Source organism: Hyla sarda, chromosome 5 (genome assembly GCF_029499605.1).
Source record: "Hyla sarda isolate aHylSar1 chromosome 5, aHylSar1.hap1, whole genome shotgun sequence".
NCBI lineage: Eukaryota > Metazoa > Chordata > Amphibia > Anura > Hylidae > Hyla > Hyla sarda.
Genome location: NC_079193.1, coordinates 104,973,226 through 105,261,583, shown reverse-complemented (window position 1 = coordinate 105,261,583; position 288,358 = coordinate 104,973,226). Strand labels below are relative to the sequence as shown.

The 288,358-nt window shown below is 42.3% G+C and overlaps 6 protein-coding genes and 2 long non-coding RNA genes across 17 annotated transcripts; 3 read left to right on the top strand and 5 right to left on the bottom strand.

Moving 5' to 3' along the window:
* Window positions 1-15,490: 15,490 nt before the first annotated feature.
* AZI2 (5-azacytidine induced 2) lies at window positions 15,491-71,456 on the top strand. 5 transcript variants are annotated; one of them, XM_056520072.1, is made up of 9 exons: window positions 15,493-15,901; window positions 33,654-33,874; window positions 38,042-38,152; window positions 38,302-38,401; window positions 42,611-42,753; window positions 46,370-46,402; window positions 50,634-50,692; window positions 61,754-61,878; window positions 70,223-71,454. In XM_056520072.1, exons 2-9 carry the CDS (start codon window positions 33,659-33,661, stop codon window positions 70,615-70,617), a joined length of 1,182 nt encoding a protein of 393 aa, XP_056376047.1. In that variant the 5' UTR covers window positions 15,493-15,901; window positions 33,654-33,658; the 3' UTR covers window positions 70,618-71,454. The 5 variants fall into 5 exon arrangements, with proteins under 5 accessions (XP_056376049.1, XP_056376047.1, XP_056376048.1 ...); XM_056520074.1 differs by lacking the exon at window positions 38,042-38,152 and having other exon boundaries at window positions 15,491-15,901; window positions 70,223-71,456; XM_056520073.1 differs by lacking the exon at window positions 46,370-46,402 and having other exon boundaries at window positions 15,496-15,901; window positions 70,223-71,453.
* A 66,097-nt stretch (window positions 71,457-137,553) lies between these two features.
* CMC1 (C-X9-C motif containing 1) lies at window positions 137,554-216,110 on the bottom strand. Of its 2 annotated transcripts, none has more exons than XM_056520071.1 (4): window positions 215,974-216,110; window positions 179,674-179,763; window positions 140,401-140,491; window positions 137,554-137,918 (listed from the first exon to the last, which is right to left on the bottom strand). In XM_056520071.1, exons 1-4 carry the CDS (start codon window positions 215,990-215,992, stop codon window positions 137,798-137,800), a joined length of 321 nt encoding a protein of 106 aa, XP_056376046.1. In that variant the 5' UTR covers window positions 215,993-216,110; the 3' UTR covers window positions 137,554-137,797. The 2 variants fall into 2 exon arrangements, with proteins under 2 accessions (XP_056376046.1, XP_056376045.1); XM_056520070.1 differs by having other exon boundaries at window positions 179,674-179,766; window positions 215,974-216,104.
* A 29,254-nt stretch (window positions 216,111-245,364) lies between these two features.
* LOC130273372 (uncharacterized) lies at window positions 245,365-248,245 on the bottom strand. Its single transcript, XM_056520068.1, has 2 exons — window positions 247,375-248,245; window positions 245,365-247,259 (listed from the first exon to the last, which is right to left on the bottom strand). The coding sequence occupies exon 2, from the start codon at window positions 247,207-247,209 to the stop codon at window positions 245,731-245,733; it is 1,479 nt and encodes a 492-aa protein (XP_056376043.1). The 5' UTR covers window positions 247,210-247,259; window positions 247,375-248,245; the 3' UTR covers window positions 245,365-245,730.
* Window positions 248,246-250,996: 2,751 nt separating this feature from the next.
* Window positions 250,997-253,877, bottom strand: LOC130273371 (uncharacterized). Its single transcript, XM_056520067.1, has 2 exons — window positions 253,007-253,877; window positions 250,997-252,891 (listed from the first exon to the last, which is right to left on the bottom strand). Exon 2 carries the CDS (start codon window positions 252,839-252,841, stop codon window positions 251,363-251,365), a length of 1,479 nt encoding a protein of 492 aa, XP_056376042.1. The 5' UTR covers window positions 252,842-252,891; window positions 253,007-253,877; the 3' UTR covers window positions 250,997-251,362.
* Window positions 253,878-258,057: 4,180 nt separating this feature from the next.
* On the top strand, window positions 258,058-263,621 carry LOC130273369 (uncharacterized). Of its 2 annotated transcripts, none has more exons than XM_056520062.1 (2): window positions 258,058-258,928; window positions 259,044-263,621. In XM_056520062.1, the coding sequence occupies exon 2, from the start codon at window positions 260,791-260,793 to the stop codon at window positions 262,861-262,863; it is 2,073 nt and encodes a 690-aa protein (XP_056376037.1). In that variant the 5' UTR covers window positions 258,058-258,928; window positions 259,044-260,790; the 3' UTR covers window positions 262,864-263,621. The 2 variants fall into 2 exon arrangements, with proteins under 2 accessions (XP_056376037.1, XP_056376039.1); XM_056520064.1 differs by having other exon boundaries at window positions 259,044-260,794.
* LOC130273373 (uncharacterized) lies at window positions 260,783-263,907 on the bottom strand. Of its 2 annotated transcripts, XR_008843972.1 has the most exons (4): window positions 263,811-263,907; window positions 262,400-262,495; window positions 261,242-261,336; window positions 260,787-260,911 (listed from the first exon to the last, which is right to left on the bottom strand). It is a non-coding gene; the product is annotated as an uncharacterized LOC130273373 (long non-coding RNA). The 2 variants fall into 2 exon arrangements; XR_008843971.1 differs by lacking the exon at window positions 261,242-261,336 and having other exon boundaries at window positions 260,783-260,911.
* LOC130273370 (uncharacterized) lies at window positions 263,690-269,253 on the top strand. Of its 2 annotated transcripts, none has more exons than XM_056520065.1 (2): window positions 263,690-264,560; window positions 264,676-269,253. In XM_056520065.1, the coding sequence occupies exon 2, from the start codon at window positions 266,423-266,425 to the stop codon at window positions 268,493-268,495; it is 2,073 nt and encodes a 690-aa protein (XP_056376040.1). In that variant the 5' UTR covers window positions 263,690-264,560; window positions 264,676-266,422; the 3' UTR covers window positions 268,496-269,253. The 2 variants fall into 2 exon arrangements, with proteins under 2 accessions (XP_056376040.1, XP_056376041.1); XM_056520066.1 differs by having other exon boundaries at window positions 264,676-266,426.
* Window positions 266,415-270,196, bottom strand: LOC130273374 (uncharacterized). 2 transcript variants are annotated; one of them, XR_008843974.1, is made up of 4 exons: window positions 269,443-270,196; window positions 268,032-268,127; window positions 266,874-266,968; window positions 266,419-266,543 (listed from the first exon to the last, which is right to left on the bottom strand). It is a non-coding gene; the product is annotated as an uncharacterized LOC130273374 (long non-coding RNA). The 2 variants fall into 2 exon arrangements; XR_008843973.1 differs by lacking the exon at window positions 266,874-266,968 and having other exon boundaries at window positions 266,415-266,543.
* Between the last annotated feature and the right edge of the window lie 18,162 nt (window positions 270,197-288,358).

Sequence of the window (288,358 nt, the reverse complement as noted above, 5' to 3'; positions counted from 1 at the left end):
GCAGTTGAATTTATGTGATAGAATTCTGTTTTGTACTTTGTTTCATTGATGGGCAGTGACTGGCCCGCTTTTAGCCTTGATGACACAAGTTTTACTCAATTACTTGCTTAATAGTATAAAACCAAGTACTTTACGTTCAAAACATGCTCTGGTCCTTAAAGGGTTACTCCGGTGAAAACCTTTTTTCTTTTAAATCAACTGGTGTCAGAAAGTTAAACATATTTGTAAATTAGAGACAATAGCAAGATAGAAAGTTGAGGCACTGCACTATGGGCGTTATGCTGTCAAGATAATTAACACAGTGTATAGGTGTAGTTCACACCATACGGCAAGACTCAATAGTATCTTCCGAAGTATTGCTGTATCTGAGGGTGCTGACTTATAAGTGTCCAAGTGGTATAGATAATATTAAAAATGAAGAAGTCAGAAATAAAGTCGCACTCACCCAAGTCTTCAGCAACGTAGAAGTCTTTATTGCATATATTCGGAGCTGAACAATCAAAAGTCCATGGCGGGGAACGAGAGTCAGCCGACTCTCCTGACGCGGGACACACCTGTGGGAGCGACTAGTTTCACGTCACGTGGGACGCTTCTTCCAGCTCAGGTACGTCCCTCACAGGTAATGACCCTCTTTTTATCCTAACAGGTGTGGGTAGCCATGGAGACTAAAAGCAAACAGTGCTAGAATACCATCACCGTTAAAACCAAAGGATATAACAAAAAGGGAGGGATTAAAACCAATGAGATAAGATGTGACATTACAAAAATGCAGAAAAATCGTTACGTTCATTAAAACCCATATTGCCGGTGGCGTTCAGTCTAACTATCCAGAGGGCTTCTCTGCGTAATAGGTAGCTGTCTTTATTTTCACCGGGCGGGAGGCTAGTAACCCTTTCTAATCCGGCAAACTTTAAACCCTCAGATCTATTTCCGTGGCATTCGGCCATATGGGAAAGTAGTCGGGGGACCCCTTTGCCGCTTCTAAGGGAATACCAGTGTTTCCTAATACGGTACATAGTTTGCGTTTAGTTTTGCCCATGTAGAAAAATCCACATGGGCAAATAATACAGTAAACTATGTGGGTAGATTGGCAAGTAATGAACTCATTAACAAAAACATTATTTCCTCCAATAATAAAATTACGTTTAGCAAGATTATAATGGCAAAATCTGCAATTGCGGCAGGGAAAATTACCTTTCGGTTCTGTTTTGTTAATCCAATTTTTGTTAATAGCCTTTTTCTTTTGATTCTTTTTAATAAAATCACCTATGGTAGTAGATCTCCTGAATGTTATAATTGGTCTTTCTTTTCCTTTTGGACCTAATTCATTATCTTGCGAAAAGAAAAAACTGTTGTCTATTATACTTTTCTTTATGATATTATTAATGGGCGAGTTTGCAAATGAAAACACTATTTTATTGTCGTTGCTATTAGCAATAGTGCTGACCTCTCTTTTAGTTCTGGGAGCAAGTAAATCTCTACGTGTTTTCAGTTCTGCTCTAGCTAGCGCTTTATCTAAGATTGCTTGGGGGTAGCCTCTACATTTAAGTCTATCAAATAGTTCTACTGTTTGCTCTTTGTATTTATTACAATCACTATTAATTCTCTTTAGGCGTAATAGCTGGCTGTATGGAATATTATTTTTAATATGGACCGGATGGGAACTATTGTAATGAAGAATGGAATTTTTTGCAATAGGTTTTCTATAGCCGGTGGTGATGAGGGAGTTGTTCTCTATGGATAATTTTACATCGAGAAATTCCAATTTTTCTCCCGCAAAGGTACTGGGAAATAGCATATTGACAGTGTTCTGTCTGTTAAGATACTCTATGAAGGAAGAAAAATTGGTTTCTGTCCCCTCCCAAACTATGAGAACGTCATCTACATAACGCAAAAATAATTTTACATTGTGAATAAATGGGTTAGTGGAAGAAAAAATCAAACTTTGTTCCATAACTGCCAAAAAAACATTTGCGTAGGAACATGATACAGGAGAGCCCATGGCCGTGCCATGGGCCTGCCTGTACCATTTTTCCTCGCATATAAAGGTACTGTTTTGGAGAACAAAAAGAAGGGCTTCACAAAAAAACGTAATAAAAGCTTTGGATTTGCCTGCACTGGACAGTAAGATACGCATAGCCTGTATACCCGCACCGTGAGGGATTATTTGCCCATGTGGATTTTTCTACGTGGGCAAAACTAAACGCAAACTATGTACCCGTATTAGGGAACACTGGTATTCCCTTAGAAGTGGCAAAGGGGTCCCCCAACTACTGTCACATAAGGCCGAATGCCATGGAAATAGATCTGAGGGTTTAAAGTTTGCCGGATTAGAAAGGGTTACTAGCCTCCCGCCCGGTGAAAATAAAGACAGCTACCTATTACGCAGAGAAGCCCTCTGGATAGTTAGACTGAACGCCACCGGCAATATGGGTTTTAATGAACGTAACGATTTTTCTGCATTTTTGTAATGTCACATCTTATCTCATTGGTCTTAACCCCTTAACGACGCAGGACGTATATTTACGTCCTGCGCCGGCTCCCGCGATATGAAGCGGGGTCGCGCTGCGACCCAGCATCACATCGCGTCGGTCCCCGCACTCATCAACGGCCGGGACCCGTGGCTAATACCACACATCGCCAATCGCGGCAATGTGCGGTATTAACCCTTTAGAAGTGGCGGTCAAAGCTGACCGCCGCTTCTAAAGCGAAAGTGAAAGTATCCCGGCTAGTCAGTCGGGCTGTTCGGGACCGCCGCGGTGTCCCCAACAGCTTACAGGACATCGGGAGGGCCCTTACCTGCCTCCTCGGTGTCCGATCGACGAATGACTGCTCCATGCCTGAGATCCAGGCAGGAGCAGTCAAGCGCTGATAACACTGATCACAGGAGTGTTAATACACGCCAGTGATCAGCATAGGAGATCAGTGTGTGCAGTGTTATAGGTCCCTATGGGACCTATAACACTGCAAAAAAAAAGTTTAAAAAAAGTGTTCATAAAGGTCATTTAACCCCTTCCCTAATAAGAGTTTGAATCACCCCCCTTTTCCCATAAAAAAAAATAAAACAGTGTTAATAAAAAAAATAAACATATGTGGTATCGCCACGTGTCCGAAATATAAAAATATATCATTAATTAAACCGCACGGTCAATGGTGTACGTGCAAAAAAATTCCAAAGTCCAAAAAAGCGTATTTTGGTCACTTTTTATACCATTAAAAAATTTATAAAAAGTGATCAAAAAGTCTGATCAAAACAAAAATCATAACGTTAAAAACTTCAGATCACGGTGCAAAAAATGAGCCCTCATACCACCCTGTATGTGGAAAAATAAAAAAGTTATAGGGGTCAGAAGATGACATTTTTAAACGTATAAATTTTCCTGAATGTAGTTATGATTTTTTCCAGAAGTACTACAAAATCAAACCTATATAAGTAGGGTATCATTTTAACCGTATCGACCTACAGAATAATGATAAGGTGTAATTTTTACCGAAATATGCACTGCGTAGAAAAGGAAGCCCCCAAAATTTACAAAATGGCGTTTTTTCTTCGATTTTGTCGCACAATGATTTTTTTTCCGTTTCGCTGTGAATTTTGGGGTAAAATGACTAATGTCACTGCAAAGTAGAATTGGTGACGCAAAAATTAAGCCATAATATGGATTTTTAGGTGGAAAATTGAGAGGGTTATGATTTTTAAAAGTTGAGGAAAAAACGAAAGAGCAAAAACGGAAAAACCCTGAGTCCTTAAGGGGTTAATCCCTCCCTTTTTGTTATATCCTTTGGTTTTAACTTTGATGGTATTCTAGCACTGTTTGTTTTTAGTCTACATGGCTACCCACACCTGTTAGGATAAAAAGAGGGTCATTACCTGTGAGGGACGTACCTGAGCCGGAAGAAGCGTCCCACGTGACGTGAAACTAGTCGCTCCCACAGGTGTGTCCCGCGTCAGGAGAGTCGGCTGACTCTCGTTCCCCGCCATGGACTTTTGATTGTTCAGCTCCGAATATATGCAATAAAGACTTCTACGTTGCTGAAGACTTGGGTGAGTGCGACTTTATTTCTGACTTCTTCATTTTTAATATTATCTATACCACTTGGACACTTATAAGTCAGCACCCTCAGATACAGCAATACTTCGGAAGATACTATTGAGTCTTGCCGTATGGTGTGAACTACACCTATACACTGTGTTAATTATCTGACAGCATAACGCCCATAGTGCAGTGCCTCGACTTTCTATCTTGCTATTGTCTCTAATTTACAAATATGTTTAACTTTCTGACACCAGTTGATTTAAAAGAAAAAAGGTTTTCACCGGAGTAACCCTTTAAGGACCAGAGCATGTTTTGAACGTAAAGTACTTGGTTTTATACTATTAAGCAAGTAATTGAGTAAAACTTGTGTCATCAAGGCTAAAAGCGGGCCAGTCACTGCCCATCAATGAAACAAAGTACAAAACAGAATTCTATCACATAAATTCAACTGCATTAGTAACAGAAAGATCACTGTGTTAGATTGAAAAACCTTGAGAGAGCAGAGGACAATTCTGTCATTTACAGTATAATAGAAAGCTACATGAATAATTTAGCAGCGGAAAATTCAGAGGCTGATACAGAAAACAACGTAATGACTCCAGCAACATTTCAGATGTTTCACTCACAGCCTTGAGTGGCATATTTTATCTACAATTTCAGAAACCATTACTTCATTTGTTACTGGCAGATTTGACCTCATGGGTAACTTGTATGGCAATGTGATTTCCTTCTGAAATCACTTTGGAAAACCTTATAATTTTAAGTCAAGTGATCTGCTATATGTAACCATTAATATATATTTTCTATGCAATTAATTCAGAAAGACTTCAGACCTTTGCCCTATTTACATTTTGTAATGTTGCAGCCTTTTGGTAAAATAAAAACATATATATATTTTCACCATCAGCCTGCACTCAATATTCTATAATAAGAATGTAATAAAACGGAATGTTACAATTTTTAGAAAATTTATTAAAAAGAAAAAAGGAAAATGCATGCTATGAAGTATGAAATTAGAGGGGTTATCCAGAATTAGAAAAACAGAGCTGATTTCTTCAAGAAGACAGCACCACACCTGTCCTCAGGATGTGTGTGGTATTGCACTTCAGTTAAAATGTAAGTTAATGGAGCCAAGTTGTAATACCACACAAACTAAGAACAGGTGTGGTGCTGTTTTTGAAGAAATTAGCATTTTTCTATTCCTGGATATCCCCTTTAATCCCTGGGGGCCTGACATTTCTCTTGATCATTCTCCTGTAGTAACTTCAGTTGATTGGACATAATTTGGAAAGGCACAGCCCTGTCTATATAGGGTCTCACAGCTGACAATACATATTACAGTAAAAATCTAATCATGAATTATGAGTCATGAGTAAAGTCTGTAGAGCTCAGAAACAGGATTAAGTGGAGGAATAGATCTGGAGAAGGGCACAAAAATATTCTGCTGCACTGAAAGTTCCTAAGAGCATAGTGACCTCCATAATTCTTAAATGGAAGAAGTTGGGAATAACCAGTTTTAAAGATTCTGTGTGCAGATGGGAGAAACTTTAACCCATTAAGGACCACAGGTTTTTTCATGTTTGCACTTTTGTATTTTCCACCTCACCTTCTTAAAATCAGAATGCTTTCAATTTTGTGGTCCCGAACAGCCCACTGAGCTAGCCGGAATGTGTTTTCTCCCATTTTAGACTCTGCGATCAACTTTGATTGCGGCATCTAAAGGGTAAATACTGGACATCAGCCCAATCGGCAATGTCTGGTTTTAGCTGCGGTTCTTTATTGCTGACAGCAACCGGGACCCAACAGGTATGAAGGGTACTAAGCTCCTGAGCCCTCTTCACTTAACGGGAGCGGGCAATAGACGTAAATATACGTCCATTGTCCTTAAGGGGTTAAGCAGGTAACAACCACTGCAGCACTACCAATCTGAGATTTATGGTTGAATTGACATTGTGTTTTCTATCCCCTCCTTTTTTAGTTGTTTTCACTTGGTCTGCACTCTGCCCCATCCCCTCAGCCCAACCCTATATAAAGTAGCAGGTAGCTACACAGGGCCCTTTCATTTCTGGCAGCCTCCCAGTCTGACTGGGAGCACATGGTAAGGGAGCTTTTACACCTTGTTCACACTGGTGTGGTGCTGTGCTGCATCCATTGATGCCATGGCACTGTGTCTGTGGGGAGGTGCATCCCAGGGACTGGTTTGAGTGGCATTGGGGCCGCTCTGCCAGTGGGCCATTCCCCCTTTGAGCATTGGTGTTGTGGCGGTGGTGGTCGCCGCCCAGTGCTATGCCATTTTATGCTAGAGACGTTAGGGACCGACCGTTAATAGGTGGCCTCGACATGGCGTGTGGGCTTGTACCTTTTGATCCAAATGTAAACTAACAACCTGTTATTTTTTGAGAAGCGAGTAGATCAAAGTACAAATTGTGGATGTGCGACCATTTCTGTTTTCTCTACTTGAATTCACATTGTGTTTTCTATCCCCTCCTTTTTTAGTTGTTTTCACTTGGTCTGCACTCTGCCTCATCCCCTCAGCCCAACCCTATATAAAGTAGCAGGTAGCTACACATGGTCCTTTCATTTCTGGAAGCCACCCAGTCTCACTGGGAGCACTTGATAAGTGAGCTTTTACACCTTGTTCACACTGGTGTGGGACTGTGCGGCGTCCATTGCTGCCGTGGCACCGTTTCTGTGGGGAGGTGCAGCCCAGGGACTGGTTTGAGTGACATTGGTGCCACTCTGACAGTGGGTTGCTCCTCCTGTGGGCACTGGTGCTGCGGCTGTGGTGGTCGCCGCCCAGTGCTATGCCATTTTATGCTAGGGACGTTAGGGACCCATCATAAATAGGTGGCCTTGACCTGTTAGTTTTTTAATTCATGCTGAGAAGCAAGTAGATTAAAATACAGATTGTGGATGTGCGACCATGTCTGTTTTCTCTACTTGAATTCACAAGATGTATGTATGTGGTATGCACTTATGAGGGGAGGACAATGAGCTCCACTACGCTTAAAACAGTATTTGTCTACAACAGCAGGGTGTAGTTTTGCCTGGCCTTTCACAGTATCTAGGCCCTTAACCCCTTAAGGACTTAGCCCATTTTGGCCTTAAAGGGGTACTCTGCACCTAGATATCTTATCCCCTATCCAATAGGGGATAAGATGTCTGATCACGGGGTTCTCGCCGCTGGGGACCCCCGGGGATCTCGGCTGCGGCACCCTGCTGTCATTACTGCACCGAGAAAACTCGCTTTGTGCATAATGACGGGCGATACAGGGGCTGGAGTATTGTGACATCAAGGCTCCGCTCCTCGTGATGTCATGGCCTGCCCCCTTAATGTTAGTCTATGGGAGGAGGCGGACTGTGATGTAACAAGGGGCGGAGCCATTTGGTCACGATGCTCCAGCCCCTGTATTGCCCGTCATTACGCACAGAACGAGTTTGCTTTGTGCAGTAATGACAGCGGGGTGCCGCAGCCAAGATCCCGGGGGTCCCCAGCGGCGGGACCCCCATGATCAGACATCTTATTTCCTATACATTGGATAGGTGATAAGATGTCTAGGGGCAGGGTACCCCTTTAAGGACTTTTATTTTTATGTTTTCTTTTTTTCCTCCTTTATATTTTCATCCATAGAGTATGAGGGCTAGTTTTTTTTGCATAACTAGTTGTTCTTTGTAATTACATCACTCTTTTCACCATAAAACGTATGGTGCAAGAAAAAAAAATATTTGTGTGGTGGAAATTTTATAGAAAACCACAATTTACAAAATTTAGAAAGGTTTAGTTTTCCCACTGTCCAATTTACGGTAAAAATGACATGTTTTCTTCATTCTGTGGGTCAGTTTGATTAAAATGATAACCATGATTACATACTTTTCTATTATTCTACCGCTTTTAAAAAATCGCAAACTTTTTAACCAAATTAGTACGTTTAAAATCCCTCTATTTTGCTGACCATTTTTACATATAAACAGCGGTATGAGGGCTCATTTTTTGCACTGTGATCTAAACTTTTTATTAATACCACATTTGCATATTTAAAACTTTCAATACATTTTTTATAAATTTTTTTTGTAAAATGTTACAAAAAAGCAGAAACTTTTTACTTTTTTTTTTTACGTTCACGCCTTTCACCATACAGGATCATTAACATTATATTTTAATAGTTTGGATATTTACGCATGCGGCAATACCAAATATGTTTATTTATTTCTATATTTTTTGTACACTTTTTCGGGGTTAAAATGTGAAAAAGGGACAATTTACATTTTCATTGGTAGAAAAGAATTTTTCTAATTTTTTTTACTTTTTTTAAAACTTTTTTTTAACTTTTATTTGTAGACTTTAATAGTCCCCATAGGGGACTATCTATAGCAATCACTTGATTGCTAATACTGTTCAGTGCTATGCATAGGGCATAGCACTGATTAGTGTTGTTGACGATCTTCTGCTCTGATCTGTTCAATCTCAGACCAAAGCAGAAGACCCTTGGAGATGGCTGGAGGCAAGTGAGGGGACCTCCTGCCGCAATGCTGGATGATTGGATTCCCACAGCAGCCATGCGGATGATCAGATCATCCATATTAGTGACCGCACTGCTGCAGATGCAGTGATCTGTATTTATCACGGCATCTGAGGGGTTAATGGCACATATCAGCGCTATTGCTGATGTGCGCCATTACCGGCGGGTCCCTGGTCTGATGCTCCAGGTTATGTACAGGACGTAAATATATGTCCTGGTGCGTTAAGTACAACCGCACCAGGACGTACATTTACGTCCTGCCTCATTAAGGGGTTAAGACTTTAACAGGAACAAAATAGTACAACACTTAGATGAACGTATATAGTATGCAATTATGTGGGGAGGACAATGTGCTACACTACGCTTAAAACAGTATTTGTCTACAACACCAGCAGGGGTGTACTTTTGCCTGGCCTTTCACAGTATCTAGGCCCTTAAGACTTTAACCTCTTAAGGACCCAGGACGTATGGGTACGTCCTGGGTCCCGGTCCTGCGATATAACGCGGGGTCACACGGTGACCCCGCATCATATCGCGGCGGGCTCGGCGTCATAGTGAAGTCGGGACCCGCTGCTAATAGTGTGCGGCACTGATCGCGGTGCCCCGCGCTATTAACCCTTTAGCCACGCACTCAAAGCTGAGCCGCGCGGCTAAAAACTAAAGTAGAAGTGCCTGGCTAGCTCAGGGAGCTGTTCGGGATCGCCGCTGTATAATCACGGCATCCCGAACAGCTGTAGCACAGGAGGAGGTCTTCATACCTTCTCCTGCGCTGTCCAATCGCCGAATGAATGCTTCAAGCCTGAGATCCAGGCTTGAGCATTCAATCGCCGAAAACACTGATTGATCCATTCCTATGAAGATGCATCAATCAGTGTAAAAGATCAGTTAATTCCAAGAATAAAAAAAACAGTGTACATAAAAATAAACATATGTGGTATCACCACATGCAGAAATGTCCAAATTATAAAAATGTACCACTTTTTAAACCGCACATTCAATGGCGTACGCGCAAAAAATTCCAAAGTCCAAAATAGCGCATTTTTGATCAAAAATGTGCATAAAGTGAATAAAAAGTGATCAAAAAGTCTGATCAGAACAAATATGGTACCACTAAAAACTTCAGATCACGGCGCAAAAAATGAGCCCTCAAAGCGCCCTAAACACAGAAAAATAAAAAAGTTATAGGGATCAGAAGATGACCATTTTAAATATATATCAAACCTATACAAGTAGGGTATCATTTTAACCATATGGACCTACAGAATAAAGATAAGGTGTCAGTTTTGCCGAAAAATTTACTGCATAAAAACAGAAGCCCCCAAAACTTACAAAATAGTGTTTTTTCATCAATTTTGTCGTACATTGATTTTCTTTCCCGTTTCACCGTAGATTTTTGGGTAAAATGACTAATGTCATTACAAAGTAGAATTCGTGACGCAAAAAATAAGACATCATATAGAATTTTAGGTGAAAATTTTAAAAAGTTATAATTTTTAAAGTTAAGGAGGAAAAATTGAAAATGAAAAAACGGAAAAAGCCCGGGTCCTTAAGGGGTTAACAGGAACAAAATAGTACACCACTGAGATGTACGTATATGGTATGCACTTATGAGGGGAGGACAATGCGTTCCACTACGCTTAAAACTTTATTTGAGTACAACACCAGCAGTACACATCAGTGATGCAGCACTCAGTCGCTGTGTACTACACTCAAAATGTCTCAATCACACTCTCTTCCCTACAGTACTTCTAGGTTGGATTTGGGCTTGAGGTGAATCACTGCTGTAAAAAAGCTTTTCTGTGGAACACACTGCTCTCTGTCCCTCTCTGCAATAGAACGCTGATGTGACTGGGAGGTGAATCGCTGCTGTAAAAATGCTTTTCTGTGCAACACACACTGATCTCAGTCCCTCTCTTTCTGCAATAGAACGCTGATGTGACTGGGAGGTGAATCGCGGCTGTAAAAATGCTTATCTGTGCAACACACAGCGCTGTCTGTCCCTCTCTCTTTCGATTTCGATGGCTGCCGATTATATAGGGCTGTGATATCACAGGGGTGGCTGGCTTCTGATATCCTTAATGGTCACCATAACAGAAATCTATTGGACATTTTCATTGTTCTGCTTCTATGAAAAAGCAAAAGAAATGCTTATATAAATGAGAGCAAGTCATAAATACAGTGGGGGGGGGGGGACGGGGGGACACGTATTTGATCCCTTCTGATTTTGCAGGTTTTCCTACTTACAAAGCATGTAGAGGTCTATAATTTTTATCATACCCATAGCTACTGAAGAAAAGGCCCGCGGCCTGGAAACGCGTCTAGCCTAATATCTGCACCATATCCATAAGTGTATATCACTTCCAACAGACTGTATCTGCTATATTCTATTTGCAACAGCTGGATGCCCGCGATTCCAGGACCACTGCTGCATGCGCGCTGTTAGCGCCTCATTCACACGTGCAACCTGCACCACCTGTTCCCTGCATCTACTCACAGCCCCGGTTGGCAAAGTCACTCCTGGACATCATCCTTCCCAAGGCCGGACGTCTCCCGTGCCAGCCCAGGACACTCGGAGCCCCAGGAGACTCAGCCAGCATATCACTCAGGTGGGTACCGATATCATAAAGTGCCGGACGCAGCCATGCCAGCCCGGACCTGAGGTTTCAGAAGGAGGGTGAGTGGTGCTGTGCACCGAGACCTTACACTTTCACCGCTGACAGTGTTTGCTACATTGTCTCCAGTATTAACTAAGTTACAACAAAGATATAACTTTGACAGGACATGAATTAGAAGCACACAACCGCTATTTATTACTGAACATTTGTCTATGAACTCTCTGATATAATTAGAGATTTGCTACTGTAGCCACTGTCGCTACATTTGCTGCTATACTCTGGATATACCTGAACTAATTGAGACTTTTTATTCTGGACATACTTTGTGGATTTTCTGTTGAATTATTCCTATGAACTATATGGACTGAGAACGATCTTTTTTGATATATGCAGCAGATACTGACTAATTTTTTGGTACTATTTATCCATCATATTTATTTCATTTTTATTGTGTTATTTATTCATTTATTTTACTTATTTTAATTGCCTAATATATACCATTCACCTTTAGCAAGGTGATTGGCTATATATACCTATTTTTACATAATAAAGACCATCTATTGGATCCTATCTTCACTAGTCTTTCCTTTTCATCCTCCCCTGTGCTTTTGAGGACTGATTTACATAAATATTCTATATTTATAAATTCTATATATTACATTAGGCCTTTTGGGTGAAGGCAACACCTTTAACCTCAAGCACATTATTCCTTTTATCCTAAGTGAGCTACACATATTTAACATTTTCTTTTTATCATAGGTTCTCTTCAACTGTGAGAGACGGAATCTAAAACAGAAATCCAGAAAATCACATTGTATGATTAACATTTTTTTTTGCAATTTTATTGCATGACATAAGTATTTGATACATAAGAGAAGCATAATTTAACCCCTTAAGGACCAGGCCAATTTTCACTGTAGGACCAGAGCGTTTTTTGCACATCTGACCACTTTCATTTTAAGCATTAATAACTCTGGGATGCTTTTACCTTTCATTCTGATTCCGAGAATGTTTTTTCGTGACATATTCTACTTTATGTTAGTAGTAAAATTGTGTTGATACTTGCATCATTTCTTGGTGAAAAATTCCAAAAGTTGATGAAAAAATAGAAAATTTAGCATTTTTCTAACTTTGAAGCTCTCTGCTTGTAAGGAAAATAAACATTCCAAATAAATGATATATTTTGAGTCACAAATACAATATGTCTACTTTCAACTTTAACGAAAATTTGTCAAACACTTGTGGGGTGTTAGGGCTCACTATACCCCTTGTTACGTTCCGTGAGGGATGTCGTTTTCAAAATGGGGTCACATATGGGTATTTATTTTTTTACGTTTATGTCAGAACCGCTGTAAAATCAACCACCCCTGTGCAAATCACCAATTTAGGCCTCAAATGTACATAGTGCGCTCTCACTCCTGAGCCTTGTTGTGCGCCCGCAGAGCATTTTACACCCACATATAGGAGAAATTGCGTTACAAATTTTGGGGGCCTTTATTTTTTCTTTTTCCCTCTTGTGAAAATAAAAAGTATGGGGCAACACCAGCATGTTAATGTAAATTTTTAATTTTTTTACACTAACAGGCTGGTGTAGACCCCAACTTTTCCTTTTCATAAGGGGTAAAAGGAGAAAAAGACCCCCAAAATTTGTAGTGCAATTTCTCTCGAATACGGAAATACCCCATATGTGGCCCTAAACTGTTTCCTTGAAATACGACAGGGCTCCGAAGTGAGAGAGCGCCATGCACATTTGAGGACTAAATTAGGGATTTCATTGGGGTGGACATAGGGGTATTCTACGCCAGTGATTCCCAAACAGGGTGCCTCCAGATGTTGCTAAACTCCCAGCATGCCTGCACAGTCAGTGGCTGTCCGGAAATGCTCGGAGTTGTTGTTTTGCAACAGCTGGAGGCTCCGTTTTGGAAAGACTGCCGTACAATATGTTTTTTATTTTTATTGGGGGGACAGTGTAAGGGGGTGTATATGTAGTGTTTTACTCTTTATCATGTGTTAGTGTAGTGTAGTGTTTTTAGGGTACGTTTTAGGGTAGTGTTTTTGCCGTTTCAAGCAGGAAACTTACTGTAAACCTGCACGTGTGCATGTACCCTGTACATTCACATTGGGGGGGTTGGGGGAACCGCCAGCTGTTTGACAGATTGTGCATGCTGGGAGTTGTACTTTTGCAACAGCTGGAGGCACACTGGTTGGAAAACCTTCAGTTAGGTTCTGTTACCTAACTCAGTATTTCCCAACCAGTGGGCCTCCAGCTGTTGCAAAACTACAACTCCCAGCATGTACTGATCGCTGACGGGCATGCTGGGAGATGCAACAGCTGGAGGTACGCAACTACAACTCCCAGCATGCCGAGACTGCACAGTGATCTCCAAACTGTGGCTCTCCAGATGTTGCAAAACTACAAATCCCAGCATGCCCACACAGCAAACAGCTGTCTGGGCATGCTGGGAGTTTTAGTTTTGCAACATCTGGAGGGCGACAGTTTAGAGATCACTGTACAGTAGCCTCAGACTGTAGCCCTCCAGATGTTGCTAGGCAATTCACCGGCTTCCGTAGGATCCAGGGAGCCAGCCGCATGACATCGCCACCCGCCGATCACCGTCGCCAATCGCAGCCCACTGCCGCCAGATGGGTAAGTGGATCTTTGACACCGGTCCTCTGTCGGTTTCCCTGTTCTGCCCCGCCTATTGTGGGTGGGCAGAACGAGTAAAGCGAAAGTTAGGATGGGTGGCACCCCTGCCACCTCACTCCTATCCCTTCAGGGGGATCGTGGGTGTCTTGGACAACCCAGATCCCCCTTATTTTCCAGGTCACCGGGACACCATAGACCCGTATGCTACAACTTCCAGCACGCCCTCAGTTTTAACTCCTTCAGGACGAAGGGCGTACCTGTACACACACCGGGTCGATCCTGGCTGCTAACGATAGCAGGGACCCTGGGCTAATAGCGTGCGGCACCGATCGTTGTGCCGGGGGCTATTAACCCTAAAAATGAAAGTAAACTCTTCTCGGCAGCTCAGTCGGGCTGACAGAGACATCGCGATAAAATTGCAATGTCCCGATCAGCTACGACGCGAGTGGAGGCCCCCTTACCTTGCCCCGTCGCGTCTGATCGGCGTTTAATTGCTCCAAGCCTGAGCTACAGGCTTGAGCAATCGAGCCCCTTTCTAGCTAATCCATGCAAAGCTATGGCTTTGCAGGGATCAGGGTGAAAGATCAGTGTGTGCAGTGTTATAGGCCCCTATGGGAGCTATAACACTGCAAAACAAAGTGAAAAGAAAAAGTTAACAAAGGTCTTTTAACCCCTTCCCTAATAAAAGTTAGAATCACCCTTCTTTTCCCATAAAAAAAAAACTGTGTAAATAAAAATAAACATGTGGTATCGCCGCATGCGGAAATGTCCGAACTATAAAAATATATCATTAATTAAACCGCACGGTTAATAGCGTACATATGGCGCAAAAAATATTCCAAATTCCAAAATAGCGTATTTTTGGTCACTTTTTATATCATGAAAAAAGTTATAAAAAGCAATCAAAAAGTCCGATCAATACAATAATGGTACTGATAAAAACTTCAGAACACGGCGCAAAAAATGAGTCCACATACCGGCCCGTACGCGGAAAAATAAAAAAGTTATAGGGGTTAGAAGACGATAAATTTTTACGTATAAATTTTCCTGCATGTAGTTATGATTTTTTTTTCCAGAAGTACGACAATATCCAACCTATATACGTAGGATATCATTTTAACCGTATGGACCTACAGAATAAAGATAAGATGTAATTTTTACCGAAAAATGCACTGCGTAGAAACGGAAGCCCCAAAAGTTACAAAATGACATTTTTTCTTCAATTTTGTCGCACAATGAATTTTTTTTTGTTTCGCCGTGGATTTTTGGGTGAAATGGCTAATGTCACTGCAAAGTACAATTGGTGACGCAAAAAATAAGCCATCATATGGAATTTTATGTTCAAAATTTAAAGCGTTATGATTTTTAGAAGGTGATGAGGAAAAAATTAAAATTAAAAAACGGAAAAACCCTGCGTCCTTAAGGGGTTAATAAATGTTAACAAGCAAATAAAAAACTACAAATAAAAAGTTACAAAAAAAAAACAAAAAAAACTATAAACAACTACATAGATGAACATATTTTGTATTGCTGTGTGGCCCCGTCCTGAAATAAAGCATTCTACGGACAACAGGCATGTGACAGCCTCAGTTGTGAGTTCAGATCATCACACAATCACGTTGCAGAATAACAACCAATAAGAGCGCTTCTGAGCAGCTGACCGCACTGGGAGCGAGGCTTGGAGCGCAGCGTGTCAGTGACAGTACACAACCGGTCTCCCCAAAGAGGCGCTGACTGCAGTCTTCTGAGCTGTGCCACCCGAAGCCGCCATGGCTGTGCCCATCCTCCTCGCCTGGCGGCCAGTGCAGCACACGTGTTCTCCGGTGTCTGTTTGTACCCGGAATACCTCTGGGCAGTTCTGCAGCTGCTTGAAACAAAACCAAAAGTAACCATTTGTGTCCGGAAGAGCCGCAGATCCGCCCTCCAGTCCACCGAGGCCACAGAAGAGTGCAGTGCGGGACACCCACTAACCGGGCGGACTACCGAGCCTTCTACTACTACCGGAGGAGTCCCGGGGGTGGTGCACAAGAGCCGGAGGAACTTCTGTGTCTGTGACCGCCCTGACCGCGCTGCTCCCGGGAGGTGAGAGACCGCACTATGTGGACTAAGGAAGTGCCGGATACTGTGCCGCTCCATGATGGGAGCCGTGTTATCTCCAACTGCAGGGGGCCTTCATATAGTGCTGGAGTAATACTGACACCTACTGCTGACATACTTCATATAGTGCTGGAGTAATACTGACACATACTGCTGACATACTTCATATAATGCTGGAGTAATCCTGACACATACTGCTGACATACTTCTTATAGTGCTAGAATAATACTGACACATACTGCTGACATACTTCATATAGTGCTGGAGTAATACTGACCCATACTGCTGACATACTTCATATAGTGCTGGAGTAATACTGACACATACTGCTGACATAATTCATATAGTGCTGCAATAATACTGACACATACTGCTGACATACTTCATATAATGCTGGAGTAATCCTGACACATACTGCTGACATACTTCTTATAGTGCTAGAATAATGCTGACACATACTGCTGACATAATTCATATAGTGCTGGAATAATACTGACACATACTGCTGACATACTTCATATAGTGCTGGAGTAATACTGACACATACTGCTGACATACTTCATATAGTGCTGGAGTAATACTGACACATACTGCTGACATAATTCATATAGTGCTGGAGTAATACTGACACATACTGCTGACATACTTCATATAGTGCTAGAATAATACTGACACATACTACTGATATACTTCATATAGTGCTGGAATAATACTGACACATACTGCTGACATACTTCATATAATGCTGGAGTAATACTGACACATACTGCTGACATACTTCATATAATGCTGGAGTAATCCTGACACATACTGCTGACATACTTCTTATAGTGCTAGAATAATGCTGACACATACTGCTGACATAATTCATATAGTGCTGGAATAATACTGACACATAATGCTGACATACTTCATATAGTGCTGGAGTAATACTGACACATACTGCTGACATACTTCATATAATGCTGGAGTAATACTGACACATACTGCTGACATAATTCATATAGTGCTGCAATAATACTGACACATACTGCTGACATACTTCATATAGTGCTAGAATAATACTGACGCATACTGCTGACATACTTCATATAGTGCTGGAGTAATACTGACACATACTGCTGACATACCTCATATAGTGCTGGAGTAATACTGACACATACTGCTGACATACCTCATATAGTGCTGGAGTAATACTGACACATACTGCTGACATACTTCATATAGTGCTGGAATAATACTGACACATACTGCTGACATACTTCATATAGTTCTGGAATAATGATACATACTGCTGACATACTTCATATAGTGCTGGAATAATACTGACACATACTGCTGACATACTTCATATAGTGCTGGAATAATACTGACACATACTGCTGACATACTTCATATAGTGCTAGAATAATACTGACACATACTGCTGACATACTTCATATAGTGCTGGAGTAATACTGACACATACTGCTGACATACCTCATATAGTGCTGGAGTAATACTGACACATACTGCTGACATAATTCATATAGTGCTGGAATAATACTGACACATACTGCTGACATAATTCATATACTGCTGGAATAATACTGACACATACTGCTGACATACTTCATATAGTGCTGGAATAATACTGACACATACTGCTGACATACTTCATATAGTGCTGGAATAATACTGACACATACTGCTGACATACTTCATATAGTGCTGCAATAATACTGACACATACTGCTGACATACTTCATATAGTGCTGCAATAATCCTGACACATAATGCTGACATACTTCATATAGTGCTGCAATAATCCTGACACATAATGCTGACATACTTCATATAGTGCTAGAATAATACTGACACATAATGCTGACATACTTCATATAGTGCTGGAATAATACTGACACATAATGCTGACATACTTCATATAGTGCTGGAGTAATACTGACACATAATGCTGACATACTTCATATAGTGCTACAATAATACTGACACATACTGCTGACATACTTCATATAGTGCTGGAATAATACTGACACATACTGCTGACATACCTCATAGTGCTGCAATAATCTTGACACATAATGCTGACATACTTCATATAGTGCTGGAGTAATACTGACACATAATGCTGACATACTTCATATAGTGCTGGAGTAATACTGACACATAATGCTGACATACTTCATATAGTGCTGTAATAATACTGACACATACTGCTGATATGTCATATAGTGCTGGAATAATACTGACACATACTGCTGACATACTTCATATAGTGCTGGAATAATACTGACACATAATGCTGACATACTTCATATAGTGCTGTAGTAATACTAACACATACTGCTGACATACTTCATATAGTGCTAGAATAATACTGACACATAATGCTGACATACTTCATATAGTGCTGGAATAATACTGACACATAATGCTGACATACTTCATATAGTGCTGGAGTAATACTGACACATAATGCTGACATACTTCATATAGTGCTGGAATAATACTGACACATACTGCTCATATGTCATATAGTGCTGGAATAATACTGACACATACTGCTGACATACTTCATATAGTGCTGGAATAATACTGACACATACTACTGCAATACTTCATATAGTGCTGGAATAATACTGACACATACTGCTGATATGTCATATAGTGCTGGAATAATACTGACACATACTGCTGATATGTCATATAGTGCTGGAATAATACTGACACATACTGCTGATATGTCATATAGTGCTGGAATAATACTGACACATACTGCTGATATGTCATATAGTGCTGGAATAATACTGACACATACTGCTGACATACTTCATATAGTGCTGGAATAATACTGACACATACTACTGCAATACTTCATATAGTGCTGGAATAATACTGACACATACTGCTGATATGTCATATAGTGCTGGAATAATACTGACATATACTGCTGATATGTCATATATAGAGATGAGCTAACTTACCGTAAATTCGATTTGTCACGAACTTCTCGGCTCGGCAGTTGATGACTTATCCTGCTTAAATGAGTTCAGCTTTCAGGTGCTCCGGTGGGCTGGAAAAGGTGGATACAGTCCTAGGAAAGAGTCTCCTAGGACTGTATCCACCTTTTCCAGCCCACGGGAGCACCTGAAAGCTGAACTAATTTATGCAGGATAAGTCATCAACTGCCGAGCCGAGAAATTCGTGACAAATCAAATTTACTGTAAGTTCGCTCATCTCTAGTTGAGATAACGTGTTGTTTTGATACTTTAGGTTGTCCTGATTACAGCAATACCAAATTTGTATAGTTTCCCTCATGTTTTACTAATTATAAAATTCGAAAAAGTCAGATTTTTTTTTTTTTAATTGCCATTTCTTGACCCATGTAGGTTGTTTTTTTTTTTTCATACCAGGCTGTATGAGGGCTAATTTTTTTTGCATCATAATGTTTTTTGTATGGGTACCATTTTGGTATTCATCTGACTTTTTAATCACTTTTTTTTTTTTTTTTTCCTGGGATATTACAACAATTGTAATTTTGTGGTTTGGTGTGTTTTTTTTTTTTTTTCACATAATTTACTGTATACCGGGATACATAATGTTATATTTTAATAGTTTGTACAATTACACACGCAGCGATACTAAATATATTTATTTTTCTTATGTTTACATGTTTTTATATAGGAAAAGGGGGTGATTTGAACTTTTAACGTGGAAGGGGTTAATGTGTGTCTTTGAAACTTTTTATTTTTTATTTTTTTGACACTTTATTAGACTCATTAGATTCCTCATACAGATCAATGACAGAGCCACGGACACCAGGGAAGCAGAGGTAAGCCCTTCGGCTACCTCTATAGTGGATCGCCACACACACACACACACACACAATCATGCTGCAGGGGGCGATCTAGCCCACCAGGGATCATTCACATGTCCCTTTAGTCAGCTTTGACAGCGGCGATCTAAAGGGTTAATAGCGAGCTGCGGTGATAGCCACATGCCGCTCAGGTCCGGCCCTGCTTGCCCGAAGCATGGCTAAGGGGCGGAAAAATTCACCTACCCGGAACTGCATGTCCTGGGCGTCGGGCGATAGGAATTCCACATCCCTGTACTGTATGCGCACACACACAATATACATCCTGTACTGTAATTCAGGGTGGACTTCTGAATGGTTTTAGGTAGGTAGAAAACCGCATACGGGAAAAGATGAGCTGACCGGCTCACTCCAGTCGGCTCATTGAAATGAGTTGCATACAGGACCCCTCCCCCCTGCTTTCTGTATGCGCTCCCGTATGGGGAAAAACGTGATGTGAACCCAGCCTTTAACCCCTTAAGGACTGAGGGGTTTTCGGTTTTTGCACTTTCGTTTTTTCCTCCGCACCTTTCAAAAATCATAACCCTTTCAATTTTGCACCTAAAAATCCATATGATTGCTTATTTTTTGCGCCACCAATTCTACTTTGCAGTGACATTAGTCATTTTACCCAAAAATCTACGGCGAAACGGAAAATAAAATCATTGTGGGACGAAATTGAAGAAAAAACGCCATTTTGTAACTCTTGGGGGGCCTCCGTTTCTACGCAGTACATTTTTCAGTAAAAATGACACCTTATCATTATTCTGTAGGTCCATACGATTAAAATGATACCCTACTTACATCCGTTTGATTTTGTTGTACTTCTGGAAAAAATCAGAACTACATGCACGGAAATTTATACGTTTAAAATTGTCATCTTCTGACCCCTATAACTTTTTTATTTTTCTGCGTATGGGTCGGTATGAAGGGTGATCTCATTTTTTTAGCGGTGTCATTTTTGTATTGATAGGACTTATTGATCGCTTTTTATTCATTTTTTTCATGATATAAAAAGCAACCAAAAATACGTTATTTTGGACTTTGGAATTTTTTTGTACGTACGCCATTGATCGTGCGGTTTAATTAATGATATATTTTTATAGTTCGAACATTTACGCACACGGAGATACCACATATGTTTTTATTTTTATTTACACAGTTTTTTTTTTTTATGGGAAAAGGGGGGTGATTTGATTAATTGATTTTTATTTTTTTTTGTCACTTTTTTTTTTTTGCAGTGCTATAGCTCCCATAGGGGGCTATAACACTGCACACACCGATCTCCCATGCTGATCCCTGCAGAGCCATAGCTCTGCACAGATCAGCGAGATAGGTGCTCGATTGCTCAAGCCTGTAGTTCAGGCTTGGAGCAATCAAACCCCGATCGGACGCCGCGGACACAGGTAAGGAGACCTCCGCCTGCGTCCCAGCTGATCGGAACATCGCAATTTTATTGAAAAGGAACATCGATGTCCCGATCAGCCCGACTGAGCTGCTGCAACGATCTCTGCCGCACGCTGTTAGCCCAGGGTCCCAGCTATGATTAGCAGCCGGGACCGACCTGGTGTGATGCGGGGTCACGGCGTGACCCAATTTTTAACACCGGGCGCGGGCTTAGGACGTACAGGTACGTCCTAAGTCCTTAAGGGGTTAAGGGGTATTCCAGGATTTTTTTTTTATTTGACTATGCTACAGGGGCAGTAAAGTTAGTGTAGTTCATAATATTGTGTCTGTAACTTTGTGCGACTGTTTTCTCACAATTCTTATGTAATTTTCACCCCAATATTTATACAAAATGACTGTCTCAGATTTTTCCCAGGCTGCAATGTGGCCAAGACCTGACTCACTAGTCAGCTGATGACAGGGAGCCTGTCGGCTTCAATGGGTGGAGGGATCAATCTGCAACCAATGCAAAAGCTATAGGCACCCTGATTGAAAACCACAGGTCTTTTGAATGGATGCAGCTCATTTATGTTTCAATGGGTGTGGTGGCTGATGTGTGGGAGGGAGGAAAATGTAATTGTGGGATTTGTAGTCAAAAAAAAAAAACTGAAACAGGAAATACCAGTTCACAAAAAGCTAGCCACAGTGTTATGGTAATCTCACAACATAGCCATTTAGCCCCAAGACAAGCGCAGATCCTTCCTAAGCATGTCCATTATAGTCTGTCAGGTAAGTACTAAAATCACATTATGGTGGATAACCCCTTTAATGCCTGGCATCATCTGTTATCTAGTTTAGCCAGTGATTGGCTTAGGGATCTCCTGCCGATCAACAGTTCCAGAAAGTGATGACAACTACTGTATGACAGCTAGTGTCACTGCATGCCACCCAGGGGGAGAGATGACAGCAACAGGCAGTGAACTTTCTTCCTGATTCCACTTGAAGCATTCCTCTTCGATTTACAGTAACACAAGACCAGGAAGTAAACCTTTTAACTTAAACTTTTATCTTTCGTATTCTTACTGTTTCACTTGCTGTATTTTCTATAGCAGTCAAGTGAACAGCCCCAGCCTTAGGATACATTTACATGTTGATAAACCTGCTGCCATTCTCACTACCATTCACTTCAGTAGGCCCATCTGCTATTTGCAAATCTGCCCCCATCACAGGTTAATCCGTCTGTTAATCCTTTGTTGGGGTTCTCCTAGGCAAGTTGATATAGATAGATAGATAGATAGATAGAGATATATATATATATATATATATATATATATATATAATATATAATTTTTTTTTTTCCTGTTTTATGATTTGGTTGTTGAAACAAATTTTTTTTTTACATTTTTTTTTTTAATTTTTTTTTTTTTCTCCTCACTATCTTCCCAGGCATACAGTAGCCCACTTATTCCAAGTAATAGATAATTTCCGCTATAGTCCTTGTAGGTAGGCCCCCTTTTAGATAGTTGCCCCCTTTAAATAGTAGGTAGACCCCTAGCAGAGGTCTAAAAAGCCTTAAATCCTTTTTTTTTTATGTTACTTTTTATAACTTTGTTTATGTCCAAAATGTGACCAGTGCAGACTACAAGATTACTTTAGAGCAGTGGGCTTCAACCTGCGGACCTCCAGATGTTTCAAAACTACAACTCCCAGCATGCTGGGTGTTGTAGTTTTGCAACATCTGGAGGTCCACAGGTTGAAGACAACTGCTCTAGAGGATATTTCTATAAAAGGCCATGTTTCTGACTATGTAATTCCCACAGCTTTCTGAATGAATAAATATATATAGCTTGGAGTAGCCATATTAGTCCAGTAATGCAGATGCAAAAACATAGAATGTTGCAGAATAGAGATGAGCGAACTTACAGTAAATTAGATTCGTCACAAACTTCTCAGCTCAGCAGTTGATTACTTATCCAAATGAGTTCAGCCTCCCACGTGCTCCGGTGGGCTGGAAAAGGTGGATACAGTCCTAGGAAAGAGTCTCTACTAGGACTGTATCCACCTTTTCCAGCCCACCGGAGCACCTGAAAGCTGAACTAATTTATGCAGGATAAGTCATCAACTGCCGAGAAGTTCGTGACGAATCGTATTTACTGTAAGTTCGCTCATCTCTATTGCAGAATCTTGTAATTTTTAAATTTTTTTTATTTTTTTTTATTGGATTTGTTTTACATAGTTACATAGTTAGTACGGTCGAAAAAAGACATATGTCCATCAAGTTCAACCAGGGAAATAAGGGGTAGGGGTGTGGCGCGATATTGGGGAAGGGATGAGATTTTATATTTCTTCATAAGCATTAATCTTATTTTGTTCCAGGAATGTATCTAATCCTGTTTTAAAGCTGTTAATTGTTCCTGCTGTGACCAGTTCCTGAGGTAGACCGTTCCATAAATTCACAGTCCTCACGGTAAAGAAGGCGTGTCGCCCCTTGAGACTAAACTTTTTCTTCTCCAGACGGAGGGAGTGCCCCCTCGTCCTTTGGGGGGGTTTAACCTGGAACAGTTTTTCTCCATATTTTTTGTATGGGCCATTAATATACTTATATACGTTTATCATATCCCCCTTAAACGTCTCTTCTCAAGACTAAACAATTGTAACTCCTTTAATCGCTCCTCATAGCTAAGATGTTTCATGCCCCATATTAGTTTAGTCGCGCGTCTCTGCACCCTTTCCAACTCCGCAGTGTCCCTTTTATGGACAGGTGACCAAAACTGAACAGCATATTCCAGGTGAGGCCGTACCAATGCTTTATAAAGGGGGAGTATTATGTCCCTGTCCCTTGAGTCCATGCCTCTTTTGATACATGACAATATCCTGCCGGCTTTGGAAGCAGCAGCCTGACATTGCATGCTATTCTGTAGTCTGTGATCTACAAGTACACCCAGATCCTTCTCTACCAGTGACTCTGCCAGTTTAATCCCCCCCTAAGACATACGATGCATGCAGGTTATTAGTACCCAGATGCATAACTTTACATTTATCCACATTGAACCTCATTTGCCAAGTGGATGCCCAGACACTTAGTCTATCCAAGTCATCTTGTAACTTATGCACATCCTCTATAGACTGTACCGTGCTACAAAGTTTGGTGTCATCTGCAAAGATAGAAACAGAGCTGTTAATACCATCCTCTATATCATTGATAAATAAATTAAACAGCGGTCCCAGTACTGAACCTTGGGGTACACCACTAATAACCGGGGACCAATCAGAGTACGAATCATTGACCACCGCTCTCTGGGTACGATCCATGAGCCAGTGTTCAATCCAGTTACAAACTAAAATTTCCAAACCCAAAGACCTTAACTTACCTGTCAGACGTCTATGAGGGACAGTATCAAACGCTTTAGCAAAATCCAGAAACACTATATCCACAGCCATTTCTCTGTCAAGGCTTCTACTCACCTCTTCATAAAAGCAAATTAGATTGGTTTGACAACTTCTATCCTTAGTAAACCCATGCTGGCTATCACTTATAATACTATTATCCCCTATGTATTCCTGTATGTAATCCCTTATAAGTCCTTCAAACAATTTACCCACAATGCACGTTAAACTTACCGGTCTATAGTTTCCTGGGGAAGACCTAGAGCCCTTCTTGAAGATTGGCACCACATTCGCCTTGCGCCAGTCCCTTGGCACAATACCAGACACCAGAGAATCTCTAAATATCATGAACAGGGGTACAGATATTAATGAACTTACCTCTCTAAGAACTCTTGGGTGTAGTCCATCCGTTCCTGGGGATTTGCTTACATTTATATCACTTAACTTACCTTGTACCATCTCTACATTAAGCCAGTTCAGTACATTACATGATGTGTTACCAGCACTGACCTGGCCAATGTCAGCTCCTTCTTCCATAGTGTATACAGAACTAAAGAACCCATTCAGTAGCTCCGCCTTCTCTTGATCGCCTGTGACAACCTCCCCATTATCATTATTAAGGGGTCCTACATGCTCTGTCCTTGGTTTTTTTGCATTTATATATCTAAAAAAATATTTAGGATTAGTTTTGCTTTCTTTGGCCACCTGTCTCTCATTTTGAATTTTTGCTGTTTTTATTACATTTTTACAGACTTTATTAAGCTCCTTGTACTGTTTAAATGTTATAGCTGACCCATCAGATTTGTATTTTTTGAAGGCTATTTTTTTGTTGTTTATTGCTCTTTTAACATCATGTGTCAGCCATGTAGGATTTAGTTTTAATCGTTTATATTTGTTCCCCTTTGGTATATATTTAGCTGTATAGTTATTTAGAGTTGATTTAAAGATGTCCCATTTACCTTCTGTATCACTATTTGACAACACCTCCCCCCCAGTCTATGTCCTGTAGTGCAGCCCTCAGCCCAGGGAAATTTGCCTTTTTAAAGTTATATGTTTTTGCCTTCCCCGCCTGTCTTTGTTTTCTACATTTTAAGTCAAAAGTAACTATATTGTGGTCGCTATTACCAAGGTTTTCCCGCACAGTTACATTACCAACCAGCTCTGCGTTGTTGGAAATGATCAGATCCAACAAGGCATCACTTCTTGTTGGGTCCTCCACAAACTGGCCCATAAAATTATCCTGCAATAAATTTAGGAATTGTCGCCCCTTTGTAGTTTTAGCCAACCCCGGACCCCAATCTATATCTGGATAGTTAAAATCTCCCATTATTACCACTGTACCTGCCCGGGCGGCCCTCTCTATTTGTTTTTGAAGCCGAACTTCTACCTCTTCAGTGATATTAGGGGGTCTGTAGATTACACCAAATACTATTTTTTCAGTATTTCCCTCCTTTTGTAATTCTACCCACAATGATTCCACATCCTCAGAATCATCACATACTATGGCATCGTTCACACTGACTTTCATACCACTTCTTACATACAGACAGACTCCACCACCTTTTCTGTTCATTCTATCCTTGCGAAACAATGTAAACCCCTGCAGATTGACAGCCCAGTCATGCGAGGAGTCCAGCCATGTCTCAGTGACCCCAACTATATCAATATGTTCCTCCAGTATCAAGGCCTCAAGCTCCCCCATTTTATTTGCTAGGCTTCTGGCATTTGTGAACATACACTTTACATTTCCATCCTTTATGTTATTGGGGTTAATGGGATTCAAGGGTGTAAGTTTTATTTTCCTATGAAGCCTAATCCTATTAACTATTCTAACCCCTCCCTCCGCTCCACCCCCAGGTACATTTATAATTCCCACCTCTCTATCTACACTATCTTCCCCCTCTTTGCTGTAGGTTCCCTCCCCCCAAGTCCCTAGTTTAAACACTCCTCCACCCTTCTAGCCATCTTCTCCCCAAGCAAAGCTGCACCCTCCCCATTGAGGTGCAGCCCGTCCCTACGGTAGAGCCGGTAACCGACAGCGAAGTCAGCCCAGTTCTCCATGAACCCAAACCCTTCCTTCCTACACCAGCTTCTGAGCCACTTGTTTACCTCCCTGATCTCCCGCTGCCTCTCTGGTGCGGCTCGTGGTACTGGTAGTATTTCAGTAGTGTTTTGTAGAGATAAGCTTTCAGGAGTTCACTTTATCAATCAAAAGCTTGTCTTTACATAATTATGTTAGTTTAATATAAAAGATATTACAAGATTCTGCAACATTTTATGATTTTGCGCATATATATTTTTTATTTATTTTTTTACCCTTAGGGTAGGGTCACACGTTGCCGTATTTTGCTGCATATTTTCTACAGCTGATTTTGCTACCTATTGACTTCAGTGGGTAGGAAAATACGCAGCAAAATACAATATTCCCATCTCCAAGATCCTATTGTAAGTTGTAGGGCATGTCAAGATACACACTTTTGGAAACAACTGCCATCTTTTCAAGATCTGACTTCTCCACTCTCCCTCATGTTGACAGCTCATTTCTTTAGTTACCATCCACCACTCTGTCGAGCAGTGGGCGGGCTACTGACATCACTCCCTCACTCACATAACTGGATTTCTGGAGAATGCTTCACCTAGAACGGGTCTAGCAAAACAAGGAGGTGATAGCGGCTCAGCACGGCAAGTAGATGAAAACCCCCTGTAAGCAATTTACTGCTCTGTGAAAGGCTAGCTCATGAATAACTGGATCTACCAGATTACCATTTTTTTTTTCTTGTAGAGTAAAAATGAAGTAGTTGGCTCACCGTAGCCATTTGTTCAAGTATCTGGGCATTTCCTTGTAGCGCAAACACCAAATGTAGCATTTCTCCCTGTATGTGTAGAGAGAGGCGTCACTCAAGGTCAGTGGGATGGAAAGCAACCCTGTAACGATTTAGCTGGGTCCTGGCGCAAGCATTTCAGAGTAAATTCTATTGTTCCACAATCCTACACTTGTGCCTGTTTCATGCTGCCCGCGGTATGGGTAGCATGAAACAGGTGACCAGTTTCTTTTAAGTAGCTGCCAGGAGAAGTTTCCTGAGTTTAGAGTGTAACTTGTCTGTTCCTGTGGTGGTTCAATATCGATCAATATACAAGCCTCCTGAAAATGTCAGGGAAATTATAACTCATCTAATTTAATGTAGTGTCCCCATAAATAACTGACATCTGTACTTGAAAAGTGGTGTCCATTTAACCTCTATGAAAGTCCTGAAGCTTACTGTCAGTAAAGTGGTAAGTTGACTGAAAACAATAATCAATAAAGTCGTTAATAAGTAATAATGAAAATAATCAGTGCAAACCCTAGGAGCAGGTCACAGTTACTAGAGGCTCACAGCATGCTGGAAGCAGGCAGCAAACCCTAGAGGCCTCCAGCTCACAAAGTGCAGATTTCTTGGCTCTTTTCAGCCAATCAGAGTTGCTGCTCAGAAGTTAACTGTGTGATGTCATTATGTGACTGCACGCCACCAGAACTGCGTTTATTTTGTTTTTCTTTTGGCTATATCACATCCCAGAAAAAAAAATGGAATCAAAAGCAATCAAAAAGTCAGATCTATGCCAAATTAGTACAGACAAACTGTCACAAATGTATTTATTTTCTTAAAATAATCAGCTGGCTTATTGATTATTATATTTGTCCATTGCAGCCTTGATAAACTGTGTATGTTGGTGTGTATGCCACTGGCTCTTGCTGGGTTCTTATTTGAAACAGCATTATTAAATGATGGGCTGATACAAGCAGAGTGCATCATTGAAGGGGTTCTCCACCATAAGGTGATTTTAGTACATACCTGGCAGACAGTAATGGACATGCTTAGGAAGGATCTTCGCTTGTCTTGGAGCTAAATAGCTATGTTGTGAGATTACCATAATGCTGAGGTTATCTTTTTGTGAACTGGCTATTTCCTGTTGAAATTTCCTTCTACTGCAAATCCCATGGTTCCTTGTTTGTATTTTTCAGTTCACTTTCCTCCCTTCACACATCAGCCACCCCGCCCATTTAAATCGAATGCAGCTCATTTGTGTTTCAAAGACAAGTGTTTTCTAACCAGGGTGCCTACAGCTGTTGCAAAAATTCTATTAGTTGCATAATAATCTCTCTCCCACCCAGTGATCACTCCACCCATTGAAGGAAACAGACTCCCTGACTTCACCTGACATATAATTTAATGTCTCAGCTGCATTGCAACCTGGAAAAACCTGAGACAACAGTAGTTTTGTATGATGTTAAAAATAAATATTGGGGCGAAAATTACAGAAGAATTGCGAAACCACCGTCACACACAGGTACAGACACTATATTATGAACTACACTAACTTTACAGCCTCTGTAGCATAGTCAAATAAAAACACATAATGGAATACCCCTTTAACTACTTCTTCGGCACATGGAGCAGGCCTTAAATGAGTTTGACTGCTTCTAAAACTTAGGTAAGCATATGACCTTTGGGACCTTTACTCCCGAGACCTGCCGCAATTACTAGTAACAGCCAGGGGAAGTTCATAGTAGCTCCCGTCTGTCACTCAAATCCGACCTTTTCTTTGCAGTCTATGGAGGAAAGAAGGTGGTATTTGCACTTTACCAGAGGTAGAACTCGCAATCACAGCAGATCTCAGGGCAACATGTCAAATGTTGTTCTAAATGACAGTGACACTTTTAACCCCTTAAGGACATAGGGCGTATTCATACGCCCCCGTTTCCAAGTCCTTAAGGACCGAGGGTGTATGGATACGCCCTGAGCATTTCCGGCCCCCGCCGCTAGCCGGAGGGGAGCCGGAGCCGGATGCCTGCTGAAATCGTTCAGCAGGCATCCCGGCATATCGCCCAGGGGGGTCATTTTGTCCCCCCATGTCGGCGATTGCCGCAGATCGCTGGACAATTCAGTCCAGCGATCTGCGGCGGATTCCGGGTCAATCGGGTCTCCAGTCAGAGACGGCCCCGAACAGCCAGAGCCAGCAGGGGTGAGGTGGCACTGGTGCCACCTCACGATCGCCCTGATTCGTCGGCTGGATTCCCGGCCGACTAATCAGGGCGCCTGCTGCGGGTGTCACTCCCGCAACCCGCTCCGCCCCTCTTCCGGAGGACGTGAGCGGGTGCGGGAAGACGACCCCCGGTGCTGGGGACCCCGATCCCCGGCGTCCCTGTTGCGATCGGGGCCCCAGGAGCGACGGTGGCGGCGAGGGACTGACCTGTGCGGCGGCATCGTGGAGCAGCAGCAGGAGGTGAGTGACAGCCTCCTGCTGTTGCTTAGCAACAGCTCCCAGCATGCAAAAAGGGCATGCTGGGAGCTGTAGTTATGCAACAGCAGGAGGCAGACCACCACAACTCCCAGCATGCCCTTATGGGCATGCTGGGACTTGTAGTTTTGCAACAGCTGGAGGCACATTCTTTCTATGGAAAAGTGTACCTTCAGCTGTTGTATAACTACAACTCCCAGCTTGCACAATCAGCTAAAGTGCATGCTGGGAGTTGTAGTGGTGCATCTGGTGGTTGCATAACTACAACTCCCAGCATGCCCGTTGGCTGTCGGTGACTGCTGAGAGTTGTAGTTTTGCAACAGCTGAAGGCACACTGAGTTAAGTAGCAAACCAGTGTGTCTCCAGCTGTTGCATAACTACAATCCCCAGCATCCCCAGCCAATGTAGTATGCCTCCGGCTGTTGCATAACTACAAGACCCAGCATGCCCTTCCGCTGTCTGTACATGCTGGGGGTTGTAGCTTTTGCAACAGCTGAAGGCACACTGGTTGCAAAACACTGAGTTTGTTACCAAACTCGGTGTTTCACAACCTGTGTGTCTCCAGCTGTTGCAAAACTACAACTCCCAGCATGCACTGATAGACCGTACATGCTGGGAATTGTAGTTTTGCAACAGCTGGAGGTATTTCCCCTCCCCCCCCCCCCCCCATGTGAACGTACAGGGTACACTCACATGGGCGGAGGATTACAGTAAGTATCCGGCTGCAAGTTTGAGTTGCGGCAAATTTTCTGCCGCTGCTCAAACTGCCAGCGAGAAACTTCTGTGAACCCCCCGCCCGTGCGACTGTACCCTAAAAACACTACACTACACTAACACAAAATAAAATAAAAAGTAAAAAACACTACATATACACATACCCCTACACAGCCCCCCTCCCCAATAAAAATGAAAAACGTCTGGTACGCCACTGTTTCCAAAACGGAGCCTCCAGCGGTTGCAAAACTACAACTCCCAGCATCCACTGATAGACCGTACATGCTGGGAGTTGTAGTTTTGCAACAGCTGGATGTTTCCCCCCCCCAATGTGAACGTACGGGTACACTCACATGGGCGGAGGATTACAGTAAGTATCCGGCTGCAAGTTTGAGCTGCGGCAAATTTTCTGCTGCAGCTCAAGCTGCCAGCGAGAAACTACTGTGAACCCCCGCCCGTGCGACTGTACCCTAAAAACACTACACTAACACAAAATAAAAAGTGAAAAACACTACATATACACATCCCCCTACACATCCCCCCCTCCCTAATAAAAATTAAAAACGTCTGGTACGCCACGGTTTCCAAAACGGAGCCTCCAGCTGTTGCAAAACAACTACTCCCAGTATTGCCAGATAGCCACTGACTGTCTAGGCATGCTGGGAGTTTTACAACAGCTGGAGGCACCCTGTTTGGGAAACACTGGCGTAGAATACCCCTATGTCCACCCCTATGCAAGTCCCTAATTTAGGCCTCAAATGCACATGGTGGTCTCACTTTGGAGCCCTGTCATATTTCAAGGCAACAGTTTAGGGTCACATATGGGGTATCGCCGTACTCGGGAGAAATTGGGCTTCAAATTTTGGGGGTGATTTTCTGCTATAACCCTTTTTAAAAATGTAAAATTTTTGGGAAAACAAGCATTTTAGGTAAAAAAAAAAATTTTTTTTTTACATATACAAAAGTCATGAAACACCTGTGGGGTATAAAGGTTCATTTAACCCCTTGTTACGTTCCCCGAGGGGTCTAGTTTCCAAAATGGTATGCCATGTGTTTTTTTTTTTTTTTTTGCTGTCCTGGCACCATAGGGGCTTCCGAAATGCGGCATGCCCCCAGAGCTAAATTTGCTTTCAAAAAGCCAAATGTGACTACTTCTCTTCTGAGACCTGTAGTGCGCCAGCAGAGCACTTTTCACCCCCATATGGGGTGTTTTCTGAATCGGGAGAAATTGGGCTTCAAATTTTGAGGGGTGTCTTCTGCTATTACCCTTTTTAAAAATGTAAAAATTTTGGGAAACCAAGCATTTTAGGTAAAAAAAAAAATTATTTTTTTTACATATGCAAAAGTCGTGAAACACCTGTAGGGTATTAAGGTTCACTTTACCCCTTGTTACGTTCCCTGAGGGGTCTAGTTTCAAAAATGGTATGCCATGTTTTTTTTTTTTTTTTTTGCTGTCCTGGCACCATAAGGGCTTCCTAAAGGTGACATGCCCCCCAAAAACCATTTGTCGCTCCTTCCCTTCTGAGCCCTCTACTGCGCCCACTGAACAATTAACATAGACATATAAGGTATGTGCTTACTCGAGAGAAATTGGGTTTCAAATATAAGTAAAAATTTTCTCCTTTTTACCCCTTGCAAAAATTCAAAAATTGGGTCTACAAGAACATGCGAGTGTAAAAAATGAAGATTTTGAATTTTCTCCTTCACTTTGCTGCTATTCCTGTGAAACACCTAAAGGGTTAATACACTTACTGAATATCATTTTGAATACTTTGGGGGGTGTAGTTTTTATAATGGGGTCTTTTATGGGGTATTTCTAATATGAAGACCCTTCAAATCCACTTCAAACCTGAACTGGTCCATGAAAAATAGCGAGTTTGAAAATTTTGTGAAAAATTGTAAAATTGCTGCTGAACTTTGAAGCCCTCTGGTGTCTTCCAAAAGTAAAAACTCATACATTTTATGATGCAAACATAAAGTAGACATATTGTATATGTGAACCCCAAAAAAATTATTTTGAATATCCATTTTCCTTACAAGCAGAGAGCTTCAAAGTTAGAAAAATGCAAAATTTTCATTTTTTTTCATCAAATTTGGGGATTTTTCACCAAGAAAGGATGCAAGATACCACAAAATTTTACCACTAAGTTAAAGTAGAATATGTCACGAAAAAATAATCTCGGAATCAGAATAACTAAAAGCATTCCAGAGTTATTAATGTTTAAAGTGACAGTGGTCAGAATTGCAAAAAATGCTCTGGTCCTTAAGGTGAAAAAGGGCTCGGTCCTTAAGGGGTTAATGTCTCAACACTTAATTATTATTAAATACTAGCTGAGTACCCAGCGTTGCCCGTTTTTTCCTTCCCAATCCTTGTTTGGGAGGAAAATAAACAAAGGATGAAGCTTTTGACTTCATATCCTGACCCGTATTATTGAAATATCTCCAGCCATACGGAAGTTATGTGGGAACATACATTTCCCATTGATTTGCATGGGACTTTAAACAAAAACCCTGACCTTCACAAATGGGGGTAGTTAAGGGTTAAATTAACTATTCTATATTTTAAGTGGACATATAAGTAACATGTGACCAAGTATTATCGAAATATCTCAAACCTTTATATTTCCCATTGACTTGTATGGGACTTTAAACATAAACCCCGCCCCTGGCAAATGGGGGTGAGTAAGGGTTAAATCACCTATCCTATGTTTGTTGTTGACATATAAGTAACGTGTGCAAAGTTTCATGTTAATATCTTTAGCCGTTTGGACGTGATGCTGGAACATACATACACACACACACACACACACACACGTCGAGTTTTAGATAGATAAAAATATCTAAATTATACAAATATAACTACATTTATTATGTTTTCCAATGATTTGCCCTGAAGAGTACTGCATTTTGTTAAGGAGGCTTCAGTAATGGTTTATATATCATCACAGTTCTTTTTCAATAGTCTACGCCCCTATAATACCCTGTAGTATCCTGCTGGCCTTAGCTGCGGATTTACAGTTTGCAGTGCCTTTGAAGTTTTGTAAGCAACGTTGAACTGTGCGTCTTCATTTCCAATTTTAAACTCAACCTTTTTGTCTTTTTTTTTTATTTTTTCCCCAGCCATCATGGATTCCTTCATAGATGATGATATTTGTATCCTGACACGTGAGAAAGACAGTACAAAAAGAGAACGAGCTGCCCCCATGTCCATCTCTGGGGATTCATCAGTGGCCTCACACTTTGCCCTTGTCACAGCATACGAAGACATCAAGAAGCGCCTCAAGGACACTGAACGGGAAAATTACTCTCTAAAGAAAAGATTAAGACAAATGGAGGATAAGGTATGCCTTTTATTCCCAATGACTCTGTTGTAAGAGTCGTGTGTAATGGGTATTTTACATTTAGCATTTGGGATGCTTTCACATCACCCTATCTGGGAGTTTCAATTTTTATGGAAAAAAACTGTACAAGATCCCATTTTTCTGAACTTTCCTTTATTGAGATCTATCCCATGCACAAAGTATAAATGTATACTGCCACATAAATGTAGCCTGCAATAGGATGGCTCACTTTTGCCCTAAGCCTGGGTTCACACAGTGTTATAAAAAAAAAAAAAAAACGTTCTGATGTATACGGTGGCGCACTGCAGCAGGTGTATTTGCTATAATGGCTTGAACGTTATCAGCTGGTGAATATGTTTGGGCAACTTACCGCTTCCATGTGTTATTTTGCTGGATTCAATAGCATATTCTACTGCACTACTGAGAACAGCAAAATGAATGTGTAGAAGTGGCTCGAACATGGTTTAATAGCTGACTTATTTTAAAGAGTACCTGTCATCAACAAAAACTTTTAATATGTTGTTCATAATCATTAATGACCTATTGTAATATATCTTCATTAAAAAATATTAATATTTATATCAGTTTTTTTTTCATTTTATACTTTTGGCCACTAGGGGTCTCTCTTCTATGCCTGGTCTGCAGGCAGCTTCCTATGCTTTTCATAGTAAGTGTACAGCTTTTTGGACTAATGCTGAAAGGGCACTGGTCCTTCCACAGGAAGTTCAGTACTCTCTGCTCAGGACTCGCTCCCAGCCTGGAGCAGCACTGTGAGCTACAAGCCTGCACATGCCTCTCATATAACAGAGGCCAGTCACCTCTCCCTCCCCCCTGCTCTGTGTTCTCCCTGCCCCTCACCACACATTATCTTATACATTGTATTATCCCACTGCACTCCCTGCTCTGTGCCCCCCCCCCCACCCCCCCCCCCCCCCCCCCACCCCCCGACATTCATCTTAATTACTATCTCTGTATTGGCTCGCACCGCCCCTGGTTCTCAGCATTGACTTTTTAGGAGAGAGAGGGAGAGGGAGGGAGAGGGAGGGAGAGGGAGGGAGAGGGAGGGAGAGGGAGGGAGGGAGAGGGAGGGAGAGGGAGGGAGAGAGAGGGAGAGAGAGGGAGAGAGAGGGAGAGAGAGAGAGAGAGAGAGAGACATCCCCCCCCTGTACTTAGTCTGTATGCACACTTCCCAACCAGGGTGCCTCCAGGTGTTGCAAAACTCCAACTCTCAGCATGCCCGGACAGCTGTTGGCTGTCTGGGCATGCTGGGAGTTGTAGTTTTGCAACAGCTGGAGGTACCCTGGTTGGGAAACACTGCTGCAGAGGGAGAGCAGTATACAGGAAGACTGGCAGAAGCAGAGTCACGGCCAGGCTTCATGTGACATCATGCCTGCCGGGACCTGTCTCCTTCCACCCCTCAGAAAGACAGTGCTCCTGAGCTAATGAAGAGGGATTAAAAAAAATAAAAAAATAAAAAAAAAGGTATTTCCACAGCATTTTAAACCTCAATAAACACAGGGATAGGCATAGTTAGAGTAAGGGACAGATGGGGAGGGGGATCAGGGAAAGTTTAGTTGCTGACAGGTACTCTTTAACTCTCAAAATGAATGGACCTGCTGCTGTGCACCATATTGGGCTAAGAGGCTGCAAAAAGTGTTTATCTCCTTACAGGCTTTCATTAAAATCAGTAGATGCCACACAATGCTCAGTTTACCACTTGCAGGCAGGTAACATAACAAGAAAAAAAAAAATATATATATATATATATATATATATATAGTCCAACCAGTGATGGCGTAGCACTCCAAAGTTAAAAAAAAAACGTGAATTTATTCACCACATGTTACAAACAGCAACGTTTCAGCTCAACACTAGAGCCTTTTTCAAGCATAGTGACCATTATCAAATGGAGGGATTATATACCCTATCACACAATACATCCAATAAAATCAATTAATACCAATAAAAGTGCAATATGATCAAAAAAATTAAGTGCAAAACATAGTGCAAATCGACATACATGATTAAGAGTACTTAGAAGTACATATAGTGTCAAGTGTTAAATAATAACTGAATATTAAAAACAAGGCTCATACTACATAATTGAGTCTGCAAAATCATTAATATCACATGTACCTTATTAAAATATGCCATGTGTCTCAAAGGAACACTTACCAGCTCCGTTACTGTCATGGCGCCGCCGGCTTGTAGTAATTCCCCGTGCGCATGCGCCAGACATTCCGTTCACGTGACACAGCCACGTAAACGTCAAGTCACATGACTCGTCTACTAGGAAACAACTGACGCATACTAACTGTCAGTGTTTACCTAGATTGTATGAAGGAGACTGATATGTCAGGTAACTGGCTATGTAGGCAACCTCAGACCCCATTACGCCGGGAGAGGCAGCATAGGTATTGTAATTCAATCAAAATATATTCCATATAAATGACTAATAGCTATCTACTGCTAGCAATCACCAACATGGCAACGATTTAAATCCAATATATTATATAGTATATATTAAATGTGCAAATTTAATAATATAATCCTTATATCTAAAAATATATATTTTATATTATCACCACACTATGTAGCATCTGATGGTACTGTCATCTGCCCCTGTGTGCAATATACAAATAATAAATAAAAAATACAAAGAAAAAACTTTTTAAAAAATAAAATAAAAAATAAAATTGAATTACAAACTAAATTATATAATCAAATAGGAATCTAGCCAATATCAAGGCACTGGTCGGTCCATGTGTCTAAACCTCCCTGGTTTGTAGGACAGTGTTTGTATCATTCCAATAGTGACACCCACTACCATCACTGGTAGAATCCCACCTGTGATGTCCCAAGGGACACCCCAGCAGGATACTAACCATCTACAGTTTTTTTTTTTTTTATATTTTGAAAGTTTTTTCTTTGTATTTTTTATTTATTATTTCTATATTGCACATGGGGCGGATGACTGTACCATCAGATGCTACATAGTGTGGTGATAATATAAAATATATATATTTTTAGATATAAGGGTTATATTATTAAATTTGCACATTTCATATATACTTTATATTTGATTTAAATCCTTGCCTTGTTGGTGATTGCTAGCAGTAGATAGCTATTAGTCATTTATATGGAATATATTTTGATTGAATTACAATACCTATGCTGCCTCTCGCGGCGTAATGGCGTGACAAATGGCATATTTTAATAAGGTACATGTGATAATAATGATTTTGCAGACTCTATGTATGAGTATCTTATTTCAAGCCTTGTTTTTAATATTCTGTAATTATTTAATACTTGACACAATATGTACTTATAAGTACTCTTAATCATGTATGTCGATTTGCACTGTTTTGCACTTTATTTTTTGGATCATATTGCACTTTTATTGGTATTGATCGATTTTTTTATTGGATGTATTGTGTGATAGGGTATATAATCCCTCCATTTGATAATTGTCACTATGCTTGAAAAAGGCTCTAGTGTTGAGCTGAAACGTTGCTGTTTTGTAACATGAGGGGAATAAATTCACGTTTTTTTCAACTTTGGAGTGCTGCGCCATCACTGGTTGGACTATCTAAACGGGTCAAGATCAGACCCAGTACTCTGGGCACCCACATGCTTTGTTTGGTGGTGCTGCAACTATTTTGATTTATGGTGTGTGCACATCATGTGAAATAACTAATGTATTTGCAAGAAGAAAAGTTAACAAAGTAAAATTATTTGAAATGCACAGTTGTAGGTTATGATGTGGATTCGTTGTATCTATACATTTACTGTGGATTTCGACTTCCCTGTTGAATTTTATTAATCTGCAATTAAAGGGGTTATGCGGTAGTGGGGTATTTTCTGTTTTTAATATGCCTGTTCTGTCAGATATATAAAAAAAAAAAAAAAAAAAAAAAACAAGTTTCACGCTCCCTTGGTGCCTCTGGTATAGCTGCTTCAATACCTGGTGTGTGTCTGTTTCTGGTGCCATGTATCGATCCATCACAATGCAGCTCAGCAAGTCGCTGGCCACAGTGGTGTCCCGTCTCGACCAGTGAATGTGACGAATCCACTTGGCTGCTACTGTTTTTGTGACCATACCCAAAATCTCTAATGCATTCCATAGACTGTTTGTTTTTTATTTTTGTCCATATGTAAATGTTTTAGCTTTGTGGAGAATCAAGCATGGTGGAAAGTGAGAAAGTGAACAAAGCATTCGGTGCATTCCGGGAGATTTCTATAGAGCGAGACAATCTAATAAAGAAGCTGAGTGCAGTGGTAAGTGTCTACTGAATTGTGATGTTAGCCTCACCCTATGTTACTGTATGTTCACCTTACTGCTGGAAATGAGCAGAGAATTGTTCAAGCTGTTATGTCATGTGAAATGTGTACACAGATTGGTCTAATTGACTATTTAATTTATGTAGGAGAAGGAGAAAATCGAATTCACAAGAAACCTCAATGAGCAGTTGCAGTCAAAAGAGGTAGAGCTGCTGCAAATGAAATCTGAACTGGAGACCCATCAGGGTAAGCTGCATTATACTGCCATGTGGTGCACAACCACTTACAGCATGCACACGGCATCTAGACATGTTTTCACACAAAGACTCACTTTTCAGCATGAAACATTTATAAAGTATAAGGCTTGGTTCACACAGTATTTTTTTGTCTGCATTTGGCCCTCCTTTTGGAGCTCATTTTGGTTAATATTTTTAGCCAAAACCAGAAGTGGAACACGACACACAAAAAAGTAGCAAATCTTTCAATTTATAATTTTTTTCTGTGTTTTTGACCATCTACTAGTTTTACCTAAACGTTACTGACTGAAATGAGGACCAAATACTGCCCAAAATACTATCTATGTACCCAGGCTTAAAGGGGTACTCTGGCGCTTAGACATCATATCCCCTATTCAAAGGATAGGGGATAAGATGCCTGATCGCGGGGGTGCCGCCATTGGGGACCCCCGTGATCATGCACGCAGCACCCCGTTAAAATCAGTCCCCGGAGCGTGTTCGCTCCGGGTCTGATTACTGTCTATCACGGGCCTGGAGCATTGTGACGTCACGGCTCCACCCCCGTGTGATGTCACTCTCTGCCCCCTCAATGCAAGCCTATGGGAGGGGGCGTGGCAGCTGTCACGCCCCCTCCCATAGGCTTGCATTGAGGGGTGGGGCGTGACGTCACATGGGGGCAGAGCGGTGACGTCACGGTCTCACGTCACCGTGGTCGGGAGCCGAAGCCTTCAGCATTTCGGAAGCCGAGCGTTTCCTACAGCCGAGATCCCGGGGGTCCCCAGCGGCGGAGACCCCCGCGATCTGACATCTTATCCCCTATTCCCGATTCATCTTATCCCCTATTCGCCGATTCTCTAATGAAGGTCGTTTTGACCAAAACATTATGCATTTTGATTTAAAGTTTTGCAAATTAAGAATTGCATATAAACACCTATTTGAGTGCCCAGTGTTATTCATCTTTGAAGGAGTGGTCTATGGGAGCACTTGGGTACTCCCATAGACCAGTGTTTCCCAACCAGGGAGCCTCCATCTGTTGCAAAACTATAACTCCCAGCCTGCCCTGACAGCCTTTGGCTGTCCGGGCAGGCTGGGAGTTGTAGTTTTGCAACAGCTGGAGGCACCCTAATTTGGAAACACTGCCATAGACAGTGCATGAAGACCTTAACGTGTAGTCTACTGCTCCGTACAGCTCAGATAGCTAGGTTCCCATTCTGGAGTCGTGTCCCATCGCTCGAACATCTTCCCTAACCCTATCCACCCCACCACCAATGATCTGATGCTTATCCAATATCCTGTATTTTGTGGGGGGGAATTAATTTTGGCTGGATAACCCCTTTAATGATTAACCCTCTTGTCAATCCTGAACTACCAAAGTTAGTGGCATTTACTCCTCCACTTCCTTACATCACCATTAGAGATGAGTGAACTTACAGTAAATTTGATTCGTCACGAACTTCTCGGCTCGGCGGTCGCTGACATTTCCTGCATAAATTAGTTCAGCTTTCAGGTGCTCCGGTGGGCTGGAATAGGTGGATACAGTCCTAGGAAAGACTCTCCTAGGACTGTATCCACCTTTTCCAGCCCACCGGAGCACCTGAAAGCTGAACAAATTTATGCAGGAAGGAAAAGTCAGCGATCGCCGAGCCGAGAAGTTCGTGACGAATCGAATTTACTGTAAGTTCGCTCATCTCTAATTACCATGGATATTTTCATTTTTTGTGAGTTTTTTTTGTCTAGGCCACTCAGGGACATTCGAAAAAAATGTCCTTAAGCCGCTTCTGTGTTGTCTTGGGTGAGTGTTTAGAGTCATTGGGGGAGATTTATCCAAATTTGTCCAGAAGAAAAGTTTTGAGTTGCCCATAGCAACCAATCAGATCTTTTTTTTTTTTTTTTTTTTTTTTTAAAGGCCTTTAACATATAAAAGAAGCAATCTGATTGGTTGCTATGGGCAAGTCAGCAACTTTCTGAGGTCCAGAGTACTATAGATCAAGTTTTCACTAAGAATATGTCTGCTGTACTCTGCTTCATTCAGCTTTCCCTTAAAGCATTACTGTTGTTAGAAACAGCTTTTTATTAATTTAATACTTCAATACCAAGCATTTTCCTAATATAAATCATAAAAGAATTTGATTGCTAAAGAAGTGAAAAAATTGTTTTAAAAGAGGGGAAAAAAAATGCCACTAGGTGTCTGTCACTTTAATTTAGCAAATGCACCCTGGTATCCAAGTCCATTTGGTTCTAGTAACAAGAAATGTTGACCTTTTGGGAGGAGGAGGGGTGTGGTTATCTCCCTGCTGCATTTCCATGCACACTGATAAGCAATGTGAGGTGCTAAATTATTATTTATATGCAAAATTATTTATTTGATCATATTATGAACTTATTTCATGTGTAGTTCCAAATGGCTGCTTTAGGATGCATTCACAATGAGTAATTCAAGAGGAATTTACTCGAGTAATTCCTCTTGAATTCTCCACTTAGAAATAATGAACAACTGTTTTGCCATTGACTTCAGTGTATTTTACTCTGCACTGTTCACACTGCGTAAATTCCGCACGCTAGAACAGAAGTCCATTGAAGTCAATGGTAAAAAAATTTCCGCGTGAAAAAAATAAATAAAAAGGGAAATTCCAATTCGTGGTTGTAGTCCAGAAAATAATAATAATAATTTCCTCCTATATTCCGCGTTAATTTAGCACAGAAAAAATGTAATTTTTGCAGCTGAATTTTTATGCCAGGATTCATCTCCAATTACTCTTACATTATACACCCTTAGGGTTATTAAGAAGCATTCACTTTGTGCACAGAGCTTTGCAAATGAAGAAAAAACTGTATTTTTGGGTATAAAATAGTGAGTGAGCAGAGTAATACATAGATCAGAAGGTATTTTACATATAAATACCATGCATATTATTATGCACACAGGACTTGGAGTACATTACTGCACTGACTTGAGCATTTTTTTTTTGTTACTCAGTCATACCAGGCAGTCAGCTGGGGAGTGACGTGCACAGCCGCATGTTTCTCCTAGCTATATTTAGAGACCTGTGGGTATCTCAGCACTGACTAATCAAAACTTTTGATGCGTGTGATATGTCAAAAGTTTTATTTCGTTTTTTTTTCAAATGGAAGTGACACTTTAAACCAAGACAGGCCTTTAATTCATTGCCAGTGCCATTAATTTACGATTCTGTTCCTGTTCTGTGTACTGCCTCAAGACACTTGCTACTTGTGTTGCTTGCCATGTCTGATCCTGTCTTGTGGCCAGTGCTTCATCCGGCTGCAAATCAGTAGATTAATTGAGAAAACCAGGTTACAGTCTCAAGTATGATAAAGTCCTTACCACCTTCCAGAGATTAAAGTGAGAATACATTAGACATAAGATCCATCCACAGTCACAAGTTGTTTAACTATTTAACAAGTAGGGATAGGGATTGCAGCAGGTCCCATCATTTAAACCTACTTCCTTTTTTTTTTTTTTTTTTTTTTTTTTATTTTTTTTTTAAAGATACATTTCACTATTTCTTGATGTGTAAATCCCTACCGTTACTGTCATATCTTTATAGACGCCAGTGAGAACTAAGCCATAGCTTTTATTCAGGCTTTAACTATTCAATGTGCTCACAGAACTCTATGTAATGGGTTCAAACCATTGCAGTATTACAATTCCTAATTGTGTCTTGGGGGAAATGGTTGTATTAAAAGGGGAGGGGGGTATGTCTGTGGGATTCTGACTGCTGGGACCCACAGTGATCTCGTACAGGGGTCTTAAAGCTCCTGTTAAAATTGTGTGACATGCGCACCACCTTTCCTTTTATTGTGCCTTTATAGGCAATAAGTAGAGTGCCAGTGCACTCATGTGATACCCACTACATTCTGACAGGAGCTACGGAGCCCCTGCTTTCATACTCGTCCCCATTTTGTAGATGGCAGATAAGTGTTAAAAGGTGTTCTCCAAAAATAAATAAACAAATAAGTAAAATCCTAGAGTGTAGCAGCCATGTTGCTTTAGATCAGAAGCAAAGGTAAATCTGCTTAGTGTTTCGGCTGTTCTCTGTACCACCTTGAGAGTGCTTGTATAGTCTGAGATCGTGATGTTATAACAGAAGAGCACAGTTATTTCTAGTGCAGTAATTTTCTAATAGAAGACATTATAGATCTTGTCACTATTCAGAAGATTGGCTCCTTCTGGATGGGTTAACATTTTTCTTTTTTGCAGTGATGAAAAGCTTAAGCAAAAGTATTACCGACTGGGAAATTGAAAAGCTAAACAGTGAGCTGAAAATCCGGTCAGTGGAGCAAGAACTGAAATTGCTTCAGGAAGAATGCGGACGTCTCCGAGCGGAACTTGAAAGGACAAAGGTAATTGTCCATATTGAGAAAAGAGCAGTAAACGCCTGATGTATTTAAAGACTGAAGTGTTCATTGCTCCAGGTATATTGCCTTTTATAGAGGGATCAATTGACAAGTTGTAAGAATTAGTCTGGGTAAGTCTTGCAGGATTGTACTCTGGATTGGATTGAGGTTTGATTAAAGACAAGAAATTGGGTCATATTTTTTCATAACTATTTGTAATGGCGTCTTTCATTTTACCATAAAATGTACGGTGCAACCCAAAAATATTATTTGCAGGCGGAAATTTAGAAGAAAACTTCAATTTTGCCACTTTAGGGGGCTTAGGTTTTTATGCAGTTCACTTTATGGTAAAAATGATACTATATCTATATTCTGTAGGTCAATGCAATTAAAATAATACCCAATTTATATTGTTTTCCTATTATTGTGATATTCAAAAAAAAGACAACTCTTTTTAACAAATTGTTTTGCATAAAAGTGTCATTTTCTGACCCCCCCATAACATTTTTATTTTTACAGTATACAGGGATGTATGAGGGCTAAATTTTTGGGCCGTGATCCGTAGTTTTGTATTGGTATCATTTTTTGTTTTGATGGGACTTTTTGATTTGCTTTTTATAAATGTTTTTTTGTTCTAATATATGATGTGATTAACCCCTCTGGGACCAAGGACAGTGGGGTGGTCCCGATGGCTATCAACAGCCGGGATCCTGGTCTAATACCGGACATCACCAATTGCAGTGATGTCCGGCATTAATCCCTTAGATGCCGCGATCAAAGTTGATTGTGGCGTCTAAAAATGAAAAAATTTATCCCAGCAGCTCAGCAGAGCTGATCGGGACCACTGCAGTGAAACGGTGGTGTCCCAATCAGCTTAAAGGATTGCTGTTGGGATATGCTATGGCATAGCATTGAACAGTTTTATGCAATCAGTAGATTGCATGTAATAGTCCACTACAGGGACTATAGAATAGTGAAAAAAAGTTAAGTTAATAAATGTGAATTAACCCCTTCCCTAATAAAAGTTTGAATCCCCCCCCCCCTTTTCCCATAAAAAAATATGTAAACAAAATAAACAAAAACGTGGTACCGCCGTGTGCGTAAATGTCCAAAGTATAAAAATATAATGTTAATTAAACCACACAGTCAATGGCGTACATGCCAAAATTGCGTATTTTTATTCAATTTGTATACCCCCAAAAAATTTATAAAAATCAATCAAAAAGTCCCATCAAAACAAAAATGGTATCGATAAAAACTATAGTTATAGGGGTCAGAAGATGACAATTTTAAACATACTAATGTTGGTGCATGTAGTTATAATAAATAACCTATATAAATTAGGTATCCTTTTGACCGTATGGACCTACCAAAATAAAGATAATGTCATTTTTACCGAAAAACGCACTGCGTAGAATCGGAAGCCCCCAAAATCCTGAATTTTGCCCCACAAATATATATATTTTTTTCTGGTTTTACAGTAGATTTTGTGGTAAAATGATTTATGGAATTTACAAATTAAAATTGTTGGCACAAAAAAAACAAGCCGCATATTGATCCTTGGGTGGAAAATTTAAAGTGCTATGATTTTAAGAAGGTGAAGAGGAAAAAACTAGCCAAAGTGCCAAAATGAGAAAACCTGTGGTCCTGAAGGGGTTAAAAAAATCAGGATTTTTGGTGTTTACTTCTTTTTTACGTTAATGCTGTATACCGTGCAGGATCATAAATGGTTTTTATATATTACTAGTTTGGACATTTAGGCATGTGGCGATACTATATAAAAAAATATTTTATTTTTTCTGTAAAATGGGAAAATAAGGGGGATTTGGTTTTTATTAGCAGAGGGGGTTTTATATACCGTATTTATCGGCGTATAACACGCACTTTTTAGGCTAACATTTTTAGTCTAAAGTCTTTGTGCGTGTTATACGCCGATACACCCCCAGGAAAGGCAGGGGGAGAGAGGCCGTCGCTGCCCGCTTCTCTCCCCCTGCCTTTCCTGGGGTCTAGAGCCTTGCTGCCGGCCCTTCTCTCCCCCTGGCTATCGGCGCCGCTGCCCGTTCTGTCCCCCTGACTATCGGTGCCGGCGCCCCATTGCTATGCACGGCGCGGCGCACTGACGTCATGCGCCGTGCAGCGCATAGCAACGACGCAGGGGATGCAGGCCGGAGGCGCAGCAGCACGGACCCGACCCCGGCAACAGGTAATTATGCCACCGGGGATGGGGGGGGAGGCAACGGGGCAGCGGCACCGATAGTCAGGGGGACAGAACGGGCAGCGGCGCCGATAGCCAGGGGAGAGAAGGGCCGGCAGCAGGGCTCTAGACCCCAGGAAAGGCAGGGGGAGAGAAGCGGGCAGCGACGGCCTCTCTCCCCCTGTCTTTCCTGGGGGTGTATCGGGGTATACACGCGCACACACGCACCCTCATTTTACCATGGATATTTGGGTAAAAAACTTTTTTTTACCCAAATATCCTTGGTAAAATGAGGGTGAGTGTTATAGGCCGGTGCGTGGTATACCCCGATAAATACGGTAATTTAAGAAAAACTTTTTTATTTTTTTTAAATCTACACTTTTTAAGTCCCAGAAGGGGACTTTTATATGCAATCAGTAGATTGCATTTACTGTATAATGCTATGCCTATGGCATAGCATTAAACCGTAAGATTGGTGCTCCACTGATATAGCCTGGCTAAGCCAAGCTGCATCATTGAATTAACGATTAGGAGGCAGGTAAGGGGACCCTCCTCCGCTATTTTGTCTCATGGAACCCCCGCAATCACGTTCTGGGTACTGTAAGCTCCACTGAGCTGCTGGCATCTTCCACTTTCACTTTAGATGCTGGCATTGATCATGCCGTCTAAAGGGTTAAATGTGGGATCGCCGCTTCCCGGGTCTAGTGGCATATTTTATGTTTTGCCGTGGAATGTGTTACATGACTCAACGCTTTCCAGTGCTTGACTAAGACAGCTCCATTGGCTGACACGCGTACACCCGCCCCCTACCATTGGTCGGGGGGGTGCACGTGTCACGTGACCACAAATATGTGGTCTCAAACACTGTTCACTTCAGTGTTAGTTCGGCTAGGTGTCATTAGCTGAGCGGCTAGCATCTCGTCCAGATCCCCCCGTGGGCGCACAGGCTCCATACCGGGGAATCAATTACATTGCAGCCTCAGTTCTTTGGCTATCTCAGTAGAAGACGACATCTTGCTGTGGTAGCCGAACTCGCACACTGAAGGGAACGGTGTTTGAGACAGCGTATTTGTGTTCACGTGACACACGCAGACCCCAATTGTAGGGTGGGGTGTGCGTGCGTCAGCCAATGGAGCTGTCTTAGTCATGTTACACATTCCACAGCAAAACAAAAAAAATATGGCACTACACCAGCATAATGAGTGAGTATGAGGCTACTGATAGTAGCAGACACTCACTACACTGAAGCGAGTGCAGCTACTGCGCTCACTTCAAAGCCACTTAAGGATTCAGGGGGTACAGGTAGGCCCTTGGTCCTTAAGTACCAGGACGCAAGGGCGTACCTGTATGTCCTTTGTCCTTTTTAACAGGTTAAAGGGTTTATTGTTAAATAACGCCTTCCTCATAGGTTTTTTCTTTTTCCCACAGAAGCTCCAATTCTTTAAACATGACATTTTGGAGGTACTATTCTGGCTGCAGCTACCAATTACTGGAAAACAGTATTTTTATTTTTTTTATTGAATTGCATTTAGAAATGTTATAAGATAAGCAGACAGAATTGTACCAGAATGTTGTGTACACGTTTACCTAAAACTTTGGAAAGAGGGAGAAGCTGAACACTATGATCTATATAGGTTTATATGATTTTAAGCAGGATTTCTGAGAAGTCACAGTAAGTCCAGGTTCACACTGAGAATCTCTGGCCGGAGATTCAGAATCTCGCCAGCGCTGACATTGCTGTCCCGATAGAGTCTGTGGTGCGGATTTGGCCAGAACATTGAGCAGGTTCAGTGTTTTTATAATTTTTTTTATCAGAATTTTCTAACGAAATATCCGCCCAGAAAATTCTGCAGTGTGAATTGGTTAACCAAAAAAAAAAAAAAAAAAAAACACAGGCATTCAAGCAGCGTAATTTCTGACCAAAATTCAGAAGCGAAATTCCGTAGTGTGAACCCGGGCTGATTATCTGCCTACATAGGATGATTGACAGCCTTCTGAACACACACACACTCTCTAATACAGGGACAATGGCCAGCCTGTGTGGTGAAATAGCCAGGACACTCACTGTCTCTCCTAGTCCTGTCAGGATTTAGGGCCATATTAGACAGGGTGTTCATCATCTGAATAGGATGCTATTGTCCTGTGTAAAGGGATAAGGGTTAGCTATTCAGTTAGCTCTAACTTTCTGACAAATCATCTGCCACACATCTCCTTATGTAGTTACAGCTGACTGCAGGGCAGTGCTGAGCGCCAATCAGAGATTAGTGACCGGTTCAGGACGTCTATTAGGTCCCTTTCTCTGCTGTTTACTAAGGAATCCTGTTCCATGTCGCAATCTATATCATAGACCTCAGCTTGTCTTCTCTTGGCTATTTGTCAGGGCAGCATAAATCGCCTGACCAGTCAGTACACATAAAGGGGGGGAATTTATCAAAAACTGTGCAGAGAGAGTGGTGCAGTTGCCCATGGCAACCAATCAGATTGCATCTTTCATTTTTAGAGACATGTGAAAAATAAAAGCAATCTGGTTGCCATGGGCAACTGCGACACTTTTCCTCTACACAGGTTTTGATAAATATCCCCCAAAATCTTTATGCCCGAACTCAAGTTGTGACAAAAAATGTAGGAAAAACACCTTCTCAGTCTGTTAACTACTGGTGTAGTTGAGCGCTGCCTCTTGCTTACGGTTCAATGTTCAGGAAACGCCCGCTTGTGGGATTCATCATGAATTCCGTTGATGACAACTTTTGCTGTTCTACACAATATGAGTCACTCATCTAGAATATTTACACATTATTCTTTTAATTTGCCATCTCGTATTCTAATGTGGTTTTACACATGGCAAGAAGCAGAAGTGCAGCATATTTTGTAGGCTGAATGGTGAACTCTATAGCAAAGTTGTTCTACTAGGATACTTTTACATGGGTGCGGGTTGTGAAGCAGTTTGTTATGAAATTGGAGTCTGTTAGGTTAAAGTGTCACTCCAACTTCTCTCTCTACAGTTTGATGTGGAGAGGGGCGCAGGGTGGTCGGGTTCCTGAGGCAATTGTACAATGACCCAACAAGTGCCCTTAACTGGGCGTCTTACAGTAGCCTCAGCAACCCAGCTTCCAAACTCTGGAGTGACACTTTCAAAAAGTCTCTGAAAATTGAAAACAACTGTCTAATTCAGTGGTCTTCAACCTGCGGACCTCCAGATGTTTTAAAACTACAACTCCCAGCATGCCCGGACAGCCGATGGCTGTCCGGGCATGCTGGGAGTTGTAGTTTTGCATCATCTGGAGGTCCGCAGGTTGAAGACCGCTGGTCTAATTGGTTGCCATGGGCTACTGCTCCACTCTGTCTCTACACAGGTTAAATCCACAGTATCTGCAGCATCACGTATGCTATGGATATGTGAAAGCTTTCTTATTCCCATCACTGGTTCTGTGATACACTGCACAAATACTGTGCAGAAAATCATGTGAAGGTCCAATAACCTTATTGCTATGCTATGTAGAAGTCACTCATAAATGCTGTAATCTACAATGCCCACTAGATGGCAGCAAATTCATTCATAAAGAACATGCTGGAAGATACATTATATGTACTACACTTTTATATAAATCTTGTACATATGAGGAAGTAAAGTAGTCTTGTAGCTGGTTGTATAGTTAAAGGGGTATTCCAGGCAAAAAAAATTTTTATATATATCAACTGGCTCCAGAAAGTTAAACAGATTTGCAAATTACTTCTATTAAAAAAGCTTAATCCTTTCAATACTTATGAGCTTCTGAAGTTAAGGTTGTTCTTTTCTGTCTAAATCCTCTCTGATGACACGTGTCTCGGGAAACTCCCAGTTTAGAAGAGGTTTGCTATGGGGATTTGCTTCTAAACTAGGCATTTCCCGAGACAGGTGTTATCAGAGAGGACTTAGACAGAAAGACAGAAAAGAACAACCTTAACTTCAAAAGCTCATAAGTACTGAAATGATTAAGATTTTTTAATAGAAGTAATTTACAAATCTGTTTAACTTTCTGGAGCCAGTTGATATAAAAAAAAGTTTTTTCCTGGAATACCTCTTTAACTATGAAGGAGGCCCTGCTGCAATGTGAATTTAAGTAGGGACTGAAAGCCTCCAAGTAGAGGAATATGCACAGGATTTGCTGTGGGAAACACTATATTGTATAGTTATTATACATGCCCGTTTGTAAATTGCAAAGGGAGGCATGACGTCACACGCCGCCGGCCCTGTGGTCGTCGGTAATTGGACCCGGAGCGAACACGCTCCAGGGACTGATTACAAATGGGGTGACGCGTGCAAGATCCCGGGGGTCCCCAGCGGCGGGACTCCCGCGATCAGGCTTCTTATCCCCTATCCTTCGGATAGGGGATAAGATGTCTAAGCACCGGAGAACCCCTTTAACACATCCTTAGATACGTAAGATACACTCCTAGGGGTAGATTCATCAAAAGCTGTGTAAAGGAAACGTTAACCAGTTGCCCATAGCAGCCAATCAGATTGTCTCTATCGTTTTGAAAAGGGCCTGTGATAGATGAAAGAGGCAATCTGGTTGCTATGGGCAACTGGTTAACTCTTCCTCTATGCAGGTCTTGATGAATCTCCCCCTTTATTCCTACAGACTATGTTCAGGCTGCACCATAGTAAGAATAATATTTCTTTTCTCTATTTTGTGGAACTCTTCTTTGGGTAACCCCAGTGTGAGAACCGGGGGTGGTGTGAATGAATCATCGAGAAGAAACTTGTTGGGCTTTTTTTGGTTTTTAAGTATATGGTTCACTATCAGTAGATCAGGTACTAAGTAATTTTTTTTTTTTTTTTTTTGCGCCTCACTTCAGAGATGTAAAGATATCACACTTACACACTAAACACATTGATCTGTTATATGTATGGATACATAAGGAAGATATGCATTGTGTTTTCTTTTTTTAAAGTACCCCAGGGTTTACTCACATTTTTCTATGCCCAGGATACCTCTTTTGAGAATACCTTTCAGTAGGTTTATAGGGTATAAGGTAAGGTCATGGCTGTATAGATCTTCTGATCCTGAATCCATTTATACCTCACATTTTTAACCCCTACAGTGCAGAGATAGTTTAAAAATATGTAAATCAACTCCTCTACCCCCTGATTGACAGCCTGTGAGCTGTACTGTAATCCCGCCTCTCCCTTGTAATGTAGCAGCTGAGTGGGCTCCAAAGCCTAATTTGCATATTTATTTTTTTTCACTGTATCTGTGCTGTAGGGATTAATTATCTAATGAGAGCTATGTACAGGTTCAGGGTCAAAAGCCCTATACAGCCAGGCACTTATTTTATACCCTAAAACTTGCTGATAGATCCGTGTTAAGTTATTTCAGACAGGAAATATTTTCTTCTCCACTGCTCAGATACTTGTTTGTACAGTTTGCAAAAAAATTTTTTTCACGTTAATTTTTTCTTAAGATATTTATTTTTATTCCTTTTGTTCAAAATAAGTTACATATAAACAATTTCAAAAATACATAAACAATTCATACATCTACATTTTGTTTAAAATACATTACATTACTATCTCCCTTACCACCCCACCCTCCACTCGAGTGTTTTTCTAAATTATGGTTACCTTGAAACCCTGAATGCAGTATACCCACCCCCCTGTTTTTTTTTTCTCACGTTTTATAATGTATTATTTTCTATTTTTACATTCCAGAATGCTACTGCTGATAAAAGTTTATGTCAAGAAAATTATCAAGACGATGTTGGTGACAGGTAACTTTTTTATTTTTATTTATTTTTTAACTTAAATAAAATGTGAGTGTCTTTGTTGCTGTGTATGGCTAGATATAAAAAGGAAAAGCATTGATAAATCAGTTTCTTGACTTTCAAACACAGTTATCAGAATTTGCAGTCTTTAAATAAGTTTAGCAAATTAGTAATTATAAGTCTTTGGGGTGCACTTGCCTCATGAATCCTACAAACTTGCAACTCAAAGTCTACTGTATGTTTAGCCATTATTGTGCAAATGGCACTTTTTTTTTGGCCCCCTTTCACCCCCTTTTCCTATATAAAAACATGTAAACATAATAAACATATTTACTATCGCTGCGTGCGTAATTGTACGAACTATTAAAATATAACATTATGTATCCCATACGGTAAATGAAGTAATTGTAAAAAAAAAAAATGCCAAACCACAGAATTGCTATTTTTATAATATCCCAGAAAAAAAAAGTTAAAAGGTGACTAAAAAGTCAGATCAATACCAAAATGGTACCCATACAAAAAACAGATTTTGGCGCAAAAAATTTGCCCTCATACAGCCTGGTATACAAAAAAAAACAAGCTACAGGGGTCAAAAAATGGCAATTAAAAAAGATTTGAAAAAGTTCAGAATTTTTTTCAAATGAGTAAAACATGAGGGAAACTACTGTATACAGATCTGGTATTGCTGTAATCAGGCGACCTAAAGTATAAAAACATGTTAGCTCAACCACAAGGTTAATGGCGTAGAAAAGAAAACAACCAAATTTGCTAAATTATCTTTTACTATTTCAATTACACTTCATCGATTTATATATAGATAGATAAATATATATATATATTTTTTTTGGTTCGGAGAATGTTATTGAAAAATTAAAAGGTATCATTATAGTAGGTAGTTATGGCTATTATAGGGCGGGGAGGTAAAAGCGAATATTGGCTCGGACAAGTGGATTGTTGTGAGGGACAAGTAGATTTTGCTACGTTTTAGTCCTGGGGACAAGTAGTTTTTTTTTTTAATTAAATTTCCACACCCCTGACACTTCTTTTCAACTCTGTCATCCAGTATGGGTCTCCATAAGATGTAAACGACTCTCTGGAAGCCCCAGCAACATAAATGTCTAATTATAGCAGGGTAGGTATCATATTTGGACACTTACACCACTAGAGCTCCCTGTGCCAGGGAGAGAGATTCCTGGGTCCGAGAACAGACTAGAGAGTTGTTAACATAAATGTTGTGTGTAAGGGTATGGCTCAAAGGTGCTGGAGAAATGCTCAGTCTGGGACAAATGTTCCCTTCCTGCATTTGTTCCCACCACAATGACAGTACTCCCTCCCTTGCGCTGTCCTCATAGTGATTAAATGATTGGACTCCTAACCTTCATCTACTCTATCCTTTCACCAGTGCAGCCCAGAGAAGGACCCTGGCTTTCTCCTGTGCTGCAGCCCCTGATTTACTTAACATATGTATGATTGACACGTTTGCATGTGAAGGGCTACAGCTAGGGTCCTTGGCCATGTGAAGGGCTACAGCTAGGGTCCTTGGCCATGTGAAGGGCAACAGCTATGGACCTTGGCCTTGTGACAGGCTACTGGTAGGGTCCTTGGCCATGTGAAGGGCTAAAGCTAGGGTCCTTGGCCTTTAATACAGTGTCTCACTCTATGGCAGGTGATTACCGCTTGCACTTTATTCCTCTTTTATATGCAAGGAGCAAATATCCATAAATCAATCTCAGCTTTTTCTTGCTCCTCCCCTCTGATTTTGGTGCAGTCAAGAGGGTTGCTAAGAACCATACACAGCTCAACATACAGGTGGTTTGCTTACACTGAGTGGTTAGTGGTTTATCAGAGCTAGTACCTAACTGTATATACCGCACGAACAGAATGGGGGAGATTTATCAAAACCTGTCCAGAGAAAAAGTTGCTCATAGCAACCAATCAGATCGGTTCTTTAATTTCTCAGAGGCCTTTTCTAAAATGAAAGAAGCGATCTGATTGGTTGCTATGGGCAACTGGGCAACTTTTCCTATGAAAAGGTTTTGATAAATCTCCCCCCATGCCCTCTTCTTTCCATTGTATGACTTTCCAAGGTTCCTCCATGGTGACTACAGATAATTGGCTGGCTGTCTACCCCAATGTCCATGTAAAGCCAGTTTTACAGTGGGAGTCAATGGGTGATATAGCTTTTTCAGGCATATTTGATTAACTGAGGCCATTAAGGTGATGTAAACAACCCTTATAAAGACCATATGCTATGATACTTTGTTAAAGTGAAGATGGTCCCCCCCCCCCCCCTTTTTAATCAGTTTGGGAACCATTTAGATACATCTGCTTGGATTCACTCTGATCAGTAATATGTGGCCTTTGTAGAGAGAGGCTGGATGTGGAGATTTAGTCAAACTTTTGGTTTAGGATTAATTGCAAACTGAGGGGCAAAGCTTTATTATTACTACCATATACAGTATTTTACATTTCATCACATTGTTTGGTACCGGCTAAGGCCACAAGGTTTAAATAAAAATTTTACATCCTCTAAAAAGAGCCCTTGGTGTTTTGGTGACAATACAGAAGGGATCATTTTGCTTCTATTTTCCTCTTGTACATGCTACAATTGTGGTAACCTTATAATCGGGCTTGAATCATCAAGAAGTTTCATTTCATCTTTTGTGGTTATTTTGCACAAATTTACAGTATATGTGCTGAGAACTGTGTGAAGGTGTCAAAACACAGCCTGTCATGGTTGGCATCTATATTTAGTTCATAGTTACAATAGAAAATGTCACTAAACAATTATTAGATTTGTGCCATTTTGCTCTATATTAAACCTATGTTATACCAGTTACCTGTGATGTCCAGATAAAATTCTGATTCCTACAATATCCACATGTAACCTATACATGGATTATATGATCTCCTCATCAACCGGTTCATTTCTGTATATGTAGCCTACACGTGTAGACACATCTGACAAGTCTCTCATTCCCTTAGTGTGTATTCTAGACGTATAAGACAACATCTTTTGTTACTTTTTATTTCAAAATTGTATACTTCAAAATTCTATTCTGAGAAAGCTGAGATGCCGGACACGAGTGTTAACTTTCATAATTATTCCGGAATTTTATATACCAGATGTCTTGAAGTCCTCGTCATGCCATGCGCTAAATGATTTTTCTTGCCTGCACGTAACTGTGTGGTTGCTATAACTTTTTGGTCTCCAGATTTTTACAGGTTTACGGTTTTTACAGTTTGTATAGATTTGCTTTACCGGTTAAAACGAATACTTAAAGGGGTACTCTGGTGGAAAACTTTTTTTTTTTTTTTTTTTTTTTTTTTTAAATCAACTGGTTAGAGATGAGCGAAGTTACAGTGATTTGATTCGTCACAAACTTCTCGGCTCGGCAGTTGCTGACTTTAGCCTGCATAAATTAGTTCAGCTTTCAGGTGCTCCGGTGGGCTGGAGACTCTCTCCTAGGACTGTATCCACCTTTTCCAGCCCACCGGAGCCCCTGAAAACTGAACTAATTTATGCAGGCTAAAGTCAGCAACTGCCGAGCGGAGAAGTTTGTGACGAATCGAATTACTGTAACTTTGCTTATCTCTACAACTGGTGCCAGAAAGTTAAGCCCTTAAGGACCAGGGTTTTTTCCGTTTTTGCACTTTCATTTTTTCATCTTTCCCTTAAAAAAAAAAAAATCATAATTCTTTCAATTTTGCACGTAAAAATCCATATCATGGCTTATTGTTTGCGGCACCAATTCTACTTTTTAATGACATCAGTCATTGTACCCAAAAATCTACGACGAAATGGACCCAAAAAATCATTGTGCGACAAAATTGAAGAAAAAATGCAATTTTGTAATTTTGGGGGCTTCCGTTTCTATGCAGTACATTTTTCGGTAAAAATTACAACTTCTCTTTATTCTGTAGGTCCATACAATTAAAATGATACCCTACTTATATAAGTTTGATTTTGTCGTACTTCTGGAAAAAATCAGAACTACATGCATGAAAATTTATACATTTAAAATTGTCATCTTTTGACCCCTATAACTTTTTTTATTTTTCCGTTTTTTACCGATACCATTTTTGTATTGATCGGACTTTTTGGTCGCTTTTTATTCCTTTTTTCATGATATAAAAAGTGACCAAAAATACACTACTTTGGACTTTGGAATTTTTTTTGCACATACGCCATTGACCGTGCGGCTTAATTCATGATATATTTTTATAATTCGGACATTTCCACATGCGGCGATACCACATATGCTTATTTTTATTTACACAGTTTTTTGGGGTTTTTTTAATGGGAAAAGGGGGGTGATTCAAACTTATTAGGGAAGGGGGTTAAATGAGCTTAACTTTTTTTTTTTTCACTTTTTTTTTTTTCACTTTTTTTTTTTTTGCAATGCTATAACACTGCACACACTGATCTTCTTTTACAGTGATCAAGGGTTTCTCGTAGAAAACCATTGATCAATGATTCTGACGCTTCATGCCTGGATCTCAGGCACTGAGCAGTCATTCGGCAATCGGACACCAGGAGGCAGGTAAGGGGACCCTTCTGCTGTTCGGGATGCCGCAATTTCACCACGGCAATCCCGAACAGCCCGCTGAGCTAGCCGGGGGTAGTTTAGTTTCACTTTAGACACGGCGATCAACTTTGAATGCCACATCTAAAGGTTTAATAGCACGCGGCACCGTGATCAGTGCCGTGCGCTATTAGCCACAGGTGCCGGCCATTGTTATGACGTGGGGCCACGCCGTTGCCCCACGTTATAGAACGGTAGCGGACTCAGGGCATACAGGTACGCCCTTGGTCCTTAAGGGGTTAAACAGATTTGTAAATCCGGCTGACTGGTCACAGCCATATCGTGCTTCCGCACTTTGTCAGACCAGAATTGACAAAGTGCGGAAGCACGATACGGCTGTGACCAGTCAGCCGGATTCACCGGCGTTCCTGTCTCCCTGCACCCGTATGTTTTAACTGCACGTCTAAGAAATAAAGAAGTTGTTGCTAGCTGTTTGTGGTGAGTGCCGCTCATTTTCTATGCCCTCTCACGTTTGATGTATGACTCTGTCCCGGCCGAGCACCCCACCAGCAGCGACATACATGCACACCTGTTTTACCAAGAGCGATCACTAGGCTGCACGGCTGGCAGTGCCGAACGCTGTTTCTTACTGCAAGCAGATTTGTAAATTACTTCTATTAAAAATCTTAATCCTTCCAGTACTTATTAGCTGCTGAATACTATAGAGGAAATTATTTTCTTTTTGGACCACAGTGCTCTCTGCTGACATCTCTGTCCATTTTAGGAACTGTCCAGAGCAGCATGTGTTTGCTATGGGGATTCCCTCCTACTCTGGACAGTTCTTTAAATGGACAGAGATGTCAGCAGAGAGCTCTGTGTTCCAAAAAGAAAATTAAATTTCCTCTGTAGTATTCAGCAGTTAATAAGTACTGGAAGGATTAAGGTTTTTTTATTTTTTTTATTTTTTTTTTAATAGAAGTCATTTACAAATCTGTTTAACTTTCTGGCACCAGTTGATTTAAAAAAAAAAATTAAAAAAAAATTTCCACTGGAGTACCCCTTTAACTCTAAAAGTGATCTACTGTGTATAAAGATGGCTTCAGATATGACTGTATTATCTTAGTTTGGTATAAGGAACATAAGGACAAAACTGATACAATATAATACTAAGTGGAGAGAGCAGTGCCTGACTTTCTTCTTTGAATCCCTTTCTCATGTAATAGCCCCAATGTTTTCCTCATTATAAATACGTACATAATGTAAACATAATGTTAATATCAATCTCTGATCATACATTCCTTTGAACTCCTTAACATTTTCATAATAGGAATGAAAGATCCTGGTACTCATTTTGTGAATAATCACAAGTGTATTTTTTTTAAATTACTTTAATTACCGTATTTTTCGCCCTATAGGACGCACCAGCATATAAGACGCACCCAATTTTAAAGGTGCAAAATCTAGAAAAAAAAAGATTCTGAACCAACCAGTGGTCTTCAACCTGCAGACCTCCAGATGTTGCAATACTATAACTCCCAGTATGCCCGGACAGCCGTTGGCTTTCCGGGCATGTTGGGAGTTGTAGTTTTGCAACATCTGGAGGTCCGCAGGTTGAAAACCACTGGTACAGGAGGTAATACTCGCGTGTCCCCGCTGCTCCGGACCCGTCTCCGCTCGTCACCGCTGCCCTGGATGTCGCTCCATCGCTGTCGCTGCGTCCCCGTCGTGTCCCCAACGCTCCGGACGTCTTCTTCCCCAGGATCCACGGTCTCCGTCGCCGTTATCACGTCGCTACGCACGCCGCTCCTATTGGATGACAGGACGGCGTGCGCGACGACATGATGACGAAGGAGAGCGCCGGCCATGCAGGTGATCCCGGCACGGAGAAGACACCGAGGAGGCAGGTAAGGTCCCTCCCGGTGTCCTGTAAGCTGTTCGGGACGCCGTGATTTCATCGCGGCGGTCCCGAACAGCCCGACTGAGCAGCCGGGTTAGTGTCACCTTCGCTTGAGACGCGGCGGTCAGCTTTGATCGCTGCATCTGAAGGGTTAATACAGGGCATCACCGCGATAGGTTATGTCCTGTATTAGCCGCGGGTCCCGGCCGTTGATTGCCGCAGGGACCGCCGCGATAGGTGTGTGTATTCGCCGTATAAGACGCACCAACTTTTCCCCCCCCCCAGTTTTGGGGAAGAAAAAGTGCGTCTTATACGGCGAAAAATACGGTACTTAGCTATTTTTAAATTCCCATTTAATCTTTTGTGGGGTAAATAGTTTACATTAATAAATGTTTACACAAATGTTTATACAAATGCTCAATTAAAGAAGCCTAAAAGTAATTTAGTTGATCTCTCGAGTGGCAGGTTTGAATGTGGCTTAGCTGCAATACCAGGCGTCCGCAGATAGAATAGAAATGTCTATTCTTTTGCGGAGCCCGCAAGGAAATTGATTGCGGTCTATGAGACTGCACATTTCCGAGAGGGCAAATGTGTGAAATGTCAGGGCATGCTGGGAGTTGTAGTTTTGCAACAGCTGGAGACATGCTGTTTGGAAAAACTGTGGTACAGGTTTACACTTAAGATGTCTCCCCGCGCATTTAAGGGCTTATTGTATATGCCAGTGGTCTTCAACCTGCGGACCTCCAGATGTTGCAAAACTACAACTCCCAGCATACCTGGACAGCCGTTGGCTGTCCGGGCATGCTGGGAGTTGTAGTTTTGCAACATCTGGAGGTCCGCAGGTTGAAGACCACTTGTATATGCACTGTGCTAACAGTAATGCACGTATGGGTCTCTGCCACAAGGGGGAGAACAAGAGCTGAGCAAGGGTATTGTCTCACTAACCAGCTGTAGTGTTTGTTCCATTTCTTCAAAGATTCTAAATAAATTGATGCAAAGCACTAAAAATAAATTAGAATAAATGTACTGTGCTGCAGATTGTGCAGTTTTACTTGCCTTACAGAAACATCTGCTTGCCTCCTAAAACCCCAGAGTGTTCGGCACCTAGGTGTAAACCACTTAATTAACAACTCCAGGTCTAAGAAAGCTGGAAATGTTTTTCCATGTCTGTGTTCATATTCCCGTTTACTGATTTGCTCAAGTATGTCCCTTCTTTGGGTTAAAATTTTACATTTTATTCCCTCTTTATGTTCCTTCTTAATGTTAAAGAAGTCATATGGTTTTGTTTTAAGCATAGTAATCAGTTCTGCCTGGTACCGTGTTTATTTCAATGTCTGAAATCTGACCTGTTTCTCATCATGGATGAGGAATTTAATTGCAGTGACTTGGAATACCTTGTAAATTACAAAAAAAATAGCTAAGTTTTCACCTGCAATGGCTACAGGGTTAACTGCGAGGTATTTTGTTCCTTTTCTACAGAAATTTGATGTTTAGCACTGCTGTATTTCACTCTTAAACTGAAGGCGTGCTGATGTCTTTAATGTTTACAGGGATTGCTTGGCATATATATTTTTTTATTTGTTAGAGCCAGATACTGTTTTTTTTTTTTTTTTTTTTTCCAATCTGTTTCTATTTTCCGATTGTAGGGTTTTTACAATTTTTTATTTTTATTTTTTTTTGTACACTATTATGGAGGCTGCCACCTTGCCTGAACGATTTTTAACAGTATTTTAGAGAGCTGCTTTACCACAAGCCCCATGGACATATTGACAATAATAGACTGGAGCTGTCCCATTCACATGTGAAATTTTACTGGGCATACTTTGCGACCTTTGGGAAAGGTCACTCCACAGGGAGGGAGAGGCTGAGCTGTTAGCTTCTATTGTCTCCTCTGTCTACTGGTATCACCTTTCTCTGTAATTCTGTACAGATCCCTTTCCAGCACCCTCCTCATCGCTGACACAACAGGAAGCCTTGGCTTAGTTTTAAGCTTAGTAGTGTAAGTGAAAATTGCAAGATTTCAGGATTATTCTATAAAGTAAATTGGGAAATTGGAAAAATAACACCAAACATTCTGTAAGAAATAGGTTATTTTTCTGGCGACACAATCCATGTAACTTGTTTTAAAATGTATCTTTTTAAAGGAACCACCTGCTCTTTATACTAGGGTTTTGATCATTGTGGCCCTTTAGCTCTTATGAAACCAGAGCTGTTGGGAGTAGCAGTTTTACAGCAGCTGGAGGCCTCAGGTTTGCACACCTCTGGTTTGTAAAAGTAACCAGTTTAGTCAATCATGAATATATAGTAATACATTCTCTGTAGGGTTCAGTCATTGGAGCAGATATCCCGGACTATGGCTGTCACACTTTCTTGTATATGCTTTCCTGGCTGGTGGATATTCTCCTTTAAATAAAACAGCACCTGTATCCACAGTAATACAATTGTTTTACAGTCTTTTCACATATACAGTGACCCCTCGACCTACGATGGCCCCAACATACGATAATTTCAACATGCGATGGCCTCTCAGGCTTCAACATACGATGCTTTTTTATGTCGGGGCTATCACATAAACCACTATCCGGCAGCGCTGACTGCTTCAGCTGCCGCCGGATAGCAGTTTACGGTGCCCCGTGAGCTCCGGTGATGGTCACTCACCTGTCCTCGGGGCTCCGGCGTGTCCTCTTTGGGATCCTCTGCATCGTCGGCGCTCTCCATCGACGTCATCACGTCGCTGCGCACGCCTTCCCGTCATCCAATAGGAGCGGCGTGCGTAGCATCGTGATGGCGGCGACGGAGAGCGCGGTTGCCGGGGAAGCAGAGGCCTTGCCGGAGCGTCGGGGACACCTCGGGGACGCGGCGACAGCGATGGATGGCTGTCCGGGCTTGCTGGGTGTTGTAGTTTTGCAACATCTGGAGGTCCGCAGGTTGTAGACTACTGTCCTATACTTTTACATTGCACGGATCCATCAACATACAATGGTTTCAACAAACGATGATCCATTTGCAACGGATTACCATCGTAAGTTGAGGGACCACTGTACTTTATTTGGCCCTGATATATTCCATCACAAGCCACATGGACTATGGAAATATCCCAGTGAGAAGGTGCTGCTCTTGTGGCTGTGAAAGTTGTTTGATGCAGGGGTGACGAACACTGTCCAGGAGCTTTGAATCACAGCTTAAAGTAGGCAGCCACTTTATTAGGAAAACCTCATAAGGGTTGTATGAGGCACATACAACTATAGCAGTCTTTATAGCAGTTCTGCAGTTGAAGATCCCTTATTGACCATTTAACAAACTAAGACTTATTTTCACACCGCAGTATATTAGTCAGTATTTAGTATCATTATTTGTAAGCCAAAACTAGGAGTAGACCGGAAATACAAAAAAAAATCTATTCCACTGCTTGGCTTCCAAGTCTTGGCTAACAAATAGCGAACCAAAATACATAATATACTGCCAGAGTTTACAGTGACTAGGTACCAGATAGTAGTGCCTCTAGTTATTTACTGCTGACACCTACAGTTTTGTGTTGTTTTCTATAGATACCTTAGAAGCCGGTTTGATTGAATTAGTTATTTTGGTTACTATGTAGGATGCAATAAAATAGCAGTAGACAGAAGGCGCATCCTCCTTCTAGGGTACGTTGACACATACATACATATTGAGCTGCGGATTTTCGGCAGCAGATTTTAATGCTACCCATTGACTGTGGTAATTCTGCAGTGGATTATGTATGAGTGAATATTTCCTCAAAGGAGTTATCCAGCTTTTAGAAAAATAGAACTATATATTTTTTTCCAAAAACTGTTTGTGTGTGGTATTGCAGCCTTGTTCCTTTTTGAAGTGATCGGAGCCAAGTTGTAATACAACACACAACCTGAGGACAGGCGTGGTGCTATTTTTAAAAGAAATGTTTTCCTATTCCTGGATAACCGCTTTTAATAATCCATTTGGGTCATTTTTCTATAATTGTTCGGTTTTCAAATTTTTTTATTTTTCCTGCTATTTTACATCCTATAGACAAGCATATAGAATATCAGTAAAGCACTATATTTCCAGCATCCTATGTGCCACAGACCCAAAATCCAATCCAAAGGTAAAGCGGGACATTGCAAACAGAAATGCCCTGTTTTTAGTGCACTTTATTTTTTTACTTTAACATTTTTAAAAATGTCAAAAAAAATGCGGTGTGTGAATTCACCCATAAAGGTTACCTGACAAATAAACTAGAAAATAGTATATCCATACCATTTCCTAGTCGAAACCAAAACCTTTCCAATTCTTGTGTTGAGTGAACCATGTTATATAGTCATAAAGTATTCTGATGTGTGTATAATTAGGAAATATGGGATATATACTATTTTTAGAATAGCACACTTACTAATATCTGAAATCTTTTACTTCGGCACTCATAATGTTATGTTTAGCACTCACCTCTGTGTGATCTCAATGATCTCTCTACAAAAGACTATTGTTTTCTATGTATTTTTAGTAATTAGAAGTAATGCTCATTGTCACTATATGCTGTGATCTATAATATATGAAGTAGCAGAAACAGTTGTCCCCAGGCAGGTGAAGTGGAAGATGAGAGATGCTACTGGGCAGCAAATGAAACCTTTCTATTTTCTGTTCTACCAGCGAGAGCAGCATGCGGCAGGCGTACTGGGAGCTGAAGAAGGAAATGTCTAATTTACATCTAGTGACTGAGGTACAAGCCGAGGTGCTAAGAAAGCTGAAAGGAACAGTGGCTGCGACCAAGAAAGGCAAGTCACATTACTTGCTGTAATAGGACTCCTCCATACCCCCTATCCCTGCAATGCCATTTAAAGAGCAACTGGCTATCATATCTCATCAGAATCTCGCTGTTTGGGGCTGTCGCGTCTGTGTATTAGAGCTGCAGCCTACCCGATTTTCTGGTTTAGCTTCTGTCTCATGCTGCATACTGGTCAACTTCACACATAAAGGTGTTGCTGATGTGTTTTTCTGCTGTGCTGTATTTTGTTCCCCCTTGTGGCTTTTTTTTTTCTCAGCCAGTCTAAGTGTACAGGCAGAGGTGTTAACAGTTTATTTGTATTTGACCTTTTACCGTATCTGCCGTGCATAAAAACAATGCAAATACTTATCATCCAAGTTTCTTTATTGTCAACTGTCTAGGCAGGAAAAATATACAGGTAGATAAGCATCTATGTTAAAGTAGTTTACCTTTATTCTATATTTCATTTTTAGCTTATGTTTCAGCATCCTGCTTTATTTACCAGTGTTGTGAACTTTCAGATAAACTAGAGCTCCTGTATGAGGAGTGCTCCATCTGCTGAGGATTTGGGGGGTGATTTTTTTTTTTTTTTTACCTAGGTCTGACCCAAATGGGCAATCTATGGTATGGACACTGTGCATACCTCTATGCATACATCGATCTGTGACATAAACTTGTGGTAATTCGTGCAAATTCTTGCAGTGTGACCTAGAAAACCATTCATTCCCAGTGGGTACTGCAAAAATAGTTTGGCACAATGTGCTCTTTTAAATAATTTAATGTAAAAAAAAAATATATAAATGTATTTTAAAAAGTGATATATGGTCAACCAATAAAGAGAACACTCCTACAGCAAATCAACTTTATTTTTAAGAGAATATGGAAAATTGGAATTGTGCTGCTGAATGTACTTTCCACAACAACATACATTTTTTATTTATCTATTTATTTATTAACTGTTTTGGAAAATATATGTAAAATCATTTAAACATAGAACAAAACACATGCAAATGTTAATCACAAAAAGAAACAAATCAAAGAACATGATCACATTTTGGTCCCTGGAGGTCATGTGAGTGGATCCGTTAGTATGGCTTATTCTCATAGTCATTAGAGTACATAAGTATTCTGCTAATAAACCAGGAAGGAATATGACATGCATAACTTGCTAATTTAACAGTGCAAGCATACCGTATCTAGAAGTCAAATAAACAAGGAATATGAGGGATTGTATGATCTAAATTATTTCAATCTATAAGGCTATGTTCAAGTTATAACCCAGGTCTTCTACTTAACTTTAACATATTGGGCTGCTTTCACACTATGAGCATTCATCTGTGTAAAAACGGACGTTTAATAACGGATGAAATAAAGAGTGCTAACGGCTGAATAAATATTCATCCGTTAAGACCCGTTATCCCTCATGTATGGCCAGACACCTCTGCCCATAGACTCCCACAGCCGGGACTACTACTGCTCCCATCATGGAACAGACTTGTTTCCATGATGGGAGTAGAAATTCCCTGGCTGCAGGAGTCTGTAGACAGCTGGGGAGGCTACATTAGTGCTTGTACTACTACCCCCATCATGGAACAGACTCTGTTCCATGATGGAGGTTGTAGTACAGGGGCTGAGGGATTGATCGCACCGGGTTTCACTTCTGAGACCCGATGCGATCAAAAGTTATTAAGCAGGGGAGCGGGCGGCAAGCTACGCAACCCTTCGATGTATAATGTGTTTTAACTCTCATTTTTGAATCCCCCACGGTGAGCTCTGAATGGCCGGTACTGAGGAGCCAATCAGGGCTCTCAGCGAGAGATTGAAAAATGAACTTTGGGATTAGCAGGGGCCATATCTATATTAAAAGCATTTTGGGGAGGGGGGTGGGGAAGATATATAGCGCTGCAGAGGGGGCAGATATATAGCCTATATATCTAGCCCCCCAGCAGCGCATTAGATAGGTCTCCCGCCTGCGCATGAAATATATACCCCCTGCCGGTGCATTAAATATATAATATACCCCACAGCCCATGTGTATGCTTCTATATACCTATGCAACGCTATATGTGAAAAGCACTCTAGCAGCAGCATCGGCCGCTGATCGGGCCGCTGCCTAGCATTAACCCTGTAGACACCACAAAGTTAATCACGGTGTCTAAAATACTGTTTAGCAATGCCAGTTAGCTCAGTGGAGCTGATCTGGACATTTGCGGCAACAACGCAGGTCTCGATCAGCTGAAGGGGTGGTGGGAGGGCCCATACCTGCCTCCCTACCGTCTGATCGGTCTTCTGCTGCTCCCAGCCAGCCATGCAGGCTGGTGCAGCAGAGCACCAATAACACTGATCAATTCTATGCTATGACATAGCATTGAACAGTGTATGCAATCTTTAGATGGCATGGTATAGCTCCGTATGGGTTTTAAAAACAAAAAGAAAAGGGAAAAAAAAGTGTGATTTTAATAAGTGAATTAACCCATTAATAAAAGTGTGAATCATCACCCCCCCCCCCTTTTTCCATTTTTTAAATAATAAAAAAAGAAACATAATTATGTGGTATCGCTGCATGCGTAAATGTCCAAATTATTAAAATATAAGATTCGTTTAAACTGCACAGTCGATGGCGTACACGTAAAGAAAAAAAAAAAAAAACACCAAACTGCATTTTTGGTCACTTCATATACCATAAAAAAAGCTAATAAAAAGTGATCAAAAAGTCCAAACAAAATAAAATCTGTACCGATAAAACTGCAGATCACGACGCAAAAAATTAGCCCTCATATAGCCCCCAAGCGGAAAAATAGGAGTTATAGGGGTCAGAAGATGACAATTTTAACTATACTAATTTTGGTGCATGTAGATATATATACATATATATATATATATATATATATATATATATATATATATATATATATATATATATATATATATATATATATTTTTTTTTTATGTAGTAAAATAAAACACTTACATAAATTGGGTATCCTTGTAACTGTATGGACCTACAGAATAAGGATAAGGTGTAATTTTTACCGAAAATTGCACGATGTAGAAACGGAAGCCCCCAAAATGAACAAAATGGCGCTTTTTTTTTTTTTTTTTTTTTTTAATTTCACCCCACAAATATTTTTTGGTTTTGCTGTAGAATTTATTAAATGATGTCATTACAAAGTACAATTGGTGATGCAAAAAAAAAAAGCCCTCATATCGGTCTGTAGGTGCAAATTTTAAAGAGTTATTATTTTTAGAAGGGGAGGAGGGAAAAAACGAAAGTGCAAAAATGAAAAATGGCCTGGTCCTTAAGGTTAAAATGGGCTTCACCCCTTAAGGACCCGGAGTTTTTCCGTTTTTTCTCTTTTGTTTTTTCCTCCTTACCTTAAAAAAATCACAAATCTTTCAATTTTGCACCTAAAATACCATATGATGGCTTATTTTTTGTGCCACCAATTCTACTTTGTAATGACATCAGTCATTTTACCCCAAAATCTACGGCGGAAAAAAAATCATTGTGCGACAAAATTGAAGAAAAAACGCCATTTTGTTACTTTTGGGGGCTTCAGTTTCTACACAGTACATTTTTTTTCGGTAAAAATGACACCTTATCTTTATTCTGTTGGTCCATACAATTAAAATGATACCCTACTTATGTAGGCTTGATTTTGTTGTACTTCCGAAAAAAATCATAACTACATGCAGAAAAATGTATACGTTTAAAATTATCCTCTTTTGACCCCTGTAATTTTTATTTTCCTTGTTTGGGGCAGTATGAGGGCTCATTTTTTGCACCGTGATCTGAAGTTTTTAGCTGTACCGTTTTTGTATTGATCTGGCTTATTGATAATTTTTTCATGATATAAAAAGTGACCAAAAATACGCTATTTTGGACTTGGGAATTTTTTTGCGCATACGACATTGACCTTGCGGTTTAATTAATGGTATATTTTTATAATTCAGACCTTTACGCATGTGGCAATACCACATATGTTTGTGTTTATTTACAGAATTTTTTTTTTTTTTTTTTAATGGGAAAAGGGGGGTGATTCAAACTTTTATTAGGGAAGTGAATGATCTTCACTTTATTTTTTTATTTTTTTTGCAGTGTTATAGCTCCCATAGGGGGCTATAACACTGTACACACTGATCTTTTACATTGATCAATGGTTTCTCATAGGAAACCATTGATCAGTGATTCTGCCGTTTGACTGCTCATGCCTGGATCTCAGGCACTGAGCAGACATTCGGCGATCAGACAACAGGAGGCAAGATAAGGGAGCCTCCTGCTGTTCGGGATGACGCGATTTCGCTGCAGCGATCCCAAACAGCCCCCTGAGCTAACCGGCAACGTTTTTCTTTCACTTTAGATGCAGCGTTCAACTTTGAACGCCGCGTCTAAAGGGTTAATAGTGCACGGCACCGCCGTGTTAGAGGACCCGTGGCCCCACGTTATAGAACTGGAGCAGACTCATGACGTACCGGTATGTCATGGGTCCTTAACAGGTTAAAGTAGATGTCCGGTGCAGACTTTTCCTATTCCATCCTGCCCGGGCTGCAAAAAAAAGAGAAAACAAACTTTCACTTACCTTCCTACGTTCCCCTGGAGCTCCGCAACAGCTGATCGGTCGGCTGGGCTGTCTACTTCCCTTAGCCCGATACGTCACACGGCGCTTCAGCCTATCACCGGCCGAGCCGAGCTGCGGCCGGTGATGGGCTGAAGCGCCGTGTGACTTACCGGGCTAAGGGAAGTAGGTAGTAGACAGCCCGGCCTACCGATCAGCTGTTGTGGAGCTCCGAAGGAACGTAGCAAGGTAAGTGAAAGTTTTTCTCTTTGTTTGCAGCCCGGGCAGGATGGAATAGGAAAGGGCCGCTCCAGACATCTCCTTTAAGGGGTTAAGCGGTGATTTGGTTGTTGTGGGAAAATCACTCTATTTTTTGTTCTCTCACACAGTTTGATAGATCTGGGACTATATGATTTTCATGCAATAAGCATATAATATTAGCCTGTCGGTAATAACTTTCACAGTTTAGGTGCCGGATAAGTCATGAGCATATTTATAAGACATATCAACTAAAAAGATGCAGCCTATGGGCGACAAATTCTTTATGGCATCCGTCTTCCATAGTCTATAATGGTGTCCGTATGAATTGTATGTCCTGAAAAGATATGATCCCATATTCGTCTGTTGGTGACAGATGCAGATATTCAGCATCCATCACAGCCTTAATATATACATAAAAAGCTTTTCCCAGCATGTACATTATTAAATGGATATATTATAATATTATAATTTTATTTTATTTTTATTTTTTATTTTTTTATTTTTTTTACATTTAAGGGAACACTTAAACAACACAATGTAACTCCAAGTCAATCACACTTCTGTGAATTCACACTGTCCACTCAGGAAGCAACACTGATTGACAATCAATTTCACATGCTGTTTTGGAAATTATAAACAATTAAAAATACACCCTCAATAAAAGAGTTGCTCTGCAGGTGGTGACCACAGACCACTTCTCAGTTCCTATGCTTCCTGGCTGATGTTTTGGTCACTTTTGAATGCTGGCAGTGCTTTCACTCTGATGGTAGCATGAGACTGAGTCTACAACCCGCAAAAGTGGCTCAGGTAGTGCAGCACATCCAGGATGGCGCATCAATGTGAGCTGTGACAAGAAGGCTTGCTGTGTCTGTCAGTGTCCAGAGCATGGAGGCGCTACCAGGAGACAGGCTAGTACATCAGGAGACGTGGAGGAGGCTGTAGGAGGGCAACAACCCAGCAGCAGGAGCACTGCCAGAGCCCTGCAAAATTACCTCCTGCAGGCCACAAATGTGCATGTGTCCACTCAAACAGTCAGAAACAGACTCCATGAGGGTGGCATGAGGGCCCGACGTCCACAGGTGGGGGTTGTGCTTACCGCCCAACACCATGCAGAAAGTTTGGCATTTGCCAGAGAACACAAAAATTTGCAAACTCGCCACTGGCGCCCTGTGTTCTTCACAGATGAAAGCAGGTTCACCCTGAGCACATGTGAAAGATGTGACATAGTCTGGAGACGTTGCGGAGAGCGTTCTGCTGCCTGCAACATCCTCCAGCATGACCGGTTTGGTGGTGGGTCAGTAATGGTGTGGGGTGGCATTTCTTTGGGGGCCGCACAGCCCTCCATGTGCTTGCCAGAGGTACCCTGACTGCTATTAGGTACCGAGATGAGATCCTCAGACCCCTTGTGTGACCATATTCTGGTGCAGTTGGCCCTGGGTTCCTCCTAATGCAAGACAATGCTAGACCTCATGTGTCTGGAGTGTGTCAGCAGTTTCTGCAAGTGGAAGGATTTGATACTATGGACTTACCCACCTGTTCCCCAGACCTTAATCCGATTGAGCACATCTGGGACATAATGTCTCGCTCCATCCACCAATGCCACGTTGCACCACAAACTGTCCAGGAGTTGGCGGATGCTTTAGTCTAGGTCTGGGAGGACATCCCTCAGGAGACCATCCGCCACCTCATCGGGAGCATGCCCAGGCATTTTAGGGAGGTCATACTGGCTTGTGGAGGCCACACACACACACACACACACACACCACTGAACCTCATTTTGACTTGTTTTAAAGGGGTACTCCGGTGAAATTTTTTTTTTTTTTTTAAATCAACTGGAGCCAGAAAGTTTAAGATTTTTTAATAGAAGTAATTTACAAATCTGTTTATCCTTCCTGTACTTATTAGCTGCTGAATACTACAGCGGCAATTCTCTTCTTTTTGAAACACAGAACTGTCTGCTGACATCACGAGCACAGTGCTCTCTACTGACATCTCTGTCCATTTTATGAACTGTTCAGAACAGCATATGTTTGCTGTGGGGATTTCCTTTTACCCTGGACAGTTCCTAAAAATGGACAGAGATGTCAGCAGAGAGCACTGTACTCATTATGTCAGCAGACAGCTCTGTGTTTCAAACGGAAAAGAATTTCCACTGTAGTATTCAGCAGCTAATAAGTACAGGAAGGATTAAGATTTTTTAATAGAAGTAATTTACAAATCTGTTTAACTTTCTGGCACCAGTTTTTCACCGGAGTACCTCTTTGAGGACATTACCTCATAGTTGGATCAGCCTGTAGTGTGGTTTTCCACATTGATTTTGAGTGAGACTCCATATCCAGACCTCCATGGGTTGTTAAATTTGATTTCCATTGATAATTTTTGCGTTTGTTTTGTTGTCAGAACTAGAGATGAGCAAAGATGCAGTGATTCGATTCGTCACGAACTTCTCAGCTCTGCAGTTGCTGACTTTAGCCTGCATAAATTAGTTCAGCTTTCAGGTGCTTCGGTGGGCTGGAAAAGGTGGATACAGTCCTAGGAGAGAGTCACCAGCCCGCCGGAGCACCTGAAAGCTGAGTTAATTTATGCAGGATAAAGTCAGCAACTGCTGAGCCGAGAAGTTCGTGACGAATCGCATCACTGTAACTTTGCTCATCTCTAGTCAGCACATTCAACTATGTAAAGACTAAAGTATTTCATACGGTTAGTTTATTCATTCAGATCTAGGATGTGTTATCTTAGTGTTCCCTTTATTTTTTTGAGCAGTGTGTGTGTGTGTGTGTGTGTGTGTGTGTGTGTGTGTGTGTGTATGTATGTATATATATAATATATAATTTTATTCTACTTATTACTATTATTGTATTTATTTATTTTTAATCTGCGAGAAAATAAATTCTAATCTCCCGTAATACTGTGCAACTGTGGAGGGAACATATAGGCCCTCATTTACTTAGAAAATCGGGTTGTAAGTCCATCTTGCTTTCTTACCCGACTGCTTTTTTTCCCCTGGTATTTATTATTATGTTGCATCCTGTTTGTCGCACGTGGGTTTTGTTGGTTTTGGTTTCCAACTCCTCTGAGTTGTCGGGGAAAAATCCACAACAATTCAACAAATTCGGGTTGGAAACATTTATAAATACATAGGAAAGCTCAGAAATGTCGGGTTACGCCCCTTTTTCGGGTTTGGGAGAATCCACATCGGGTCCGTTGGGAATAAATGTTGCATCGTGTCGCAGACTGACTGTGTCGCCAAAAAACCCAGACAAAACAAGTCGGGTTTAGAATAGTAATTGAGGGCCATAGTGTCCCACAGTGTCTGTTGCTTGTTGCAGTTGGGAGCATGAGACCTGCAACTCTCTTCACATATTAGGTTCCATCCAGGCGGTTCTGTTACATTTGATTGCAGAAATAATGCAGTGTTTTCACTTCTGTCAAAAGGATTCGACCTCTATGGACCCCAGTATAAGTCACTAAGATCTGTCTGCCATGGCGTAGTGAAAGGCTCACTTTCTTCTTTTCTCTCTCATGTCCATTTTGCAGCTTCTAGAGGCCCAGTCCAGTGTGAAGAGGACCTGGAGAGGACCCTCAGTAATATTCGGATAACAGCTGGTGGAGTCACGTACCAAAAGGCTGTTTCACCTAAAGAACAGAAGCTTAACGGTGGTGCCTCTGCCCCACAACCACACAGCAGCACACTTAATACATTGTCTGTGAAGCCAGAGGGTGCGCAATGGACAGTCGAGAGGCCAATTCCAGTTGGTGGCATAGACTGTGAGGAGACTGACTCATACCAAAAGTCATATTCAGAAGAAAATTCTTGGGTAATACCAAGCCCCCCAAAGCCCAGTGAAACACTATTCTGGGAAACAAAGAATAACTCGGCATCAAGCAACCCGGGCCAGTATTATTCTCCAAATTATAACTTTGATAGCTAAGACAATGGTCCTATCATACTAATTTATGATCCACTGCACCTCTGAAGTCTTTCTTGTATATCTACGTAATTTATGCAATTTGTGGACTCAGCCAGTTTTATTGAGCTGTCTGTATGGATATGTACATGGATTATATGTGCACCTTATGATTTTAGATTAAGCAAATCCTGACATATTAGGACTTCATCAGTATCAAAAAAAACATGGAAGTGTGACATACAATTGAATTATATTGTACATGCCAGGAATATAATGAAGAATGTGTCTATTTTTTTATATAAGTATAGTATTGAAGAGTGATAACGGAATAGCTTGTCAGTATGTTGGATTAAAAATATTTCTTTATATATCAGGGGTGTGGAAATTTATTTAAAAAATACTTGTCCGCGGGACTAAAACGGAGCAAAATCTACTTGTCCCTCACGACGATCCACTTGTCCCAGCCAATTTTTGCTTTTACTCTCTCTCGTTTTTCCTCCTCGCCCTATAAGAGCCATGAATAACTACTATAATGATACCTTTTAATTTTTCCATAACATATGCTCCGAAACAGAAAAAAATATTGGAAGTGAAATTGAAATAGTAAAAGATAATTTAGTAAATGTAGTGGTTTTCTTTTCTACGCCATTTACCTTGTGGTTGACCTAACATGTTGTTTTGATACTTTAGGCCGACCTGATTACAGCACTATGAGACTTGTATAGTTTCTGCCATGTTTCCCCCCCCCACATACAAGGCTGTATGAGGGCTAATTTATTTATTTATTTATTTTTTGTATCTGTACCATTTTGGTATTGATCTGACTTTTTAGAGTCTATTCACACGTACAGTATTCTGCGCAGATTTGATGTGCAGGATTTTCTGCTGCAGATTTCAATGTAAACTGACTTGAAATCCTGCACATCAAATCTGCGCAGAATACTGTTTTTATAAATTTTTATTTTTTACACGCTTTTAGTCCCTTAGGGGACTTTTAGGAGGAATCGTTAGATTCCTCATACAGATCAATAGAGTTTTATTGAACTCCATTGACCTGTGTGCTCTTCAATCCATTGATAGAGCCTAGTCCAGCCAGGCTCTATCAATGACAGAGCAACGGACACCAGGGAACAGAGGTGTAAGCCCACCGGCTACCTCTGTAGTGGATTGCCCCAACCCCATCCCCCCCCCCCCACCCCCACACACGCGATTGCGCTGCAGGGGGTCCCGCTCCATATACTCCTCTAAGCTCCGTGCTTGTCAGGGGCTTTCAGTTCCGGCCCTACTTGCCCAAAGCAGGGCTAAGGGCCTGAAAAATTCACCTGCCGGGCACCCGAAACTGCATGTCCCGGGCGTTGGGCAATAGGAATTCCACATCCCTGTATATGATGAAGTTGTAAGTTATAAAATAGTTCTTTTTTTTTCTATTAAATGTCACCTATTTGTTCAGGTAGCTGACATATGGGGAGATTGTGAAGCTGTATACAACCATTACACTGTAAGTACCAGTACACTTCTTTACTTGTTCCTGTCTATACCATCCTAGTCACTGTGAACTGAATACGCTATGAAGGCTCTGCAGGCTCAAGTAAAATAAATATTTTTGACTGATTTATTTTTGTTGAATGCTTCAACAAAAATATTTTTGCCACATGTAATCAGAAGGAATTTAATTCATTTATAGATTATTTTGGTATTTGTTCATGCATTTTAACCAGGAAAATGTTTTATTTTTTTGTTAGTAGCAATATAATGAAAAAAAAATACAGTCGGCCTGATCTACTAGGAGTGGAGTGTTCTGTGTGGTCCCCCCCCCCCAAAAAAAAAAACTGGTATTTTTCTATGTATTTACTAATTTTTCCTTACATTTTGCATTTATTTCTCTGAGCTGTTGGGTTTCCTACAGCTCCATTCCACCACATTTTATGTGGGAACACTAGTAAACATGTTGTAATTTTTCGAAACTGTCACGGACAATGCCCCCTTTTCCCGGTGGCCATGTCCCTTTTTCAGAAAAAAATTTGGAAGGTTCTGAGAAGCTTCGGGGGGTTTTCTGGTGCAGACGGATTCAAAATGTGCTGCATGCAGCGTTCCTGTTTGAAACACAATAGTAAATGACGGCCAGAAAATGTCACATCTGTTAATGATGTCTCCTATCACTGTTCTTAGTTGTGACAGGTCTATGATGGTTGATTAGATTTATTGCACATCAGTTATATCTCCAGATGAGTTGAATAATAATTGTTATATTCCATTGTTGATGTGTGTTTTGAAGGTTGGAAGGTTTAACTGTAGGTTCTCCTTTAAAAACTGGATTTTAATAAACACATCCTAAAGTGCTCTTATTTGTAAGGACCATTCATTAGGCTTTCTGGTTAGTTCACTCTTTTGTCTAATGGTCACAGCTGAAATGGAAATTCTCTCTGTAGCCTCGGTCAAAAACAGCAGTCTTGTAGGGCAGTCTGTCATCCCATATAACATTAGTCTGGTTGTGTAATCGGGATCTCCTCCAACCGCATACAATACTAATAGTGGCGAAAAGTTCAGCATACCTAAATTTCTTAAAGCAGAAATATGAAAGTGGATCTGTCAGCTCTATGTCATGTTAAGGGCTACATAGCTACAGTGAGGTAAAAAGGGATTTAGTCGGCCACTAATTGTGCAAGTTCTCCAACTTAAAAAGAGGAGGCCTGTAATTTTATTCATAGGTATACCTCAACTATGAGAGACATAATGAGAAAAAAAAATCCATAAAATCATTGTCTGATTTTTAAAGAATTTATTTGCATATTATAGTGGCAAAATAAGTATTTGGTCACCTACAAACAAGCAAGATTTCCGGCTCTCGCAGACCTGTAACTTCTTCTTTAAGAGTCTCCTCTGTCCTCCACTTGTTACCTGTATTAATGGCACCTGTTTGAACTTATCAGTATAAAAGCTCAAAACCTGTCCACAACCTCAAACAGTCACACTCCAAACTCCACTATGGCCAAGACCAAAGAGCTGTCGAAGGACACCAGAAACAAAATTGTAGACCTGCACCAGGGTCGGAAGACTGAATTTGCAACAGGCAAGCAACTTGGTATGAAGACATAAAAGACCACTGATAATCTTCCTCGATCTGCGGCTCCATGCAAGACCTCACCCCATGGAGTCAAAATGATCACTAGAACGGTGATCAAAAATCCCAGAACCAAACGGGGGACCTAATGAATGACCTGCAGAGAGCTGGGACCAAAAGAACAAGGGCTACCACCAGTAACAAGGGCTACCATCCAAAGAACACCTTACCTACTGTGAAGCATGGGGGTGGAAACATCATGCTTTGGGGCTGTTTTTGAGAGGACAACTGATCTGTGTAAAGGAAAGAATGAATGGGGCCATGTATCGTGATATTTTGAGTGAAAACCAGCTTTCATCAGCAAGGGCATTGAAGATGAAATGTGGCTGGGTCTCTTAGCATGACAATGATGCCAAACACACCACCCGGGCAATGAAGGAGTTGCTTCAAAAGAAGCCTTTCAAGGTCCTGGAGTGGCCTAGCAAATCTCCAGATCTCAACCCCATAGAAAACCTTTTGGAGGGAGTTGAAAGTCCGTGTTGCCCAGGGACAGCCTCAAAACATTGCTGCTCTAGAGGAGATCTGCATGGAGGAATGGGCCAAAATACCAGCAACAGTGTGTGAAAACCTTGTGAAGACTTAAAGAAAATGTTTGACCTCTGTCATTGCCAACAAAGGGTTTGTAACAAAGTATTGAGATGAACTTTTGTTATTAACCAAATACTTATTTTCCACCATAATTTGCAAATAAATTCTAAAAAATCAGACAGACAATGTGATTTTATGGATTTTTTTTTCTCATTATGTCTCTCATAGTTGAGGTATACTGATGATAAAAATTACAGGCCTCTCATCTTTTTATGTGGGAGAACTTGCACAATTGATGGCTGACTAAATACTTTTTTGCCCCACTGTAATTGGGAGATAAAACAAGTTATACCTGTCTCTTAGTCTATGGCTGTTTGCAAAGTTATAAAATCATGTTTTTCTTCTAAGCTCACTGTGTCATAGAGGCCATGCTATGCATGATTGATGTACAGGGTTTGGCTTTAAGCATTATACATTAACCCCTTTAGGACGTGCCCTAAATGTACGGCACTCCAGCAAGTAACTTTGCGCAGCCGCGGACCCGCCAGTACTGATGGACATCAGCGATGGTGCTGATGACTGCTATGAACCCCTCAGGTGCCGTCATCAATACAGTTATTTATTTACAATTGATCACTAAGTGATCACTGAAACCCTAATTTTACCACCCACTAATGAACTGAAAATTAAAACGTAACTTTTACTTTTAATTCTTGCCAAAAAAAGATGATTAGAATTAAATGGACACCTCTCCAGTCAGTATTGATCTTATGTAATGCACGTCACTACATGCTTATTTTTACTTTCCTTACTGTGGCTGCAGTCCACAACAATATACTGGAGTGTCCACTAAATTAAAACCTGACGCACATCCCCCCCCCCCCCAGAAGTTTCACCACAAGCTGTGGCTTTATCAAGGATTAAAGGGTTAATGGCGATGCCATTGACCCTTTAGTCCTTGATAAAGCCACAGCTTGTGGGGAAACGTTGGGGGTGGGGGGGGGGTGATGTGTGTCAGGTCTTGATTTAGTGGACACTCCAGTATATTGGTGCAAAAAAAAAGTATCATGGTGCAAAAAATGAGCCCCCACTCATCCCTGTATACGGAAAAACGAAATTTTAAATGTACTGATTTTGTGAAAAAAAAAGATGCTTTTTAAAAAGCAGTACAATAATAGAAGTGTAATCATGGGTATCATTTTAAATGTATTGACACACAAAATAAAGAAAACATGTCATTTTTACCTTTTAAGTGTACAGCGTGAAAATGAACCCCCCAAATTTGAAAAAACGCAAAAATAAAATTGGCTGTCTTTAATCCCTTAACGACGCAGGACGTAAATGTACGTCCTGGTGAGCTGGTACGTAACTCACCAGGACGTACATATACGTCCTATACATAACCGCGAGCATCAGAGCGGTGCTCGGGTCATGCGCGGCAGGTCCCGGCTGCTGATAGCAGCCAGGGACCCGCCGGTAATGGCAGACATCCGCCATAAATCCCTCAGATGCCGTGATAAATACAAATCACTGTATCTACAGCGCTGCGGTCACTAAAATGGATGGTCTGATCGCCCGCAGCGCTGCCACGGTGATCCGATCATCCAGAACGGCAGACGGATGGTCCCCTCACCTGCCTCTGCTGCCTTCCACGGGTGTTCTGCTCTGGTCTGAGATCGAGCAGACCAGAGCAGAAGATCACCGATAATACTGATCAGTGCTATGTCCCATGCATAGCACCGAACAGTATTAGAAATCGAATGATTGCTACAAATAGTCCCCTAGGGGAACTATTAAAGTGTAAAAATAAAAGTTAAAAAAAATTGTGAAAAACCCCTTCCCTAATAATAAAAACGTAAATTGTCCCATTTTCCCTATTTCGCCCCCCAAAAGTGTAAAATAAATAAATAAATAAAATAAAAATTGAATATACATATTTGGTATCGCCGCGTGCGTAAATATCCAAACTATTAAAATATTATCTGAACTATTAAAATGATACCGTACGGTGAACAGTGGTAACGTTAAAAAAAATAAAAAAAATGCCAAAATTGCTGCTTTTTTATAACCTTTTATTCCCCCAAAAATTTATAAAAAATTTATTAAAAGTTTTATATAAGCAAATATGGTATCAATAAAAAGTACAGATCATGGCGCAAAAAATGAGTCCTCATTCCGCTGCTTATACGAAAAAATGAAAAAGTTATAGGTCTTCAAAATAGGGGGATTTTAAACGTACTAATTTGGTTAAAAAAATGTAATTTGTTTTTTTTAAGCGCAACAATAATGGAAAAATATGTTATCATGGGTATCATTTTAATAGTACTGACCCAAAGAATAAAGAACACATGTCATTTTTACCGTAAATTGTGCGGCATGAAAACAAAACCTTATTAGGTTAGTATTTTTTTGGTTGCGCCATACATTTTATGGTAAAGTGAGTGATGGCATTACAACGGACAACTGGTCACGCAAAAAACTAGCCCTCATTCGTCTGTGGATGAAAATATGAAATAGTTATGATATTTTGAAGGCGAGGAAAAAACGAAAACGTAAAAATAAGGGTTTAAAGGTGTGCTCCACTGGAAAACTTTTTTTTTTTTTTAAATGAACTGGTTCCAGAAAGTTAAACAGATTTAAAAATCTTAGCCCTTCCAGCACTAATCAGCTGCTGTATACTGCAGAGGAAGTTCTTTTCACTTTGAATTTCCTTTCTGTCAGACCATAGTGCTCTCTGCTGACACCTCTGTCCATTTTAGGAACTGTCCAGAATAGGAGGAAATCACCCATAGCAAACCTATCTGAGCTTGCTTTGATTTGTGTGGAGATTTTTCTCTATATGTAAATTAGGTTTTGAAAACACCTTACACTTTTATTGGATGGAAAATTATCACAAATTTGTAATGCAGAATCCATTCAGCAAAACAAAAGCAAATCTACTTTGTGTGGACCCAGTTTTTTTTAAGGAAGTCTGTCAGTAGTTTTGACTACTTTGCTGCCATCCCAAGTGTCTCTTGGCTGTTGACTGACTGATGTGTCCTGGGATCTCTGAAGTAAACACCCCTCCCTCCCAAACTGTTGCTCCTTTTAGCAGGTTTGAGGAGTTAAAACTGCTGACAGATGCCTTTGTAGGCTGGGTTCACACATAGTATTTTGGTCAGTATTTTGAAGCAAAGCCATCAATGGGTCCAAAAACTCATGAAAAGCTGCAAATCTTGACTAGAGTTGGGTTATCTGCTGCAGGAATTCCATTGTGTGTTATGCCAAAATTCACTTGTATGTGTCCGCAGAGGGGGGTAATAAAGGGGGGATGATTTGGCACAGGAATAAAGTGACACGGGGGGGGGGGTGGGGGGTGGGATGATGTGGCTGGCGGACGTACAGAAGCAGGAGACCACTGTTTAAACATTGGTTTTCTGCTTCTGTATTAGGGCTTCTGCAGGAGAGTGCAGCAGGGGTCTGGGCACCTTACTGGGGTATTGGCTGTACCCCCTGACGGCAGCCCTATGTACAAGGTAGGTCCAGCACATAAGCCTGGCTGTCCCCTAATGGGAGTGTTTTGTCCTTTGTTGGGAGTGTTTTGTCCCCTGTTGTTCCCTTTCGGGTGTGTCCGCATCTGCTATTGGGAATGTCTATTTGGAGGGTGCAAATACATTGTCTTATGGGACTCTGCCGGGAATTAAAAACTGTCCTCTATTGGGAGGTGTCCGCTAAGGGAGATTTCACTGTATAGAGAATATCCCTCCCCTGCCTAGAGAATTTCGTTATACAAACTGTAATATAGATACCTATACAGTACATATATATTAGGTATTTACCTCATCCTAGCCAGTGAATATTCAACCAGACTGCCTCATACATAATTATGCAAGTGAACTGTATGCACTTTATCAGCTGTATATGCCCCAGTCTACATGGCGGTATATTCGTTGTGTGTGAGGTGAACTGAGCATGCCTGACTAGACTCAGAAACTGCCTACAGGATGTATTCCATCGGAACAAGCATTAAACAAGAGCATCCAGCTTATAGTTGTAGGGCTGTCTTTCAAAAACAATTGATTCCTGAGAATTTACAAATATATGTTTTATTACACATAATGTATCAGTTTAGACCTATTTATCTTTGTGGTGAAACCCCTTTTAGGGTAGGGTCACGTGCCGTATTTTGCTGCTGCGTATTTTCCTCCCCATTAAAGACGCAGCCCTTTTTCACCTTAAAGGAGTAGTCCAGTGGTGACTCAGTGGTGAACAACTTATCCCCTATCTTAAGGATAGGGGATAAGTTGCAGATCGCGGAGGGTCCGACCGCTGGGGCCCCCTGCGATCTCCTGTACGGGGCCCTGACAGCCCGCGGGAAGGGGGCGTGTCAACCTCCGCACGAAGTGGCGGCCGACACGCCACCTCAATACAACTCTATGGCAGAGCCGGAGCGCTGCCTTCGGCAATCTCCGGCTCTGCCATAGAGATGTATTGAGGGGGCGTGTCGGCCGCCGCTTCGTGCTGGGGTCGACACCCGCTATCTGGGCCGAGAGCCGGGGCCCTGTACAGAGAGATCGCAGGGGGCCCCAGCAGTGGGACCCCCACGATCTCAAACTTATCCCCTATCCTTAGGATAGGGGATACGTTTTTCACCACTGGACTACCCCTTTAAGGACTGAGCCCTTTTTCGCAATTATGACCACCATCGCTTTACGAATTAATAACTCAAACGCTTTTACCAAATATTCTGATTCTGAAATAGTTTTTTCGTGACATATTCTACTTTTATTTTGGTGGTAAATTTTCGGCGTTACTTGCATCCTTTTTTGGTGAAAAATCCCCAAATTTCATGAAAATGGAAAATGGATATTCACAATAAATTTTATTTTTTATTCACAAATGATATATGTCCACTTTATGTTGGCATCATAAAATGGACATATTTTTGCTTTTTGAAAAAATTAGAGGGCTTCAAAGTAGAGCAGCAATTTTCAAAAATTTCATGAAAATTGCAAAATCTGAAGGGACACATGTTACAGAACTATGACTCTCAGCATGCCTGGGCAGTCTAGGCATGCTGAGAGTTGTAGTTTGGCAACATCTGGAGGGCTACCGTTTGGGCACCACTGTAACAGTGGTCTCCAAACTGTGACCCTCCAGATGTTGCAAAACTACAACTCCCAGCATGCCCAGACAGCCTTTGGCTGTCTGGACATGCTGGGAGTTGCAGTTTGGCCTTCCTAGTGGTTGCCACAGTAAATATCACTTTACTTTTACTTTCACTTTCATTCCCCCACCGTAGTTTCCCTACCTGAGCCAGGATCCAGCAGTCTCCAGTGACAATCGGGGGTCCCCAGGCATCTTCTCCTCCAGGTACTGGCCTCCATCTTCTCCTCACGTTCCCCTCGACATCCAGGGGTGGGCAGAACGGGGGGTTGCCATGGCAACCCACTGTCCTGCCCTGCCATTGGTCAGAATCCGTTCATATCAATAGCAGGGGATAGGAGGAGATCGCAGCCCTGCGACCTCACTCCTATTCCTCAGGATGATCAGGGCTGTCACTGACAGCTCCGATCATCCCTATTTTCCGGGTGATCGGGTCACCAGAGACCCGATCAGCCCGGAATAGCAAAAGATCGCATGTCTGAATTGACATGCAATTTTCTGCGATCGCCGACATGGGGGGGTCTCAGGGCCCCCTTCGGCGATGTGCCGGAATGCCTGCTGAATGATTTCAGCAGGCATCCCGGTCCCCAACCGGCTAGCGGCGGGGACCGGAATTTCCACGGGTGTTTGCATACGCCCCACTACCTTAAAGACTCTGGATGCAGGGCGTATGCATATGCCCGGCGTCCTTAAAAGGTTAAAGTCAATGAGTAGCAAAATTAGCTGCGTATGTTGCTACCCATTGACTTCAATGGGTAGGAAAATGTGCATCAGCACGATGACCCTAAGGGTACTTTCAAACGAGCGGATCCACCGCTGAAGGACTGCTACATGGTGCCTTTAGATGTGCCTGCTCGGACTGGCAATACACCACTACAAGCAGACACACTGAAGCGATGTGCGAATTGCTGTGCATGCACGGTGTACTCACTAACATCACGGCCGCTCCCCCTGCTCCATGAGAGAGGCGGACAGCTGCCGTGATGTGAGTATACTGCGCATGCGCGCTGTGATTCGCACATCGCAGTGTGTCTGCTCGTGACGCCGTATTGCCATTCTGAGCAGGCACAACTAAAGGCACCATGTAGCGGTTCTTCAGCGGCGGATCCACTCGTCTGAACGCACTTGTAGGGTGTATTTACTCTTACTGTATCCTGCGCTTAGTTGATGTGCAGGATTTGAAGCTTCAGATTTCAATATGTACTACAAACTGAACACAGCTTCAAATCTTGTACGTGAAATATGCGGAGTATAGATACTGTACGTGTGAATACACCCGTAAAGTTGCTTTTTGTCAGTTCCATGTGCCTGCAATAAATGTTTACAGCTCAGCTTTCATATCTTCATGAACTCTGGTAAAATAAAAGATAAGCTGTGATTGGCTGCTATGGGAAAACCAGACATTTCCTGTCCTTAGACAGATTGGTAAACCTGGACCAATGATTGATTTATGTATGTATGTATGTATGTATGTATGTATGTATTTATTTACAAATCTGAAGCAGATCAGTGACTATTTTATCAGCAGGGTATATCCATCCTTTTACACACACACACTCTCCTAAAACAGATTCTATATGGTTAAAATAAAAGCTTATTTTAGTTTTTTTCAATGAAGAAAACATGTTTTTATAACACAAGTGCTTTTTTGGTTTATTTTTTTTCTGGAAAATGGATTGTGGTTGTATTACTTTCAATATGTATCTTTTGTGTGCATCAAGCAAGAAATTACAGTGGGAAGATTGAAATGTGACAGCAAGAGAGTCCTACGGAGCATGCTGTGATTTGTTTCTCTTTCGGATTTGCACAGAATCTGGCAGAAAAGACCCCAGTATGAGACTGTATGAGTAGAAAGCATGTGCACCTCTCTGGAAGCCCTGTTACCACTCCCTAAAACCAGTACTACATTACGGAAGTGGCAGCAAATCCTAAGGGTCATTAAAGGGCTATTCTTATGTTAGCAAGTTATCCCCTATCCTGTGATAGTTTGGAAAATTAGTATTTCTTACATTTTTAAATGATCTGTTTGTAACAAACATAGCTATACCACACATTAGTTAACATTTCCTATTACTCATTTTATGTTGACACCAAGTTTTTGTTATTTTTTTATTGAATGATTCACATATGCAATATGTCTACTTTATGTTTGCATCATAAAGTTGACATGTTTTTACTTTTGGAAGACATCAGAGGGCTTCAAAGTTCAGCAGAAATTTTCCAATTTCTCACAAAATTTCATTTTTAAATGATCTGTTTGTAACAAACATAGCTATACCACACATTAGTTAACATTTCCTATTACTCATTTTATGTTGACACCAAGTTTTTGTTATTTTTTTATTGAATGATTCACATATGCAATATGTCTACTTTATGTTTGCATCATAAAGTTGACATGTTTTTACTTTTGGAAGACATCAGAGGGCTTCAAAGTTCAGCAGAAATTTTCCAATTTCTCACAAAATTTTCAAAATCAGAATTTTTCAGGGACCAGTTCAGTTTTGTTGTGGTTTTGAAGGGCTTTCATATTAGAAATACCCCACAAATGACCTCATTATAAAAACTGAACCCATCAAAGTATTCTAAATGACATTCAGAAAGTCTGTTAACCCTTTAGGTGTTTCACAGGAATAGCAGCAACAAGAAGGAGAAAATTCAAAATCTTCATTTTTAACACTCGCATGTTGATGTAGACCCATTTTTTTTTTTTTTTTAACAAAGGGTAAAAAGGAGAAAAAGCCTCCAAAATTTGTAACCCAATTTCTCTTGAGTAAGGAAATATCTCATATGTGGATGTAACGTGCTCTGTGGGTGCACTAGAGGGGAAGGAGCGACAATGGGATTTTGGAGAGCGAATTTTGCTGAAATTGTTTTTGGGGGGCATGTCTCATTTAGGAAGCAACTTTTGTGCCAGAACAGCAAAAAATAAAAAAATAAAAAACACATGGCACACTATTCGGGAAACTACACCCCTCAAGGAATGTAACTAGGGGTACAGTGAGCATTAACACCACACAGGTGTTTGAGGACTTTTCGGCAAAGTTGGATGTGTAAATGAAATAGGGAAGAGGTAATAGTAGAAAATGCCCCCCAAAATGTGTAACCCCATTTGTGGACGTAAAGTGCTCTGTGAGCGCACTACAATGCTCAGAAGAGAAGGAGCACCATTGAGCTTTTTGAAAGCAAATTTTGCTAAAATGGTTTTTGGGGGACATGTTGCATTTAGGAAGCCCCTATGATGCCAGAACAGCAAAAAAAACAAAAACATATGACACACTATTTTGGAAACTGCACCCCTCATGGCACGTAACAAGGGGTACAGTGAGCCTTTACTCCCCACAGCTGTTTGAAAAATTTGACGTAACATCAGCATTTTTGTGAATAAAATCCAATTTTTCATTCTCAAGTCCAAATTTGGCAGAAATGTTTCATTTTCCAGAGGGGTAATAGGAGAAAAAAACTCCCAAAATGTGTAAACCCATCTCTTCTGAGTATGGAAATACCCCATATGTGGATGTAAAGCGCTCTGCGGGCAAACTACAATGCTCAGAAGAGAAGGAGTGTCACTGAGCCTTTGGAGAGAGAATTTGGTTGGTATAGAAGTCGGGGGCCATGTGCATTTACAAAGCCCCCGTGGTGCAAGAACAGTGGACCCCTCTCCACATGTGACCCCATTTTTGGAAACTACACCCCTCACAGAATTTAATAAAGGGTGCAGTGAGCATTTACACCCCACTGGTGTTTGATAGATCTTTGGAACAGTGGGCTGTGCAAATGAAAATTTCAATTTTCCATTTTCACAGACCACTGTTCCAAAAATCTGTCAGACATCTGTGGGGCGTAAATGCTCTCTACACCCCTTGTTATATTCCGTGAGGGTGTAGTCTCCAAAATGGGGTGTCATGTGGGGGGCTCCAATGTTCTGGCACCATAGGGGTTTTGCAAACACATATGGCTTTCAATTTCAGACACATTCTCTCTCCAAAAGCCCAATGGCGCTCCTTCTCTTCTGAGCCCTGTAGTTCACCTGCAGAGCACTTTACATCCACATATGGGGTATGTTCTTACTTTCTTACGTATGTTTTCCCATGTGAAAATGAAAAATGTAGGGTAACACCAGCATTTTCACATCCAACTTTAACGAAAATTTGTCAAACACCTGTGGGGTGTTAAGGCTCACTATACCCCTTGTTATGTTCCGTGAGGGGTGTAGTTTCCAAAATGGAGTCACATCTGGGTATTTATTGTTTTGCGTTTATGTCAGAACCGCTGTAAAATCAGCCACCCCTTTGCAAATCACCAATTTAGGCCTCAAATGTACATGGTGCGCTCTCACTCCTGAGCCATGTGGTGCATCCACATGTGGGGTATTTCCGTACTCAGGAGAAATTGCTTTACAAATTTTGGAGGTCTTAATTTTCCTTTTACCGCTTGTGAAAATTAGCAGTTTGGGGCAACACCAGAATGTTAGTGTAAAAAATAAAAACAATTTATACTAACATGCTGGTGTAGACCCCAACTTTACCTTTTCATAAGGGGTAAAAGGAGAAAAAGCCCCCAAAATTTGTAATGTAATTTCTCCCGAATACCCCATATGTGGCACTAAACTGTTGCCATGAAATACGACAGGGCTCCGAAGTGAGAGAGCGCCATGCGCATTTGAGGCCTAAATTGGGGATTTGCATCCATCACCAAAATACCCTGCGGCAGTGTTTCCCAAACAGGGAGTCTCCAGCTGTTGCAAAACTCCCAGCATGCATTGACAGTCAGTGGCTGTCCAGCAACACTGGGAGTTGTTGTTTTTGTGTGTATATGTAGCGTTTTACTTTTTAATTTGTGTAGGTTTAGTGTAGTGTAGTATAGTGTTTTTAGGGTACATTCACACGGGCGGGAGTTCAGTGAGTTTCTCGCTGGGAGTTTGAGCTGTGGCAGAAAATTTGCCACATCTCAAACTTGCAGCAGAAAACTTACTGTGAACCCCCGCCTGTGTGAATGTACCCATCAGCAAACCTTCAGCTGCTGCAAAACTACAACTCCCAGCATGCCCTGACAGACCATACATGCTGGGAGTTGTAGTTATGCAACAGCTGGAGGCACACTGGTTGCTAAACACAGAGTTTGTTACTTAAATCAGTGTTTCGCAACCAGTGTGCCTTCAGCTGTTGCAAAACTACAACTCTCAGCATGCATTGATAGCCGAAGGGCTACAACTCTCAGCATGCACTTCAGCTGTCCGTGCATGCTGGGAGTTGTAGTTATACAACAGCTGGAGACACACTTTTTCATAGAGGGGCCCAACCGGTATTGTGATATGGGAAAAATTCATATCGTACAGGGAAAAAAAAAATCGGTATTCAGTATGAACCGGTATACCGCCCAGCACTAGCTTGGTCCTTAAGGTTAAACATTTTAAAAGAGAATATTACAGGATTTTTTTTCCCCCTTCAGCCTCTGAGTTTATGTTGCCAAGGTATAGTACTGTGTAATATTCTTCTTTTACCTGTGCACGTCACTTTGTCCTGTTTTCATGCATGAGACCTCCACCTGGAAGTGCTATAGTGCAAGTCTCTGCTTGTAAGGAAAATAGACATTCCAAATAAATTATATTTTGATTCACAAATACAATGTCTACTTTATGTTTGCATCACAAAATTTACATGTTTTTACTTTTGGAAGACATCAGAGGGCTTCAAAGTTCAGCAGCAAATTTCCAATTTTTCACAATTTTCTAAATCGGAATTTTTCATCGACCAGTTCAGGTTTGAAGTGGATTTGAGAGGTCTTTATATTAGAAATACCCCACAAATTACCCCATTATATAAACTACACCCCTTAAAGTGTTCAAAATGACTTTCAGTAAGTGTGTTAACCTATTAGGTGTTTCACAGGAATAGCAGCAAAATGAAGGAGAAGATTCAAAAACTTTATTTTTACACTTGCAAGTTCTTGTAGACCCAGTTTTTGAATTTTTACAAGGGGTAAAAGGAGAAAAATCCCCTCAAAATGTGTAACCCAATTTCTCTCGAGTAAGGAAATACCTCATATGTGTATGTCAAGTGTTCGGCGGGCGCAGTAGAGGGCTCAGAAGGGAAGGAGCGACAATGGGATTTTGGAGAGTGTTTTCCTGAAGAGGTTTTTGGGGGGCATGTCACATTTAGGAAGCCCCTATATGGTGCCAGAACAGCAGAAAAGCCCCACATGGCATGCCATTTTGGGAACTACACCCCTCAAGGCACATAACAAGGGGTCCAGTGAGCCTTAACACCCCGCAGGTGTTTGACGACTTTCCGTTAAAGTCTGATGTGTAAATGAAAAAAATTTTTTCACTAAAGCGCAGTCTTTTCCCCAAATTTACCATTTTTATAAAGGGTAATTGGAGAAAATGCCCCCCCCCCCCCAATATTTGTAACCCCCATCTCTTCTGAGTATGGAAATACCCCATGTTAGGATGTAAAATGCTGTGTGGGCGAAATACAATGATCAGAAGAGGAGGAGTCACATTTGGCTGAAATGGTTTTTGCGGGGCATGTCGCATTTAGGAAGCCCCTATGGTGCCAGAACAGCAAAAAAAACTTGGCATACTATTTTGGAAATTATGCCCCTCAAGGAACGTAACAAGGGGTACAGTAAACCTTAACACCTCACAGGTATTTCACGACTTTTTGTTAAAGTTGGATGTGTAAAAGAAAAAAAAATTTTTTCACTAAAATGCTGTTTCTTCCCCAAACTTAACATTTTTTTACAGGGGGTAATAAGGGAAAATCACCCCCAAAATTTGTAACCCCATTTCCTCTGAGTATGAAAATTTCCCATGTGTGGACGTCAAGTGCTCTGCTGGAGCACTACAATGATCAGAAGAGGAGGAGCGCCATTGAGCTTATGGGAGAGAGAATGTTTGGAATGGAAGTCGGGGCCATGTGTGTTTACAAAGCCCCCTGTGGTGCCAGAACAGTGGACCCCCCCCCCCCCTCACACACACACACACACACGTGACCCCATTTTGGAAACTAGATCCCTCACATTTAAATTTGATAAGGGTGCAGTGAGCATTTACACCCCACTGCCGTTTGACAGATGTTTGGAACAGTGGGCTGAGCAAATGAAAAATTTCATTTTTCATTTTCACGGACCACTGTTCCAAAAATCTGTCAGACACCTGTGAAGCGTAAATGCTCACTGCACCCCTTATTACATTACGTGAGGGGTGTAGTTTCCAAAATGGGGTCACATGTAGGTCCACTGTTCTGGCACCACGGGGGGCTTTGTAAACACACATGGCCTTCAATTCCGAACAAATTTTCTCTTCAAAAGCCCAATGGCGCTCCTCCTTTTCTGAGCATTGTAGTTCGCCAGCAGAATACTTTACATCCACATATGGGGTATGTTCTTACTCAGAAGAAATGGTGTTACAAATTTTGGGGGGCTTTTTTCCTATTTTCCCTTGTTAAAATGAAAAATTTAGCATAACACCAGCATTTTAGTGAAAAAAAAATTTTTTTTCTTCCTTTTCCCATCTAATTTTAACACCACCTGTGGGGTGTTAAGGCTCACTATACCCCTTGTTACATTCCATTAAAGGTGTAGTTTCCAAAATGGGGTCACATGTGGGTATTAATTTTTTTGTGTTTATGTCAGAAAATGTAAAATCAGCCACCCCTGTGCAAACCACCAATTTAGGCCTCAAATGTACATAGTGCGCTCTCACTCCTGAGCCTTGTTGTGCGCCCGCAGCGCATTTTACGCCCATATATGGGGTATTTCTGAAATCAGAAGAAATTGCTTTACAAATTTTGGGGATCGTTTTTTCCTTTTACCTCCTGTGAAAATAAAAAGTATGGGGAAACGCCAGCATGTTAGTGTAAAACTTTTAATTTTTTTACACTAACAGGCTGGTGTAGACCCCAACTTTTCCTTTTCATAAGGGGTAAAAGGAGAAAAAGCCCCCCAAAATTTGTAGTGTAATTTCTCCCGAGTACGGAGATACCTCATATGTGTCCCTAAACTGTTTCCTTGAAATACGACAGGGCTCTGAAGTGAGAGAGCGCCATGCGCATTTGAGGACTGAATTAGGGATTGCATACGGGTGGACATAGGGGTATTCTACGCCAGTGATTCCCAACCAGGGTGCCTCCAGCTGTTGCTAAACTCCCAGCATTCCTGGACAGTCAGTGGCTGTCCAGAAATCCTGGGAGTTGTTGTTTTGCAACAGCTGGAGGCTCCGTGTTGGAAACACTGCCGTACAATACGTTTTTCATTTTTATTGGGGGGGGGGGCAGTGTAAGGGGGTGTATATGTTGTGTTTTACCCTTTATTATGTGTTAGTGTAGCGTAATACATTCGCACTGGCGGAGGTTTACAGCGAGTTTCCTGCTGGGAGTTTGCGCTGCTGCGAAAAATTTGCTGATGCTCATACTTCAAGCAGGAGACTCACTGTAAACCTGCCCGTGTGAATGTACCCTGTACATTCACATGGGAGGGCAAACCTCCAGCTGTTTCAAAACTACAACACCCAGCATGTACTGACAGACCGTGCATGCTGGGAGTTGTACCGTCGCCCGCAGCCTCCGGATGGGTAAGCGGATCTTCTGCCGCCGTCTATTGTGGGTGGGCAGAACGGGGAAACCGAAAGTTAAACCCCCGCCCCCCCGATCTGCTATTGGTCGTCGCTTCTGGCGACCAATATCAGGGATAGGAGGGGTGGCACCCCTGCCATCTCACTCCTATCCCTTCAGGGGGATCGTGGGTGTCTTTGACAACCGCCGTCCCCCTTATATTCCGGGTCACCATACACCCGTATGCTCTGGAATCAGCTGATGACCCCCCAAGGCATTTTCGCGGGGTGCCTGCTGATCGATATTACCAAAATTCCCACGGGAGTATAGGTACGCCCTTAGTCCTTAAGTACCAGGGCGCAAAGGCATACCTGTACGCACTTGGTCCTTAAGTGGTTAAAGGGGTACTCCAGAATAAAACTTTTTTTTTAAAATCAACTGGTGCCAGAAAGTTAAACAGATTTGTAAATTCCTTCTATTAAAAATTCTTAATCCTTCTAGTACATATTAGCAGCTGTATACTACAGAGGAAATTCTTTTCTTTTGGGATTTCTTTTCTGTCACGACCACAGTGCTCTCTGTTGACACCTCTGTCCATTTTAGGAACTGTCCAGAGCAGCCTATGTTTGCTATGGGGATTTTCTCCTGCTCTGGACAGTTCCTGACATGGACATAGGTGTCATAAGAGAGCACTGTGGTCGTGACAGAAAAGAAATCGAAAAATAAAATAATTTCCTCTAATTTGCCGCTAATAAGTACTGGAAGGATTAAGATTTTTTAATAGAAGTAATTTGCAAATCTGTTCAACTTTCTGGCATCAGTGGATTTAAAAAAAAAAAAAAAAGTTTTCCACCGGAGTAACCCTTTAAAGTGTTGTGTACACTATACGTCCTTATCACCAAAGTAAAGATACACCATACAGACCCCTTAAGGGTCTGTGAAGTCGTCTGTATGGTGTATCTTTACTTTAGCTACTTATTCTTTAGGGGTCTCGCATGTATATTGCCTTGTGTTACTTTTTTTCACTGTCCTCGGATTTACATTTTGGGTCAGTGTATATATTTTCTTGTCCCTATGCTAGTACGTTCACTATACTTGCCACCTCATATCTTTCACTTTCCTTATTGTATACCTTTTTCAGCCACAATTCATTATTATGTATTTTATAACATGTCCTTGCTTTTAATATTTTCAATAAACAGATATTTTAATGATTAACTTTGGTGTAATAGTTTCGGATCTATACTTCCAGATGAAATGCAAGATGAAATGGGTAAAATGGAGCAGTCTTGGAGTTCTTTGCATTACATATTAGTTAAATATGCAGAGTGATTGCATGGAGTGGGAAGAGTCTGTAAGGTGAAGCCTTAGCCAATAGCTATACAGTTCTAAGTGATAACTGTAGCAACACCATTTTACTAAACAAGATGTTCTTGCAATTTAACTTTAATGTGGTTATCAGTTAAAGGGGTACTCCGCTGCTCAGCATTTGGAACATTGAGGGAGCGGGGTGTGACGTTATGAGTGGGCGGGGCTATGACATCACAAGCTCCCGGCATCGGCTCCAGCGTTTGGAACAGTTTGTTCCAAATGCTGAGCAGCGGAGTCCACCTTTAAATACAAGGGGAATCATGGTCAGGAATATATAAAGGGAAAAATAAATGCAATAGGCATAAAGTACAATAAACTAACAGCAAACTTCAGAATATTTCCAATTATTGAAAACAAAATCTATCTTCTATACAGTGTTTGTTTTTTATTTTATAGAACTGCTAAGTGAATTGTTATCTTTAGTCTGTAGTCATATGAAAATACCAATGTTTCCTTTAATGTAAGTGAATGATATTCGGATTGTTCTCCTGATATCTTGTAGCTTTCCATTATCTTGCTCACATCTACTCTGTAAATAATGGGCATGGTATCAGATGCTGAAACTTATTCTGACCAGTGAACACTACAGACTCGAGGGATTGCAATCTCCTGCAAAGTAATAGAACACAACTCAATATGCATAAAACAAATCCTACTAGCTCGGCTTTAGCTGATAGAATCAACTACCTGTGTAATAACAAAGCAGAGGAAACTATTTCTCTTGTGACTGAAGCTTTCTCCCGCCATAGCTAATTTAGCTTATTCTACACATCCTGGTAATTAGTCCGTTGGCCATGATGTTCAAAAGTAATGAGAAAAAAAAAAGATTATTATTATGATTCCTGCATTGTTGTGTGTTGTATTTATTCATGTAGAAAGATGGCTGCTCTAGGCTTTTGATTGCTTAATATGACTGTACAGTCATTCAGTTAATACATATCATTCATTGATTGATTGTAATTACGAATAATGTTACAACCATTTTATAAGACACTTTTTATAAGGATGTTAAAGGGGTACTCCGGCCCTAAGACATCTTATCCCCTATCTAAAGGATAGGGGATTAGATGCCTAATCGCGGGGGTCCCGCTGCTGGGGACCCCCGCAAGCTTTCATGCAGCACCCCGCTATCATCAGACTCCAGAGCGAACATCGCTCCAGGTCTGAAGAATCACGATCACTAGGCCGGAGTATTGTGACATCACGGCTCCGCCCCCCCGTGTGACATCATGCACAGTCCCCTCAATGCAAGCCTATGGGAGGGGGCATGACAGCTGTTATGCCCCGTCCCATAGGATTACATTGAGGGGGCGGAGCGTGATGTCACGATACTCCGGCCCCTTGATCGTGATTCATCAGACCCGGAGCGATGGTAATAGCGGAGTGCTGCGTGAAAGGCTGCGGGGGGGGGTCCCCAGCGGCAGGACCCCCGCGATCAGGCTTCTTATCCCCTATCCTTTGGATAGGGGATAACATGTCTTAGGGCCAGAGTACCCCTTTAACCCCTTCATGACTAGCGTTTTCAGCCTCAGGGTATGTTCACACTGCGTAATTCCGTGGAATGTGCAGCGAAAATTAACACTTGCGCAGAAGTTTTTGAGCACTGGATAGCCGTCAAAAGTGACAGAGCAGTGCCGAAGTATTTTGGCAGCGGCCGCCAGATGGAATATCCACTCGCGGAATTCTGCGAGCAGAGATCCCGTTGGCATTACCTAGTGTGAACATACCCTTACTCATTTCAGATTTTTAACATTTTGCAATCAAAGTATTAAAGTATGAAAACATACCCTGCACTGTCTTTATCCATGTGAAGCTATTTACCACAGATGTTCCACCATTAGTAATTGGTGCGTATAGAGGGGCGCTCCAGAGATAAAACATTTTTTTTTAAATCAACTGGTGCCAGAAAGTAAAACAGATTTGTAATTTAAAAATAGTGATGAGACGAGAAAGGAGAGGGCACACAAAAGACAACTTCACCTTAATTATGGAGCAGCTGGGTATCGGCAACCTAACTAGTCGTCTCCTGCGGGGTGCACATACAAAGATTGAAGTATCAAGTATAGTCACAAAAAAAAAAGGCACGTATGTGCACTCTCCGTTCAACGGCGACAGTTTGGTGTAGAAGTCCGGTGTACGGGGAGCTGGATCACAGCATCAGTGCAGGTGTAGTGGCACTCAGAGGCTATGTCGGCAGTTTCAAACGTGAATGTGTGCTTCTTCTGGCGCATTCATGTGTGAAACTGCTGGCGTGGCCTCTGAGTGCCACTACACTGGCGCTGATGCTGTGATCCAGCTCCCCGTACACCGGACTTCTACACCGAACTGTCTCCGTTGAGCGGTGAGTGCACGTACGTGTCTTTTTTTGTGACTAGATTTGTAATTTACTTTCATTTGAGAATCTTAAGCCTTTTTATTACTTAGCTACTGTGTGCTCCAGAGGAAGTTGTGTAGTTCTTTCCAGTATGATCACAGTGCTCTCTGACACCTCAGTCTGTGTCAGGAACTGCCTGGAGCAGGATATGTTTGGGGAGCACTGTGGTCAGACTGGAAAGAACTACACGAGTTCCTCTGGGTCATACAGCAGCTGATAAGTAGAGGAAGGTTTAAGATTTTTAAATAAAAGTAATTTACAAATCTGTATAATTTTATGGTACAAATTGACTTGCAAATATTTTTTTTCCCTCTGGAGTATCCTTTTAAGTTTTAGTGTCAGGCTAATGTGGACCTAGATTGTCAATTAGGCCCCATTCACACAGAAGACTTTTTTTTATTAGCAGAATCCAGCAGGAAAATAAGCAGGAGCATCCTTCTATTGGTTTCAATGGTATTCTGCTATACCATGCACAGAAAATTCTGCAGCTGAAATTCAAATTCTGGACTCCACTTAAAGACTGTTTATTCTTTTAGCAGAAACAGCTCATACATTGCCTTCTATGGAGGAAGTGCATGTTCGATTAAGTTGACACCTGTGTGAATATACCCTTAGAGAGTCACCACTCAGCTCTTAATAGGGAAAGAGCTCAGGTGTATGCCCTATTGAGTTAAAGGGGTACTCCCGTGGAAAACCTTTTTTTATTTTTATTTTTTTAATCAACTCTTTAGTATACAGCCCCTAAAAAGTACTGGAAGGATTACATTTTAATTAATAGAAGTGATTTACAAATCTGTTTAACTTTCTGGCACCAGTTGATTTAAAAAAAAAAAAAAATAGTTTTCCACGGGAGTACCCCTTCAAGGGGTATGGGCCTACTTGTTGATAACAAAGTGGTGGTCTGCTTTAGCATATTAGATGCTGAAACTAATGGCTAATTAACAAGGGCCTAAAAAAAAGTCCCCTAAGACTCCACATGTTGATGATGACTGGGAGTTACTCCTGGCATCCACACCCATCAGCTGTATGAAGGGGCTATTGCACTGTGAGAGCACTGCAGCCTTTTTAATGTTTTCAGTTGTTTTAGGCTGGAATGTACTTGCAAACCTCCTATTAATCATAGAGACATTTGTCTAATTTACTATTGCAAACCTAACCTATTTTGTTAGGTTGTTTGCCAGAAAACCTAAAAAAGGGGCCTTTGTGGAAATGGGGCATGGCCACAGAAAAAGGTGGCGTGTAACCAACATTTTTTTTTGAAGAATTCTAATATATTTACTAAGGTTTCCACAGAAAATGTGGTGGGTTTGAAGCTCTGGAAAACCCGACAGCTCAGAGCAGTTGTAAAAAAAGCAAAATGTAGGGAATCATTAGTAAATGCTGTGGAAAAATACCGGTCGGGAAACAAAACCCTCATGGTAAACTACACTCAACTCTTGCAGCATTTTCCTGTTAACTTGCAGTGTACAATAAAATACCATTATACTCAACTCATAGCTTCCTTGGAAATGCATCCCTGGTCTCCTGCTGGTGTCTATCAATCTGTCCTTCTGCAATAATGTGCCATGTAAACATGTTTAAGGAAGCACTGCCATGGAAGCACCTGGGTATTGGTAAGGTGAGCATGGTGATTTTAATAGCAGGTCAGCTATTTTTCACAGGGGAATCCACACAATAGACCTGCTTTTGTTAGGTTGTTTTCCAAAATGTGCCAGAATTTGTGGTGCTATGTGCGAAAATAAGCCTACAAACGAGACAAATCCGGAAAAGGAGTATGACCGGTCAGAAAGGGGCGTTTTCTCACAACCTGACCTATTTACAATTGAAGTCACAAAATCCTGTAAATAAATGGCTGAAAATTCCCACCAAGAAAAAGATGATCAGAATTTTCCCACCCTGTGCATAATGGTATTATGCAAGTCTAAAACAGCATTCCACACTAATTAAAACCCAACATCAGGCCCAGAACCATGCAGATTTAGCATACCAGAATTGCTGCAAACGTTTTTAACAGTAAATATGGTATGTGTGAACATACCTTAACATAACATTTAAAGGTAAAGTAGCCAAAGGTAAAGTATACCTGTTTAATGCAGAACGTTTCTTGCTGTCTCAAACATTTGTAAGTGCAAAGGCTTAGTGGTCGCAGGCTAAGACTGTGCTCTCCTCAGATCCTGCGCCCAGATTCAGATTCTGAGCCCAGCCAGTGCTATACACTTTACAAAAAAAAAAGGAACATGGTCATTATAACAATTGGTACAATTGGCCCTGCAAAAAACTAAAAGTGATAGTTGTCTGTACATGAAAAAATAAGTTATTGCTCCTATCCATAGTTATGTCCAAATCCCGTTCCCGTCAGGAGTAGTGATGTCGAGAACATAAAATTTTCGGTCCGCAAAAGTTGGCGAACCGCCATTGACTTCAATGGGAAGGCGGATTTTAAAACCCACAGGGACTCTTTCTGGCCACAATAGTGATTTAAAAGTTGTTTCAAGGGGACTAATACCTGGACTGTGGCGTGCCGGAGGGGGATCCATGGCAAAACTGCCATGGAAAATTACATAGTTAATGCAGAGTCTGGTTTTAATCCATAAAGGGCATAAATCGCCTATTATTCCTAAATGGTTTGGAATAACGTGCTTTAGCCCCCTTTAGGCATCACATAGTTAGATTCCCCCCTTTAGACAGCACATAGATTCCCCCATATTAGGCAGCACATAGTTAGAGCCTCCCATTAGCCAGCACATAGTTAGATCCCCCCTTTAGGCATCACATAGATTCCCCCATGTTAGGCAGCACATAGTTAGAGCTCCCCTTTAGGCAGCACATAAGATTCCCCCATATTAGGCAGCACATAGTTGGATTTGAACACAAGGCCCCAGCGCTGCAAGGCAGCAGTGCTAATCTTTGAGCCACCACACTACCCTTAGCATACATCTAATATCCACGGTTGCAAAAATGGACAGAGATGTCAGCAGAGAGTACCTGAAAAATTAGGCATGTACACATGCCTGAAAAATTTGGTATTGTTGCAGCCGCTTCTGTAGCAGCGGCCATAAAAATTGCAGCACCATAACAATTGCAGCAGCAGAGGCCAGAAAAATTAGGCATGTACACATGGATGAAAAATTAGGTATTGTCGCAGCCGCATCTGTAGCAGCAGCCAGAAAAATTGCAGCACCAGAAAAAGTGCAGTAGCAGAGGCCAGAAAACTAAGGCATGTACACCTGGCTGGAAAATTTGGTATTGTCGCAGCTTTAGCAGCGGCCATACAAATTGCAGCACCATAACAAGTGCAGCAGCAGAGGCCAGAAAAATTAGGCATGTACACATGGATGAAAAATTGGGTATTGTCGTAGCAGCAGCCAGAAAAATTGCAGCACCATAACAAGTGCAGCAGCAAAGGCCTGAAAAATTACGCATGTACACCTGGCAGGAAAATTTGGTATTGTTGCAGCTGTAGCAGCGGCCATAAAAATTGCAGCACCATAACAAGTGCAGCAGCAGAGGCCAGAAAAATTAGGCATGTACACATGGATGAAAAATTGGGTATTGTCGCAGCCGCAGCTGTAGCAGCGGCCATAAAAGGTGCAGCAGCAGAGGCCAGACAAATTAGGCATGTACACCTGGCTGGAAAATTTGGTATTGTCGCAGCCGCTGCTGTAGCAGCGGCCTGAAAAATTTCTGTTTGTTTTGCCAGGCAGAAAGTGCCCTAAAACACTGCGGCATGAACCCTAGTTGGTGGCGGATAAGTCACGCAAGTCATCCGGCATTCAGAGTTCAAATACAGCAGCGTGTGGACCATTTTTAGGCCAAAGCAGGTCATCTGATCAGGCCTTGTTCAGTCAAATGTATCGCCCAGTGTCAGTCCCTTTGGGATCCATCCCTCATTCATCTTAAGAAAGGTGAGGTAATCCAGACTTTTTTGACCAAGGCGACTCCTCTTCTCAGTGACAATACCTCCTGCTGCACTGAAGGTCTTTTCTGACAGGACACTTGAAGCGGGACAGGCCAGAAGTTCGAGCGCAAATTGGGATAGCTCAGGCCACAGGTCAAGCCGGCACACCCAGTAGTCAAGGGGTTGATCACTCCTCAGAGTGTCGATATCTGCGGTTAAGGCCAGGTATTCTGCTACCTGTCGGTCAAGTCGTTCTCTGATGGTGGACCCCGAAGGGCTGTGGCGATGCGTAGGACTTAAAAAGCTCTGCATGTCCTCCATCAACAGCATGTCTGTACAGCTTCCTGTCCTTGCCGGCGTGTTCGTGGGAGGAGGAGGAGGATTACTTGCACCTCTTCCCCTGTTAGATCCCTGTTGTGCTGTGACATGACCCTTATACGCTGTGTACAGCATACTTCTTAATTTATTTTGGACCTGCTGAATCCTTTCCGCCTTGCTGTAATGCGGTAACATGTCAGGCAATTTATGTTTATACCGGGGGTCTAGTAGCGTGGACACCCAGTACAGGTCGTTCTCCTTCATCCTTTTTATACGAGGGTCCTTCAACAGGCATGACAGCATGAAAGACCCCATTTTAACAAGGACGGATGCCGAACTACTCATGTCCCGTTCCTCGTCCTCAGTGATGTCAGGGAAGGTATAGTCTTCTTCCCCCCAGCCAGGTACAACATCACGGGAACCAGATAGGTGACAAGGAGCACCCTGAGATGCCTGCTGTGGTTGGTCTTCCTCCTCCTCCTCAAAGCCACATTCCTCCTCTGACTCCTCTTCTTCACAATCCTCTTCCAGCGTTGCCGCAGGTCCAGCAAGCGATGCTGATAAGGCTGTTTCTGGTGGTGATGGTGTCCACAACTCTTCCTCTTCACGCTCATCTACTGCCTAATCCAGCACTCTTCGCAGGGCATGCTCCAGGAAGAAAACAAACGGTATGATGTCGCTGATGGTGCCTTCGGTGCGACTGACCAGGTTTGTCACCTCCTCAAAAGAACGCATGAGCCTACAGGTATTGCGCATGAGCCTCCAGTAACGTGGCAAAAAAATTCCCAGCACCGCAGATGATGTCCTAGCACCCGGTCATACAAATATTCGTTGACGGCTTTTTCTTGTTTGAGCAGGCGGTCGAACATTAGGAGTGTTGAATTCCAACGTGTCGGGTTGTCGCAAATCAAGCGTCTCACTGGCATGTTGTTTCGCCGCTGGATATCTGACAAGTGCGCCATGGCCGTGTAGGAACGCCTGAAATGGCCACACACCTTCCTGGACTGCTTCAGGACATCCTGTAAGCCTGGGTACTTGAGCACAAAGCGTTGTACAATCAGATTACACACATGTGCCATGCAAGGCTCGTGTCAACTTGCCCAACCTCAATGCCGCCAACAAATTTGTTCCGTTGTCACAAACCACCTTGCCATTCTCCAGTTGGTGCGGAGTCAGCCACTGGTCCACCTGTGCGTTCAGGGCCGACAGGAGCGCTGGTGCGGTGTGACTCTCCGCTTTGAGGCAAGTCAACCCCAAGATGGCGTGACACTGCCGTATCCAGGATGTGGAATAGCACCTGGGGAGCTGGGGGGGGGGGGGTGCCGGTTATGTGGAGCAAGACGCAGCAGTGGAAGAGCACTCGGCCTAGGATGATATGGAAGAGGATGGAGTAGGAGGAGTAGAAGAGGTGGCAGCAGGCCTGCCTGCCTGCAAGTCATGGCGGTGTCACCAATTCCTCTGCAGAGCCACGCATTCCATGCTTGGCAGCCATCACCAGGTTTACTCAATGAGAAGTGTAGGTGATATACCTGCCCTGACCATGCTTTGCAGACCAGGTATCAGTGGTCAGATGGACCCTTGCCCCTACACTGTGTGCCAGACATGCCACAATTTCCTTTTGCACAATGGAGTAAAGGTTGGGGATTGCCTTTGTGCAAAAAAAATTCGTCCGGGTACCTTCCACTGCGGTGTCCCAATGGCTACAAATTTTTTAAAGGCCTCAGACTCCTCCAGCTTGTATGGTAAAAGCTGGCGGGCTAGCAGTTCCGACAAGCCAGCTGTCAGACACCGGGCTAGGGGGTGACTTTGAGACATTGTTTTCTTGCGCTCAAACATCTCCTTGACAGACACCTGACTGTGGGCAGATGAGCAGGAACTGCTCAAGACGAGAGACGGAGAGGCGGATGGTTGAGAGGGGGCAAGGAGGGCAGCAGTGGTTGACCTGGCTGAAGATGCTGGACCAGGAGGAGGATGGCGGCTTTGACTTTGTGTGCTGCTTGTACTGACTTGTTGATCCCATAGGCGTTTGTGATGTGACATCATGTGCCTTCGCAAAGCAGTTGTGCCTAGGTGGGTGTTGGACTTCCCACGACTCAGTTTCTTCTGGCACAGGTTGCAAATGGCCTCGCTGTTGTCAGAGGCAGACACACACAAAAAATGCCACACTGCTGAGCTCTGCGATGACGGCATTCTGGTGGTGGCAACAGCATGCGTTGATTGGCGTCCCGTCTGGCTGACCCTGAGTGCCGATGCATGCTGTCTGACTGTGCCACTAGCTCCTTGCGACGACCTCCCCCTGCTTCCAACTCGTCTCCTCCTCCTCACTGTCTCCCCATCTGAACTTTCCCCCTCTTCTTCTCTTCTAGCGGGCACTCACGTGGCATCCACGGACACATCGTCATCATCAACACCTTCACCGCTATCTGACACCTCAAGAAAGGAAGCAGCAGCGGGTACAACATCATTATCACACCGTACGTCCATGTGTGTAATGCTGCCTGACTGAGACATATCCCTGTTAACTACATCCTCTGGCAATAATGGTTGTGTATCAGTCATGTCTTCAAACTGATGTGTAACTAACTCCTCTGACGGATCAAGTAAAGCTGCTGTGGTGCTAGCGTTGGTGGTGGCGGCAGGCGGGCAAGTGGTAGCATGAGAGTTGCCCGAAGCTAAGCTAGAGGAGGAGAAGGACGGTGAGTCAAGGTTCCGAGCGGAAGCTTTGGTAGCAGATTGGGTGTCTTGTGATAGCCAGTCAACTAAGTCCTCAGAACTTTGGGGGTTAAGGGTACGTGGCCTCTGAACACTGGCCATTCTAGGGCCAAAGGGAATCCCAGCACCACAACGGCCCCTGCTGGGTGGCCTTCCTCTGCCTGTCATTTTTTTGGTTAAATTTACACAAGTGTCACACCTAATGTGATTTGCACTAGGGTGACACAATTTGCCCTGCAGGCAAGAAAAATGGCAACTGTGACGTGAACTAACAGTGACGGCTGATTTTATTTAACAGCCGAAAGAGGTATTCTTGTTTAATTTGCGTAACTCTCACACCTAATGTGATTTGCACTAGGGTGACACAGTTTGCCCTGCAGGCAGGAAAAATGGCAACTGTGACGTGAACTAACAGTGACGGCTGATTTTATTTAACAGCGAAAAAAGGTTTGTTTTTTTTAATTTGCGCAACAGTCACACCTAATGTGATTTGCACTAGTGTGACAATGAGCAAAAAAACTTGCCAGCGGAGTTCCCCTTTTATGCAGTGGTCCCCAACCAGGGTGCCTCCAGCTGTTGCAAAACACACGGACTGATACATTTCAGCCCTTTGAATACTGTAGTAGCTAGTTGCTTTAAAGAAAAAAAGCTTGCCAGCGGAGTTCCCCTTTTAAGCAGTGGTCCCCAACCAGGGTACCTACAGCTGTTGCAAGACTAACGGACTGATATCTTTCAGCCCTTTTAATACTGTAGTAGATAGTTGCTTGAAGGAACTTAAGTTTGATTCTGGAGTACCCCTTTTAACCAGCGGTTCCCTCCCAACCAGGACTGTTATCTTTCAAAAAAGGCCTTTTTTGGGTGCTGTCCTTAAAGGAGTAGTCCGGCGCACACTTTTTTCATTTTATCCCGTCCGGGCTGCAAAATAAAAGAAAACACACTTTCTCTTACCTGCCAACGAGCCCCCGGAGCTCCGGTACAGGTGTTCAGTCCCTGGGCTGTATTCTTCTTACTTCCTGTTAGCCCGGCACGTCACACGGAGCTTCAGCCTATCACCGGCCGCAGCAATGTCCCGCCTCGGCTGGTGATAGGCTGAAGCTCCGTTTGATGTGCCGGGCTAACAGGAAGTAAGAAGAATACAGCCTGGGGACCGAATACCTGTACCGGAGCTCCAGGGGGCTCGCTGGCAGGTAAGAGAAAGTGTGTTTTCTTTTATTTTGCAGCCCGGGCGGGATAAAATGAAAAAAGTGCGCACCGGACTACTCCTTTAAAGCAGATGTTACACTAGTGCTTTAGGAGTAAATTGGACCCTGAATACACCACCTAGCAGCAACCTAGCTATCGCTTTCCCTATAAAGCAGGAGAAGCTTCTCTAACCCTCCACTTCCTAAGCCTGCAGCATGCTGAATGAGGCTAAAATGGCGTCCGTGCAAGAGGTAGGAGGGTCTGGAAGGGAGGGACTGATGCTGATTGGCTGTAATGTGTCTGTTGACTCTGACTCACAGGGTCAAAGTTTACTGCAATGTTAAAATATAGGGGGTAGATCGAACTTCACATATGTTCGCCCGGCGATAAGAACGCGTACATGCGAAATTTGCCGGGAACTGTTCGCCGGTGAACAATTCGCGACATCTCTAGTCAGGAGCTGAGTGCACTTTATACCCAGTGGGTCCAGTTGCTATCAGTAGCCAGGATCTGCAGCTAATGCTGGACATCGCTGATCTGGCTGATGTTCGGTATTAACCCTTTAGATGCTGCAATCAAAGTTGGCTCCTCGCCATCTGGTCGGTGCCTCAATGCTCCAATCAGCCATGGCAGGCTGGAGCAGTCAAGCATCGATAACACTGATCAATGCTATGCTATGGCATAGCATTGTTTAGTGTATGCAATCTAAGGATTACATGAAAAAATTGTGTAAAATAGTTATTAAAAAAAATAGTTAATAAATGTGATGTAACCCCTTCCCTAAAAAAGTGTAATTTACCCCCCTTTTCCCATAAAAAAATATGTAAACAAAAATAAACATAAACATATGTTGTATCTCTGAGTGCTTAAATGTCCTAACTATAAAAATTCTAACGTTGGTCCAGAATTGGGTATTTTTGGTCACTTTGTATTCATTATTTTTTTTTATAAAAAGCGATCAAATAGTCTCATCAAAACAAAAATGGCACCGATAAAACTACAGATCACGGCGCAAAAAGTGAACCCTCACACATCCCCGTATACGGAAAAATAAAAAATGTATAAAGTTCGGAAGAGGACATTTTTAAACATGCAAATTTTCGTACAAAAGTTATAATTTTTTAAAAGACAAAATCAAACCTATATAAGTTGGGTATAATTTTAATTGTATGGACCTACAGAATAAAGATAAAAGTGCACTGCGTAGAATCAGGTTTTTTTTATTTTTATTTTGCCCCACAAAGATTTTTTATTTTTTTTGTTTCGCCGTAGATTTTGTGGTAAAATGATTGATGTGATTACAAAGTACAATTGGTGGTGCAAAAAACAAGCTCTCATATGGGTCTGTAGGTGGAAAATTGAAAGCGTTCAGATTCTTAGAAGGTGAGGAGGAAAAAACACAAAGAACGATGGTCGGGACCCACACCCTCCAGCGTTTCCGGAGCAGACATCTTATTCCCTATCCTTTGGATAGGGGATAAGATGTCTAGGGGTGGGGTACCCCTTTAAGGACCAGACCAATTTTATTTTTACATTTTCGTTTTTTCGTCCTCGTCTTCTAAAAATCATAACTCTTTTATATTTCCATCCACAGACCCATATGAGGGCTTGTTTTTTGCGTCACCAATTGTACTTTGTAATAACATAACTTATTTTACCATAACATGTATGGCGCAACCAAACAAATATTATTTGTTTGGGAAAATTTAAAAGAAAACCGCAATTTAGCACTTTTTTGGAAGGTTGTGTTTTCACGCTGTACACTTTCCGGTAAAAATGACATGTTTTCATTATTCTGTGGGTCAATACGATTAAAATGATACCCATGTTCTCTGCTTTTCTATAATTGTACCCCTTAAAAAAAAATCTCAAACCATTTGAACAAAAATAGTATGTTTGAAATTGACCTATTTTGACCACCTATAAACTTTCTCATTTTTCCGTATATGGGGCGGTATGAGGGCTAATTTTTTTGCGCCATGATCTGTAGTTTTTATCAGTGCCACTTTTGCTAAGGTTTTACTTTTCATACATTTTTTATAAAATATTTTTGGGAATAAAATGTGACTAAAAAGCAGCAATTTTGGATTTAAATTTTTTTAACGTTTGCGCCATTCACCGTACAGGATCATTAACAATATATTTTAATATTTCATTTTTTTTAATGCTTTTTTGGGGATAAAATGGGAAAAACTGACATTTCACTTTTTAATTGGGGGAGGTGATTTTTCACATGTTATTACTTTTGTATTTTACATTTTTTTTACTTTTATTTTTACACTTTAATAGTCCCCATAGGGGACTATTTATATAAATAAGTTGATTGCTAATATTTTTCAGTGATATGCATAGGACATAGCACTGACCAGTATTATCGGTGATCTTCTGCTCTGGTCTGCTCGATCGCAGACCAGAGCAGAAGACCCCGGGAGACAGCTGGAGCCAGGTGAGGGGACCTCCGGCTGCCATGCTGGATGACCAGATGCCCGTGGCAGCGCTGCGAGCGATCCGATCATCCATTCAAAGTACCGCACTACCGCAGGCGCCTTGATCTGTATTAATCACGCCATCTGATGGGTTCATGGCGGACATCCGCGTGATTGCGGATGTCTGCCATTACCGGCGGGTCCTTGGCTGCTGATAGCAGCCGGGACCTGCCGCGCATGTCGCGAGCACCGGCACCATGACATACATTACGTCCATTGTTGTTAAGGGCTTAAAGAGGTACTCCAAAGAACTAAACCCATAGCCCATCTTTTCCCTCTCATCAACAATATTTAATTGTCTGACTATCATTCATTAGCTATATGGAGCAGTTTCCACTCTTCGGTTGTCACTTATATGCATGAAGTGAGGGCATGACATCATGCAGACATCCACTGTGTCTCTGTCCAAAACCCTCTCTGAAAGCAGCCCCCACCCTCCTGAGAGATGCATGACATGTGGTTTCTGCTCTGCACTGATGGGTCATGCTCTCTTTACTGCAAATAACTTGACTGAGGTGTGTGCAGCCTCAACCAAACAGACACTGAATCTCTCTCTGCTGCTAAGAGCAGAAGGGTGAGGGGCTGGCAAAACAGAGCTGCAATAATTGCTGGAAGATGTAGGCAAGGGGAAGGAAGGATGGCAAAGAATATCAAGCAGCCAGAGAAGACAACAGGGGGCACAGGAGCTATGCATATCAGGCAGGATGGTTTACAGGGATCATATCCAGAATTTATCCAGAATCATATTACAGCCATAACAATAAACTGTTTGGTGAATTTGGAGCAAAGAACACTTCATTATTCTGTATAAATTTACCCTAAAAGACGACTACTGACAGATAACCAGTAGTTAAAAGAGTCGTCCAATTCCTCAGAATCGGCCATCAATATTTTACTAGTGGGGTGCTGACACCTGTTCTGCACAGCCGCCGAAGTCTGATCTATGCTGTCAATTGGGATGGAGGGAGTTGGCTCCATTCACGGCATAATGGTTGTGCCTGGTCACTACAGTGTATCTCCTGTTGCAGGGCTCTTAACTCTGGCCATTAGAAGGCATATCTAATAAGGCATTATCAAAACAGGTATGTAACATCATTCATAAGGTTAAAAAAAACAAATGTTCAGCAAGTTTAACCTATAGCTCTACTGTAAACCTATAGAACCCCTTCCCTTGCATAGGCTACAACACAGAAAATATGGATAAGTAATCTGTTTTTCGAGAACCCATGACAGCACCCCTGGAGAGGACCTCTTACCGTGGGACAGGAACCCTGGATTTAAATTTGGACCTCCTTCCTCTCCACCCTCAGTTCAATTATAAAGTACTCCTAAGGAGCAAGAGGTAGAACAACATGCACAGAGAAAATATAATATGCACCAAAAAAATAAAAAGTGAGGGATATACGAGGGGTGCTGTGATGGGTTCTCGGAAAAAAGATTACCAGTAAGTAATGCATTTTCACCCTATCACCCATGACAGCACCCCTGGAGACTACAATAGAAAGAACTAGGGGGGACAGCAGCCTGAAGAACCTTGCGACCAAAACGTAGACTGGGAATTGGTTCCAGGTGCAACCTATAATGCTTCAAGTAAGGTAATGCACATAGGGAAGAAAAATCCGGGCTGGGATTATGTATTAAATGGGAGCACACTTGGGACGACTGACATGGAAAAGGACTTAGGAGTCTTAGTTAACAGTAAATTTAGCTGTAGTGACCAGTGTCGGGCAGCTGCTGCCAAAGCTAATAAAATCATGGGGTGAATCAATAGGGGCATCGATGCCCACGACAAGGAAATAATTCTACCGCTGTACAAATCACTAGTCAGACCACACATAGAATACTGTGTACAGTACTGGCTACCAGTTTACAAGAAAGATATAGTGAAGCTGGAGAGGGTTCAAAGACGGGCAACCAGAGTAATACGGGGAATGGGAGGACTACACTACCTAGAAAGATTATCAGAATTAGGGTTATTTAGTTTGGAAAAAAGAAGGCTTAGGGGAGACCTAATAACTATGTATAAATATATCAGAGGACAGTACAGAGATCTCTCCCATGATCTATTTATACCCAGGACTGTATCAATAACAAGGGGGCATCCTCAGTGGCGTTGCGACACGAGTGCGGGGGGTGCGTCCCGCACCGGGTGACACCAACCTAATGGGGTGACACCAAGACGCTCCGCAGCACCCACCCACACTCCCCAGCTACACTGACACTCCCCATCTGTGCCCGACCGGCCTCCCGTCTGTCTGCACCCAGCCCCCCCCCCAGGCCTTCATCTGTGCTGTGTGTGCGGAGCGCCTGTCCGTCAGCCCCCCCCCCCCCCGGCCTTCACCTGCACTGTGCGTCCATCCGTCATCACCCCCCCCCCTCGCCTTCACCAGCACTGTGCTCGGCCTTCGCTCCCACGTCTGCGCAGGCGGACGTCAGGGCGCCCGGTGAGAAGGATCGCTGCGCTGGATGGGTGAGTGTGTGTGTCTGTCTCTATCTCTGTCTGTGTGACTCTGTGTGTGTGTTTGTGTGACTCTGTGTGTGTGTATGTGACTGTGTGACTCTGTGTGTGTGTTTGTGTGACTCTCTGTGTGTGTGTATGACTGTGTGACTCTGTGTGTGTGTGTGTTTGTTCGACTGTGTGTGTTTGTGTGACTGTGTGTGTGTGACTGTGTGTGTGTGAGACTGTGTGACTCTGTGTGTGTGTCTGTCTGTGAGTGTGTGTCTCTCTGACTGTGTGTGTTTGTCTCTCTGTGTTGTATGTGTTTTGTGTGTGTGTGTGTGGGGGGGGGGGGGGGTTTGAACCAGCGATCTAATGTGGGGAGACTTTGACCCATTGTGGGGAACTTGCAAGGGAACCTGCAGCCTAATGTGGGGAAACTACTACCAAATGTGCGGAGTCTATGCTACCTAATGTGGGGAAACTGCTACCTAATGTGGGGAATCTGTGCTACCAAATGTGGACAGTCTATGCTACCTTATGTGGGGAATCTGTGCTACCGAATGTGGGGAATCTATGCTACCTAATGTGGGGAAACTGCTACCTAATATGGGGAATCTGTGCTACCTAATGTGGGGAATCTGTGCTACCTAATGTGGGGAAATTGCTACCTAATGTGGGGTAACTGGTACCTACCTAATGTTGGGTAACTGGTACCTACCTAATGTGGGGGAACTGGTACCAAATGTGGGGAATCTATGCTGCCAAATGTGGGGAAAAGATGCTACCTAATGTGGTGAAACTGCTACCTACCTAATGTGGGGGAACTGCTGCCTACCTAATGTGGGGAAACTGCTGCCTACCTAATGCTCCCCCCTGGCAGTAGCACCCTCATCATCCACCAGCAACCCCCCCCCCCCCCCCAAGCACAGCAGTAGCACCTCCATCAGCAGATCCTGATGGTGGATGATGGCGGTGCTCCTGCCAGGAGGATGATCCTGCCGATGGATGATGGGGGTGATACTGCTAGGGGGGATGGCCAGTAGCACCCTCATCATCCTCCAGCAACACCCCCCCTGTAGTAGCACCCCCATCATCCACTAGAAACACCACCAATACCCCCCTGCCGTGGTAATAGCATCAGCTAACGGATGTTGAGGGGTGTTACTGCGGTTGTGGTATTATATTCAGAGGGTGCACTGTATGGCAACGTTATATTCAGAGGGCGCAGTTTGTGGTAGTATTATTAGAGATGAGCGAACTTACAGTAAATTCAATTCGTCACGAACTTCTCGGCTTGGCAGTTGATGACTTATCCTGCGTAAATTAGTTCAGCCTTCAGGTGCTCCGGAAAAGGTGGATACATTCCTAGGAAAGAGTCTCCAGCCCACCGGAACACCTGAAAGCTGAACTAATTTATGCAGCAAAAGTCATCAACTGCCGAACCGAGAAGTTCGTGACAAATCAAATTTACTGTAAGTTCGCTCATCTCTAAGTATTATATTCAGAGGGCGCAGTGGGTGGTAGTATTATATTCAGGGGTACAGTATGTGGCATATTTATATTCAGGGGTACAGTATGTGGCAGATTTATATTCAAAGGGTACAGTATGTGTTGGTATTATATTCAGAATGTACAGTGTGTTGTAGTATTATATTCAGTGGGTACGGTGTATGGAAGGTTTATAATCAAAGAGTATAGTGTATAGTAGTATTATATTTAGAGGATACAGTGTCTGGCAGGTTTATAATAATACTTGTTTTCATATAGAGGATGAGAATGCGCTGACATAGTGAGGAGACGTCTGGGCGTCACATTCTGCATAGAGAAGTTTTAGCTGAAATAAGTCCTGGCGGTATGTACCATCTGAATTAGATAAGGGAAGACTATAGAGAAGACATCATCTGTAGTCACTGATATCATTGTACATTCTCCTCTCTATGTCCTATCAGAGCTGTAGTCACTTGTCAGTTCTACAGTTAGGTCAGGGAAACTACAACTCCCAGCATAACCTTACCACTGCTTAAAGGGGTACTCTACTGGAAAACATTTTTTTAATCAACTGGTGCTACAAAGTTAAACAGATTTGTAAATTACTTCTATTTAAAAATCTTAATCCTTCCAGTACTTATTAGCTGCTGTATAAGCGATTCACAGGAAGTTCTTTTCTTTTTTAATTTCTTTTCTGTCTGACCACAGTGCTCTGTGCTGACACCTCTGTCCATGTCAAGAACTGTCCATAGTAGGAGCAAATCCCCATTGCAAACCTATCCTGCTCTGGACAGTCCCTGACATGGACAGAGGTGTCAGCAAATAGCACTGTGGTCAGACTGGAAAGAACTACACAACTTCCTGTGGAGCATATAGCAGCTGATAAGTTCTGTAAGGATTAAGATTTTGAATAGAAGTAATTAAAAAATCTGTTTAACTTTCTGGCACCAGTTGATAAAAAAAGTAAATGTTTTCCAGTGGAGTACACCTTTAAGTAATTCTGGGAGCTGTATATTTAAATGGTGAAAACTTCTTTAACACTTTCATATTCTGGGGCAACTGGTAGATCTGATTATTATACTGGAATTTCTCACAATGCGCTACAACAGTGGTGTCTGTCACAACAGGCTAAAAACTTACTGGGGGGAGGTGGTAGGTATGGGGGTGACACCATTTTCTACCGCACCAGGTGACACCAACCCTAGCAACGCCACTGGGCATCCTCTACGTCTAGAGGAAAGAAGGTTTCTACACCAGCACAGACGGGGGTTCTTTACTGTAAGAGTAGTTAGACTATGGAATTCTCTCCCGGAGTAGGTGGTCATGGTGAACTCTGTAATAGAATTCAAAAGGGGTCTGGATGCATTTTTGGAGAGTAATAACATTACTGGTTATGTACACTAGATTTATAGGGACAGAAGGTTGATGAAGGGATTTATTCTGACTGCCATATTTGGAGTAGGGAAGGAATTTTTACCTCTAGTATGAGGGTTTTTTGCCTTCCTCTGGATTAACTCAACTCAATAGGGACTTATTAGGGTTATAGGTTGAACTTAATGGACTCTGGTCTTTTTTCAACCTTATGAACTATGTTACTATGTAAGAAGGTATGGCTAGATGACCAGGTGGCTTCCCTGCAAATTTGGTCTATGAATGCATCAGCTTTTTCCGCTCAAGATGTTGCAACTGCCCTTGTAGAGTGAGCTTTAAAGAAAAGGGGGAAACTGATTTTTTGCCTCATAGGCCATGTTAATGGCAAGCTTAATCCATCTACTAAGGGTACGTTCACACGAGCGGATTTACAGCGTATTGTACGCTGCGGATCCGCTGGTGAAGGCCTGCTCTATGCTGTCTTTACATGAGCCTGCTCGTAGCGGCTATACGCCACAAGGAGCAAACACACTGCAGCGATGTTCACGGCGTATTGCCGCTACGAGCAGGCATATGTAAAGACAGCATAGAGCGGGTCTTCACCAACGGATCCGCAGCAAAATACGCTGTGAAAATCTGCTCGTGTGAACGTACCCTAATGGTGGATCTAGAGGCAGCTTTACCCCTATTAGGCCCGGAAAACTGTAAAAGAAGGTTTTCAGATGTAAAAACTCTTAGTAGAATCAATATAAGGGATTAAACATCGCCTTACATCTAGATTGTGGAAAAGTTTTTCTCTATCATTAGAAGGGTTGTCACAGAAGGAAGGGAGAATAATGTCTTGATTTTGGTGAAAAAAAGACACCACCTTAGGCTAGAAATGCGGCAAAGTTCTCATTATTACCATGTCATCAAGAATTTTGGTATAAGGAGAAAAGGATGAAAGGGCATTGTCACGATTTGGCTCGCAGGTAGTGGATCCTCTGTGTCAGCGAGGGATTGGCGTGGACCGTGCTGGTGGACCGGTTCTAAGAGGCTACTGGTGTTCACCAGAGCCCGCCGCAAAGCGGGATGGTCTTGCTGCGGCAGTAGCAACCAGATCGTATCCACTAGCAACGGCTCAACCTCGCTGACTGCTGAGAAGGCGTGGGACAGAAGGACTAGGCAGAGGCAAGGTCAGACGTAGCAGAAGGTCGGGGCAGGCGGCAAGGTTCGTAGTCAAGATGGATAGCAGAAGTTAAGGTAACACAGGCTTTGGACACACTAATCGCTTTCACTGGCACAAGGCAACAAGATCCGGCAAGGGAGTGCAGGGGCAGTGAGCAGATATAGTCTGGGAGCAGGTGGGAGCCAATTAAGCTAATTGGGCCAGGCACCAATCATTGGTGTACTGGCCCTTTAAGTCTCAGAGAGCTGGCGCGTGCGCGCCCTAGAGAGCGGAGCCGCACGCGCCAGCACATGACAGCAGGGGACCGGGACGGGTAAGTGACCTGGGATGCGATTCGCGAGCGGGCGCGTCCCGCTGTGCGAATCGCATCCCCAACGGCCATGACAGTGCAGCGCTCCCGGTCAGCGGGACTGACCGGGGCGCTGCGGGGAGAGAGACGCCGTGAGCGCTCCGGGGAGGAGCGGGGACCCGGAGCGCTAGGCGTAACAGGCATGTAATTCCCCCACCTTTCTCGCTGTGGTGATGGCCAAGAGAAAAGCTAGTTTGATTGTTAATTTAATAGAGACAGACTCTAGGGTCTCAAATGGAGAGGTCATGAGGGCATCTAGTTGCAAGTAAGGTACTAATTACCCCCATCAGTGAAGCCTCTCCTCTTAAGGATTATCCTTTCAGCATTCAGGCAATGAGATGCAGATGAGGGGATGCAGGATGCAGAACTGGGCCCTGTGAGAGGAGATCATCCCTGTCTGGAAGAATCCACGGTCGACATACCGACAGAGTCCTTAGAAGGGTAAACCAGGGTCTCCTGGGCCAGAAGGGAGCAATGAGCAAGACTTGAGCAATGAGCAAGACTTGAGCATGATCCTGTTGAATCTTTCTTAGGACTGCTGGGATTAGGCGGAAGGGGGGGGGGGGGGTGGACGAAGTGTACCCTCTCCATGACAGAGAAAGCGTCCACTGCAGATGGATGATCCAGAGGATTTAGGGAATAGAACCTGGGAAGCTTTTTGTTTAGTTTTGAAGCAAACAGAACAAGAAGACTCCAAATTTGCGAATTATCATATTGAAGACTTCCTGATTCAGCGACCACTCTGACTGCCTCAAAATCTGCTATGGTATTCTCCTTGCCCTTCAAGTGTACTGCCCGTATAGATGACACACTGGTCTCTACCCAGAGAAAGATCTGAGATGTCAGGTCCATGAGTTTTTTGGATCTTGTCCCTCCTTGCTTGTTGAGGTATGTTACTGTAGTTGTGTTGTCAGTGTAGATTAACACATCCTTCTCCATCACTTGATGAGACATGCAAAGAAGTGCGTGATAGACTACTGAGAGCTCTTTGTAATTTGAGGAGGAAGGAACCAGATGTAAATCCCATTCCTCCCTGAAGAAGAGTGTGATTCACATGTGCTCCCCAGCCCCATGGACTGGCATCTGTTTTAATTCTCACCACCGAGGTGGGTAACCAGGGAAATCTTTTGGAGAGATTTTGTGGAATCAGCAACCACCTGAGGGAGAGTCTTGCTTTGGAAGACAGGAAGAACCTTAGATTCAAGGAAGATTTTTCCCCATTCCATTTGGAGAGGATGTCTAACTGAAGTGCCCTTGACTTGAACTGGGCCCACCTTACTGCTGGAATTGCTAAACCCAGGATCAACATGGCTTCTCTGAAGGAAGGGGTGTGGGATAGAAATACATTTAGTACCTTCTTTTGAAGCAATAGTTGTTTGGCTGTAGGTAGGGTTGATTGCCGATTGCTTCAGCGAATCAGTCATCACTCCAGTAGGGAGGTACCTTTCCGGGGGAATTGCATTTAACTCCAAAAGGAGTCCCGAAGAGATGGTTTTTAGAACCCATGGGCTTGAGGAAATAGACCCCCAAGCTTCCACGAATGTGGACAGACGTCCCCCTACTGGAGAGAGCATGTAATTGTTGGGAATCCTTGGGATGGGAGTCTCTATTGGGATTAAACAGGAATCCTTTACCTCTCCCTGACACTCAGAATTTTTATTTTGGCTCCCCTGAAAGGGACACCTGCCCCTGCCCCTACCCTTAAAGGATGATTCAGGCTGTTTAGGGGGAACAGGAAACCCTTTCTTTTTATCGGAGGCCTTAAGGAGGGTATCGTCTAAAGGAGGCCCAAAGAGTAGGTCGCAAGAACAAGGAATGGCACAGAGTTTTGATTTGGTTGTGACATCCCCCTTCCAAGACCTAAGCCAAATGTCTCTCCTAGCTGAGTTTGACAGCGCTGCAGACCTAGCAGAGGATATAAAAAGATCCACGGTGGAATCTGCTAAGAAGTCAGCGGCTTTGGAAACTACAGGAAAATATGGGATTTAAGTTGAGCTAGCCAAACTCTCAGGAACCCAGCCACATACACTGAGGCTACTGAAGACCTAAAGGAACCTGCTACGACTTCCCAGTTTTTTTTAAAATTAAATAGCTCCGCCTTTCTATCCATGGGGTCGGAGAGAGAACCCAGAGAACTTCAAAAGGTAGAGCGATTTTTTTTTTTTTTTTAGAAATCTTCACCACAGGCGCATCAATAAGTGTGCACTATCCCAATTTTTTTAGACTTCTTCCTCAAAAGGGTACTTTCTTTTTAAGTGTTTAGTTAGGTAGGAATTCTTGTCTGGCTGGCTCCATTCTTTATCAATAAGTACTTTAACCTTATTATGGAGACTGAAAGTGAGTCTGTCTTTAGGACCTAGACCCTCATAGAGCGCATCCTCTGCTGACAACGGCTCTTTGCTTTCCGCTAAATTCATGGTAATACGGATGGCCTTTATAAGTTGCTCCGTATCCTCATGGGTAATCCAAGATACAGTACACGAATCCTCTACATCTTCGTCAGAAGATAAGACCTCACCCTCTTCTCCTATACTAGACTCAGGCGGAGGGGATTGGGATAATAAGGCAGCAAGAGTGGCCAAATCTTTGCCTTTTCTAAGACTTGGTCCTGTAGAGAATTTTTAAGTTCATCTTTGATCATTTTCTTGATAGTTAGTGCTAAGGAGGGGGATTCCTGGGCAACTAGAGCATCCACACAAGATGGACAGATGGCTCTTTTATATGTGGATTCTAGCGGACTTCTAAATTGCGCACATTCTAGATTATGAGTTTTAGATGTAGCTTTCCTAGGAGCCTCAGCTGAGCTTTTATCTGCCTACAACAAAGCACATGATAACCCCCATTAGACCATAGAAAAAAGAAACATGGAAAGGTCGCACCCAAGGAAGCTGTAGTTTCGGGCTGGAGATCTTGGATTTAGTGTGTCCACCTTTTTTCCCAGTTTCAGGCATGCTGGAGAAGGTCTTCGGTTGAAGAGGAAAACTGGAATTCAGGCACCAACTTCAGGATGAATCCACTGCAGTGTAGAACTGCACTGTTGCAGGAGCCGGCTACTGCGGTCAGCGGAATCTCCGGACGCAGGGAGAAATGACAGATGCCCGGCTCTGGATCCCGCGTCTCATTTAAAATGTTTGCGCGCCTACAGCAAGTCCCCCGAAAGTGACGCGTCTCCCAGGGTCTGCTGGGCCGGACGTCATCACTGGGCGCCGCACGCCTAGTCACATGCGCACGCACACACGGGGAACGCACAGAGACGGGAGAGATGGCGACCCGACCCACACTCTCCTCAGCGCTCCCCGAGGAGAGAACACAGCAGACATGCCAGCGGCAACAGAGGAAAGTCATGCTGGCTGGGTAACTCCTCACAACCATTGGCAAAGGGGGCCGCGCAGCTCAGGAACAGGAAAGAGGTCAGTGAAATATTCCCAGGCCTCCTATCCGTAGGACAGGAAATCTGAACTGAGGGTGGAGAGGAAGGAGGCAGGGCCGGACTGGCCTACCGGGAAAATTCCCGGAAGGCCGCTGCCCTGTGGGCCGGCAGTGGCTGAAGCGCAGGCTGCCCGAGTCGTGACAAGTCACTGTGTCAGTCTGTCAGCAGTGTCTGGACCTGTGTGCACCACAGCTGCAGCATCACACACAGATCTGAGGCTCCTGACAGGCTGACACAGTGAGCGGAGGTCTGGGGGGTACAAAGTCTGTAAGGGAAGCTGTACAGACAGGACACTCACCTCTTCTCTCTGCCTTCTCACTGCTCCTGGACCCTCCTCCTGCCGGCACAGTGACTGCAGCTGCTCGGGGGAAGATCTACTATACTGGGTGAGAGGAAAAGGGAACCTAATGTTATCACAATGTAAGGGAAAGGGTGGGAGTCCTGTTATGTGGTGTGTGTGTGGGGGTCTGGTAAGGGGGAGACCTGTTATGGGGGGGCCTGCAGAGGGGGACCTGTGATGTGTGTGTGTGTAGGGGGGGGCTGCAGAGGGGGACCTGTGATGTGTGTGTGTGGGGGGGGGGGCTGCAGAGGGGAACCTGGGATGTTGGGGGGGCTGCAAAGGGGGGACCTGTGATGCGGGGGGCTGGAAGCACAGAAAAAGCCTCCAAACAGGATTGAATATAAAAGTTATAACTCTTAATTGGTATAAAGATAACCTATAGATATGGAATCATACAAAAAGAGTCAATAATAAAAATCCAGAATACTGGGGTGAAAGTCCTGATCACATAATGGGCTGTATGTCTGTTTAAAATGTTATGCTACAAGAGGTCTGGTGTGGAGCTGGGGTGAGTCCTGCTAACTGAATGTGTCTGTTGCAATATCCCTCTTCTAAGGGGTTTCTTTATGATTGCAATCATGCGCTTTATTCTTTTCTTTGCCTCAGCCCTTATATGCTAAGTTTTGGGAGCTGTTTTGACCCTTGAAAGTATATTTCTGCACTGTGGCACTTTATATCTTACTTCTTACTACTCTTCATCACAGTTTTATTTGTATACATACATGTCTGTGATCTATTCTGGTGGCATAGCATTTTAAACAGACATACCGTATATACCCGAGTATAAGCAGAGTTTTTCAGCACGATTTTTCGTGCTGAAAACACCCCCCCTCGGCTTATACTCGAATGAACTCTCCGCCCTCAGTGGTCTTCAACCTGTGGACCTCTAGATGTTTCAAAACTACAACTCCCAGCATGCCCGGACAGTCATTGGCTGTCCGGGCATGCTGGGAGTTGTAGTTTTGAAACATCTGGAGGTCTGCAGGTTGAAGACCACTGCGGCCTTCGTCATCATCCAGACCCCCCACCCCCTTTAGTTTTGTACTCACCTCCCCTCGGCGGGAAGGAAGGGTGAACTGGTCAGGGCCATCTGTGCTGGTGGGGAGGGATAGTCGTTCCGGGCTGTCCATTTTCACCGGGGGGGGGGCTCTTCTCCGCGCTTTGGCCCCGGAGTAGTGACGTTGCCTTGACGACGACGCACAGGGACGTTCATGCGCAACGCCCCTGTGCGTCGTCATCAAGGCAACGTCACTACTCCGGGGCCGAGGCCAAAGCGCGGAGAAGAGGCCCCAGAATAGCTCACCCTTCCTTCCCGCCGTGGAGAGGCGAGTACAAAACTAAAGGATGTGGAGGGTCTGGATGATGACAAAGGCCACAGTGATCTTCAATCTGTGGACCTCCAGATGTTTCAAAACTACAACTCCCAGCCATGCTGGGAGTTGTAGTTTTGAAACATCTGGAGGTCCGCAGGTTGAAGACCACTGTAATTGACAGGCGGTGATGATGACGGGGAGGATGTGGGATGATGACAGATGGTGATGATGAAGGGGGGGGTGTGGGATGATAACAGGGGGATGATGACGGGGGGGGATTATGACAGAGTAATGATGAAGGGGTGGGATGATGACAGGCGGTGATGATGAAGGGGGGATGATGAAGGGGGGATGATGACAGGGTAATGATGAAGGGGATGGTGACGGAGTGATGATGACGGGGTGAAAATGACAGGGTGATGATGATGAGGGTGTTAATGACGGGGGTCTGGATGATGACATGGGGGGATGATGTATTTCCCACCCTAGGCTTATAGTCGAGTCAATAACTTTTCCTGTTTTTTTGGGGTGAAATTAGGGGCCTCGGCTTATACTCGAGTATATATGGTACAGCCCATTATGTAATCAGGACTTTCACCCTAGTACCCTGGATTTTTATTAATTACTAGCTGAGTACCCGGCGTTGCCCTGTTTTTCCTTCCAAATCCTTTTTGTGGAGGAAAATAAACAAAGGAGGAAGCTTTTGACTTGATATGCAGTCCTCATATATTGTTGTCATATCCCGACCTCCTATCCTGACCTGTCCCGACCTCCTATCCCGTCCTCCTATCCCGACCTCCTTTCCCGTCCTCATATCTCGACCTCCTATCCTGACCTCCTATCCAGACCTCCTATCCGGTCCTCATATCCTGTCCTCCTATCCCGACCTCCTATCCCATCCTCCAATCTCGAGCTCCTATCCCGGCCTCCAATCTCGAGCTCCTATCCTTACCTCCTATCCCGACCTCCTTTCCCGACCTCCTATCCCGACCTCCTATCCCGTCCTCATATCTCGACCTCCTATCCCGACCTCCTTTCCCGACCTCCAATCTCGAGCTCCTATCCCGACCTCCTTTCCCGTCCTCCTATCCCGACCTCCTATCCCGACCTCCTATCCCGTCCTCATATCTCGACCTCCTATCCCGTCCTCATATCTCGACCTCCTATCCCGACCTCCTTTCCCGTTCTCCAATCTCGAGCTCCTATCCCGACCTCCTATCTCGAGCTCCTATCCCGACCTCCTTTCCAATCCTCATATCTCGACCTCCTATCCCGACCTCCTTTCCCGTCCTCATATCTGGAACTCCTATCCAGACCTCCTATCCCGTCCTCCCATCCCGACCTCCTTTCCCATCCTCATATCTCGAGCTCCTATCCCGACCTCCTATCCCTTCCTCCAATCTCGAGCTCCTATCCCGACCTCCTATCTCGACTTCCTATCCCGTCCTCCAATCTCGAGCTCCTATCCCGACCTCCTATCCCGTCCTCCTTTCCCGTCCTCATATCTCGACCTCTTATCCTGACCACCTATCCCGACCTCCATTCCCGACCTCCTATCCCAACCTCCCATCCCGACTCGTAATATGTGTACCAGCTATTGAAATATCTCCAGCCGTACAGAAGTTATGTGGGAACATACATTTCCCATTGATTTGCATGGGACTTTAAACAAAAACCCTGACCCTCACAAATGGGGGTAGTTAAGGGTTAAATGAACTATCCTATATTTTAAGTGGACATATAAGTAACATGTGACCAAGCATTATCGAAATATCTCCAGCCGTTGGGAAGTTATGCAGAAACATATATTTCCCATTGACTTGCATGGGACTTTAAACATAAGCCCCGCCCCTGGCAAATGGGGGAGAGTAAGGGTTAAATTACCTATCCTATGTTTGTTGTTGATATATAAGTAACATGTGTGCCAAGTTTCATGTTAATATCTTTAGCCATTTGAAAGTTTTTGTGGAACATACATACATACATACATACATACACACACACACACGTTGAGTTTTATATAAATAGATTGTCTCTTTTTTTGTGTGATTCCATATATGTATTTCTATATGTTATCTGTATACCAATAAAGAATTATTACTTTTCTATTCAACCCTGTTTGGAGGCTTTTTCTGTGCTTTTTGCACAAATTGTAGGTGTTGTGTCTATAGCTCTACTGTGTTGATCCAGAGGAAGGCAAAAAAAACTGTTGTGTGAAAAAAATCCTTCCAAACTCCAAGCACTCAGAATTAATCCCTGAATCAAGCTTCTGCCCCTATAAATCTAGTATTTATAACCTGTAATGTTATATTAAAAAATGCATCCAGACATAGTGCGGCAAAAAAGTATTTAGTCAGCCACCAATTGTGCAAGTTCTCCCACTTAAAAAGATGAGAGGCATTTTCACCATAGGTATACCTCAACTATGAGAGACCTAATGAGAAAAAAAAAATCCAGAAAATCAGTGTCTGATTTTTAAAGAATTTATTTGCAAATTATGGTGGAAAATAAGTATATATGGTCACCTACAAACAAGCAAGATTTTCAGGCTCTCACCGATCTGTAACTTCTTCTTTAAGAGTCTCCTCTGTCCTCCACTCGTTACCTGTATTAACCCCTTCCCGCTATTGGACGTATGCATACGTCCAGGCGAATTACACGTTCGCGCAAATGGACGTATGCATACGTCCAAGCGATCTCCTGCTCTGCCGCGGGCAGCGCAGGAGATCGCGGGTGGGACTCAGCTGTCAATCACAGCCGGAGTCCCACCGCAGCTGCCGGGGCCGCCATCGCGCCGGTCCCGGCAGCATTAACCCCATAGATGCCGTGATCAGTCTGATCACGGCATCTATGGTGTTTGCAGGGGGAGCGCTCTCCCCCTGCCCATCAACGGCGGCTCCGCGATAAAATAAGGGGGATCGGGGGTGTCCAAGACACCCTCGACCCCCCTTGAAGAGATAGGAGTGAGGTGGCAGGGTTGCCACCCCTCCTATCCCTGCTATTGATCGGCGGAGCGGCTGACCAATAGCAGACTGGGGACGGGGGGGTTAAAGTTCGGTTCCCCGCGCTATGCCCGCCCATCGGTGTCCGGGCACAGCGGGGGGAACCGTGTAGTAGCGGCAGAGGCGGTCACTTACCCGGCAGCGGAGCTCCAGATGACGGCGGCGGCGGCTTTGATCATCTCGGCGGTGGAGGTAAGTATGACGCCGCGTGTCCAGGAGTCTGTTGCCTAGCAACATCTGCAGGGCGACAGTTTAGAGAGTGGTCTCTAAACTGTCGCCCTCCAGATGTTGCAAAACTACAACTCCCAGCATGCCTTGACAGCTGTTTGCTGTGTTGGCATGCTGGGAGTTGTAGTTTTGCAAGATTTAGAGGGGTTCAGGCTAGAGATCACTGACAGTGGTCTCTAAACTGTAGCCCTCCAGATATTACAAAACTACAACTCCCAGCATGCTCAGACAGCAGTTTGCTGTCTTAGCATGCTGAGATTTGTAGTTTTGCAACATCTGGAGGGCCACAGTTTAGATACCACTGTCAGTGATCTCCAGCCTGAACCCCTCTAAATCTTGCAAAACTACAACTCCCAGCATTCAGGAACAGCAAATGGCTGTCTCGGCATGCTGGGAGTTGTACTTGCGTGCCTCCAGCTGTTGCATAACTACATCTCCCAGCATTCCCTTTGGCAATCAGTACATGCTGAGAGTTGTAGTTCTGTAACAGCTGGAGGCACACTGGTTGGGAAATACCGAGTTAGGTAATAGGTTCTATTACCTAACTCAGTATTTTCCAACCAGTGTGCCTCCAGCTGTTGCAAAACTACAACTCCCAGCATGCACGTTCTGTCAGTGCATGCTGGGAGTTGTAGTTTTGCCCCCCCCCCCCTCCCATGTGAATGTACAGGTTACATTCACACTGGCGGCGGATTACAGTGAATTCCCTGCTTCAGGTTTGAGCTGCAGCAGCCGCAGCTCAAACTCCTAGCGGGAGACTCAGTGTACTCTGCCGTCAGTGTGAATGTAACCTAAAAACACTACACTACACTACATATACACACGTACACTGCCCCCCCCCCCCCCCACCACCCCTTCCCTCCCAATAAAAATGAAAAACGTATCCTACAGCAGTGTTTCCAAAACGGAGCCTCCAGCTGTTGCAAAACAAAAACTCCCAGCTTTTCCGGACAGCCATTGACTGTTCAAGCATGCTGGGAGTTTAGCAACAGCTGGAGGCACCCTGTTTGAGAATCACTGGTGTAAAATACCCCTATGTCCACCCCTATGCAAATCCCTAATTTAGGCCTCAAATGCGCATGGCGCTCTCACTTTGGAGCCCTGTCGTATTTCAAGGCAACAGTTTAGGGTCACATATGGGGTATCGCCATACTCGGGAGAAATTGCCTAACAAATTTTGGGGGGCTTTTTCTCCTTTTACCCCTTATGAAAAGGTAAAGTTGGGGTCTACACCAGCATGTTAGTGTAAAAAAAAAACATTTTTGTACACTAACATACTGGTGTTGCCCCATACTTTAAAATTTCACAAGCGGTAAAAGAAAAAAAGCCTCCAAAATTTGTAACGCAATTTCTCCTGAGGACGGAGATACCCCATATGTGGGCGCAAAGTGTTCTGGGGACGCACAACAAGGCTCAGAAGGGAGAGTGCACCATGTAAATTTGAGGTCTAAATTGGTGATTTGCACAGGGGTGGCTGATTTTACAGCGGTTCTGACATAAGTGCAAAACAATAAATACCCACATGTGACCCCATTTTGGAAACTACACCCCTCACGGAATGTAACAAGGGGTACAGTGAGCATTTACGCCCCACAGGTGTCTGACAGATCTTTGAAACAGGGGTCTGTGAAAATGAAAAATAAAATTTTTAATTTGCACAGCCCACTGTTCCAAAGATCCGTCAAATGCCAGTGGGGTGTAAATTCTCCCTGCACCCCTTATTACCTTCCGTGAGGGGTGTAGTTTTAAAAATGGGGTCACATGTGGGGGGTCCACTGTTCTGGCACCACGGGGGGCTTTGGAAATGCACATGGCCAAATTCTCTCTCCAAAAGCTAATTGATGCTCCTTCTCTTCTGAGCATTGTAGTTCGCCCCCAGTGCACTTCACGTCCACTTATTGGGTATTTCCATACTCAGAAGAGATGGGGTTACAAATTTTGGGGGGTATTTTCTGCTATTATCCCTTGTAAAAATGTAAAATTTTGGGGAAAACAAGCATTTTAGTGTAAAAAAAATTTTTTTTTTTTTACATATGCAAAAGTCGTGAAACACCTGTGGGGTATTAAGGTTCACTTTACCCCTTGTTACGTTCCCCGAGGGGTCTAGTTTCCAAAATGGTATGCCATGTGTTTTTTTTTTTGCTGTCCTGGCACCATAGGGGCTTCCTAAATGCGACATGCCCCCCGAGCAAAATTTGCTCTCAAAAAGCCAAATATGACTCCTTCTGTTCTGAGCATTGTAGTTCGCCCGTAATGCACTTCAGGTCAACTTATGGGGTACCTCCATACTCAGAAGAGATGGGGTTACAAATTTTGGGGGGTATTTTCTGCTATTAACCCTTGCAAAAATGTGAAATTTGGGGGGAAACACACATTTTAGTGAAAAATTATTTTTTTTTTTTTACATATGCAAAAGTCATGAAACACCTGTGGGGTATTAAGGCTCACTTAATTCCTTTTTACGTTCCTCAAGGGGTCTAGTTTCCAAAATGGTATGCCATGTTTTTTTTTATTTGCTGTTTTGGCACCATAGGGGCTTCCTAAATGCAACATGCCCCCAAAAAACCATTTCAGAAAAACGTACTCTCCAAAATCCCCTTGTCGCTCCTTCGCTTCTGAGCCCTCTACTGTGCCCGCCGAACAATTTACATAGACATATGAGGTATGTGCTTACTCGAGAGAAATTGGGCTACAAATTCAAGTATAAATTTTATCCTTTTAACCCTTGTAAAAATTCAAAAATTGGGTCTACAAGAACATGCAAGTGTAAAAAATGAAGATTTTGAATTTTCTCACTTTGCTGCTTTTCCTGTGAAACACCTAAAGGGTTAAAACACTTACTGAATGTCATTTTGAATACTTTGGGGGGTGCAGTTTTTGTAATGGGGTCATTTATGGGGTATTTCTAATATGAAGACCCTTCAAATCCACTTCAAACCTGAACTGGTCCATGAAAAATAGCGAGTTTGAAAATTTTGTGAAAAATTGTAAAATTGCTGCTGAACTTTGAAGCCCTCTGGTGTCTTCCAAAAGTAAACACTTGTCAATTTTATGATGAAAATATAAAGTAGACATATTGTATATGTGAATCCCAAAAAAATAATATTTGGAATATCCATTTTCCTTACAAACAGAGAGCTTCAAAGTTAGAAAAATGCAAAATTTTTAATTTTTTCATCAAATTTTGGGATTTTTCACCAAGAAAGGATGCAAGTTACCACAAAAATTTACCACTATGTTAAAGTAGAATATGTCACGAAAAAACAATCTCGGAATCAGATTGATAAGTAAAAGCATTCCAGAGTTATTAATGTTTAAAGTGACAGTGGTCAGATGTGCAAAAAAGGGCTGCGTCCTAGAGGTGAAAATGGGCTGTGTCCTTAAGGGGTTAATGGCACCTGTCCACAATCTCAAACAGTCACACTCCAAACTCCAATATGTCCAAGACCAAAGAGCTGTCGAAGGACACCAGAAACAAAATTGTTGACCTGCACCAGGCTGGGAAGACTGAATCTGCAATAGGCAAGCAGCTTGGTGTGAAGAAATCAACTGTGGGGGCAATTATTAGAAAATAGAAGACATACAAGACCACTGATAATCTCCCTCGATCTGGGGCTCCATGCAAGATCTCATCCAGTGGTGTCAAAATGATCACAAGAACAGTGAACCAAAATCCCAGAACCACACGGGGGGACCAAGTGAATGACCTGCAGAGAGCTGGGACCAAAATCACAAAGGCTACCATCAGTAACACACTACGTCGCCAGGGACTCAAATCATGCAATGCCAGACATGTCCCCCTGCTTAAGCCAGTACATGTCCGACCCCGTCTGAAGTTTGCCAGAGAGCATTTGGATGATCAAGAAGAGTATTAAGAGAATGTCATAAGGTCAGATGAAACCAAAGTAGAATTTTTTGGTAAAAATTCAACTCGTCGTGTTTGGAGGAGAAACAATGCTGAGTTGCATCCAAAGAACACCATACCTACTGTGAAGCATGGGGGTGGAAAAATCATGCTTTGGGGTTGTTTCTCTGCTAAGGGACCAGGATGACTGATCTGGGTAAAGGAAAGAATGAATGGGGGCCATGTATTGTGAGATATTGAGTGAATACCTCCTTCCATCAGCAAGGGCATTGAAGATGAAACGTGGCTGGGTCTTTCAGCATGACAATCATTCCAAACATACTGCCTGGGCAACGAAGGAGTGGCTTCAAAGAAGCATTTCAAAAGGTCCTGGAGTGGCCTAGCCAATCTCCAGATCTCAACCCCATAGAAAACCTTTGGAGGGAGTTGAAAGTCCATGTTGCCCAACGACAGCCCCAAAGCATCACTGCTCTACAGGAGCCATCTGCATGGAGGAATGGGCCAAAATACCGGCAACAGTGTGTGAAAACCTTGTGAAGACATCTGCCACGATTTGCCTCTTGAGAACGCCGTTGTAACGGTGAAACATGTAGAGGCTGGCAATTCAGTGAGTTATTTTAACCCCTCAAGAACTCATGACGTTCTCATACATCTTCATTTCAAAGTCCTTAAGGACTCATGACGTATGAGAATGTCATGAGCTTTCCCGGCCCCCTGCAGCCAGCTGGAGCGGAGCCGGTGCCCGATGCCTGCTGATATCGATCAGCAGGCATCGCGGCATATCGTCCAGTGGGGTCATGATGACCCCCCCATGTCGGCGATGGCCGCAGATCGCTGTACAATTCAGCCCAGCGATCTGCGGCGCATTCCGGGTCAATCGGGTCTCCAGTGACCCGGAATTACTGGCTGGCTACTTAACTCAGTGTTTCACAACCGGTGTGCCTTCAGCTGTTGCAAAACTACAACTCTCAGCAGTCACGGACAGCCAACGGGCATGCTGGGAGTTGTAGTTTTGCAACCAGAGATGGCCCCGAACAGCCATAGCCAGCAGGGGTGAGGTGGCACTGGTGCCACCTCACGATCGCCCTGATTCGTCGTTCGGTTTACCGGCCGACCAATCAGGGCACCTGCTGCGGGTGTCACTCATGCAACCCGCTCCGCCCCTCTTCCGGAGGACCTGAGCAGGAAGTTGACCCCGGCAGCTGGGGACCCCGATCCCCTGCGTCAATGTTGGGATCGGGGCCCCAGGAGCTGCGGCGGCGAAGAGGGACTGACCTGTGTGCCGGCAGCAGTTGGAGGTGAGTGACAGCCTCCTGCTGTTGCTTAGCAACAGCTCCCAGCATGCAAAATGGGCATGCTGGGAGCTGTAGTTATGCAACAGCAGGAGGCAGACCACCACAACTCCCAGCAAATTTTCTGCCGCAGCTCAAACTGCCAGCGAGAAACTGCTGTGAACCCCCGCCCGTGTCACTGTACCCTAAAAACACTACACTACACTAACACACAATAAAATAAAAAGTAAAAAACACTACATATACACATACCCCTACACAACCCCCCTACCCTCCCCAATAAAAATGAAAAACGTCTGGTACGCCACTGTTTCCAAAACGGAGCCTCCCGCTGTTGCAAAACAACTACTCCCAGTATTACCAGACAGCCACTGACTGTCCAAGCATGCTGGGAGTTTTACAACAGCTGGAGGCACCCTGTTTGGGAATCACTGGCGTAGAATACCCCAATGTCCACCCCTATGCAAGTCCCTAATTTAGGCCTCAAATGCGCATGGCACTCTCACTTTGGAGCCAAGCATTTTTTTTTTTACATATGCAAAAGTCGTGAAACACCTGTGGGGTATTAAGGTTCACATTACCCCTTGTTACGTTCCCCGAGGGGTCTAGTTTTCAAAATGGTATGCCATGTGTTTTTTTTTTTGCTGTTCTGGCACCATAGGGGCTTCCTAAATGCGGCATGCCCCCAGAGCAAAATTTGCTTCCAAAACACCAAATGTGACTCCTTCTCTTCTGAGACCTGTAGTGCGCCAGCAGAGCACTTTTCACCCCCATATGGGGTGTTTTCTGAATCAGGAGAAATTGGGCTTCAAATGTTGGGGGGGGGGGTATTTTCTGCTATTACCCTTTTTAAAAATGTAAAATTTTTGGGAAAACAAGCATTTTGGGAATTTTTTTACATTTTTTTTAACATATGCAAAAGTCGTGAAACACCTGTGGGGTATTAAGGTTCACTTTACCCCTTGTTACGTTCCCCAAGGGGTCTAGTTTCCAAAACAGTATGCCATGTGTTTTTTTTTGCTGTTCTGGCACCATAGGGGCTTCCTAAATGCGGCATGCCCCCAGAGCAAAGTTTGCTTTCAAAAAGCCAAATGTGACTCCTCCTCTTTTGAGACCGGTAGTGGGCCAGCAGAGCACTTTTCACCCCCATATGGGGTGTTTTCTGAATTGGGAGAAATTGGGCTTCAAATTTTGGGAGTTATTTTCTGCTATTACCCTTTTTAAAAATGTTACATTTTTGGGAAACCAAGCATTTTAGGTACATTTCTTTATTTTTTTTTACATATGCAAAAGTCGTGAATCACCTGTGGGGTATTAAGGTTCACATTACCCCTTGTTACGTTCCCCGAGGTGTCTAGTTTCCAAAATGGTATGCCATGTGTTTTTTTTTTTTTGCTGTTCTGGCCCCATAGGGGCTTCCTAAAAGGTGACATGCCCCCCAAAAACCATTTGTCGCTCCTTCCCTTCTGAGCCCTCTACTGCGCCCGCCGAACAATTAACATAGACATATGAGGTATGTCCTTACTCGAAAGAAATTAGGCTACAAATACAAGTAAAAATTTTCTCCTTTTAACCCCTTGCAAAAATTCTAAAATTGGGTCTACAAGAAGATGAGAGTGTAAAAAATGAAGATATTGAATTTTCTCCTTCACTTTGCTGCTATTCCTGTGAAACACCTAAAGGGTTAAAACACTTACTGAATGTCATGTTGAATACTTTGGGGGGTGCAGTTTTTATAATGGGGTAATTTGTGGGGTATTTCTAATATGAAGACCCTTCAAATCCACTACAAAACTGAACTGGTCCCTGAAAAATAGGGAGTTTGAAAATTTTGTGAAAAATTTGAAAATTGCTGCTGAACTTTGAAGACCTCTGGTGTCTTCCGAAAGTAAAAAATCATACATTTTATGATGCAAACATAAAGTAGACATATTGTATATGTGAACCCCCAAAAAATGTATTTTGAATATCCATTTTACTTACAAGCAGAGAGCTTCAAAGTTAGAAAAATGCTAATTTTTCATTTTTTTCATCAAATTTGGGGATTTTTCACCAAGAAAGGATGCAATTTCCCACTAAAATTTACCACTATGTTAAAGTAGAATATGTCCCGAAAAAACAACCTCGGAATCAGAATGATAAGTAAAAGCATTCCAGAGTTATTAATGTTTAAAGTGACAGTGGTCAGAATTGCAAAAAACGGCCGAGTCCTTAAAGAGTACCTGTCATCATCTAAACTTTCCCTGATCCCCCTTCCCATCTGTCCCCTTCTCTAACTATGCCTATCCCTGTGTTTATTGAGGTTTAAAATGCTGTGGAAATACCTTTTTTTTATCCCTCTTCATTAGCTCAGGAACACTGTCTTTCTGAGGGGTGGAAGGAGGCGGGTCCTGGCAGGCATGATGTCACATGAAGCTTGGCTGGGACTCTGCTTCTGCCAGTCTTCCTTTATGCTGCTCTCCCTCTGCAGCAGTGTTTCCCAACCAGGGCACCTCCAGCTGTTGCAAAACTACAACTCCCAGCATGCCCAGACAGCCAACAGCTGTCCAGACATGCTGGAAGTTGTAGTTTTGCAACAGCTGGAGGCACCCTGGTTGGGAAACACTGCTCTGCAGTGTGCATACAGACTAAGTACAGGGTAGGGACAGCAGCCTGTCTCTCTCTCTCCTGTGTCTCTCTGCACTAAAAAGTCAATGCTGAGAACCAGGGGCAGTGGGAGCAATTACAGAGGCAGTGATTAAGATGAATGTCAGGTGGGGGGGGGGGGGAGCAGGGAGTAGGGAGTGCAGTGAGACCAGAGCCCTTCAGCATTAGTCCTAAAAGCTGTACACTTACTATGAAAAGCATAGGATGCTGCTTGCAGACCAGGCATAGAAGAGTGACCCCTAGTGGCCAAAAGTATAGAAATGAAAAAACTGGTATAAATATTAATATTTTTTAATGAAGATATATTACAATATCTCGTCATTAATGATTATGAACAACATATTAAAAGTTTTTGTTGATGACAGGTGCTCTTTAAGGTGATATACTACCTATCTGGTATCAATTTTAAGATTTCTGGGTTCACATTATATTGTTTTATGAGAGCACTCATTAAAAGTTATATTTTAGGGGTATTCAAATAGGGGTGTTTTACCCCGGGCTACGGCCCTGGGGTTTGGTGAATATATAATTTAGAAGGCCCCTTATGCCCTTTGGGTTGAATTATTATATAACCTTGTGAAGACTTACAGAAAACGCTTGAACTCTGTCATTGCCAACAAAGGGGTATATAACAAAGTATTGAGATGAAGTTTTGTTATTGACCAAATACTTATTTTCCACCATAATTTGAAAATAAATTCTTTAAAAATCAGACATATGTGATTTTATGGATTTTTTTTCTCATTATGTCTCTCATAGTTGAGGTATACCCATGATGAAAATACAGGCCTCTCATCTTTTTATGTGGGAGAACTTGCACAATTGGTGGCTGACATGCAAGAGACAACCAAATAACTATATTGAGGGCAGTCCAGAGATCTCTCACATGAGGGAGGGAGCTCACTCTGTTCTCCATCAGGACCACACGTCCAGGTGGTAGCCAGGGCTATCAGAGACCTCCGAACGGCCCCTTTCACACTACAGTTATGTTCCTGCATTCTGACATCCGTTATTCAGCAATAACAAGTCATGAAAAAAATAACTGAATACAACAGATGATAACTGATGACCAATTTTAACTGACATTCTGTCAAAATAAAGGATGTGCCATCCGTTTTCACCCATTATAGTACGTTATTTTATGTCCGTTATTTTATTTCCATGGGACTTCCTGGTTGTAATGCTGTGCTGAGCATGCTCATTACAAAAAATGGATGATAAAAAAACCTGAAAATAACGGATAATAACGGATGTTTTCTGTGAACATAAACATGTGGGTATGTGGAAATACGCATCCCTTAGATCTATTGTTGCCATCCAGGCATTCTGAGGTATTAGGGGGGACAGCTGTTTTGAGTGTTTCCATCCTGAAGCGTTTGTAAGTTATATAACGGTTCAGATGTTTTAGATTTATTATTGTTCTGAAAGAACCAGTTTGGGTACAAGAAAAAGGCGTGAATAGTGGCCCTGTTCTTATTTCTCCCGAGGGACAGGAATGATTGCTCCCAGAGCTAGCAAATCCTGAAATCCTGAAGGGCCATTTGTTTAGACAATTGGAACTGAGATTTGTTGTGTGAAAGATTTGAGGTGGAGGAGAGACGAACTCTATCTTGAACCCGTTCTAGATGGAATTTAGAATGAACTGGTTTGTTGTTATATTGGCGTAGGCAGAGCAGCTGCCACAGATGCCTGGACCTGTTGATTAATCATGGATCTTAATTCGGCCATAAAGGACAGTGTCTCCTGCTGAACAATCCTGGCTGTGCAAGAATTACATAAAGATTTCAGGTGCCCTTCATTTAATTTCTCAAAGCATATAGCACATTTCTTAGGCTTGGCCTTGGAATGTTTTTTAGGGGTCTCCTTGTGGGAACACCCATGAATAGGGGAGAAAGAAAAAAACACAAGATCAAGTAAATGAAACCCCAAGGGGCCAGATACTCACACAAGGGCCCCAAGGGCCCAGCTCCACAGAATCAGAGCGGATTGAAGAAGCAGCCTCCATTCTGACAATACACAGGATAAGGTGGAGCTCTTACCTTTAAATAGCCCAGCTGTTTGAATTTGGTGCCTTTCCAGCGGCGTCCGGGTGCAGCGCCGCCCAGCAATGATTTTCAAAATCCCCGCCGCATGAGAAGGCGGAACTTCCGGTCCCCGGCAATCCCAGCATCCTGCACTCAACGTGACGTCACACGCAAGTGCCGGAACCCAGAAAGGACCAGGGGGGACACGCGCGTGCGCTCGAGGTTCTGCATGCAACTCTCCCTGCCGCATAAACTCACTGAGTGCCGTGGTGGGGAATCATAGGGACCGGGAGGCCTGCTACAGAAAGCGCACGACCCGGAGCGGCGTTTGAGAGGGGGAAATCCAGGGGAAACAGACCTCCACCGCCTGGCTTGGTCCGCACCGATCTTGACACCAGGACCAGGAGGTAAAACCTCAATGCTTCCCAAATGAACAGGAAACACTGAGGGGGTTGTCTGGGGAAGGGCCTTTTACCTCTTTATGCTTCCTGTAGACTATAATGGGATTTTTTAACAGCCGTTTAACGGACGATTTTCATGGTTTTAATAATGGAACATATAACGGATGTTTAAAAACAGATGAATGTATAGTGGGAAAGGGGCCTAATGACGGAGGTTTTTACAGGATGATACCTGTAGTGTGAAAGGGGCCTAACAATGTATTATAAGTATCAATATAGCCCACCCAGGCCATATTCAGTGCAATAGATCCATCATTAATAGTTTTTACCTCCCTTTAAACCTTTACTGTGGTGTCCTTTTTACCATATGTCAGCAGTGGTTTCGGTGCAGTGTTCTAGTGTTCCCATGTTTTGTGATTCCTCCTTATAATCATGTTTTTATCATTTGCCATTTAATAAAGATCATTATGATTCACTTATTAAGGACTCCATTTTCAATTTTTTGTTTTTTTCAGGCAATATATAACTAGAGTTGAGCGAATTTACAGTAGATTGGCTTGCAGTGAACAGCTCGGCTGTTGATTACTTCAGTCTGCATAAATTAGTTCAGCTTTTCAAGAGCTCCAGTTGCCTGGAAAAGGTGGATACAGTACTAGGAGACCTAAGACTGTCATCCCGGACTTTTCCAGGCAACCAGAGCCCTTGGAAAGCTGAACTAATTTATGCAGACTAAAGTAATCAAGGGCCGAACCACGAGGTTCGCTATGAGCCAATTTACTGTAAGTTCGCTCAACTCTATATATAACCTTTAAATTAATGGCATATAAAAAAAAAAGATTAACCCCTTCATGACCCAGCCCATTTTCACCTTCATGACCTGGGCATTTTTTGAAAATCTGACCACTGTCACTTTAAACATTAATAACTCTGGAATGCTTTTACTTATCATTCCGATTCCGAGATTGTTTTTTCGTGACATATTCTACTTTATGTTATTGGTAAAATTTCACTGATATTTGTATCCTTTCTTGGTAAAAAATCTAAAAATGTCATGAAAATTTAGAAAATTTAGCATTTTTCTAACTTTGAAAGTCTCTGCTTGAAAGGAAAATGGATATTCCAAATAAATTACATATTGATTCACATATACAATATGTCTACTTTGTGTTTGCATAAAAAAATTGACATGTTTTTACTTTTGGAGGGCACCAGAGGGCTTCAAAGTTCCGCAGCAATTTTCAAATTTTTCTCAAGATTTTCAAAATCTTAATTTTTCAGGGCCCAGTTCAGGTTGGAAGTGGATTTTAAGGGTCTTCATATTAGAAATACCCCATAAATGACCCCATTATAAAAACTGCACCTCCAAAGTATTCAAAATGACATTCAGTAAGTGTTTTAACCCTTTAGGTGTTTCACAGGAATAGCAGCAAAGTGAAGGAGAAAATTCTAAATCTTCATTTTTTACACTCGCATTTTCTTGTAGACCCAATTTTTGAATTTTTACAAGGGGTAAAAGGAGAGAAATCACCCTAAAATTTGTAACCCAATTTCTCTCGAGTAAGGAAATACCTCATATGTGTATGTAAAGTGTTCGGCGGGCGCAGTAGAGGGCTCAGAAGGGAAGGAGCGACAATGGGATTTTGGAGAGTGAGTTTTTCTGAAAGGGTTTTTGGGGGGCATGTCCCATTTAGGAAGCCCCTATGGTGCCAGAACAGTGGACCCCCCCACATGTGACCCCATTTTGGAAACTATACCCCTCATGGAATTTAATAAGGGGTGCAGTGAGCATTTACACCCCACTGGCGTTTGACAGATATTTGAAACAGTGGACTGCAAATCAAAAATTTTATTTTTCATTTTCACAGACCACTGTTCCAAAAATCTGTCATACACCAGTGGGGTGTAAATGCTCACTGCACCCCTTATTACATTCCATGAGGGGTGTAGTTTCCAAAATGGGGTCACATATGGATATTTATTGTTTTGCGTTTGTCAGAACTGCTGTAACAATCAGCCACCCCTGTGCAAATCGCCTCAAATGTACATGGTGCACTCTCCTTTCTGGGCCTTGTTGTGCGCCCCCAGAGCACTTTGTGCCCACATATGGGGTATCTCCGTACTCAGGAGAAATTGCGTTACAAATTTAGAGGGTCTTTTTTCCCTTTTACCTCTTGTGAAAATGAAAAGTATAGGGCAACACAAGCATGTCAGTGTAAAAAATTTATTTTTTTACACTAACATGCTGGTGTAGACCCCAACTTCACCTTTTCATAAGGGGTTAAAGAAGAAAAAGCCCCCCAAAATTTGTAAGGCAATTTCTCCCGAGTACGGCGATACCCCATATGTGTCCCAAAACTGTTGCCCTGAAATACGACAGGGCTCCAAAGTGAGAGCGCCATGCGCATTTGAGGCCTGAATTAGGGATTTGCATAGGGGTGGACATAGGGGTATTCTATGCCAATGATTCCCAAACAGGGTGCCTCCAGCTGTTGCAAAACTCCCAGCATGCCTGGACAGTCAATGGCTGTCCGGCAATACTGGGAGTTATTATTTTGCAACAGCTGGAGGCTCCGTTTTGGAAACAGTAGCGTACCAGACGTTTTTCATTTTTTTGGGGGGAGGGGGGCTGTGTAGGGGTATGTGTATATGTAGTGTTTTTTACTTTTTATTTTAGGTTAGTGTTAGTGTAGTGTTTTTAGGGTACAGTCACATGGGCAGAGGTTCACAGCAAGTTTGCCGCTGAAAGTTTGAACTGCAGCGCAAAATTTGCGCCATCTCAAACTTGCAGCACTCACTGTAAACCTCCGCCCATGTGAGTGTACCCTGTACATTCACATTGGGGGGAGGGGGCAAACATCCAGCTGTTGCAAACTCCGAGCATGCCCTTTGGCTTTCCGTGCATGCTGGGAGTTGTAGTTTTGCAACAGCTGGAGGAACACTGGTTTGGAAACACTAAGTTAAGTAATAAACTTTCAAGTGTTTTGCAACCAAACTTAGTGTTTCCAAACCAGTGTGCCTCCAGCTGTTGCAAAACTACAACTCCCAGCATGCATGGTCTGTCAGTGCATGCTGGGAGTTATAGTTTTGCAACAATTGCAACAGCTGGAGGCACTGAGGTAGGAAACGGACAATGTTTCCCAACTAGTGTGCCTCCAGTTGTTGCAAAACTACAACTCCCAGCATGCCCAGACTGCCCAGGCATGCTGGAAGTTGTAGTTCGGCAATATCTGAAGGATCAGATGTTGCCGAACTACAACTTCCAGCATGCTTGGGCAGTCTGGGCATGCTGGGAGTTGTAGTTTTGCAACATCTGGAGGTCCACAGTTTGGAGACCACTGTATAATGGTCTCCAATCTGTGCTCTTCCAGATGTTAGAGAACTACAACTCCCAGCATGCCTGGACAGACTGAGCATGCTGAGATTTGTAGTTTTGCAACATCTGGAAGAGCACAGATTGGAGACCATTATACAGTGGTCTCCATACTGTGGGCCTCCAGATGTTGCAAAACTACAACTCCCAGCATGCCCAGAAAGCCAAAGGCTGTCTGGGCATGCTGGGAGTTGCAGTTTTGAAACCCCCAGAGGCAGCAGTGAGATCGCTTTACGGCGATCTCACTGCTGCCAATGAAGATGCCGCACTGCTGCCGCAAACTCACCTCCGGGACGCAGCGCCGCCGGGACCGCATGGAGGACGCCGGGACCGCCGGGACACCGCTCGGACGGGTAAGTGACACCGGGGGACGGGTCAGGGACACTTAGCAGAGCGGTGTGTGTCCCGATCCCCATGATCGGAACTCACACACCGCGCTGCTAAGTATTTTCATAGCTGCTATCAGCTAGTCAGATTTGACCAGCTGATAGCAGCGATCGCTGGGGGGGTGGGGGATGAAACCCCCCGTGGTCGCATGGTAAGATGGCTGGCTATCAGTGATAGCCACCATCTTTCCGGGCGCTGCGGGATGCCGCGAGTAGCGGCAGTAATGTTCATGACGTACCTGTATGTCATGGGTCGGGAACACCTTGCCACCCATGACGTACAGGTATGTCATAGGTCGGGAAGGGGTTAATGGCATATTGTAAAAAAATTAATTAAATAAAAGGGGAAAATAAACTTGCTAAAACTAAAATAAAAAGTGATCAAAATTCCACATCTACCCAAAAATAGTAACACTAAAAACGTCAACTCATCCCTGAAAAGATTTGTACCGAACCACAGAATAAAGATAACATGTCATTAATACTACATAGAGAATGATAGTAAAAAAAAACTAACTAATAAACAATGGCAGAAATGAAATAAAAAACAATGGCAGAAATGAAATAAAATTGATCGGAGTGTCACATGTACCCCAAAATGCTACCAATGAAAACATCAATATGTCTTGCAAAAATATTGTGTGTCCCCAAGGCCTCTACATCTTGATAATGTCAATATAAAATATCCCAAATAAAAGAAAGACCCAAAATACACTAAGAGCTCAGTCATGCCTGAGTCATGTAGAGCTCTAGGGCCACATAAGATGACACTGTTCCTCAAAAGGTAAATTAAGTCTTCCCTCAACTCTCAAACCATAAAGCTCAGGGCAGCCTTTATATTGCTGTATGTCCACAGTGCTGCAGTGTGGTCTTCCCCTTCTTTTAGCTTCTTAGAAGAAGCAACAGTAGCAGTTCACCGATTGTTGTAACCCTTTCCTTGCTGTGATCCTTATTGTTTTGTTAGTTTTTGCTCACATTCCCTCCTTCCACATTCCATCAAGTACTGTACTGTGCAAATAATCATACCAGCACAGTTTAATTTCTCCAATACTACTATATCATGGTATAGCAGAGAGGAGTATATGCTGTGATTGGACAGAGAAGCAAGCAAAAATAAGTCAATGTATGTGTATTATTGGTTAACACATCAGCTTTGGTTCCGCCCCCTGAAATGTAAAGAATAAGAAATAGCTTTTCATCATTTAGGGGGCTTTCATGGACTTAACAACACCAGTGAGAGCACTAAAATTAGCATGTCGCCACTCTAAAGGGTTACTCTAACAATACCATGCAGATATATAAAAATATATTCAACCACCACGTACACTTTAATTTCTGCTGAACTGCATAGAGATCCTCTGGTCCTACTATATTTTTGCCTCCTATGTTATACAAACAGCTATGAGTGCCATATTATGGCCCTGTACAATTGAAGGTGTATTATCCTTCCTGTAGCATGTCATAATGATTCTTGATTAGCTTGTGGTCTGATAACTTTTGCATAAAAATTCTGCGCTATTTAGAGATAACTTTAAGATTTAATATTGAGTTTTAGAAATATATGCAAACATACATAACAGGGTTTGTACATTAGAATAGCCACATGATTTGCAGCATACACAACACTTGAAATCCAAAATTAAAAAATAGAGCCCCCATAAACAACAATACAATCTACACAATACAACCTAATTATCCTCAAGCTCAAGGGACCCACCCATCCTAGGAAAATAACTAGTATAAAATAAAGAAAAACTGCAGAGAAAGAGAAATACAATTTTTTTTTTTTTTTTTTTTAAATACCTCCTTTTTTCTAATTTATCGCAAACCACTGACAATGCCCGCAACAAAAGCTGAAGAAACTCACAAGATTCAGCAACGGAAGCTAGCTGCTCTGTGAAATAGCAAATGCTTTAGATCGGCCATGTGCTTCAGCTATCCACTCCTCCGCTTTTATATTAGACTGAAGTTCCTCCTATCACTCCAAAAGAGAGGCAAGTGACATGGATCTCTAATTTCAAGGATTCACCATTGTTGCAGGGGCCAAATTATTTCTTCACACTCCCCCCCCCCCCCCCCCTGCTTGCTAGCAATAAGCCAGGGAGAAGTGATAGTAAAGCAGACTGCGGTGTGTTGTCAAACTTGTTTCCCAGGCACGGCTCAAAAGATCCAAAATACTTCATCACAAAAAGCCTGTACCTTTAGGCAGCCCCACCAGACATGGATTGTTGTACCCTCCTCTGCCCCATACCTCCTACACCTGTCTGTCTCCGGGTACATCCTATAAGCCACTGGAAGCCGATTTTACAATTTTTCTTCCTGCTGCTAGAATAAGTTGACATACCATTGCAGAATAAGTCTCTTATGTACTTCCTCCTTTCTAAGCATAACCCCCCCAATTCTCTTTCCCATGCATCAGAAAAAGGTGCTCTGCCTGGATTACCAAGTAATAGGATCAGAGGGTATATCTTTAACTGTACTCCTGGACCTGCCTCCTTAGCCAAAAACATTATCAAAGGCTGTCAAGAGTTTGGCTTCAAAAGGCCCCAGCAGAAGGGAATTTACAAAGGATTTAAATTGGCCGTACTCTAATCATGATAGCTTTGAGTTTGGAAAGGCCTCTGTGTCCACTTGTCAATGGACAGTAACTGCCCATTAACAAACAAATCTTACACGTGGAACTTATATTGTCCATCCCAATCCAAAACCTTCTGAACTGTGAATCCCAGTGGAAAATCGGTGTTTCCTTGCCTCAAAGGAATTTATCTTTAGTAATCCATTAATTCGAGACTAGTACGGCACATTTAGCCAGAAAAGGGCAGCTCAATTCTGGTCTCTGTCCTCCCTCATCAACCATGGCCAAGTAAATGGGTGATAATAAAGCTTGCCACCCACCTTTTGTTCAAGCAATGTTATAGACATAAGTATTGCTGCTTTGTGGTATACCTGGATATTTGGCAAACCCACTTTGGCCTGGAGTTTTAGTTTAGTCAGAATATGTCTTTTTATTCTAGATTTGCCACTGTTGTAACACCTTAAAATATGTCCCAGTAATACAAGCAGGTCTGTCTGCAAGACAAACAATAGCCATCTTAAGAATGTCCATCTGTCCAAACCAGGACAAATATTTATGTTGATATGACTAAATGTCTACATGTAGCCTTTTCTGTAGAGCAAGGTTGTTCAAGAGAAACAGTAGCTCAAGTTGGGAGGTAATCTGGGAATAAGTAGGAACAGAGGAACGAGAAGTTATTTTTCAACCCCTCCAATAGCAGTGTAATATTGAGGCTCCTGTTTTCCTAAGATTAGCTTTAACCTCTTAAGGACGCAGGGCGTATGGATACGCCCTGCATTTCGAGTCCTTAAGGACGCAGGGCGTATCCATACGCCCGTGGGAATTCCGGTCCCCACCGCTAGCCGGTTGGGGACCGGAGCCGGATGCCTGCTGAAATCATTCAGCAGGCACCCTGGCACATGGCCCAGGGGGGTCCTGAGACCCCCCCATGTTGGCGATCGGAGAAAATCGCATGTCAATTCAGACATGCGATTTCCTCCAATTCCGGGCTGATCGGGTCTCTGGTGACCCGATCACCCGGAAAATAGGGCTGATCGGAGTTGTCAGCAACAACCCCGATCAGCCTAAAGGATTGGAGTGAGATCGCAAAGCTGCGATCTACTCCTATCCCCTGCCATTACTCAGAACGGAGTTCTGACCAATGGCAGCGCAGGACAGGGGGTTGGCCATGGCAACCCCCCGTTCTGCCCGCCCCTGGATGTCGAGGGGCTCTGGGAAGAAGATGGAGGCCGTACCTGAAGGAGAAGATGCCTGGAGCCTGCAGGATCCTGATCAGGTAGGGAATCGACAGGGGGGGGGGGGGGTAAAAGTGAAAGTAAATCGATCTTTACTGTGGCAACCACTAGGGGGGCCAAACTGCAACTCCCAGCATGCCTAGAGAGCCAAAGGCTGTCTGGGCATGCTGGGAGTTGTAGTTTTGCAACATCTGGAGGGTCACAGTTTGGAGACCACTGTTACAGTGGTGCCCAAACAGTAGCCCTCCAGATGTTGCTAAACTACAACTCTCAGCATGCCTCGACTGCCCAGGCATGCTGGGAGTTGTAGTTCTGTAACATCTGTCCCTTCAGATTTAGCAATTTTCATGACATTTTTGAAAATTGCTGCTCTACTTTGAAGCCCTCTAATTTTTTCAAAAAGCAAAAGTATGTCCATTTTATGATGCCAACATAAAGTGGACATATTGTGTTTGTGAAGAAAAATAAAATTTATTTGGAATATCCATTTTCCTTACAATTAGAGAGCTTCAAAGTTAGAAAAATGCTAAATTTTCATGAAATTTGGGGATTTTTCACCAAAAAAGGATGCAAGTAACACCGAAAATTTACCACCAAAATAAAGTAGAATATGTCACGAAAAAACAATCTCAGAATCAGATTATTCGGTAAAAGCGTTTTCACGTTATTAATTTGTAAAGTGACGGTGGTCAGAATTGCGAAAAAGGGCTCAGTCCTTAAGGTGAAAAAGGGCTGCGTCCTTAAGGGGTTAAAATTGCTCAGGTGCCCCAAGCTCCTCTAGAATCAATGGAAGGAATCAACAAAATATAAAGCAAATTTGCGCACACCCTTAACCTTTTAAGGACTCAGCCCATTATAGCTTTGAGGATGCAGCTAATATTCATTTTTGAATTTTCATTTTTCCTCCTCTCTCAAGAGGCATAAATCTGCTGTTGTTTTTCCAACTACAGACCCATATGAGGGCATTTTCTTTGCATGACCAATTGTACTTTGTAATGACACCTTTTATTTTACCATAAAATGTACAGTGAACAAAAAAAAATAAATAAATAAAAAAAAAATAAATGTAGTTGCTCGAAATTGATAAGAAAACTGCAATTTTGCAACATTTGGAGGGTTTGGTTTGCACTTTATGGTAAAAATGACCAGTTCTCTTTATTCTGTAGGTTAATTTATATGGTTTTTCTATTATTGTACCATTTTAAAAAAGTAGTATTTTTTGTAACAAAATTGGTATGCATAAAATTGTCCTTTTCTGACATCTAAAACTTTTTTTTTAATTTTTGGCTGTGTGAGGGCTCATTTTTTGCGCTGTGATCTGTAGATTTTATCTGTGCCATTTTGTTTTGATGGGACTTTTTGATCACTTTTTAGTACATTTTCTTATACATTATTTAATTAATTTTTGGTGCTTGGTATTATGTTGCAGTGTTACACTGTTTGCCGTGCGGGATCATAAACACCATATTTTAATAGTTTGGACAATTATGCACGCAGCGATGCCAAATATTTTATTTTTTCTCTATTACTTTTGTAAAATGAGAAAATCATTAGATTACATTCACTGTATAATGCTATGCCAATGGCATAGCATTACAAAGCAAGATAGGTAATCCACTGATATAGCCATTTATGCCCTGGTGTGTTAAATACCGGTCGTCAAGGGGTGTAAATGTACACCCTGCATCCTTAACAGTTTAATAATGGAGTTATTACGCAAATGCTCCAATGTAGGAATATGCAATAGCGGAGACATGGAACAGCCCTGCTTGGTGCCATTTCTGACATGAAAGGCCTCCGACAGGATTCAATTCACTCTAACCTGGGCAGAGGGAAATTAATATAATGCCAAAACCCAGCTAACAAATGAAGACCCAAGTTACACAAAAACCTTTATTGAATTTCCATGAGATTACAACTTAAAGGGGTTCTCCCCTGGAAAACATTTTTTTTGTTTTATTTTTTATTTTAAATCAACTGGTGCCAGAAAGTTAAACCGATTTGTAAATGATTTCTATTTAAAATTTTTAATCCTTCCAGTACTTATCAGCTGCTATATGTGCCGCAGGAAGTTCTTTTCTTTTAGAATTTCCTTTCTGTCTGACCACAGTGCTCTCTGCTGACACCTCTGTCCATTTTAATAACTGTCCAGAGTAGGAGCAAATCCCCATAGAAAACCTATCCTGCTCCGGACAGTTCCTAAAATGGACAGAGGTGTCAGCAGAGAGCACTGTGGTCCGACAGAAAGGAAGCTCAAAAAGAAAAGAACTTCCTGTGGCGCATATAGCAGCTGATAAGTAATGGAAGGATTAAGATTTTTAAATAGAAGTATTTTACAAATCTGTTTAACTTTCTGGCACCAGTTGATTTCCCCAAAAAAAAAAAAAATTCCAGGGGAGTACCCCTTTAATGTTATGTGTACTTTATAAGCTTTATGATGGGCATGAACTTAAACATCATGTCATATTCCAGATATGAACATATTACACAATGTAAAAGAAAACAACAATATCAAGAAATTAGAAAATACATCAAAATAAATCTTTTGATTAATAATTTATAACAAAATATTTCAATGTTTCTCATCACTACATGCTGGTCGGTAGTTTCTGCTGTCTCTTTTTGGCAGGAATACCTGTTCTTCTAAATTCTTCACGTTCTTTTAAATATTCTTGCTTACATTCTTCATAGAAGGTCGGGTCTTGATAGCTTAAATTAAAATTAGAAAAGGTCATGAGTTTTGGGAAATATAACAAACAGTGTAATGAAGCAATAAACCATCAGTAGTTGTGTTACTACCATAAAAACATAGAGACATTTGGGGAGGTCTAGGTGGTGATAAGACCACTTATTGCTAGAAGAGCAGGAAGAAGTGACCGACAAGTGTTTTTTCTCCATTTCTCTACTCGGAGAGCGGGGTTCTGTAGATTTTCTATAGGATCGGTCTCCTGCAATGGGGAAAAATAACTTGGCCAAGCTCATCTTTATGCTTGTTCTAGCAATCATTGTGGGACTTAAAGGGGTACTCCACTGGAAAAAAATTTTTTTATCAACTGGTGCCAGAAAGTTAAACAGATTTGTAAATTACTTCGATTTAAAAATCTTAATCCTTCCTGTACTTATCAGCTGCTGTATACTGCAGAGGAAGATATTTTCTTTTTGAATTTCTTTTTTGTCTGACTACAGTGCTCTCTGTTGATACCTCTGTCCATTTTAGGAGCTGTCCATAGTAGGAGAAAATCCCCATAGCAAATCTATCCTGCTCTGGACAGTTCCTAAAATGGACAGAGGTGTCAGCAGAGAGCACTGTGGTTAGACAGAAAGGAAATTGAAAAAGAAAAGAACTTCCTTTGGAGTATATAGCAGCTGATAAATACTGGAAGGATTACTATTTTTAAATAGAAGTAAATTACAAATGTTTTTAACTTTCTGGCACCAGTTGATTTAAAATAAAAATAAAAATACATGTTTTCCAGGGGAGTACCCCTTTAACATCAAGACCACCACTGATCAAGACTTTTGTCATGACAGGGAAACCTTAAAAAGTAAAATATAAGTAAAAGTTCACTTTCATGGTATATAAGAAAAAAAAAAAAAAATTATTGTGCATATGTGGCCACATCTCTGACTCTAAATTAGTTGGATTCCAGAAGCATTGAACAAACCTGGGTGTCTGTGCCAATGTATGGATATTGGCCCTGGTTAAAAGCGATTTTAAACCCTTAAGGACGCAGCCCATTTGGCCCTTAACGACTCAGACAATTTTATTTTTACGTTTTCGTTTTTTTCCTCCTTGCCTTTTAAAAATCATAACTCTTATATTTTCATCCACAGACTAGTATGAGGGCTTGTTTTTTGCACGACCAGTTGTCCATTGTAATGCAATCATTCACTTTACCATAAAATGTATGGCGCAACCAAAAAAAAAATGTGGTGAAATTAAAAAGAAAACCGCAATTTTGCTAATTTTGGAAGGTTTTGTTTTCACGCCGTACAATTTACGGTAAGAATGAAGTGTTCTTTATTCATTGGGTAAATACGATTAAAATGATACCCATGATAATATACTTTTCTATTACTGTTGTGCTTAAAAAAAATTGCAAACTTTTTAACCAAATTAGTACGTTTAAAATCCTCCTATTTTGAAGACCTATACACTTTTTTCATTTTGCTGTAAAAGCAGCGGTTTGAGGGCTAATTTTTTGCGCCGTGATCTGTACTTTTTATTGATACAATATTTGCTTATATAAAACTTTTAATCCATTTTTAATAAAATGTTATAAAAAAGCAGCTATTTTGGACTTTTTTTTTTTACATTCACGCAGTTCACCGTACGGTATCATTAACATTTTACTTTAATAGTTCAGATATTTACGCACGCGGCGATACCAAATATGTATATAAAATATTTTTTTTAACACTTTTTGGGGGGAAAATAGGACAATTTACGTTTTTAATGGGGGAGGGGGTTTTCTCACATTTTTTTAACTTAATTTTTTTACTTTTAGTCTTACACTTTAATAGTCCCCATAGGGAACTATTTATAGCAATCATTCGACTGCTAATGCTGTTCAGTGCTATGTATAGGACACAGCACTGATCAGCATTATTGGTCATCTTCTGCTCTGGTCTGCGGGAAGGCAGATCAGAGCAGAAGACGCCGGGAAGGCAGCGGAGGCAGGTGAGGGGACCTCCGGCTGCCGTGCTGGATGATCGGATCGTCGCGGCAGCGCTGCCGGCGATCTGAGCATCCATTTTCGTGGCCACGATGCTACAGATGCTGTGATCTGTATTGATCACAGCATCTGAGGGATTAATGGTGGACATCCGCGGGATCGCGGATGTCCGCCATTACGGGCGGGTTCCTGGCTGCGATCAGCAGCCGGGACCTGCCGCGCATGATCCGGGCATCGCTCCGATGCTCGCGGTTATGTATTGGACATAAATGTACGTCCTGGTGCGTTAAGTACCAGCTCACCAGGACGTACATTTACATCCTGCGTCCTTAAGGGGCTAAGGCAACAATCAATTGGAACCCCCTTAGTTACTACTGTGGACTGTGAATGGCTAATAGGGTCATTCTAGTAATTTCCTGTGTGTCAATAAGAGATCAGCATGGCAGCAGCGGTGGGGGAAATCACCAAGGTGAGTAATGGTGTTTTGTTTTTGTTTTTTTAATAATGCCACTTACTGTTTTGTGAGGCATTCTTTCAGTGCTGCATTTTCATCCCTGCACTTCACCACCATAAGAAATCCATTCTCTTGACAGCATTTTGTGAAAGCTGAAAGAATAACATTCAGAGGTTAAATTGCTATTCTTATAAATTATACTTCTATAAACCACATTTTGTGGGTGATAAGGGAACGTTTTTCCTAAACACACAGTTCAAATAAAGTAACAGAGAAGACTAGTCAGCCAACGTCCATATAAAAAAAAAGCTTGTACAATGTTTCATTCTCAATTATCACAAATTATACTACGTTCATATCAAAATTCTAAGCTACAGTCATATAATAGTTAAAATCTTTGTGATTTCCCAATTTGTAAAAAATAAAATAAAATAATTACTTGGGATCTTTACACAAACTGTCAATGAATAAAAATAAGAATCTCACATTGCCAATCCTACCTTTACATAAGACCTCTACAGTCACGGCGGTAATATTTTACTGAGTAAATCCCATTCTGTGTTCACAATTTATACATCACTACAACGTATATCCACAAGATGTAAGAAACAAGTATAAAATGTAATTAAATGGAAAGACCAATACATTCTGCATGATGGCACAGGCTGAATTTATAGCTTCTGAAATTGGTTTACACATGACTAGGGCTTCTAATACAATGTTATAGCTTTGTGATCAACAAATTAATCCTTGTTGTAAGCATTTTCTCACTCACTGACCAAATCTGATCCTCAAGTCTCGCTATGGCTGGCCTGCAGCCACACTCTGTTTGTAAGGTCTTTGTCGCTTATTTAGCACAAGGATTTAATTAGAATCCTTCCTTTCATATCTTATAACACATAACACTGCTTTTATTTGTTTCGATTGATAGCGCTTTCTTATTCTTGTCTGTTATAATGGAAGAAATAGGTGGGATGAGGCCATGTTTTATGTGTCTACACAGAGCCAGATAAGCGGGTGAGAAAATATGTATTTAAGTGCTCTGACTGTAAATGCAATATCCTGTTTGCATACAGTAAAATGGTCATGTATGATTAAGATTTCAGTTTAATGCTTACTGTATACATTAGTTTTTCAGCGACATAGAAGCAGCAGGTATATCCCTGTATAATTGGCATTTTCACCTTAAGAACCAGAGCATTTTTTTGCACATCTGACCACTGTCACTTAAAGCATTAATAACTCTGGGATGTTTTTACTTATGAATTTGACTCAAAGATATTTTTTCCGTGACATTCTACTTTAACATAGTGGAAAATTTTTGTCGATACTTGCATCATTTCTTGGTGAAAAATGTGCATTTTTCTAACTTTGAACCTCTCTCCTTGTAAGGAAAATAGAAATTCCAAATACATTTTATATTGATTCACATATACAATATGTCTACTATATGTTTGCATCATAAAGTTGACATATTTTTACTTTTGGAAGACATCAGAGGGCTTCAAAGTTCAGCAGAAATTTTCAAATTTTGAAGTGGATTTGAAGGGTATTCATATTAGAAATACGCCATAAATTATGCCATTATAGAACCTGCACCCCTCAAAGTATTCAAAATGACATTCAGAAAGTTTGTTAACCCTTTAGGTGTTCCACAGGAATAGCAGTAAAGCGAAGGAGAAAATTCTAAATCTTCATTTTTTACACTCGCATGTTCTTGTAGACCCAGTTTTTGAATTTTTACAAGGGTTAAAAACACCATTTCTCTCAAGTAAGGAAATACCTCATATGTGTATGTAAAGTGTTCAGCGGGTGCAGTAGAGGGCTCAGAAAGGAAGAAGCGACAATGGGATTTTGGAGATTGAATTTTGCTGAAATGTTTTTTGGGGGGCATGTCGCATTTAGGAAGCCCCGATGGTGCCATAACAGAAAAAATAAATAAATAAATAAAACCACATGGCATACTATTCTGACATAAACGCAAAAAAATAAATACCCACGTGTGATTCCATTTTGGAAACTACACCCCTCAAGGCACGTAACAAGGGGTCCAGTGAGCCTTAACACCCCACAGGTTTTTTGTTAAAAGTCGGATGTGTAAATTAAAATTATAATTTTTTTTTCACTAAAGTGCAGTTTTTCCCCAAATTTACCTTTTTACAAAGGGTAATGGGAGGAAATGCCCCCCAAAATTTGTAACCCCATTCCTTCTGAGTATGTAAATACCCCATATGTGGATGTAAAGTGCTCTGCGGGCAAACTACAATGCTCAGAAGAGGAGGAGTGCCATTGAGCTTTTGGAGAGAGAATTTGTTTGGAATGGAAGTCAGGGGCCATGTTCCTTTACAAAGCCCCCCGTGGTGCCAGAACAGTGGACCCTCCCCCACATGTGACCTCATTTTTGGAAACTACACCCCTCACAGAATTTAATAAGGGGTGTAGTGAGCATTTACACTCCACTGGCATTTGACATCTTTGGAACAGTGGGCTGTGCAAATGAAAGATTACATTTTTCATTTTCACGGACCACTGTTCTAAAAATCTGTCAGACACCTGTGGGGCGTAAATGTTCACTGTACTTACTCCTTATTACATTATGTGAGGGGTGTAGTTTCCAAAATGGGGTCACATGTAGGGGGGTCCATTGTTCTGGCACTATGGGGTCTTTGTAAACACACATGCCCTTCAATTCCGGACACATTTTCGCTCCTTCTCTTCTGAGCATTGTAGTGTGCTTTACATCCATGTTTTTACTCAGGAAAAAAAGCCCCCAAAATTTGTAACCCCATTTCTTCTATTTTCCCTAGTGAAAATGAAAAATTTTGGGTAACCCCAGCATTTTAGTGAAAATTTTTTTTTCATATTCCCATCCAACTTTAACGAAAATTTGTCAAACACCTGTTACCCCTTGTTACATTCCGTGAGGGGTTTAGTTTCCAAAATAGTCACACGTGATTACCGTATTTATCGGCGTATAACACGCACTTTTTTAGGCTAAAATTTTTAGCCTAAAGTCTATCTGCGTGTTATACGCCGATAAGCCGCTGCATTTATGATTTAAATTATGATTTAAAGCGGGCGCCATTGCCGGCGCCGATAGCCAGGGGGAGAGAAGGGCCAGCGGCACCCATTGCCGACGCCGCTGCCCCGTTGCCTCCCCCCATCCCCGGTTGCATAATTACCTGTTGCCGGGGTCGGGTCCGCGCTGCCTCAGGCCTCCAGTGTGCGTCCCCTGCGTCGTTGCTATGCGCTGCGCGGTGCAAAGACGTCACTCGTCATTGCGCCGCGCCGTGCAGTGCATAGCAACGACGCATGGGACGCACACCGGAGGCCTGAAGCAGCGCAGACCCAACCCCGGCAACAGGTAATTATGCAACCGGGGATGGGGGGAGGCAGGGGTGCCGCTGCCCCTTCTCTCCCCCTGCCTGTCGGCGCCGCTGCCCCGATAGTCAGGGGGAGAGAACGGGCAGCGGTGCCGATAGCCAGCGGGAGAGAAGCGGCGGCAGCAGGGCTCTAGACCCCAGGAAAGGCAGGAGCAGAGAAGCGGGCAGCGACGGCCTCTCTCCCGCTGCCTTTCCTGGGGGTGTATCGGGGTATGCGCATGCACACACACGCACCCTCATTTTACCATGGATATTTGGGTAAAAAACTTTTTTTACCCAAATATCCTTGGTAAAATGAGGGTGCGTGTTATAGGCCGGTGCGTGGTATACCCCGATAAATACGGTATTTATTTTTTTGCGTTTGTCAGAACCACCCCAGTGCAAATCACCAATTTAGGCCTCAAATGTACATAGTGCGCTCTCACTCCTGAGCCCTGTTGTGCGCCCGCAGAGCACATAACATCTAAATATGGGGTGTTTCCGTACTCAAGAGACATTGCTTCCCCCCCCCCCTTTACCTCTTCTGGAAACAAAAAGTATGGGGCAACACCAGAATCTTAGCGTAAAAATCCCCTTTTCATAAGAGGTAAAAGAAAACGCCCTCCCAAAATTTGTAGTGCAATTGTTCCCAAGTATGGAAATACCCCATATGTGGCCCTTAACTGTTTCCTTGAAATACGACAGGGCTCATAAGTGTGAGCACCATTCGCATTTGAGGACTAAATTAGGGATTGCATTCGGGTGGACATAGGGGTATTCTACGCCAGTGATTCCCAAACAGGGTGCCTCTACCTGTTAAATTCCCAGCATGCCTGAACAGTCAGTGGCTGTCCGGAAATGCTGGTAGTTGCTGTTTTGCAATAGCTGGAGGCTCCATTTTGGAAACACTGCCGTACGATACGTTTTTCTATTTTAATTGGGGGGGGGGGGACAGTGTAAGGGGGTGTATATGCAGTGTTTTCCTCTTTATTTTGTGTTAGTGTAGTGCAGTGTTTTTAGGGTACATTCACACAGGCGGGGGTTTACGGTGAGTTTCCCGCTAGAAGTGTGCTGCAGCAGAAAATTTGCCGCAGCTCAAACTTGAAGCAGGAAACTCACTGTAAACACACATGTTCTGTTACCTAACTCAGTATTTTCCAACCAGTGTGCCTCCAGCTGTTGCAAAACTACAACTCCCAGCATGTACTGATCACAGAAGGGCATGCTGGGAGATGTAGTTATGTAACAGCTGGAGGTACGCAACTACAACTCCCAGCATGCGAGACAGCAGTATGCTGTTCATGCATGCTGGGAGTTGTAGTTTTGCAAGATCTGAAGGGCCACAGTTTAGAGACCACCGAACAGTGATCTCCAAACTGTGGCCCTCCAGATGTTGCAAAACTACAAATCCCAGCATGCCCAGACAGCAAACTACTGTGTGGGCATGCTGGGAGTTGTAGTTTTGCAAGATCTAGAGGGCCAAAGTTTAGAGACCACTGCACAGTGATCTCCAAACTGTAGCCCTCCAGCTGTTGCAAGACTGCAAAACCCTGCATGCCCAAACAGGAAACAACTGTCTGGACATGCTGGGAGTTGTAATTTTGCAACATCTGAAGGGCTACAGTTTAGAAACCACTGTATAGCGGTCTCAAAACTGTAGCCCTCCAGATGTTGCTAGGTAACAACTCACTGGCTTCCGTAGGATCGCCGCACCAGGGAGCAGCATCGCCGTCCTCTGCCACCTGCCGCCAGTAAGGGACCTCCGGTGTTGGTCACATCACGGTTCCCCTTCTCTGCACGGACTGCAATGGGTGGGCAGAGCGGGGGACCCGGACTTTAACCCCCCCGCCTCCGATCTGCCATTTGTCAGTCGCTTCTGATTGACCAATAGCAGGGATAGGAGGGGGTGGCAACCTTGCCACCTCACTTCTATCTCTTCAGGGGGATCGGGGGTGTCTTGGACAACCCAATCACCATTATTTTCCGGGTCACCGGAGACCCGTATAACCCGGAATCACCACAGATCGCCGACATGGGGGGCGGGGTTCTCAGGATGTTTGCACAGATTGCCTGCTGAATGATTTCAGCAGACATCCTGGTCCGGTCCCTGCCCGGTGAGAGGCAGGGACCGGAATTCCCATGGGCATACAAGTACAACCATGGTCCTTAAAGGGGTAATCCGGTGAAAACCTTTTTTCTTTTAAATCAACTGGTGGCAGAAAGTTAAACATGTTTGTAAATTACTTCTATTAAAAATGTTTAATCCTTCCTGTACTTATTAGCTGCTGAATACTACAGAGGAAATTCTTTTCTTTTTGGAATGCTCTCATATGACATCATGAGCGCAGTTCTCTCTGGTGATGTTACTATAATAATAATAATGCTTTATTTATTGTTGTCCTTAGTGGGATTTGAACCCAAGTCCCCAGCACTGCAAGGCAGCAGTGCTAACCACTGAGCCACCATGCTGCCCTTAGCATACATCTGCTATGCATGGTTGCTAAAATGGACAGAGATGTCAGCAGAGAGCACTGTGGTCATGATGTCATCAGTGTTCCAAAAAGAAAGGAATTTCCTCTGTAGCATTCAGCAGCTAATAAGTACTGGAAGGATTAAGATTTTTTAATAGAAGTAATTTACAAATATGTTTAACTTTCTGCCACCAGTTGATTTAAAAGAAAAAAGGTTTTCACCGGAGTACCCCTTTAAGTACCAGGGAGCCAGGGCATACCTGTATGCCCCTGGTCCCTATGTGGTTAAGGATTAGGGATGTTTTTCCCTTCTTGCTCATATCTGTGGCTACACCTTGACCGGCAGTTTTCTCTTCCGCATCTAGTGACTATTTAGTGGTCACTTGAGTGTTACAAAAAGGAGAACAATGAAGTGCTCTAATGATTACTAAATGGTCGCTAGAGGAGGAATTCCAGGCCAGGCCACAGACAGGAGCAGGTGTGTGGCCTGATGCAAATTACAAAAAATTGGAAATTGCTAAATTAAAATTTGGTAAAAATTCAGAACAAATATAATTAATCCTGCCATAGAAAACTATCAAAATACTGACCTACCTAAAATAACTTATATATATATATACACACACACACACACACCGGTATATGAAAATGTTACCTATGCAAGAACATTTTTTCATTGTATCTGCTTGGTATCTTATTTTAATAATATCACATCTCTATATTGGTATTTAAGGAATATATATATATATATATATATATATATATTATATTATAAAATATATATACATATATACACACATATATATATATATATATATATATATATATATATATATATAACGGGTCTATAATGAGCTTCCTGGGGTCTTTAAGCCAGGAAATCTATCTCCTTTACCTGTGTCAACTCACAGGTTTATTTCTTTAATGTGACAATATAAATGGGAATTCAGCTCTTTCAGAATTCTATCCATACACATATAACACTAGCATTTCAAGGATTTACACTGCTTACTATTTTTTACACATTAGCGTTCTCTAGCTGGAATCTGCTAAGATGATATAAAGCAGGGCACAAATTTTAAATGTTATAAAGCCAGAGAGAGAAGATACATGCTTTAGAATAAACATTTTATTTATATATATATATATATATATATATATATATATCCAAAGAATAAGTTGGCCAGCACTAATAATTCCACACTATTGTAAAAACCTGGCTTGCAGGTGCAGGCTGCTGGGCTAAATATACAGCAACAGGAGAAAACAGCAGCACACTGCTAGCACAAATATATAGATGAAACATGAGTATATAGATAAAACATGAGTATATAGATAGAACATGAAAAGCTATACAGCTGTAAAGCAATAAATGAAGATATGAAACTATGAAATTATGAGGTACTTCGCTTGCAAATTTGGCGCCAAATAGAGTGGACCGTCCCACCACGGTAAGGTGACCTCATTCTGGGACGGACCCTACACTATTCTTTGGTTGTATTACACATACGGGGGAGTGGCTACCTCCATGTTGGCTCCTGCACCCCACCCACCTCTATTAGGTGTATATAAGGTGCCTTGGATGTTTCAGACCTTGCATGCCTGCTGTACTGTTTCACACAGAGGCATATTCACAGTGTAGGGTCCGTCCACACTATTTGGCGCCAAATTTGCAAGCTAAGTACCTCATAATTTCATAGTTTCATATCTTAATTTATTGTGTTACAGCTGTATAGCTTTTCATGTTCTATCTATATACTCATGTTTTATCTATATACTCATGTTTCATCTGTATCTTTGTGCTAGCAGTGTGCTGCTGCATTCTCCTGTTACTGTATATATATTAATAATGCTTTACATATGATGATTTTAAATATTTTTTTTTGTTATTAAATCTATAAAAAGGTTTAAATAATTCTAAAATAAAAGCATCCCGATAAAAAAAACTATTAACTACGTATTTAAAAAAGCTAAAGTAGCTTCAACCTCGTAGTCAGCAAGGGTGCAATAATTCAAGGGAAGAGCATGCACACATTCTCTGCCGTAGGCTAGTGTAGGTATGATGTGAGGTCCCCACTGAAAAATGACTGCTGAGTTGCTTTCAGTGAAAGAAATAATTTCTCTTGACGCTTTTGAAGGCTGCTTTTATTTAGCAAAAGCCATCGGGAGGTCCCTCTCACTTGTTAAGTCACCAGTCTTGTTTGGTTAAAAGGTGTGATATCCCAGGAAGAGACCCCAAGTTACAGCAGCAAGCACGCTCTGCAATGGTGATGAAAAAACCCTGCTTGGAACACAGACAGAATCATTGCAAGGTGATAAAATAACCCCTTCAAGCTATAGCCTACATTCAGATCCAGAGAAAGAATTCTGCCGATATCAAGGCCCTAACAGCGTTCATTTATCAGTATGCTGCATCTGAATTCTCTGCAATGTATTTAACAGACAATTTGGATTATTTTCCTTCTAAATACATATGAACTGTGAAGTTATTTAAGGCATTTGCTAAACATGCACAGGCATAACTAAAGGGGGTGCGATTGCACTTGAGCCCAGGAGCCTAAGAGGCCCAATAGATCATTCTTTCTTATATGAGGGGACCAGTACTAAAAATGTGGGTGCATCGTCACAGATTTTTCGTTGGGGTTCTGCATTTGCGAGTTATAGATATATGACCACGACATGCATAACTACATTAACCCTTACAAGACCTATAGACTTTTAAAGTCACAACTAATTTTTCCTTCATCGAGCCATATGAGGACTTGTATGGTATGATCACTAAAATATATGACAAAACCTAAAAAAAAATATAATAATAAATAAATAAATTGTACAGGTAAAATCATTTTTTTTTAAGGAGGGGGGGTGTTTGTTTGTACTCTATGCACTTTATGGTAAAACTGACATGTTCAGCTGTACATAAGCAATCTATATTTTTCCTTATATGCAATTTCATTTTCATTTTTGGGTCCCACCATGTGGCCATACAACCAAATATTGCCTAAGCGGTGGTTTTACCAAACACAGGACGGGCAGCTCAATAAAATATGGGGTGCATTTCCTCCATTTCAGATGCAATGTACACAAATTATGTCCCACAAATGATGCATGTGTGGAAAAAAAGCTAATTTAAAATTTTTCTACTGTCTTTGTAACAATTCCAGCCACACAGAAAGGACTCCCTTTTGGTCTAGATCAGGGGTCTCAAACTCAGATTATCTGGGGGCCACTGGAGCTAGAGGCTGGGCCGCATGTGCCCTTCACATATAATGCCCCCATCATGTACCCCTCATATATAATGCCCCCATCATGCGCACCTCACATATAATGCCCCCATGATGCCCCCAGATAGATATGACCCCCATCAGGTTGGGCTCCCAAGTAGGTACACAGGCCCCCATATAGATGTGACCTCTAACTGTTAGGGCTCCCCAGTAGGTACACAGGCCCCAGATAGATATGATCCCCATCACTGATGGGGGTAATATCTATCTAGGGGCCTGTCTACCTACTGGGGAGCCCTACCTGATGATCAGGCAGGGGTTCCCAGAAGGTGTACAGGCACCCACATAGATATTACCCCCAGCAGGTAGAGCCCCTATTTAAACAATTATGCCCCCTAAGAAGATAGCTTAGCCCCCGTTGATAAGGTCCTCCCTTATTAGGCAAGTTAAGTTCCACAGCTACAGTACTTACATCTCCCTGCTGCAGCCTAAAATGAGCCTTCTTTGCAGGGATGCGTGCGTTAGGTGACATCATCACATGCGCCACACAGGACATCAGCATCCCGGCATCCTGCGCTGTGGATGCAATGATGTCACCAATCATGCGCATCCCTCCAGGAAGGCTTGTTATAGGCTGCAGCAGGGAGATATTGGTACAGTAGCAGTGTGTGCTGACGTGTGTAAAGCCTTCCGGCATTTAGCGCTGCTTGCCCAAAGCAGGGCTAAATGCCTGAAGAAATCACCTGCCCGGCGCCCGGGCTGCAAAATTTTGTTCCACGGGCAGCAAACAGCCCGCGGGCAGGGAGTTTGAGACTCCTGGTCTAGATGAATACTTTAGGAGGTGTAGTTTCCAAAATGGGGTCACTTGTGGGGGTTCTGCAAGGTTCTGGTAGCTAAAACCCTTTGCATGCATGAAGTGCGGCCTAAAATCCATTTGGCCTAAAATGATGCCCTGAAAGCCAAATGGCGCTCCTCTCTTTCTGGGTCCTACCATGTGGCAAAGGAACCAAAAATGGCCTAAGCGGGGGTATTTCCAAACATTGGGCAAGCAGCTCAATAAAATATAGGGTGCATTTCTTTCAATATCAGAAGTGATGTACAAAAAATATGTCCCACAAATTATGCATTTGTGGACAAAGAAAAAGGTCGAAATTAGTTTTAACACCGACTTTGCAATAATTTCTGCCAAAAATCTATGGTGTTAAAATACTCACTGCACCCCTAGTAAATACCTTGAGGGGTCTAGTTTTTAAAATGGGGTAATTTGTGGGGGGGGGGGGGGGTCCTATTTTCAAATTTCCAGATTTTTAAAATGTCAAGTAAAATTGTTAGGCTTCTAATTGGCATAGCACTGATCAGTATTATTGGCGTTATGCTCTGGTTTGCTGGAAGGCAGATCAGTGCAGAAGATGACAGGAAGGTGGCAGAGGCAGGTGAGGGGACCTCTGTCCACTGCCGTGCCGCGGGCAATCAGATCAGCCAAAACTGTAGCCGCACTCCCGCAGATGCTGTGATCTGTATTGATCAAGGCATCTGAGGGGTTAATGGTGGACATTCGCGCAATCGCAGATGTCAGCCATTACTGGCTGTTCCCTGGCTGCTATAAGCAGCCGGGACCTGCTGTGCATGACCCGAGCATCGCTCAGATGCTCACGGTCATGTATAGGATTGTAAATGTACGTCCGGGTGCGTGAAGTAGCTCCACACCAGGGCGTACATTTCAGTCCGTGGTCATCAAGGGGCTAAAATGTTAATATAAAAAAAAAAAGTTTCATAAAACTATTTGCTAAGTATAAATATATGCAACCTATTAGTGTTAATATAGCAAAAAATCTTTTATTTATTTTTTATTTCAGGATTTTTCTACATTGTAAAGGCGGATAAAATAAATTTGATTAATGGTTTAAAAACGTGTATTAAAGTACCCTAAAAGATAAACAAAACCAAGTTTATTTATTTATAAAACTGACATGTTTGATTTGTATATACTCTACCTCTACTGTATCCTGAATAAAATATTTTGAACCGTATTTATAAAACTGACAAATAGGTAGCGATGAGCTGTGATATCAGAAAAATTAAATGGGCGCTGTCATTTTTATATGTTGTTACTGATGAAAATTAAAGACCTTTTGTAATATGGTTGTATAAAATTGTTTGAATATTTAATAAAGAAAATGGCTCCTATAAATCCCACCACTAGGGATCCCCATACTTACTGGGACACTAACCAGTTCTGCAGAAGCACGAGCTTATCTATGAGTAATGTACAAGAGATGACTCATGGACAAGGATGCATGAGCAGACACACCAATCACCTCCCACCACCACAAGGGAGGGACCCGAGAGGATTTCTAACCCTGTGAGCTAAGAAAGAGAGGTATTTTTATATTAATTATAGGCAATACAGGCATAAAAATTTTTTTTTAGTGGGATCTGACAGGTACACATCAAATCAGTCCTCATCATATGTCTGTTTGGCCATATGGACATTATAGAGGGAGCTACACACCTAAAGGGAACCAATCAGAAGATTTACCATAAATAACATGTGGATATGGTAAAATCTTCATTCTAACCATCCCCGGGGGACGCTTCTGCCTGAAAGGATGGTAAGGATATGAGGTTAAAAAATGTCCTCCACTGGCCCCGTAAGTAGTCCCCTGGGCGAGGAGCTATACTTCCCTAGTCCAAGTCTTCTCAGCTGTAATTGACAACCCCCATCACCGCTCTGCACCCTAAGCAGACGGGCAGTGCATCACGCTGAGGAAGTGTGATTACAGCTGAGATCACCAGGACTAGGTAAGTATAGCTCCCTGCTCAAGTCACTACTTATGGGGCCAATGGGGGAGACTTTTAAATCTTATATCCTCACCATCCTGTGGGCAGAAATGCCTCCCGGGGATGGTGAGGATGAAGATTTTACCATTTTTTGCCAAGCTTTTTATATGGTGAAATATTATGACTGGTTCCCTTTTACGGACTCCTCTTCACAAGCCAGAATAGAGAGCTAACCCACAAAAATGCCCCACATTCTGGAAGAATTGAGGACCTATGTATTTATAAAGGAAAGCAAGCATCTAAAACTGACTGCAGCTGTCAAAAACAGCATCACCAGCACTGGATTCATTGCTCCTTGCATCAGCCCATCCAACTGTATCCACTTAGCAGTCACATCATATTACTAACAACTGGAAAGACCGTCCCGTTGCCTGTTGTGCATACATACGCTGATGTGACTGTTGTACAGTGTCAATATTAACCCCTTAATGACAATTAACATAAATGTACGTCATGGTGCCGTGGTACTTAACACACCATGATGTACATTTACGCTCTGCCATGACCTCGAGCACTGGTCCGGTTGTGCGCGGCAGGTCCCGGCTGCTATCAGATTAGATAGCAAAATAAATGCAGTGGGGGTGTTTTTCAGTGGTTTGGACAGGGAGACTGGTCAGCATTGACAGAAAGATGAATGGAGCAAAAATACAGATATATTGTAAATGAAAACATGATCTATAGTGCTCTGGGCCAAAGGTTCACCTTCCAATAATGACCCCAAGCACACAGTCGAGCCTTCACTTGAACCCATTTGAATATATCTGAAAATTCCACTGACACTCGGCTGACTAGAGATGGTAATTGCTACAAACGGTAAAAATATTTATGTCTATGCAAAATTCTATTTTCACTTTTTCAGATTGGGTATTGAGAGCAGATTGATGGGGGGAAAAAAACTAAAATTTTGATGATTTAAGCACAAGGCCACCACATTACAAAATGTGAAAAAAGTGGAAAGGTCTAAAGACTTTACAAATGCACTGTATTCAATGGGGCCCTCACTTGTTAAAACATAACTACAGACACCAGCATAACTTTGCCCTGGCTGCAGCTTAAAAATCTTTACAATTTTTCTACTTAGTAGCTGGCCCTACTGAGGTGTCATCTCACCATCTATATTATCACAACACTTAAGATATTGTGATCACACTCTTCAAATAAATGAAAGTGTTTGCCATGAATACAGAGGGCTACTTTTATTTATTTATTTTCTGTATGCTCAACACCTTGCAGTGATATGATTTGCAGGCGTTAAAACAAAGAGCAGCCGAGGTGGAGGACTGTGCTAAGCACATTGCTTCAGTAGAAATGGATACATTGTCACTACAAACTGCTTACAGGGTACAGCGTGTTAAAGACAATCTCTTTTTTTTTGAACAAGTAAAATATCTTTTATAGAAAGGACTGATACAGTGTGAATAATACAGTGTAATATAGGAAATAAAGCAGTATTTGATGCACAACATTTTGTAATAAAAAGATACTAAAGGAGACAAATGTTGTTATCAATCGCCACTTTTCACACACATTCCTATACCATGTACAGTGCTTTGAGAGAAATCATTGTCAAACTTTTTTTTTTTTTATATCAACTGGTACCAGAAAGTTAAACAGATTTGTAAATGACTTCTATTAAAAACATCTTAATCCTTCCAGTACTTATCAGCTGCTGTGAAACTCATTATCTCCAATTATTGTCTCCTATAAAAACTAAAATGTTTTATTTTTGAAACCTACACGATCGCCATTTACACTATCAGAGACCCTTTTTAAGACTGCCACCATTATAAATTCTAGTTGGTCAGACCAACAGCTCACATTTAGAACAGACTGAATGATAGACCAAAAAGTAATTCCTTGGAATGCTCCACTGGGATCAATGATCACCCCCTCGACAAAACACATCTATGCCAAGCACAGGAATACTTTATCATATTTAGTTCTGGTTGTATTTATGGGTTGCCATTAAAACTGTTCCTTTTACACAGTGGTTTCAAACTACTGTATACAGATGCTTTGAGTCCCATCGTGACTTTAGGTAACTGTATCTGACTGACTAAGAGTGGGTTCACACTACAATGTGAAGATAGAGCCACCAGAGTGAAAACCAGAGTGAAAAAAATGGAGCAAGCTCTTTTAGACAATTCTGACAGGTTTAATCCCAGTAACACGGAGAGATCCCTCAGACGACACTTTTCTACATGTGCCCCGCTGTGTGCGAGATTTGTAAAGAAGGCAAAAAAGCTATTTTATGATACAGCTAGCATGTCTTTAATTCAGTGCCAGATCAAGGTTGATTAGTTTGTTATATGACCGCCTACAATGTGAAAGTGCTCAGAGAATCTTTAGCGGGTGCATGTAATGAGCCAGGAAGTTGAGAAGATGAGCATGAGAAGAAGATTGTTTTGTATTGTTCACCGCTGGGTGCATAAGCTGCTTGGTATTGTCGGTACACCAGCCTGGCCTAGATTGAACATGGTTCAGTAAACATCACTGAATATCTAAAACCTCTGACTCAATTAATTCTCACCTGATTAGGATGAGGCTGATATTCAAAGTAAATCATCTCTCCAGTCATGTAGAAATCAATATTTCTGATTTTACTTTTAAATCACTCTTATAAATAATAAAGTATCCGCCACTGCCTCTTCCGTTCGATACAGAGTTCCCCAGTTTTTACATTCTACTGTGCACGACTGATTAAAAGAATTATTCTAATTTGGGCAAAAGCATATAGAAGAATGAGATTAAATTAAATAGTGGTGGATGAAACAAAGTAATTAAATTCACACAAACGGCGGAAGCACGTTGTATTTTGTTTAACGCTTCCCCTGCCAAAGAGGGAAGAAACGCAACAACATTAGCATTTCCACACTTTACTAAACTTACAATATAGAATGGTTTCATGCCAAACTTCTGACTATTCTATTTATCCACACTCTCCTTTAAACCCCTACTACTTTATAAATGGCTCCTGTACAAATAGGCATAGCAAAATTAAAAAGGTTATCCAGGAAAAAACTTTATTTTTTATTTATATATATATATATATATATATATATATATATATATATATATCTCAACTGGCTCCAGAAAGTTAAACACATTTGTAAATTACTTCTATTAAAAAATATTAATCCTTTCAGTACTTATGAGCTTCTGAAGTTAAGGTTGTTCTTTTTCTGTCTAAGTGCTCTCTGATGACACCGGTCTCGGGAAACGCCCGGTTTAGAAGCAAATCCCCATAGTAAACCTCTTCTAAACTGGGCGGTTCCCAAGACAGGTGTCATCAGAGAGCACTTAGACTGAAAATAACAACCTTAACTTCAGAAGCTCATAAGTACTGAAAGGATTAAGATTTTTTAATAGAAGTAATTTACAAATGTGTGACATTCTGGAGCCAGTTGATAAATAAATAAAAAGTTTTTTCCTGGATAACCCCTTTAACTGGTAAAAAGATGACACTGGCTTTTCATCCCTTATGAAAGTAAATATTCAACAAGCTATGCAATTTTCATCTAGAATATTAAATATTTTAATTTTGAAGCAATTTCTTCCAATTGAATAGCCCTGTTTCTTTGAGTTGTCATGGAGCACAAGATTGTTTAAGCATATGTGCCACATTTATAAAGAATCTAGCAGTCATTTCTGGCATATCCTCCCAATGGTTGACAACATTTTGTGTTCAAAAGGGAAATCTGTAACAGAGCAGATTCATAACACCAGTGCTAACAAAGCTTAAACTATGAGATGTCTCTTTACTAGGTTCTTCTACATTACAAGTGTCTATTTTAATCTACTGGCTAATAAAGAAGTTGTCACTAAAAGCATAAAGCCTTTAATCCTTCCTGTATTCCCTACAACTAAAGGCCAAATTACAAGTGGTACTTTTGGAATCTTTACGAAACTCTGCCTTACAATCCTCGTTGCAGATTTATAAACTACTCTCCATTATTGGAGGCACGGGGCACTGTTATTTTAAGCACTACTGTTTTGGTATAGTCAATGTAATACTTATTTCATAGTAAGCCTGTCTTTCCAAGTCTGTTTGTGGACAAGAAAGTTGCAGCCCATTCTCCTTTTTCTTAGCACTTCCAGCACATTTTTTTGGCCAAGCAGAAAACCCCATACAATGTGAGCCCTGTGGGAGATTATCCAATGAAGTGTGCTACTTGTGAAAGGCAAGCCTACCTATGAATGGCGTGTGAAAAACCACGCTGGTGAAAAGATTTACTGAATGACGCCTACTGAAAAAAAAATAGAAATTAACTTAGGCGAGTATCCATGTGATAGTCCAAACAGCAATCAACGTGACTTGTTGGCTTAAAGAACAAGACCGTACAGTAAAGAAATAAAATGTAAGAGACCAAATTAAATTATCGACTTTTTAGCTAAAAAATGCTATGAAACATTAAAAATCAAGTACTAACCTCGTCTTTGTTTTCATGCTTAGTAAATAAAAATTAGCAAATTATGGCAAAATTGAAAGCATCGCACATATTACAAATAACAAAATGTACATGAATTTAGAATGCAATGTACTATTTCCTACCATCACTTTAAGCAGTAATCATGCTTGGAAAAAAGAAAAACCTGTCAGCTTGCTGAAATTGATATTCATTAGGGCACTTTTACCTGAATAGGGAACATTTGGGCTTTCTGGTCTTTATGATAGCCCCAGCTGGTTATGGTAGAAGGTTAAGGCTTTACCACATTCTGTTCAATTCTGGATCCTAATTAGTCCAACGAATCTAAAGCTGTGAGCACCAAGTGTCCATGCTCAAAAGAAACTCATTAATGCTAGCAAATTAGATCAACTCCAAAGATCCAACAGCCAAACTCTTAGTTAAACGCTCCTTGTTAATAGGAAGTGTAGCTGTCAATAACTGCTGTTGGTGGCTTTAATGAGGCCCGTTTCTTTCATTGAAAGTGATTTCATGTCTCTTTGTCCTTGTAAAAGCTGCTCCTTCCCCTCAAAAAAAAAAAACAACAAAAAAAAAACCTGTACATAGTAATGGTGGTGCTAGCTCTCACTTAATTCTTCTGATAAGCTGGGTTGAGATGACATTGAAAATGGAATAAAAAAAAGTTCACTCCCAAATTATATTTTACATGCTGTTCTGAAAGCACTGGATTGAACCTGCCTACTCCCTGCAGATACATATGCACATCTAAAAAAGGCCTTTGTTTTCTTTGTATTGCTCATTGTATATAATAATCTGACAATCCAAATGAAGGAAAAAAAAAATATGTGAGAATATTTCTGAAATGTAAGCACAGATACATTTTATATAAAGACGTATAGCTGTACGAAGGGGATTATTTACTCACAGATATCGGGTTACATTAAAGCAGGATAATAAAGTATTTTTAAGCAATTCTATATGCAAAAATCTTAAGTTGCTCTATCGTTTTGCATAATATTTCTCCTTGTACACAGAGGGTGATATTTTTCAAAACATGTGCAGAGGAAAAGTTGACCAGTTTTCCATAGTAACCAGATAGCTTTTTTTTTTTTTCTTCAAGACCTTTTTTTTTTTTTTTTTTTTTTTTTATAAAAGAAGCAATCTGATTGGTTGCTATGGGCAAATGGTCAACTTTTCCTTTGCACAGGTTTTGGTAAATCTCTCCCAAATTGACTTAACCCCTTAACGACGCAGGACGTATATTTACGTCCTGCGCCGGCTCCCGCGATATAAAGCAGGATCGCGGCGACGGTCCCGGCACTCATCAACAGCTGGGACCCACGGCTAATACCACACATCGCTGATCGCGGCGATGTGCAGTATTAACCCTTTAGAAGCGGCGGTCAAAGCTGAACGCCGCTTCTAAAGTGAAAGTGACCCGGCTGCTCAGTCGGGCTGTTCGGGACCGCCGCGGTGAAATCGCGGCGTCCCGAACAGCTTACAGGACACCGGGAGGGCCATTACCTGCCTCCTCGATGTCCGATCGACGAATGACCGTGCCCGAGATCCAGACAGGAGCAGTCAAGCGCCGATAACACTTATCACAGGCGTGTTAATAAACGCCAGTGATCTGTGCAAGAGATCAGTGTGTGCAGTGTTATATGGGACCTATAACACTGCAAAAAAAAAGTGTTAATAAAGGTCATTTAACCCCTTCCCTTATAAAAGTTTGAATCACCCCCCTTTTCCCATAAAAAAAATAAAACAGTGTAAAAAAATAAATAAAAATAAACATATGTGGTATCGCCGCGTGCGTAAATGTCTGAACTATAAAAATATATCATTCATTAAACCGCACGGTCAATGGCGTACGCGCAAAAAAATTCCAAAGTCAAAAAAAGCTTCTTTTTGGTTACTTTTTATACCATTAAAAAATGAATAAAAAGTGATCAAAAAGTCCGATCAAAACAAAAATCATATCGATAAAAACTCATGGCTCAAAAAATGAGTCCTCATACCGCCCTGTACGTGGAAAAATAAAAAAGTTATAGGGGTCAGAAGATGACATTTTTAAACGTATAAATTTTCCTGCATGTAGTTATGATTTTTTCCAGAAGTACGACAAAATCAAACCTATATAAGTAGGGTATTATTTTAACCATATGGACCTACAGAATAAGGATAAGGTGTAATTTTTACCAAAATATGCACAGTGTAGAAACGGAAGCCCCAAAAAGTTACAAAATTGTGTTTTTTCTTCAATTTTGTCGCACAATGATTTTTTTTCCGTTTCGCCGTGAATTTTGGGGTAAAATGACTAATGTCACTGCAAATTAGAATTGGTGCCGCAAAAAATAAGCCATAATATGGATTTTTAGGTGGAAAATTGAAAGGGTTATGATTTTTAAAAGGTAAGGAGGAAAAAACGAAAGTGCAAAAACGGAAAAACCCTGAGTCCTTAAGGGGTTAAAGACATTTAACCCAGGATGATGATGGTGATGATGCCATTGCATATGGCAAATAAACATTCCAAGGAGTTCCTTCCTGATTACTGATCAGTGTAAAAGTGCCACAGATCAGTCAACAACCGCAAAAGACACATATCTGATTTTATCATTTGTGCAGGCCTAAAAATAATTGTTAGTTGACATAACATCACCTTTGTGTAAAACAGAGGATGTACTTTTGACAGTAATGAAAGTGAAGGTTGCAGAAATGATCGAGCAGTCGCAAGAAGGTTGAGCTTGAGTAAAAGACTCCACTACATCGACACTTGTTTTGGGCACAAATCAGGCTATCCAAAATGGCTGTCAAATTTAGCAAGTGTGTAGCTATAATTCAGTTGCAATTCGGTCCACAAAGGCCTCATCCAGTATAACACATAGTTCAATCTGTTTCATAATAACAGCTGTACAGGTAAGCGATATATAGCTATCTGGGGAATTATGAGAAGATAAGAAGGGTAAGAGTGTCAAAGTTTTCCTATGTGAAATGTTGTTTTAAGTACCATATTTATCTGCATATAGCATATATTTTTTAAGCTAAAGCTTTAAGCCAAAAGTCTATCTGTTACCGTAGAAGCCGCTGCGGTTCAATGATTTAAAGCGGCTGCTTTAAATCATGTAACTGCAGCGGCTTCTGCAGGGCCAGAGTCCCACCAACGCCCGCTTCCCATGTCTCTCCCCATCCCCGGCTTTCATATTTACCTGTCTGCGCAGGGACATAAGAACTAGGTGGCGGGACTCTGGCCCGGCAGAAGCCGCTGCAGTTGCAAGATTTAAATCGTCCGCTTTAAATCATTGAATCGCACGGGCTTCTGTGGGGCCAGAAAGATTTATCTGGGTATACACCCACCCTCATTTTTCCAAAGATATTTGGGTAAAAAAAACTTTTTTACCCAAATTATCTTGGAAAAATTAGGGTGCGCGTTATAGGCTGGTGCGTGTTATAGCCCGATAAATACTGTACATAAAGGGGGTGTCTCACAAAGTTATATAGGTCTAAATTGATGCATTATGTGAAATAAAATATTTTGAAATGCATTTCTGTGTACCGATTACTGTTTATGAGACTTCCTAAACCCCATGTGCCTGTTTTGCGTTGCTAAAGTTGTTTTCCTTGTCTCACTTTTTCCTAGTGATTGGTGGGGGTTTCAGCAGCCAGGCCCCCCACCGATCACAAATATTGACGTGTCTCCCAGAAAGTCAGAAGTTGAACGTTTAGGTACACATTAAGTGTTTAGCTAGTGTTTTATAGCCTGGAAAAGCATGTAGAAGCATGCTTTAGTCCCCAGTTTGATGTCAGATATGACAAAATGCAGATAACAGGCTTTATATAGAAGCAAAAAACGGGAGGTTGACTATATAGCAGCAGTACCACCCCAACATAGAGTGGTAGGGGTTGCCGGCCGCATAGAGGTAGACCTCCTCCCAGTGTGACATAAAAAGATTTGCAAGGGATGGGAAAAATTTTGCCCCATGGGACAACAAAGTAGTTGCAGAAAAAAAATTGTGAGTCAAAACAAAAAACAAGACTTGAAGAATGTAATGCTGGAGAGTGGATGAACAATTACTATATTTTGACATGTGATATTGTACGGCTTCTAATGCTTTTTGGTGTGGTATGCAAGTAGATAAAGCTGTCACATCACATGACGTCCATGTATAATTATTCTCCGACGATATAGATTTAGTTGCTTCAAGAAGTGTTTTAGTGTCCTTGATGTATCCTAGGGTGCGCGTGACAAGAGGTTGTAAAAGATTATCTGGTCAGGACCGTATTTTTGAGTGGTGAATCGATTACAGCAACAATAGGACGGAGAGGTGGTGGAAACTGTTTATGAATTTTTGGGAAACCGTGAAATATGGGGCACTTCGGAAATTGAGGTGTTAAATATTAAAGGAGTACTCCGGTGCACACTTTTTTCATGTTATCCCATCCGGGCTGCAAAATAAAACACACTTTATCTTACCTGCCAACGAGCCCCCGGAGCTCCGGTACAGGTGTTCGGTCCCAGGGCTGTATTCTTCTTACTTCCGGTTAGCCCGACACGTCACACGGAGTTTCAGCCTATCACTGGCCGAGGCGGGACATCGCTGCGGCCAGTGATAAGCTGAAGCTCCGTTTACGTGCCGGGCTAACAGGAAGTAAGAAGAATACAGCCTGGGGACCGAACACCTGTACCGGAGCTCCGGGGGCTCGTTGGCAGGTAAGATAAAGTGTGTTTTCTTTTATTTTGCAGCCCGGACGGGATAACATGAAAAAAGTGTGCACCGGAGTACTCCTATAATATTGTTTTTGGTTGATAACTCCTAAATATACTCCTTCCAGTAGTTGTTTCAGTTTTTCAGTGATTTGTTTAATTGGATTGGAGGTATTTTGTATGTAGTTGTATCTTGGAGTTGATCCAGAATTAATTTTTCATTCAATTTTTTGTCCAGTATAACCATGGCTCCTCTCTTATCTGCTTGACGTATTTCAATATTACTGTTACTAGATATTTCATGTAGAGCTTGTCTTTGTGCTCAATTAAGATTGTATTTCAGGGGGTATTTGAGAATTCATCAGATTTTTCAGGTCTTTCTCGACTCTCAATTGAAAAATATCCATTGCACCACATCTGGAGTTTATTGGATAAAATGATGGATTAGGTGTAGGAAAATTGTCTATTACATGATTCCATTCTGTTAATGTATCTTGAGCTGGGAAATCATTTTGCAAATCAATGAGGTTTAATAGGTGTACTGTGATCTTGAAAAGAAGCATGTAAATGTAAAATATTCTGAGCTATGCGGTTAAGATAAGGTAGCTCTGCTTGTGACATGGTGGTAGGAGATATGGTTAATGGAGTGTCCACAGAGACTTTTTTTTGTTTTTGTTTGATAACCCCTTACGGACTCAGCCCATTTGGGCCTTACGTTTTTGTTTTTTCCTCCTCGCCTTCAAAAAATCATAACTCTTTTATAGTTTCATCCACAGAATAGTATGGGGGCTTGTTTTTTGTGCGACCAGTTGTCCGTTGTAATGCCATCACTCACTTTACCATAAAATGTATAGCGCAACCAAAAAAATACTATTTGTGTGGGGAAATTAAAAAGAAAACCGCAATTTTGCAAATGTTGGAAGGTTTCGTTTGCACACCGTACAATTTACGGTAAAAATGACATGTGTTCTTTATTCTTTTGGGTCAATATGATTAAAATGATACCCATGATAATATACTTTTCTATTACTGTTGCACTTAAAAAAAAAAAATATCGCAAACTGTTTAACCAAATTAGTATGTTTAAAATCCCCCTATTTTGAAGACCTATAACGTTTTCATTTTTCCAAATAAGCGGCGGTATGAGGGCTCATTTTTTGCGCTGTGATCTGTACTTTTTATTGATATCATATTTGCTTATATAAAACTGAATACTTTTTTAATTAATTTTTTTGGAATAAAATGTTATAAAAAAGCAGTTATTTTGAACTATTTTTTTTACGTTCACGCTGTTCACCGTACGGTATCATTAACATTTTATTTTAATAGTTGGGATATTTACGCACGCGGCGATACCAAATATGTATATATAAAAAAATATATATATATATAGATATTCCCAAATGGCGGAGGACAGCACAACCACTGTAAGTCTCAAAATAGTAATCCGGGTGCAATAGGAAGAAAACGTGGTCCCAGTCGCAGACCACATCCATAAATTCCAGCAATAAATCCAACAGCACTCATGGGTTCAAGTGAAAAAACACAACGGTGTTTATTTAAACCATGTTCAGATGCAACGTTTCAGTGATATCTACCACCTTTTTCAAGCAAAAAGGTGGTGGATATCACTGAAACGTTGCATCTGAACATGGTTTAAATAAACACTGTTGTGTTTTTTCACGTGAACCCGTGAGTGCTGTTGGATTTATTGCTGGAATATATAGATAGATAGATATTTTTTTACACTTTTTGGGGGTGAAATAGGGAAAATGGGACAATTTACGTTTTTATTGGGGGGGGTTTCACATTTTTTACTTTTATTTTTACACTTTAATAGGCCCCATAGGGGACTATTTATAGCAATCATTCGATTGCTAATACTGTTCAGTGCTATGCATAGGACATAGCACAGATCAGCATTATCGGTCATCTATTGCTCTCGTGTGCTCGATCGCAGACCAGAGCAGAAGACCCCGGGAGATGGCCGGAGCAAGGTGAGGGGACCTCCGGCCACCATGCTGGATGATCGGATCGCCACGGCAGCGCTGTGGGCGATCCAATCATCCATTTAAAGTACTGCGATGCTGCAGATGCCGTGATCTGTATTGATCACGGCATCTGAGTGGTTAATGGCGGACATCTGCGCGGATGTCCACCATTACGGGCGGGTCCCTGGCTGCTATCATCTAAGCGATGCTTGCGGTTATACATAGGACGTAAAATGTACGTCCTTGTGCGTTAAGTATCAGCTCACTAGGACGTACAATTACGTCCTGCTTCGTTAAGGGGTTAATTGTTCTAGCTTTCACAAACTTGTTCACATCTTTGATGGTTTGATAAAGATCAGGTTTTTGCGTCAGAACAAAGCCAAGACCCTTAGCTAGGACCTCAATCTGTTCAATAGTTAGGACAGAAGCTGACAGATTAAGCACTGATAGTTGTTCTTGTTCACATGTGTTTATGTGCATTTGGTGCGATATCTGGTGTAGTTTGTTTTTGTGTTTTCGGCCTGCTCTTCTACGATGGGACCTCCTCCTGTTTTTTGTGTTACATCTTTGTTCTTGGTTTTCTTTTTGCGGATGTCTCCATCTGAACAATCCTGATTGGTTTGAGTTTTGTGTTGTGAGTGTCTAGTATGGTAGTGAGCTGGAGTTGCTGCATTTGAATGCGATTGTTCGTCCACATCTGATGTTTCGGTGCCGTAATCGGTGGATTCATTCTCAGAAGACGTGGTGTGTAAATTGTTTGATCTATTTTTGTACCAGGTGTATACCTCATTATTTGAGTAATCTCTTACATCTAGCAAACATTAAATATAGGAGAGGCTCCTATCTGCTAGTAACCTATGATCCGAGCAACTCAAATGCCACCTATATCCACGGTGTCAAAAAGTTAAAGTGGTAATAAAGAAAATTGAGGCTCAGGATCTTGAATACTGGATAAATATTAATTAATTCATTAATTTGTTTAAAATATGTAATGTGCTCCGTGACGCACAGGGCCCTTGTGGGTCAGCGGGGACACAAAATACAATAGATTGCAAATAAAAATCTTAACATTGAAAATAATATGAACAATAGAACTGCAGGACCATGGATTTATCCAAATCGCGTAAATTGCGCAGAGATTAAGGTCAGAATCCCGGTCCTATTGCATGTGGCATATGCTGTTAGAGACTCGGCCGTCTCAGGAGTTACAGCAGTGATGAATGATGCAGTCTTAAAAGGCTGTAAAAGGTGTTCCCCTATGCGGTCAGAGGGTATGTGGCGTCCTTGTGGCCTTGGCAATGCGCATAAGCTACTGGGGCTTAGCGGATGCCGTGTAGACATAATGGATATAATCCTCTATAAAGGCTGGATATTGTGGCATTAGTAGTGGAGCTGGACGCGTTTCAAGTCTTCCATAGGACTTTTCATCAGCAGCTTTAAGATATGTTCCAAGGTATGTTCTGTGGGATATTTATATGTATAGCTCCTCCCTTTATGGGAGGGTTTGACATCCAGTTAGGTAACAGAAAAAAATGGAATTGCATGGATAAAGTGTCACTGTTATTTAAATCTACTTTTGGGTAGCTATATAGTCTGCTTATGTTGTAAATATACAATATAAATATATACAATTTGTGCTGATTTGTTGGAACAAAGATATTAATGCATCATGATAAAAATAGTGAAATAGCGTTAGTGGTATAGGAAACGATAGATACTTTTGGCATTCAAAAAATAGGAAAATGCGAATATATATAAGGTGCTGTGGTTTAAATAATTTGCTGATGAGTCATGCGGATATGTAGTGTAGTGACATGTGTGTGTAAACAATAGGAGTTGGATACTGGAATGTGTATGTGAAGTCACGTGAAATAGTGGTGATATGTGGTTGGAATACATATTTGGATATATTAAAACAAGCTAGGATTGCTAGGAAATAACTATATAATGTAAGAGGAAAGATATGCATGAGGAAAATTGTGCATATATAGTTGGGGGCTGACTATATTAATAGTATGAATATTGATATTAAGAGGGAATAGTTATACAGTGGAATAATATTTGGATGAATGTAAACTAAAAATGGGCTGATATATATATATATACATACACCGTATATACTCGAGTATAAGCCGAGTTTTTCAGCACGATTTTTCGTGCTGAAAACACCCCCCTCGGCTTATACTCGAGTGAACTCTCGACCCGCTGTGGTCTTCAACCTGCGGACCTCCAGAGGTTTCAGAACTACAACTCCCAGCAAGCCCGGGCAGCCATCGGCTGTCCGGGCTTGCTGGGAGTTGTAGTTTTGAAACATCCGGAGGTCCGCAGGTTGAAGACCACTGCGGCCTTCGACATCATCCAGCCCCCTTTCACCCCCCTTTAGTTCTGTACAGTACTCACCTCCGCTCCGCGCTGGTCCGGTGCTGCAGGACTGTCCGGAGAGGAGGTGGTCCGGTGGGATAGTGGTTCCGGGCTGCTATCTTCACCGGGGAGGCCTCTTCTAAGCGCTTCGGGCCCCAGAATAGTCACGTTGCCTTGACAACGACGCAGAGGTACGTTCATTGCCAACGTACTTCTGCGTCATTGTCAAGGCAACGCCTCTATTCCGGGCTGGAAGCGCTCCAAAGTGCATGTGGTGATGACCAGAGTCCTCCCATCCAACCGGACTGGCGTGGCGACAGTTCTGCTTGTGGGAGCAAGTAAAAGCCATCAGTAAACCGTGTACTGGACATGGGATAACCAGAAAAACACAGACTGGACATTGGCTTTCCTATTGGTGGAGTAGTGCAATGAAAAGAGAACGCATGGTGTGAACAAGGTAACAGCATGAGTGTGAGAGATGGATCCCCTGCTGCATCCCCTATTGTCTACAATAGCCTTTATAGCTTTTAATGCTTCATGGTTCTAGGGATCGGTGTGGTTCTAAGCACTGAGAACTTTTTGAAATCTTTTCTGTAATGTACTTTTTGGTGAGAGATCGATAACTACTAGATTTGCCTTTACCATGCAATTTATGACATTAAGAGGAGGTGCATCATTGAACTGAGAGAAGCAGGAGGGTTGTATGAACAAATTGCTTGCCATCGAGGCTGCTCTGAATAACTTTTTTGGGAGGTGTTGGGAGCAGACCACTGACAGGCCACTGACAATGATGAGCAGTTCCCACAGTTTCCTTATCCACCATTTAGACACTTGTGCCACTTTATTACACATCCGTCTCCCCATTTCCAGGTACTAAGCAGAAAGAAATTCAGTGTCACTTCACCCATTACATATTCTGCCACAATTAGCATGCCCCAATTGCCTATGTTGGTGTTGTGAATGAGAAACGTGGACTGCTACTGACTGAAACCATATCATCAGTAATGGATCCATGTTCTGTTTGGGATCAAACAAAAAGTTGGGTTTGAGTATGGATGCCTCATGGTGAGCGCTTCAATCATGTCTTCGTGCGGAGCGAAACACTGTCCAGTGTGTGTAATGATAAGGGGCCATTGCTTATGACAGTCTGTCCCCCCCTTGTACTGTTAGGAGGGACACTAACAGCTCAGTGAATTGTGCAAAACATCCTGCAACCACATGTGTTGCCTCTCATGGCAGGGCTCAACTGCCATTTTTCTGCAGGATAATGCGATCCCACACACAGCCTCCATCAGATTGCAAAACCTTCCTGGCCCATCCGGTCACCAGCTTTATCATCCTTTGATTATACAAGGCAAGCAAGCTATACAGAACCAGTATTCCTCCATGTCCAATCATATCTCATCTTGAATGCAGGCTAGATGTGGCCCAACATGGTACTAGTGCCTGCTTTCAATCGTACAGTTTTCCCCAATAAACTTATGTTGCTCAAATATCGTAGTCACTTACATTATAAAGTATATCATCATTACATTTAAGATCTTAGTTGCACATATTCCAACCATGATAAGCATCTGGGTAGGAGTCACCATGCTGACTTAACAGGTGATGCTCACTGGTCAATGCTTGTTTGTTTAGGCCTGGTAACTGATAATCTATCCTGGGCCATGAACGTGTCTCTCATTGCTGGAGTATTTTCAAATAATGGAATAATTGCTCACAGTGTATAGAATGGAGCAATTTGTGAAAGCGTCCTATTTCAGGGTGATCAAACTGCTGTGTGAGAAGAGAAAAAAAGTAGATATTTTATGCTTACCGTGAAATCTCTTTCTCGGAGGATCCATTGGGGGACACAGAACTGTGGGTATATGCTCTTGCCGCTAGGAGGCACTGACACTAGGCATACAAAGAAGTGGCCCCCTCCTTGCAAGATATATCCCACCTACTGACCCTGAGCTAATCAGTTTAGTCCCAAAAGCAGTAGGAGGCAACTGACAGAAAAGTTAACCAGCAGGAGTTCAAGGGAACCAGACAAAAAAAAGGAAACCGAACCACCCCTCAGACAAAACCAACGAAACCTGTACACAAACCATGGGTGGGCGCTGTGTCCCCCAATGGATCCTCTGAGGAAGATTTTACGGTAAACATACAAAATCTACTTTTCTCGGTTGGAAACCATTGGGGGACACAGAACCATGGGATGTATCAATGCAGTCCTTGGGGTGGGGAGAAAAGTACTCAACCCAAAATCAGGCAGAGGACGAAGCCACTGCCGCCTGCAACACCTTGCGGCCCAAACTGACGTCAGCCGATGCAAAAGTGTGCACCTGGTAGAATTTGGTGAAAGTGTGCAAGGGCGACCAGGGGGGCACCTTACAGACTCACCCTGACGAAAAGAGGAGGTGACCAAAAGGTAGATCCAGACAGTTTGGCATTGGAAGGGGACAGACAAAAGGAAGGAAGAACAATCTCTTCGTTCACATGAAAAGAGGAAACCACTTTGAGCAAAAAAGGAGGTGGACGAAAAACCACCTTGTCCCGATGAAGGACCAAAAGAGTTGAACGACAGGAAAGACGCCAACTCAGAGACCCTCCGAAGAGAGGCATCCCCAAGGGGTTCGAACGGAGCCTCCCTTAACCCCTTAACGATGAAGGACGTGTATTTACGTCCTGCGCCAGCTCCCGCGATATGAAGCGGGATCGCGCCGCGACGGTCCCGGCGCTCATCAACGGCCGGGACCCGCGGCTAATACCACACATCGCCGATCGCGGCGATGTGCGGTATTAACCCTTTAGAAGCGGCGGTCAAAGCTGACCGCCGCTTCTAAAGTGAAAGTGACCCGGCTGCTCAGTCGGGCTGTTCAGGACCGCCGCGGTGAAATCGCGGTGTCCCGAACAGCTGACAGGACACCGGGAGGGCCCTTACCTGCCTCCCCAGTGTACGATCGGTGAATGACTGCTCCGTGCCTGACATCCAGGCAGGAGCAGTCAAGCGCCGATAACACTGATCACAGGCGTGTTAATACACGCCTGTGATCTGTGTAAAAGATCAGTGTGTGCAGTGTTATAGGTCCCTATGGGACCTATAACACTGCAAAAAAAAAGTAAAAAAAAAAAAGTGTTAATAAAGGTCATTTAACCCCTTCCCTAATAAAAGTTTGAATCACCCCCCTTTTCCCATAAAAAAAAATAAAACAGTGTAAAAAAAATTAAAAATAAACATATGTGGTATCGCCGCGTGTGTAAATGTCCGAACTATAAAAATATATCATTAATTAAACCGCACGGTCAATGGCGTACGCGCAAAAAAATTCCAAAGTCCAAAAAAGCGTATTTTGGTCACTTTTTATACCATTAAAAAATGAATAAAAAGTGATCAAAAAGTCCGATCAAAACAAAAATCATACCGATAAAAACTTCAGATCACGGTGCATAAAATTAGTCTTCATACCGCCCTGTACGTGGAAAAATAAAAAAGTTATAGGGGTCAGAAGATGACATTTTTAAACGTATAAATTTTCCTGCAGGTAGTTATGATTTTTTCCAGAAGTGCGACAAAATCAAACCTATATAGATAGGGTATCATTTTAACCGTATGGACCTACAGAATAATGATAAAGGTGTAATTTTTACCGAAATATGCACTGCGAAGAAACGGAAGCCCCCAAAAGTTACAAAACGGTGTTTTTTCTTCGATTTTGTCGCACAATCATTTTTTTTCCGTTTCACCGTGCATTTTTGGGTAAAATGACTAATGTCACTGCAAAGTAGAATTGGTGACGCAAAAAATAAGCCATAATATGGATTTTTAGGTGGAAAATTGAAAGGGTTATGATTTTTAAAAGGTAAGGAGGAAAAAACGAAAGTGCAAAAACGGAAAAACCCTGAGTCCTTAAGGGGTTAAAGCTCCAAGTACCAGGTTGAGGTCCCATGTAGGAGTGGGGGACCTGAAAGGTGGAGGCTTGTGGGCAACTTCCTGCAGGCAGGTGCGAACATGGGAATTAGAGGCCAACGGTCATTAGAAAAGAATAGAAAAAGAGACGAAACCTGACCCTTAAGGGAGCTGAGGGTCAAATGTTTATCCAGCCCCGATTGGAGAAAAGCAAGAAGGCGTGGAAAAGAAAACACCACCGGAGGAAAAGGACTGTACCTCACACCACCGAAAATAAGCTTTCCAGGTGCGGTAATAAATCCTTGCCAATGATGGCTTCCAGGCCCGAAGCATGGTACGAATTACCTCAGGGGAAAAACTGCGCACCCTCAATACCGTGGTTTCAACTGCCACGCCATCAAATGCAACAACAGTAAATTATATTGAGCAAACTACCCTAGGGTAGTAAGGGGCCAAATTCAAACTCAATAACTAAACCCCAAGGCCGAAGCCCGGGGTGTAAACCCCCTATTGCTTACCCCTTAAAAATTAGCTTTTATTATTTATGGTTAAAAAATAATTCCCACAGCAAAAAGATTAAAACTGACAACCATGTGATCCAAATATAGCAGTAGGTACATTAAATAGGATCAATGTCCTCTCGAGTACTAGGTAGCCCTGCAGTGGCTGCCTATTCAGGGGATCACTCTGGTGTCGCTTAAAAGATACACACAATTGCAGCCTCTACATGTTTCGCCGCCTCCGCGGCTTTCTCAAGAGGCAATGGTGGCAACGGCCATTGCCACCATTGCCTCTTGAGAAAGCCGCGGAGGCGGCGAAACATGTAGAGGCGTCAATTGTGCGTATCTTTTAAGCGACACCAGAGTGATCCCCTGAATAGGCAGCCACTGCAGGGCTACCTAGTACTCGAGAGGACATTGATCCTATTTAATGTACCTACTGCTATATTTGGATCACATGGTTGTCAGTTTTAATCTTTTTGTTGTGGGAATTATTTTTTAACCATAAATAATAAAAGCTAATTTTTAAGGGGTAAGCAATAGGGGTTTACACCCCGGGCTTCGGCCTTGGGGTTTAGTTATTGAGTTTACAACAGTAAATTGGGGTGGCAAAGAGGACCCTGAGAAAAGATCGGGACGAAGCGGAAGACGCAGCAGCCCATCGACCAGCCGGATTACGTCGGCGTACCCCGCGGGTCTGTGCCAATCTGGAGCCACCAGACTGGCAGGAACGCCTTCCACCTTGCCTTGAGTTTCCTCAGAACCCGGGGCAGGAGGGGAAGGGGCGGAAAGAGGTAAGGGAGATGGAAGGATGACCATTGAATGACCAGAGTGTCCACTGCCAAGGCCAGAGTGTCCTGCAACTTCGCCACAAAGAGTGGAACCCTCCAGTTGTGGTGAGAAGCAAAGAGATCCACGTTCAGGGTCCCCCAGAGATTGCAGATCTGTGTGAACACCTCTGGACGGAAAGACCATTCCCCTGGATCCGCTGAAGAGCGGCTGAGAAAGTCTGCTTCTCAATTTTCCAAACCTGGAATGTGGATCGCCGAGAGAGCAGAGACTCTAGCCTCGGCCCAGAGGAGAATTCCTCCTCCATCGCCGAACAACTTCACGTACCGCCTTGGCGATTGATGTATGCGACCGCCTTCGCGTTGTCCGACTGAACACGGACTGGCCAACCCTCAAAGAGATTTTCCCAGTGGAGGAGGCAAAGAAAGATTGCCCAGAGCATGGGTTTCCTGAAGGGACCAGCGACCCTGTACCGTCAGGTCCCAAAACACACCTCCCCAGCCCTGGAGACTCGTATCGGTAGTGACAATCTGCCAACGAAGAAGAAAAAGACCTCCCAGGAAGAAGAAGGGGAGAATGGAGCTACCAAAGAAGGAACCGCCGTACCACCGGAGGCAAAAGAATCCGGCGATCCAGGGAAAACAGAGACTTGTCCCACATGGCCAGTTGGAGGGAGCGACAAAGAAACTGGGTGAAGGGGACTGCTTCCATGGAAGCCACAATCCGGCCCAAGACCTCCATGAAGAAACAAACTGGAAACAGGGAGGGGCATTGCAGGCGACAGACACCCAGCTGCAGAGATCGCCGTTTGTCTAAGGGAAGACGGATATAGGCTACAGCCATGTCGAAAAGGAGACCCAGAAATATCAGGGACTGGGAAGGGGACAGATGCGACTTCTCTCAGTTGATCACTCAGCAGAAAGAGGACAGGGTGTGAAGCGTGAGCTGAAGACTCTCCAGGTTTTGGGACCGTGACGGGGCCTTGATTAAGAGGTCGTCCAGGTAGGGGAGAACTGAGATCCCCTGGCTCAGAAGGATAGCAATTACTGCCGCCATGACCTTGGTGAAGACCCTGGGAGCCGTGGCTAGTCCAAAAAGGGAGCACCACAAACTGAAAATGGCCCGTCGGAACAGTGAAACGAAGGAATCACTGATGAGCATGGAAGATAGGGATGTGGAGATGGGCATCCCGAATGTTCACCGACGAAAGAAACTCGCCCTGGTCCATGGAAGCCACCACGGACCGGAGAGACTCCATCTGAAAATGGCGGGGATGCAGATAGCGATTGAGTAACTTGAGGTCCAGAATGGGGCGAACTGTGCCCTCCTTCTTGGGAACTACAAAGAGGTTCGAGTAGAACCCTTAAAAACATTCTTCTGGTGGAACTGGCACTATCACTCCCTGAGAGAGGAGTGAACGTAAAGCGGTCTGAAAAGCCGATGCCAAAGAAGAGCACCGAGGAGGGTGGGATCGGAAGAAACTGTTTTTGAGGATGGAAGCAAATTCTATCCAATAACCCCTTGAAATGACGTCTTGCACCCAAGAGTCCTGGACCTTAGCCAGCCAAATGTCCTGGAAGAGAGACAGGCGACCTCCCACCCGAGAAAAATACGGGGGGTGGGGCGCCCCTTCAGGAAGAGGTAAGCTTACGGTTACCAGATTTGGCTAGGAAACTGCCAGATCAGTTGTCCGACTTCCATGAAGGACATGTCTTGAAAGAGGGGGTTTTCCAAGATGGGGGGTGCGCCTGCTTGGAAGGGCGACCGAATGCAAATGGCCCTAAGGAAGTCGCCTTACGATGGGGGTCGGAGCACCGAGGCTTGTTCTGTGGTAGCAGGGAACTCTTACCTCCTGTAGCTTCAGAAATAATTTCATCCAGCCATTTCCCAAAGAGCCGGGAACCAGAGAAGGTAACTCCGTCAGTGACCTCTTTTAAGCTGCATCGGCGTCCCACGCCTTCAGCCACATGGAACGGCGTATGGCAACCAAGTTAGCCGAGGCAAGGGCCGTGCAGTGAGCGGACTCCAAAGCTGCTGAGCTGAGGAAATCACCGGCCTGAGAGAGCTGGCCAGCCATGTCCGCCAGTTGCTCCCTGGTATCATCATAAAGGATACCCTGGCGAAGCTGGGAAACCCAAACCGACACCAACTTGGCCACTAGAGATGAGCGAACTTACAGTAAATTTGATTCGTCACGAACTTCTCGGCTCGGCAGTTGGACTTATCCTGCGTAAATTAGTTCAGCCTTCAGGTGCTGCGGTGGGCTGGAAAAGGTGGATACATTCCTAGGAAATAGTCTCCTAGGACTGTGTCCACCTTTTGCAGCCGACCGGAGCACCTGAAAGCTGAACTAATTTATGCAGGAAAAGCCCTCAACTGCCAAGCCGAGAAGTTCGTGACGAATCGAACTTACGTAATTTACTGTAAGTTCGCTCATCTCTATTGGCCACCCAAGCGGAAGCAAAGGTGGGAAGCAACAAAGACTCAGCCGCCTCAAAGGCGGACTTCGACAAATTCTCAATTTTCTTGTCCGCAGGGTCCTTAAGTGACGTTGCGTTTGCAAGAGGCAGGGTATTGGACTTGGACAGGCGGGAGACCTGAGGATCAACCGTGGGTGGCACTGTCCATTTGGAAACTAGGTCCTGCGGAAAGGGAAATCGAGCCCGAAACCTCTTGGATCTCTGAAATCTTCTTACCGGGTGTTTACAAGCAGCATCCAGCAAGGCGTCAAATTCCGCATGAGAACTGAAAGCCTTGGGAGCATGCCGAGAGTGGCGAAAGGAAACTTCTGGATCAGGATCCAAAGTTCTGGGGTCCACCAGCTGAAAAGTATCCCGGATGGCTGACACTAAACCGTTCACCATTTCGGAATTTGCTGAGTAGTCCTTTTGATCCAAAGCGGAATCTGATCATTCGTCCGCTGCTTCCCTTGGGGAGTGGGAACCTGCGGAGGCAACCCCAGACTGAAGCGAGGGAGACCTAGAGCGAGAGGACAGGGACCTCAAACGATGACTCTGAGAACGGCCCCTGGAGCGGGTGTGCCATCTGTGAGCCGGGGAGGAAGAGGGAGAGAGATCATAATTACCCTGTATCCACCATACTCATCTGAAGATGTCTTCAGCCAGTCTTATGGCTATCTGCATCACGTCATGCTGCTACAGACATGGACGAGCAGGGAAACAAGGGGGACCTGGACCCAAGGTACGACCCCTAGGTGCTGGCCGTTAGCGGTAAGGGGGTTAACGGTGCATTTGTATTTTATGTCCCGTGACCCTTAGCCGCATATGGGGGAACAGGTAGCGCCATGCTCCTGAACCCCCACCTGAAAACAGAAAATAAAGGATAAAAGAAAAAAAAAAAGAAAGACCAGGTCTGGAGAACACCAGACCTGTGTCTTGCCTCCTAGGACACTAAGCTAAAACTGATTAGCTTAGGGTCAGTAGGTGGGGTATATCCTGCCGGGGGGGGGGGGGGGGATGTATAGAGCGGGCTCAGAGCCTGAATTTCATACTGTAAATATACACTGAAACAGAACACAACTGTACAGAATACACTGTAAAAGAACACAAATATACAGCAGGATCCTCTTGTTTAGATATATGCAAACATTTAATATTTGACTTACAATTTAAAAGTATTTTTTTTTACATTTACTATACTTTCAATGTGCTGTTTACGGTAAACCCCCCCAGCCACAAAAAAGCAACCTCATTCAGAGGGGTCTATTTAATTAGGACAAGAGGGTGATGCAACATTCTCTAGGTTAGGCCTACAAAATGAATTTAGGGTAGATAGGAAACCGCTTTTTTTGGGACTAATAAAACACCTCCACACCTTTCACAATTATCCTCTGTCTCTCTACTCTGGTAACCCCTTCCCTGGATATTCACTGTCCAGTGAACTCAGTTCTAAATATTAGCAATGACATACAGTCATGTCCGTAAATTTGGTACCCCTGAAATTTTTCTAGAAAACGAAGTATTTCTCAAAGAAAAGGATTGCTGTAACAAATCTTTTGCTATAAAAAGGTTTATTCCCTTTGTGTGTATTGGAACTAAACCAAAAAAGGGAGGAAAAAGAGCAAATTGGACATAATGTCACACCAAACTCCAAAAATGGGCTGGACAAAATTATTGGCACCCTTAACTTAAAGGGGTATTCCAGGCAAAAACTTTTTTTCATATATCAACTGGCTCCGTAAAGTTAAACAGATTTGTAAATTACTTCTATTATAAAATCTTAATCCTTCCAATAATTATTAGCTTCTGAAGTTTTCTGTCTAACTGCTCAATGATGATGTCACGTCACGGGAGCTGTGCATGATGGGAGAATATCCCTTGCATGATGGGAGAATATCCCCATAGGAGCTGGACAGCTCCCGGGACGTGAGCCATCAGAAAGCAGTTAGACAGAAAACAGCAACTCAACTTCAGAAGCTAAGAACTATTGGAAGGATTAAGATTTTTTAATAGAAGTCATTTACAAATCTGTTTACCGTATATACTCGAGTATAAGCCGAGTTTTTCAGCATGATTTTTCGTGCTGAAAACACCCCCCTCGGCTTATACTCGAGTGAACTCTCTGCCCTCAGTGGTCTTCAACCTGCGGACCTCCAGATGTTTCAAAACTACAACTCCCAGCAAGCCCGGGCAGCCATCGGCTGTCCGGGCTTGCTGGGAGTTGTAGTTTTGAAACCTCTGGAGGTCCGCAGGTTGAAGACCACTGCGGCCTTCAACATCATCCAGCCCCTCTCACCCCCTTTAGTTCTGTACTCACCTCCGCACGGCAGGACGTTAGGGTGCGCTGGTCCGGTGCTGCAGGACTGTCCGGTGGGGAGGTCGTCCAGTGGGATAGTGGTTCCGGGCTGCCATCTTCACCGGGGGGCCTCTTCTCCGCGCTTCGGGCCCGGAATAGTCACGTTGCCTTGAAGACGACGCAGAGGTACGTTCATTACCAACGTCCCTCTGCGTCGTCGTCAAGGCAACGCCTCTATTCCGGGCCTGAAGCGCGGAGAAGAGGCCCCCCGGTGAAGATGGCAGCCCGGAACCACTATCCCACTGGACGACCTCCCCACCGGACAGTCCTGCAGCACCGGACCAGCGCACCCTAATGTCCCGCCGAGCGGATGTGAGTACAGAACTAAAGGGGGTGAGGGGGGGGCTGGACGATGTCGAAGGCCGCAGTGGTCTTCAACCTGCGGACCTCCAGAGGTTTCAAAACTACAACTCCCAGCAAGCCCAGACAGCCGATGGCTGCCCGGGCTTGCTGGGAGTTGTAGTTTTGAAACATCTGGAGGTCCGCAGGTTGAAGACCACTGTATCAGACATTGACAAGCGGTGATGATGAAGGGGGGGGGGGGGGGCTGATGACATGTGGTGATGATGAAGTGGGGGTGTTATACTCGAGTATATATGGTAACTTTCCTGAGCCAGTTGGTTTTTGCCTGGAATACCCCTTTAATATTTGGTTGCACATTCTTTGGAAAAAATAACTGAAATCAGTCGCTTCCTATAACCATCAATAAGCTTCTTACACCTCTCAGCTGGAATGTTGGACCACTCTTCCTTTTCAAACTGCTCCAGGTCTCCATGCCCAGGGAGATTAGCTACAGTGCCATGGGTTGCAAACTTCTTGATAATGTTGCGCACTTTGGACTAAGGCAAATCTAGATCTCTGGAGATGGACTTGTAACCTTGAGATTGTTGATATTTTTCCACAATTTTGGTTCTCAATTCCTCAGACAGTTATTTTCTCTTTATGTTGCCCATGCTTATTGTGGCACACACAGACACACAATGCAAAGACTGGACTTCTCTCCTTTTTATCTGCTTCCAGGTGTGATTTTTATATTGCCCACCTCTGTCACTTTCCCCAGGTGAGTTTAAAAGAGCATGCCATGCTTGAAACAATCTTATTTTTCCACAATTTTGAAATGGTGCCAATAATTTTGTCCAGCCTATTCTTGGAGTTTGGTGTGACATTATGTCCAATTTGCTTTTTCCCCCTCCTTTTTTGGTTTTGTTCCAATACACACAAAGGGAATAAACATGTGTTGAGCAAAACATGTGTTGCTGCAAACCCTTTCTGTGAGAAATACTTCATTTTCTAGAAAAATTTCAGGGGTGCCAACATTTACACCCATGACTGTATAAGACTGTCCAAGACCTGTCCCTCCAAATATCTTTGACCTTGTCTCCTGATAGCTTTCCACACGTAAACTCTGATCCTCACAAGTCCTCTCTCTTTTATCCTCCTTTTATCTGCCCCTTGCACAACTATATCCAAGATTTCTTTCATGCATTTCTTCTGTAATCTGGAACTCACTTGCCCAGCCAATAATAGTCTACACCCCCCTCCCCCCCCCCACGCCACGCCACCTTCACAAGCAATCTGAAATCCCAACCCCTATGAAAAATCTACAAGCTACAATAGAATATGCTGCCATTACATTGCTTTATGAGCAGCCTTTACCCTCACCTATTGTCTTCTTCAATCTTTTCATGTAGACTGTAAGCCCTCAAGGGCAGAGTCTTCTTTCTCTCCATCTGTACCAGTCTGTCAATTATTTAGTTCATACTGTATTTATTGTTTGGCTTATGTTGTGAGTACAGAAACCCCCTTATTCTATAAACAGTGCCCTAAAATTAATGATGCTTTCAAATAATATTTCAAGAGTTGTGTGTGAAAAAGGACAGATTTGCCTTGTATTTGTAAAGTTTAAGGATCACTTGCAAGAATGGTGTAATGATGAGTAACTTTAAAAGTGAGACACCGCTTTTTAAACAAACTGGAACTGGTCTGAACAGTGCCCCAAGATCACTCTCGTGGAACACCTTTGGAATGAGTAAGAATATTGACTGCTGGAAACCAGTGCTTGAGAACTAAATGGGGGTCATCACTGTGTTCCATTCCTAAAAGTGGGTCAACTTTGCATTACTGTCTATTGTACTGGAATGAAAATTTCAACATGCAAACATGACTTTTAGGTGTCCACATACCTTTGTCCTTAGACATCAGATGCTAGAAATACAAAAAATCTTTATTATTCTAGCTTTTATTTCCTAAAATCTTTCCTTACATTTTTTTCAGTAATTCTACTTAGTTTGGAATACAAACATAAATTACTTTTTCATTCTGAAAAAATACCACCATTCTATAGGCATAAAGTAGGTATCACCAGTCATACCAGTACCTTTATAAGCTAATACAAACAGGTCTTAGGTACTATACATACATTTCCACACACTGATTCAATCAGACACAATCTAACCTATGCGCTTAGGTTCTAAGACTTCAAAGTATCTCACACTTCTCTTGTGGTTATACCACGTCTCATAAGAGGCCATAACTATTCCACAACTTTTTTTTTTTTTTTTTATCAAGTGTCATTTTATTTTGCCCTTAGGCAAATTGAATGCTTAGTGTGTAGAGGGCTCTGATCTTCGCATGTGAGTCCTCACATGTCACTTGAAAATGTCCTAAGCCAGTGCAACCCTTGAGGGACACAATGGCCCCTGTTGGTGAAGTAGTGTTGAACAAGTGCATGTTACTGAAACCATGGTTGACACTGGCCAGACTTTGCAGGAGGGAGGCCTGAAGTTATGTTGTGGCCCATCAATTTGACTAAAAATCACTGTGTGCCTAGAGGAGAAGAGGTATCAGGAAACCTAGGTGGTGTGAACCAACTCTGTCTATTATCTGTTTATTTAACATTTATTTATCAATTCACTTTTACTCATTTTATGATCTGCAATGTCATGTCACATGTTATGTTATTAGAATGAAAAGTACCATTTAATAATTTAAAAAAGTAATAATTGTATAACATGCCTTTAGAAACCAAGGAAATGTTGTGGAGGTATAAAATGTATGGCCACTGTTATACCTACATTAAACGGAATCTGTCACTAAGTTTTACCCCCACAAGCTGGTGTTATGGCGGAATATGTGAAGAAACGCTGGTTCTGAATGTATGATTTTTATTTTGGTACTCAATGCAGTCAAAGAGTATTTGTGCTGTGTGCCTATGCACTCAAATCTTGTGTAATATTATTTGTGAAATATAATGGAGAGGACTACCACATGCTTCACCCCATAAAGGTAGACTTCGAAAAATAAGGGATAAGTTTTAGATTGCCTTGTCCAAGCACTGGGGGCCCCTGCAATCTCTTTTTAGAGCCCCGGCTCTCCAATATAGCAGCGTGTCACGACCCCCGCCCATAGCTCTATGGGAGAGCCGTTCGGCAATCTTTTTTTAACATGATACTCTGTTTTTTCCTGCTCACTTTTTAAGAGCCACAACTCTTATTTTTCCATCTTCAGAGCATAATATGGACTTATTTTTTTCACAAACAACTGTACTTTGTAATGATACCTTTCATTTTACCGTAAAATGTATGGCGCAACAAAACAAGAAATATTTTGTAGGAAGATTGAAAAGAAAACAATTTAGCAATTTTAGGGTTTAGTTTTTACGCAGTGCACTTTATGGTAAAACTGACATGTTATCTTTATTTTGTGTGTCAATACGATAAAAAAGTCGTATTATGCAACATAAAAAAAAAGGATAGGACTAAATTAAGTCTTTAGAGAACAGGAAAACTTTTATAAATTTAGCAGAATAAGGCTTTTCTGAAGTCCAATAACAAGATCTGATTCATCCTTGGCACTATATCTATAACTTGGTGTGACACCAGTAAACTTCATAGGTGAATACTATATATATTACCATATTAATACAATAGTGATGTTGTCCATATAAAAAAAATATTAAAAAAAAAAAAAAGTCATCTCACCTTCTGCTTGTTCAGCACATCGCAGTCTGGCTTTCTCTCTCATCATTTTAGGAATGAGAACATCTTTCTCTACACACCGCAGACCATCATCTTCTGCAAGAAAATTAAACCTATTTTAAAGGAAGAAAAAACTATTTTTTTTTTTTTTTTAACGCATTAACTTGGAACAGCACATGCCCACCCTAAGACAATGAGTCAGTGAATAGAAAATACTCTGAAGGTAAAGTTTCCGAACTTTAGCGTTCATATATAAATCAGTGAAAAGCTCCAAAAGAAAACCAGGAATAAAAGAAGACAAAGCTTAAGACTTCATTACTCTGACATTGAGGAGGAATCAATTTTCACCTCCTTCACTGACTGAATTTATTTGGCTTTATTTTGCTTTAAGACTCTTACATTCTCATAATGTGCTAGCACAGAATAATTATGCACACCATAAATATCTAGTGACTAAATAAGTTGTTGCAACAAAAAAAAAAAAAAAAAGAATCCAAAGTCCAAATCAGCAGAAAACGGACTTAAATAGCCACATTTTAACAAACTTCGCATTAATCTACAGACAGTGAATATAAGAAAGTTTATAATGAATTTTATCAGAGTAAAAGTCCTTTTTCCACTTATCTGGCTAGTAATTCACTCTAAAGGTATGATCCCACCTAACATATACGCAGCGTATTTCACGCTCAGCATATTTCCTGATGCCCAGATGATTTTGCGGTGTGTTCTCCGATGATCATATAGCCGGTGGCAGCCCTGTGTGTTCAGTGATGTTTGGTGGCTCTGCCTCCAATCTTCACTAAAAACACAAGCCTGCCACCAGCCTGACCTTTGTATATGTTCACCAGAGAATACGCAGCATATTTCCCACTGCGCAGATGATTTTGCACAGCATGAAATACGTTGCATATGCGGTAGGTGGGAACGTACCCTAAAGAATGTCTCAACACAGCTGATCTCTCAACTATTGAGGGATCAGTAGAATGCTGCCCATAAAACTATGAAGAAGGGAAGGGGGTAGGAGGAGGTGGCTTCAGAATGAGATGGAGAGGTACGGAGATGACTGAAAACTCTAGATCAGATCAGGTGTTTTTCTACCGGTCTCTTACTATCCCCATTGGTTACAACAAAGTATCTCCCCACAGGTCCAGGCATGTGGAAATCCTATAGCCCGACGCCCGGGACTAGTAGTTTTGGGTGCCGGGCAGGTGAATTGTTTATAGATTTAGCCCTGTATCGGGCAGGGACAGACAGACTTCCCCCGTATTTTTCTTTAATGTCGGTGTGAGGTGCAGGAGCGGATGGAAGTCTACACCTTACACCGGCGCTCAGAGTATATGGAGGGGGCGGCGGCCTCCAGCTGACTGCAGAGCCCCCTAATCTCCCCTCCCGGAGGATGGACGGAGCTCAGAAGACACAGCAGGGTGAGAGAAAGGATGTAGACAGCTCCGTGCACAGCTCCATCCCCCACACACAGCTCTATCCCTCCCCCTCCCCTGCTCTGTCTAGACAGGACCTAATTCACCACGGGGAGGTTGCTTGTTTGCACGGGGAAAACACAGAGCAGGGGGGAGGGGGAGGACGGAAATCTCACCTCACACCGGCCGGGACTACAGCTCTGATGTCCACTCATGGCGGCTCAGGTGAGGAGGCAGATAATACAGGCGGCAGGAAGGGTGGTTGTGTATGTACGGTGTGAGTGTATGTGTGATGTGTGTAATGTATGATAGGGGGGCAGGTGTATGTATGATGTGTGCATATGTATGGTGTATATCAGTGTTTCCCAACCAGGGTCCCTCCAGCTGTTGCAAAACTACAACTCCCGGCATGCTGGGAGTTGTAGTTTTGCAACAGCTGGAGGCACCCTGGTTGGGAAACACTGGTGGATATGTATGGTGTGAGTGTATGTGTGTGTATGATGTCTGTCTATGTGTGATGTGTATGTAATGTATGATGTGTGTATAATGTCTAAGTGTGATGTGTATGTATGTGATGTATGATGTGGGGTGGGCAGCGGCAGGTGTATGTATGGTGTATATGTATGGTGTGAGTGTATGTGTGTATGATGTGTGATGTGGGGGGGGGCAGTGGCGGGGGGGGTGTGTGTATGTATGATATGGGGGCAGTGGCTGGTGCATGTATGATATGTGTATGCATGAATGTTTTGTATAGGAGCGGACTGTCACGTCAGGCATTAGGGCAGTTGTGCCGTCTAATTTTATTTATTTTTAGTGGCACCCGCACTAAATTGCACCCCCAGAATCCCCCCCTTCATACTCACCCGACGACCAAGAGCCCCACGGATGCACGCAAACACGCCCGAACCAAAACTACAACTCCCAGCATGTTGGACCATAACCTAAACTGTAGAACTAAAGTGCAACATGCTGGGAGTTGTAGTTTTGGTTCGGGTCAGCTGCAGAGCTATAGGCTGCATCAGGGCATGCTGGGTGTTGTAGTTACTAACTGTAATTCCCAGTATTCCTTGACATAGACTATGGCTCTGCAGCTGACACAAACCAAAACTACAACTCCCAGCAGGTCCCACAATAACCTTAACTGTACTATACAGTGCAACATGTTGCAACACCCACAGAACCATAGACTGTATCAGGGCATGCTGGGAGATGTAGTTATCTAGTAACTAAATGCAACTTCCAGCATTTTCGGACACAAAATGCAGCACATAAACTGGAGAAGCAGAACCCCCCCCTCCCCCAGTAACACATAAGTCCCTATTGAGACTGAAAAATAGTGATTCAAATATTTTAAAAAGTGCGTATATATGTGAATAAGCCCCTTTCCTAATAAAAGTTTCCAATTTTCTTTAAATAAAAATAATGTACAAAAATAAACATAAGTGGTATCGCTGCATGTGGAAATGTCCAGACTATTAAAATATAATGTTAATTAAACCGTACGGTGAACGGTGTAAATGTAAATAATAGTCCAGAATTGCTCATTTTTGGTCACTTCATATGAGACATTTTTTATAAAGTGATCAAAAAGTTACATCTAGACTTTTCTGGGCTTCCCTCGGGTGTAAGAGGATCTACAGCTCTCCCCCCGCTAATATCCTGGCATACTGCGATCACCTATTAACCCATTAGATCACCGCTGTCAGCAGTGTCTAAAGGGATTTTATATCCATTCCTGGTGGTCTAGTGGGGGGGGATCAGACTATTTTGGTTGAAATTATTTCATCAACCAGGACAAGTAGATTTTCTTGAGGGACAAGTAGATTGTGTTCAGCTTTAGTCCCTTGGACAAGTAGTTTTTTTTTAAATTTCCACAGGTCTTCAGTCTAATTCTGAGGTCTTCAGTCTAATTCTCTGCCAGTCTTTTCCATAACTTGCATCCAATAGCTACAGAATGGCTATTACCCTTCCTACAAGAAGTTCCAGCATGGTTCATCTTCCCCAGTAGTTTACTGATCCTGACTTACAGTCCGTATTACAGCCCAGAATAGTACAGGGTGGGCCATTTATATGGATACACCTTAATAAAATGGGAATGATTGGTGATATTAACTTCCTGTTTGTGGCACATTAGTATATGTGGGGGGGGGGGGGGACTTTTCAAGATGGGTGGGGACCATGGCTGCCATTTTGAAGTCGGCCATTTTGAATCCAACTTTTGTTTTTTCAATAGGAAGAGGGTCATGTGACACATCAAACTTATTGGGAATTTCACAAGAAACGTGCTTGGTTTTAATGTAACTTTATTCTTTCATTACTTACAAGTTTCTGACCACTTATAGAATGTGTTCAATGTGCTGCCCATTTTGTAGGATTGTCAATGCAACCCTCTTGTCCCACTCTTCACACACTGATAGCAACACCGCAGGAGAAATGCTAGCACAGGCTTCCAGTATCCGTAGTTTCAGGTGCTGCACATCTCATATCTTCACAGCATAGACAATTGCCTTCAGATGACCCCAAAGATAAAAGTCTAAAGGGGTCAGATCGGGAGACCTCGGGGGCCATTCCACTGGCCCCCGATGACCAATCCACTTTTCAGGAAACTGTTCATCTAGGAATGCTCGGACCTGACACCCATAATGTGGTGGTGCACCATCTTGCTGGAAAAACTCAGGGAACGTGCCGGCTTCAGTGCATAAAGAGGGAAACGCATCATCATGTAGCAATTTCACATATCCAGTGGCCTTGAGGTTTCCATTGATGAAGAATGGCCCCACTATCTTTGTACCCCATATACCACACCATACCATCAATTTTTGTGTTCCAACAGTCTTGGAGGGATCTATCCAATGTGGGTTAGTGTCAGACCAATAGTGGTGGTTTTCTTTGTTAACTTCACCATTCACATAAAAGTTTGCCTCATCACTGAACAAAATGTTCTGCGTAAACTGAGGGTCCTGTTCCAATTTTTGTTTTGCCCATTCTGCAGCACCTGAAACTATGGCGGTGTTGCTATCAATGTGTGAAGAGTGGGAGAAGAGGGTTGCATTGACAATCAAACACAATGGGCAGCACATTGAACACATTTTATAAGTGGTCAGAAACTTGTAAATAACTCATGAAAGAATAAAGTTACGTTAACTTCCCAAGCCATCATTGTTTTTTCTTGTGAAATTCCCAATAAGTTTGATGTGTCACATGACCCTCTTCCTATTGAAAAAACAAAAGTTGGATTCAAAATGGCTGACTTCAAAATGGCCACCATGGTCACCACCCATATTGAAAAGTTTCCCCCCTCACATATACTAATGTGCCACAAACAGGAAGTTAATATCACCAACCATTCCCATTTTATTAAGGTGTATCCATATAAATGGCCCACCCTGTAGTCACAAGTGTTGCCAGTTATTAGCTCATACAATGCAGTGGAACAATCAACCATTCATACACATTACTCAATATTTAGGAAAAAACACTTTAGGGGCTGGGATAGAGGTTATGACACGGACCACCAACAGATCCCATTCACTTTGAATGGGATCCATCTGGGTTCTGTTAGATGCAGTTATTTTTCAGCAGGATTATTTTCTCCTCTTAAGTTTTGTCATTTTAACAGAATCCGTGAATGGCGTTCTAAACGCTCATGTGAACATAGCCTTAGATCATTTCACAGAGATTGAGCTATAAAGGAAACAATATGCAAGTAGATCTGAGAATGCAGCGCTGCAACTCTGGATCAGTAAAATATTCATGTTATGTAGATTACTCACATACATAAACTGTAAATTGCTGGTCAAATTGGTGAACATACAGAAAAGTGGTTTTGCAATTATATTTTCAAAAAGTTTTAAAGTGTAAGTTAATAACATTTTTCATCCAAAACATTGCTGTGCACCTTCCACTAAGTTCCCACCTTCTGCATGTAGCCACGCTTTCTCCACAGCTGTCAGTGACTTCCTGGATCAGTGACCACAGTGTCTATACATTTAACAGCTTCAACAGTTGTGGTCAACATCAGTTATTCAGTGCAGCACAGTGGACCTGGCTATGACACAGGCAAGAAGTATTGTAGCATTGTGATGCCCTGCAAAAGCTGAGCGACCAGAAAGGGAAAACATGGATATATGTGGTAGCAATGCAGGTACAATGCATTCAGAAAGTCTTTAGACCCTTTCACTTCATCTATGGTCTTTAAAAAAAAATAAAAAAATATGGGGAAAAAAGTAATAAAAAGTTTAAAAAAAAATGTGAATAGGCCCCTCAGAAATAAGAAACATGTTAACCCCTTAACGTCGCAGGACATAAATGTACGTCCTGGTAAGGTGGTACTTAACGCACCAGGACGTACAATTATGTCCTATACATAACCGCGAGCATCGGAGCGATGCCCGAATCATGCGCGGCAGGTCCCGGCTGCTGATAGCAGCCAGGGACCCGCCGGTAATGGCCAACATCCGCAATCGCGCAGATGTCCGCCTTTAACCCCTCTGATGCCGTGATCAATACAGATCACAGCATCTGCAGCATTGCAGACACTAAAATGGATGACCAGATCGCCCGCAGCGCTGCTGCGGCGATCCGATCCTCCAGAACAGCAGATGGAGGTCCCCTCACCTGCCTCCACTGCCTTCCACGGGTCTTCTGCTCTGGTCTGCGATCGAGCAGACCAGAGCAGAAGATAGCCGATAACACTGATCAGTGATATGCCCTATGCATAGCACTGAACAGTATTAGCAATCGAATGATTGCAATAAATAGTCCCCTATGGGGATTATTAAAGTGTAAAAATTAATTTTAAAAAGTAAAAAAAAAAAGTGAAAAACGCCCTCACCTAATAAAAATGTAAATTGTCCCATTTTCCCTATTTCACCCCCCAAAAATGTAAAAAAAAAATTTTATATACATATTTGGTATCGCTGCATGTGTAAATATCCAAACTATTAAAATATAATGTTAATGATACCGTACAGTGAACGGCGTGAACGTAGAAAAAAAAAAAAGTCCAAAATTGCTGCTTTTTTTATAACATTTTATTCCCCAAAAATGTATTAAAAAAATGTCTTAAAAGTTTTATATAAGCAAATTATGTATCAATAAAAAGCACAGATCATGGGGCAAAAAATTAGCCCTCATACTGCCGCTTATATGTAAAAATGAAAAAGTGATAGGTCTTCAAAGTAGAGGGATTTTAAACGTACTAATTTGGTTAAAAATTTAGCGATTTTTTTTAACTCCTTCAGGACGAAGGGCATACCTGTATGCCCCTCGCCCGGTCTCTGTGTTTACGGGGTCATACCGTGGTTTGTCCAGGCTGCTAACGATAGCTAGGACCCTGGGCTAATAGCGTGCAGCACCGGTCGTCGTGCCGCCTGCTGTTAACCCCTTGAAATGAAAGTAAACACTTCGCGGCAGCTCAGTCGGGCTGATCAAAATCGTGATGTCCCAATCAGCTAGGACGCGAGCGGAGACCCCCTTACCTTGCTCCGTCGCGTCCGATCGGCATTTGATTGCTCCAAGGCTGAGCTACATATGTGGTATCGCCGCGTGCGGAAATGTCGGAACTATAAAAATATATTGTTAATCAAACCGCACGGTCAATGGCGTACGCACAAAAAAATGCCAAAGTCCAAAATAGCGTATTTTTGGTCACTTTTTATATCATGAAAAAATGAATAAAAAACAATCAAAAAGTCCGATCAATACAAAAATGGTACCGATAAAAACTTCAGAACACGGCGCAAAAAATCATACTGGCCCGTACGCGGAAAATTAAAAAAGTTATAGGGGTTAGAAGATGAGAATTTTTTACGTATAAATTTTCCTGCATGCAGTTATGATTTTTTTCCGAAGTACGACAATATCCAACCTATATAAGTAGGGTATGATTTTAACCGTATGGACCTACAGAATAAAGATAAGGTTTTATTTTTACCGAAAATGCACTACGTAGAAACAGAAGCCCTCAAAAGTTACAAAATGAAATTTTTTCTTCAATTTTGTCCCACAATGAATTTTTTTTCCTTTGTGGATTTTTTAGTAAAATGACTAATGTCACTTGTCACATTGGTGGCACTAATGTCACATTGGTGGCGCAAAAAATAAGCCATCATATGGAATTTTATGTGCAAAATTGAAAGAGATATGATTTTTAGAAGGTGATGAGAAAAAAATCTAAATGCAAAAACGGAAAACCCCTGCGTCCTTAAGGGGTTAAGCGCAACAATAATAGAAAAGTATGTAATCATGGGTATGATTTTAATCATATTGACCCACAGAATAAAGAGCACATCATTTTTACCGTAAATTGTACAGCGTGAAAACAATACCTTCCAAAATTTGCAAAATTGCGGATTTCTTTTTAAAATTTCCCCACACAAATAGTATTTTTTTGATTGTGCCATACATTTTATGGTAAAGTGAGTGATGGCATTACAACGTACAACTGGTTGTGCAAAAGACAAGCCCTCATACTAGTCTGTGGATGAAAATATAGAAGAGTTATGATTTTTTGAAGGCAAGGAGGAAAAAACGAAAAACGTAAAAATAAAATTGCCTGAGTCTGGGTCTGGATGCATTTTTGGAGAGTAAGAACATTGTTGGTTATGTAAATTAGAATTATAGGGACAGAACGTTGATCCAGGGATTTATTCTGAGTGCCATAGTTGGAGTCGGGAAGGAATTTTTACTTCTAGTATGAAGGTTTTTTTTTTGCCTTCCTCTGGGTTAACTCAGTAGGGACTCATTAGGGGTATGAAGAAATTTTGGGTACCAAAAAAACCCCGCCAAGATGCAATTTCCACACAAATGAAAAAAAAAAAACGCTGGAAAAAACGCCAGAAAAAACGCAAGAAAAACACATGATGACGTCACTTGCACTGGCAATTTTTCAGGCGTTTTTTTAATCCCTAAAAACGCAGTGCAAAAAAACAAGTGGAGACTTAGCCTAAGGGGTTAAAGACTAAAATAAACATTTAGTATAACAGTGTGCTAAAATGTTTGAAGTATTAAAATATAATGTTACTGATTCAGTCAGGTGAAGGGCGTAAATGTAACAAAATACCAAAGTCCAAAATTTCTGACTTTTAGCCACATCACATCCCAAACAAAGAGATACCTTAAAAGGGGTACTTTTCCCCTATACATCTTATCCCCTATCGAAAGGAAAAGGGGATAAGATGTCTGATCGCGGGGGGATCCCACCGCTGGGGACCCCCGCGATCTCGGCTGCGGCACCCCAGATATCCAGTGTACAAAGCGAACTTCACTCTGTGCCGGATGACTTGAGATGCGGGGTGGAGGCTCATGACATCACAGTCACGCCCCCTCAATGAAAATCTATGGGAGGGCGCGTGGCCGTGACGTCACAACCCTCTGGTGTTGCACCAGACACTCTAAACGAACACAGAGTGCAGCAGGGAGATTGTGGTGGTCTAGGGGCGGAGTACCCCTTTAGAGAGAGTGCTCCTAAGCAATAAGATTCCTAACTCTCCACCATGGTTGATGTCAGGGACAAGATTGTAGACCTACACAAGGCTGGAATGTGCTAAAAGACCATCGCAAAGCAGCCTGATGAGAAATTTACAACCGTGTGTGTGATTATTTGTCCGCAAATGGAAAAATATGTTTCAAACACCAATGGGCCTCCAAGAAAGTTCTTAGCGTGTGGAGTTTCAATGACCACGGGAACAGTGAGGAATCAAACCAGGACTACACAGGAGGTTCTTGTCAATGATCTCAAGCACATGTACAGGCCCGTCTTAAGTTTGTCAATGAACATCTGAATCATTCAGATGTTTATTGGCAAAATTCTATCTTCTTGGGGAGGGAGACGTTAAAGGCTCTGCACAATTTAAGTCCTTTAAGGCATAGTGTGTTACCAAGTGTTTTCTTTACTGTGGTACCAGCTGCCATGACATCATTGACAAGATCCTCCTGTGTAGTCCTGGGTCGATTCCTCACTGTTCACGTGATCATTGAAACTCTACACGCTGAGAACTTTCATGGAGGCCCCGACCAATGGTGTCTGAAACTTATTTTCTATTTCTTTTATTGCAAATAATTACACCAACTGTTATAAATTTCTCATCAGGCTACTTTGCGAAGGTCTTGCAGCCCATTCCAGCCTTGTGTAGGTCTACAATCTTGTCCCTGACATCCTTGGGACAGCTCTTTGGTCTTGGCCATGGTGGCGATGTTGCAATCTGATTGATTGCTTCTGTGGACAAGTACCTTTTATACTGTTAAACTTAGATTAGGAGCACTCCCTTTAACACCATAAGGACCCCAAGTTTTTTCATTTTTGCACTTTCATATTTTCCACCTCCCCTTCTAAAAATCATAACGCTTTCAATTTTGCACCTACAGACCCATATGAGGGCTTGTCTTTTGTGCCACCAATTGTACTTTGTAATGACATCAATCATTTCACCACAATTTTTTTTTCTGGTTCGCCGTAAATTATTTGTGGGGCAAAATTGGAAAAAAAAAAAAAAACACCATTTTGGGGGCTACACCCCTCACGGAACATAACATGGGGTATAGTGAGCCTTAACACCCCACAGGTGTTTGAAGAATTTTCGATAAAGTTGGACGTGAAAATGAAATTGTAATTTTTTTTTCCCACTAAAATCCTGGTGTTATCCTACATTTTTCATTTTCACAAGGGGTAATAAGAAAAAAGTCCCCCCAATATTTTTAACCCCATTTCTGGAAATACACCATATGTGGTTGTAAAATGCTCTGCAGACGCACAACAAGGCACAGGAGTGAGAGCGCCATGTACATTTGGGGTGATTTGCACAGGGATGGCTGATCGTTAGGCTAAGTTTCCACTTTCTGTAATGTATTCAAAAGGAATAGGACATATAAAGAAAGGGTTTATACTTCTCCTCCCTTATGGATCCACTTCTGACTTCGGCTCAAAAACTGCAGTGGCAGTTTTCCAAAAACTGCCAGAAAAAAAACCAAGTGTAAACTTAGCCTTACAGTGGTTCTGACATAAGCGAAAAAAAATAACAAATAAATCATGTGACCCTATTTTGGAAACTACACCCCTCACGGAACATAACAAGGGGTATAGTGAGCCTTAAAGGAGTATTCCAGGAAAAAACTTTTTTTTTATATATCAACTGGCTCCAGAAAGTTAAACAGATTTGTAAATTACTTCTATTAAAAAATTGTAATCCTTTCAGTACTTATGAGCTTCTGAAGTTAAGGTTGTTCTTTTCTGTCTAAGTTCTCTCTGATGACATGTGTCTCAGGAAACACCCAGTTTAGAAGAGGTTTGCTATGGGGATTTGCTTCTAAACTGGGTGTTTCCCAAGAGACATCTCATCAGAGAGCACTTAGACAGAAAAGAACAACCTTAACTTCAGAAGCTCATAAGTACTGAAAGGATTAAGATTTTTTAATAGAAGTAATTAACAAATCTGTAGAGCAAAGTGGGAAGATAGTCAGCTCACCCGGCCACCGCACGGCAATATAATCCTCCAAGGATATGAAGAAAGCAGGTAGATGCCAGCGATTATGAAACTTCACCTTTATTGGAACCACGTAAAATCATCGACATGGAGAGAATTCAGTAAGACAAACATTTAAAATTCCAGGAGTCAGCACCAAGCATGACGCATTTCAGGTCATGTGACCTTTCATCAGATGCATGGTGGGAAGCAGAAGGGTGGGGGAATAAATCCCAGTCTCCTAATGGAACAGGTGAGTAAGATTTCTATCCTACGAACCAGGGATTAACCCTGTCTGTTCCAAAAATAGAGACACCCATCTGCTATATATAACAGGTACAAAACCATAAATCATTGAACACCTATAACCATAGTAAGTGCAAACAATATATATGAAACCTGTATATTTTTTAAGGAGACAAAAAGTGTATATTTAGAGGAAAAAGGTTGCCAAAACACTAATAATTATAAATAATAATACAATAGATAATAATATATATAAAGCATCAATGGCGACCTAAAAATAGTTAGTAGTGAAGAATGACGTCCGATTTTAAATTTAACCCATGTGGCTGAAATGTGCGCAAAGAGTAAATCCAAAAGATTTCCCTATTGCGTAATGTTTTGATGCGGTTTCCACCTCTGTCATGTGAACAAACTATCTCAATACCTTAGAAAGAAAAATGGGCTACATTACCATCGTGAATATTTTTAAAATGTTTGGAGACATTTGATGCGTTAGTGTAAGAACTGCTGCCATTAGCTCTAAGATGTTCCTGGATGCGTTTTTTCAAGGTTCTTTTAGTGCTGCCGATATAGGATACATTGCAGCTATTACAATCTATTTTGTATATTACGTGAGTAGATTCGCAATTGATAAATTGTTTAATCGGCACAGAATTCGAATCAGGGATTGAAATCGTAGAAGTCTTGGCAGCATGTGCACACACGACGCATCTAGGTAAACCGCATTTGAAAAACCCATTTAGTTTAATCCATGAACGAAAACCGGCAGTGGAAGCAAGTGGCAAGGCACTCGGAGATAAAAGATTACCTAGATTAGGGGCCCGTCTACTCAAAAAATGTATACCATTTTTAAATATTTATTAAGGATGGTGTCCTGACATAAGATAGGTAAAAATGTATTAATAATAGATTTGATACTATTGAATTCTAGACTGTAAGTAGTAGTAAAGGTAGGCTTGGATACCGTATCCGAAAATATTTGATTAGGTTTTGGTATAAGGAGGCTATCTCTAGATTTTTGTAAAACTTTCCGTTTGGCTCTGTTCAGACACCAAGGCTGGTAACCTCTCTGACCCAAACGATAAAAAATATTATCCGATTCTATTTGAAAAGATTCATCTGTAGAACAATTTCTGTGAGCACGAGTCAGTTCACCCACCGGGACGGCTAAAACCGTATGTTTTGGGTGACATGACTCTGCGCGCAGAATGGTATTACCTGCAGTCGATTTTCTGTATGTGGAAATGTGAACACGTCCCTGTCTGCTGTCAAGTAAAATGTCCAAAAATGGAGTGACGGATCTGTGCCAGGTTGATGTAAAGAACAAATTATGAGGATTATTATTAACGTAATCAACAAAACAGGAAGCACTGTGTTCGGAGGACGACCAAATTATGATAACATCGTCAACATATCTTCCGTACCAAACAATGTTGGAAAAGAAGGACCAAAACTATGTTCAGAGGACGGGTGCCTCAATGGGGGCCAAATCCTCCCTTTCAGTGGCAAATATTTTTGTCCACTGGTGGGAGATGCAATATATATTTTCTGACATCAACCCCTTCTTTTCCAACATTGTTTGGTATGGAAGATATGTTGACGATGTTATCATAATTTTGTTGTCCTCCGAACACAGTGCTTCCTGTTTTGTTGATTACGTTAATAATAATCCTCATAATTTGTTCTTTACATCAACCTGGCACAGATCCGTCACTGCATTTTTGGACATTTTACTTGACAGCAGACAGGGACGTGTTCACACTTCCACATACAGAAAATAGACTGCAGGTAATACCATTCTGCGAGCAGAGTCATGTCACCCAAAACATACGGTTTTAGCCGTCCCGGTGGGTGAACTGACTCGTGCTCGCAGAAATTGTTCTACAGATGAATCTTTTCAAATAGAATCGGATAATATTTTTTATCGTTTGGGTCAGAGAGGTTACCAGCCTTGGTGTCTGAACAGAGCCAAACGGAAAGTTTTACAAAAATCTAGAGATAGCCTCCTTATACCAAAACCTAATCAAATATTTTCGAATACGGTATCCAAGCCTACCTTTACACTTACAGTCTAGAATTTAATAGTATCAAATCTATTATTAATAAATTCTTACCTATCTTATGTCAGGACACCATCCTTAATAAATATTTAAAAAATGGTATACATTTTTCGAGTAGACGGGCCCCTAATCTAGGTAATATTTTATCTCCGAGTGCCTTGCCACTTGCTTCCACTGCCGGTTCTCGTTCATGGATTAACCCCTTCCAGGCCTATGACATACCTGTACGTCATGGGTGGCAAGGTGTTCCCGACCCATGATATACAGGTACGTCATGAACATTACTGCCGCTACTCGCGGCATCCCGCAGCGCCCGGAAAGATGGTGGCTATCACTGATAGCCAGCCATCTTACCATGCGACCACGGGGGGTTTCGTCCCCCACCCCCCCCCCCCAGCGATCGCTGCTATCAGCTGGTCAAATCTGACTAGCTGATAGCAGCGTTTCGCTATCAGAATACTTAGCAGCGCGGTGTGTGGGTGTCCCGATCACGGGGATCGGGACACACACCGCTCTGCTAAGTGTCCCTGACCCGTCCCCCGGCGTCACTTACCCGTTCGAGCGGTGTCCCGAGCGGTCCCGGCGTCCTCCATGCGGTCCCGGCGGCGCTGCGTCCCGGAGGTGAGTTTCCGGCAGCAGTGCGGAATCTTCATTGGCAGCAGTGAGATCGCCGTAAAGCGATCTCACTGCTGCCTCTGGGAGTTTCAAAACTGCAACTCCCAGCATGCCCAGACAGCCTTTGGCTTTCTGGGCATGCTGGGAGTTGTAGTTTTGCAACATCTGGAGGCCCACAGTTTGGAGACCACTGTATAATGGTCTCCAATCTGTGCTCTTCCAGATGTTGCAAAACTACAACTCCCAGCATGCTCAGTCTGTCCAGGCATGCTGGGAGTTGTAGTTCTCTAACATCTGGAAGAGCACAGATTGGAGACCATTATACAGTGGTCTCCAAACTGTGGAACTCCAGATGTTGCAAAACTACAACTCCCAGCATGCCCATACTGCCCAAGAATGCTGGAAGTTGTAGTTCGGCAACATCTGATCCTTCAGATATTGCCGAACTACAACTTCCAGCATGCCTGGGCAGTCTGGGCATGCTGGGAGTTGTAGTTTTGCAACAACTGGAGGCACACTAGTTGGGAAACATTGTCCGTTTCCTACCTCAGTGCCTCCAGCTGTTGCAATTGTTGCAAAACTATAACTCCCAGCATGCACTGACAGACCATGCATGCTGGGAGTTGTAGTTTTGCAACAGCTGGAGGCACACTGGTTTGGAAACACTAAGTTTGGTTGCAAAACACTTGAAAGTTTATTACTTAACTTAGTGTTTCCAAACCAGTGTTCCTCCAGCTGTTGCAAAACTACAACTCCCAGCATGCACGGACAGCCAAAGGGCATGCTCAGAGTTTGCAACAGCTGGATGTTTGCCCCCTCCCCCCAATGTGAATGTACAGGGTACACTCACATGGGCGGAGGTTTACAGTGAGTGCTGCAAGTTTGAGATGGCGCAAATTTTGCGCTGCAGCTCAAACTTCCAGCGGCAAACTTGCTGTGAACCTCTGCCCATGTGACTGTACCCTAAAAACACTACACTACACTAACACTAACCTAAAATAAAAAGTAAAAAACACTACAGTAAAGTAAAAAACGTCTGGTAAGCTACTGTTTCCAAAACGGAGCCTCCAGCTGTTGCAAAATAATAACTCCCAGTATTGCCGGACAGCCATTGACTGTCCAGGCATGCTGGGAGTTTTGCAACAGCTGGAGGCACCCTGTTTGGGAATCATTGGCATAGAATACCCCTATGTCCACCCCTATGCAAATCCCTAATTCAGGCCTCAAATGCGCATGGCGCTCTCTCACTTTGGAGCCCTGTCGTATTTCAGGGCAACAGTTTTGGGACACATATGGAGTATCGCCGTACTCGGGAGAAATTGCCTTACAAATTTTGGGGGGCTTTTTCTTCTTTAACCCCTTATGAAAAGGTGAAGTTGGGGTCTACACCAGCATGTTAGTGTAAAAAAATTAATTTTTTACACTGACATGCTGGTGTTGCCCTATACTTTTCATTTTCACAAGAGGTAAAAGGGAAAAAGACCCCCAAAATTTGTAACGCAATTTCTCCCGACTACGGAGATGCCCCATATGTGGGCGCAAAGTGCTCTGGGGGCGCACAACAAGGCCCAGAAGGGAGAGTGCACCATGTAAATTTGAGGTGATTTGCACAGGGGTGGCTGATTGTTACAGCAGTTCTGGCAAACGAAAAACAATAAATATCCATATGTGACCCCATTTTGGAAACTACACCCCTCACGGAATGTAATAAGGGGTGCAGTGAGCATTTACACCCCACTGGTGTATGACAGATTTTTGGAACAGTGGTCTGTGAAAATGAAAAATAAAATTTTTGATTTGCACAGTCCACTGTTTCAAATATCTGTCAAACGCCAGTGGGGTGTAAATGCTCACTGCACCCTTTATTAAATTCCATGAGGGGTATAGTTTCCAAAATGGGGTCACATGTGGGGGGGTCCACTGTTCTGGCACCATAGGGGCTTCCTAAATGGGACATGCCCCCCAAAAACCCTTTCAGAAAAACTCACTCTCCAAAATCCCATTGTCGCTCCTTCCCTTCTGAGCCCTCTACTGCGCCCGCCGAACACTTTACATACGCATATGAGGTATTTCCTTACTCGAGAGAAATTGGGTTACAAATTTTAGGGTGATTTCTCTCCTTTTACCCCTTGTAAAAATTTAAAAATTGGGTCTACAAGAAAATGCGAGTGTAAAAAATGAAGATTTAGAATTTTCTCCTTCGCTTTGCTGCTATTCCTGTGAAACACCTAAAGGGTTAAAACACTTACTGAATGTCATTTTGAATACTTTGGGGGGTGCAGTTTTTATAATGGGGTCATTTATGGGGTATTTCTAATATGAAGACCCTTAAAATCCACTTCCAACCTGAACTGGGCCCTGAAAAATTACGATTTTGAAAATCTTGAGAAAAATTGGAAAATTGCTGCGGAACTTTGAAGCCCTCTGATGTCTTCCAAAAGTAAAAACTTGTAAATTTTTTTATGCAAATACAAAGTAGACATATTGTATATGTGAATCAATATGTAATTTATTTGGAATATCCATTTTCCTTTCAAGCAGAGACTTTCAAAGTTAGAAAAATGCTAAATTTTCTAAATTTTCATGAAATTTTTAGATTTTTTACCAAGAAAGGATGCAAATATCAGTGAAATTTTACCAAAAACATAAAGTAGAATATGTCACGAAAAAACAATCTCGGAATCAGAATGATAAGTAAAAGCATTCCAAAGTTATTAATGTTTAAAGTGACAGTGGTCAGATTTTCAAAAAATGCCTAGGTCATGAAGGTGAAAATGGGCTGGGTCATGAAGGGGTTAAACTAAATGGGTTTTTCAAATGCGGTTTACCTAGATGCGTCGTGTGTGCACATGCTGCCAAGACTTCCATGATTTCAAATTCCTGATTCGAATTCTGTGCCGATTAAACAATTTATCAATTGCGAATCTACTCACGTAATATACAAAATAGATTGTAATAGCTGCAATGTATCCTATATCGGCAGCACTAAAAGAAACTTGGAAAAACGCATCCAGGAACATCTTAGAGCTATTGGCAGCAGTTCTTACACTAACGCATCAAATGTCTGCAAACATTTTAAAAATGTTCACGATGGTAATGTAGCACATTTTATTTCTCAGGTATTGAGATAGTTTGTTCACATGACAGAGGTGGAAACCGCATCAAAACATTACGCAATAGGGAAATCTTTTGGATTTACTCTTTGCGCACATTTCAGCCACATGGGTTTAATTTAAAATCGGATGTCATTCTTCACTACTAACTATTTTTAGGTCACAATTGATGCTTTATATATATTATTATCTATTGTATTATTATTTATAATTATTAGTGTTTTGGCAACCTTTTTCCTCTAAATATACACTTTGTGTCTCCTTAAAAAATATACAGGTTTCATATATATTGTTTGCACTTATTTTGTAACTATGGTTATAGGTGTTCAATGATTTATGATTTTGTACCTGTTATATATAGCAGATGAGTGTCTCTATTTTTGGAACGGACAGGGTTAATCCCTGGTTCGTAGGATAGAAATCTTACTCACCTGTTCCATTAGGAGACTGGGATTTATTCCCCCACCCTTCTGCTTCCCACCATGCATCTGATGAAAGGTCACATGACCTGAAATGCGTCATGCTTGGCGCTGACTCCTTGAATTTTAAATGTTTGTCTTACTGAATTCTCTCCATGTCGATGATTTTACGTGGTTCCAATAAAGGTGAAGTTTCTTAATCGCTGGCATCTACCTGCTTTCTTCATAATTTACAAATCTGTTTAACTTTCTGGAGCCAGTTGATATATAAAAAAAAGTTTTCCTGGATAACCCCTTTAACACCCCACAGGTGTGTGAAGAATTTCCGTTAAAGTTGGACGTGAACATGAAATTAGTATTTTTTTTCACTAAAATCCTGTGGATGTAAAGTGCTCTGCAGGTGAACTACAATGCTCAGAAGAGAAGGAGCACCATTGGGCTTTTGGAGAGAGAATGTGTCTGGAATTGAAGGCCATGTGTGTTTACAAAGCCCCCTGTGGTTCCAGAACAGTGGACCCCCCCCCCTCCCCCACATGACCCCATTTGGGAAACTACACCCCTCAAGGAATGTAACAAGGGGTGAAGTGCGCCAGTAGAGGACTTGACATCCACATATGGGGCATTTTCTCAATCGGGAGAAATTGGGCTTCAAATTTTGGGGTCCATTTTTTCCCCTTGTGAAAAAGAAAAATGTAAGGTAACACCATCATTTAGTGTTAAAAATCTAATTCTCCATTTTCACGTCCAACTTCAACACAAAGTCATCAAACACCTGTAAGGTGTTAAGGTTCACTATACCCCTTGTTACGTTCCTTCAGGGATGTAGTTTACAAAATAATATGCCATGTGGGGGTTGTTTTGCTGTTCTGGCACCATGGGGGCTTCCTTAATGCAACATGGCCCCCAAAAACCATGACAGCAAAATTTGTTTTCAAAAATCCCACAGTTGCTCTTTCCCTCTTGAGCCATGTTATGAGCCCGCAGAGCACTTTATGTTAACACGTGAGGTAATTCTCTACTGGAGAGAAATTGAGCTATACATTTTTCACCTAATACCACTTATAAAAATGAAGAAAATGGGGCTACAAGAACATGTTAGTGTAAAAAATGCAGATTTAGATTTTTCTCCTCCACTTTGCTGCTATTCTTGTGAAACACTTAAAGGGTTAAAAAAAACTTTCTGAATGTCATTTTGAATACTTTGAGGGGTGTAGTTTCTATAATGGGGTAATTTATGGGGTATTTCTAACAGAAAGGCCCCTCAAATCCACTTCAAACTTAACTGGTCCCTGAAAAATTCAGATTTTGAAATGTTCGTGAAAATTTTGACAATTGCTGCTATACTTTGAAACCCTCATGTCTTCAAAAGGTAAAAACATGTCAACTTTATGATGCAAACATAAAGTAGACATATTGTATTTGTGAATCAATATAAAATTTATTTGGAATATCCATTTTCCTTACAAGCAGAGAGTTTCAAAGTTAAAAAAATGAAATTTGGGGATTTTTCACCAAGAAAAGATGCAAGTAAGAACGAAAATTTACCACTATGTTAAAGTAGAATATGTCACGAAAAAACAGTCTAAGAATCAGAATAATCAGTAAAAGCATCCCAGAGTTATTAAGCATAAAGTGACTGTGGTCAGAACTGCAAAAAAGAGGTTAAAGATTTAGCAGAATGCAAGAAAATAATTTTTTTACTTGCTCTTACAGGATGGGCACCCAGCCACTAAGTCCATGGTGACTCTCACAGCTCTCAAAAACATCCTCAAAATGTCATAAAAGGAGAAATGTTACAGTTAAAAGATCCAGCAGATAATGATGACTAATTAACACATAAGTTCCACAGCGAATCTATGTCTACCATGGCTTAGTTACAGGGTGACCCAGATCCATTAATTTGCATTGCGTGTGGAGTCAGCACAACCCGTGTACTGTAAGTATGAATGCACCCCTCTATGCAACATATTTATTGCTTACACGCCTGAAAAGTTGTGCTGGTGAAAATTAAGGTTATTCTAGTAAAAATGTGTTGATTGGAAAAAAGCTTAAAATGATGACTATTTGTAACCTTAGAACCAAATGATGCCTGAAGATTTTTTTTCTCTTGTTTTTAACCTGTTAAGGATGAAGGACATACAAGTGCGCCCTTGTGTCCTGGCACTTAAGGACCAAGGGTGTACCTGTATGCCCTGAATCCTTAAGCAGATCTCTGCTTGCTTTAGAGCAGTGAGAGTCAGCTACTATCAGTAGCCTCACACTAACTGCTCAAGCTGGGCAGCAGCGATCCCACTGCTGCCCGGCATTTAACCCTTTAGACACCGTAATTAGAAAGTGGAGTAAAAGTGAAAGTGGAAGATGCCAGAAGCTCAGTAGAGCTCATGGAACCCCCGCGATTCCAAAATGGTGTAGGAGGGTCCCCATACCTGCCTCCTGCTGCCCGATCCAATGATGAAGCCAGGCTTAGCCAGGCTATATAAGTGGATTGCCGATCTTACTGCTTAATGCTATGCCATAGGCATATAAAAGTCCCCTATGGGAACTTAAAAAGTGTAAAATAAAAAAAAGTTTATAAAATTATATAAACCCCCCCACCCTAATAAAAATAAATAAATGTCAAATCACCCTTATTTTTCCCCATTTTACAAAAAAAAATAATAAAACAACATATTTGGTATCGCAGGGTGAATAAATGTCCTAACAATTAAAATATAATGTTTATGATCCCACATGGTAAACGGTGTAAACATAAAACAAGAGTCATAGAAATAAGAGTTATGGATTTTAAAACTAGGAGGAAAAAAACGAAAATGCAAAATTTTAAATTGGCCCCGTTCTTAAGGACCACGGGTTTTTCCATTTTTGCACTTTCGTTTTTTCCTCCTCACCTTTTAAAATCATAACCCTTTCAATTTTGCACCTAAAAATCCATATGATGGCTTATTTTTTGCGCCACCAATTCTACTTTGCAATGACATCAGTCATTTTACCCCAAAATCTACGGCGAAACGGAAGAAAAAAAACATTGTGCGACGAAATTGAAGAAAAAATGCCATTTTGTAACTTTTGGGGGCTTCCGTTTGTACGCAGTAAATTTTTCAGTTAACCCGTACAGGACCTAGGGCGTATGGATACTCCTTCTGTACCTGGGTCTTAAGGACCCAGGGCGTACCTGTATGCTCGTGGGAATTTCAGTCCCAGCCGCGCGCCAGACGGGGACTGGACTGGGGTGACTGCTGATATCGATCAGCAGGCACCCCGTGCAAATGCCAAGGGGGGTCATCAGACCCCCCCCCCCATGTCTGCGATCGGCGCAAATCGCAAGTGTGAATTCACACTTGCGATTTGCGCCGATTCCGGGTCATACGGGTCTATGGTGACCCGGAATATAAGGGGGATCGCGGTTGTCTAAGACACCCACGATCCCCCTGTAGCGATAGGAGTGAGGTGGCAGGGTTGCCACCCCTCCTATCTCTGCTATTGGTGGTCTAGACGCGACCACCAATAGCAGATCGGGGGTTTTACTTTCGTTTTCCCCGTTCTGCCCACCCACAATAGGCGGGGCAGAATGGTGAAACGACAGGGACCGGCGCCGAAGATCCACTTACCCGTCGGTGGAAGCTGCGGGACGGGATCGGCGGCAGTGATCGGCGCGGGCGGTGATGACGTGCGGCAGAAGAGGACGGATCCCTGGATACGACGGAAGCCGGTAAGTTGCCTAGCAACATCTAGAGGGCTACAGTCAGACTGTAGCCCTCCAGATGTTGCAAAACTACAACACCTGGCATGCCCAGGCAGCTGCTGGGCATGCTGGGATTTGCAGTTTTGAAACAGCTGGAGGTCGACAGTTTAGAGACCACTGCACAGTGATCTCTATACTGTAGCACTCTAGATTTAGCAAAACTACAACTCCTAGCATGCCCACACAGCAGTTTGCTGTCTGTGCATGCTGGGATTTGTAGTTTTGCAACATCTGGAGGTCCACAGTTTGGAGATCACAGTGCAGTGGTCTCTATCTGTAGCCCTCCAGATGTTGCAAAACTGCAAATCCCAGCATCCCGAAACAGCTGTCTCGGCATGCTGGGAAAAGTAGTTGCGTACCTCTAGCTGTTGCATAACTAGATCTCCCAGCATGCCCTTCGGTGATCAGTACATGCTGGGAGTTGTAGTTTTGAAACAGCTATAGGCACACTGGTTGGAAAATACTGAGTTAGGTAGCAGAACCTAACTGAAGGTTTTCCAACCAGTGTGCCTCCAGCTGTTGCAAAACTACAACTTCCAGCATGCAGGGTCTGTCAGTACATGCTGGAAGTTGAAGTTTTGAAACAGCTGGAGGTTTGCCCCCCATGTGAACGTACAGGGTACATTTACACGGGCAGGTTCACAGTAAGTTTCCTGCTTCAAGTATGAGCTGCGGCAAATTTCTAGCGGGAAGCTCACTGTAAACCTGCGCCCGTGTAAACCTGCGCCCAATGTACCCTAAAAACACTACACTAACACATAATAAAGGGTAAAACACTACATATACACCCCCTTACACTGTCCCCCCCAATAAAAAGGAAAAACGTATTGCAAAACAACAACTCCCAGAATTTCCCGACAGCCACTGACTGTCCAGGCATGCTGGGAGTTTAGCAACAGCTGGAAACACCCTGTTTGGGAATCACTGGCGTAGAATACCCCTATGTCCACCCCTATGCAATTCCTAATTTAGTCCTCAAATGCACATGGCGCTCTCTCACTTCAGAGCCCTGTCGTATTTCAAGGAAAGAGTTTAGTGCCACATATGGGGTATCTCTGTAATCGGGAGAAATTGCGTTACAAATTTTGGGGGGCTTTTTCTCCTTTTACCCCTTATGAAAAGGAAAAGTTGGGGGCTACACCAGCCTGTCAGTGTAAAACAATTAAAAATTTTACACTAACATGCTGGTGTTGTCCTTTCTATTTTCACAAGTGTTAAAAGGAAAAAAATGACTCCCAAAATTTGGAATGCAATTTCTCCTGAGTACGGAAATACCCCATATGTGGGCGTAAAATGCTCTGCGGGCACACAACAAGGCTCAGGAGTGAGAGCGCACCATGTACACCATGTATTTGAAGCCTAAATTGGTGATTTGCACAGGGGTGGCTGATTTTACAGCGGTTCTGCCATAAACGCAAAAAAAGAAATACCCACACGTGACCCCATTTTGGAAACTACACCCCTCACGGAATGTAACAATGGGTATAGTGAGCCTTAACACCCCACAGGTGTTTGACAAATTTTCATTAAAGTTGGATGGAAAAATGAAAAAAAAAATTTCACTAAAATGCTGGTGTTACCCAAAATATTTCATTTTCACAAGGAAAAATAGGACAAAAAGCCCCCAAAATTTGTAACCCCATTTCTTCTGAGTAAGAAAATACCCCATATGTGGATGTAAAGTGCTCTACGGGTGCAATACAATGCACAGAAGAGAAGGAGCACCATTGGGATTTTGAAGATAAAATTTGTCCGAAATTGAAGGTTACGTGTGTTTACAAAGCCCCCATAGAGCCAGAACAATGGACCCCCCCCCCACATATGACCCCATTTTGGAAACTACACCCCTCACGTAATGTAATAACGGGTACAGTGAGCATTTACGCCCCACAGGTGTCTGACAGATTTTTGGAACAGCGGTCCGTGAAAATGAAAACTGTAATTTTTCATTTGCACAGCTCACTGTTCCAAAGATCTGTCAAACGCCAGTGGGGTGTAAATACTCACTGCACCCCTTATTAAATTCTGTGAGGGGTGTAGTTTCCAAAATGCGGTCACGTGGGGGGGTCCACTGTTCTGGCACCACGGGGGGGGGGGGGCTTTGTAAACGCACATGGCCCCCCGACTTCTATTCCAACCAAATTCTGTCTTCAAAAGCTCAATGAGGCTCCTTCTCTTCTGAGCATTGTAGTGCGCCAGCAGAGCACTTGACATCCACACATTGGGTATTTCCATACTCAGAAGAAATGGGGTTACAAATTTTGGGGGTCATTTTCTCCTATGACCCCGTGTAAAAATATAAAATGTGGGGGAAAACCAGCATTTTTGTGAATTTTTTTTTTTTTCCATTTACACATCCGACTTTAGCAAAAAGTCGTCAAACACCTGTGAGGTTTTAAGGCTCATTGTACCCCTTGTTGTGTTCCTTGAGGGGTGTAGTTTGTAAAATAGTATGCCATGTTTTTTTTTTTTTTTTGCTATTCTGGCACCATAGGGGCTTCCTAAATGCGACATGCCCTCCAAAAACCATTTCAGCAAAATTCACTTTTCAAAAGCCAAATGTGACTCCTCCTCTTCTGAGCATTGTAGTGCGCCAGCAGAGCACTTGACGTCCACACTTGGGGTATTTCCATACTCAGATGAAATGGGGTTACAAATTTTGGGGGGCATTTTGTCCTATTATCCCTTGTAAAAATTTTACATTTTGGGGAAAACTAGCATTTTAGTGGAAAAAAATTAATAAATAATTTACACATCCAACTTTAACAAAAAGTTGTGAAGCACCTGTGGGGTGTTAAGGCTCACTGGACCCCTTGTTACGTGCCTTGAGGGGTGTAGTTTCCAAAATAGTATGCCATGTGTTTTTTTTTTTTTTTTTGCTGTTCTGGCACCATAGGGGCTTCCTAAATGCGACATGCCCCACAAAAACCATTTCAGAAAAACGCACTCTCCAAAATCCCATTGTCGCTCCTTCCCTTCTGAACCCTCTACTGCGCTCGCCGTACACTTGACATACACATATGAAGTATTTCCTTACTCGAGAGAAATTGGGTTACACATTTTAGGAAGATTTCTCTCCTTTTACCCCTTGTAAAAATTCAAAAACTGGGTCTACAACAACATGCCAGTGTAAAAAATGAAGATTTTGAATTTTCTCCTTCAATTTGCTGCTATTCCTGTGAAACACCTAAAGGGTTAACAAACCTTTTGAATGTAATTTTGAATACTTTGAGGGGTGCAGTTTTTATAATGGGGCCATTTGTGGGGCATTTCTAATATGAAGGCCCTTTAAATCCCCTTCAAAACAGAACTGGTCCCTGAAAAATTTTGATTTTGAACATTTTGTGAAAAATTGGAAAATTGCTGCTGAACTTTGAAGCCCTCTGATCTCTTCCAAAAGTAAAAACATGTCAACGTTATGCAATCATAGTAGACATGTTGTATATGTGGATCAATATATAATTTATTTGGAATATTCATTTTCCTTATAAGCAGAGAGCTTCAAAGTAAAAAAAAATGCTAAATTTTTAATTTTTTTCATAAAATTTTGGAACTTTTTCACCAAGAAAGGATGCAAGTATCGAAAAATTTTTACCACTGAAATAAAGTAGAATGTCACGAAAAAACAATCTCTGAATCAGAATGAAAGGTAAAAGCATCCCAGACAGTGGTCAGATGTGCGAAAAATGGTCCTACAGTGAAAATTGGCTGGGTCCTTAAGGGGTTAAAATTACACCTTCTCTTTATTCTGTAGGTCCTTACAGTTAAAATGAAACCCTACTTATATAGGTTTAATTTTGTCGTACTTCTGTAAAAAAAAATCATAACTACATGCAGAAAAATGTATAGGTTTAAAATTGTCTTCTGACCCCTATAACTTTTTTTTATTTTACCGCGTATGGGGCGGCGTGAGGGGTAATTTTTTGCTTTTGCTCCGTGATCTGAAGTTTTTAGCGGTACCATTTTTGTATTGATCGGACGTTTTGATCACTTTTTATTCATTTTTTCATGATATAAAAAGTGACCAAAAATATGTTATTTTGAACTTTGGAATTTTTTTGCGCGTATGCCATTGACCGCGCCATTTAATTAATGATATATTTTTATAGTCCCAACATTTACGCATGCGGCGATACCACATATGTTTATATTTATTAATTTTTTTTATGGGAAAAAGGGGGGTGATTTGGACTTTTATTAGGGAAAGGGTTAAATGACTAACTTTTTTTTTTTTTTTTTTACACTTTTTTTTGCAGTGTTATAGCTCCCATAGGGGGCTATAACACTGCACACACTGATCTTATACACTGTTCACTGCAAAGCCATAGCTGGATCTCAGGCTTGGAGCAATCAATCACCGAAGGGACCCACCGGAGGAAGGTAAGAGGACCTCCGCCCGTGTCCCAGCTGATTGGAACACCGCATTTTCACTGTGGTGGTCCCAATGAGCAGCCGGGAAGCTTTCACTTTTGTTTAAGACGTGGTGTTCAACTTTGAACGCCGCGTCTAAAGGGTTAATAGCGTGCTGCACCGCGATCGCTGCCGCGCGCTATTAGCCCCCAGGTCCCAGCTTCAGATACATGCCGGGACCGACGCTATGAGACAAGGGGTCACCGCGTGACCCCGCGTTATATTGCGGGAGCCGGCCAGGAACGTAAATATACGTCCTTGGTCTTTAAGGGGTTAAGGCCACAATGGGTTTGGTCCTTAAGGGGTTATGTATAGGTAATTTAGTATAATGAATGTACTCTATATGAAATCATTCTAAAGCCTCTCTGAAGACCTTTGTGCCGTTCCTCTTATTGTAGTAATAAATAGCCCACTGGGGCTACATACTGAGACTGTACACTCCGTGCCAGATGGTGTAGCAACACCCAGTTGTCATTTCGTGTATACATTTCTAGGAGGAATAACAGCAGCAAGCAAAATTGTAAGAGAAGATGCTACAGAATTTTTATTACATGTGGAGAGCTTTGGACACGTAAGATTATCCCACCCCTGGGCACTTGCGGCAGCAGCTGGGACTTTCAATAACAATTATTTTCGTCAAGTAGGCTGCATGAAGAATCATTAGGACTAGCCCTATCTAGTAGGGATCGATGAATATCGAATTTTTTAGGGCCAATACCGATAATCTGCGACCTTTCAGGCCGATAGCCGATAACTTAGACCAATATACCGGTAAGTTATCGGCTATTACGAACCCCCCCACCGCAGATCAATGATCTAAAGCGGGTGCTTTAAATCAATGAACTGCAGTGGCTTTTGCGGGGCCAGAGACTGCCGCCGCCGCCCGCTTCTCTCCCCCTACCTGTCCTGAGGTCCTACCCTAGTCCAACCACCACCGCTGCCCCAATGCCTGCCCCATCCCCGGTTTTATAATTACCAGTTCTCGGGGCCCGGGGTCCGCACTACTTCTGGCTCCGGCATCGTCCTGAGTTGTCACTGTGCGCACTGAGGGTGACGTCGCGTTGAGGTTGTCACTCGTCATTGCGCAGCCCAGCGAACAGGACGTCGCCGGACCCCGGGAACAGGTAATTATAAAACCGGGGACGGGGGAGGCAATGGGGCAGCGGCGGCGGTCTCTGGCCAGGGAGGCGGGGCATTATCGGCATGGTAGTTGCCGATTCCGTCCAAAATCGTGATTATCGGCCGATAATATCGGCCAAACCGATAATCGGTCGATCCATACTATGTAGCCATGGTCTTACTTTTTGTGCCTTTTTTCCAATTTTATTTTATTAGCACAAAGTGCAACTAAAGTGCATTTTTCAGTTGTGTCTTTCTTTACAGTCATTTTTACATAAAGATAATATATACTATACATCTTCTATTTTACACTTTGTTCCCTCTATAAAGTGATCAGGTGAATTCTTAAAGCATAACTGTCAGATCCCACTCAGTACCTAATCCGGATGGTGTAAATATAATTTTATATGTCACCAGCGCATTTATTTTTCTAAAAAATATTTATTGGCCCTCATTTACTATTGCAAACCCGACATGTTTTGTTGGGTTGTGCGCCAGATATTCTGTCTGCGCCAGTATTTGCGCCAGAATAGAAAAAACCCGACTAACTCTCTATTTTGCTAAGAAATCCCGAAAAGGGGGCGTGGCCGCTGTGAAAAGGGGGCGTGGCCGCTGTGAAAAGGGGTGTGTTCCCTACATTTTCACAAAAACCCAACATATTTACTAAGGTTTCTACATAAAATGTGGTGGATTTGAGCTGAGGAAAACCCAACAGATGAGAGCATGTGTAAAAAAAGCAAAGTGTAAGGAAAGTGTAGGGAAAATGTAGGGAAACCCTAGCAAATACCGTGGAAAATAAATTGTAGGGAATTAAAACCCACAAAGAAACCTACACTCCACTCTTGGGGTGTTAGACTCACAGAGATGGGGTGTTAGACTCCCCACAGTCGACTGACACTCGAAGTAGATCCGCTGGACCACAGTAGTCTGGAACACTAGGTCGTAGATTCGCTGGACCTGTGTGGCAGATGACGTGGGCTGTGCCAGGGAGCAGAGTCTAAGGAGCAGTTGGTTTTCACCAGAGCCTGCCGCAAAGCGGGATGGTCTTGCTGCGCCGGGCAGCTCTCATGTCGCTACCCCTGGCATGACTCGACCACACGGGCAGCTGAGGTGATGCGAGGTACGGAAGGGAAAAGAGTCGGCACAGGAGTGTAAACAGGGACATAGCAGAAGGTCAGTAGGCAGGCGGCAAGGTACACGGTCAGGTCATGGAATACTAGGTCTGGTACACGGCAAGGAAACACAGTATAACGCTTTGATTAAAGGCACCGGTGCAAACAAAGATCCGGCAGAGTAATGTGGGAGGTGCAGAAACTTAAGTGTGTGTCACGTGCAAACCATAATTACGGGTGCACTGGCCCTCTAAATCCAAGAGCTCCGGCATGCGCCCGCCCTAGGAGGCGGGGGCACACGGGCAAGAGCTGAGATGAAGAAGCAGAGGACTGAGGTGAGTGACGGGCTGGGGATCACATGCAGGCGCGTCCAGCGATGCGAATCCCAGCCCCGCCAGCTGGGGAAGGGAGAGGAACAATGCGCTCATGGCCAGGAGGTACGGCCGGAACGCTAGTTGTCACAGGTGTGTCCTAACTGTGCATGCCACAGCTTCCTCCTTGCAGCCAGACTCTTCCCACTCACGTCTCCCATAGCATTAACAAAACTACAACTTCCAGCATGCCCTGAGAGTAAGGACATGCAGAGGGTTGTAGTTTAGCTCATGCAGCCTTGTCCATGAGTCATCTCTTGTCCATGACTCATGAACAAGCATAATGCTGCCACGGGACTCATTGGTGTCCCAGTAGGTATGGGGACCCCTAGTGGTGGGATTTTCAAAAGCTCTTAAAACTTTAAGCATATTAAAATGTCCCCTGCGGATAGTGGATAGGTTTTTTTTGCACGAGACAATCTTATTTATATGTTCATAAGGGCAAAAACCAATCCGAAATAAAAACACCCCAAAAGCAATGGAATGGAATCTTGCAGTTTGGCTTTTGGTTTTTTCAAGCTTCTGTTGATTTCTATGTTCACACAGTGTATGATCAAACAAACATGCATAGCTGATTTTGCTACCCATTGACTTCAACAGGTACCAAATTCCGCTACGGAAAATCTGCAACAGTATATGCATGTGTGAATATACCTTAAAAAGGAGTTATCCACCATAAGGTGATTTTAGTATGTACCTGGCAGGCAGAAATGGACATGCTTAGGAAGGATCTGCACATGTCTTGGGGATAAATGGCTATGTTGTGAGATAACCATAACACTGTGGCTAGCTTTTTTGTGAACTGATATTTCCTGTTTGACTACAAATTAGGGATCGACCGATTTTCGTTTTTTTAGGGCCGATACCGATAATCGGTGAAGGTTAGGGCCGATAGCCGATAACTTATACTGGAATATCGGTATAAGCTATCGGCTATTTATCCCCCGCGACACCGCTGCAGATCATTGATTTAAAGCGGGCGCTTTAAATCAATGCACTGCAGTGGCTTTTGCGGTGCCATAGGCCGCCGCCGCCACCCGCTTCTCTCCCCCTGCCTGTCCGGGGGTCCTGAGTCCCATCACCGACAACGCCCACCCCCCACCGCCGCACCGTGCCCCCTACCGCACCGCTTTTATAATTACCTGTTCCCGGGGTCCACTCTACATCTGGCTCCGGTGGCGTCCTCCTGAGCTGTCACTGTGCGCTCTGACATCACGTCGCGCACGTCACGTCACTCGTCATTGCGCACAGCGTAACGCAGGACGCAGCAGGAGCCAGAAGTAGCGTGGGCCCCGGGAACAGGTAATTATAAAACCGGGGATGGGGGAGGCAATGGGGCCGGGGTGGTGTGGTGGGGGGTGCGACACGGTGCGGCGGGTCGGGTGGCGGTCACGGGGCGCGGTCACGGGGCGGTCCCACAATTCCATTCTCCTCCCTCCCACACATCAGCCACCCCACCCATTGAAACATAAGTGAGCTGCATCCATTCAGAAGACCTGCGTTTTTCAATCAGGGTGCCTACAGCTGTTGCATTAGTTGCGGATTGATCTCTCTCCCATCAAGCAATCCCCCCACCCATTGAAGCAGACAGCCTCCCTGTCAACAGCTGGCTAGTGAGTCAGGTCTCGGCTGCATTGCAACCTGGGAAAAATCCGAGACAACTGTCATTTTGTATGCTGTTAAAAATAAATATTGGAGTGAAAATCACAGAAGAATTGTGAGCAAACCGTCACACATAGGTACGCCCTGCGCACGGTCCCGGTGTTTAAAACGGAGTCACGCTGTGACCCCCGCATCACACCGGGTCGGTCCCGGCTGCTATTGATAGCCTGGACCCTGGGCTAATAGCGCGCGGCACAGATCGTTGTGCCGCGCACTATTAACCCTTCAGATGCGGCGATCAAAGTTGATCGCCGCGTCGATAACCAAAGTAAAAGCTTCCCGGCAGCTCAGTCGGGCTGATCGGGACTATTTTATTCTCTTTTGGAGAATGATGGATGATACCTTTTTTTTTTATAAAAAAATTTGTAGGGTACCGTTAGAAAATAATAATGAAAAAGATACAGTAGTGATGGAAAAAATTGTATTTAACAAAATTTTTCTTTTTTATAACTATTTTAAATACATTTTTACCAGGGATCAATTTATGTGGGTGGGTAGGGCACTAAAAATGTAGTGTGTGTGCTTTTTACTTTTTTTTAAAACATTTTTTAGGTAGTACTACTACTCCCAGCATGGAACACACTGTTCCATGATGGGAGTAGTAGTTACCTGTACTAATTGAAAGATCGCCGGGGTCCCTTGCGATCCTCCTGTATAATTTATAGATGTGTCCGGCCGCTCTTCTATGGTCCCCTGCACTGACGTATATATACACCTATTCATATTTCCAGCAGAGAGCTGTGATTGGCCAGATGGTTCCAGCCAATCAAAACTCTGTGGGAAATATGAATAGGTGTATATATACGTCAGTGCAGGGGACCATAGAAGAGCAGCCGGGCGCATCTATACATTATACAGGAGGATCACAGCGGGTGTCAGGAGTTACACTCGCTGCAATCTGTCTATTAATGCATGTACTACAGCTCCCAGCATGGATTGTGCTCCATGTTGGGAGCAGTAGTACCTGCAGTAAGGTACATATCACAGCGGATGTCACTTCTCCTGACACCCGTTGCAATCCTCCTGAAGTGACTGTCAGGACTCCGCTGTTCTCAAGGCTACAGAGCCGGAGAACAGCTGATGCTGAGCAGTAGATATACATTGTATATCTACTGCCCAGCAAGAACTTACACTGATCCTGCAATGTGTACACAGTATACACATTGCTGGCTCACTTAACCCCTTGCTGAGCTGTGCGCTAAGCCAGCCTGGCAAGGAAAGAGCTAACTTACACTGCTGGACAGTGTAGGTTAACCCTTTGGGCGGTATACACTATATACAGCTATCTACAGATAGCTGTATATAGTGTATACAGAAGACGAAGAAGTCCCCTTACCTCCCTCCAGTCCTCGCGAGTCCGTGTAGCTCTGCCCCCTAGTGATGATGTCATTAGGGGCAGAGCTACAGATGGGATCCAGGCTGGTAAGGGTATAAGGCTCTGTTAACATTGTTCGTTTTGGGATGTGAACAGACCCTTCTGGCAGTGTCTACCCAGACAGGGAGACTCCAGCTGTTGCTAAACTCTGGGCATGCTGGGAGTTGTAGTTTTGCACCAATTGGAGGCTCCCTGTTTGGGAAGACATTGCATTATGGGTGCTCTCCCCTGAGTCCTAACCCATTTTTATGTGTTATTTTTTTCTTCTCGTTTCAGATCCGTGTATGCAGAGGATTACAGCGGATTCGATGGATTATGACGGATGAACTGGATTTTTATTTTTATTTTAATAAAATGGTTAACGAGGGCTGTGGGGGAGTGTTTTTTTTAAATAAAATAATTTTTCCAATGTGTTGTGTTTTTTTTTAATTGAATTTTCAGGCTTAATAATGGAGGCTGTCTAATAGAGGGAATCCATTACTAAGCCGGGGCTTAGCATTAGCCACAAAATCAGCTAGTGCTAACCCCCAATTATTACCCCAGTACCCACCGCCACAGGGGTGCTAGGAAGAGCCGGTACCAACAGGCCCGAAGCATCAAAAACGGCGCTCCTGGGCATAGGTGGTAACAGGCTGATGTTATTTAGGCTGGGGAGGGCCAGTAACAATGGTAATCACCCACCCTGGTAACGTCAGGCTGTTGCTGCTTGGTTGGTATTTGGCTGATACTGAAAATAGGGGGAACCCTGTATTTTCTTTCATAAATAAAAAAATAAAAAAATAAAAAACACATAGGGTTCCGCCTATTTTCAGTGACAGATACCAACCAAGCAGCAACAGCCTGACCTTACCAGGGTGGACGAGGACCATTATTACTGGCCCTCCCCATCCTAAATAACGCCAGCCTGTTACCACCTAGGCCCAGGAACCCCATTTTTGACACTCCGGGCCTGTTGGTACCGGCTCTTCCCGGCACCCCTGTGGTACCGGGGTAATAATTGGGGGTTAGCGCCAGCTGTTTTTGGGGCTAACGCTAAGCCCCGGCTTAGTAATGGATTCCGTCTATTAGACAGCCTCCATTACTAAGCTTGAATATTCATTAAAAAAAAATAAAAAAAAAACACCAAATTGGAAAAATTATTTTATTTAAAAAAACACTCCCCCACAGCCCTCGTTAACCATTTTATTACAATTAAAAATCCAGTTCATACGTCGCAATCCATTGAATTCGCTGTAATCCTCTGCATACACTGATCTGAAATGAGAAGAAAAAAAAATATAAAAATAAAACAAAAAAAATGGGTTAGGACATTTTTTGCGCTCTCCGCAGGGGAAAGCGCCCATGATGCAATGTCTACCTAAACTGGGAGCCTCATATTGGTGCAAAACTACAACTCCCAGCATGCCCAGACAGGCATGCTGGGAGTTGTAGTTTAGCAACAGCTGGAGTCTCCCTGTCTGGGTAGACACTGCCAGAAGGGTCTGTTCACATTATCCAAAGCGGACAATGTTAACAGAGCTTAAGACTTACCAGCCTGGATCCCGTCTGTAGCCCCACCCCCTAATGACGGCATTACTAGGGGGCAGAGCTACACGGACCCGCGGGGACTGTATAGTATATACGGATACACTATGCCCACCCGTATACTATATAGCCGTGGGAGGTTAGTAGTGTAGTGATGCTATATATCACTCCTCAAACTCTGTGGACCAGGCGCTCAGCATCCGACCCACAGAGTGGTACCTGAAGGCAGTGAGAAAACTGCCACAGGGGACAAAACTGTCCGTTTCCACACACTATGGAAAACGCCAGAAAAACTGCCAAAACGCAGGAAAAACCTGTGACAGTTTTCTGGCGTTTTTTTTAGGTGTACGAAAAAAAAAAAGTGGAAACCTAGCCTAAGGTACATTCACATAGGCAGGTTTCATGGCTATTTTTTACTGCAGAACATCTTGAGCGTATTTTGCTGCCATTGACTTTAATGGGTCAGCAGAAAATCTGCAATAGTGGCAGATATGCAGATTTTCTGTAGACCCATAGGAGTCAATGGTAGCAAAATCCGCACGAAATCCACTTGTGTGAACAGACCCTAAGGGCTTGTTCACACAAGCAGATTTTACTGCAATCTAGCAGTTAGTTTGAATCAGGATGGGCTCTCAGCAGCAGATTTTCATTCATTTTAATTTCGCTGCAGACACCATTGAAATCAATGAAATATGGAAAACATGCCGCTATCTTGCAGTAAAATCCTCCTGCATGAACGAGCCCTTAGCCCCAATTTTGCCACAGATTGACTGTAATTGGCAGCAAAATCCGCTGCAGAAACTCCAAAATATGCGTGTGTGTGATTCAATGGGGTCTGCTGCAAATTTTTCACTGCAGAAAATCCGCTGCAGAAAGCCTGACCTGGTTCAATCTCACAAAAGGAAACAGCTGCAAACTGGTATCTAAATTTGGACTTGTGAACAGACCCTAAGGGCATAGTCACAGGGACTGCTGCATATTTTAATGTAAGGCTGCATTCACAGCTCGTGTTTGCAATACGGGTCCCGTATCCTGTTTCTGTACAAAAAACGTATGTCTCCAAATTGGACCGAAATGTATGCATCCGTATATGCCTCCTCACGTTTTTAAACCGTATACGGTTTGAAAATGGATGTCCGTTTGCATACGTTTTCCTTGAAAAAAAAACGGATACGGTTTTATGTTTGTCAACATTTTAAATAAAGTTATTTTTTATTGAATTTCCAAAAAGCATTAAAAACAGTATTGTGCAAACCGGATGTAACCATACGCACATACGGTTCAATACGCTTACCATAGAACTCCATTTTAAAATAACCGTATACAGGTTGGATACGGTTTTTGACCGGGACACAAAAACGTAGTAGACTATGATTTGGTGTACAGTTAAAAACCGTATAAACCCATAAATGATGCAAAACGTACACAACCTGATGCTACGGTTGGTATACGGTTTACAATGAAATGTCTATATATATACGGTTTGCAATACGGTTCGATATGTTTTTTTTCAATGAAATCGGATTAGGCAACCGTATTGCAAAAACGAGATATGAATGCAGCCTAAACTAAATTATTGAACAAAATGGGATTTTATTGAACTGTGCACATGGCGGAATTTCTGCAGCAAAAACAAATCCTGATTCTGGTGTCCAAAGAAACATTGAACATATTTCTGTGGATTCCACTCATAAATGCATAGCAGGCTACGAAGATGGTCTTCCGAGTGGTCCTAGTGCCACCGAATCAAGCAAATGGTGGGAAAAGAGGCTATGTTCACACAATAGAATTTCCATGCAGAATTTCATATTGGAATTCTGCAGCAGCAGGGTCCCATTGATTTCAATGGGATTCTCTTGCGCTGTTCACATGGAAGAATTTCTGCGCAAGAAACATCTGCTGCGGAAATTCCTATTCTGGTGTGCCCTGTGTAAACATAGCCTAAGGGTAAGTCCAAACGTTTTTGATGGATCAAGCTTCTATTGATTTCTATGTGAGCTTTCAAGCAAAACTGTTCTGAAAGTGATAGGGCACTTTTTTTTTTTAGCAAAGTTTTTAAAGGGAATACACACTATAGTGAACTGCTGCACATTCTTCTGCGTGGATTTGAAATACACTGGTTTGCATATATTCAATGTCTTGGGAAACCAAGACAGGGATTGTCCCCATTAAATGGGGCTATTCTGCAGCCAAAGTAATAGGAAAACCTAGCGACATATGCCACAGGAAACCAAGGGTATGCTGGCGCATGACTTCCCTTTCCCACACGTATCCTGGTTCTTTAGCTGCTTAAAGGGGTATGCCAGCCATAAAATATGTATTCTAATGGATTGTGGGGGGGGCGCTAAAATAAAAGAAAACCTCACCAGCCCTGATCCCTCTACAGCTCCGGCTTCGTGTGATGTTCCCGCAGGGAATGAAAACTTAGTCACTGCCTGTGATGGGTCACCACAAAGGCCAATCAATTCCAGAGGCGGGTCATTACAGCAGCCAATCATTGCCTGAGGCAGGTCATAACTGAAGCCAATCACTGCCTTAGGCAAGTCTGCAGGGTCAGAACATCAGAGGAAACAACAGTAAATTGAAGCTGCAGAGGGATCAGTTGGAGGGATCAGGGGGAAGTTTGTGCGTCTTATACGGCGAATTCATACTTATTGCGGTGGTCCCTGTGGCCATCAATGGCCGGGACCCGCGGCTAATACAGGACATCACCGATCGCGGTTATGCCCTGTATTAACCCTTCAGACGCGGCAATCAAAGATGACCGCCGCATCTTTAGCGAAAGTGACAGTAACCCGGCTGCTCAGTCGGGCTGTTCGGGTCCGCCGCAGTGAAATTGCGGCATATTGAACAGCTTACCGGACACTTACCTGCCTCCTCAGTGTCTGCTCCGTGCCGTGATCCCCTGCATGGCCGGTGCTCTCCATCGACGTCATCACATCGTCCCGTCATCCCATAGGAGCGGCGTGCGTAGCGATGTGATGATGGCAAAGGAGAGCGTGGATCCCGGGAAAGAAGACGTCCGGAGCGTCGGGGACATCACGGGGACGCGGCTACAGCGATGGAGCGACATCCAGGGCAGCGGTGATGGGTCCGGAGCAGCGGGGACACGCGAGTATTACCTCCTATCCAGTGGTCTTCAACCTGCGGACCTCCAGATGTTGGAAAACAACAACTCCCAGCATGCTTGGACAGCCAACGGCTGTCCAGGCATGCTGGGAGTTGTAATTTTGCAACATCTGGAGGTCCGCAGGTTGAAGATCACTGTTGGGTTCAGAATCTTTTTTTTTTCTAGATTTTGCACCTTTAAAATTGGGTGCGTCTTATATGCCGGTGCGTCCTATAGGGCGAAAAATACGGTAGTTTGTTTCCTATTTTAAATGCAGCCATAAACCATTTTAAAATATTTTGTATGCCTGGAATACTCCTTTCCCTCTACCTCCTGGATTATAGATAATTGTCCTTAGAATTAGATAAACCATGGCACATGTGACAGGAAGAACAGGCAGCGCAATGTAGACATAAGGCATGCACTGTGCCGAAAACACAGCCCGGCAACCTGTGTAGCTAATAAGACACACGTGACGGAAAGCGGAGGTTTAAAGCCTTCTCGTGTGTGTGAGTGAGCCGCATGCAGAACACGGGGCAGGGCTTACCCGCTGTGGCAGCGTCCATGGTGGAGAAGACAAGTACCTAGCAGCTACTCAGAGCCCCGCACATCCAGGAGCTGGCAGGTGACCTTCCTAGGGTCGTGACGCTCCGCCTCCTGCTCGGTTATGTACTTCCGGGTAATATAGAGTGGGCGCGGCTGACGCTGGGCGGCGGGCAGAGGCGAGTGCGGACTGTTCTATGGTTACAGCTGTGCGGTAGTCATTTGGTCAGATAGTCACATATATTGCGGAGATGAACGCCATATCTCCGGGTATCACAAAGCACACTTACTGCTAATCCACGTGTTGTTGCGTAAGGCAAAGAGCACATACCCCATAACAAGGTGCCATGTGCAAAGTACCCGGGTCAGTGTACATACAGTAGTGTGCCTACTATAGATCCCCATAACTATGTCATATACAGCAGATGCCTATATCAGCTTGTCTACTATAAATCCTGATCCCCATCACTCTGCCCTGCACCAAATGCTCATACCAGGATGCCATTAATAGATCCCTATAACCATGTACACTTACCTGTAAATAGCAACCGTATTTTTTTGTATAACATTGTACTAGCCACGGCCACCCCCCAAAATGGTGTTCAGGAAACCTTCCTCCTAATAAACCGTCAGGTACTTAAATGGGCACTGTCATGAAGTAAAAAAAAATTGATATGTTGTAGTACTTAAGTACTACAACATATCTCTAATATACTTTAATAAAAAAAAAAAGTGATTTTAAACCAGTTTAAAATCACTTTTAAATTCGGCCACTAGGGGTCGCCCTCCTAGTGGCCGAATGCATTCGGCAGTGACGTCACTACTGAATTTCGACTCATTTAAGTCTGGCATTGAGTGGAAATTCAGGCACTGCGGTGCTCGCTCCCACCTGTCAATCAAACAGGCGAGAGCGAGCACGCTGGCCTCGCCCCGCCCGCCCCCGTTACCCTGTCAGGAGGCAGCGTGCGCACTCATTGCTGCGCTGATCCTCTGGATGGGTAAATCTGCTCTCTGCACTAGAGGAATGGGGTGGGGGAAGCGGGGTTCGGGGGAGCGCTGCTGCTCAGCACTAAAGGCATGGTGGGGGGGATCGGTAGAGCGCCGCCGCAGCTGCTCAGCACTAGAGGCTGGGGGGGGGGGGGGGGAGCAGGAGCGGAGTAGCACTGCTGCGCTAACAAAGTTATTGTTTTCACCACAGGGTGCCTCCAGCTGTTTCACCACTACAACTCCCAGAATGCCCTGAAAGCCAATAGATGTCAGGGCATGCTGGGAGTTGTAGTGGTGAAACAGCTGTATAGTGAACTAAGGGGCGGAAGTGTCGGCCCCAGCAGGCATTGGTGACGTCACGCCTGCTGGGGAAGTCTGCCTGGTAGTGAGCACACTACCAGGCAGACAGAAAGCCATTTTAAGATAGTAAAAAAAAAAATGTAAAGGCAGGGAAGGGGTTAGGGATAGATGGGCAATAGGCAGGGACAGAAAGAAAAAAAAATGGATGGTGGGAGCTACCCTTTAAATCTCCATAACTGTGTAATGGCAGTATTGCACTTAAAACACGCTAAAATGCATCGGAACTGCATAGCATAAACTAGGTAAACACCAAAATGGAAATTTTGGGCTGAAACCGAAAATTTAGGCTGTGCCTGGCTGAAAAACGAAAATGCATTCTTAAATACATTTGTGAATTTAAGTAAAACTAAATTAAAAATGCAATGCTAAAAAGAAAATAAACAGTTTTATTATTAACACCTTGGGGACCAAGCCCATTTTGACCTTAAGGACCAGGCCATTTTTTGCAAATCTGACCTGTCACTTTAAGCATTAATAAGGCTGGAATTCAACTGAGGTTTTTTTTTGCAAAAATGCAGTAAAAAAACGGCAATTTTCACACAGCGTTTTTTCAGCGAAAAAAAGCCGTGTCCAGATGTTAGCTGCAAGTCAATAGTAAACTACAAAATGCCAGATTCACTTGCCGTTTTTCAGTTTGGCAATTTTTTTTATCCTTTTGGCGTTTTTCAGCAATTTCCGGCTCAGAGGCTGGATTTTCAAAACGCCCGACAAAACCTATATTGACGTTTTTTCCCCTGAAATCATGGCGTTTTCCTCCCATAGAAGTCTATGGGAGAGCAAAAACGCCAAGAAAAACACCATGTTGGTTTTAACTTTTGCGTTTTTGCAGCCGTTTTTTTTTCTTTTTTGGACTTTAGCCATCCATAAAAGTGATGGAGATACCTTTTTTATAAAAATTTCATAGGTTACCATTAAAAATATTAATAAAAAAGATACAGTAGTGGTGGAAAAAATTGTATCTAACGAAATTTATATTTTTTATTTTGAAATTTTTATTAATTTTTAAGCAGGGATCAATTTATGTGGGAGGGTAAAGCACTAAATATGTAGCCGACAATAATAAAAATGTAGTGTGTGTGTTTTTCACATTTTTTTAATTAAATTTTTTGGGTAGTACTACTACTCCCAGCATGGAACACACTGTTCCATGATGGGAGTAGTACTACCTGTACTAATAGATCGCCTGTTGCGATCCTCCTGTATAATTTATAGATGCGGCCGGCTGCTCTTCTATGGTCCCCTGCACTGCCATATATATACACCTATTCATATTTCCCGCAGAGAGCTGTAATTGGTCAGATGGTTCCAGCCAATCACAACTCTGTGGGAAATATGAATAGGTGTATATATACGTCAGTGCACGGGACCATAGAAGAGCGGCCGGCCGCATCTATACATTATACAGGAGGATCACAGCGGGTGTCAGGAGTTACACTCGCTGCGATCTGTCTATTAATGCAGGTACTACAGCTTCCAGCATGGAGCAAAGTGTGCTCCATGTTGGGAGCAGTAGTACCTGCAGTAAGGGACAGATCACAGCGGGTGTCCCTTCTCCTGACACCCGCTGCGATCCTCCTGCTGTGACTGTGTGGACTCAGCTGTTCTCAAGGCTACAGAGCCGGGAGAACAGCTGATGCTGAGCAGTAGATATACAGTGGCCCCTCAACATACGATGGTAATTCGTTCCAAATGAACGATCGTTAGTTGAAACCATCTTATGTTGAGGGATCCGTGCAATGTAAAGTATAGGACAGTGGTCTCCAACCTGTGGACCTCCAGATGTTGCAAAACTACAACTCCCAGCATGCCAGGACAACCAACGGCTGTCCGTGCATGCTGGGAGTTGTAGTTTTGCAACATCTGGAGGTCCGCAGGTTGAAGACCACTGGTAAAGGAGGTTATACTCACCTGTCCCCGCCGCTCACCTGTCCCCGCCCGCTGCCCTTGATATCGCCCTCCATCAATGTCGCCGCATCCCCGGACCATCTCTGCTGCATCTCTTCATCGCCGTCATCACGTCACTGCGCACGCCGCTGCTATTGGATGACGGGACAGCGTGCGTGATGACGACGATGGAAAGCACCAACAATGCAGGGGATCCCGAAGAGGACGGTCCGGAGCGCCGATACAGGTGAGTGACACCCACTGGACCACACGGGACACCTTAAACGGCTATCCGGCAGCAGCTGAAGCAGTCTGCGCTTCCGGATAGCCGTTTATGCGATGGCCCCGGCATAAAAAAGCATTGTATGTTGATGCTGCTTTCAACATGCAATGGCCTCTGAGAGGCCATCGAATGTTGAAATTATCGTATGTCGGGGCCATCATAGGTCGGGGGGGTCACTGTACATCCTATATCTACTGCCCAGCAAGAACACTGAGCCTGCAATGTGTTTACAGTATACACATTGCTGGCTCACTTAACCCCTTGCTGAGCTGTGCGCTAAGCCAGCCCGGCAAGGAAAGAGTTAACTTACACTGCTTGACATTGTAGGTTAACCCTTTGGGCAGTATACAATATATACAGCTATCTAAAGATAGCTGTATATAGTGTATACAGAAGACGAAGAAGTCCCCTTACCTCCCTCCAGTCCCCGTGGGTCTGTGTAGCTCCGCCCCTAGTGATGACGTCATTAGGGGCAGAGCTACAGACAGGATCCAGGCTGGTAAGGGTATAAGGCTCTGTTAACATTTTCCGTTTTGTATAATGTGAACAGACCCTTCTGCCAGTGTCTTACCAGGCAGGGAGACTCCAGTTGTTGCTAAACTACAACTCCCAGCATGCCCAGACAGCCAAAGGCTGTCTGGGCATGCTGGGAGTTGTAGTTTTGCACCAATTGGAGGCTCCCTGTTTGGGAAGATATTGCATTATGGGCACTCTCCTCTGCGGAGAGCGCAAAAAATTTCCTAACCCATTTTTTGTGTTTTTTTTCTTGTCGTTTCGGATCCGTTTATGCAGAGGATTACGGCTGATTCGATGGATTACGCCGGATTAACTGGATTTTTTAAATTTTAATAAAATGGTTAACGAGGGCTGTGGGGGAGTGTTTTTTTTAAATACATTTTTTTTCCAATGTGTTGTGTTTTTTATTTTTTTTTATTGAATTGTCAGGCTTAGTAATGGAGGCTGTCTAATAGACAGAATCCATTACTAAGCTGGGGCTTAGCGTTAGCCCCCAAAACAGCTAGCGCTAACCCCCAATTATTACTCCGGTACCCACCTCCACAGGGGTGCCGGGAAGAGCGGTACCAACAGGCCCGGAGCGTCAAAAATGGCGCTCCTGGGCCTAGGCGGTAACAGGCTGGCGTTATTTAGGCTGGGGAGGGCCAGTAACAATGGTCCTCGTCCACCCTGGTAACGTCAGGCTGTTGCTGCTTGGTTGGTATCTGGCTGAGAATGAAAATACGGGGAACCTTATGCGTTTTTTAAATTTATTTATAAAAACAAACGCATAGGGTTCCCCGTATTTTCATTCTCTGCACAATACCAACCAAACAGCAACAGCCTGACGTTAGCAGGGTTGGCGAGGACCATTGCTACTGGCCCTCCCCAGCCTAAATAACGCCAGCCTGTTACCGCCTAGGCCCAGGACCGCCATTTTTGATGCTCGGGGCCTGTTGGTACCGGCTGTTGGGGTAATAATTGTGGGTTAGCGCCTGCTGTTTTTAGGGCTAACTCTAAGCCCTGGCTTAGTAATGGATTCCGTCAATAAGACAGCTTCCACTACTAAGCCTGAAAATTCTATAAAAAAAACACAACACATTGGAAAAAAATTTTTTTTTTAAACACTCCCCCACAGCCCTCGTTAACCATTTTATTAAAAGAAAAAAATCCAGTTCATCCGCTGTAAAAAAAAAAAAAAACACTAAAAATTGGTTAGTCCTTTTTTGGCGCTCTCCACTGGGGAGAGTGACCATAATGCAATGTCTACCCAAACAGGGAGCCTCCAATTGCCTCCAAACTGCCACGGGACAAAACTGGCTATTTCCGTACAACAGGAAAAACACCAGAAAAACTGCCAAAACGCAGGAAAGATCCGTGGCAGTTTTCCTGGCGTTTTTGCTGGGGGGAAAAAACCTCAGTGGAATTCTAGCCTAACTCCGGGATGCTTTAACTTATGAATTTGATTCCGAGATAGTTTTTTGGTGACATATTCTACTTTATGTTAGTGGTAAATTTTTGTTGATACTTGAATGATTTTTTGATGAAAAATTCCGAAATTTGATGAAAAATTTGAAAATTTTGCATTTTTCTAACTTTGGAGGACCTGAACAAATGTTCCCCTACCACCCAACTTGCCCAGAAAATGCGCATTGTACGCTCTAAAATCCATACCCACTTTTTTGATGACTATGCTAAAAAACTGAGCAAATTGAAGTCACAATACCACGTCTTTGATAACAAAGCAGGCAAATTCTTAGCATCCAGACTGAAAACTAAACACTCCAAATCCAAAATCCCCTTCCTTAGGGACCTTTCCTCATCCCATAAATTATTTCATCCCCAGTCCATAGCCAGTAGTTTTAAAGATTATTACTCAAACCTATACAATTTAGCCCGTAACACTGTCACTTCTCAACCCACACAAGAAGATATCTCTTCTTTCCTAGCTTGCCTTCCCATACCACAAATCACCAATTTCCAACTTAATTAACTTAACTCGCCCATGTCAGCAGATAAATGGACCTTAGTGACTAAATCTCTACCTTGTGGCAAGTCCCTGAGGCCGGACGGCCTCTCCTCCTGTTACTATAAGTCCTTTGCATCAATTTTATCGCACCACGCCTTAGCCTTTTTTAATGATGCGATCACTTTAGGCTCTATGCCAAGGAAGAACCAGGAGGAGTTGATAGTAGAACTGGGGGTATGAGAAAAAACGTGTATCACAATATTTTTGTAAGTGATGAAGGTTCCACAGTATCACGGGATTCCCCCTCCCACATGTGTCCTGGGCGCTGCTTCTCTTCCAACCCCCCCAATGAATTATCGGCTGCAATGTCCCCACATCATGTAAACGCAAGGGCTCCTCTGCTCATCCTCCTATTGCAGGTCGCCGGTGCTAGAAATCTGTACTGTACTACAAATAACGTTTCCCTGGCTCTGGTACCGTCTTCACTGTCCTGCGCTGCGGTCCTCTTGCTGTTTACTTGGAACAAGAAAGTCACAGAGCCGCCAGCCTATCATCGGCCGGGGCGGGACATCGATGTGGCCGGTGATAGGCTGAGCGCACTGTCATGTATAGAGCCGACCTGCTCCTTTCATGACAGTGGGCTCAGCCTATCAGCGGCCGGGGCGGGACATCACTGCGGCCGGTGATAGGCTGACGGCTCTGTGACGTTTCCATCCCCAGGACCGCAGTGGAGGGACCGTGAGGCCGGTAACAGGGAACATCGGAAGGTGAGTTAAAGTTTATTTTGTTTATTTTTGCAGCCTGGGAGACGTTATTTGTAGTACAGTACAGATTTCTAGCGCTGGCAGCCCGCAACTCATAGGAGGAGGAGCAGAGGAGCGCTTGCGGGGGACATGATATGGGGACAGCGCAGCTGATAATATATTGGGGAGGGCGGAAGAAAAGCAGAACAGTGCTCGCGGGTCACATATGATTAGTTCCCTGATGTGGGGACAGTGCGCTGCGGTGGATAATTCACTCATTCGAGGGAGGGGCCCAACCGGTATTGCGTTATGGGCAAAAATTCATATGGTGCAGGAAAAAGATTTCGGTATTCGGTATGAATTGTTATACCGCTTAGCACTTTACAGTCACGCTCCCCAAACCCGGCAAACCGGCAGATGGGCCTGGAAATTTCAGGTCTATATCGCTGCTAAATGTAGATGTAAAGCTTTATGCATCCATAATTGCCAACCGCATAGCAACACTGCTTCCTCAGCTAATTTCTCATGACCAGGTGGGGTTTGTCAAGCTTATGAAAACACCAGAAGGGTGTTAAACCTTCTCCATCATGTGGAGAGAACTAGGACACCCTCTATTTTCCTCTCCCTGCATGCCGATAAGGAGTTCGACCGCATCCATTGGCAGTTTGCCTTCTCGGTGCTCCAGGAGATGGGATTCCAGGGTCCTATTTTGAAAGCTATCCAAGCTTCATATTCAGCTCCCAATGCTCGGGTTTTCACAAATGGCACACTATCTGACAGATTTTCCATTACCAATGGGACCCGCCAAGGCTGCCCCCTCTCACCTATAATATTCCTTTTATGCATAGAACCACTGGCCTTGACATTTAGGGACAATCCTAAGATTTAAGGCATAACAGTGTGACAAACTTATCATATGATATCACTCTACGCTGATGATGTTATTTTAACCATGGAACATCCGGGGCAGTCCCTGGAGGATTCCCTTTCTTTACTTTCTACATATGGTAAAGTGTCTTACTATAAACTAAATGCCCTAAAATCTCCAGCACTCCCCATTTTGTTACCTCATGACTTTGTCACCTCTCTTAAAGCTAAATTTCATCTAGACTGGAGATCTGATCACCTGATCTGATATCACCTCTTTAGGTGTACATATACCCCCGTCGTTATATGAATGCAACTATATACCTTTGCTACAGACGATGACAAATGATTTAGCAACCTTAGGCAAAAACGAAATTTCTTGGCTGGGAAAGGTGGCCTCATTCAAGATGCTGGTTCTCCCAAAATTATTGTATCTCTATAGAGCATTACCGATGCCCCTACCGGCTTCTTTCTTTCGCCTTGCTACTAAACTCATGTCAACCTATATATGGAGAAGTGATAAAAGGAGAGTATCACTCGCCTTGTCATATAGACACGGAGACCAAGTTGGCATTGGCCTCTCCGACGTATGTAAATATCATAGAGCCACATTAATATCCCAATTGCTGACTTTTTGGAACCCACACTTGCTTCCCATTTTGGACTCAATTAGAATTGCATTATTCTTCACCATTAGATAGCAAGTCCTTACTGTTTCTATCCCCATGGAAACTAACCCCTCCACTAAGTATCTCTCCCCTCACCCTTGCCAGCCTGAGTTGCTGGTTATTTCTGCACGAGTTGAAGGGCAACCCGCAATTCAACTTTCCTCCTGGTTCTCCATGACATATTTTGATGTGGGCTATCCCAAACTTGGACTTAATCTCATGGATAACACACGGCCTGAACACTATCTCTCAATTATTCCAAGATTGTACTGTACATACATTTGAACACCTCCGCAGTGCCTATTCATTACCAATGCACAATTTCTACAAATTCCTGCAAATTAGGCATTTTCTGCACACCTATACAAAAACCCAATGGGCTTACAATATGCTGGAGCACTCTGACCCTTTTTCTACTTTTACCCCTTTTCAGGAGGTGGGTGGGGGAACTTTCTCGCCCTGTCTCCGACTCTGACTTGTGTAAATCATTTGAGTGGTCCCGCAGGTCTCGGCCTTGTGCTATACAACTTGAGTGTGGTGATTAAAACAAGATTTAGATGGTACTTAACTCCCGATAAACTACACAGCATATACCCTGACACCTCTCCGTGTTGTTAGAGGCATTTTGTGGAAAGGGGTACTATTTCTCATATTTTGTGGTATTGCCCACTCCTGAAGTCTTATTGAGACTCCGTGGAAACTCAGCTAAGGGACATTTGTGGTTATCACATCACATTGACTCCATTGCTGGCTCTCTTGCTAATAGGTATAGCTGAGGTCCCCCCTCCTCTCAGACCCATAACCTGTAAAATTCTGGTTCTGGCCAAACTGATCATCTCCAGACACTGGAAATCATTGACCCCACCGAACCAAGCGGAGCTAATTGCTCTGTTACAACAATCATGTCTTAGTGAACGGGCAGTAGTGTTCAACACAGATAGCAACAAAAGGATTCTAGATGATTGGCAACCGTGGACAGACTCACCTTATGTTAGAACCATTCCTTAACATAGCAATTTACACTGGCGGGTACCCCCCCTATCCCCCCTACCCCGTCTCTGCATCTGAATTTTCAGTTCTGTTTTGTGTTTAGATTTGGTTACCTTTATACATCACCTATATTAACACTAGGGCCTTGGTCCTATATTATATGTCAGAGAGGTCATTAGGACTGTATATCATAACCTACAGTGCTATTTGAGATGCGATGTTTCTCTGTCATGTGTAATGACAACTGCTACAGTCATTGGACTTGTTGCTTGTATTTTCATCGATTGCAATGGTTTTGTTTTGTATTGTTACTGAAAAACTTTCAATAAAAAGATTGAAACAGATTGGCCCTCATTTACTATTGCAAACCCGACATGTTTTGTCAGGTTGTGCGCCAGATCTGTCGCATTGCGCCAGAAATTCTGTCTGCGCCAGAATCTGCGCCACAAATTCTGTCTGCGCCAGAATCTGCGCCAGAATTTGCGCCAGAATTGAAAAAACCCTGACTAACTCTCCATTTTGCTGAGAAAAAAAGGGGCGTGACCGCCGGGGAAAGGGGGCGTGGTCTCTGAAAAGCGGCGTGTTCCCGACATTTTCACAAAAAAACAACATATTTACTAAGGTTTCCACATAAAATGTGGTGGATTTGAGCTGAGGAAAACCAGACAGATCAGAGCATGTGTAAAAAAAAAGCAAAGTGTAGGGAAAGGGGAAAATGTAGGGAAACCTTAGTAAATACAGTGGAAAATAAATTGTAGGGAATTAAAACCCACAAAGAAACCTACACTCCACTCTTAGTAAATGAGGGCCATTGTCTTTGTGAGATGGGGTGTGGCTTGCAAGCCAGATTGACACATTCACCAGGAGATGCAGAGCGGAGCTTGTGGAGTAAGGTACTGGAAGTCCCATATACTTGCATTGGACTTGAAACAAAAACCCATCTTTTATGTAAGGGTGTAGGTAAGGGTTAATTTAACGATCATATCTTTTTATTTGACATATAAGTAATATATGTACCAGGTATTATTGAAATTTCTCCAGCCGTATGGAAGTTATGTGGGAACATACATTTCCCATAGATTTGCGTGGGACTTTAACCCCTTCAGGACGGAGCCCATTTTGGCCTTAAGGACCGGAGCGTTTTTTGCACATCTGACCACTGTCAATTTAAACATTAATAACTCTGGAATGCTTTTAGTTATCATTCTGATTCCGAGATTGTTTTTTCATGACATATTCTACTTTAACATAGTGGTAAATTTTTGTCGATACTTGCATCCTTTCTTGGTGAAAAATCCGTAAATTTGATGAAAAATTTGAAAATGTTGCATTTTTCTAACTTTGAAGCTCTCTGCTTGTAAGGAAAATGGATATTACGAATACATTTTTTTTTGTTCACATATACAATATGTCTACTTTATGTTTGCATCATAAAATTTATGAGTTTTTACTTTTGGAAGACACCAGAGGGCTTTAACGGTCAGCAGCAATTTTCCGATTTTTCACAACATTTTCAAACTCAGTATTTTTCAGGGACCAGTTCAGGTTTGAAGTGGATTTGAAGGGTCTTCATATTAGAAATACCCCATAAATGACCCCATTATAAAAACTACACCCCCCAAAGTATTCAAAATGACATTCAGTCAGCGTTTTAACCCTTTAGGTGTTTCACACGAATAGCAGCAAAGTGAAGGAGAAAATTCACAATCTTCATTTTTTACACTTACATGTTCTTGTAGACCCAATTTTTTAATTTTTACAAGGGGTAAAAGGACAAAATTTTTACTTGTATTTGTAGCCCAATTTCTCTCGAGTAAGCACATACCTCATATGTCTATGTAAAGTGTTCGGTGGGTGCAGTAGAGGGCTCAGAAGGGAAGGAGCGACAAGGGGATTTTGGAGAGTACGTTTTTCAGAAATGGTTTTTGGGGGGCATGTTACCTTTAGGAAGCCCTTATGGTGCCAGAACAGCAAAAAAAAACCCACATGGCATACCATTTTGGAAACTAGACCCCTCGGGGAACGTAACAAGGGGTTAAGTGAGCCTTTATACCCCACAGGTGTTTCACGACTTTTGCATACGTAAAAAAAAAATCTTTTTTTTACCTAAAATGCTTGTTTTCCCCAAAATTTTTTATTTTTAAAAAGGGTAATAGCAGAAAATACCCCTAAAAATTTGAAGCCCAATTTCTCCCGATTCAGAAAACACCCCATATGGGGGTGAAAAGTGCTCTGCTGGCGCACTACAGGTCTCGGAAGAGAAGGAGTCACATTTGGCTTTTTGAAAGCAAATTTTGCTCTGGGGGCATGCCGCATTTAGGAAGCCCCTATGGTGCCAGGACAGCAAAAAAAAACCCACATGGCATACCATTTTGGAAACTAGACCCCTCGGGGAACGTAACAAGGGGTTAAGTGAGCCTTTATACCCCACAGGTGTTTCACGACTTTTGCATACGTAAAAAAAAAATATTTTTTTTACCTAAAATGCTTGTTTTCCCAAAAATTTTACATTTTTAAAAAGGGTAAAAGCAGAAAATACCCCCCAAAATTTGTAACACAATTTCTCCCGAATACGGCGATACCCCATATGTGACCCTAAACTGTTGCCTTGAAATACGACAGGGCTCCAAAGTGAGAGCGCCATGCGCATTTGAGGCCTAAATTAGGGACTTGCATAGGGGTGGACATAGGGGTATTCTACGCCAGTGATTCCCAAACAGGGTGCCTCCAGCTGTTGCAAAACTCCCAGTATGCCTGGACAGTCAACGGCTGTCCGACAATACTGGGAGTTGTTTTGCAACAGCTGAAGGCTCCGTTCTGGAAACAGTGGCGTACCAGACGTTTTTCATTTTTATTGGGGAGGGGGGCTGTATAGGGGTATGTGTATACGTAGTGTTTTTTACTTTTTATTTTATTTTTTGTGTTAATGTAGTGTAGTGTAGTGTTTTTAGGGTACAGTCACATGGGCGGGGGTTCACAGTAGTTTCTCGCTGGCAATTTGAGCTGCAGCAGAAAGTTTGCGGCAGCTCAAATTTGCAGCCAGATACTTACTGTAATCCTCCGCCCATGTGAGTGTACCCTGTACGTTCACATTGGGGGGGACATCCAGCTGTTGCATAACTACAACTCCCAGCATGCCCGTTGGCTGTCGGTGACTGCTGAGAGTTGCAGTTTTGCAACAACTGTAGGCACACTGGTTATGTATCACTGAGTTTGTGACCTAACTCAGTGTTTCACAACCAGTGTGCCTACAGCTGTTGCAAAACTACAACTCCCAGCATGTACGGTGCATGGTGTACGGTGACTGCTGAGAGTTGTAGTTTGCAACAGCTGGAGGCACACCGGTCGTGAAACACAGAGTTAGGTAAAAAAAAACTGAGTTTCACAACCAGTGTGCCTTCAGCTGTTGCAAAACTACAACTCTCAGCAGTCACCGACAGCCAACGGGCATGCTGGGAGTTGTAGTTATGCAACCAGCAGATGCACCACTACAACTCCCAGCATGCACTTTAGCTGTTTGTGCAAGCTGGGAGTTGTAGTTATACAACAGCTGAAGGTACACTTTTCCATAGAAAGAATGTGCCTCCAGCTGTTGCAAAACCATAAGTCCCAGCATGCCCATAAGGGAATGCTGGGAGTTGTGGTGGTCTGCCTCCTGCTGTTGCATAACTACATCTCCCAGCATGCCCTTTTTGCATGCTGGGAGCTGTTGCTAAGCAACAGCAGGAGGCTGTCACTCACCTCCAACGATCCAGACGCTGCAGGTCAGTCCCGCCGCCGCCGCTGCTCCTGGGGCCCCAATCCCAACATTAACGCCGGGGATCGGGGTCCCCAGCACCCGGGGTGCACGACCCGCACCCGCTCACGTCCTCCAGAAGAGGGGTGGAGCGGGTGCGGGAGTGACACCCGCAGCAGGCGCCCTGATTGTTCGGCCGGTAATCCGGAAGACGAATCAGGGCGATCGTGAGGTGGCACCAGTGCCACCTCACCCCTGCAGGCTCTGGCTGTTCGGGGCCGTCAAAGACGGCCCCGAACAGCCAGTAATTCCGGGTCATCGGGTCACTGGAGACCCGATTGACCCGGAATCGCCGCAGATCGCTGGACTGAATTGTCCAGCGATCTGCGGCGATCGCCGACATGGGGGGGCATAATGACCCCCTGGGCGATATGCCGGGATGCCTGCTGAACGATTTTAGCAGGCATCCGGCTCTGGTCCCCAACCGGCTAGCGGTGGGGGCCGGAATTCCCACGGGCGTATGGATACGCCCTCGGTCCTTAAGGACTCGGGATGCAGGGCGTATCCATACGCCCTATGTCCTGAAGAGGTTAAACTTAAACCCCGACCATCACAAATGGGGGGAGTTAAGGGTTAAATTAACTATCCTATATTTTAAGTGCACATATAAGTAACATGTGACCAAGTATTATCGAAATATCTCCAGCCGTTTGGAAGTTATGCAGTAATATATATTTCCCATAGACTTGTATGGGACATTAAACAAAAACCCTGACCCTGGCAAATGGGGGTGAGTAAGGGTTAAATCACCTATCCTATGTTTGTTGTTGACATATAAGTAACGTGTGCCAAGTTTCATGTTAATATCTTTAGACGTTTGGACGTGATGCTGGAACATACACACACACATTGAGTTTATATATATATATATATATATATATATATATATATATATATATATATATATATATAGATTAAGCCACACGGCCAATGGCATATGCGCAAAAAAAATTCCAAAGTCCAAAATAGCGTATTTTTTTTCACTTTTCATACCATAAAAAAATGTATAAAAAGTGATCAAAAAGTCCGATCAAAACAAAAAGGGTACCGATAAAAACCTCAGATCACTGCTCAAAAAATGAGCCCTCCTACTGCCCTGTACGTGGAAAAGTAAAAAAAGTTATAGAGGTCAGAAAATGACAATGCATGTAGTTATGATTTTTTCCAGAAGTAAGACAAAATCAAACCTATATAAGTAGGATATCATTTTAACCTTATGGACCTACAGAATAAAGGTAAGGTATATTTTTACCGATAAATGTTCTGCGTAGAAACGAAAGCCCCCAAAATTTACAAAATGGAATTTTTTCTTAAATTTTGTCACACAATGATTTTGATTTTTTTTGTTTCGCTGTAGATTTTTGGGTAAAATGACTGATATCATTACAAAGTAGCATTGGTGGCGCAAAAAATAAACCATCATATGGATTTTTAGGTGCAAAATTGAAAGGGTTATGATTTTTAAATGGTAAGGAGGAAAAAACGAAAGTGCTAAAATAAAATAAAAACCCTGAGTCCCTAAGGGGTTAAAAGAATTCACAACAAGATTTTGAAATTTTGTTAACCCTTTGTTAAAATGTTTCACATGAATTAAAGGGGTACTCCGGTGGAAAACTTTTTTTTTTTTTTAATCAACTGGTGCCAGAAAGTTAAACAGATTTATAAATTACTTCTATTAAAAAATCTTAATCCTTCCAGTAGTTATTAGCTGCTGAATACTACAGAGGAAATTCTTTTCTTTTTGGAACACAGAGCTCTCTGCTGACTTCATGACCACAGTGCTCCCTGTTGACATCTCTGTCCATTTTAAGAACTGTCCAGAGTAGGAGAAAATCCCAATAACAAACATATGCTGCTCTGGACAGTTCCTAAAATGGACAGATGTCAGCAGAGAGCACTGTGGTCATGATGTTAGCAGAGATCTCTGTGTTCCAAAAAGAAAATAATTTCCTATGTAGTATTCAGCAGTTTTTTTTTACAATTTACAAATCTGTTTAACTTTCTGGCACCAGTTGATTTAAAAAAAAAAGTTTTCCATCGGAGTGTCCCTTTAATGGGGTACTGACAGCTGGTTCACCCGCACCAAACACAATATACAGGGATATAGTGCGAGTGAACTGGATTTCCAGCCTTATCCAACCATAGCTCCTCTCACACTTAACTGCCATTTGCTGTTGGTTGCAGAGTAAGGGAGGAAGTTCTCTCCTCTATAGGGCTTCAGATGATGTCATGCCTACTGGGGAACACCCCTTCCCAGTTTGTGAATCTGAACCTGAGGCTGAGCAGAAAATACAGAGTAATATCAAAGTAGAAAACTAAAAAATAATAAAAATAAAGGCAAGGGGTGGTTTATCATGATGGGGCAGTGAACTGGGAGGATTATAAAATTTATCAAGTTAATGAGATGTACTCTTTAACCTGTTGGAGACGGAGGGTGTACAGGTATGCCCTCGTATCCCGGTACTTACAGTGGGGATCAAAAGTTTGGGCACCCCAGGTAAAAATTTGTATTAATGTGCATAAAGAAGGCAAGGAACGATGAAAAAATCTCAATCATCATCTGGGAAGACCAGGTGATGTCAATCTCAAAGGTTTTAAATGCCCAGACTCATCTGGCCTTGCCCCAACAATCAGCACCATGGGTTCTTCTAAGCAGTTGTCTAGAAATCTGAAACTGTTAATAGTTGACGCTCACAAAGCTGGAGAAGGCTATAAGAAGATAGCAAAATGTTTTCAGATGTCAATATCCTCTGTTCAGAATGTAATTAAGAAATGGCAGTCATCAGGAACAGTGAAAGTTAAAGCAAGATCTGGAAGATCAAGAAAATATCAGACAGAACAGCTCGCAGGATTGTGAGAAAAACAATTCAAAACCCACGTTTGACTGCACAGTCCCTCCAGAAAGATCTTGCAGACACTGGAGTTGTTGTACACTATTACACTATACAGAGATACTTGTACAAATATGGTTTTCATGGAAGAGTCATCAGATGAAAACCTCTTCTATGTCCTCACCACAAAAATCAGCGTTTGAACTTTGCAAATGAACTTATAGAAAAGCCTGATGCATTTTGGAAACAAGTTCTGTGGACCGATGAGGTTAAAATTGAACTTTTTAACCGGAATGAGCAAAGGTACGTTTGGAGAAGAAGGGGAACAGAATTTAATGAAAAGAACCTCTGTCCAACTGTTAAGCATGGGGGTGGATCAATCATGCTTTGGGATTGTATTGCAGCCAGTGGCACAGGGAATATCTCACGAGTAGAAGGAAAAATGGATTCAATAAAATTTCTGCAAATTTTGGATGCTAGCTTGATGCCATCTGTGAAAAAGCTGAAGTTAAAAAGAGGATGGCTTCTACAAATGGATACACACCTCGAAATCCATGTGGGATTACATCAAGAGGCATAAACTGACGATTTTGCCATGGCCTTCACAATCTCCTGACCTCAACATAATTGAAAATCTATGGATAGACCTTAAAAGAGCAGTGCGTGACAGACAGCCCAGAAATCTCAAAGAACTGGAAGACTTTTGTAAGGAAGAATGGGCAAAGATACCTCAAACAAGAATTGAAAGACTCTTGGCTGGCTACAAAAAGCATTTACAAGCTGTGATACTTGCCAAAGGGGGCAGTACAAGATATTAACTCTGCAGGGTGCCCAAACTTTTGCAGAGACCATTTTTTTGTTTTCTGTTATTTTGAAAGTGTAAATGATGGAAATAATATCTAACTTTTGTTGACATATTATAAGAATGTCTAATCTGGAATTTGGTGCCTTATGGAGATTTTTCCATCTTTCCTTGGCTTCTTTATGCACATTAATACAATTTTTTTACCTATGGTGCCCAAACTTTTGATCCCCACTGTAAAGACAGAGGGTGGTGATCGGAACGGGATGCCTGCTGAAATCATTCAGCAGTCATCCTGTGACATCGCCCAGGGGGGTCCTGAGACCCCCCCCCCCATAACAGCCGTCAATTCTGACCATTCAATAACAGCTTTTCTGGGCTTATCGGGTCTCTGGTGACCCGATCGCCCAGATAATAAGGGTGATCGAGGCAGCCCCGATCACCCTGGAGGATAGGTTGGTCAGAACTGACCAACCAATGACATGAGGGGGGCGGGGGGAGTCAAAAGTCAAGATCCCCCACTCTGCCCACCAATGGAAGTCCGGGCAGAGAGGGGGTAACGGAGGATGGATGCGCCGTCACTTACCGCCGGCGACAACAGCAGTCCTCTAACCGGCAGCAGCTGCGGGACTACGATCGCATGACCGGCGGCGGGGACGATCGGCGTGGGCGAGCCACAGTATGAATTCAGGTAGAAAAAACAGGCATGGTCGCACATCTACAATCTTGTATAATGATCTAATTGCTTCTCAGCATAATATCAAAAACTAACAGGTAGTTAGTATACATTTTTGATCAAAAAGTACAAGCCCACTCGCGACGTCAAGGCCACCTATTTAGAGTGGGTCCCTAACGTCCCTGTTACGCCGAGCGCTCCGGGTCCCTACTCCTCCCCGGAGCGCTCGCGGCGTTCTCTCTGCAGCGCCCCGGTCAGACCCGCTGACCGGGAGTGCTGCACTGACATTCACGATGGGGATGCGATTCGCATAGCGGGACGCGCCCGCTCGCGAATCGCATCCCAAGCCACTTACCCGTCCCGGTCTGAAAGACACCAGGAGCTCCGCCAGGAAAAAGACCTTGATCTCTGGGCACCTCTCTCACAGTATCCTTTGCAATCTACCCCTGTGCCTCCCGCCGAGGAGGCTATGCAAGTGGATCTGTCTCGCCTGACCCATGAAGAGAGGACTCGCCGTAGGGATAAAAATTTATGTCTGTACTGCGCTAGTACCGAACATTTCTTGGTGGATTGCCCTATTCGTCCTCCACGTCTGGGAAACGCACGCACGCACCCAGCTCACGTGGGTGTGGCGTCTCTTGGTACGAAGTCTGCTTCTCCACGTCTCACTGTGCCCGTGCGGATATCTCCTTCTACCAACTCCTCCTTCTCAGCCGTGGCCTTCTTGGACTCTGGTTCTTCTGGAAATTTTATTCTGGCCTCTTTGGTGAATAGCTTCTGCATCCCGGTGACCCGTCTTGTCAAGCCGCTCTACATTTCTTCGGTCAACGGAGTGAAGTTGGACTGCACTGTGCGTTACCGCACAGAGCCCTTGCTTATGAGAATTGGACTGCATCACGAGAAAATTGAATTTTTCGTCCTGTCCAACTGCACCTCTGAAGTCCTCCTCGGTCTGCCATGGCTCCAGCATCATTCTCCCACCCTTGACTGGACCACCGGGGAGATCAAGAATTGGGGTCCTGCTTGTCGCAAGAAATGCATCACGTCTGCTCCCAGTCCCGTCTGTCGGGCCTCAGTGTCTCCTCCTGTGCCTGGTCTCCCCAAGGCCTATCAGGACTGTGCCGTGCCTCCTCATAGCCCCCGTCCTGGTGACACTCTGCCCTGTGACATGCTTCACCCTCTGCCCCCCCCTCCCCATTCCCATTCCTTCTGAACTACCTGCCGCTGGTGTAGCTACCCAGGACTTTTTGTTCCGGAAGGAAACTCAAGAGGCGCCCCCTATGTTCTCTTTTCATTTTAAGGGACAAGGAGACAAAAAGAGGGGGAGACCTAAGGGGGGTGGGTACTGTTACGCCGAGCGCTCCGGGTCCCTGCTCCTCCCCGGAGCGCTCACGGCGTTCTCTCTGCAACGCCCCGGTCAGACCCGCTGACCGGGAGCGCTGCACTGACATTCACGATGGGGATGCGATTCGCATAGCGGCACGCGCCCGCTCACGAATCGCATCCCAAGCCACTTACCCGTCCCGGTCCCCGGCTGTCACGTTCTGGCGTGCGCGGCTCCGCTCTCTAGGGCGCGCGCGCGCGCACCAGCTCTCTAAGATTTAAAGGGCCAGTGCACCAGTGATTGGTGCCTGACCCAATCAGTCCAATTAGCTTCCACCTGCTCCCTGTCCATATAACCTCACTTCCCCTGCACTTCCTTGCCGGATCTTGTTGCCTTGTGCCAGAGAAAGCGTTTAGTGTTGTCCAAAGCCTGTATTTCCAGACCTTCTGCTATTGCTATTGACTACGAACCTTGCCGCCTGCCCCGACCTTCTGCTACGTCTGACCTTGCCTCTGCCTAGTCCTTCTGTCCCACGCCTTCTCAGCAGTCAGCGAGGTTGAGCCTTTGCCGGTGGATACGACCTGGTTGCTACCGCCACAGCAAGACCATCCCGCTTTGCGGCGGGCTCTGGTGAAAACCAGTAGCAACCCTAGAACCGGTCCACCGACACGGTCCACGCCAATCCCTCGCTGACACAGTGGATCCACATCCAGCTAGCCGAATCATAACAGTCCCTAGCATAAAATGGCGTAGCACCGGGCGGTGAACACCACCGCCGCGGCACCAGTGCCCACGGGGGGGGGGAACGACCCACTGGCAGAGCGGCCCCAATGCCACTCAAACCAGTCTATGGGCCGCACCCCCCCCACAGACACGGCGGCAACGGACGCCGCACAGCACCACACCAGTGTGAACAAGGTGTTACAGCACACTTACCATGCTCTCCCAGTCAGACTGGGAGGCTGCTAGGAAAGAAATGGCCCTTGTGTAGCTAATTACTACTTATATAGGGTTGGGCTGAGGCGGTGGGGAAGAGTGCAGACACATGTTCAAACAAAAAAAAAAGGAGGGGATAGAAAACGCAATGTGAATTCAGGTAGAAAAAACAGACATGGTCGCACATCTACAATCTTGTATAATGATCCAATTGCTTCTCAGCATAATATCAAAAACTAACAGGTAGTTAGTATACATTTTTGATCAAAAAGTACAAGCCCACTCGCCACGTCAAGGCCACCTATTTAGAGTGGGTCCCTAACGTCCCTAGCATAAAATGGCGTAGCACCGGGCGTCGACCACCACCGCTGCGGCACCAGTGCCCACGGGGGGGAACGACCCACTGGCAGAGCGGCCCCAATGCCACTCATACCAGTCTATGGGCCGCACCCCCACACAGACATGGCGGCAACGGACGCCGCACAGCACCACACCAGTGTGAACAAGGTGTTACAGCACACTTACCATGCTCTCCCAGTAAGACTGAGAGGCTGCTAGGAAAGAAATGGCCCTTGTGTAGCTAACTACTACTTATATAGGGTTGGGCTGGGAAAAAAAAAAAAAAAAAAAAAGGAGGGTACAGGGTACATTCACACGGGCGGGGGTTTACAGTGAGTTTCTGAGTGCAAGTTTGAGCTACAGCAAATTTACCACTGCTGCTCAAACTCCCAGCGGGACACTCGCTGTGAACCCCCGGCCGTGTGAATGTACCTAAAACCACTATACTACATTACATTAACACAAAATAAAGAGTCAAACACTACATATTCACACCCTAACACAGCCCCCTCCCCTCCCCATAAAAATGAAAAATGCCTTGAACGCCACTGTTTCCTAAACGGAGCCTCCAGCTGTTGCAAAACAACAACTCTCAGTATTGCTGGACAGCCATTGATTGTCCAGGCATGCTGGGAGTTTAGCAACAGCTGGAGACACCCTGTTTGGGAATCAATGCCGTAGGGTATTTGTGGCACAGGAGGCAAGCACCATGCTCGCATCCCCCATGCAAATCCCAAATTTAGGCCTCAAATGGGCATGTTGTTCTCTCATTCCTGAGCCCTGTCTTATTTCAAGGCAACAGTTTAGTGCCACATATGGGGTATTTCTGTACTCGGGAGAAATTGCATTACAAATTTTCTTCTTTTACCACTTATGAAAAGGAAAAGTTGGGTCTACACCAGCATCTTAGTGTAAAACAATAAAAAAAAAATTACACTAACATGCCCCCCATACTTCTCAATTTCACAAAAGGTAAAAGGAGAAAAGACCCCCAAAATTTGTAACGCAATTTCTCCTGAGTACGGAAATACCCCATATGTGGACATAACGTGCTCTGTGGGCGCACAACAGGGCCCAGGAGTGAGAGTGCACCATGTACATTTGAGGCCTATTGGTGGCTATTACAGCGGTTCTGACATAAATGCAAAAAGGAAAACACCCACATGTGACCCAATTTTGGAAACTACATCCTTACATATGAGGTAAGAAAATATCTCATATGTGGATGTAAAGTGCTCTTTGTGTGCACTTCAATGCTCAGAAGAGAAGGAGCAAAATTTGTTTTTTGGAGAAAGAATTTGGCTGGAATTGAAGGCCATGTGCATTTACAAAGCCCTCATGCTGCCCGAACAGTGGACCCCCCCCCCACATGTGACCTCATTTCGGAAACTACACCCCTCAGAGAATGTAATAAGGGGTGCAGTGAGCATTTACACCCCACAGGTGTCTGACAGATTTTTTGAACATACATCCATAAAAATGAAAAAAAAATTTTTTTTCATTTTTACAGCCCACTGTTCAAAAAACCTGTGAGGTGTAAGTACTCAGTCTAACCCTTGTTATGTTCATTGAGGGGTGTAGTTTCCAAAATGGTGTCAAATGTGGGGGGGGGGGGGTCCACTATTCTGGCACAATGGGGGCTTTGTAAACACACATGGCCCCAACTTTAATTCCAGCCAAATTCTCTCTCCAAAAGCCCAATGGGGCTCCTTTTCTACTGAGACCTGTAGTGCGCCAGCAGAGCACTTTACGATCACATATGGGGTATTTCCTTACTTGGGGGAAATGGCATTTTACATTTTGGGGGGCCTTTTCTCCTATTACCCCATGTGAAAATGAAAAATTCGGGGTAACACCAGTATTTTAGTGTTAACATTTTTTTTTTCTTTTTTACGTCCAGCTTTAACGAAAAGTTGTTATCACCTTTGAGGGGTTCCTTGAGGGGTGTAGTTTCCTTGAGGGGTGTAGTTTCCCAAATAGTGTGCCATGCAGAGTTTTTTTTTGCTGTTCTGATACCATGTGGGCTTCCTAAATGCAACATGCCCCCCAAAAAATTAAGTGCAATATTCGTTCTCCAAAATCCCAAAGTTGCTCCTCCCTCTTGAGCCATGTTGTGCGCTCGCATAGCACTTTACATGCACATATGAGGTATTGCCATACTGGAGAGAAATTGGGTTGCAAATTCTGGGGGGATTTTTCTCCTTTTACCCCATGTAAAAATAAAAATGGGGCTACAAGAACATGTTAGTGTAAAAATTGGAGATTTAGTTTTTTCTTCCCCGCTTTGCTGCTATTCCTGTGAAACACCTAATGGGTTAAAAAGGCCCCTCAAATCCACTTCAAACTAAACTGGGCCCTGAAAAATTCTGATTTTGAATTTTTCATGAAAATTTGGAAAATTGCTGCTTTACTTTGAAGCCCTCTAATGTCTTCAAAAAGTTAAAACATGTCAACTTTATGATGCCAACATAAAGTACACATATTGTATATGTGAATCAATAAATAATTTATTTGTTTTGACCGTTTTCCTTACTAGCAGAGAGTTGCATAGAAAAAGCAGAGTTGCATAGAAAAATGCAAAATTTTCATGAAGCTTTTGATTTTTTCACCAAGAAATTATGCAAGTATCAACAAAAATGTACCACTAACATAAAGTACAATATGTCACGAAAAAAACAATCAAAGTAAATCATAATCATAAGTAAATGCATCCTAGAGTTATTAATGCATAAACTTTGCGCACAGCGCCGTACATTTTTGGCACAGCTGTGACACAAAAGCAGGAGCTGCACTTGCTTCATTCGCGGCGAGTCCCAGCGGCTGTCAGCAGCTGCGGACCTGCCAGTAATGACAGACATCAGCGATTGTGCTGATGTCTGCCATTAACCCCTCAGATGCAGTGATCAATTCAGATCACAGCATCTGTGGCAGTGCGGCACTTAGAATGGCTGATCTGATCACCCAAGGCACTGCCGCTGGGATCAGATCAGCCTCATCTGCCTTTGTCCGTCTCCCGGGGGTCTTCTGCACTGATCTGCCTTCCAGCAGACCAGAGGAGAAGATTGCCGATAACACTGATCAGCGCTATGCCCTATGCAATCTAATGATTGCCATATATAGTACCCTATGGGGACTAAAAAAGTGTAAAAAAAAAAAAAAGTAAAAAAAATTTGAAAAGCCCCATCCCAATAAAGTTTTAAATCACCCTTTTCTCCATATTAATACACAAAATGTGTAAAACAAAAGATAAATAATAAACATATTTGGTACCGTCACGTGCGTAAATGTCCGAAGTATAAAAATATTATGTTAATGATCCGCTATGGTGATCGTCATAAACGGAAAATAAGAAGTCCAAGATTTCAGCTTTTTTGTCACATCAAACAGCAAAACATTTTTGTAAAAACCGTTCAAAAAGTCACAAATGCACAAAGCCCTCACACATCCCTGAATATGGAAAAATAAAAAAGTTAGAGGTGGTCAAAATAGGCCAAAATAGGCCAATTTTAACCCCTTAAGGACCAAGGACGTACCGGTACGTCCTTGGTCCTGCTCTTCTGATATAACGCGGGGTTACACAGTAACCCCGCGTCATATCATGGCGGGCCCGGCGTCATAGTGAAGCCAGGACCCGCCTCTAATAGCGCGCAGCGCCGATCGCGGCGCCGCGCGCTATTAACCCTTTAGCCGCGCGCTCAAAGCTGAGCCGCGCGGCTAAAAGTGAAAGTGAAAGTTCCCGGCTAGCTCAGTCGGGCTGTTCGGGATAGCCGCGGCTAATCGCGGCATCCCGAACAGCTGACAGGACAGCGGGAGGGCCCCTTCCTGCCTCCTCGCTGTCCGATCGCCGAATGACTGCTCAGTGCCTGAGATCCAGGCATGAGCAGTCATCCGGCAGAATCGTTGATCACTGGTTTCTTATGAGAAACCAGTGATCAACATAGAAGATCAGTGTGTGCAGTGTTATAGGTCCCTATGGGACCTATAACACTGCAAAAAAAAAGTGAAAAAAAAAAGTGAATAAAGATCATTTAACTCCTCCCCTATTAAAAGTTTGAATCACCCCCCTTTTCCAATAAAAAAAAAACACAGTGTAAATAAAAATAAAAATAAACATATGTGGTATCACCGCGTGTGGAAATGTCCGAATTATAAAAATATATCATTAATTAAACTGCTCGGTCAATGGCATGCGCGCAAAAAAATTCCAAAGTCCAAAATAGTGCATTTTTGGTCACTTTTTATATCATTTAAAAATGAATAAAAAGTGATCAATAAGTCCTATCAATGCAAAAATGGTACCGTTAAAAACTTCTGATCACGGCGCAAAAAATGAGCCCTCATACCGCCCCATACACGGAAAAATAAAAAAGTTATAGGGGTCAGAAGATGACAATTTTAAACGTATTAATTTTCCTGCATGTAGTTATGATTTTTTCCAGAAGTCCGACAAAATCAAACCTATATAAGTAGGGTATCATTTTAATCGTATGGACCTACAGAATACATATCAGGTGTCATTTTTACCGAAAAATGTACTACGTAGAAACGGAAGCCCCCAAAAGTTACAAAATAGCGTTTTTTTTTTCAATTTTGTCGCACAATGATTTTTTTTCCCGCTTCATCATAGATTTTTGGGCAAAATGACTGACGTCATTACAAAGTAGAATTGGTGGCGCAAAAAATAAGCCATCATATGGATTTTTAGGTGTAAATTTGAAAGAGTTATGATTTTTTAAAGGCAAGGAGCAAAAAACGAAAATGCAAAAACGGAAAAACCTCCGGTCCTTAAGGGGTTAAAGGTACTGATTTTGTAAAATAAAGTTTGAGATTTTTTAAAAGCAGTACAATAATAAAATGTATGTAACCATGGGTATCATTTTAATCGTATTGATCCAGAGAATAAAGAAAACATGTATTTTTTACTGTAAAGTGTACAGCGTGAAAACAAATTTGCTAAATTATTATTTTCGATTTAAATTTCCTTACACAAAAAATCATTTTTTGGGTTTACCATACATTTTAGGGTAAAATGAGTGATGTCATTACAAAGTGCAACTGGTCACACAAAAAACAAGCCCTCATATGGGTCTGTGAATGGAAATATAAAAGCTATGGATTTTAGAAGGCGAGGAGGAAAAACGAAAACGCAAAAATTAAATTGGCTGTGTCCTTAAAGCGTACCTGTCATATCACAGAAAAAAAAATAAGTCTAGCTTCTGTATTTCTTTTACAATCAGGTTATATCAGTTCACACTGAATATTCATCTTCTCACAGGCAGGGCGGTGTCCCTCTCTTGCCCTTACTGTACATGACTAAACTTCCTCCATCACTGTGTGTCACAAATTTTCTTAATACTGGGCTGGCACACTGTAACAATCCCCCTCCCCATCTCCTTACTACTGGGGTACATGTTGCTGTATGAGGTAGAACATACTGTCACACTTGCTCCTTCTCCTCTATACTATGGACGGAGCCGTGCACTGAATCATTCTCCTCTCACTCAATGCTGCTTAGAGCTGGAGAGGTGTGGGGGTGTGCGGCCTCCTCTCATCCAATCACAGCAGTGCACACACTGCCTGCTCTTTTCTGCTCTCTGTGTTTGGAGATCTTCACACAGGGAGTGCACACAGCCCCCTCACTTCCTGTACTCTGATGTTGCTAACATCGGAAAGACCATAGTAACAGGTGTTGGACATTTTATGAGGACCTCTGGTGGCCACTTTATAGGAGCAGTTTTTGTGGGGGAAACTGTGGGAAAAAATTATGAAATAGTATTAGAGATATACTTATTTTCTATGGCTCTATTGTTTTTAAAAATATAGTTTTGGTGATAGTGGCCATTTAAGGTCAAAATGGGCTGTGTCCTTAAGGGGTTAATACATAAAGTGGAAGGAGTCAGATTTGCAAAAAATGCTCTCGTCCTTAGGGTCAAAATATTAGAAGTAGAGCAGGAAAAAACCCTCAGGTATGGCGCTGCAGACTCTTGTAGACAGATGAGGCGGATGCCAAAGGTAATAGGAAAGTCCTCAGCAGGACATTTTATTAAAAAAACAATAAAATGGACAAGATTACGCGTTTCGGGAGGATCCCTCCCTTCCTCAGATCAGGATAAGGACAGTACAACAATAGCAGGTTTATATAGCCCAAAAATGGGCGCCAAAAACACATGGGAGGAGTAACAATCCAAACTTGAAAATCAAAGTACAGGAACAGAAACAGCACTTACATATAATATACAGTATGAATATACATTAGGAAGCAAAACAATTACAAATTGTGGTAATATAAGGTCAGGTTATGTGTTTGACCAAGACTAGCAACTGCTGGAGAATCGCAGTGGGCCGGAAGCTGTCAGCCGCATCATGTGAACAGTGTAAACAAGGCACTTCCTGTGTGAGAAGCACGTCAATAGCAGTGAGCTCTGAAGCAGGGCTGGTTGCCCTGGACGCGTTGCTATGCTAGGAGGTCACATGGTCAGCTCTCTACCAATCAGCTCTGAATGTGGTTTCTCCTTACTTGTGAAGGCTGTGAGGATCGTACTGGCAGAGGACACTGACAGGCTCCTATTCAGTGTAAGCTGTGCGATTATTATCTATATGCAAATAGTGCTGTCAGGGGATACTAGCTGCCTGGTCAGTGTGGGCTGTGAGCACTGTGTATAATAGGATTGCACTGTCAGGAGATACTGACAGTCTCTTAGACACTTCAGGCTATGTGAATCCTGTGAGGATCCCACTGTTAGGGGATAAGCAGGCATGAGAGGGAGACAAGATGTTTATAGAGAACTATACAGGGATATTAGTCTGTTAATCAGTGCAGAGAAGAAGTAAGCACTGCCTGTATAGTGATCACATTGTAAGGGGGAGACTCACATTGTCATAGGTAAAGATGAAGGTGATATGTAAAAGAGGACATGCTGGTGTGGTATTATGATGTGTAACAGCATGGTATAGTATAACCAGGTATTAACTGATAACAAGATTACTATTTTAGTCATGATCGGACCATGTTAGGTATGTGGTATTGATAGGAACTTGTGTAGTGATAACATATGGAGTGATATGCTGTGTCTTAAGGGCCATAATAGGTATATAACCCTATATCAACCATTGGTGTATAATGGATCAGAACACCCTATGTAAACAGTACACTCTTTGTAACCTAGTAAAAATATAAATATGTGCATAGCATTAAGAAATATAAATATGTGCATGGCGTTAAGAAATATGAATATGTGCATGGCGTACAAAATATATGTATATAAATGGGTCTAGGTACTATAAAAACATGTAGTAATGAAAACACATGTACAAATACATATGCACACATGCACATATATACACATATGCATATATACACATATACACATACACATACACCCATCTACACACATGCGTGAACATATACAAAACCATATAGGGAATAATGGTTTCAACTGCATATGCATGGGGAAGTTGTAAAACAGAAGAATAAAGTAAGAGCAGGAGTGAATTATCTGATGACAAGGTGATGGCCTTATTTATAGGGAGCATTCTATCATCTCATTAAGACCTGTGGGCACCAATGTTTGGAGTTTGTATATCCAGTAATTTTCTCGTTTACGTAAGGTATTAAACCTATGTGGAATGTCCCTGGATATACTTTCTATTGGGGTAATTGAAATAACATTGAAGTTTTGACCATGCTGTTCAGTTATATGCCGGGAGACACTATGGAGGAGAAAACCATTGGTGGCGTTGTTCCTATGTTTTGTGATTCTTTCCCGTAGACACCTAATGGTTCTCCCCACATATTGTAGACCACATTGGCAATCCAGAAGATACACCACGTATTGGGAGGAGCAGTTCAGCAAGGTTTTAATCTGGAATGTTTCTCCCGTGATTTTAGAGGTGAAAGTTTTGGCACGGTGGTGGAGATTTGCACAACATTTGCAGCGATTATGCCCGCATCTATAAGCGCCTGTGGTGGTGAGGAAATTCACAGGTTGGTGATTGTGAGTTTTTAATCTGCTGGGAGCTATAATATTACGGAGTGTTTTACCTCTCCTGAATGTAACACCTGGTTTTTGGGGGAGAGTGTCTCGTAGAAAGGGGTCATTCATTACAATTGGCCAGTGTTTGTGTAAAATGTCTTTAATGTGTTTGTGCTCTCTAGAAAAAGTGGTTATGAAATTTATAGACCAATCTTTCTCATTGCTCGGGGTGAATTTTCCTTTGGACAAGCATTCTTGTTGTGATAGAGTGCTAGCCCTCTTAAAAGAAGAATCCACAATGGCCTTTGGGTATTTTTTAGCCCTAAACCTTTTTCTTAGAATGTCACTCTGTTCTTCAAAATCATTGAGGTTAGAACAATTTCGTCTAATACGTTTAAATTGCCCATAAGGCACATTTATGAGCCATTTTTTAAAATGTGAACTAGTAAAATCAAGATAGCTGTTACTATCTACTTTTTTAAAAAAGGTTTTAGTATTCAAAGCTCCTAGGCCATTGTGGAAAACAACAACATCTAAAAACTCAGCATTATCATTAAAAACATTATGTGTGAAATGAAGGCCCCAGTTGTTACAGTTAAGATATGTTAAAAATTCATCTAATAAAACAGTGGAACCATTCCAAATAAAAAATATATCATCAATAAAACGTTTAAAATAAACACAGTGTCGAAATAGATGGTTTGGATAAACAAAAGTCTCCTCAAATAAGCCCACAAAAAGATTAGCGAAGCTGGGTGCCACGCGTGACCCCATTGCGGTGCCGGTATGCTGAGCATAAATACATTTCTGGAATTCAAAGTAATTGTGTGTTAAAACGTAGCGAAGACCTTTTTGAATAAAATCGCGCTGAGCCTGTGGGAGTTCTGGGTCATTGTTTAGAAAATGAGCCACAGCATTAATCCCCAGGTCGTGGTCTATCACCGTGTACAAGGAAGTGATATCCATTGTAACCAAGAGGTATTCTGTCTTCCATTCTACTGCTAAAATGGAGGAAATAAAATCTGTAGTATCTTTGAGGTAGGAGGTCAATTTTAAAACGTATTTATGCAACAGCAGGTCTAAATAATGTGACAAATTGGAAGACACAGAGCCTATCCCAGATACAATAGGGCGCCCTGGTGGATTTTCGGTATTTTTATGAACCTTTGGTAAGTAATAAAAAATAGGTAAAGATGGTTCATGTATAAGAATAAAATCTTTTTCAGATTTATTCAGGACGCCCGTCTGAAAACCTTCATTAACCAATGTTTTCAATTCATCAGTGTATTTCTTAGTCGGGTCTGTAGGCAACGTTTTATAAAATTTGGGATCGGTAAGGAGTCTGTTAGCTTCCTTGATATAATCTTCTGTGTTTAAAATGACCACCCCTCCCCCCTTGTCTGCTGGTCGAATCACAATATTACGGTTCTCCGCTAGTTTCTTTAAGGTTTGGTGTTCAATGCGAGATAAATTATTAGCATATTTATTGTCTCTTTTAGTAAGTTTTTCTAGATCGTGTGCGACCATGCTAAGAAAAGTATCAAGGTAACTGCCTCTCGATTGGAGGGGATAGAAGTTCGATTTTGGTTTAAGGTCAGTGTGTATAGGTGCTGGTACCATAGATTCTATATCAGTGGTGTGGCTGTGCTCCCCTTGTGGTTCACCTTTGATATTGAAAAACCTTTTAATAGTAAGCTTTTTCACAAAATTATTAAGGTCAATAAATAGGTCAAAGCTGTTGGACCTTCCCGTCGGACAGAATGATAGCCCTCTTTTGAGGATATTATTTTCAATATCATTGATAATATAAGTAGAGAGATTGAATATTTTAACAGTGTCTATATTTGGACAACCTTGTGTGTCTTGTTCTTCCTTTTTCTCTTGTCTTCCCTCGTTTCTTTTTCGACCTCCCCTGCATCCCCGTCTCCGCGGTCTTTTCTTTTTACCCCTAAAGGGGGAGCTATGTCCACTAGTTCCATAGGGGTTGTGGGTTTCATAGGTGGGGGTGATATCTGAATTCTGCGGGGGAGGTCTAAAAAAACAGTAGTGTTGTGTTGGTTGTGGGGTAAGGATAAATCCATATTGGGGATGGTGGTATTTGAGAGTTTGGGATGGTTAGTGGGGGGGTTCTCCATTGGGGTGAAATATATGCGTCCTGGATCATTACTGCAAGGGGGGGTAGTGATATGAACGGTTAGTAGTGAGTCATCAAGGAGAGAATCTTGGTCAGATGAAGAGAAACGGCCTGAAGGAAGGCGTTTAGAAGGTTCGTGTTTGGGTGGATTGAGGCTACATGAGTTAATAAATTCAATGAGTTCCTGAGGAGGTGGATTAGATGGAGCCGTATTGATGGTGGGATGATGGACGGTAGTAGTATGAGTGCTGGTCTGTGGTATAATATTGGATGGATGGGAGTGACAATCAGAGGTAGAAAGCTGTTTATGGAAAGAGTTGGAGTGTGACTGGTGGGTAGGTTCAGATGGATTAAGGCGTCTGGGTTTGTGGGAGTAGGGTTGCCGAGGAGTAGTATTCTGGGTTGTGGTTTTATGAATGAGATTAGATGGTGGCTGGGGGGTAGTTTTGTAAGTTGGTCTGAAGGTTTTAGTATTGTTTAAGGAACGTGGTGGATATTTATTTTTATTTGTCTTATTATTAATATTTTTGTTTTTACTATAAGTGAGGTTCCCATCATGTGGTTTGTCTGTTTTGAGCCAGTATTTGATGTTATTATTCTGATAGTCATTCCTATCTCTGTTCAGCTTGGTCAGCTTTTTTTGTAATATTTCTTTTTCCAACTTGAGTGATTTTGTGTTATGAGATAACTGCCACTCTGTGTATTCCGGTAAATGTTGGAACTTCGAGAGTGCAAATATGCAGTTATCGATTTTATCCGAGAGGTGGTCTACAACTGAGTCCCTTTTTTCTGATAATAATTGAAGGAGTGTGGAGGAACAGAAGTTTAAAGCATATTCCCATTTACTGTAAAACTCAGTGTCCTCTTTGAATGATGCAATTGGTCTCAGTCTTAAACCCCTGGGAACAAGTTTTTCATTCAGATATACTTTAAGAAAAGCACTGTCCAGTTGATGGTGAGTTTCTTCCGCTGAGAGTTTTTCAAGTTCAAAGAAGAGGCTTTTCATTTGTTCAAAATCATTAACCTTAACAGTACCTGCAGGATCAGAGGAGGACATCACTGTTCCAATGAATGGTGTGGAAGTCACAAGGGTGTCGAACATCATGGATCTCCTGTTTAATCTTGTATTCTTGAGGTCCATGGTAGCGAATGAAGGGAGGGTAGTCACGGTCGCCTCGGCCATGAGTAGAAACTCTTCTGGCACGTTACAGCTAACGGCCTGTGTTGAAGAATCTGTAGAGAAAAGAAAAGAAAGGACCGACGGACGGCGCCTCGTGTATTTACCCTCAATAGATCGGGTGGTGGGTGGGGGGGGGGAACCCCACGGGGCTTATAGATGGCCGCTCACCTTGAGATCTATGCAAAAAAGCATATCACCCACGATATAATCTGGGTACTGTAGTACGAGTCGCTGCTATGCCGATGGGTTGCAGGAGGAAACAAGTCGTCCTGGGAGTCAATATTAGAAGTAGAGCAGGAAAAAACCCTCAGGTATGGCGCTGCAGACTCTTGTAGACAGATGAGGCGGATGCCAAAGGTAATAGGAAAGTCCTCAGCAGGACATTTTATTAAAAAAACAATAAAATGGACAAGATTACGCGTTTCGGGAGGATCCCTCCCTTCCTCAGATCAGGATAAGGACAGTACAACAATAGCAGGTTTATATAGCCCAAAAATGGGCGCCAAAAACACATGGGAGGAGTAACAATCCAAACTTGAAAATCAAAGTACAGGAACAGAAACAGCACTTACATATAATATACAGTATGAATATACATTAGGAAGCAAAACAATTACAAATTGTGGTAATATAAGGTCAGGTTATGTGTTTGACCAAGACTAGCAACTGCTGGAGAATCGCAGTGGGCCGGAAGCTGTCAGCCGCATCATGTGAACAGTGTAAACAAGGCACTTCCTGTGTGAGAAGCACGTCAATAGCAGTGAGCTCTGAAGCAGGGCTGGTTGCCCTGGACGCGTTGCTATGCTAGGAGGTCACATGGTCAGCTCTCTACCAATCAGCTCTGAATGTGGTTTCTCCTTACTTGTGAAGGCTGTGAGGATCGTACTGGCAGAGGACACTGACAGGCTCCTATTCAGTGTAAGCTGTGCGATTATTATCTATATGCAAATAGTGCTGTCAGGGGATACTAGCTGCCTGGTCAGTGTGGGCTGTGAGCACTGTGTATAATAGGATTGCACTGTCAGGAGATACTGACAGTCTCTTAGACACTTCAGGCTATGTGAATCCTGTGAGGATCCCACTGTTAGGGGATAAGCAGGCATGAGAGGGAGACAAGATGTTTATAGAGAACTATACAGGGATATTAGTCTGTTAATCAGTGCAGAGAAGAAGTAAGCACTGCCTGTATAGTGATCACATTGTAAGGGGGAGACTCACATTGTCATAGGTAAAGATGAAGGTGATATGTAAAAGAGGACATGCTGGTGTGGTATTATGATGTGTAACAGCATGGTATAGTATAACCAGGTATTAACTGATAACAAGATTACTATTTTAGTCATGATCGGACCATGTTAGGTATGTGGTATTGATAGGAACTTGTGTAGTGATAACATATGGAGTGATATGCTGTGTCTTAAGGGCCATAATAGGTATATAACCCTATATCAACCATTGGTGTATAATGGATCAGAACACCCTATGTAAACAGTACACTCTTTGTAACCTAGTAAAAATATAAATATGTGCATAGCATTAAGAAATATAAATATGTGCATGGCGTTAAGAAATATGAATATGTGCATGGCGTACAAAATATATGTATATAAATGGGTCTAGGTACTATAAAAACATGTAGTAATGAAAACACATGTACAAATACATATGCACACATGCACATATATACACATATGCATATATACACATATACACATACACATACACCCATCTACACACATGCGTGAACATATACAAAACCATATAGGGAATAATGGTTTCAACTGCATATGCATGGGGAAGTTGTAAAACAGAAGAATAAAGTAAGAGCAGGAGTGAATTATCTGATGACAAGGTGATGGCCTTATTTATAGGGAGCATTCTATCATCTCATTAAGACCTGTGGGCACCAATGTTTGGAGTTTGTATATCCAGTAATTTTCTCGTTTACGTAAGGTATTAAACCTATGTGGAATGTCCCTGGATATACTTTCTATTGGGGTAATTGAAATAACATTGAAGTTTTGACCATGCTGTTCAGTTATATGCCGGGAGACACTATGGAGGAGAAAACCATTGGTGGCGTTGTTCCTATGTTTTGTGATTCTTTCCCGTAGACACCTAATGGTTCTCCCCACATATTGTAGACCACATTGGCAATCCAGAAGATACACCACGTATTGGGAGGAGCAGTTCAGCAAGGTTTTAATCTGGAATGTTTCTCCCGTGATTTTAGAGGTGAAAGTTTTGGCACGGTGGTGGAGATTTGCACAACATTTGCAGCGATTATGCCCGCATCTATAAGCGCCTGTGGTGGTGAGGAAATTCACAGGTTGGTGATTGTGAGTTTTTAATCTGCTGGGAGCTATAATATTACGGAGTGTTTTACCTCTCCTGAATGTAACACCTGGTTTTTGGGGGAGAGTGTCTCGTAGAAAGGGGTCATTCATTACAATTGGCCAGTGTTTGTGTAAAATGTCTTTAATGTGTTTGTGCTCTCTAGAAAAAGTGGTTATGAAATTTATAGACCAATCTTTCTCATTGCTCGGGGTGAATTTTCCTTTGGACAAGCATTCTTGTTGTGATAGAGTGCTAGCCCTCTTAAAAGAAGAATCCACAATGGCCTTTGGGTATTTTTTAGCCCTAAACCTTTTTCTTAGAATGTCACTCTGTTCTTCAAAATCATTGAGGTTAGAACAATTTCGTCTAATACGTTTAAATTGCCCATAAGGCACATTTATGAGCCATTTTTTAAAATGTGAACTAGTAAAATCAAGATAGCTGTTACTATCTACTTTTTTAAAAAAGGTTTTAGTATTCAAAGCTCCTAGGCCATTGTGGAAAACAACAACATCTAAAAACTCAGCATTATCATTAAAAACATTATGTGTGAAATGAAGGCCCCAGTTGTTACAGTTAAGATATGTTAAAAATTCATCTAATAAAACAGTGGAACCATTCCAAATAAAAAATATATCATCAATAAAACGTTTAAAATAAACACAGTGTCGAAATAGATGGTTTGGATAAACAAAAGTCTCCTCAAATAAGCCCACAAAAAGATTAGCGAAGCTGGGTGCCACGCGTGACCCCATTGCGGTGCCGGTATGCTGAGCATAAATACATTTCTGGAATTCAAAGTAATTGTGTGTTAAAACGTAGCGAAGACCTTTTTGAATAAAATCGCGCTGAGCCTGTGGGAGTTCTGGGTCATTGTTTAGAAAATGAGCCACAGCATTAATCCCCAGGTCGTGGTCTATCACCGTGTACAAGGAAGTGATATCCATTGTAACCAAGAGGTATTCTGTCTTCCATTCTACTGCTAAAATGGAGGAAATAAAATCTGTAGTATCTTTGAGGTAGGAGGTCAATTTTAAAACGTATTTATGCAACAGCAGGTCTAAATAATGTGACAAATTGGAAGACACAGAGCCTATCCCAGATACAATAGGGCGCCCTGGTGGATTTTCGGTATTTTTATGAACCTTTGGTAAGTAATAAAAAATAGGTAAAGATGGTTCATGTATAAGAATAAAATCTTTTTCAGATTTATTCAGGACGCCCGTCTGAAAACCTTCATTAACCAATGTTTTCAATTCATCAGTGTATTTCTTAGTCGGGTCTGTAGGCAACGTTTTATAAAATTTGGGATCGGTAAGGAGTCTGTTAGCTTCCTTGATATAATCTTCTGTGTTTAAAATGACCACCCCTCCCCCCTTGTCTGCTGGTCGAATCACAATATTACGGTTCTCCGCTAGTTTCTTTAAGGTTTGGTGTTCAATGCGAGATAAATTATTAGCATATTTATTGTCTCTTTTAGTAAGTTTTTCTAGATCGTGTGCGACCATGCTAAGAAAAGTATCAAGGTAACTGCCTCTCGATTGGAGGGGATAGAAGTTCGATTTTGGTTTAAGGTCAGTGTGTATAGGTGCTGGTACCATAGATTCTATATCAGTGGTGTGGCTGTGCTCCCCTTGTGGTTCACCTTTGATATTGAAAAACCTTTTAATAGTAAGCTTTTTCACAAAATTATTAAGGTCAATAAATAGGTCAAAGCTGTTGGACCTTCCCGTCGGACAGAATGATAGCCCTCTTTTGAGGATATTATTTTCAATATCATTGATAATATAAGTAGAGAGATTGAATATTTTAACAGTGTCTATATTTGGACAACCTTGTGTGTCTTGTTCTTCCTTTTTCTCTTGTCTTCCCTCGTTTCTTTTTCGACCTCCCCTGCATCCCCGTCTCCGCGGTCTTTTCTTTTTACCCCTAAAGGGGGAGCTATGTCCACTAGTTCCATAGGGGTTGTGGGTTTCATAGGTGGGGGTGATATCTGAATTCTGCGGGGGAGGTCTAAAAAAACAGTAGTGTTGTGTTGGTTGTGGGGTAAGGATAAATCCATATTGGGGATGGTGGTATTTGAGAGTTTGGGATGGTTAGTGGGGGGGTTCTCCATTGGGGTGAAATATATGCGTCCTGGATCATTACTGCAAGGGGGGGTAGTGATATGAACGGTTAGTAGTGAGTCATCAAGGAGAGAATCTTGGTCAGATGAAGAGAAACGGCCTGAAGGAAGGCGTTTAGAAGGTTCGTGTTTGGGTGGATTGAGGCTACATGAGTTAATAAATTCAATGAGTTCCTGAGGAGGTGGATTAGATGGAGCCGTATTGATGGTGGGATGATGGACGGTAGTAGTATGAGTGCTGGTCTGTGGTATAATATTGGATGGATGGGAGTGACAATCAGAGGTAGAAAGCTGTTTATGGAAAGAGTTGGAGTGTGACTGGTGGGTAGGTTCAGATGGATTAAGGCGTCTGGGTTTGTGGGAGTAGGGTTGCCGAGGAGTAGTATTCTGGGTTGTGGTTTTATGAATGAGATTAGATGGTGGCTGGGGGGTAGTTTTGTAAGTTGGTCTGAAGGTTTTAGTATTGTTTAAGGAACGTGGTGGATATTTATTTTTATTTGTCTTATTATTAATATTTTTGTTTTTACTATAAGTGAGGTTCCCATCATGTGGTTTGTCTGTTTTGAGCCAGTATTTGATGTTATTATTCTGATAGTCATTCCTATCTCTGTTCAGCTTGGTCAGCTTTTTTTGTAATATTTCTTTTTCCAACTTGAGTGATTTTGTGTTATGAGATAACTGCCACTCTGTGTATTCCGGTAAATGTTGGAACTTCGAGAGTGCAAATATGCAGTTATCGATTTTATCCGAGAGGTGGTCTACAACTGAGTCCCTTTTTTCTGATAATAATTGAAGGAGTGTGGAGGAACAGAAGTTTAAAGCATATTCCCATTTACTGTAAAACTCAGTGTCCTCTTTGAATGATGCAATTGGTCTCAGTCTTAAACCCCTGGGAACAAGTTTTTCATTCAGATATACTTTAAGAAAAGCACTGTCCAGTTGATGGTGAGTTTCTTCCGCTGAGAGTTTTTCAAGTTCAAAGAAGAGGCTTTTCATTTGTTCAAAATCATTAACCTTAACAGTACCTGCAGGATCAGAGGAGGACATCACTGTTCCAATGAATGGTGTGGAAGTCACAAGGGTGTCGAACATCATGGATCTCCTGTTTAATCTTGTATTCTTGAGGTCCATGGTAGCGAATGAAGGGAGGGTAGTCACGGTCGCCTCGGCCATGAGTAGAAACTCTTCTGGCACGTTACAGCTAACGGCCTGTGTTGAAGAATCTGTAGAGAAAAGAAAAGAAAGGACCGACGGACGGCGCCTCGTGTATTTACCCTCAATAGATCGGGTGGTGGGTGGGGGGGGGGAACCCCACGGGGCTTATAGATGGCCGCTCACCTTGAGATCTATGCAAAAAAGCATATCACCCACGATATAATCTGGGTACTGTAGTACGAGTCGCTGCTATGCCGATGGGTTGCAGGAGGAAACAAGTCGTCCTGGGAGTCAATATTAGAAGTAGAGCAGGAAAAAACCCTCAGGTATGGCGCTGCAGACTCTTGTAGACAGATGAGGCGGATGCCAAAGGTAATAGGAAAGTCCTCAGCAGGACATTTTATTAAAAAAACAATAAAATGGACAAGATTACGCGTTTCGGGAGGATCCCTCCCTTCCTCAGATCAGGATAAGGACAGTACAACAATAGCAGGTTTATATAGCCCAAAAATGGGCGCCAAAAACACATGGGAGGAGTAACAATCCAAACTTGAAAATCAAAGTACAGGAACAGAAACAGCACTTACATATAATATACAGTATGAATATACATTAGGAAGCAAAACAATTACAAATTGTGGTAATATAAGGTCAGGTTATGTGTTTGACCAAGACTAGCAACTGCTGGAGAATCGCAGTGGGCCGGAAGCTGTCAGCCGCATCATGTGAACAGTGTAAACAAGGCACTTCCTGTGTGAGAAGCACGTCAATAGCAGTGAGCTCTGAAGCAGGGCTGGTTGCCCTGGACGCGTTGCTATGCTAGGAGGTCACATGGTCAGCTCTCTACCAATCAGCTCTGAATGTGGTTTCTCCTTACTTGTGAAGGCTGTGAGGATCGTACTGGCAGAGGACACTGACAGGCTCCTATTCAGTGTAAGCTGTGCGATTATTATCTATATGCAAATAGTGCTGTCAGGGGATACTAGCTGCCTGGTCAGTGTGGGCTGTGAGCACTGTGTATAATAGGATTGCACTGTCAGGAGATACTGACAGTCTCTTAGACACTTCAGGCTATGTGAATCCTGTGAGGATCCCACTGTTAGGGGATAAGCAGGCATGAGAGGGAGACAAGATGTTTATAGAGAACTATACAGGGATATTAGTCTGTTAATCAGTGCAGAGAAGAAGTAAGCACTGCCTGTATAGTGATCACATTGTAAGGGGGAGACTCACATTGTCATAGGTAAAGATGAAGGTGATATGTAAAAGAGGACATGCTGGTGTGGTATTATGATGTGTAACAGCATGGTATAGTATAACCAGGTATTAACTGATAACAAGATTACTATTTTAGTCATGATCGGACCATGTTAGGTATGTGGTATTGATAGGAACTTGTGTAGTGATAACATATGGAGTGATATGCTGTGTCTTAAGGGCCATAATAGGTATATAACCCTATATCAACCATTGGTGTATAATGGATCAGAACACCCTATGTAAACAGTACACTCTTTGTAACCTAGTAAAAATATAAATATGTGCATAGCATTAAGAAATATAAATATGTGCATGGCGTTAAGAAATATGAATATGTGCATGGCGTACAAAATATATGTATATAAATGGGTCTAGGTACTATAAAAACATGTAGTAATGAAAACACATGTACAAATACATATGCACACATGCACATATATACACATATGCATATATACACATATACACATACACATACACCCATCTACACACATGCGTGAACATATACAAAACCATATAGGGAATAATGGTTTCAACTGCATATGCATGGGGAAGTTGTAAAACAGAAGAATAAAGTAAGAGCAGGAGTGAATTATCTGATGACAAGGTGATGGCCTTATTTATAGGGAGCATTCTATCATCTCATTAAGACCTGTGGGCACCAATGTTTGGAGTTTGTATATCCAGTAATTTTCTCGTTTACGTAAGGTATTAAACCTATGTGGAATGTCCCTGGATATACTTTCTATTGGGGTAATTGAAATAACATTGAAGTTTTGACCATGCTGTTCAGTTATATGCCGGGAGACACTATGGAGGAGAAAACCATTGGTGGCGTTGTTCCTATGTTTTGTGATTCTTTCCCGTAGACACCTAATGGTTCTCCCCACATATTGTAGACCACATTGGCAATCCAGAAGATACACCACGTATTGGGAGGAGCAGTTCAGCAAGGTTTTAATCTGGAATGTTTCTCCCGTGATTTTAGAGGTGAAAGTTTTGGCACGGTGGTGGAGATTTGCACAACATTTGCAGCGATTATGCCCGCATCTATAAGCGCCTGTGGTGGTGAGGAAATTCACAGGTTGGTGATTGTGAGTTTTTAATCTGCTGGGAGCTATAATATTACGGAGTGTTTTACCTCTCCTGAATGTAACACCTGGTTTTTGGGGGAGAGTGTCTCGTAGAAAGGGGTCATTCATTACAATTGGCCAGTGTTTGTGTAAAATGTCTTTAATGTGTTTGTGCTCTCTAGAAAAAGTGGTTATGAAATTTATAGACCAATCTTTCTCATTGCTCGGGGTGAATTTTCCTTTGGACAAGCATTCTTGTTGTGATAGAGTGCTAGCCCTCTTAAAAGAAGAATCCACAATGGCCTTTGGGTATTTTTTAGCCCTAAACCTTTTTCTTAGAATGTCACTCTGTTCTTCAAAATCATTGAGGTTAGAACAATTTCGTCTAATACGTTTAAATTGCCCATAAGGCACATTTATGAGCCATTTTTTAAAATGTGAACTAGTAAAATCAAGATAGCTGTTACTATCTACTTTTTTAAAAAAGGTTTTAGTATTCAAAGCTCCTAGGCCATTGTGGAAAACAACAACATCTAAAAACTCAGCATTATCATTAAAAACATTATGTGTGAAATGAAGGCCCCAGTTGTTACAGTTAAGATATGTTAAAAATTCATCTAATAAAACAGTGGAACCATTCCAAATAAAAAATATATCATCAATAAAACGTTTAAAATAAACACAGTGTCGAAATAGATGGTTTGGATAAACAAAAGTCTCCTCAAATAAGCCCACAAAAAGATTAGCGAAGCTGGGTGCCACGCGTGACCCCATTGCGGTGCCGGTATGCTGAGCATAAATACATTTCTGGAATTCAAAGTAATTGTGTGTTAAAACGTAGCGAAGACCTTTTTGAATAAAATCGCGCTGAGCCTGTGGGAGTTCTGGGTCATTGTTTAGAAAATGAGCCACAGCATTAATCCCCAGGTCGTGGTCTATCACCGTGTACAAGGAAGTGATATCCATTGTAACCAAGAGGTATTCTGTCTTCCATTCTACTGCTAAAATGGAGGAAATAAAATCTGTAGTATCTTTGAGGTAGGAGGTCAATTTTAAAACGTATTTATGCAACAGCAGGTCTAAATAATGTGACAAATTGGAAGACACAGAGCCTATCCCAGATACAATAGGGCGCCCTGGTGGATTTTCGGTATTTTTATGAACCTTTGGTAAGTAATAAAAAATAGGTAAAGATGGTTCATGTATAAGAATAAAATCTTTTTCAGATTTATTCAGGACGCCCGTCTGAAAACCTTCATTAACCAATGTTTTCAATTCATCAGTGTATTTCTTAGTCGGGTCTGTAGGCAACGTTTTATAAAATTTGGGATCGGTAAGGAGTCTGTTAGCTTCCTTGATCACAACAAGAATGCTTGTCCAAAGGAAAATTCACCCCGAGCAATGAGAAAGATTGGTCTATAAATTTCATAACCACTTTTTCTAGAGAGCACAAACACATTAAAGACATTTTACACAAACACTGGCCAATTGTAATGAATGACCCCTTTCTACGAGACACTCTCCCCCAAAAACCAGGTGTTACATTCAGGAGAGGTAAAACACTCCGTAATATTATAGCTCCCAGCAGATTAAAAACTCACAATCACCAACCTGTGAATTTCCTCACCACCACAGGCGCTTATAGATGCGGGCATAATCGCTGCAAATGTTGTGCAAATCTCCACCACCGTGCCAAAACTTTCACCTCTAAAATCACGGGAGAAACATTCCAGATTAAAACCTTGCTGAACTGCTCCTCCCAATACGTGGTGTATCTTCTGGATTGCCAATGTGGTCTACAATATGTGGGGAGAACCATTAGGTGTCTACGGGAAAGAATCACAAAACATAGGAACAACGCCACCAATGGTTTTCTCCTCCATAGTGTCTCCCGGCATATAACTGAACAGCATGGTCAAAACTTCAATGTTATTTCAATTACCCCAATAGAAAGTATATCCAGGGACATTCCACATAGGTTTAATACCTTACGTAAACGAGAAAATTACTGGATATACAAACTCCAAACATTGGTGCCCACAGGTCTTAATGAGATGATAGAATGCTCCCTATAAATAAGGCCATCACCTTGTCATCAGATAATTCACTCCTGCTCTTACTTTATTCTTCTGTTTTACAACTTCCCCATGCATATGCAGTTGAAACCATTATTCCCTATATGGTTTTGTATATGTTCACGCATGTGTGTAGATGGGTGTATGTGTATGTGTATATGTGTATATATGCATATGTGTATATATGTGCATGTGTGCATATGTATTTGTACATGTGTTTTCATTACTACATGTTTTTATAGTACCTAGACCCATTTATATACATATATTTTGTACGCCATGCACATATTCATATTTCTTAACGCCATGCACATATTTATATTTCTTAATGCTATGCACATATTTATATTTTTACTAGGTTACAAAGAGTGTACTGTTTACATAGGGTGTTCTGATCCATTATACACCAATGGTTGATATAGGGTTATATACCTATTATGGCCCTTAAGACACAGCATATCACTCCATATGTTATCACTACACAAGTTCCTATCAATACCACATACCTAACATGGTCCGATCATGACTAAAAGAGTAATCTTGTTATCAGTTAATACCTGGTTATACTATACCATGCTGTTACACATCATAATACCACACCAGCATGTCCTCTTTTACATATCACCTTCATCTTTACCTATGACAATGTGAGTCTCCCCCTTACAATGTGATCACTATACAGGCAGTGCTTACTTCTTCTCTGCACTGATTAACAGACTAATATCCCTGTATAGTTCTCTATAAACATCTTGTCTCCCTCTCATGCCTGCTTATCCCCTAACAGTGGGATCCTCACAGGATTCACATAGCCTGAAGTGTCTAAGAGACTGTCAGTATCTCCTGACAGTGCAATCCTATTATACACAGTGCTCACAGCCCACACTGACCAGGCAGCTAGTATCCCCTGACAGCACTATTTGCATATAGATAATAATCGCACAGCTTACACTGAATAGGAGCCTGTCAGTGTCCTCTGCCAGTACGATCCTCACAGCCTTCACAAGTAAGGAGAAACCACATTCAGAGCTGATTGGTAGAGAGCTGACCATGTGACCTCCTAGCATAGCAACGCGTCCAGGGCAACCAGCCCTGCTTCAGAGCTCACTGCTATTGACGTGCTTCTCACACAGGAAGTGCCTTGTTTACACTGTTCACATGATGCGGCTGACAGCTTCCGGCCCACTGCGATTCTCCAGCAGTTGCTAGTCTTGGTCAAACACATAACCTGACCTTATATTACCACAATTTGTAATTGTTTTGCTTCCTAATGTATATTCATACTGTATATTATATGTAAGTGCTGTTTCTGTTCCTGTACTTTGATTTTCAAGTTTGGATTGTTACTCCTCCCATGTGTTTTTGGCGCCCATTTTTGGGCTATATAAACCTGCTATTGTTGTACTGTCCTTATCCTGATCTGAGGAAGGGAGGGATCCTCCCGAAACGCGTAATCTTGTCCATTTTATTGTTTTTTTAATAAAATGTCCTGCTGAGGACTTTCCTATTACCTTTGGCATCCGCCTCATCTGTCTACAAGAGTCTGCAGCGCCATACCTGAGGGTTTTTTCCTGCTCTACTTCTAATATTGACTCCCAGGACGACTTGTTTCCTCCTGCAACCCATCGGCATAGCAGCGACTCGTACTACAGTACCCAGATTATATCGTGGGTGATATGCTTTTTTGCATAGATCTCAAGGTGAGCGGCCATCTATAAGCCCCGTGGGGTTCCCCCCCCCCACCCACCACCCGATCTATTGAGGGTAAATACACGAGGCGCCGTCCGTCGGTCCTTTCTTTTCTTTTCTCTACAGATTCTTCAACACAGGCCGTTAGCTGTAACGTGCCAGAAGAGTTTCTACTCATGGCCGAGGCGACCGTGACTACCCTCCCTTCATTCGCTACCATGGACCTCAAGAATACAAGATTAAACAGGAGATCCATGATGTTCGACACCCTTGTGACTTCCACACCATTCATTGGAACAGTGATGTCCTCCTCTGATCCTGCAGGTACTGTTAAGGTTAATGATTTTGAACAAATGAAAAGCCTCTTCTTTGAACTTGAAAAACTCTCAGCGGAAGAAACTCACCATCAACTGGACAGTGCTTTTCTTAAAGTATATCTGAATGAAAAACTTGTTCCCAGGGGTTTAAGACTGAGACCAATTGCATCATTCAAAGAGGACACTGAGTTTTACAGTAAATGGGAATATGCTTTAAACTTCTGTTCCTCCACACTCCTTCAATTATTATCAGAAAAAAGGGACTCAGTTGTAGACCACCTCTCGGATAAAATCGATAACTGCATATTTGCACTCTCGAAGTTCCAACATTTACCGGAATACACAGAGTGGCAGTTATCTCATAACACAAAATCACTCAAGTTGGAAAAAGAAATATTACAAAAAAAGCTGACCAAGCTGAACAGAGATAGGAATGACTATCAGAATAATAACATCAAATACTGGCTCAAAACAGACAAACCACATGATGGGAACCTCACTTATAGTAAAAACAAAAATATTAATAATAAGACAAATAAAAATAAATATCCACCACGTTCCTTAAACAATACTAAAACCTTCAGACCAACTTACAAAACTACCCCCCAGCCACCATCTAATCTCATTCATAAAACCACAACCCAGAATACTACTCCTCGGCAACCCTACTCCCACAAACCCAGACGCCTTAATCCATCTGAACCTACCCACCAGTCACACTCCAACTCTTTCCATAAACAGCTTTCTACCTCTGATTGTCACTCCCATCCATCCAATATTATACCACAGACCAGCACTCATACTACTACCGTCCATCATCCCACCATCAATACGGCTCCATCTAATCCACCTCCTCAGGAACTCATTGAATTTATTAACTCATGTAGCCTCAATCCACCCAAACACGAACCTTCTAAACGCCTTCCTTCAGGCCGTTTCTCTTCATCTGACCAAGATTCTCTCCTTGATGACTCACTACTAACCGTTCATATCACTACCCCCCCTTGCAGTAATGATCCAGGACGCATATATTTCACCCCAATGGAGAACCCCCCCACTAACCATCCCAAACTCTCAAATACCACCATCCCCAATATGGATTTATCCTTACCCCACAACCAACACAACACTACTGTTTTTTTAGACCTCCCCCGCAGAATTCAGATATCACCCCCACCTATGAAACCCACAACCCCTATGGAACTAGTGGACATAGCTCCCCCTTTAGGGGTAAAAAGAAAAGACCGCGGAGACGGGGATGCAGGGGAGGTCGAAAAAGAAACGAGGGAAGACAAGAGAAAAAGGAAGAACAAGACACACAAGGTTGTCCAAATATAGACACTGTTAAAATATTCAATCTCTCTACTTATATTATCAATGATATTGAAAATAATATCCTCAAAAGAGGGCTATCATTCTGTCCGACGGGAAGGTCCAACAGCTTTGACCTATTTATTGACCTTAATAATTTTGTGAAAAAGCTTACTATTAAAAGGTTTTTCAATATCAAAGGTGAACCACAAGGGGAGCACAGCCACACCACTGATATAGAATCTATGGTACCAGCACCTATACACACTGACCTTAAACCAAAATCGAACTTCTATCCCCTCCAATCGAGAGGCAGTTACCTTGATACTTTTCTTAGCATGGTCGCACACGATCTAGAAAAACTTACTAAAAGAGACAATAAATATGCTAATAATTTATCTCGCATTGAACACCAAACCTTAAAGAAACTAGCGGAGAACCGTAATATTGTGATTCGACCAGCAGACAAGGGGGGAGGGGTGGTCATTTTAAACACAGAAGATTATATCAAGGAAGCTAACAGACTCCTTACCGATCCCAAATTTTATAAAACGTTGCCTACAGACCCGACTAAGAAATACACTGATGAATTGAAAACATTGGTTAATGAAGGTTTTCAGACGGGCGTCCTGAATAAATCTGAAAAAGATTTTATTCTTATACATGAACCATCTTTACCTATTTTTTATTACTTACCAAAGGTTCATAAAAATACCGAAAATCCACCAGGGCGCCCTATTGTATCTGGGATAGGCTCTGTGTCTTCCAATTTGTCACATTATTTAGACCTGCTGTTGCATAAATACGTTTTAAAATTGACCTCCTACCTCAAAGATACTACAGATTTTATTTCCTCCATTTTAGCAGTAGAATGGAAGACAGAATACCTCTTGGTTACAATGGATATCACTTCCTTGTACACGGTGATAGACCACGACCTGGGGATTAATGCTGTGGCTCATTTTCTAAACAATGACCCAGAACTCCCACAGGCTCAGCGCGATTTTATTCAAAAAGGTCTTCGCTACGTTTTAACACACAATTACTTTGAATTCCAGAAATGTATTTATGCTCAGCATACCGGCACCGCAATGGGGTCACGCGTGGCACCCAGCTTCGCTAATCTTTTTGTGGGCTTATTTGAGGAGACTTTTGTTTATCCAAACCATCTATTTCGACACTGTGTTTATTTTAAACGTTTTATTGATGATATATTTTTTATTTGGAATGGTTCCACTGTTTTATTAGATGAATTTTTAACATATCTTAACTGTAACAACTGGGGCCTTCATTTCACACATAATGTTTTTAATGATAATGCTGAGTTTTTAGATGTTGTTGTTTTCCACAATGGCCTAGGAGCTTTGAATACTAAAACCTTTTTTAAAAAAGTAGATAGTAACAGCTATCTTGATTTTACTAGTTCACATTTTAAAAAATGGCTCATAAATGTGCCTTATGGGCAATTTAAACGTATTAGACGAAATTGTTCTAACCTCAATGATTTTGAAGAACAGAGTGACATTCTAAGAAAAAGGTTTAGGGCTAAAAAATACCCAAAGGCCATTGTGGATTCTTCTTTTAAGAGGGCTAGCACTCTATCACAACAAGAATGCTTGTCCAAAGGAAAATTCACCCCGAGCAATGAGAAAGATTGGTCTATAAATTTCATAACCACTTTTTCTAGAGAGCACAAACACATTAAAGACATTTTACACAAACACTGGCCAATTGTAATGAATGACCCCTTTCTACGAGACACTCTCCCCCAAAAACCAGGTGTTACATTCAGGAGAGGTAAAACACTCCGTAATATTATAGCTCCCAGCAGATTAAAAACTCACAATCACCAACCTGTGAATTTCCTCACCACCACAGGCGCTTATAGATGCGGGCATAATCGCTGCAAATGTTGTGCAAATCTCCACCACCGTGCCAAAACTTTCACCTCTAAAATCACGGGAGAAACATTCCAGATTAAAACCTTGCTGAACTGCTCCTCCCAATACGTGGTGTATCTTCTGGATTGCCAATGTGGTCTACAATATGTGGGGAGAACCATTAGGTGTCTACGGGAAAGAATCACAAAACATAGGAACAACGCCACCAATGGTTTTCTCCTCCATAGTGTCTCCCGGCATATAACTGAACAGCATGGTCAAAACTTCAATGTTATTTCAATTACCCCAATAGAAAGTATATCCAGGGACATTCCACATAGGTTTAATACCTTACGTAAACGAGAAAATTACTGGATATACAAACTCCAAACATTGGTGCCCACAGGTCTTAATGAGATGATAGAATGCTCCCTATAAATAAGGCCATCACCTTGTCATCAGATAATTCACTCCTGCTCTTACTTTATTCTTCTGTTTTACAACTTCCCCATGCATATGCAGTTGAAACCATTATTCCCTATATGGTTTTGTATATGTTCACGCATGTGTGTAGATGGGTGTATGTGTATGTGTATATGTGTATATATGCATATGTGTATATATGTGCATGTGTGCATATGTATTTGTACATGTGTTTTCATTACTACATGTTTTTATAGTACCTAGACCCATTTATATACATATATTTTGTACGCCATGCACATATTCATATTTCTTAACGCCATGCACATATTTATATTTCTTAATGCTATGCACATATTTATATTTTTACTAGGTTACAAAGAGTGTACTGTTTACATAGGGTGTTCTGATCCATTATACACCAATGGTTGATATAGGGTTATATACCTATTATGGCCCTTAAGACACAGCATATCACTCCATATGTTATCACTACACAAGTTCCTATCAATACCACATACCTAACATGGTCCGATCATGACTAAAATAGTAATCTTGTTATCAGTTAATACCTGGTTATACTATACCATGCTGTTACACATCATAATACCACACCAGCATGTCCTCTTTTACATATCACCTTCATCTTTACCTATGACAATGTGAGTCTCCCCCTTACAATGTGATCACTATACAGGCAGTGCTTACTTCTTCTCTGCACTGATTAACAGACTAATATCCCTGTATAGTTCTCTATAAACATCTTGTCTCCCTCTCATGCCTGCTTATCCCCTAACAGTGGGATCCTCACAGGATTCACATAGCCTGAAGTGTCTAAGAGACTGTCAGTATCTCCTGACAGTGCAATCCTATTATACACAGTGCTCACAGCCCACACTGACCAGGCAGCTAGTATCCCCTGACAGCACTATTTGCATATAGATAATAATCGCACAGCTTACACTGAATAGGAGCCTGTCAGTGTCCTCTGCCAGTACGATCCTCACAGCCTTCACAAGTAAGGAGAAACCACATTCAGAGCTGATTGGTAGAGAGCTGACCATGTGACCTCCTAGCATAGCAACGCGTCCAGGGCAACCAGCCCTGCTTCAGAGCTCACTGCTATTGACGTGCTTCTCACACAGGAAGTGCCTTGTTTACACTGTTCACATGATGCGGCTGACAGCTTCCGGCCCACTGCGATTCTCCAGCAGTTGCTAGTCTTGGTCAAACACATAACCTGACCTTATATTACCACAATTTGTAATTGTTTTGCTTCCTAATGTATATTCATACTGTATATTATATGTAAGTGCTGTTTCTGTTCCTGTACTTTGATTTTCAAGTTTGGATTGTTACTCCTCCCATGTGTTTTTGGCGCCCATTTTTGGGCTATATAAACCTGCTATTGTTGTACTGTCCTTATCCTGATCTGAGGAAGGGAGGGATCCTCCCGAAACGCGTAATCTTGTCCATTTTATTGTTTTTTTAATAAAATGTCCTGCTGAGGACTTTCCTATTACCTTTGGCATCCGCCTCATCTGTCTACAAGAGTCTGCAGCGCCATACCTGAGGGTTTTTTCCTGCTCTACTTCTAATATTGACTCCCAGGACGACTTGTTTCCTCCTGCAACCCATCGGCATAGCAGCGACTCGTACTACAGTACCCAGATTATATCGTGGGTGATATGCTTTTTTGCATAGATCTCAAGGTGAGCGGCCATCTATAAGCCCCGTGGGGTTCCCCCCCCCCACCCACCACCCGATCTATTGAGGGTAAATACACGAGGCGCCGTCCGTCGGTCCTTTCTTTTCTTTTCTCTACAGATTCTTCAACACAGGCCGTTAGCTGTAACGTGCCAGAAGAGTTTCTACTCATGGCCGAGGCGACCGTGACTACCCTCCCTTCATTCGCTACCATGGACCTCAAGAATACAAGATTAAACAGGAGATCCATGATGTTCGACACCCTTGTGACTTCCACACCATTCATTGGAACAGTGATGTCCTCCTCTGATCCTGCAGGTACTGTTAAGGTTAATGATTTTGAACAAATGAAAAGCCTCTTCTTTGAACTTGAAAAACTCTCAGCGGAAGAAACTCACCATCAACTGGACAGTGCTTTTCTTAAAGTATATCTGAATGAAAAACTTGTTCCCAGGGGTTTAAGACTGAGACCAATTGCATCATTCAAAGAGGACACTGAGTTTTACAGTAAATGGGAATATGCTTTAAACTTCTGTTCCTCCACACTCCTTCAATTATTATCAGAAAAAAGGGACTCAGTTGTAGACCACCTCTCGGATAAAATCGATAACTGCATATTTGCACTCTCGAAGTTCCAACATTTACCGGAATACACAGAGTGGCAGTTATCTCATAACACAAAATCACTCAAGTTGGAAAAAGAAATATTACAAAAAAAGCTGACCAAGCTGAACAGAGATAGGAATGACTATCAGAATAATAACATCAAATACTGGCTCAAAACAGACAAACCACATGATGGGAACCTCACTTATAGTAAAAACAAAAATATTAATAATAAGACAAATAAAAATAAATATCCACCACGTTCCTTAAACAATACTAAAACCTTCAGACCAACTTACAAAACTACCCCCCAGCCACCATCTAATCTCATTCATAAAACCACAACCCAGAATACTACTCCTCGGCAACCCTACTCCCACAAACCCAGACGCCTTAATCCATCTGAACCTACCCACCAGTCACACTCCAACTCTTTCCATAAACAGCTTTCTACCTCTGATTGTCACTCCCATCCATCCAATATTATACCACAGACCAGCACTCATACTACTACCGTCCATCATCCCACCATCAATACGGCTCCATCTAATCCACCTCCTCAGGAACTCATTGAATTTATTAACTCATGTAGCCTCAATCCACCCAAACACGAACCTTCTAAACGCCTTCCTTCAGGCCGTTTCTCTTCATCTGACCAAGATTCTCTCCTTGATGACTCACTACTAACCGTTCATATCACTACCCCCCCTTGCAGTAATGATCCAGGACGCATATATTTCACCCCAATGGAGAACCCCCCCACTAACCATCCCAAACTCTCAAATACCACCATCCCCAATATGGATTTATCCTTACCCCACAACCAACACAACACTACTGTTTTTTTAGACCTCCCCCGCAGAATTCAGATATCACCCCCACCTATGAAACCCACAACCCCTATGGAACTAGTGGACATAGCTCCCCCTTTAGGGGTAAAAAGAAAAGACCGCGGAGACGGGGATGCAGGGGAGGTCGAAAAAGAAACGAGGGAAGACAAGAGAAAAAGGAAGAACAAGACACACAAGGTTGTCCAAATATAGACACTGTTAAAATATTCAATCTCTCTACTTATATTATCAATGATATTGAAAATAATATCCTCAAAAGAGGGCTATCATTCTGTCCGACGGGAAGGTCCAACAGCTTTGACCTATTTATTGACCTTAATAATTTTGTGAAAAAGCTTACTATTAAAAGGTTTTTCAATATCAAAGGTGAACCACAAGGGGAGCACAGCCACACCACTGATATAGAATCTATGGTACCAGCACCTATACACACTGACCTTAAACCAAAATCGAACTTCTATCCCCTCCAATCGAGAGGCAGTTACCTTGATACTTTTCTTAGCATGGTCGCACACGATCTAGAAAAACTTACTAAAAGAGACAATAAATATGCTAATAATTTATCTCGCATTGAACACCAAACCTTAAAGAAACTAGCGGAGAACCGTAATATTGTGATTCGACCAGCAGACAAGGGGGGAGGGGTGGTCATTTTAAACACAGAAGATTATATCAAGGAAGCTAACAGACTCCTTACCGATCCCAAATTTTATAAAACGTTGCCTACAGACCCGACTAAGAAATACACTGATGAATTGAAAACATTGGTTAATGAAGGTTTTCAGACGGGCGTCCTGAATAAATCTGAAAAAGATTTTATTCTTATACATGAACCATCTTTACCTATTTTTTATTACTTACCAAAGGTTCATAAAAATACCGAAAATCCACCAGGGCGCCCTATTGTATCTGGGATAGGCTCTGTGTCTTCCAATTTGTCACATTATTTAGACCTGCTGTTGCATAAATACGTTTTAAAATTGACCTCCTACCTCAAAGATACTACAGATTTTATTTCCTCCATTTTAGCAGTAGAATGGAAGACAGAATACCTCTTGGTTACAATGGATATCACTTCCTTGTACACGGTGATAGACCACGACCTGGGGATTAATGCTGTGGCTCATTTTCTAAACAATGACCCAGAACTCCCACAGGCTCAGCGCGATTTTATTCAAAAAGGTCTTCGCTACGTTTTAACACACAATTACTTTGAATTCCAGAAATGTATTTATGCTCAGCATACCGGCACCGCAATGGGGTCACGCGTGGCACCCAGCTTCGCTAATCTTTTTGTGGGCTTATTTGAGGAGACTTTTGTTTATCCAAACCATCTATTTCGACACTGTGTTTATTTTAAACGTTTTATTGATGATATATTTTTTATTTGGAATGGTTCCACTGTTTTATTAGATGAATTTTTAACATATCTTAACTGTAACAACTGGGGCCTTCATTTCACACATAATGTTTTTAATGATAATGCTGAGTTTTTAGATGTTGTTGTTTTCCACAATGGCCTAGGAGCTTTGAATACTAAAACCTTTTTTAAAAAAGTAGATAGTAACAGCTATCTTGATTTTACTAGTTCACATTTTAAAAAATGGCTCATAAATGTGCCTTATGGGCAATTTAAACGTATTAGACGAAATTGTTCTAACCTCAATGATTTTGAAGAACAGAGTGACATTCTAAGAAAAAGGTTTAGGGCTAAAAAATACCCAAAGGCCATTGTGGATTCTTCTTTTAAGAGGGCTAGCACTCTATCACAACAAGAATGCTTGTCCAAAGGAAAATTCACCCCGAGCAATGAGAAAGATTGGTCTATAAATTTCATAACCACTTTTTCTAGAGAGCACAAACACATTAAAGACATTTTACACAAACACTGGCCAATTGTAATGAATGACCCCTTTCTACGAGACACTCTCCCCCAAAAACCAGGTGTTACATTCAGGAGAGGTAAAACACTCCGTAATATTATAGCTCCCAGCAGATTAAAAACTCACAATCACCAACCTGTGAATTTCCTCACCACCACAGGCGCTTATAGATGCGGGCATAATCGCTGCAAATGTTGTGCAAATCTCCACCACCGTGCCAAAACTTTCACCTCTAAAATCACGGGAGAAACATTCCAGATTAAAACCTTGCTGAACTGCTCCTCCCAATACGTGGTGTATCTTCTGGATTGCCAATGTGGTCTACAATATGTGGGGAGAACCATTAGGTGTCTACGGGAAAGAATCACAAAACATAGGAACAACGCCACCAATGGTTTTCTCCTCCATAGTGTCTCCCGGCATATAACTGAACAGCATGGTCAAAACTTCAATGTTATTTCAATTACCCCAATAGAAAGTATATCCAGGGACATTCCACATAGGTTTAATACCTTACGTAAACGAGAAAATTACTGGATATACAAACTCCAAACATTGGTGCCCACAGGTCTTAATGAGATGATAGAATGCTCCCTATAAATAAGGCCATCACCTTGTCATCAGATAATTCACTCCTGCTCTTACTTTATTCTTCTGTTTTACAACTTCCCCATGCATATGCAGTTGAAACCATTATTCCCTATATGGTTTTGTATATGTTCACGCATGTGTGTAGATGGGTGTATGTGTATGTGTATATGTGTATATATGCATATGTGTATATATGTGCATGTGTGCATATGTATTTGTACATGTGTTTTCATTACTACATGTTTTTATAGTACCTAGACCCATTTATATACATATATTTTGTACGCCATGCACATATTCATATTTCTTAACGCCATGCACATATTTATATTTCTTAATGCTATGCACATATTTATATTTTTACTAGGTTACAAAGAGTGTACTGTTTACATAGGGTGTTCTGATCCATTATACACCAATGGTTGATATAGGGTTATATACCTATTATGGCCCTTAAGACACAGCATATCACTCCATATGTTATCACTACACAAGTTCCTATCAATACCACATACCTAACATGGTCCGATCATGACTAAAATAGTAATCTTGTTATCAGTTAATACCTGGTTATACTATACCATGCTGTTACACATCATAATACCACACCAGCATGTCCTCTTTTACATATCACCTTCATCTTTACCTATGACAATGTGAGTCTCCCCCTTACAATGTGATCACTATACAGGCAGTGCTTACTTCTTCTCTGCACTGATTAACAGACTAATATCCCTGTATAGTTCTCTATAAACATCTTGTCTCCCTCTCATGCCTGCTTATCCCCTAACAGTGGGATCCTCACAGGATTCACATAGCCTGAAGTGTCTAAGAGACTGTCAGTATCTCCTGACAGTGCAATCCTATTATACACAGTGCTCACAGCCCACACTGACCAGGCAGCTAGTATCCCCTGACAGCACTATTTGCATATAGATAATAATCGCACAGCTTACACTGAATAGGAGCCTGTCAGTGTCCTCTGCCAGTACGATCCTCACAGCCTTCACAAGTAAGGAGAAACCACATTCAGAGCTGATTGGTAGAGAGCTGACCATGTGACCTCCTAGCATAGCAACGCGTCCAGGGCAACCAGCCCTGCTTCAGAGCTCACTGCTATTGACGTGCTTCTCACACAGGAAGTGCCTTGTTTACACTGTTCACATGATGCGGCTGACAGCTTCCGGCCCACTGCGATTCTCCAGCAGTTGCTAGTCTTGGTCAAACACATAACCTGACCTTATATTACCACAATTTGTAATTGTTTTGCTTCCTAATGTATATTCATACTGTATATTATATGTAAGTGCTGTTTCTGTTCCTGTACTTTGATTTTCAAGTTTGGATTGTTACTCCTCCCATGTGTTTTTGGCGCCCATTTTTGGGCTATATAAACCTGCTATTGTTGTACTGTCCTTATCCTGATCTGAGGAAGGGAGGGATCCTCCCGAAACGCGTAATCTTGTCCATTTTATTGTTTTTTTAATAAAATGTCCTGCTGAGGACTTTCCTATTACCTTTGGCATCCGCCTCATCTGTCTACAAGAGTCTGCAGCGCCATACCTGAGGGTTTTTTCCTGCTCTACTTCTAATATTGACTCCCAGGACGACTTGTTTCCTCCTGCAACCCATCGGCATAGCAGCGACTCGTACTACAGTACCCAGATTATATCGTGGGTGATATGCTTTTTTGCATAGATCTCAAGGTGAGCGGCCATCTATAAGCCCCGTGGGGTTCCCCCCCCCCACCCACCACCCGATCTATTGAGGGTAAATACACGAGGCGCCGTCCGTCGGTCCTTTCTTTTCTAGGGTCAAAATAGGCTCGGTCCCCAATGGGTTAAAGGGGTACTCTGTTGCTAGACATCTTAACTCCTTAAGGATGGACCCATATTTTACCTTAACCACTTAAGGACCAAAGGCGTACCTGTATGCCATTGGGAAATTCGGTCGGTACTGAGATCGCTGCAAATCTCGATTCACGTGTGACCCAGTGACCCGGAGATACATGGTGATTTATCTTCAGGGACAGGTAGGAGTTATAAAAAAAAAAGTGTAAAAAAGTTTAAAAAAAAAAATCCCCCCCGACCCCCTAATAGGTCCTAAAGGGTCTGCTGCAGATTTTTCAGCGTGACCTGTGCCCTATAAGGGGTTCAGGGTGCTGCATTTGGCCCCCACCATTCCCCCCCCCATATAACGGTGTGTGATTTATAATCACACACTGTTATATATAAAAGTTACACCAAGCACACACATGCACACTCCACCCACCCCCATCCCCCCCGGCCAGAGCCCCCCCCCCCCCCGATCATCCGGGCCTCTGCATTAAAAACTGCTTCAGGGAGTATCACACTTCCATGGAGTACTACATTTTCCCCATTCATTTTAATTTCCCATAATTTGACCCCAATGCACCAAGTCCAGAGTACATTCCAAATTTTAATCCCATAAAAACACTAAATTGCCCAAAAAACTCTTTTATAAAAAAAACAAAAACAAAAAAACTGATAACATCTCTGAGTCACTATCATCGGGGACTTTTTTATGTTGCCTCAAATGCGCAGCCCTCTCTCTCCACCTGAGCGAGGTGCGCATTTGAGGCAACATGTTAGGGATGGCCACACACATCACATTCCCAGAATGATGATTCAGACCATAGGGTTTGGGGTGGGCATATTTTTTTGTTTTGGCTATGCTCTGGGTCATCATTCTGGGAACATAACCTGTTTTATGATTTTACGCCCCACTGTACCCCTTGTTAGTAATTTACCCCATGTAACGCTCCTTGTGGGGGAGTCCCACTGTTCTGGCTCCATAGACAGCTATGTGCAAGCTCAAGGCCCCTGACTGCGCTCCTGCTCTTCCAAGATCGGTGTTCACCCGCAGAGCTGTTAACATCCAGATATGAGGTATGTCCTTACTCCAAAGAAATGTATCTACAAATTTACAGTGACATTTTCTCCTATTACCACTTGTGAAAATGAAAAATTTGGGGTAACCCCAGCAATTTAGTGTAAAAAATCTAATTTTTCCTTTTCACATCCCACTTTAATGAACATTTATCAAACACCTGTGGGGTGGTAAGGCTCACTGTACTGCTTGCTACGTTCCTTTAGGGGTGCAGTTTCCAAAATAGTATGCCATGTGTTTTTTTTCTGCTGTCCTGGCACCATAGGGGCTTCCTAAATGCGACATGCCCCCCCCCCCCATTTCAGCAAAATTTGCAAATGTGACTCCTTCTCTTCTGAGCATTGTAGTGCGCCTGCAGCGCACTTGACGTCCACACATGGGGTATTTCCATACTCAGAAGAGATGGAGTTATAAATTTTGGGGGGCATTTTCTCCTATTACCCCTTGTAAAAATGTAAAATTTGGGGGAAAACCAGCATTTTTGTGGAAAAAAAATGTATTTACATATCCAACTTTAACGAAAAGTCGTCAAACACCTGTGGGGTGTTAAGGCTCACTGTACCCATTGTTGCGTTCCTTGAGGAACCATGTGTTTTGTATGCCATGTGTTTTTTTTTTTTTTTTGCTGTCCTGGCACCATAGGGGCTTCCTAAATGGGACATGCCCCCCAAAAACCATTTCAGCAAAATTTGCTTTCCAAAAGCCAAATCTGACTTCTCTTCTGAGCATTGTAGTGCGCCAGCAGTGCACTTGACGTCCACACATGGGGTATTTCCATACTCAGAAGAAATGGGGTAACAAATTTTGAGGGCATTTTCTCCTATTACCCCTTGTAAAAATGTAAAATTTGGGGGAAAACCAGCATTTTTGGGAAACATTTTTTTCATTTGCACATCCATCTTTAACGAAAAGTCGTCAAACACCTGTGGGGTGTTAAGGCTCACTGTACCCCTTGTTACGTTCCTTAAGGGGTGTAGTTTCTAAAATAGTATGCCATGTGTTTTTTTTTTTTTTTTTTTTTAAATGGAACATGCCCCCCAAAAACCATTTCAGCAAAATTTGCTTTCCAAAAGCCAAATGTGACTCCTTCTCTACTGAGCATTGTAGTGCGCCCGCAGTGCACTTGATGTCCACACATGGGGTATTTTCATACTCAGAAGAGATGGGGTTACAAATTTTGGGGGGCATTTTCTCCTATTACACCTTGTGAAAATGTAAAATTTGTGGGAAAACCAGCATTTTAGTGAAAAAAATTAAATACATTAATTTACTCTTCCAACTTTAACGAAAAGTCGTCAAACACCTGTGTGGTGTTAAACCTCACTGTACCCTTTGTTACGTGCCTTGAGGGGTGCAGTTTCCAAAATGGTATGCCATGTGGGGGATTTTCTGCTGTTCTGGAACCATAGAGGCTTCCTAAATGGGACATGTCCCCCAAAAACCATTTCAGAAAAACTCACTCTCCAAAATCCCATTGTCGCTCCTTCCCTTCTGAGCCCTCTACTGCGCCCGCCGAACACTTTACATCCACATATGAGGTATTTCCTTACTCGAGAGAAACGGGGTTACAAATTTTAGGAAAATTTGTCTCCTTTTACCCCTTCAAAAACTGGGTCTACAAGAAAATGCAAGTCTAAAAAATGTGTGAAACACCTAAAGGGTTAACACATTTACTGAATGTCATTTTGAATACTTTAAGGGGTGCAGTTTTTATAATGGGGTCATTTGTGGGGGTTTTCTCATATGAAGGCTCTTCAAATCCACTTCAAAACACAACTGGTCCCTGAAAAATTCTGATTTTGCAAATTTTAAAGTAGAATATGTCACCAAAAAGCTATCTCTGATTCAGACTGAAAAGTAAAAGCATCCCAGAGTTATTAATGCTTAAAGTGACAGTGGTCTGATGTGCAAAAAACGCTCTGGTCCTTAAGGTTAAAATGGGCTTGGTCCTTAATGGGTTAAAGGGGTTATCCAGGAAAAAATAATTTTTTTTTATATATATATATATCGACTGGCTCCAGAAAGTTAAACAGATTTGTAAATTACTTCTATTAAAAAATCTTAAACCTTTCAGTACTTATGAGCTGCTGAAGTTGAGTTGTTATGTTCTGTCTAAGTGCTCTCTGATGACACCTGTCTTGGGAACTGTCCAGAGTAGAAGCAAATCCCCATCCCCAAACCTCTTCTACTCTGTGCAGTTCCCGAGACAATCAGAGATGTCAGCAGAGAGCACTGTTGTCAGACAGAAAAGAACAACTCAACTTCAGCAGCTGATAATTATTGGAAGGATTAAGATTTTTTAATAGAAGTAATTTACAAATCTGTTTAACTTTCTGGAGCAAGTTGATATATATATATATATATATATATATATATATATATATATATATATATATAAAGTTTTTTCTGGAATACGTCTTTAACCCGTTTTTGGACTTTTGTTACCTTTAACAAATCATAATTCTTAAAATGTTTCACCTAAAAATCCATATGATGGCTTATTTGCTCCACAAATTCTACTTTGTAATGATATCAGTCATTTTACCCAAAAATCGACGTCAAAACAAAAAAAAAAATCAAATTGAAGAAAAAAATGCCATTTTGGACTTTGGAATTTTTTTTGCGTTTATGCCATTGACTGTGCGGTTTAATTAACGATATATTTTTATAGTTCGTAAATTTCCGCAAGCGGCGATACCACATATTTTAATTTTTATTTACACAGTTTTTTGTTTTTTTTAATGGGAAAAGGGGGATGATTCAAACTTTTATTAGGGAAGGGGTTAAATGATCTTTATTAACTTTTATTTTTATAGGGGGCTATAACACTGCACACACTGATATTTTACATTGATCATTGTTATCCCATAGGATAACATTGATCAATGATTCTGCTGCTTGACACGCAGGAGGAAGGTAGGGACCCTCCTTGTGTCCTCCAGCTGTTCGGGATGCCGGGAGTAGTTTACTTTCACTTTAGACACAGCAATCAACTTTCAACACTGCATCTAAAGGGTTAATAGTGCACGGCACCGCGATCAGTGCCGCGCGCTATTAGCCATGGGTCTGCTATAAAGTCGTGGCCCCGCTTGATAGAAAGGCAGCGTACAGGTATGCCCTGTGTTCTTAAGATGTTAATGACCAGGCTCTTTTTTTATTTTTTTATTTGAGATGTTTCTCTTTAAATGGTAATAACTTTAGAACACTTTTTCTGATCAGAGCAATTCTGAGATTGTTTTTTTCTTGACATATTGTACTTTATAAAAGTGGTGCATTTTTGTTGACACGCAGCATTTTTAGTGAAAAACTCCAAAATATTGTGAAAAACTGGAAAATTTCTGGTGTTTTTCTTTATGTGGTGTACACTGTGCAGGAAAAGTAATATTTCCGTGGGTCAGTACGATTATGGCGATACCCATTTTATATAGCTTTCTTTGTTCTGTTTCCTTTTCTGAGCAAAATTCTTTTACTGCCATTCATTTTTCAACAGCCGTAACTTTTTTTTATTTTTCGTCGGACGCCATTGAGTGAGGGCTTATTTTTTTGCTGTATGAGCTGTACTTTTTATTGGTATCATTTTTCCAATACGTACTACCCTTTGATCTTTTTTATTCTGCTGTTTGTTCCCAAATAGGAGAATTTTGTGCTTTTTTTTTTTTTACGTGTTCATTGTGCAAGATCATTTACATTATAGTTTTATAGTACCCGTCATTATGGACGTGGCAATACCTATTATATATATATATTATTTGTGTTTTTGATATTTTTTGGTGGTAATACTGGGATTTATTGGGAAAGGGACATTTTTTTTTTGTACACTTCATACTTTTATTGAAGAACTTTTTATTAAATTTTTTTACACTTTTTACAGGTTATACTATACTGCAATACATTTGTATTGCAGCACAGTATGACCCGATCAGCCTCTGGCTTGATCTCACAGGCTTCCGTAGCAGGCAGACAGGAGGTCATGATCTGACCTCCTGCTGCTATAGCAACCAACGGCAGCCCGCTATCGTAATTGGTGAAAAGGGGGAACGCGCGCCACCTGTCTAAACCATAGATGCGTGATCAGGGGTATTCCGGTAGAAAACTTAGTTTTTTTAAATCAACTGGTGCCAGAACCGGTCTGGAGAAGCGCTTCGGCGCGCAACGGTCCGTCACCGAGAGGATACCCCCGCGTCTCTAAGTCACACTCCCCTGTCTGTACCACCTTCCCCCCCTGATGTGCCTTTTATCGAACCGGTCAATAAAATCCATCTGCATTCAAGGTCTGGTGAGTGCTCCGCTTCATCTTTTTTACTGGAATTTCACATTGTCTATCAGCGTGGTAGCACCTGTATGTACCTCCAGCAGTTGCAAGGGGAGAAGCAATCAAGGGTCCTAGCCTTTCCCATCCTTTTCATATACAGAGAGTGGTGCTGAGCTCCCTTCGATACAGATTTGTAAATTACTTCTATTAAAAAATTCTTAATTGTTTTAGTACTTATTAGTTGCTGTGTACTACAGAGTAGTATCATAGAGTACATGCACTGATCATAGAGTACATGATCACTCATATAGTGTTTCCTCTGTGCTTTACCATTGGTCTATCCTATCCTCTGTGCTTACTCACTGATCTGTGTCCTCTGAACTTAATCTGTTTATGTTAGTTATATATTTTGTTATACATTTTCTATATATTGTTTTACGCACTCACTTTTTCACTCACATCATTTTATATTTTTTCTCGTTTACCTATGAATAAATGATAGATTTTTTAGTATATAACCTATTTTCTATATTATCACATATACACTTCTGCAGGACAATGTTCATATCTATTAGTATAATTTTTAATTTTTCTTTTATTTATATTTATTATTTTTATATTTATTTTCATGATTATTAATTTTTTTATTACATATATATTTTTTTTATCTTTTATTTATTTATTATTATTATTATTTTTATATTTTATTTTTTATTTGTTATTTTTTATCTATTCATTTTTTTATATTTTTTTATTTATTTTTCTTTATTTTATTTATTTATGTTTATATTTTTTATTTTAATTTTAATTTTTTTTATTATTTATTTATTTATTTATTTATTTATATTCATTAGTATAGCACTTTCACTCTCACATACATTCTTCACATTTATTCTCTTTATAATTTTGTTCTTTACCTATTATCTCACATATATGTTTATATATATATTTCTTTATATTCATTTCTTACTATATCCTTATGACTGTGATTAGTGGCAATGTGGGGGATGGGCCGTGTTTCCTGTGTCCACTGACTCAAATATATGCGCGCTAGGACGTGCGTCCCATAGTTGATGCGCATAGTTGATGTCAGTGCACGTACTCATACATACATACATTGTGTGCGACTCTGCTCTGTGGATGGCGCACGCATCTGACGATGCGTTCCACGATGCGTATCATCATATGTATGTGCCTGTGCTTATTGCTTGCGTACTAGTGTATTCTTTTTAACGCGCATGCGTGAGTGGGGGTTGGCGCATGCGCACTGTATTTACTCTAACTTCTATGTGGAGCGGATGCAACGTCTTTGTGGGGACCGGAAACCATTCTGGCATCCCACTGGAGCTTGCACGCTGGTATTATCACTCATCTGCAAGGTATTCCCATAATTACTATTGATATATAAGGATGTACACACCGGGTATCAGCACAACACCCCTGAGGAAGTCGCTTGTGGCAACGGAACGCGTGGGGTCCTCTGTGGCCCTGTCCTGGCTGTACCTCGTTCATTATTGGATTCCCTCCTGTCGGATATGCCTGCCTCATTCATGATTTTATATAAGCATTTTATTGCATGTTTGGTACTTTGGGAGCCTTTTCAGCTAGGCCTTATAGTGTATCTTGGTTATCTGTTATCATATGAAGGCTGTGCTATATATTGACTGGAGTTAATTTATTTCCATTACATCTTTCAGGACAGGTGCTTTCTAAGAGGAGGGGGTTCATGGCCTCTCCTCTTTGTTGTGCTCTGGCCTTTTATGGCCAATTTTAAATGTTTTTATATCTATTTGTATATCTCATTATACTTTATTTTTGTGTGGTAAATGTGCAATAAAGAGAATTTTGTATTTCTTTAACTTGTATTTGGTGTGCTACTATTTTTCAGTGAAAGCTTTTTTCTATTTGATAATTTCAGTGTAAACAGTGTTCTATGTTTCCTGATCAGTTTAGTGTTTAGCATTCAGTTCTTCCGTTCATCCCCTGCTTCTCCTGGATTCTGCTGTTTAATTGTTCCATACCTAGTCTTGTTCATTTTATCATGTCTGCCGTTTATCTGGATTCTAGTTTATGAACTGTTTGTTAATACACTATATTGTGTTCTGTTTGCCTGTATATATTCTGTCTTGTGTATCTGCTTGTTTGGTAGTTTTCCCGCTTTGTTTCTGGCCTGTGACCGACTATGTTTATTATTTGTTTTTACGCCCCCTGCACGTGTTTTTACGCCTTTATCTCAGGTAGGGACCGACACCAGGGTTTTCGATCCATCGTTTAGGGCGGATGGGCAAGTAGGCAGGGAGAGTGTTATTAGGGACAGCTCACTCTCCCTGTCCCAGTCATGTCACCTATACTATAAAAACATATGCAACATTGTGCCAAATTCGTCTTGTTTTGGTACATCCTTTTTGGTATACCACACATCTGATGTGTGTGGTATAAATGTGAACCTAAATACGTGCAAATGGTTTCCTTTTCTATATAGTGTGTAAATGACTGTATGGAAGTGATATTAACCCCTTAAGGACTCAGCCCATTTTGGCCTTAAGGACTCAGACAATTTAATTTTTACGTTTTCATTTTTTCCTCCTCGCCTTCTAAAAATCATAACTCTTTTATATTTTCATCCACAGACTAGTATGAGGGCTTGTTTTTTGCGCGACCAGTTGTCCTTTATAATGACATCACTCATTATATCATAAAATGTATGGCGCAACCAAAAAACACTATTTTTGTGGGGAAATTAAAACGGAAAACACAATTTTGCTAATTTTGGAAGGTTTTGTTTTCACGCCGTACAATTTATGGTAAAAATGACATGTGTTCTTTATTATGAGGGTCAATACGATTAAAATGATACCCATTATTATATATTTTTATATTATTGTTGCGCTTAAAAAAATCACAAACTTTTTAACCAAATTAGTACGTTTATAATCCCTTTATTTTGATGACCTCTAACTTTTTTATTTTTCCATATAAGTGGCGGTATGGGGGCTCATTTTTTGCGCCATGATCTGTACTTTTTTTTGATACCACATTTGCATATAAAAAACTTTTAATACATTTTTTATAATTTTTTTTTAATAAAATGTATTAAAAAAGTAGGAATTTTGGACTTTTTTTTTTTTCGTTCACGCCGTTCACCGTACGGGATCATTAACATTTTATTTTAATAGTTCGGACATTTACGCACGCGGCGATACCAAATATGTCTATAAAAAATGTTTTTTTACGCTTTTTGGGGGTAAAATAGGAAAAAACGGACGTTTTACTTTTTTATTGGGGGAGGGGATTTTTCACTTTTTTTTAACTTTTACTTTTACATTTCTTTACATTTTTTTTTACACTTGAATAGTCCCCATAGGGGACTATTCATAGCAATACCATGATTGCTAATACTGATCTGTTCTATGTATAGGACATAGAACCGATCAGTATTATCGGTCATCTCCTGCTCTGGTCTGCTCGATCACAGACCAGAGCAGGAGACGCCGGGAGCCGGACAGAGGAAGGAGAGGGGACCTCCGTCCGGCGTTCTGAATGATCAGATCCCCGCAGCAGCGCTGCGGGCGATCCGATCGTTCATTTAAATCGCGAACTGCCGCAGATGCCGGGATCTGTATTGATCCCGGCACCTGAGGGGTTAATGGCGGACACCCGCGAGATCACGGGCGTCGGCCATTGCCGGCGGGTCCCTGGCTGCGATCAGCAGCCAGGATCAGCCGCGCATGACACGGGCATCGCTCCGATGCCCGCGGTTATGCTTAGGACGTAAATGTACGTCCTGGTGCGTTAAGTACCACCTCACCAGGACGTACATTTACGTCCTGCGTCCTTAAGGGGTTAAAGGGGTACTCCGGTGGAATTATTATTTTTTTTTATCAACTGTGCCGAAAAATTTAAGAGATTTGTAAATTACTTCTTTTTGAAAAATCTTAATACTTCCAGTTCTTATCAGCTGCTGTATGCTCCACGGAAGTTCTTTTCTTTTTAAATTTGTTTTCTGTCTGACCCCCGTGCTTTCTGCTGACACCTCAGTCAGGAACTGTCCAGAGCAGGAGAGGTTTGCTGTGGGGATTTGCTCCTACTCTGGACTGTTCCTGACATGGACAGAGTTGTCAGCAGAAAGCACTGTGGTCAGACAGAAGAAAAATTGTAAAAGAAAAGAATTTCCTCTGTAGTATACAGCAGCTGATAAGTACTGGAAGGATTAAGATTTTTAAAGGGGTACTCCACCCCTAGACACCTTATCCCCTATCCAAAGGATAGCAGATAAGATGTCTGATTGCATGGTCCCACCTCTGTGGACCCCCCGCAATCACGGCTGCGGCACCCCAGACATCCGATGCACAGAGCGAACTTCGCTCCATGCCAGATGACTGGTGATGCGGGGCAGAGGCTCATGAAGTCTTGGTCACAAATCGCTCGTAACAACACGGCCTTACCTCCTCAATGCAAGTCTAAGGGAGGGGGCTTGACAGCAATTATGCCCCCTTGCATTGAGGGGCATTGCCGTGAAAGAACGACGTAGTGCAGTAGGGAGATCGTGGGGGTCCCAGTGGCGGGTTCAGTCATCTTATCCCGTATCTTTTAGATAGGGGATTAGATGTCTAGGGGCGGAGTACCCAATTAAATAGAAGTAAATTACAAATCTGTTTAACTTTCTGGCACCAGTTGATTTACAAAAAATAAAATAAATAGTTTTTCTCCGGAGTACCCATTTAAGTGATACAAAAGTAAAAATTGTCCAGCATGAACTTCCAGGTAAAAAACTGATTCTTTGTTGGTGATTCATAAAATCTTTATAGGACATATGAGTACAGACAAATATTAAAACATCCAGTGGTGTGTTTGATATTGAGTGATGAATCACCAATGTCCATTGGGCAAGGAGATGATGTTGTAACTCTAGAATTTAGAATTTGCCGACTGTCCATAGACTTTTAACATCCAGGCGGTCAGCACATAACTCTGTACTTACATTTCAGAACATCCATGCATAAAATTTGCAAAAGCACAAAAATCAAGCTGATGCAAGAACAGTCGACTCAGTGGCACCAGAAAACTATCTTATGTCATTTGTGCCACATTTACAGAGTTTGACAAATTAAATGTGTACTCCTAAATGTGATCTCTTCTGCGGCGACCCCTGTCATCTGGTGCACAGAGGGAACTTCGCTCTGTGCCTGATGACTGGGATGCAGGGGCCGGAGGCTCGTGACGTCATGGGGCGTGGCGGCCGTCAGCGGCGGGACCCCTGCGTTCAGACATCTTATTCCCTATCCTTTGGATAAGGGATAAGATGTCTAAGGGCAGAGTACTCCTTTAAATAAAATGGCTCTTTAAAAATGTATACTCTATCCACAGGATAAGGGCTAAGTGTCTTATTCTGGCGAATGGCCTTCCCATGCAATTCTCTAAGCGAGCGCCAGAGACCAAAAAATTGTAAATATAAAAATTGCCCTATTCTGACCCCTAAAACTTTTATATTGTTCAGTCTGCAGGCTGGGTGAGGATTACTATTGGAATTTAGTTTTTTTTTTTTTTTTTTTTTGCTTTTACACTGTTGGCAATGCGGGATTTGGCATGTGATGATTTAATAGTTTGAATTCTGCACGTGTCAATACAAATGTTTTTTGATTTTCTGTTGTGCAAAAATGGGAAAAGGGGTGATCTGAATTTTTATTGTAGGTGTTATTTAAAATATTTTTAAAAAACATTTTTTAACCCGTTCAGGACCCAGGGCGTTTGGATACGCCCTGTGTACCTGGGTCTTAAGGACCCAGGGCGTACCTGTACGCCCGTTGGAATTTCGGTCCCCGACGCGCACCGGGCGGGGACCGGACTGGGGTGACTGCTGATATCGATCAGTAGGCACCCCGCGCAAATTCCCAGTGGGTCATCAGACCCCCCCCCCATGTCGGCGATTGGCGCAAATCGCAAGTGAATTCACACTTGCGATTTGCGCCGATTCCGGGTCATACAGGTCTATGGTGACCCGGTGTCCCGGAATATAAGGGGGATCTCGATTGTCTAAGACACCTACGATCCCCCTGAAGGGATAGGAGTGAGGTGGCAGAGGTGCCACCCCTTCTATCCCTGCTATTGGTGGTCTAGACACGACCACCAATAGCAGATCGGGGGCGGGGGGGTTTACTTTCATTTTCCCCGTCCAGCCCACCCACAATAGGCGGGGCAGAACGGGGAACCGAAGGGGACCGGGCGTCGAAGATCCACTTACCCGTCGGTGGAGGCTGCGGGACGGGATCGGCTGCGGTGATCGGCGCGGGCGGCATGTCGTGCGGCAGAAGAAGACGGCTCCCTGGATCAGACAGAAGCCTGTAAGTTCCCTAGCAACATCTAGAGGTCTACAGTCTGAGACTGTAGCTCTCCAGATGTTGCAAAACTACAACTCCTAGCATGCCCAGACAGCTGTTTGGGCATGCTGGGATTTGCAGTTTTGCAACAGCTGGAAGTCTACAGTTTAGAGACCACTGCACAGTGATCTCAATACTGCCCTCTAGATCTTGCAAAACTACAACTCCTAGCATGCCCACACAGCAGTTTGCTGTCTGTGCATGCTGGGATTGGTCCACAGATTGGAGATCACTGTGCAGTGGTCTCTAACTGTAGCCCTCCAGATGTTGCAAAACTGCAAATCGCTGTCTCGGCATGCTGGGAGTTGTAGTTGTGTACCTCCAGCTATTGCATAAGTACATCTCCCAGCATCAGTACATGCTGGGAGTTGTAGTTTTGCAACAGCTATAGGCACACTGGTTGGAAAATACTGAGTTAGGTAACAGAACCTAACTGAAGGTTTTCCAACCAGTGTGCCTCCAGCTGTTGCACAGTCTGTCAGTACATGCTGGGAGTTGTAGTTTTGAAACAGCTGGAGGTTTTCCCCCCGATGTGAACGTACAGGGTACATACACACGGGAAGGTTTACAAGTTTCCTGCTTCAAGTATGAGCTGCGGCAAATTTTTCGCCGCAGCGCAAATTTTTAGCGGGAAGCTCACTGTAAACCTCCGCCAGTGCGAATGTACCCTAAAAACACTACACTACACTAACACATAATAAAGGGTAAAACACTACATAAACACCCCCTTACACTGTCCCCCCCAATAAAAATGAAAAACTTATTGTACAGCAGTGTTTCCAAAACGGAGCCTCCAGCTGTTGCAAAACAACAACTCCCAGCATTTCCGTACAGCCACTGACTGTCCAGGCATGCTGGGAGTTTAGTAACAGCTCGAGGCACCCTGTTTGGGAATCACTGGCGTAAAATACCCCTATGTCCACCCCTATGCAACCCCTAATTCAGTCCTCAAATGCGCATGGCGCTCTCTCACTTCGGAGCCCTGTCGCATTTCAAGGAAACAGTTTAGGGCCGCATATGGGGTATTTCACTACAAATTTTGGGGGGCTTTTTCTCCTTTTACCCCTCATGAAAAGGAAAAGTTGGGGGCTACACCAGCCTGTTAGTGTAAAAAAAAATGTTTACACTGACATGCTGGTGTTGCCCCATACTTTTTATTTTCACAAGTGTTAAAAGGAAAAAAGACCCCCAAAATTTGTAACACAATTTCTCCCGAGTATGGAAATACCCCAAATGTGAGCGTAAAATGCTCTGCGGGCGCACAACAGGGCTCAGGAGTGAGAGCGTGCCATGTACATTTGAAGCCTAAATTGGTGATTTGCTTAGGGGTGGCTCATTTTACAGCGGTTCTGACATAAACGCAAAAAAAGATATACCCACATGTGACCCCATTTTGGAAACTACACCCCTCACGGAACGTAACAAGGGGTATACTGAGCCTGAACACCCCACAGGTGTTTAATGAAAATTCTTCAAAGTTGGATGGAAAAATGAAAAAAAAAATTTCACTAAAATGCTGGTGTTACCCTAAATTTTTCATTTTCACACGGAAAAATAGGAAAAAAGCCCCCCAAAAATGTATAACCCCATTTCTTCTGAGTAAGAAAATACCCCATATGCGGATGAAAAGTGCTCTACTGGCGCACTACAATGCTCAGAAGAGTAGGAGCACCATTGGGATTTTGAAGAGAAAATTTGTCCGGAATTGAAGGCCACATGTGTTTACAAAGCCCCCATAGTGCCGGAACAATGGACCCCCTCACATGTGACCCATTTTGGAAACTAAACCCCTCACATAATGTAATAAGGGGTACAGTGAGCATTTACACTCCATAGGTGTCTGAGAGATTTTTGGAACAGTGGTCCGTGAAAAGGAAAAATTTTATTTTTCATTTGCACAGCCCACTGTTCCAAAGATCTGTCAAACGCCAGTGGGGTGTAAATACTCACTGCACCCCTTTTTAAATTCTGTGAGGGGTGTTGTTTCCAAAATGGGGTCACATGTGGGGGGTTTCACTGTTCTGGCACCATGGGGGGCTTTGTAAATGCACATGGCCCCCGACTTCTATTCCAACCAAATTCTGTCTCCAAAAGCTCAATGGCGCTCCTCCTCTTCTGAGCATTGTAGTGCACCAGCAGAGCACTTGACATCCACACATGGAGTATTTCCACACTCAAAAGAAATGGGGTTACAAATTTTGTTTTTCATTTTGTCCTATTACCCCTTGTAAAAATGTTAAATTTGGGGGAAAACCAGCATTTTAGTGAAAAAAAAAATTTAGTTTTTCATTTACACATCTGACTTTAACAAAAAGTCGTCAAACACCTGTGAGGTGTTAAGGCTCACTGCACCCCTTGTTGATTTCCATGAGGGGTGTAGTTTCCAAAATAATATGCCATGTGTGTTTTTTTTTGCTGTCCTGGCACCATAGGGCTTCCTAAATGCGACATGCCCACCAAAAACCATTTCAGCAAAATTCGCTTTTCAAAAGCCAAATGTGACTCCTTCTCTTCTGAGCATTGTAGTGCGCCAGCAGAGCACTTATCCCATATAAAAATTTAAAATTTGGGGGAAAACTAGCATTTTAATGAAAAAAAAAATCATTTACACATCCAACTTTAACAAAAAGTTGTGAAACACCTGTGGGGTGTTAAGGCTCACTGGACCCCTTGTTACGTGCCTCGAGGGGTGTGGTTTCCAAAATAGTATGCTATGTTTTTTTTTGTTTTTTTTTTTGCTGTTCTGGCACCATAGGGGCTTCCTAAATGTGACATGCCCCCCAAAAACTATTTCAGAAAAACTCACTCTCCAAAATCCCACTGTCGCTCCTTCCCTTCTGAGCCCTCTACTGCGCCAGTGGAACACTTGACATACACATATGAGGTATTTACTTACTCGAGAGAAATTGGGTTACACATTTTAGGAAGATTTCTCTCCTTTTATCCCTTGTAAAAATTCAAAAACTGGGTCTACAAGAACATGCGAGTGAAAAAAATGAAGATTTTGAATTTTCTCCTTCAATTTGCTGCTATTCCTGTGAAACACCTAAAGGGTTAACAAAGCTTTTGAATGTCATTTTGAATACTTTGAGGGGTGCAGCTTTTATAATGGGGTAATTTGTGGGGCTTTTCTAATAAGAAGGCCCTTCAAATCCACTTCAAAACAGAACTGGTCCCTGAGAAATTTTGATTTTGAAAATTTTGTGAAAAATTGGAAAATTGCTGCTATACTTTGAAGCCCTCTGATATCTTCCAAAAGTAAAAACATGTCAACTTTATGATGCAATCATAAAGTAGACATGTTGTATATGTGAATCAGTATATAATTTATTTGGAATATTAATTTTCCTTGTCAGCAGAGAGCTTCAAAGTTAAAAAAAATGCACATTTTTCTATTTTTTCATAAAATTTTTCAATTTTTCACCAAGAAACGATGCAAGTATCGACAAAATTTTTACCACTAACATAAAGTAGAATATGTCACGAAAAAACTATATCGGAATCAGAATGAAAGGTAAAAGCATCCCAGAGTTATTAATGCTTAAAGTGAAAGTGGTCAGATGTTCAAAAATTGGCCGGGTCCTACAGTGAAAATTGGCTGGGTCCTTAAGGGGTTAAATAATATTTTTTAGTCCTTCACTCATACAGATTAATGTATTATTATAATATTACATTGCTCCATTAGATTTGCATTCTATTGTGGTTGTAGCAGTAGATTAATTACGGCAGCTACGGAGACCTAGCACAGGCCTTAAGGTGCCATGATAACAGATCGTCTCACCACGATTGGATTGTGTGGTTAGCAATCAAACAACTGTGCCACCAATAATGCGCTCTCTCAAAGCAGCCGGAAGCCGCCATTCATAGAAAGGCCTCTACTTCAGAGACAACTCCTAAAAACTATGGGAACATTTATGAAGGTATTTAGAGCCAGTTTTTTTGCCTACAAAATTTGCACAGAAAGTCTCACATGCGCCTAAGCACTTTTCTGCGCAACTTTTGTGAGTAAGCAAAAAGTTACAAACAGCCTTACCTAGGCAAATTTCAGTTTTTACTTTGTAGTGGTCAGGTATTTATGATATGCAAAAATCGCACATATGCAAAATAAATAAATAATAATAATAAAAAAAAAAAAAAAAAGGTGCAAACCCCCTTTAAAAAGTCGCAAGTCTGCTCCTGGTCTGACCTGGAGTACAAAACTCCCATACATAAGCAAATTTAAAAAGTTGCAAAAAAGTCTCAGCTGTGACTTTTTTGTTTTGCTTATGTGCTCTATCAACCCCCTGTAATAGTATAAAAATATGTAGCACATGAGCAAAACTAAAGCAAAAAAATTACTTCAGAACTTGCTTACCAAAGCAAACAATAATAAATGTCCGCCTATAATTTTTCTATTATACACATCTAAAGGAAAAAATGCAAAGCAGAGCCTCTTATGGGAAGATATGTTAGGATCAATGTGACAGTGAGAATGTTCTTACAGGCAACTGTTCACCTTATGCTGTTGTGTACAAGACACAAAACATTGTATAGGCATGTAATAAGTATAGCAGTGCTGCCTCTCTGCAAATGGTTTGCAGGGACGTTCCTTGAAGATGTAAATATGATTTTTGTAACATTTTTGAAATGTTGTAGACAACCCTTTGAAAAAATGCCAGAAAAACACATAGCCAGAATACTATGCAATTAATGCCAAAAAAAGATATACTGTCTATGTAGAATTTTCATTACAGGGTTCATTACAGCAATCGCGCGGATCATTAACCCCTCAGATGCCGTAATCAACACAGATCACGGTATCTGTGGCAGTGCAGTACTTTGAATAGATAATCGGATCGCTGCTGCGGCGATCCGATGATCCAGCATGGCGACCCAAGGTCCCCTCACCTGTCTCCTGCTGTCTCCCGGGGTCTTCTGCTCTGGTCTGAGATCGAGCAGACCAGAGCAGAAGATCACTGATAATACTGATCGGTGCTATGTCCTATGCATAGCACTGAACAGTATTAGAAATCAAATAATTGCTATAGATAGTCCCCTATGGGGACATGAAAAGTGTAAAAAAAAAAAAAAAGTCGAAAAATGTAAAACTAAAAAAAAGTGAAAAATCCCCTCCCCCAATAAAAATGAAATTGTCAGTTTTTCCCATTGTACCCCCAAAAAGCGTAATTTTTAAAATAAACATATTTGGTATTGCCGCATGCGTAAATGTCCTAACTATCAAAATATTATGTTAATAATCCTGTACGGTGAATGGCGTAAACGTAAAAAAATGCTGCTTTTTGTCACATTTTATTCAAAAAAATGTAATAAAAAAATTATATATGCAAATGTGATATCAATAAAAAGTAAAGATGACGAAGCAAAAAATGAGCCCTCATACCGCCCTATATACGGAAAAATTAAAAAGTTATAGTTGGTCAAAATAGGGCAATTTTAGATTACTGATTTTGTACAAAAAGTTTTTGATTTTTTTTAAGCGGTACAAAAATATAAAAGTATCTAGACATGGGTATCATTTTAATCATATTGACCCACAGAATAATGAACACATGTCATTTTTACCGTAAAGTGTACAGTGTCAAAACCAAACCCTCCAAAATGTGCAAAATTGTAGTTTTCATTTAAATTACCTCCCTAAAAAATTTTTTGGGGGGGTTCGCCGTACATTTTATGGTAAAATGAGAGGTTTCATTACAAAGTAAAATTGGTCACGCAAAAAACAAGCACTTATATGGGTCTGTAGATGGAAATATAAAAGAGTTATGGATTTTAGAAGGCGAGGAGGAAAAACGAAAACGCAAAAATAAAATTGGCCTGGTCCTTAAGGTGAAAATGGAATTGGTCCTTAACCCCTTAAGGACCAAGGGCATACAGGTACGCCTTTGCTCCCTGGTACTTAAGGACCAAGGGCGTACCTGTACGCCCGTGGGAATTTCGGTCCTCGCCACGCGCTGGGCGGGGGTCGGGCCAGGGTGACTGCTGATATCTATCAGCAGGCACCCCGCGCAAATGCCCAGGGGGGTCATTAGACCCCCCCATGTCGGCGATCGGCGCAAATCGCAAGTGAATTCACACTTGCGATTTGCGCCGATTCCGGGTCATACGGGTCTATGGTGACCCGGTATAGAAGGGGGATCGCGGGTGTCCTAGACACCCACGATCCCCCTGTAGCGATAGGAGTGAGGTGGCAGGGTTGCCACCCCTCCTATCTCTGCTATTGGTGGTCTCGACGTGACCACCAATAGCAGATCGGGGGCGGAGGGGTTTACTTTCGGTTTCCCCGTCCTGCCCACCCACAATAGGCGGGGCAGAACGGGGAAACCGGCAGGGACC

What these genes read in the sequence shown, in the direction of transcription:
- AZI2 (XM_056520072.1), top strand. Translation starts at nt 33,659, where the DNA reads ATGGATTCCTTCATAGATGATGATATTTGTATCCTGACACGTGAGAAA. An exon ending in CGGAACTTGAAAGGACAAAG is followed by an intron (nt 42,754 to 46,369) that starts GTAATTGTCCAT and finishes TTTTTCCCACAG; the next exon opens with AAGCTCCAATTCTTTAAACA. An exon ending in TTAAACATGACATTTTGGAG is followed by an intron (nt 46,403 to 50,633) that starts GTACTATTCTGG and finishes TTTACATTCCAG; the next exon opens with AATGCTACTGCTGATAAAAG.
- CMC1 (XM_056520070.1), bottom strand. An exon ending in ATGTGCTGAACAAGCAGAAG is followed by an intron (nt 140,492 to 179,673) that starts GTGAGATGACTT and finishes TTATTCTTTCAG; the next exon opens with CTTTCACAAAATGCTGTCAA. An exon ending in AAAGAATGCCTCACAAAACA is followed by an intron (nt 137,919 to 140,400) that starts GTAAGTGGCATT and finishes TTTTAATTTAAG; the next exon opens with CTATCAAGACCCGACCTTCT.
- LOC130273372 (XM_056520068.1), bottom strand. Translation starts at nt 247,209, where the DNA reads ATGGCCGAGGCGACCGTGACTACCCTCCCTTCATTCGCTACCATGGAC.
- LOC130273371 (XM_056520067.1), bottom strand. Translation starts at nt 252,841, where the DNA reads ATGGCCGAGGCGACCGTGACTACCCTCCCTTCATTCGCTACCATGGAC.
- LOC130273369 (XM_056520062.1), top strand. Translation starts at nt 260,791, where the DNA reads ATGGTACCAGCACCTATACACACTGACCTTAAACCAAAATCGAACTTC.
- LOC130273370 (XM_056520065.1), top strand. Translation starts at nt 266,423, where the DNA reads ATGGTACCAGCACCTATACACACTGACCTTAAACCAAAATCGAACTTC.